General features: G+C 31.6%; 10 protein-coding genes and 6 non-coding genes across 22 annotated transcripts; 11 read left to right on the forward strand and 5 right to left on the reverse strand.

Annotated features, from left to right (window-relative positions):
* The first annotated feature begins 266 nt into the window (after positions 1-266).
* LOC148281342 (opsin-1) lies at positions 267-9707 on the forward strand. 2 transcript variants are annotated; one of them, XM_088226797.1, is made up of 9 exons: positions 267-393; positions 1563-1715; positions 2525-2645; positions 2737-2855; positions 4565-4778; positions 5604-5751; positions 6406-6516; positions 7205-7371; positions 8693-9707. In XM_088226797.1, the coding sequence occupies exons 5-9, from the start codon at positions 4573-4575 to the stop codon at positions 8817-8819; spliced, it is 759 nt and encodes a 252-aa protein (XP_088082923.1). In that variant the 5' UTR covers positions 267-393; positions 1563-1715; positions 2525-2645; positions 2737-2855; positions 4565-4572; the 3' UTR covers positions 8820-9707. The 2 variants fall into 2 exon arrangements, with proteins under 2 accessions (XP_088082923.1, XP_088082924.1); XM_088226798.1 differs by having other exon boundaries at positions 2737-2848; positions 8693-9701.
* Positions 9708-14567: 4860 nt separating this feature from the next.
* Positions 14568-31311, reverse strand: LOC148281343 (rhodopsin-like). The gene is made up of 8 exons (XM_088226796.1): positions 30987-31311; positions 28465-28585; positions 25311-25428; positions 22283-22389; positions 18450-18556; positions 18004-18151; positions 17446-17723; positions 14568-14809 (listed from the first exon to the last, which is right to left on the reverse strand). The coding sequence occupies exons 1-8, from the start codon at positions 31106-31108 to the stop codon at positions 14689-14691; spliced, it is 1122 nt and encodes a 373-aa protein (XP_088082922.1). The 5' UTR covers positions 31109-31311; the 3' UTR covers positions 14568-14688.
* A 575-nt stretch (positions 31312-31886) lies between these two features.
* On the forward strand, positions 31887-43832 carry LOC148281344 (uncharacterized). Of its 3 annotated transcripts, none has more exons than XM_088226759.1 (5): positions 31887-32183; positions 39294-39443; positions 39964-40158; positions 41143-41386; positions 42358-43832. In XM_088226759.1, exons 2-5 carry the CDS (start codon positions 39306-39308, stop codon positions 42540-42542), a joined length of 762 nt encoding a protein of 253 aa, XP_088082885.1. In that variant the 5' UTR covers positions 31887-32183; positions 39294-39305; the 3' UTR covers positions 42543-43832. The 3 variants fall into 3 exon arrangements, with proteins under 3 accessions (XP_088082885.1, XP_088082886.1, XP_088082888.1); XM_088226760.1 differs by having other exon boundaries at positions 39297-39443; XM_088226762.1 differs by lacking the exon at positions 31887-32183 and adding an exon at positions 32558-32718.
* Positions 43833-44277: 445 nt separating this feature from the next.
* LOC148281345 (uncharacterized) lies at positions 44278-47326 on the forward strand. The gene is made up of 3 exons (XM_088226765.1): positions 44278-44600; positions 45136-45247; positions 46151-47326. Exons 1-3 carry the CDS (start codon positions 44503-44505, stop codon positions 46310-46312), a joined length of 372 nt encoding a protein of 123 aa, XP_088082891.1. The 5' UTR covers positions 44278-44502; the 3' UTR covers positions 46313-47326.
* A 12256-nt stretch (positions 47327-59582) lies between these two features.
* RhoL (Ras-like GTP-binding protein RhoL) lies at positions 59583-101410 on the forward strand. Of its 3 annotated transcripts, none has more exons than XM_088226808.1 (6): positions 59583-59946; positions 90215-90388; positions 93594-93708; positions 94221-94338; positions 95083-95167; positions 99838-101410. In XM_088226808.1, exons 2-6 carry the CDS (start codon positions 90264-90266, stop codon positions 99959-99961), a joined length of 567 nt encoding a protein of 188 aa, XP_088082934.1. In that variant the 5' UTR covers positions 59583-59946; positions 90215-90263; the 3' UTR covers positions 99962-101410. The 3 variants fall into 3 exon arrangements, with proteins under 3 accessions (XP_088082934.1, XP_088082935.1, XP_088082936.1); XM_088226809.1 differs by lacking the exon at positions 59583-59946 and adding an exon at positions 74552-74784 and having other exon boundaries at positions 99838-101009; XM_088226810.1 differs by lacking the exon at positions 59583-59946 and adding an exon at positions 86402-86932 and having other exon boundaries at positions 99838-101009.
* A 4626-nt stretch (positions 101411-106036) lies between these two features.
* Positions 106037-118241, forward strand: LOC148281347 (ras-like GTP-binding protein RhoL). 2 transcript variants are annotated; one of them, XM_088226806.1, is made up of 5 exons: positions 106037-106314; positions 113765-113879; positions 115531-115657; positions 116111-116195; positions 117119-118241. In XM_088226806.1, exons 1-5 carry the CDS (start codon positions 106175-106177, stop codon positions 117261-117263), a joined length of 612 nt encoding a protein of 203 aa, XP_088082932.1. In that variant the 5' UTR covers positions 106037-106174; the 3' UTR covers positions 117264-118241. The 2 variants fall into 2 exon arrangements, with proteins under 2 accessions (XP_088082932.1, XP_088082933.1); XM_088226807.1 differs by lacking the exon at positions 106037-106314 and adding an exon at positions 111698-111862 and having other exon boundaries at positions 117119-117403.
* Positions 118242-122965: 4724 nt separating this feature from the next.
* Cbp20 (cap binding protein 20) lies at positions 122966-128646 on the reverse strand. Its single transcript, XM_088226811.1, has 4 exons — positions 128423-128646; positions 126114-126331; positions 124957-125059; positions 122966-124520 (listed from the first exon to the last, which is right to left on the reverse strand). Exons 1-4 carry the CDS (start codon positions 128471-128473, stop codon positions 124422-124424), a joined length of 471 nt encoding a protein of 156 aa, XP_088082937.1. The 5' UTR covers positions 128474-128646; the 3' UTR covers positions 122966-124421.
* On the forward strand, positions 128256-140048 carry LOC148281349 (uncharacterized). Its single transcript, XM_088226805.1, has 7 exons — positions 128256-128275; positions 130397-130509; positions 130704-130824; positions 131657-131792; positions 134837-134900; positions 137202-137362; positions 139753-140048. The coding sequence occupies exons 2-7, from the start codon at positions 130408-130410 to the stop codon at positions 139898-139900; spliced, it is 732 nt and encodes a 243-aa protein (XP_088082931.1). The 5' UTR covers positions 128256-128275; positions 130397-130407; the 3' UTR covers positions 139901-140048.
* Positions 140049-143302: 3254 nt separating this feature from the next.
* Positions 143303-197149, reverse strand: Esyt2 (extended synaptotagmin-like protein 2). Its single transcript, XM_088226803.1, has 24 exons — positions 197112-197149; positions 196584-196691; positions 193894-194091; positions 191606-191647; positions 188289-188429; positions 183439-183515; positions 180753-180819; positions 179169-179314; positions 176611-176731; positions 176329-176392; positions 175307-175413; positions 166183-166280; positions 160779-160827; positions 159158-159247; positions 158993-159079; positions 158405-158563; positions 156461-156613; positions 155696-155864; positions 152099-152191; positions 149238-149304; positions 147906-147998; positions 146937-147018; positions 145010-145153; positions 143303-144367 (listed from the first exon to the last, which is right to left on the reverse strand). The coding sequence occupies exons 2-24, from the start codon at positions 196674-196676 to the stop codon at positions 144287-144289; spliced, it is 2421 nt and encodes an 806-aa protein (XP_088082929.1). The 5' UTR covers positions 196677-196691; positions 197112-197149; the 3' UTR covers positions 143303-144286.
* Positions 197150-200279: 3130 nt separating this feature from the next.
* On the forward strand, positions 200280-200361 carry TRNAL-AAG (transfer RNA leucine (anticodon AAG)). Its single transcript has one exon. It is a non-coding gene; the product is annotated as a tRNA-Leu (tRNA).
* Positions 200362-202170: 1809 nt separating this feature from the next.
* On the forward strand, positions 202171-202252 carry TRNAS-UGA (transfer RNA serine (anticodon UGA)). The gene has a single exon. It is a non-coding gene; the product is annotated as a tRNA-Ser (tRNA).
* Positions 202253-202866: 614 nt separating this feature from the next.
* On the forward strand, positions 202867-202938 carry TRNAG-UCC (transfer RNA glycine (anticodon UCC)). Its single transcript has one exon. It is a non-coding gene; the product is annotated as a tRNA-Gly (tRNA).
* Positions 202939-205144: 2206 nt separating this feature from the next.
* Positions 205145-242822, forward strand: LOC148281354 (O-acyltransferase like protein-like). The gene is made up of 13 exons (XM_088226868.1): positions 205145-205777; positions 224988-225143; positions 228951-229198; positions 229561-229769; positions 230322-230392; positions 231303-231487; positions 233589-233749; positions 234251-234419; positions 236190-236392; positions 237771-237897; positions 238363-238552; positions 240438-240583; positions 242185-242822. Exons 1-13 carry the CDS (start codon positions 205465-205467, stop codon positions 242413-242415), a joined length of 2409 nt encoding a protein of 802 aa, XP_088082994.1. The 5' UTR covers positions 205145-205464; the 3' UTR covers positions 242416-242822.
* Positions 224850-224931, forward strand: TRNAS-AGA (transfer RNA serine (anticodon AGA)). The gene has a single exon. It is a non-coding gene; the product is annotated as a tRNA-Ser (tRNA).
* Positions 225234-225315, reverse strand: TRNAS-GCU (transfer RNA serine (anticodon GCU)). The gene has a single exon. It is a non-coding gene; the product is annotated as a tRNA-Ser (tRNA).
* On the reverse strand, positions 225503-225584 carry TRNAS-UGA (transfer RNA serine (anticodon UGA)). The gene has a single exon. It is a non-coding gene; the product is annotated as a tRNA-Ser (tRNA).
* Positions 242823-243793: the final 971 nt, after the last annotated feature.

The raw sequence follows: 243793 nt of genomic DNA on the forward strand, positions 1-243793 counted from the left end.
TGTTCATAAAATAAAAAATAAACAGTTCATTATAGCGTAAGAATAGTTTTGTTTGCATCTAGATGAGTGGAGCAGGCTTTTAATGCGCTATAATTTTCCGGTAGCTGTGCAAGTTTTTCCGACTACTTCTGCTCGTGACGTCACCAAGCCGCCCCTGTGTCAGTAAGAAATGCTTCTCCGAGTAATATTGAATTAGGCGTATTGTGCTAGGGCGGGGGGAGGGTAGACCCGGGAGTATATAAGGCAGTGCCAGCAGACCAGAAGACGAGTTGCTTGTACGGCGCGTCCACCGTTAGTTCCTGCCTTCCTGGCCAGAGCGGTCCAACTGAAGTAGTTCGATTATCGATTTTCTTCAGTGCTCAGGCATCTTTTGCAAACCTAAAATCATCTCAGGTGAAAAAAAAAGAATTAGTATTTTAAAAAATCATTGGCACTATTCATAAAGATGGGCAAAAGCACGTGTAAAATCATTAAATCACCCAATTTTCTCGATATCTTCCTATGTGTATGAAACTACTGACAATAAAATATAGAGTTTGTTATTACATCACCGTTTCATATAAATTGGAGGCTGCCAATGTATTGAAAGTTTTTTAAATTATTAATTCTGTCTTATTCTTATCCATACCCAACTGTACTTAAGGCAAAATTGGTACAATAGAAGCAAGATGATTAATTCTTCAGCTCTAAAGCTGCAACCAAATGCCAGTCTAGAGAGAAGTAAAAATATACAAAATTAAATTAATATTGTATGTCTTAGTGCCAGGAGTCACAAATTTCTTCCAACGCCCTGGTTGACCATTGTTATACCCCTATATACATCTTCATTACAGTTGGCTGTCACCATTAGTCTTTCAGAGTTGTATTTTCGACAGGATCGACGTGAGATATTTGCTTCATGGTGATTTTTTGTAGTCCCTGGACTTATCTGAATACTCAAGATACCCTGCAATTGTTATACCAGTACAGTGCCCTATTCACCATCGGGTGCGGATGAAGACTGCTGATGATGATTAGTCTTTACAATTCACTTGTTTATGGTTGACGGAGTAGAGTAAAGTAGGCGCAGAATTTTATAAATTCATTAGCCTAACTAAACCGAAAAAGACAAGCTTTACCAATAAACCTAAATGTCTATGGTTAAGCCCCCTTTTCAATAAACTGAATACTCAAGATGACTAAGAGATGCCCTATTTTAAACATCAGAGGGAAACTGTAGGAGCCATCAGCAAAACTTACATGAATGAGCAATTCCTAACATAAATTTCCTCTTTCTATCGCTTTTCTGGTTTCAATCCTTAGGATTGGTTAACAGAAAACACTCACAGCCCTTCCGTTCTTTACGGTCCTCAACTAGCCATATGATGTGTAGTTTAATTATTTTTTTATTTGATCAACTTACTTTTAGCGGGGTAGTCCTTTCTGGTTCGTGCCCTCTATCGTTCGTTTCAAAATACATAGTATGCAAGAGACTTACGCGGCGCTAAATATTGCCGAATCAACTGGCATCTTTCTGCAATCACCGTAAATTTTGTTAAATATTTATTTGGTTTGTTTTACAGGTCAGCCAATTAAAAATCTAAAATGGCATCAGGCGTGGCAGGATTTAGCGCGCTGCAGGCGTGGGGGGCTCAGGCGGCCGCCTACGGCGCCTCGAACTTGACCGTAGTGGACAAAGTACCCCCAAATATGCTCCACATGGTGGATCCTCATTGGTAAGTCAAAAAAAAAATTAAAAACATTTCTTCGCTGGCAACTAAATGGTGACATTTGAATCTTCCCGCAGGCGTCCTTTTATGACTTTTTTCTCCTTATTAAGGCCTTGAAAAAAATGGGAAAGAACAAGTTACCATTAACCATTAACTGTTAAATATCTCTAAAAAAATAACAGAAACATAATTAGACAATTTTGGTCGAAGACAAGGGTCCAACATTAGTACAATATTCAATCCAGCTCAGTACCACATCTTTACGTGTCATGTCAGGTCTCCCTGACGTTGACGACCACTTGGGAGAAAGATTTCCATGAGTGGCGTTTATTTTAATGAAATTTGACAAAATTAATTTTATGTACAGATTTCACTTACCATTAACATGATTAGAGTGGATTGGTATAACGGTTTTTTACAATCAATATTATAAAACAGTACACAATAATTATCTATAGCATGTGGCATAAATATGTTATTAGTACAAACCAAAATATACACAGTAAAATAAGAAAAAATAATCAAAAGCTTCACTTAAAAAAACTTCACATGGAATAATAAAAAATCGCATGACAGCTGAAATTTGACAGAAGATGAAAATTTTCCCGCGCAGAAACTTAAAGTAGGTTCTATTTTATTAACACTGTAGGTACTTTCATTACCGTTAGAATAGATAACTACTTAACTAAATAACATATGTAATATCCACCATAGTATAATTACTTCAGACGATTGCAAATAAATAATTAGGTTTTCATTTTTAAACTACGGTTTGTAAAAATCATTCTGTGGAATTACTTTTTTATTTTCTTTAGGTACCAGTTCCCCCCAATGAACCCTCTATGGCACGGACTTCTAGGATTTACGATTACAATTCTTGGCATTGTATCTGTAATTGGAAACGGAATGGTTATTTACATTTTCTCAGGTCAAAAGGTAAGAATCAACCAATCAAGGCGAATTTGACACACCGGCATTAATTTGTAAAGTAGGTACCTAACTTATATTTTGTAAATGCATTTTCCAGTCACTTAAAACCCCATCAAATCTCCTGGTCGTAAACTTGGCCTTCTCAGATTTCTTCATGATGTTCACCATGTTCCCCCCCATGGTAATCAACTGTTATAACGAGACATGGGGTTTTGGGTAAGCCTATTTTTTTTTAATAAAAACAATTTGAAGAAAATATTTTAAGTTTTTCTACCTGAGACTTCTAGATGTAGGTTTTGCAGTGTAAATGATGAAACATCTATACAAATTTATTGTGAATTTGATGCTTTACATCACAAAGGAAGCCGCATCTTCGGAAAACCACTGCACTGGTTAAACCCGAGGATGTAAGAGCGTCCGCCCTCTACAAGGACTAGGGCTTGGAGGAGGAGATTTAGAAATAAACAAGAACACTTGCCTCTTGCTTAGTAGCCTGGCGGTTCAAACGTCGAAAAAATATAATTGGATACAATAAATCCGTCGCAAACAATTTTAAAATGGTGTAAATATAGTATTTATTCGTTAAAGTTGTTATTTTTATGCATTTGTAATTAAAGACCAGTATGGCGACAATGAATGGCAGTAGTCAGAAGGATTTTCAGTTTACTATTTCTAAACAGTAAACTGAAATTATTTATTTGAAAATGTTAAAATTTGCATGAAATTTCATCGTCGGTAACAAATTACCGAACGTTGATTTGTTAAAATTTAATGAAAACTAAAAGTATTCCAATGACAGGCTAATGACAAGTCATAAGCTCTGTACATGTCTAGGCTTCCATATTCACTTCTCAAAAATGTTTTCCCTCTCCGTAGCAACAAATTGATTTATAAATAACTCTTAAGGGGGGAAATCCAGCCGGTCTTCAAACATTTGAACATACTCAAAATATTTTTGAAAAGTATTTAAATTTGCTTGTGTAAAATTCAAGGTTTTGATTCATCCAAATATGCTCGTATCATATGCAAAAAAACATCTAAAAAAATATGATTATAATATTTTAAAGTTAGAAAGAGTACAACGTAAATTCCTTAGATTCATCAATTACAAACTTAATATACCCGCTGAAAATATTGATTATGATAATTTATTATGTACACTAAATATGTCAACTCTATGTAAAAGAAGAATTATAAATGACTTATTAAATTTATATAAAATAGCGAATGGCGTATTGGACGTCCCGGAATTAACTAGTGTTATCAGCTTGAAAGTACCTCTTCGAAATACTCGGCAGCTAACGTTATTTTTTGAATCTCCTGGCAGTCACAATTATTATTACAATTCACCAATACCTAGACTACACCGGTTAGGTAACGAGTATGGTGAAGTTGATATATTTTGTCTGTCTTTATATAAATATAGGTTAAGTATTCAAAAGGTTATAAATTAATTTATGTAAAATTTCTTAATATTTTTCTTTATTTACTATTTCTTTTCTCATGTATCTCTTTAATAATGTATAAACTTATATGTATGTATATGTATGCGTGTATGTTTTCATATGTAAATTTTAAAAATATTTTTCTATGTACCATATACCTATGTTGGTACATTTCCTGATTTTTACCTATTATTGTATCTTTTAGCTTTTCTTATGTTATCTTTTATTTTTACCAAACTTACATACTTATGTTTCACTGCTGCACTTAAATGTAATTTCTAAAATATGTAAAAGCCATTGGGCGTGTAAATCAATAAATAAATAAATAAATAAATAAATAATATTTCGGCCCACAAAATATTTTCGAACGGATACTCTTTTGCGCCAATAGTTTTATTTTTTTATTTTTTTTATTTATACGCTTATACGTTTATACGCTTTTGAGAGTCAAATCTAAACTTCATTAATATTATGATTTAGGACCGTTCATGTGCGAACTGTACGGATGCCTGGGATCCCTGTTCGGCTCCGTGTCAATCTGGACGATGACGATGATCGCCTTCGACCGTTACAATGTTATCGTCAAAGGCCTGGCTGCCAAACCTCTCACCAATAACGGCGCCATGTTGAAGATCCTGGGTATCTGGCTCTTCTCCCTCGGCTGGACGGTAGCTCCCTTCTTCGGATGGAACAGGTAATAAAAACAAGGTAAAAACGATAAAGATAGCAAGAAGGAAAGCACGAAAAAGATTGAAAGATCCTGGAAATATGCTTCAAAAAAATTGACACCTAAAATGATTTAAAGATCTCGAATTGGACATCAAAAGATTTGAAAAATTATGTTGTTATAAAAGATTTTCTAAATACCCGTTATAACTTTTATTTCTTTTACTACCGATTCTTCTTAAACCGATAATCGTTAATTAAAAAATTTACAGCAACCGGTTATTTCTCCTAACGATTATTTAAATGATCATCATTCCCTTTCCGCACCTAATGGTGGATAGGGCACTGCATCCGGTGCACCAATCGCAGCGTATATTGATAATTTTTGTTACATGAAGGTAAGATGATCAGTCTTACGCTTCAGGTACCAGTCCAGGATCTATGAATATTCTGGCGTGAAAACATCCTTTTAAATAAAAAAAATAAATGAACCATGTTGGGAATCGAACCCGAGACCTCTCGCATGGTAGGCCAATGCGCTGACCATTACACCACGAGGCCGACTTACCAACGATAATTTTACTAATGATTATTAATATTTTTTGTACTGCAAATAATAATCAAACATTTTGTATCCAGTGATATCGAATTATTATATTTTTATATTAATAACTTTTTAATTAATTTAAAAACAATACATATTAAAAATTAAGTCCATACCGAGGACACGGCAACATTATGTTTTAGTACCTAGTTAGTCTTTGAAATGCCGGGAATACAAAATTTTACCGCTGACATCTTCTAAAGAGCCAAAAAATTATTAAAATGAACACCATACTCTGTGTCTATTCAGGTACGTGCCAGAAGGAAATATGACCGCTTGCGGAACAGACTACTTGAGCAAGGACTGGTTGAGCCGCTCGTACATCCTCGTGTATGCCATCTTCGTCTACTTCTCACCACTTCTGCTCATCATCTACTCTTACTTCTTCATCGTCCAGGTTAGTGCATTATTATGTAACGTATACAATCACTTTACTTATCAAAATCTTGAATTTATAAAAAGTACAGCCGACAAAATCGGTGTCGATCAATGATGAATTCCCTTCCTTTTTTTCGAACTTTCCAAACATTTCCCTCTTCCAACTAACATATAAATCCTACTTAATTCTCTTAAACTTCCAATCCCTGAATTTTTATTAGAATTCCATAAAATTTATCTTATTCAAACATGAAATTTTTTTGAGTCTCCATTTTAGCGCTGGCTTTTGTAACCCCTCTACAGTAAAATCCTGGGTTTTTGTATCTGGTACAAGATAATAACACAGTGTTTGCAATCATTTGTGTGATTGCAATATGGTCACGGGGAAGATTGAAAATATCCGACATAAGCCTTGCATACAAGTTACCAAACTCTCTGTGAAAGGGAATATGAAAGCAGCATAGTCAAATTGAATCAACACCACGATTCATGAGATTGAAATTTTAAAAATAACTCAAATTTAGTAAAAAAAATATCTTATGAAGACCATCGGAATTTAAACGGTTTTCGAGTGTTAGGAAATGATATTACATTACCGCGACAATAATAACACATTACACTATTTCTTACACAATGACAAAACTATTTAACCATCCATTTTTTTGTGTCTTAGGCCGTTGCTGCTCATGAGAAGTCAATGAGGGAACAGGCTAAGAAGATGAACGTTGCATCTCTCCGTTCTTCCGAACAGTCAAACACCAGCGCAGAGTGCAAATTGGCTAAGGTATTTATTTGATTTTAACGTCGGCCGTTCGGGCCACAGTTGATCGGCCCTTCAGGCCTCATTCACGGCTCTGCGGGTCTTTTTTTTAACCTTGTTGAGATCTTTTATATTTTACCTATTTTATTTTATTTTTATTTAGGAAACCAACAGTTCTACATACATATTTATAGTAAACAAACAGATATAGTGTATAAATTCAGAACTAATAACAGATTTCCACAAAGTATACAAAGTTAGTAAAGAAAATCTATTACATATTAAATAAATATAAATAAGTTTATACATATAAAAATGTTATTTTTCATGTACTCGTAAATATTTTTCAATAATCTAAGATTTTTTAAAAATAAACAGTAAGTTATTGTAAATTGGGTGGGATTAGGACAAGGATGCTTGAAGAGAGGATAAAGAGGGGAAAGGAGATGTACATATTTATTATTAGAATGTCTACTAAGTTACATAATGCATTTTTAGTGTAAATTTTAAATCTGACAGAGTAATAAACAGTTTGCAATTTTTTTTTTACAATATTTAAATTCGATTCAACATTACTTTGTGCTCATTAATCCCGCTATTCGGCATATGTACGTTTTACATTTTGATTGCATAATACTCAAAGTACCTTTAATCAAAAGTGGTGTAAATCAGTGTTTAAGTTGCTGATTTTTATTGATATCCCCTCTCTTAGGTCGCCCTGATGACGATCTCCCTGTGGTTCTTGGCGTGGACACCCTACCTGGTCATAAACTTCACAGGAGTGTTCGAGGCTGCTCCGATCAGCCCCCTGGCTACCATCTGGGGATCCCTCTTCGCCAAGGCTAATGCGGTGTACAATCCTATTGTCTATGGCATCAGGTAAATAATTACAACTGAAAGAAATATAAAATCAACAGAAGCCTCCTTGCACTTATTCTACACGACTCAAATGCCTTGTTTTTCTGGCACGCAAGGAATATTATTATCGGGATGATAATTACTCTTAACTGTTCTCCATTTCTGTTATAAAATCTCAACAAACTCAAAATGACAAACACAAAATATTGTTGACTAAACCAGAAAGTCCAAAAAGAAGTATGAAAATTTAAAAAATATTTCAGGCGTTGCCTAATGGTGAAATAATTCAGTTGGATGAATTTAAGTCTGAAAATGATTTGTTGAATAGTCTAGCAAACAAACGCTGGTTTATAACAAAGAAATGAGAAGATATACCTTTTGATGATAGGTTATGTTGAAAAATGACACGGATTTTCCAACTTTATCTCCCTCTGAAAAAACGCATACAATATTCTACCATAGCTGTTTTGCAAATTGTATTGCCAGGAGTTAAAAACTGGTTCAGGTTAGAGTCGACCGGTTATAAACATAATTAATAATCAATGAGGAAGTTCAGCGTCTTTTAAAAAAAATAAAAAAAATTGTTAATAGAATATTAAACTAAGCCATTTTTTTTTAAATTTTGTTTTTATAAATCGTATTATCAGCGCTATGCTTTTTTAAAGTTTTGTATTTCTGAAATAACTCCGCGTGCGACATCAGAGGTTGTTCTATGACAGTTCTTCCGATTGGTTCGTTTACGGTGACCAAACCGGATATCCATCAATGCTCTCATATCATTGGATCGTTCATATGAACCAGCGACGTCATTCAAAGTAGTGCGTTTTTATTATTATTATTTTTTTTTTCGTACATTTTTAAGAAATTTCACCTTACAATTTAATGCTTTAATTTTTACCGCCGCGCGCAAGATAACATTTTTTGTATTCAATTTCCCGTAGGGCTAAAGTTCCTCATTAAATAAAACCTCATAATACAAACTATTATCTAACAAAGTATAATCCACGTATTATTTTTAAAAGTATTGTGGTTTATACTAATAATATCTTAAAATCGCACGAAAAACCATTTCGTATACCACAAGCGTATATTGGGTAGGTACCTAGGTCTCAAGCACTGTCTACCTTTATCGCTGCTTTGTTACTGTCAAACGTTTATTTAAAATGTGATCAAATAAAAAACACACTTTAATTCATGCTCAGATATTATTGTTCGCGTCTAACTTCAATCTTATTGAATGTAAAATAAGTTATATTTTATATTTACCATATCAATAGGATTGTTTGCTGTGATTTATTATCAATGTGGTTCTTCCGACTTCTAATCACGTGTTTTGTTTCAGCCATCCTAAATACAGGGCGGCTCTTTACAAGAAGTTCCCTGCCCTCTCGTGTCAAGCTTCCCCCGACGAAAGTGGATCAGTCGCTTCCGGAGTCACAAACGTGTCGGAAGAAAAGCCTGCCGCGTAAAAAATATTTTAAAAAACATCGCATAATCTCAGACATCCAACGCCACCTTGTTTTGCGACTTCGGTGTCAAAATTGGGTCCACATAGAACGATGAACGCAGTTGGGAATTTGAGGTTATGCACAAACGCGGGAAACTCAATTTTATTTGGACCTAGCTTAACGCTGCACTGTTTTAAGTGTAGACTGAAAATATAGTGCAAAGATTGCGTTTTGTTCTTCTCTGTTTATGTTATTAGTTCGCTGCAACTATCAACGACATCTTTCGTATATATTTTGTGGTATACTACGTAAAAGACTTAAGCAGCCCTAATAAATATAATATTTTTCTGATACGTAAGATGGAAGAACGCGACTCTTCGCTAAAATAATTTCAGCTCGCTTTTGCAGTGCACCTTTAAAAATAATCAAAAAGGCTAATTCGAAGGTTTACTGGAACGTGATTTGTGAAATTATCTAGAACAAATATAAAACAAATGACAAACGGATAGACAGATCGTGTTTTTGGACAAAATATTCATAGCGAGAAACTTAACGGGGCATATTTTTTTTTATACATAGGGTAATATTAATTTAAAGTGGACAGTGACCAAACAGGTTTTTGAAAACTTTGATTTCTTTTTTTATTTTGTGTTCCCGACAAGTGATAAATGCGTATTTTGAAAACACGATTTGATGTTCTGTTTACACATTGCACATGCTTCTCTGGCTCATTAAAATAAATGTGTAGATTAAGTATAACCTAAGACTTGAGGGTAAGTCACTTTTTTTATTCAATCAGAGCACGAAGAGAGAAGAGCCATCTTCGGGCTGTAATTAAGTGATGTCAGATTGTTTTCTAAATGTATTTAAATTGATATATAAATAAATAATCCCAGCATGCAAGGAAAACTCATGTTCTTTATTACTTTTCCTCCTTCCCCCAATTAAGTTCCAAAGTGTAACAATATTACAGAATTCTAAACGTTTAAATTGATTGATAAATAATAAACTTAGGAGCAAAGTTTATTCATGCTTTTGAGAATGTAATATTCATTTTATCATAGATAATACTACAATAAATAGATTTGAATTCTCTCCGTATTCATAATTTATTTCCTAATACGAACCTTTTAGTTAATAGAGTTCTTACTTTTTTATTGAGTATACAATAAACCCACCACATTGGCCAGAACACCCGAGTTGAGATGTGAAAAGACCATGAAAAAACGAAGAACAAGAACCCACCACATATCGCACACTGGCATCTATGCTTTGATGACTATGGGAAGTTAACAAAGTTACAACTTTACGGTCTATAAAATAAAACTGAATTTTCTGTGTAAATGTAACATTCATATTATGCACATATTTTTGAAACATTTTTAATAACAGGTTAATAGTAAGGTTTATTAAAATTTTCATAACATTGTCGTAAAGGAAATTCAGATTTATTTTATAACTAAGTAATACGTTTGTAATGCAGGCCCCCTAAGGGAGGTGCAATACAAAGAAAAATTGATCGTTGCCGAACGAGAAAAACTGATCGAAAGGACTCTTTAATTCTTAGCCTTGGTATCTTTATGCAAAAAAAGGTAATCCGTAAATACGTAATGTACTTTATTGGTCCGTAAATACGTAATGTACTTTTAAATATTAAATTTTCGCTTAATTAGTTTTTTGAAAAATGATATTGATATGCGAAACGAAATACTCGAGTTTTTATGAACAGTTTCGGGAAAGGAGTGGATGCTTTCATTGTACTTTGTTGGATTGAGAAAAGGGGGGAAGTGAATTATTCACTGACTGGAATTAAATTGATTGGACATGATCAATTCGCATAAATTTCAACAAAATCTTTTAAAAGTCTTGAAATTCTTTTAGAAACCACCAGGATCTGTACATCCGACAGGACCTTTAAAAGAGCCACGGATAGTAGCGAGAAGCTCAATTTGGTATTCATTGGGAGAGAGAAAGTGACAAGATCACAAAGTGCTTTGAGTGACAGTACGAAAAACATATTTTTATATCATCTTCAATGGGATTAAAAATTTATGTAAAATAACGTAATTCTCATTATATTATTTCTTATTCGTAGCAAATAAATGTCGATAAAAACTAAATATTAGCGTGAGAAGCTCATAAACCCTGTCCTCAAATATTTTCATAAATATTACTCAAATAATTTACAAGTATATCAGAGATATTATTACTCTCTTAGTTTTGTACATATACATATATAGATTATACATTTTTTATTCTCGTATTTTTTCTACTCGAGTATCCATATTTTCTAACAATTTAGTACTAAAAAAAATTAAGCAAAGTATCAACTTCTCTTCTTTCTTTCTTTAATTAACCTTACTTGCAACTACTGGTGCATACGGTTATTTTGTATGCCTTTGATTTCCGGAAAAACCAGCGTATGAGCTTCGGCCTCGCACAAATTTTCACAAACAATAGTGGGTTTATGAGCTACCTGCATCGTTTAAAACTTTCCAAGATCAACAGGTGATGGTGAAACCCCCCAAGACATTCCGCACTTGTTGATGCATTAACCTCTTTTCAGAGTCAAAAGACTTAGCTTGGAGAAGCGACGCAGACGCGTCGGCGAGGGTCTAAAGTACATCCATTCCGTAATAAGTCAAGAGAGTTTAGTACATTGGAATACTTTAGGTAATAAGTACCATAAATGATAACAGGTCACAAAAAGCCGTGATTTCTTCAAGTGAAATAGAAGGTCTACTGGTGTCTTCTTCTTCTTCGTTTTTTTCATGGCCTTTTCACATCTCAACTCGGGTGTTCTGGCCAGTGTCGAGTATTTTTGTTTTTTTTTACATATATATACACATGTGTTAGTAATATAATATGTACAAGTTAGAATGTTAGAATTTAATTAGTATATAATAAAAAAAACATATTTACAGCTTTACACCATTTACAACTAGATATTCACTTAGGATTTTAAATACACGTTTATTGGGTGGGGACAGGAGAGTTAGAATATGAATAGGGAATGAGATATTAATATCAGAGGTCTACTGGTGTCTGTCAATAGTCAAGGTTCTCATGTATGAGTTTTCTGTGGTTTTAAAAAACACTTAATAAAACAAATGCGGAGTTCCTATCAATGTCCACAGCAAAAATTCTTTCATATTTCTAACACTACTCGGATTAAGATAGCCAGGAAAAAGAATCCACTTGTAAAATATATTGTACATTATAAGCACGGTCCTATGCAACCCCCATTATAAAAAAAATATTAATAAAAAATCTGAATTGGTAGGTGCATCAACTTACTAACGATCACCAGGAGACGATAGTATATAGTTGATATTTAAGAATAATATTGAAAAATACTCTTATGTAGGCCTCAAATACGTCCCGGTTTGACCGGGATTGAACTGGTTTCAGGTGTTGGTCCTGGCGTCCCGGCCGGTTTGGTATTTTATTTATTTATTTATTTATTAACGGACATTGTCCATGTATACAATTTATAAGGTTTAAATATTACAATAAAAGAATAGTTTAAAACATTTTTAAAAAAAAGAAAGAAGCATTGACAAACATAATGGACATCGAGACAAGATCTGGACTATCTATTTAGGCTCGTTTAAATAGTTGTAAACTTAAACCAAAAAAGTCCAGATCTTGTCTTAAGTTAACAATACGACAAAGGCGGGTCATTGGAGAATTTAGGCCATAGTTTGTTCTATGCTGATCGATGAACAGTACTTCATTGTTTCTCTTCATTTTGTCCCGGTTAACGGAAATACTACAGTCCACTCTAAATTTTCCTTCTCCTACGACGAGGTATTCTTCACACCTCGTCCACTCCTCAACACTAGCGTGCGAGCGCTTTTGTATTGCAAGCTGAACTTTGGAATTTCATGCAACTACTTTTAAGAAAAAAATGAAAAGAACGGCAAAGTTCTGAAAAAGGTTCTCATAAATAATTATATTTTCTGTATGACGGTTTGTAACCTTTTTTTTGTGTGCATGTAGTAAAACAGTTTTCGGAAAAGATATCTGCGTTTTTTTTCTATTCTGTTCAATCTTTCACTTCTGTCCCGGTTTGAAACTTCATGATTATGGTAAGCCTACCCTTATGCAACTATAATAATAAAAGCTGAAATTTTGTTGATAGAGCCAATTGATCTAAGAATACTCCGTGGCGCAGTCGGTTAGACGGCCAACTGTGAAACTGGCTTCGCGGGTTTGATCCCCGCCAGTTGCAAGAAAAAATCCAAGAAATAAATTTTCTTGATTGGTCTGGGTGTTGTGGCGTATTTTGTATGACTTCCTTTCGTATCCCCTCTTCCCACCCGCTGACAAGCCTCTAAAATGGCTAAGCGGGTTATTCCTTAAAATAATAATACTTTCCTTTTGCTACGCTAAATACCGGCTAGTTCTGGTACAAACTTTGTAATGCCTCTATTTCATTTTCGTTAAAAATAATGTATAGGGCGTTGTATTGGTTGCGCCACATGTAATGAATTTCGATATTATGCTACTTGAAGGTACGGAGATCAGCGAAATATTAGTGAACAACATTTCAAATAAATATTTCTCGTAAACCATGCCAGGAATTGAACCTGGGACCTCAAGCATGTTTAGCGAATGCGCAAACTACTACACTGCGAGGCTGACTTATCCCCACTCGATTTCCTTTTTCAGGATTTTTACCTGAGAGTAGCCATCGAGTCGAAAACACTCGTCCAGGGTTCTGGTTCTATTTCACACACAGAACTGTATTCTTTATCCGCCTGGACGCAGAAAGTAACACAGTAATGCCTATATAGGAAAGGGTTTTATAAATGAAAATATGTATTTTCGTAAAATAATTTTATTTATATATCGTAATTATTATCTAAACATTTAGCTAGATGGGTACCTACTTTATTGTAAAGGAATACCCGACACTGGAATAGATCCATTTATTTTTGTTTTTTTTCAAATGCTCTTTGTTTTAAGGATTGTAAATAAAATATACAAAAAAAAATCACATGGAAAAACCTACGCGATAGAAGTGGTGGATATTTAAATGAATCTGTATCCAATTATGAACTCATTCACTTTTACGTCAAATACAAAAGAGACAAACCGTGTTTACAGCCATTTCCACATAGTCACAAAAAAACTTCCAAAGCAACGTCTGTGCGCCGCCATTTTAATTAAGAAACGTCAAATCTATTGGAACAATAATATTATTGTTCTTGAAGTTCATTTTCCCTTTTTTCTTTTTAGGAAAGCAAAGATTTTGGTATAAATTGATAAAAATACACAGAACTGTCGGAAATTTGTATCGATCAATAGAAACTAGACCTTTTATAGCATTAATTATTAACATTCATTTTCTGACTTAGTTTTGATGACGTGGATGCGTGGGATCTGTCATTTTATGATTTGATCAATGCAGCTGTAATGATGCATTATTTTCTTCATGCCTTTATCCTTGCGCAAAATGTGTGCACATTTTTTTCATCTGCAAGACTATCAAATTTATTGCAAACATTATATTTTTAAATAAATCATTGAAGCTTATTAAAAACTCTTCTTATTTCCACCGACAAATTTTCCATGAGAAAAAAAATGGCGTCCCAAAGGGACGCAATGCTCTACATTAATGTAGTTTCTAAAAATCAATACCTTTGACTGTTATTTAACAAGCAATTGACACAAGTGTTTGTTAATCAAGTTGCAGTAAAAACTTCATAGAATAGTATTATCTTTATTGATAAAAAGAAATTCTAATACAACAAGGATTTAGAGTTTTCATTTTTGTTTGACAGTTGAACGCCATCTTGGCGACCGGGTATTATTTAGGTTTAGATCGTATTTTTGCAATGTATAGCTATTGTGACGTTATTAAATATATATTTTAGAGAGTTTTCTACGCCTCGGAAGTAGTTGCTGAGGATCCTGTTGATTTAGTATCAGATGCAGGAGCAGCTGCGGGACCACAGACAAGGAATGGTAACTTCTCATTGAGGGCGGCGCGATATTTCGGATGGCTGAAAATAAAATAACCTTAATTACTTTCAAAGAATCTTCGCTAATTTCTACAACAAAGCTTACTTACTTAATCCATGTGCGCTCCCTAGGTGAAGCATATGGTATCCACAAAATTATTCGAGGCCTTTCTGTCTGCGGCCAACTCCAACGCCAAAGTCATGTCAGCGTCCCGTAAGGCGGACGCTATAATCCGTATTTAGTATGTAGAAACGCGCTATACCGCACTATAATTTCGTTTGGAATACCAGCCCAGGAGCCTTATGCTGGAAATATGTGACATTTTGTCACGCACTCGACAATAGCCGATTGGGCATCTCGATTGCTTTGTCATAATGCTTTTTTTGAAAACCCTTACAAAGACTAATTAGAAAGTGGCCACACTAACAAATCCACATTTAACTATGGCTCTCCTGCCACCTTTATTCTATATTGTTTCTTGTCAGACTTCTTCCGTTGAGTATTTAGTTTATGGAATATTATGGCAAAAATAAAAGAAAATGTTTTACCGAGACACTGCAACATTGATAATTATTATTTTCCTTTGACATAACACACATCTACATGTTATTAGACATATTTTATATTTATTTCATGGATTTTAAAAACATTGCATATCTCAAATACGTAGGTATTTTGACATTGACCAGCGATAAAATAATTTTGAAATCATGTTTCTAGTGAAACATCATTTGATAATGAATTATAAACAAGCACAGTTATATTTGTTGCACATTTGTTGATATGTCATCATCGTAACATTGATCAGTGTTGTAAATATTAAGTTAAAATACAAAAAAAATACCTACTCGTCATTCAAACATGAATGCCGAGCGTTTTACAAAAAGGAAGTTTGACAGCTGAAGTTAAGATGTCGCATTCGATTGTCAAGGTCGATTTCTTTGGGGTACTCGAGATAAAAGCGATTGGTTTTCAATCGACTGCATTCGTATAGGTGGTTCAAGAATGCGGTCACTCGTCGAATATCGGAAGTCGCATACGATTCTAAAGACGAATGAGTCCAGAATAAGGCCCCAAGACAGCGAAAACCTGATGCCTTGAAAAGTAAGCAAGCGTAATTAAGGGTCTCGGAAGGCGTCCATAATATGTGGCCCAGCCACCCGTATTGCCTCCGCTAGATGACAGCTATCACGGGAGTTGTTGTTAGCGCGTTCGCCTATCATACTTGAGGTCCCGGATACGATTCCTGGCCATGAAATATTTGTTTAAAATATGATTTGAAACCGCAGCATTTCATTGTCCCTGGCAGTGCAGGTGCCAGTGCACCCGAACCGCAAGACTGATCACCTTATTTTAATCAATGTTATTAAATATTTGTATATCACCACTTACCGACATTTCTATGTCTACCGGTTTCAAAACGTACCCGTCTCTTCGTCAGGACACCAATTAAACCAACATGCAAAACCCACCATACACCTTCAACATAGTTGTTGCACAAATTTTAGTTACTATTTTTTTATTGTTTCATTATTTTACTATTAATTATATATGTGTTTATATGTGCATTGGTGTATGCGTATATGTTCATGTATATATATATATATATATATACATGAACATATACGCATATATATATATATATATATATATATATATATATATATATATATGCATGTTCATGTGTCTATATGTATGTATATATGTATGTATGTGTATGTAGGTATATTTATATATATATATAGATGTGTGTGTGTATGTATATGTATGTATGTATGTATGTATGTATGTATGTATGTATATATGTATGTATGTATGTATGTATGTGTACATTTATGTACATTTTTATTTATTTTTTCATTGTTTTATATTTACTTACTATTTCTTCTTCTTCTCTACCTTCCCTATTTCCCCATCCCTATATGACACCCATAATTGGTCTTGTTATTTTTTGTTATTCTTTATTATTGTTTATTATGACTGTGTTCGTTTCAGAAATATATATATAGAAAAAATAAAAATAAAACCAACACGACATGCATTTGCACTGACAAGCACATGCAATGATTAGGACAAACGTGCACTGATTAGGCTATGAAAATATTTTATGCTGTAAGATAAATAGTTTAATTGGTGTCCTACGAAGGGACGGGTAAGTCTCGAAACCGGTAGACATAGAAAAGTCGGTTAGTGGTTATATACAAATATTCAATAATATTTAGTAAAATGTTTGACCACAAAGTCAATGCTTTAAATATTACTAATACCTTATATTAATGTTATAATAGATGATCGAAATGCGATGTTTTGTGTGTACAATGCAATGCCCTATGCACCACCAGGTGCAGGTAGGAGAATTGCTGAGGTGTCTGTCAAGCACTAGTTATTTTATTAATTAAAGTAGCAGAGTAGTTCACACTAGAAACTCGACAATTTTGACAAATATTTTCAAATAATATGTCTGTTTCTGTAGTTCATATATCGTTCGACCTTCGACTTGCAGTCCGACAGCAACCGAAGTACCTTGAAAATACGACGAGATTACTTCAATTCAAGCAATTAGAATCTGCACTAAATTAAACAGACTGCTGCTCTAACAGAAACGACGATAATAACACTTTAATATGAAAAATGTATGAAAAATGTTTTAAAAAAACATTTTGGAGGACCTACTCACCTGATACCATAGACAATTGGATTATATACGGCGTTGGCTTTCGCAAAGAGGGACCCCCAGATGGTAGAGATGGGACTGATGGCGCTGCCCCCGAAGATTCCCGTGTAGTTGATGACCAGGTAGGGGGTCCAGGCCATGAACCACAGAGAAATGGTGGTCAGGGCGACCTTGGCGAGCTTGCACTCGGCGCTGGTGGCGTCCTGCTCCGAGGAACGGAGGGAGGCGACGTTCATTTTCTTAGCCTGGTCCCGCATGGACTTCTCGTGGGCAGCCACAGCCTGAGAATGAAAGAACAAGGAAAATATATTGAAATGAGTCAATTAGAAACAGAATCTCAACTTGATGTTGTTGGCAAAAGAGACAATATCTTTATTTTAGATAATTTACAGAACAGAAGAGATTACAAGAGAAATACCCCTCTGAAAACTTTTCCTTCCGATGTATTTAAAAAAAAATACCTTATTGTACAAATTACAACAGGAGTGGAGATCATTTTAGAGAAGGGATTCTCTCTTTTGTCTACAAACATTTGGACAAATTTAAAATATTGTAACACACCTTAATGATGAACCAATACGCGTAGATGATAGAGAAGAGAGGCCAGTAGTACACAAATACAGAATATACTAGAATGTAGCTTCTGCTTAGCCAGTCTTTAGCGAGATAGTCTGTACCGCACGCTGTCATGTTACCCTCGGGAACATATCTGGAAAATAAACATTTATAAATCAATCAATATGTGATATGCGTCGAAGAGCGATTTTATTATGCACGTCGGACCAATAACGTCGTCTAAAATCGAGGTCTAGTATTCCCGTTTTTATCAACGATTTTTTTTTGAAGTATCAGAAAAAAATCCATGTCGCCAGATTTTTTTTTAGTGGTTGCCATTTTAAGAGTTGAATTACTGTTATTTTTTTCGAACCACCTATTCAGGCTCCGTGGAACACTGGTGAACACGGTCGTATGGAAATATGCTCGCTATTTTGTGTAAATAAACTTACCGGTTCCAGCCCAACATGGGCGCAATGGTCCACAGCAGAGCGAACAACCAAATGGCAATAATTCTGAAAAGTGCTGTTTTTATGGTCATCGGTTTCGCTGCCAATCCCTGGGAAGAAAACAAAAGAATACTTAATTACGGTTATGCTACAACCTACCAATCTATCGATCTCTACGTTAAACAATTTTTTTTGATATTTTTCACGTCTCTGAGGGAATTTAAGGGCGAGGGGTTTTCTTGCTTTTTTAATATTTTCTAAAGCTATGATAATATGTAAATGTCATTTTTATGTCCGCCTCGTGGTCAAGTGGTAAGCGCATTTGCCTATCAAGTAAAGAACAAGGCTAATGTGAAATATTTATTTAACCAGGTGTTTTTACACTGCGGTATGTCATAGTCCCTAGACTGGTACCTAGATTACAATGGGAAGTTATCATTTATCTTCATTTTATCTACAAAGTTAAATCAATATGACAGGGTTACGAATGATGAAATCAGGCGAGAGTGTAAATCTGAGTCAAGTTTAACTGATAAAGATTAAGAAAGGGTCTCTGAGATGGTTTGGTCATGTAGAACGAATGGACGACGAAATAATGGTACAACAAGTATATATGGCGGCCTCCGTGGTGTAGTAGTCAAGACGCTTGACTCACGCACGGAAGGTTCCGGGTTCGATTCCCGGTGAGAACACAAAAATTAAAAGTGTGATTTTTCTCAAGCCTGGGTGCTCTGTGATGTAATTCACCACTGTAATTAGGCCTCCTGGCCTGTTGTGGTGCAAAAAAAAAAAAAAAAATTTAAAAAAAAATATGTTAATATGGTGAAATGGACAGTAACGTGAGATGAGGACGACCAAGGAAGACGTGGCATGATCAGATATCACAAAATCTTAAGTCTGGTCATGTCAAAATCAGACAGAACCGAAGGACATGTATGACAAGATGAATGAATGTGGAAGAAGCTAGGAATATATGCCAGGATAGACGTGTGTGGCGGTCCATTCTCTCTGCCTATCCCGACGGGGTAATGGCGAGTAGTAGTAAATGAGGTTTGATCATGTTCAATTATAGGTTACCGACGAAGAAACTTTAAATGTTTATGCAAATATGCTCATTTTCGCAAACCAATATAGTGTTTTTCTTTATAGACAGTCGAAGATAACTCTGTTAACTTCCCATTGTAATCGGGGCCCTGAAGCGTAAGATTTATCGCCTTATCTTCATGTGATGAATGATCGAGATACGCTGCGATTGGTGTACCAATGCAGTGCCCTATGCGCCTTATTTCAATACCTAATTTTATTAACTTTTAAAATTATATGTATAATTGAGATGCAATATTTTGTAATCTACATACATAAATAATACAAATAAGTAAATGGAAACTTAACCCAACAAATGATTAAGAGGTACAAATAAAATGTTTTTCACCAAAGTGATGATTTAAAGAACACTACAGCCTTAAAATTTAGCTTGATAAAAATGACAGCTGTCAAACTCGTGTCAATAGAGATGGGAAATTACTGGTCACTGATCATATATACCGATCAAATCGATTTTATCCGTTTATTCATGCAAACATGAAACTCTGTTTCCAAAAATTGATATAAAAACGCAAAAACAAGACTATTACAGTGTGTTAAATACAATTATTCACCAAAAAATAAGGCATTTATACTTTTTTCGTGAACATTATCAAACGAACTATTTTTTTTATTTGATCAAATTACATTGATCAATAATTGATTGATTGATGGGACAAATTATTTGTCCCATCTCTAACGTTTTTGTAAAATGATGTAACCTTGTAAGAACGTCGTTAATAATTAGGTATATTTTTGTTTTTTTTTTGTTTTGAAGCTGATTTTATATATTTATGTTAATTTATATGTCAAGCATTGTATTAAAAAAATAAATTAACATACCAAATACGAATGATTTTTCGTGTGTCAATATAAATCACTCCTTAGACGTTACTACAAAGTTATGTCGTCAGTGTTATGTCATCAGTTCTGACAACTGTCATTCTAATCATGCTATATTTTAAGGACTACAATCCTCTTTGAGCCTTACTTATAAATCTGTAACTATACCAGGTTTAAAAGTAGGCCCTTTATTAATGACCATAATGCGGAATTTCAGTGGTTTTTAAATATTTTTAATCATTAAATTTTATTCTGAATTATTTTTAGTAAACAGGGTGTTCTTCAAACCCTGTCACATCCAAAACCATGATGATCAGTACAGGCAAGAAGCATTAGCATATTAAAAAATATATATTTAGAACAAAAAAAAAAAAAAATATTTAAAAAACAAACGGTTGCTTACTTCTGCAGGGGAGAAGCGAGGGGGGCGCAGCCGTGCGGTTGACGGTGTATCAGAATACTATTTGTTTTTTATTTATCTTTTATTTTTTAAGATCTTAGTTGTTCTGAAAATTTATTTTAATGTTCCAATATGTCTTCTTGCTCATACTGATCATCGTGGTTTCGGATGTGACAGGGTTTAAAGAACACCCTGTATAAGGAAACTTCGTAAATATTTTAGTTAGTTTGAAAATGTCCTAACAAGACGAAACGCGTCACAATATTCCCTCTTGTATATTAAAAAAAATAAAGTATAATTAAAATCCAATAAACGTGTTTTATTTTGGATACATTATCAAATTTAATTTATCGATAGGGACGAGGTTGTCAATTTTTTTAATGTTTGAGATTAGCAATCAGCGAAAATTGATATTTTCATTAAATATTTTAAAGTTTTTTCATTTTGTATTTTTGTATTATTTAATTTAGTTCTCACTCGTATTTAGCATATTATTTATTACTCCTATTTCTTACTATAGTGTAGAGTGAGTTTCTAGAAACCATTTCTCAATTATCATTCAAATTATGTTTATATATATTATTTTTCTATTGATTTCAATGATATTATAACTAACTAACTAACTAACTAACCATCATGCCATTTCTCCGGAGGGGTAGGCAGAGAGGATAGAACGCCACACCACTCTGTCCTGGCACACTTCCTTTGCTTCCTTCACATTCATACATCTTCTCATGCACGCACGTCGATTATTCCGACTTTTCACATGACCACTTTCAAGGATTTGTTGTACTTGATCATGCCATGTCTTTCTCGGCCTTCCTCGACTTCTACAACCAGACACATTCGCATCATAAATCTTTTTAGCCGTTCTTTCATCATTCATTCGCTCCACATGACCGAACCATCGCAAAAGACCTTTCTTAATTTTGTCGATAATGCTTAACTCAGCCTTGCATTCTGCTCTAATTTCGACATTTGGGCACCTATCATACATTGTTTTTCCGCACATTCGCCTGAGGGATCGCATTTCAACAGCATTCAGTCTACTTTCGTCCCTTTTTTTCGAACTCCATGCTTTGCTTCCATACATTATATTTATGATATTATTATTTTGTATATTTGATTTTGTATGAATCTAAATTTGTATAATTTATATTTTAATATTTATATCGGATTATCTTTTGTACATTGTATTATTTGGAATTTTACTATCTTTTATTTATACCTTGTTTTTCTCTATTGTTATTATATTGCATCACATGTCATTATAATTTAATTGAATTAATTTGAGATTTTTTATATTTTTTTATTATTATTATTATGGCTTAATACGGGCACAGCCTAAAAAGCTTTCATAAGTTCATTAATATTTAAACGAGTGTAATTTTAAATGAATGAATAAATAATATGGAATTCTACCAATTGTCTGCATATACAACAAACATTTTTTATATCAAATTTCTCATAGCACTGAACTTCGTTATTTGATGTATTTTAGTATAATTACCTTTACAATGACGTTATATCGATCCAAGGCAATACACGTCATCGTCCAAATGGAAGTACAGCCAAAAAGTGATCCGCACATGGCGTATATTTGGCACATCAGTGGACCTTTTAATAAATAACAAAAAATAATTATAAAATCATCAAAAATGTTAACATTGCCTACAGAGTGTCTAGATCTATCAGCAAATCGCTAAGGGAGCAAGGTGCTTTTTCAGCAAACTAACCTCGTTTCACAGTCAAACTTCTGGTCGAACAAAAAGAAGACATATCAGCAAAATGTCCGTACTAGATTTTTCTGGAGCATGAATTATTTATTACAACGAAAAACAATAATAATACAGTAACAAATAATAGAAGCAATACAACAAAGAAAAACAAAGACAAGTTGATAAATTAGACAGGCATTATGGAATCCAGGTTAATTCTACAAATATACGGTAAATTTATTGGGAATATTTCTTTAGTCTATTTGTAAAAAAACCCGATTGACAATCAAAATTATTTAGATCTTGATTTTCATTTACAAATAATCAGGTTGTGGTCCTGTGGCTAGTGTCTCGGACTCACGGACCAAAGTTTCGTGGTTCGATTCCCAATTCACCCCAACTTGATTCCATTTTCTAATAGTGAGTTATTAACAAGTCGTTGAATATGGCCCTCAAAATTAAATATTTGGGTAAATCATAAGAACGCAAATATTTTTTTTAAATAAAAAAAATAATCTAATCATTATAGGTAGAGGCGCATGGAACCCATAATTAGTCTTATGATGACCGAGGAACTGAATTTCATTATTTCTGAGTCTACGTGAAGGAACATTAAGATGTATTTGTTGGAGAATAGTCGGGACATCAAATAGAGTATTAAGTATTTTAAACATACACTTTGACTTTAAATTTAATTTTATCTTACAATTTTAATCTTTTAATTTTAATTCTTAATTTTAACTTTTAATTTTAACTTTTAATATAAACTATTAATTTGAATTTAAACTTTTCATTTTCAAACTTTTACTATACTTATTCATATGTACATCTACTACCTGCATCTAATTAATTATTGTTGGTTGTAAATTTTTACTAAGAAATATAAATGTTCACGGAAGCAGAGCGAGAGGGGAAATAGAGTTGGAGCTATACAATCTCTTCTCCCTTTTATGTACTTTTTATTTAATATTTAGATTTTATTTTTTTTAGAATTTAATTCTTTTTTCCCCTCTTCTCCCGCATTCATAGCAAATTAATGTGAAATCTGTAATTGGTCTTACCTTTTTAAATTGTTCTTTTGTACCTTGTATTTATATAAAGACTGTATGATTTCCTTAATAAATAAATAAATTAAATCTGCATTATGTCATACCTAAAACCCGTACGACTTTTGCTCAGACACATCTCTCCTTTATCGCACCGAGAGTGTTCAATATTTTGGAAGAGCGTATTAAGCTCTCAAGGACAAAAACCATTTTCAAGAGAGGAGTTTAGGGTGGATTTTTCTTAATGGGAGGGATTTGAGTAAGAAACTCCTTGATGATTTTCCGAATGTTTGACCATATTAATGCGCCATATATTTTTTTAATTTTATTTAAAATTGATATTTTTCTGTTGTTAATATTAGTGATGATATACTATATAGATAGTAAAACATCGTATGTTAAAAATGCTTTTTTTCGTAGGACTTTTTCAGTGTACAATACAAAATTTAAAAATATAGATTACACAAACATCACTCTGTCAGATTTAAAATTTACACTAAAAATGTATTATGTAACTCAGTAGACATTATAATAATAAATATGTACATCTCCCCTCCCCTCCTTATCCTCTCTTCAAGCATTTTTGTCCTTATCCCGTCCAATTTACAGTAACTTAATGTTCTTAAAATTAATATTTAAAAAATCTTTGATTATTGAGTACATGAAAATGACATTTTGATATGTATAAATTGTATGTATTTATTTGATATGTAATATATTTTCTTTACTAACTTTGTATACTATGTGGAAATCTGTTATTAGTTCTGAGTTCATACACTTTATCTGTTTGTTTACTAAAAATATGTATGTAGAACTGTTGATTTCCCTAATAAAATAAAAATAAAAATAAGTCTGTGTCAATTAATTGCTCGTTCCAACTCAACACAGGACTTTTAGTCCCATGGAGTTGGGACTTATGCGTAAATAACGCATTATATGCAACCTATAAGTAAATAAATCAATAAATAAATTATATTTCAGAATGGCTATGGGGGTTGGCCTCGTGGTGTAATGGTCAACGCGTTTGCCTACCATGCGAGAGGTCACGGGTTCGATCCCCGCCATGGTTGATATGAAATATTTATTTAAAAGGGGGTTTTCACACCATAATACTTCATAGTCCCTGGACTGGCACCTGAAGCGTCAGACTGATCATATTACCTTCATGTAACCAAGATGATCAAGATACAGTGCGATTGGTGTACTTATACAGTGCCCTATGTACCATTAGGTGCGGAAAGAGAATTATGATTATGATGATATCGGCAAAAGATAACAGAAAACAGTTTAAGCATCTATATACGCCTAGTTATGCAATCAGCGTAGCAAAATGCTAGTAGTATTGAAGTATAAATCGATTTACTAAGTTGGGTAATTTATCAATTAATTTTTGTATAATATATAAAACGGAGCATTAACCGTTTTAGTGCTACGCTTATTTTGCAAGTATTTTTAAAATTTGCTAGGGTGTTTTTGTGTTTTAGATAAAAAAAAGTTTAATATTAAATTAAAATAGGCTTTTAGTTTTGCATCAGAAGGAGGAAGGCTAAACAATAATTAATAAAGTTTTCAAAACACGCGCCAACCGCCATACATGGTATACCACACCCAAACAAAACGCGTGCACTCACGAAGACTGACAAACGCTCACTAAAAACTGCACAGCAATTTTCGCCACTAATACATGCAGCACTAAAACAGTTAAAAGGGGAAAATTCTTGAAAAAACTCCTTTTTTATGGTTAAACATTAACAGTAAAGTAAACTTCTCTTACCTAAGGCCCATGTTTCATAGTAACAATTGAACACCATCGGCGGTGACATTACAACCATCATCAGGAAATCTGAGAATGCCAAGTTGACCACCAGAAGATTGGAAGGGGTGCGAAGAGACTGCAAACAATTCACGATTTTGAGCAAAACAAGATTTTGAAGATTGACAAAATTAAACTTTTTTAATGTTACATAAACTAAAGAAGGTGATTCTTAGAAGATGAAGTTTCTGAGATATCTCTATATGAGCCCCGACCGAGTTTCTCCAGGGTATGCTTGGCTACAACAGTTTAGAGACTAGAAGGAATGTGTATTTGACTACACATTTTTATCGATTGTTGCATGGTATGATCGATAATTCTGAAATTATGATGAGCATTGGTTTGTATGTTCCTGATAATTACCAAAGATAGCGTCAGCATAGATTTATTTATTTATTTATTCATATTTATTGCTTACAAACTATAATTAATAATAAAAATAATGTGACCCCACTGTTCCCGTGCCGAGGACACTTAACAATATACTTTTTAAAAATTACATTTGAGAATGCACAAAGAAGACTAACTTAAAAAAAACGAAGATAATTAACAAATATTCAGACAGTTTTAAAAACAAGGTATTTATGTACATCTATATTATTTATATTACAAAACACACAATGAAAATAACAAAAACCTAACATAAGCTATACACTTGTGGAGCAGTTGATTCAATATTGGTATGGGCGAATGAGACAATCCATTTTACTTCTACCTAGCTCCACTATCCATTTTTTTATAGCCTTTTAAAACATTTTATTGATTGTTTCATATTCCGATATTCAGGACTAACCTGCCTAGGGTTAAGCCTGTTGGAAGGGCTACCGCTATGCTGAACAACATTGCTCTGGATATTGATCTGTTCTATGTATCCGAAGGGGTTTTCCGGAGCAAGATTCTCCTACTACTTTGACATGCGTCTCTTTCGTGTATTTTTAAATATTTTTTACAATGTGTACATATTAAATATATTTTTGAAATGTATATGTTATATTTAAAATAAATTAATTGAATCGAATTGAATTCTTATAATTTTTTCCCGTGTATTTAGAATCTGCTTAAATAACAGAGAATCGATTTAATAATTATTTCAGCCAGATACGTATCCAGACTATTTGCCGCATCACACGAATAATGCAAAAGATCAACTTTTTTATGCTTTCTTCCAGTACCTTCCGGATTAACTCTTAACTGCTGGTTCGGGGCATTTGCTTTCTTAATATTTTTTTGAGAAACGTATTTACCCTTTTACTCGCATACCCATGCAGGTGTCCATCCCAGCGAGCGAGTCTATGTATACATGTGCTGATGAAACGTGCATTCAAAACAATTCACTTTAAAGACAACTCGAAAATAATGACATTTGAATGTACTCGTACTTTTGTTTTTGTAATCTAAGCGTGAAATACAAATATTATTTTTCAAATACCATCGAGATAATATTTATTATTTGCTGACAAAATTTTAATGACCGAGAATATATTATATATAAACGACAATAAATTTAATTATTTTCTTCATTGCGAAAGTAATAAAGTTGCATACTAAATAAAACGTGTCTTTTATTGTTATTATGGCTATTTTTCATTATATAATCCCTCAAGGGCGCTTCAAAAATACCTGCATGCATATTAATTTTAATATGTATTATGGATGACTTATACAACGCACCCTAGATCCTAATTAACAGGGCTCGAAAAGCTGACTAACTGAGGCCCGAAGGATCGTTTTAATAAGACCAAGAGAACAGATTCATTAGGGCCCAAATATACTAGGATGTTACAGTCACTAACAGCTGACCGTTATTATTTTTAATTACAGAATTTTCACTATTCAATTTTTATCGCTTAATAATAATGTAATATTTAATATGTCTGTTTAATTTGTGTGGTTTTGGTAGAATTGTTTTTAGTGGCATGATTCTTTATTACATTAAAATTACTCCAAACAACAAAACATAAATTGTAACGCCCAAAACGGCGATATTTGTGAGTGCCTTAGATCTTAAGTAACCGAAGCCCGAAGGACCGATCAACTAAGGCCAGTAAAAAAATATTCTGTAAAATTACTTAAGAATTTGCGAGAATAGTTCATGCAAACAAATAGTACAACAAGTAATGGTTAATATATTGAGTTTTTCTACTGACATTTCTTGGTGGAACTGCATTTTAATTATATTAATAAAAATACTTTATAGTTTTATTCCACTTTTATTTATAATTATTTTATAAACTTTTTACCAGTGACCGGGTTTCGTCGTGACCGACATCGACCAGTCCGATGATGTCGGTCACGACGAAACCCGGTAACTGGTAAAAAAATTATAAAATAATTATAAATAAAAGTGGAATAAAACTATAAAGTATTTTTATTATTATAAGTAATAGTTAGAAAACAAAAGTGAAAGTTGAATTTTGTAAAAAATATTTCATTACTAACGTATGATAAATAGACACACACTGTAGCCTCCGTGGCGAAGTGGTAAAGAAGGAAAGTTCGATTCCCGGTGAGAACACAAAAATCAAAATGTGATTTTTCTCAAGCCTAGATGCTCTGTACCGTAATTCACCAGTATAATTGGGCCTCCTGGCCTGTTGTGGTGCAAAAAAATTAAATAATAATAAATAAACGATTTTCCATTATTAACCGCATCTCAAATTTAACATATGCTGTATTGCCCTTAGCAATTGAAAAAAAGTAAATTAATGATTACGTTCTCGACACTGCCTGTTAAACTCAAAACATTCGACACTGGCTTAAACTCGTATAAAAAACTGAATAATAAGTAAGGCCCTTAAAAAATATATACATAAGCAGGTTTGTAATTATATTTGTAAACTGAAAAGTGAAATACCATTCAAAATAAACGAATACAAATAGAAACACAAAAAGTATTTTTTTTTTTTAAAAACAGTAGTAAAAGTTGAACACAAGATGCCTTTAACGAAAGCCTTTCTTGAAATTTTGATATTGAACGGAAAAAGATATGATTGCAAAGTTTATGTAGTCTCTGAATGGGCAAATGAATATTATTATATTCGCTTTGGCTCTAATATCTTTTTTACCTTTAGTACTAGATTTGTAATTTTGTTTAATTATTAAAGTATTTGTTTACCTTAGTAGTAGAAAATATATATACGACAACTCCATTTCCTGTCCAGCTAATGAACCCCAGAATGACCATGACGATTCCTAGAATAGCGTGCCATAGTGGATTAAGCGGGGGAAATTGATACCTTGAAATGAAATAGAATAAAATATTAACAAGAAGATTTTAGAAGGTTTAAAAATTGCCTCAATCGCCCAACTGAAACCTTCTAGGCGTCTATTATTTAGGTATTTATTAAACATATTTACATTACAAAGATAACTTTTTTACAAGACCTATGACCTGTCGTTGGCCAGCTTAAGTTTATTTAACCAGCTCAACCTATTTTTGACTAAACCAGGGCCCAGAAAGTTAGCAGTTATTTTCAATTGTCAACAAAATAGAATGAAATTTTCTGCATTCAATATTGAATATTCATATAAATATGTTTTGAAATATTACGTTCAATCACAGGTAATTGACAAATATGCTGCATATTTTCATGTATTTCATGCATACAATTGGGTTTTTCTTTATTTATTTTTATTTTTTATTTTCTTTTATTCAGGAAACATACAGTTTAATATTTTACACAATTAGACTTAATTCTAATGGACCAGTGAAGTTTCCATATTATAAAGCAATTATATGTAAGGTTAATTATGAAAGTATAAAAAAGAGAAGGAAAAAGAAAAACATTAATGAAAGTTGTTTAAAAATTAAAATTTAAGTGAAAAAAAGATATTTTAAAGTTTGTAGTTTGTAGTGAGTATTTACAAATGGAAATAATATTAAAAATGAAGAAAATTTGTAAGAGTAATTAAAAATTAAGAATTGAAATAAAGAATGAAAAACATGCTCAGATGTAAAAATAAAAAAAAAAAAAAAAAGGAAAAACATAAATGTACACATATTTATTTTAAGGGATTCAAAGAAACGATGAGAAGAATCTTTAAGTGAAATATAAGACAATAATTTATAAACAATTTAAGGCAACTTCGGGCCAATAGGAAATTAAGAGAGTTATCGTCGATTGTATATAAAGTAAAATAGATGTTTATGTACGAAAATGAGAATATTTGTATGAAAATTTAAAGTATCTTCATTGGTAACGCGTAATTGAATATGTTTAGAAAAAATAATCTGCGCATTTTCTATTTTTATACGGAAAACTTGATTTTACTTTGCAAATAGATAACTGTTAACTTTTCACTGTAATACGGCCCCCGGTATAAGAAAAAGTATAAAAATTATTTTCAGGCATTGCCTAATATGTAAAATAATGCAGCTCGATGATTCTCGTGAAATAAGGTTTCAATTCTCTTACTAAACAATAGTAAAAAATGGAAAAACTTGTTTTTGTTTTCGGCACCATAAGGAACTTCAGCCGTACGGGAAATTGTAGAAAAATAATGTTTTCTTGCGCGCGTTAAAAATTTGAGCAAATGAGGAACTTCAGCCCTACGGGAAATTGGATACAAAAAATGTTTTCTTACGCGGGGTAAAAATTAGAGCATTAAATTGTACTACAAAGTTTCTTGAAAATGTACAGAAAGATAATAAAAAATACTTTGATAAAAAACGCACTACTTTAAATGACGTCACTGGTTCATGTGAATCAACCTATGATCTGAGAGCTATGGAAGATTTCCGGTCTGCTTGTTGCTTCTGGACTAATAGGAAGAACCGAATGAGAATAAGCGGAAATGAACCTCTGACGTTACACGCGGAGTTATTTCAGAAATACAAAACTTTGAAAAATCGTAGCGCCGATAATTCGATATATAAAAATTAAAAAAAAAAAAATTGACTTAGTTTAACAGTCTATTAAGAAATAATTTTTTAAAAAAAAAACACTGAACTTCCTCATTGTACAGCAAAGTTTCCTAAAAATGAACGAAAAAAATAATAAAAAATATTTTAATAAAAACGCACTACTTTAAACAACGTCACTGGTTCATAGAGCCAACTAATGATATGGAAGCGATGAAAAATATCCGGTTCGCTTACCGTAAACGAGCCAACCGGGAGAACTGACAGAGAAAAACCTCTGACGTCACACGCGGAGTTATTTCAAAAATACAAAACTTTAAGAAATAATAGCGCTGATAATATAGTTTTAAAAAAAATTGACTTAGTTTAATAGTCTTAAAAAATAAAATAAAATAAAACACTGAACTTCCTCATTGTATTGAGTTATTAAACATATTTCATTACGATTTCTGTAACAAATATTTATTTAGCCGAAAACTTTTAAAAATATTGTTGACAAAGTGTAATTTGTTAAAAAATACGGAACCTTTTTGAACAAATTTTCTAAAAATATTTGCGATTTGGTCTAAATATTTAAATTTGAGCAATTTTAAAGTAGCTCTATTTTTTATATATTATTTATAAGTTAAAGTAGAATAGGATTCGAATCTTGGTCTTTTGATCCTAAGCCTTCAACATTAGCTACTACGGGACCCCAATGTTATTTTAAATAATCGTAAAAAAAATATCAGAAAAAATTACGGATTTCAAGATGGCGGTAGGTATAAATTATTTACCAGTGTGGGTCAATCAAATGCAACATGTCTGGGGGGACTTTGTCCACAACTGTCAGATTGGACGAATCCTGCCAACGCTCCATCATCAAATGATGAAACGAAGGGCCTACTACGGACGCCATGGCTTCTACAACTTGTTTCTGACTACAAATTGAAGGAACGCAGTGATTCTAAATTTTGAACATTTTTATGTACAGAACTACACAAGGTAACACAAGATTTACAATACGGCAATATAGTGACAACCGTTGCTTCTTATAGATGATTAAAGTGTGAGAAATGGGATTTAGAATACAAGATTATAAATGTGCACTTGTGTAAGCCCTTAGAAAGCGTATTCAATTTATACAAGGTTACGTTAAAGGAGTTTATATCACGCAAAGTAGGTTGAGGTGTTGAAGTGTAAAAATAACTTATTTATCTCTTATGTGACACCTAACTTATACATTCTGAAGAAAAAAGTTAAACATGACACGTGTATTCATAATACAATGTCAATGTCAATTATTCATCACCCCTACACTACATATTGATGATGACTTAAAAGATTATTAAATTGGTATATTATTTCATTTGCAGATAATAGGAAAAAACTTTTTTTATAATATTTTTTTACTGTGCAAACCATAGAAACTTTTAAAAATAACGCGCGGCCTTACAGTGCTGCCAGTGTAAATAAACTTATTTAATCTAAATTTTATCCAATATCATTAATGAATACAAACAGTGGCGTTTTAGTTAAAACCCATATTTTAAAAATAAGATTAATAAGAAATAACTATAAAAAATTAGGAAGATTTGTTATTCTTTCCGTATTTTTTTTAATGCCTTGGGTACATCTGTAAAATTATATTTAAGTACTGGCAACATGTAAATTCCTGCTAAATTCTAAACAATCAGCAAATCAGCAATCAACGGAATCAACGATCGAATTCCGAATTTGACGTGAAAAGTGTAAACAAAAGTTTTCGATACCGTTGTTTTGCTAATCTTCAAAATTCATTGTGTTTATTATACTAATTCTGTTCAAATCATAAAGTTCAAAGTTTTATTTATTTTTATTTGTCGATTCATTTTAAGGCGATAGTAAATAAATAAATTAAAACGTAAATGTCACAGTTGATAAATTCCTTCGTCCCTGTTCCTCCTGTATTCCCGTTTGACACGCTTCATTGAATTGGATCGTTCACATTGGAGGTTAGTAGACAGTTGATTTACATTACTTAAATATTAATACATATTTAAAAACTGTCTGTGTTATTTCTAATAGGTTACATTAAAAACATTACGAAGGAGTTGCAGGAATACTAAGGAAACGAAAAACATCGTTTTGCAGTGTTCAATTTGCATTTTGGTTTTGGCAATTCGATAACTTATTTCATTTCCATTATTCTTAGCTCGTAGTAATTATTTACTTTGTATTGTATACATATCTCCAGATGGCATTATTTACGAGGAAGTTATAACCGGATAAAAGAAGGAAGGAAGGAAGAGTTTAGTTTTGGTTGATTGTATTACGTAATATTATAATAACGTTTTTTTATATGTATTGTTTTAAGCCAATCAACAAGCTTATGAAAGCCCCAATAGATTGGAATTAATGATCTCCAAAGTCTGTTCATTATTACTAGAATTTCCAAATGAACAAACCAGCCGCGTGATACCCGACGGAGAATAGCCTATTTCACACATATCATTTTAAAATTATAGTGGATTGACATTCATTAAATTCGTTAGTACCCATTTAAATTTGATAACATTAAACTAATAAGATGGATAAAAATATCAATGAAAACGCCCCTGTTAATATATTATTTTTAAAAAAAAGAATTATTAGCGTCCGTGTAATTGACCCAAATATTTAAATTTTAGTGAACATTTTCAACGAGTTGTAAATAACTCTATTTTAGAAAATGGAAATCAAGTTGGGGTAGAGTGGGGTTCGAACCTCGGATCTGCGTGAGTCCGCAACACTAACCAGGGACCACAACCTGATTCAAATAATATAGTAAAACTTAGCAGAAGAGATTTTATTGATATTTAAATCATTATTTAAATTTAGCGAGTACTCTCAGGTAAAAATCCTGCAAAAGGAAATCGACTGGAGATTAGTCGGTCTCATGGTGTACTGGTTATTGCGTTTGCCAGGCATAAATAAATAAATTGTAAAACAATACTCGCTTTCTCTACAATCATTCATCTTCTCACTATATTTCGTATTGTATTTATATTTTATTTATATTTATTAATTTTAAACGCCCTGGTGGACTTTTGCACTTTGAAAAATACTTAGTATGTTTACACTTTAAATTGCAAAGTGATAATCTGTATAGAATAAATAAACACAGAAATGCAAGTAGAAATTTAATGATATAAATAAAACCACAAAAACACTAATGAGACTTGGAATACAAAATGGCTAAATGATCCAATAAATTATTCTACCTTTAATAAAAGTCTTTCTTTAAATTTCATTCTATATTTATACACCTGAACCTCTTTTTACTGTTTTTTTTTACACATTTTGAAATATCACGGTACAAAAATGTTGTTTTTTAAAACATAAATTTAACAATGTGTAATAGTCATTTTTTTTATAATAAACCGAAATGATTTTTATACAAGGCAATCTATTCACCATTGTACTTCTTTTAGTAGACCTTATTTTTACTGAATTAGGCATCTCCATATTACTTTCAACAATTGAGTAATATTCTATCAGTGATTCATTCTCATTCGATCGAACTAATAACTTAAAACAGATTTGTATTTTGAAAAAGATTCAGACTCCTTTGTCGCCTGATTCAGCAATTTAAAGATCCTTAGACCCACCAAGATATCGTTCTATTTTAGTGCATTTAGATTAAGACCAAGATATCTGAAAGATAATACCGAAGAAGCCATAAGCTTTAAGCCACTCGTACCTACACTATAAAGAAATAAGTTTATTACATTTATTCTGACATTGTTTATGTATGTGAACTAAACTAAAACCAGGGGCCCTATGCTAGACATAAAACTATGATTTTTAAGATACGTGCGACTTCTGTAAATTGACGAGTGACAGCATTCTCGAACCACCTGTAGGACTGAAATCAATTTCGAATCAGGCGATTTTTTCTCGAGTGCCTTGAAGCACGACATTGGCAATCAAATGTGGCATTGTACCTCCAGTTGTCACCCTTTATTCATGTAAAACACTCGCCATTCATATGAGAGGCTCGGGTCCAGTCACCAACTTCTAGGTTGAGAAAGCTGTGCCATCTATTCTGCTCTCTTATTTATTTATTTTGTTTACAAACAATGAAAAATGATGTACAGAAATATTCAAATAAAAAATAAGACACTACTTATTTTTCATCGATTCCATGTAAACATTAATAAAATACATATTTTAATAAAATTAACAATATAAATTATTGTGAAAAATTCATTTGTATAAAACTAATAAAAACAGTAAATCAAATACTAAAATATGCATCGAAATAAAAGCAATATAAATAAATTGTCTAAATTAAATTACTGTAAAAATTAATATCTTTATATATATAATTCCTCTGTACGTGTGATGTCACCGTACTCCCCCTAAACGGCTTAACCGATTTGCTTGCGGTTTTCAGAGAAATATAGATATTTGCACTGTGCGTGTTCGTAGATATTAAAATCTTTAATCAAATGTTTAAAAAAAAGTTAGGAGCATAAATGTTTTATTCATCGATCACCAGGGTTGCATTCGAGGAGAATGCATTTGCAAAAAAATGGAAAGATGTTTTTTTGTGTATAAAAAAGTTTGTTTTTGATTGTTAACAAACAGCATTTGTTTTTTGTTGATCTTAATCAAATTCTTTCCTTAAATTCCTTATAACTTCTATCCATTTATTTATTTTTATTGGATTTTTGGTACTACTAAAATAATATTAAATTCAATACATTAAAAAAAATCGTATTCCTACATAAGTACACCCGTTTGTTGGAGAGACAATCGGAGTTTGACGTTTGCAAAAAGAATGCCATATTTGAAAAAAAAATTTATTTTATGCTTTGGAATTTAACTATAAACAAGTACCTAAGTACCTACTTAAATTGAATATTAATATGTTTTACTTTTGGAGTTCAATCATAGATTCACAATTGGAACCAGTAGGTGGAAAGTTCGAATATCTTAAATACTATTGCGGAACCAGGCAGGCAACCAGGCAGGCAAGCCAACATTCGGGCCGGACAACGTCTGTCGGGTCCGCTAGTATTAATATAAAAACTCATCTTGTATACACTTCTTAAACCTACACAATCCAGTGTCAACAATTTTAATATCTACATTTTCAATACTGTTGTATAATCTGCACATTCTTGATATTGGATTGAAGAAGGACACATTATTCTTAAACGAATCAATGTAGAATGTTTTTGGGTTCCTTAAGGTATGACCATTAGGAACACTAATTTTTAAATTACTCAAACAACTTGAACTTTCCAATTTACCACTAACAATCTTATATAAATACAACACGTCATTTACCTTTCTTCTAGTTTTTAAGTTTTGAAGTGAAAGAGTTGAAGTCTCTTTTCGTTCACTATTCGGTGTGGAACTCGATTGACATTTCTGCGATAAAAGTCTTAGAATTTTTTTTTTGTGTAGATTCAACAATACATATACATTTTTTGTAATGTGCATGCCAAATTGTTGATCCATTTTGTATGTTACTTCTTACAAGAGAGTTACACAATTTTATAGAAGATTGATGGTTTTTTTCTCCTAGAGACATTCTGGATATTGGCACTCTTAGAAGTGCGTACTTGGCACGGAGTTGATACTTGTGTCTCAAAATTGTAAAATAAAGTACTGTAAGTTTTTTTTTTTTTAAATATTTATTTTAACAGTATAATTATACATTTTTCAATTAAAAAAAAAATAATTCACTTGTTATATTTTTACTAAAACTAAAATCCCACCAAGCCACTTTTTGTAGCTTGTTGGTGAAGATTATATTTATACTAACTTAATATTATTATTTACATTTATAAAAACAATGAATAACAGATAAAAATTAACAGCCGGAAAGATCAGAATAAACATGTTTATACAAATAATAATACATAAATTTATTTTTTAAATACAAGAAAATATATGAAAAATTAAAATATGTACACCTAAGCTACTATTCATATATAAACTCTTGATAAAGTAGCCACTCTCTTATTTTGCTCTTTAACAAATCTAAATTTAACTTTAACAAATCTAAATCCAAATTTAACTCACATTGGTTACAATGTGAGTTAAATTTGGATTTTAAGTTCTTTTGGTAATAAATTAAAAATTCTAGGTACTAAATATTTGAGAGTTCTATTTCCATACTTATTACATACTTTTGGTGCTACCAAGCCATCATTAGACGTAAAGCGTGTATTATGGTTATGTTTGAGAGGAAACTTGAATGTATTACTATTAAATTGTTCCAAAATGGTGCAAAGCCACAGTAGTCCTCGAACAGGCAGAGTTTTGATTGTTTTGTACAGGAGATCATTATTACTTCTTTGTTCATAAATATCTTCAGGTACAATTCGCTTAACTGTAGAGTACTGTAGACCCTGGATCATTTTAATATTAGTTTTAGTTGAATGTCCCCACGACTTTATACCATATCTCATTATTGATTCTACTAAAGAAAAATAAATAATTTTAATAGTAAATAAATATTCTCGGCAGTGACGTGATAAACAATATTACATTGGTGTTTTAATTATTTTATCTATCATTGATGTCAAAATATGTATTTGAGATATATTATAACCAAATAATAATTGTCCTTTAAATACCGTAAAATTAATCAAAAGTATTTCACATAACCTTTAATTATTTTTATTTTATTATATTATATCAAATCTAAAAAAAAAACATCGAGATTAAAATTTATTTCAACAGAAAGGAAAAAAAACTAACTGGTATTAAAGGTGATATAAAAGTTGAAAATTATTTTCATATATTTAAAAGTGAAATAATTCAGCCAGATGAATATCACCCACATCAATTTATTATGCAGTCAGTAACTTCACTTCCCCTTTCAAATACCATCACTTTTGACTTACTTTCGTTCATCACCAATTCGATCTGCAGGTTCAAAGTAGTTAATTTTTATTGACCTTTTTCATAGATTTTAAAGGAACTTTGCCGTACAATTTAATGCTGAGAAAAAAAAACATTTTTTATACCGAATTTCCCATAGCATTGAACTTCCTCATCAAATTGTCGAACAGTTCTTAAGAATAGCATTGTGACAAAGCAGTCGAGATGAGCATTCGACTATTGTCAAGCGGGTGACAAAATGTCGCATTTTTCTACCATACGGCCCCTGCTCCTAATTTGTGGAAAGAAACTTCTCTGTTCCATACATCACTTAAACTTACGACATTTAACTCGAGTAATATATGTCTATTGTATATAAAAAGATGGAGACCGTAAGATTGACTATACGTAATACTTTTGTAACTGGGTTGTGGAAGCCTTGTAGTGCCGTAGAATCACTGATCCGAGCTCAAAGGTTTGGAACCTGTTTTACCACAGCTTGATTCCCATTTTCTAATACAGTAGACTCTTGATAATCCAACAGTTATGGGACTGAAGTGGTGTTGGATTATCAAAATTAAAATTTCTATTCTTTATTATTTATTTAACTTATTGTATATACATATTTTATGGCGGACATATTACCTAATGGCAATTTCTTTCCACTGACCAATAAAGCGAAAGGTATTATTGACTTAATTCTAGTTTCAGTATGTGTTTGAAAAAATATAATAAAATCAATACAAAAATAGAACTACCAATATGTGTATGTAAATAAAATAAAGTGTTCTGTGTGTTTTTCTCCAAATTTAAAAATAAGTAGGTACCAGAAAAAAAAGGTAAATGTAATAATTTTTTTAATCAAATAAGTTAAAAAAATTGCTTTACAAGATATAATGTGTGCTCATTTATTTATTATTTTACTAAGCAAACAAACCGAATGTACAAAATATATTGATATTTCCTTTGTAATTATTTATAAACTTAAATATGTAGTGTTTAAAACTTTCTGAACATTTTCTTAAGGATCTCTGTACATTAAGTCGTCTTTGTTTATTCTCACATGTGAAAATACTAAAAAATCAGTATATTGTTATGTGTCCTCGGCACGGGTAACCCCAGTAGGTCACATTATTTTATTGTTAATCTTTGTTTGTAATAAACTTAGAGGAATAGGCATCGACAATAAAGAACTAAAATTATTTCAAAGTTTTATGCAAGACAGAAAACAAGTTGTCAAAATAAATAATAAAATAACTGACCAAACCAATATTACCTACGGAGTACCTCAAGGTCGTATTCTAGGACTAATCTTATTCTTAATCTACATAAATGATCTGTGCCATTTAAACATCATTGGTTCTGTTATAAGTTTTGCTGATGACACCGTTCTATTATTTAAAGATAAGACATGGAAGGGAACATATGAAAAATCTGAAAAATATCTGAATGTAGTAAAGGCATGGCTAGATACTAATTACTTAACTCTTAATAAATCTAAAACTAACTTCATTCCATTTCAAATCAGTTCTAGATACTATTCACAAAATGCTTATCTTAACATCAAACTACATAATAATAATTGTCTTCAAAGTGCTCACTGTAATTGCCCAACATTGGATCGGACAGACAATGTCAAATACTTAAAAGTTATTATTGATATAAATTTAAAGTGGAAACAGCAGATTTAAAATATTACTAACAAACTTAAAAGACTAACATATATATTTAAAACAATTTGAAATATAATTAATGTACAGGAACTTTTAAAGATTTATTTTGCATTGTGCCAATAAATTTTGGAGTACAGTATAATCGGTTGGGGTAGTGCGAGTGACACAGTTTTAAATAGTGTATTTGTTGCACAAAATTCCGTAATTAAAATAATAGAGTCCCGATACAGACATCTACTGAAGAAATATTCCACAAATCACAACTTTTGACACCAAAACAATTATACGCTAAAACAAAACTCACTTACAGATTCAAAAACTACTCTTACTCAAATGAAAGACATAACCCCTACAAAACATCACATACAAATAATATTAAAGGTGAAAAAAAAAATTGAAAGGTGGTTTTACACAATAATATTTCACTGTGTATGGATCACCTTACTTTTTGGTGATAGATTATCTAGGTAAATAGCATTTTGTGTACTAATTCAATGCCCTATACGCCATTGGGTGCGAATAATGGTATGACAATAGTCAAATTCTTTTAACTTGAATAATTCTTTTCAGAAGCAGTGCAAGATGTCTGTTATCGATGATGTGGAATCATTAGAGCGAGACATCAGAGAATTGATTCTTCACTCTAAATCCAAAAGATGCACTGCATTCGAGCCATGTAATGAAGAAAATTTGCCAAAATACATGAAGTCCATAGAACAAGTGAGTGGGTAAATCAACGATGATAATATTTTTAAATGCAGTGGAACCCCGCTCAACGAGAATAATAATTAAGGACCATTGTCACAAAGCGAAATATCCACAAAAAAAAAACAAAATGTTTTTTTTGATGGATATAAATTCTTCTATATGAGATCTATCGATTGTTAAAATGAAATTTTAGCATAACGATATATGTGTGAAGTTGTAGTGAGTTGAATTGGATCGGATTATCATTTAATTTAACGATAATCTGTACAATGGTACATGTAGGCATATAAAATATAACAAAAAAAACAGTTTATAATAATATCATGCAAAAGTAGACTTATGTGTTATATCCTAACACAAATCAACTTTTTTATATATTTCTATCACAAAATACGAGGTGTGTCCAGTAAATATGCGAACCGATCCAATATGGCGGCTATGACGCGATGTATAGCCCTGCCCACTAGCTCACCATATTTTTTATTATTATTATTTAAAAAAAACTAGTCTTGGAGTATTTTTTTATCTGCAGGAGTTATCAGTACTGGGAGTGAAGTACCTCTTCAACCAGTACGAGGATCTGAATCCTGAGCATTTGTATACAAGTGTGCTGAAGTTGGCCAACGCCACATGGGGATTGATACTCCACCACAAGGATGTGGCTGCTAATGGTGTGAAGCTGAAGGACAGAAACTATACTCTGCAGCAAAACAACTTCTTTCTGAATGTAAGTCACACTAAGCGATATGTTTTGTTACCTTAATCTATAAGTATATGTTGTGAAAAGTTAATTTCTTTATTATCTACTAGATTTTACCCTCAGCTTCGCTCACATAATATTAGGGAGAGATTCTTTAGGTAATAATTAATTGTTTGTGTCGATTATCAATAAGAATTCTCCGATGGAATGATATATTTTATCGGGATTGAAAGTAGCTTGGTCTTCCAATTATCGCTATGAATGAAATACGATGATCCGTTAGTCTATGGTTATGTAGTATCGTTATTCCGTTCACAAATTCAAAATCCTATTACAAAGCGAAAAGCAAACCAAACTAACCATAGATAAAGCAAGTCAATTATAGAAATTTAAAGAATTAATTTCAAATTGATTCTTTCTGAGATCCCACCCTATCGTGTACTCATTTTCAAATAATGTTGGTCATTGTTGATATATTGTATTATATATTTTTTTAATTGTAATTTTTTTAAATTCAGAATGAAAAATAAGTATCCTATTTTTATTTCTCACCCCTCTGGCTATAAATATGCATAAACTATGTTAATCAGTCACTCCATTGAGGCGTGAAGGAAACACAAACAAACAAACGCACTTTCGCATTTATCATATTAGTATGGATAGCATCAATACTTTCCGGGTGTTCAGTGGCATTGTGTCTGTACCAAAAGCAATTTGAACCTTTTGAAGGGATGCGAGTCCTGAGGATCGTCTCCATTTTCAAATTATAATAGTTAATTTATTTTTCACAAAATAAAAATTAGTAAAAAAAAGTTTAGAGATTTTTTAAATGTTCTTCGGTCTGGCCCTAAAAAACTGTATATTTTTTAGAAATAAAATGGTATAATTTTCTTTTTTTTGTTATCTCCTGAACAATTAAAAAAGTATTATAAATATTACTGGCGGAACGAGGATAAGTCAAGGGCTTCCGTATAGTGAAAGTTTAGAAATATGCATATTTGTGATACCTAGGATATGGTGGACAAGCAGAAGAAGCAGCTGGAGCAGTACGAGTCTAGGCTGCGGGACGCGGCGGAGAAGGGGCGTCAGCTGACGCTGCGGGCCGAGGGGGCGCAGCGTGAGGCTGGTGCGGCGGACGTGGAGGCGAAACGCGCACGCGGGCGCCTGACGAACCGAGAGGCCGAGATGGCCGCGCAGCTGCGGCGCGCCCAGCTGGAGACGCAGCGCCTAAGGGAGCGCCTGCACGGCACAGATGGTGAGACAATATGGGACTGTATTAGGCGAATATATCTTAACACAGGCAGATATATTTTAGACTTGTTAAAACAAGGACGGCAGAAATGATTTCAGTATTTAAAAAAAAAAGAATTAACTAAATGTTTTTAAATATTTGTATACAACCACTTACCGACTTTTCTATGTCTTCCAGTTTCGAGATGTACCCGTCTCTTCGTCAGGACACCAATCAAATCAACATGCAAAACCCACTATACACCTTTATCATAGTGGTTGCACAAAAATATAAAACCAACACAACATGCATTTTAATAAGCACATTCACTGATTAGATGAAAATATTTTATGTTGTTTGAGAAATAGTTGAAAAAAAGGGGAAGGGGATGGAGGGAGGGGCTTGACTTTAATAGGTTTACAGTGACCATTACAATGGAACATCGTATAACGGGCTATATTGAAAGGTGGTTTGATTATTGATTGAAGGAACAATATTTTTTAAAGCTTTCCTTATGTGAAATGTTTCCATATTATTTACTTTAAACTCTTTATTATTTGTATGTAAGATTTTAACTCCTGTATTTTTATTAATGTCACGATTAAAATTGATTAGGTGATTTGCGAATTTGGAGAAATTTTTATTGTAAAGACACTCCTCATAATGTTTTTTAGCACAAATATCTGAATTTCTTGATGTTCTTCTAACGTTAATTGAAGGATAAGCTGTATTATTTAATAAACTATTTTTATCTTTATTTTTAACAATAATTGACCAAATTGTTATTTATACAAAAAGCAGGTACGTCGCGAAACTGGTAGACATAGAAAAGTCGGTAAGTTGTTATGTACAAATATTTAGTAACATTTAGTAAAATGTTTGGCTACAAAATTAATGTTTTAAATATTAATGATAAAAAACCATTTGTTGGCTTTTTATAGTACCTTAATTTTATTAAAAACTGCAACTGAATAATTGATATTTGATATTATCAGGTCTCATCGTTTCCAAACACGAAGCGCGGAATAATCTGGTTGGGGAATATCGCTCCAAGGAAAAGATTTACAAGGAGACAATCGGAAAACTTCAGGAGAACAATCGCCAACTTTTGCAGGAAGTTCTCCATTTAAAGGAGGACTTGCTAGAAGAGGCGGCGGCTGAACTAGCTGCAGAGCAGTGAACCAAGTATTTTTTATATATTTAAAATGTTTTTATTTTTATTCTATGTGCAGATTTTAAGCTAATACGTTGAGAGCCTAAGGAACTTAAATGACATTTTACAGTTTTTAGCAAAATGGCTTCAAAATGTTTATGACTTTAAAAATATACATTGAATGATTATTAAAATACTCACTAATGTGACGATTTTTAGTTCTCTCTTAAATGACTGAGCTAAAAATCCCTCAAGAAGCGGTTCTGTAATGTCGTGTTACATTAAGCAAAAGACGAGATATTTGGAAATATGGTTATTTAAAAACATAAATTTAACACATTTACATACTGTTTAATAATCTATTTTCCATATTTTATAAATATATAATTTGGACCTGTTATAGAAAATACGATTTCATTATTTATTTTTTGAAATAAGAGAGATATATCAAGTTTTGTATTCTTTCTATATAGACTTATGCGACATCATTACACAAGAGTTAACATGAATGGAAAAAAATTATATACAGTTAAACCCCCTTTTTACACATCCGAAACCATGATGATCAGTATGGGCAAGAAGACATATTGGCATGTTAAAAAATATTTCGAACAAAGAAAATTTGTAAAAATAAAATATTAAAAAGAACAAATGGTTGCTTACTTCTGCAGGGGAGAATCAAGGGGGGCGCAGTCGCGTGGTTAACGATGTGTCAGACTCCCCCTTCCCCCCTCCTCGTTTCTCTACTGCAAAAGTTAGCAACCATTTGTTTTTTTTAATATTTTATTTTTTTAAATTTTATTCGTTCTAAAAAAATAATTTAATGTGCTAATATGTCTTCTTGATCATACTGATCATCGTGGTTTCGGATGTGACAGGGTTTAAAGAACACCCTGTATAGCAATGAGCAGTAAAAAAAATATTTATGTATGAAAAATGATATAATGGTTTTTAAGATTCATTTTTAAGATTTCAGATTTTTAAAATCAGGCGCTGCCTCTCCCCACCCCCAGGACCTCAATTTTATTTAACTTTTGCATTGCTTAGGACTGGGACTCCCCGAGCGAGGCAAAAGTTGGACCAGGGGAGGGGTCGCCAACTATTTTTATACTTGCATATTAAAAGAAGATTAAAAAACAGATAGTGTACACATCTAAATTTAACACATTTTTTATTATTTTATTATGGATATAACTGATAAAAGGTTAATGGAACTTCAAAGTCAATTACCTTAGAATCAACACTTTGTTATTAAAGTTCGTATGTTTTCACGGCGTTTCAGATAATTGTGATGTTTTTCTGGGTTATTATGCCGTGTGTTAAGGCGATCCATCCAGCGCGGAGCAAAAAAAGGCAGTTTTCAAACTAAAATTTAGAGTCTAATAATAAGTATAACAATTTTTTTTTAAAACCACATAAAATATTGAACATTTATCTAGTAAACTGATGAAGTAAAAATGTTTTTTTAAAATTTTATTTGACTAAAAAATTGCAAGGAAAAGTGCACTTTTCGTTTTTTTCAACATTTTCAACACAAATTATCTATATTTAGATAATACATTGTAATATTTTTTATTATAGTTATTGAAAGATCTATTATTTATCTAAGCCGATGATGAGTTAGTTTTTTGAAAAAATGCATATAATTTTCGTAAAATACAATTCTTTCAGAGTCCATTTTGGGTTAAATTGTTGAAACTAAATGGCTCTTTCTTATGTATATTACTTTTAAAATTGTTTTTTTTTTTACATTTCTCTATACAACACACATTTTTCTAGTTACATATATTTTTTATTTTTCAAAAAATGCTAAAATATAAATGTAATTAATATTATAAAATCATGTATTTTCATTGAGAATCAATCATATATAAAACGTACAGTTTGGTATCAGTTCTCTCGGGCGTTCACCGAGTACGGACGTGTTTTCTGTGTCGGATTTTTCGGGACGTTTCTTCTGTGATTTTTTAAAGTTTTTGAATTAAAAATGGGTTCCAAAACAATTAAAGCTAAAGGTTTTACAAGAAAACATAAATGTCGTAACAAGACCAAGAGATTTGACAAGATAAATGAAGAAAGAAATAGGTAAGAATTTTTTTTATATTTTCGCATGTATAACTACAGTGTGTTTCGGAATCGAGTATTCTTTAGCATATTATATATGAGGCGCAGAGCTTCATAGAAACTGAAACGACATTACCAACTGATTTATTTGTTTTCCGAGGCCTTGAATTATCCAATAAATATTTATTTATTTAACGTTTTGTACATAATGTTATTTGTACATTGGCGGGCTTATTGCCAAATGGCATTTTTTCCAACCAACCAATAAAATAATAGTTTTATTTTTTTATTCAAGTTACAGAACATATAAAAATAGAAATAAACGTATTTGTTTATAAATTACCTTAGATCAAAACTATTACTCAATGGGAAAAATGAAAAAAAGAGGGAAGGAGGAGAGATTAAGGAGTAGAAAAGAGATTTTTCTTCAGACGAGATTTAAACAGAGATAATGTAGCAACATCTTTGATGGATACTTGATGTTATGTTGATTGTTAGTGCATTTAAAAAAATAAAATATATACCTCTACCCACCTAAACAATAAACGTGTTTCAGGAAAAGGGAATTGGCTGCCCAAAGATCTTCTACAGACAAGCATATTGTTTCCAGTAGTTTAAATGAAGCTGATGATGGAGAAAATTACAATTGCGATACTCTTCATTCAACCGTATGTATTGTCATAAATTACCTAATATAATTAATTATAAACAACTAACTAGTAAATAGTCTTTACGGCATTTCTATAAAGGGGTAGGCAGAGAAGGTAGAACGCCACACCAATCTATCCTGGCATCATATATCTTCACGAGAATAATTCATATGTCCACTTTCAAGCACTTGTTGTACTTATAAATTTAGGCATACTCGCATCATATTTATGCTATGCTCAATAACTAACTAAATAACTAAACATCACGCCATTTCTCCAAAGGGGTAGGCAGAGAGAAAATAACGCTATACCTCTCTGTCCTGGCACACGTGGCATGCTTCTTTCACATTCATGCATCTTCTCATGCGCGCACCCCGATTACTCCGACATGGGACAAATATTTATTGTACTTGATCATACCAGGTCTTTCTCGACCTTCGTCGACTTCTACATCCATCATTTATTCGTTCCGCATGAGCGAACCATCATAAAAGACTTTTTTTTATTTTGTTCTACAAAGCTTATCTCAGCTTTGCATTCTGGATATAGTGCTGGTTTTAGTTTTTTTTAGTAATAATATTACCAAACAATGAAATAAATCATTTAATTTATTTACCTACTGAGTTAATTATCACTAGCTTATTAAAAATAAAATTCACCGAAACATTTATGCACACTCCATGATAAGCACTGTTGATTCTTGGAACTACATATTTATTTGAGTCAAACTCGGATTTTTTGGTGATTGAAAATACATATTAAAACCACAGCTAATTGCGTTCCTCATTAAGGGTTCTTTTCTTAGAAAACTCAATTACGTTAATAAAATTTGAACATAATAATATAATGTTTCCTATTTTATTGTCTTGTGCACTGTTGGATATTGCAAATACCATATATATTTTTTTATTTTTTCAACAGGTATCTGAAACAATACTTGAAGAAGATGTTGGATATTGTTTGGACGTAAAAAAAAAAGAAGACGACAATACTCATTTTAGTATTAGTGGACGAAGAATAATTGATTTAGGGTTTTTTTTTGAACAATTACAAGAAATCGTGCTTTACAGTGCTCCATTATAAATTTAAAGTTTAGATCTGAAGTTCGGAAAGGTTTTTATAGCACATTTGTTGTGAAATGTGCAATAGAATATTTTCGATACATTCAGATCGTAATGAATCAAATAAAATTGAAATAAATCACGCGATAGTTTCTGGAATTATGAGCATAGGTATGATATTTGCGATATGGACTGGCTCTGACCGCCCTCTACATATCACATACATCCAAAAAGATGAAGATTTTTGGAAAAATAAAATGTTAGAACCATTGAAATTGTTTTATCTAAATTGCCTTTTGCCAGAATTAGTCGATCCGAGGTATCATCGAAACATGCCGATTAGGGATCCTGTGTATATATTAGAGGCAATAGCGAAAAAATGTGCAGACAATCAGAAACGTCAGAGCAAATGATTTTTTAAAAAATAATTCATTAACTCAAGACTAGTGTTTGATTTTTAATTTATTATGGATCTATCCGGATCTATATGCATAATTATTTTTTTGTTTGTGTAATACACATGTACTGTGAAATGTACCTAGTTCATGTAAAATTATTATTTGGGATAATTATTACGTTTCTCTATAAAAAATTTTGCTACCATGTATTTGTTATCTGTAATGATCCAAGAAAAGTGTATTTATCAAAGAGTTCGACCCCATTAGTTAAAATGTCCAAGTTTAGATTCTTTTGTCCGCCTTTTTTAAATATTTTGTCTGCCCCGTAACATAGTGGTAGCGCATTTGGCTACCGTGCATGAGGTCGAGTGTTCATGTAATAAAATGATCAAGATACACTGCATTTGGTGTACCTTGTTGTACTTTGGGTGCGGAAAGGGGAAAGTAGTAGTATAAAGTAGTTTATAATCTTAACCTGTGTAATTTTTCTGTTTTTATTTGTCTAGCAAATTTCGGTGTTTTGACTTCAATAAATGTTTTTTTTTAAAGACATAACAAGTATATTATATTTTACTTTTATTATGTTGTTTGTGAATAAAGTGTAGCTTTAACAAAAAATATGTTAAGTATTAGATAGAATATGTGTGCTTTTATCAATAATTAAATGGTATTTTTTACTTTCTTTTTTATCAACAATAATATATTTGTTAATGTAATTGGATATGTATCTGGATAAATAATAAAATATTTTTTGATGATAAAATATTGTTTTTTTTTGTATACTTTTTATGCATTAAATCGTATCCACCACATTGATATATTAAGACTAAGGAATAAATAATATTCCAAAAAAGATGTAAAAAAAATAGTTTATACGAAAATTAATGATAGGTGAGTCCAAATTTATAATCCAAATATAATAAATAAATTGAGCCGTGAGTCCGTACTGTAACGTAACACATATTATTTATCTTGCAAAAGTAATTATAGTTTTCAATTTGGAATAATATTGGAACTCAAATTCAAATTCATGACCATGCAGGTAAAAAAAATCTCATTTTTGCGGGTACTTAGCGGGCATACTGTATTTAACTTTACCCAAGCTTGACTCACCCGCGCGCACGGACAAATATATTGCTGTCTCTTTTTAAAACTCACTACCGTCTTAAAACGAAAATGAAATTGTGTTTGGCTGGATGAACCGCCTTAATACTCCTTCTTGCCGATATTTCGGAAAGCGTTTTAGCGTCCATCATGCCTGTCGCCGTTTGAAACATCAGCAAGAAGTATTAATACACGGCACAAAAACCCAGAAAAACATCACAAGAAAACTTGTTAGCTAATAACTTATGGCAGTAAGCTGACGATATTTTTTACTACAAAAATATACACGGTTTTTCAGGACCAGACTGCGAAACTTCAGAGTAACATTCCTCATGGTCAGCTTTAAAAAAAGTCCTGATAATTTTTTTACAAAAACTAATTAAAAACATTTTTTTTCTCATAATCTCAAAACGGAGTAAATCTTTAATTTCTCCTCGTGAAAAATCGTGAAAAAATATTTTTGGGTAATGATAATTTTTTATTGTAGGTTTTTATTCCCTTTCAATTTTGTTAAAAATCAATATGGAATGGTTTTAATTACGGAATACATTCCTTATCTACAGGTATTTTTATTTAAAAAAATAATTAATTGAGCATTGATACTTACATACAAATGTTCATCTTTTCTTGCTGATTCCAAATCATAACTCATTTCTTGACAGAAATGTTAGTTACACTCTTTCTCCATATGACTGCAGCAAAATATAAATTAAATTAAAATACTTAATAATTTCACATGATACAATAAAAATACAATCCAAATACTATAAATAACAATTAAATTTTGAAAAATAGCAATCCAAATAAAATAAATAACATTAAAAACTTATAAAAGTAATACAATATAAATCATACCTATAAAGTAACAAACATAAACCAGTATACAAAACATTAATACCATTAAAATTAATAGAACATATAGTACAAAAATATTATTGTTATAATAATTTACATATGGTAAATAAAGTAATCAATAAAGTAACCAACAAAATAACTGTTTAAACAATATAAAAAATAGAAGGAGACTTTAAAAAATATTAATTGCAAAAAAGTAATGGAAAAGTATATGGAAGGAAGGAAAGCAAAAAGGGATTCAATCAATTATTTCATTCAATGAATTAATGCGTGCGAGAAAAAAATCAAACGAAATACTTCTCTTAAATACGTCTGCACTTGTAGAACTCTTTATGACTGCCGGAAGATGATTAAAGATCTTAGGGGCCAGGAAGGTAAGGCTTCTTTGTGCCAGCTTCGAGTGAGTGATCCGACCAGTGTAATTTATTCTTCGCAGATCGGGCATTCTATCCCGCAGATCGGGTCTGTATATTTTGTCTCGGACTTATTTTATCTTTAGACTTCCAGAAGTTCACAAGTGCTTCTTCAACAAATAGCTGCCGCAAATTTTATTATACCTCTTTATTAATTTGTAATTATGTTATGTTATAACAATAGGCGGATGTTCGATCACAAAATACGAATTTCTGGTACTGGCATTTAGGTAATTATTATAACAATAACCGATTGATAACACCCATGATTCTAATATCAGGATTCCACTGCATCCAAACTTTTTATAATGTTTTATTTTGAGATTTGTGTATACCTGTAGTGAATATTTCCTAAAGGTTTCATTAGCCTAGATGAAAAAATGACAGTACATAATGGAAAGATGTAGGTTTCCTTAACCTAAAAATCATCTTTTTCAAAACTACAATTTTGTGACTGTTTTTCCACCCAGATAACCAACCATTTATATCTCAATCACTTACAAAGTGGTATGTGTTTTGGATAGACCACTTTATTGAGAAAAAAAAAAATAGATATAAAAATAATAGACTTTAAACTATCAGTCATAATTTTTATTGTATATTTCTATGCACATTCTTATTCCCACATTCTGCTACTTCATAAAATAATTTTTAACTTTCAAGTCAATCATCACAAACTGTGTTTGTACTGTGATCACAAATTAAGCAGTATTATTAGTTTTAAATGACGAGCTGATTAAGAATATGTAGTACAATTTTAACTTCTTTTTCTGCTTAAATAAGTATTTACAAAAATAGTGCAAGCTTCTTTTCAAGTTAAATTTTCTTATGTAGAAAAAGTAGGAATTAAATTATACAATTTATTAAGTTTGAAGATTGATAAAAATTAAAGAAAAATTATAATTCAGGCAATAATGACTGCATAAACCTTATTTTACGAGGGAGACAATTTTTATTATACTTTGCTAAAAATGTAGTCTACAAATTGCAAATTTATAAAATACTTTGAATCTTCATAAATAAATTGAAATATATACCAGATTTGCAAATCACGTTTGTAGAAGGAATATCTCTATTGATGGGGAAAACTCACCTCACTCGCGGCTGTTATAATCTATCCATATTTACCAAACGATCACAGAAAAAATATTAATTTAGTCAGTTTAGAAAAAAAAATCTATGTTACTAAGGGTATGTCAAGTTAATTAATATTAGCAGTTTTTTAGCTAATAAATAATGTCAATGTATATTTCGTTTTCTCCTCTTTTTTTGTAACTTCTTCATGTAGTGTATATGCATTTTTTTACTGTTAATGTTATACATACTCATTGTTGTTGTTGGTAATTTTTTGATATTGGTCATTTTATAGTTGGACATTTTTGCAATTGATCATTTTCGCAGATGCTCATTTTTGCAGATGTTCATTTTTGCAGTCGGTCTTTTTTGCAGTTGGTCATATTTGCAGTTGGTCATTTTCGCAGCTAGTCAGTTATTTTCGCTGCTGGTCATTTTTGCTCATGATGGCGAAAAATTTGTGCCATTGCATTTATTTCTAATATTAGAACAAAACAATATTTTGTATTATAATGATAATGTTGTGATAAACAAAGGTGGTTAATGTCTAATTATACTGAGAGTTAAAAAGGCGTGATTAATGTTGTTGTTAATTGTTATGTATAAACTATTGTTACGATTAAGTGATTATTACACGACTGTGAGTAAAGCTAGATCAGAAATAGTCGTTGTGACTATTTTAGTCAAGGTAACACTTCAACATTTGTGCTCGATGTACAATGTGCCAAAGAAATAAAATTTTGCCTTATGTAAAAACAAACTAAATCAACCCAATCCTAATTAGATTTTGGTTAGCCGAAGACACTAAATTAAATAGACAGGTTACAAGCGCAAATAAAATGACGTTTCCTCCCAATACTTCATTCTCTAATGGACATTCAAATTAAGGCGTTTTGTGTGATTATAAAATGCTTTAATTTCAAATGCAACTGTCAAAAGCACAATGGATGTATTGTTTTATTCTTAAATACGATCCAATTTATCTCCTCGTACAATCCAATTTATTGAATGAGTAGATAATTAGTAATATTTTTAAAGTACATTCTTTTACCATTTATGAGTACACCAGAACCTCTTTTTACACTTTTTTGAACACAGCACAGAAATACATTTTTAAAAAATTTGAAAATTTATTTATCAATAAATAAGGCTAATTAACTTAAAAATAATTTCTTTTTTGATCACAATGTTGAACGAGATCTATAATTTCAATGTGATTTGGCTGCTTGGGCAGTACTTTAATAACTTGCAAGAAAACAGTCACGTCGAACCATAACTGAAGTTTTGTTAAAATCCCATAAACCCGAAAATTTGGGTGCAAATATTACTCGGGGTATCTCAAGCGATGAAAGTGAAGTCATACTAAATGTGCGTAAATGGGTAGGTACGTCTATTGTCTGATAGTGAATAATCTGTGTTACGATTTTAGTATTTTGTTGACACGTTATATCTTTTAATAAGTGAACAATTTCTTTTTTTTTTATCCTAAATTGATTTTTATTCAAACAAACCTATTCAACATTGTTTTTGCTTTATTACATGTTTTTTTTTTTACATGGTACTGCGCGGAATGTATTCACTGTGTAAAAAGATGTTCCGCTGTACACATACATATATAATACACTGAAAGCTAGTGTTGTAGCTAGCAACGAGTTACACAGAAATGCTAAGGAAATATGTATTTCTTTCTCGCACAAATGTTTGCACGTAAATTGTTATTTATTTACAGTCTCTTTTTTAGAATTGTTGAGGGCAACGCGTCTATTTATTATACGTCATGTGCGTGCAATTCGCACTTAAATTCCCCGTTTAAAAAAACAACATGTCTTGGTAATTTAAATTCTACAGCACTATTTTTTATTAAGAAGAAATCTGTAATTTACATTCCTGCACAATTTACATTATTCTTATCTTGTATTTTAACATATTATACTTGTTTATTTAACTAAAATAATTTTTGTATAATTCTCTAGTACCTATTAACAAATTGTATCTGTGATTAATTAAAATGAATATTAAATAAATGTTAACATTTTGTTTTATTTATTTTTCCCCGCTATGTATTTGTTTTTCAACTCCAAATTTAAGTGGTTTAATCAACTAATTAATTAAGTTAAGTTAACTAAGTTAATTGGTTGATTAATTAATTAAGTTAACTTAATTAATTATTTTGATTCTTTAGAGGACACTTTTTGTGTTGATTTACGTCTTACAAACTGAATAAAATATATAAATTTGTCGCAGCTGAGGGAAATTAGGCATTAACAGGGCTTATTACATGTCGTTGGCTGGTTTAAGTGGTCACTTTACACACTGTGTAACATTCACCATTCTGTCTATGTTTAAACATCCACATTTTCTCAATTTTTCCATCTGTTTACTTTTGCGAAGTAAAAGAGCTGAAACCTTTATCATGCGGGTGAGATTCATTCGGCTAAACCAATTCACCTACCAGGTAACGCCTGAAAACAATTTTCCAATTTCCCTGTAAATGCCTAGACTTCCATATTCCCTTTCCAAAAAGGTTTTCCTTCTGTTTCAACAAGTAAGATCTGAATAGCTCCCTAGGGAGGAAATCAGACTGATCTACCAGTGTTCGTTTTTACGATACTTGTGACAATTAAATACTTAGGCATTTATATAGATAGGAATTTAAGATGGACTAATCAAATCGAAGATATTAAAAATAAATTGAAAAAACAAATTTACTTTTTTAAAACTTTCTTGCGGTGCCTTGTCAGGTTCCCCCGACGTTGGCGATCACTACAGCGAAAGCATCTCGGTCCTGCGCTACTTTTGTATTCCGCAGCCAGGACAAAAACTATAAGAAATATAATTAGCCTAAAAGAACTTGTAAAAATATATTGCGCAATAAGTTAATCAGTTTTGGAATATGGAAAAATTGGATGGGGATGTGCAAATGACACACTAATCAAACAAATAATAATTGCACAAAAAGCTTTAATAAAAATTATCTTAAGTGTCCCAATCAGAACCAGCTCCCTCGGTATATTCGTAAATCTTGATGAAACATCTATAAAACAGCTTTATGTAAAAGCTCTGTTACTATACGCACACAAACGTTATTCTTTACCTTCCATAACATCTTTCACAAATACAAGAGTTACTAGATATTCCACCCTGATGATGCAAAAAAAATAAAATATATAAATAACCTTCGGTCAAAGAGGATTAGCCTACTACTCGGTTAAAGAGTACAATCTACTTCCATTATCCATAAGGTAAGTACTCATAATATAAAATTGCTATTAAGAAATAGATAGTGGAGGTGGGTTGCACACGGATCGGTGAGTGGATCAAGCCAAATAGGTAAAATGTGTGTACTGTTTATAAAATTTAGTCCATAATTGGTTGATTGATGTTTTTTATGATCATTTTAGTTTATATTGCTTATTGTGTTAATGATAATTAGATTAATTAGGTTTTATTATTATTATTATGCGAACTTCGTTAAATAACTAATTTAAGGCATTTTATTTTCATATAGTCTTTATTTAATAAAATATGCACATTATTACAACATTAATATATTATAAAGAAAACAAAGTATAAAAATATATTTTGTCCCGATAAACTATTTAATAATAGTTTGTCATCAGGTGCTCAGACATTAGTTTGAATTAATAATCAAATAAAAAGAGTACATATATAATACTGTATTCATATAAAATAATGAACATAAAATAAAATAATGAACAGATAAAAATAGTTTAAAGAAATATTTTTTTTTTTAAAGTAAGAAAATACAGTAAAATAATACAATTAAAATTAAAGAAGCAATTTAGTAGAATATATTTTAAATACAAGAAAAAAATTAAACACATATATAAATAGTGCGTGCTCGTAAATGTAATCAAAACAAGATAAAAAATAAAACAAAGTATTTCGAAAATTTCAGTTCATATCTACAGAAAAAATAAAAATAAGAAAATTAAAACTACCTATTAAAATTAAGATCTAAAAAATGTAAATAAAAAAAGAAAGAAATAAAAGAAAAGTTTAACCTAGGAAAATAACAAAAATGTATTCAATGAGAGATAATTTTTTTTTTTACATGTTTCACTTTTTGTAAAATTTTTCCCTCGACACGGGACAGTGAGGGAACATTATTCTGTATAAAAAAGAATACAAACATTGTAAAAATATAAATAAATAAGATTTATTATCATTACGAAATAGGGATGTAACGATTCCGATACCGATATATCAGCCGATATAATCGGCAGGCCGATATATCGGCATCGCCAATTGTATACAGCCGATATTAAGAGTTTGAAAAGCTATAATACTTGTCTTATCAGCTGAGCTCAGTTGGCTCAGAGCGTCTGTTTTCAACTGCAGGTCTCATACAAAATGATTCGCGTAACAGATTGTCTGCTAATAATTTGAACAAACTTTGCAAAAATCTACCAAAACTTAACTTTAATTCCTGACTTTATCTTGTGTATCGGTTTACTTTACCACTTTGTGTAGTTAAATGAGAATTACTTTCTTAATTAGCGCTTTGATTGCTTGATAATTCTTGATTATTCCATACAAATAAATGTTTTCTTCGAATTTTAGTTTAAAATTTGGTTTACAACCTTCTCAAGGTTCAGTCTCTAATAAATATAGGTAACTTTTATGCAGAATAAAGACAATTATTAATTATTTATTTGTTTTATTTTTTCTATTTCTACTAAGCCACCGATATCGGTATCGCCGATTATTTACTCTAATGATCGGTATCGGTATCGTATCGGCAAAATTATGTATCGTTACATTCCTATTACGAAAGATTATAAAATAAATACCTAAATTCTAGTGGTATATAATATTTATTACATACTCGATTGCAACAATTACTGTAAATGGTGGTTGTCATCACCTGTCAAAGTGCTCTCTGCTCCTCAGTCTTTTTGTGTTTTTTTAATGTTTTAAGTGTTCTTTAAGTTTTAAAAATTGTGATATTCGTTTTTTTTAGTGCATCAGTATCCTTTGCATATATTTTTGTTATACTCATTTCGTTTTTTGATAGTGTGATTTTTGAAAAACCATATTATTTTTTTTAAATATGACTAGACTCACCGAGCTAATTTTTATGGCTTGTCGGTGATGATCCTTTACATTAAAACATATTTATGATTACACTATTCGTATAGAAATAATTACTACTAACCTACTAACTATAAGGAGCAATATTTTTTTTATTATTATGCGATACTTTAAATGTTATATTATTTTATATCCAATGTATAATACAAATACATAGTTTACAAAAGAAGATATGTATACAATAGGTACATTCAATATAATTTCCTTTTTATTTATGGATGTAGCCACTCCACTGGCCCACAGGCACGTTCCGGAGTGTCGGTATATTATTTATTTTATACATAATGGTACATAATTTCACATCAATTGTTGTGTAAAAATTCAAAAGAAATATGAAAAAAGATTCTAAAACATACCTACATTCATTAAATGAGAAAGGGCTTTCAAGAAATTAAAACTACATTCTGATATATGAAACATATTCCTCAGCTTCCTGTCTAGTCTTTTTTGCAATCCATTTATAGTCTAGAGTTTTGAAAATATTAATAATGATACAAAAAAAATAAAATTTAATAGTAGTTCATTTTTAGTAATTTCTTTCGTACATTTTCGAGATACTTCGCGTTATAATTAAATGCTCTAATTTTTACCGCGTGTAAGAAACCATTTTTATATCTAATTTCCTCTAGCACTGAACTTCCTCATTAAATTAACATTTCGAGCATTCAATTTTATAAGTAAAATAAGTTTTCTGCATGAAAAATTGGATATGTATTCACTTTTTTAAAACATATTTAATTACAGGTTACCGACGAACATACTTTAAATTTTCATACAAAAATAAACACATTTTCATACATAAATAAAAGAATTAAGAATAGTCCAGAAGGAGCGTAGAATCATATTTAAATATATCGGACTGTGACTAAAAATCCCCCCACTATGCCCCACTTTCGCCGCGCGCATTCGTGATGTCGCCGCGTAATGTTGCACGATGGGAAAAAATATAATCATAACACAAATGTAAGGTAAAAAAAGCAATTTGTTAATTTCTCTAAAATTTTATTGGGCACGCCGAAATATCGATTGACACGACAGAGTAGATAAGTAAAGGGTCATTTAATAAGAGTAATTGAATTAATGAACTTTGAACTGAAAATATAACACAAATTTTATTTGACATAAAACGGATATTTTTATATCATGTTAAATAATATTTTATGTTTTAAAGATAATGTCTGTCAAATGTCCACCACAGACTTGTTTAAGCCAAGGTCCAATTCTCGTTAGATGAGCAAAGTAGGGTAAAAAAAAATACTACCCTGGCAACACTAACGAAATGTCCATTTCGCTTTCTTTGACAATCTGACAGATGGAAAAATAATTCAAGTAATGCATTTGCTACTACTTACACATGCATTTGCTAATTACACATGAAATGTGATTGCATCCTGTTTCTTTAAGATCCTAGCAGTATTTCTACACTTTAAAAAGACACAACACGGCATAGAATTCAAATCAGGAGTTGCGTACTGAGCGACGTCTACAAAGAAACTAATGGGTCAACACGTAAAACTACTCATTTATGAGTAGTTTAGTCACCTTCTGTTTGATGCTCGTATGCGGTGTCTGGACTATTCTTAATTCTATGCATAAATATTGATTTTACTTTATACGTCTTGAAATGTACCGATGAAGTAGAGTTTGTAATCGCAGCCGTTATACATCGCCATTTTAAAAAATAGTTTTTTTTATTCGGCTGTAATCGTTTTACCCAAGTCAGTAGACCGCAGAATGTTTGTTCAGGGATAAAATTAATTTATTCATTACAATATGGTCGCGCATTATGAAAATATGATGCATGCGTCATCCCACGGTATTATATTACGAATTATGAGCGATAAGATAGCGCGCATTTCCTTAAAAGAATTTCCTAAAACAGGGGCGGCCGCGGAGAGCGGCAAAAATATTAATGTTTTGAGTACGTCAAAATGTTAGTAGACAGGCTGAATTTCTCTCCCTAGGGAGTTGTTAGGGTCTTAATTGAACGTAGTTATGCAGAAAGCAGCCAGCCATAGAAAAGTGAAACTTAGATAATTGCACCTTTGTGAAAAGAGTTAATAACCAAATCTACACAACAGTTAAAATGTTTTTGACTGTAACAAATGATAAACACGGAATATATTAGTTTTTTTATATTACACACAAGAATTTAATTATGTATTTGACCAGTTTTAATGATTTTTAAAATTCGTTAAGATTTTTCTAGTGCTGTGGGTGTTTTCTGCAAATTGAGAAATACTTACCGTTTTTGTGATGGATACCATTTTCAGAAGGTGGTGATTAAAACAATTTTTTGTATGAAAGCGGTCTGGCTTTTTTTCGAAGAACATAGAATTAACCTTACTGCACCCAATATCGAATTTTTTCAAAATTGTGGACTGGCTGTTTTCTGCATAACAACGTTCAATTTATTGCAACACATAGTATTATTTCTTCCAGTACGAACTGTATCTGGTTTTACCTACGGGGCGAATTGCTATCCCAGTAATATAATCCCCGTAAGCTAAAACTCTTTAAGAACGGGTATCCAAATAAATGATCAGACAGGCGCCGTGGCGCAGTTGGTTAGACGGCTATCTGTGTATCAGTTGCAAGAAAAAAATCCAAGAAAGATTTTTTTCTCAATTGGTCTGGGTGTTGTGGTGTATTTTTCATTACCTTCTTCCATATCCCCTTTACCCAACCTGCTGACAAGCCTCAAAATAGAGGCTTAGCGGGTTATTCCTTTAAAAAAAAAAAAAAAAGTACTAAAAAGTTGAGATTTTAATTGAATAGTTTGAAAGATGTGTTGATCCTTTTTACTTATTACCCCACGCGTGTTACACGTGCAGTGCGGGAAGAGATAATTAAGATATTTTTTCTATATTTGTATTTTTTAATGGTCAGCACGTTTGCCTACCATGCCAGAGGTCTCCGGTTCGATTCCCGAAATATTTATTAAAAAGGGTGTTTTCACACTAGAATATTTCATAGTCCCTGGACTGGTACCTAAAGCGTAAGACTGATCATCTTACCTTCATTAGAGTATTATTACATATAGACTCCTTACTACAACTGTCACCAAAATTCCCTGGAAAGAGTAAAAAAAAAAATCTTAAGGTAAGTAAATTTAAACTTAGAATCAGTCATGAATTTTAAATTACGATTTTTACTAAAAACATTAAATTTGTTAAAACTTAACGATATAAGAAAAATTATAGACCTTTCAAATTTATTCAAAATTGTAAATTCAATATGGGATTGCCCTGATCTTTCATCAACTTCAGGGTGCCTGGAAGAACGACTAGACAGGTGCCACCATTTTGTAGCAACAATTCACGGACAGTGTATACTTGTAATTCCGTATTGAACAGACTTCATTAACTCGGCAATAGTTATTCCCACGTATCGGATATGTTTAGTGTAGGGTATTGTTCCCATAGAACAAATCTTTTGAACTTTTAAAAATATAATGAATTGTAATTATATTTGTTTATTTATACATTTCATTATATTTACAATGTTTTGTTCACTTTGCCCAGCTGTATGAAACAGTACTTAACGATTTTCTTGTTATATTACTTGAAAATATTTCATTATTTAATTTGATTTTTATATTTATTCTTAAATTGTTTAAACTTTCTATGTTGTAAAATTTTTAGGTTTTTTTTTTATTTTATAAATCTTGTGTAAATGGTAGTTTATGTTTTTTTTAAAAAAAGAATTAAACCAAATATGTTACCGTTATAAATTTTTGTAAAAGGCAGATTTGCCGTAGATGTTAATAAAATATATGACAAAAATGATCAAGATACGCTGCGATTGGTGTACCAATGCAGTACCCTATGCACCATTAGGTGCGGAAATGGAATGATGATGATGATGAAAATAGTGGAGTTGTATCCTAAATAACATAATATTTGTTTTATTTTAATGGAAAACGATAAATTATAAAGCGCTACGATTTATGAATATTGTTTTTAATTTGTATAATGGAAAACTAATATAACGCATCCGAGATCTTAATTAAACAACGCTCTCAGAGCCGGTCAACTGAGGCCCGTAGGACCAATTTAATAATGCCATTAGGACAGATTCATTGAGGCCTGGAAGGCTGATTAAATGAGGCTCAAAGTTCCGAATTTATTAGCATGTAACAGTCGCCGATAGCTGACTGTTAAAATTATTGTATCTAAAAAATAATTCAATAAATTAACTGGCCATAGATAGTTTTATGCAAATTATTATTTGTATAATTAATTATTTACATTTATGCGCACTGTTTGATTTCCCAATAATATAAAACAGTGAAGAACTGAGTTTGTGGTAGATGCGGCCCTGCATTCAAGTCGAAGAATTCATAGTCAAACAAAAGATCTGTCGCCATTTTCGTGTAGCGATTGTCTGTGGACGCGCGCTGCGGGATTTGAATTAAGAATTATATTTGTTACTTTTAAAAGTGAAATGATTTATTCATATCCAAAGAGTTAACAAACTTTTCGTTCTTCTCATTACTTATTCAATTTATTACGTTAGTATCGGCCGGAATAAGCAGTTGTGATGTAAGCGATAGTGCCAGAGTGCGGTGTCAGTTTTTGAACGATTTTGTATGTTACAAGGCGCAAGAAACTATAGTATAAATGTTAGTTTTACCAATAAAAAAATCAATTCGGGTGTCAAAAGGATTAAGTTACATAACTACAGTTTAAGATAAGGTAGGCGTACCAAAATTTACTTTCTTCAAATAGGTAAAAACATTGAAATAAAAACGTTGTTATCTTTTATATTAAGGTTTTAGAAATAAAATTGCCATATAAAAAGAATTGTTTGCTTCAAATACATAAAGATAAAATAAATCGTAGTATTTCTAGGTCTCAAAACGTAAGTACGCGACCTAGAACAGGTGGTAATATTTTAATTCCTAAATTAAAAACAACTACTGCACAACATTATTATACTTACAGAGGAATATTTTTCTTTAATGAAATGAACAAAGATAAAAAAAGGTACAGTCAGGAATACAATATATTTAAGAATGAAGTGAAAAATTACATCTATAATTTTTCTTTATGTAACATTGTTTGAAAACATCGTTTATATCTTTTTTGTAATTTATTTATGTTATTCTAAAAATATTATTAATTAAAATAAAATAAACTATTGTAAGACGTTACACCCCAATATGTACACATGGATTGTTTATTTCTTTTACGTAATGGGAAACGTTAATGTAAATATATGTATTTGATTAATGTAAAAAAATGTATTTAGTTGTAATATTGTATTTTTGTTTCTTATTAATAAAAAACAAAAAATAAATAAAAATATTTTGATAAAGAAACCTTTGTGGCGCTATAATAACATAACGGTGCTATAACATACCGATACTGTGCTATAACATTCCGATGCGGCGCTATAACATAGCGTTACTAGTTACTATTATACCGTAAAATCTAATTTTAATACCCTATGCGTAAATTTGAGTACCCGGGTGGATCAAGAATACAGTTATGTGTTTGAAATAGAACCAGAACCCTGGACGAGTGTTTTTTGACTCGATGGCTGCTCTCACGTAAATGTCCTGAAAAAGGAAATCGAGTTGTGATTAGGCTACTTAGTGTAGTAATTGGCGCGTTCGCTTGCCATGTGTAGGTTCTAGTTTCGATTCCTAGCAGGGTGGACGAGAAGTATTGATTTTAAAACTGGTCTTTTAACGCAATATTTCATTGTTCCTGGACTGGCATCTGAAGCGTAAGACTGATCATTTTATATGATATGCTGCAGTTGAAGTACCAATGCGGTGCCCTATGCACCGCTGTGTGCGAGTAGGGAAATGATGATGAAAATGGTTTCTTTTATTTCTTCGGGTAACTCTGATTTCATATGAATAGCATTGTTGGTTAAATTTTATTATATTATTTTTATTTGTATATGAAAACTTCTGATCTTCACATCAGCTGATGCTAGTTGGGCCTCCTAACAAGGAAGTTCAGTGCAACGGGACACGAAATATTAAAAATGTTTTCTTATACATAGTAAAAATTAAAGCATTTAATTGTAACGCGAAATTTATTTGAAATGTATGAAAAAAATAATAAAAATGATTTTAACACTTTGAGCACCGGCCGAATACACATAGAATTGTATTCGGCCCATTTTTGTGAAATTTCATGCTTTGTGAAGGGTTTCTTAAACGTGTCATAATTATGAAAATACTAGTTAAATCAATTGTAACTTTTCATATTTATTTGAAACAATTTAACAAGTCATTTTTGTATGATAGTTTTGCCAACATTGGCCTTTATGGAGAGCCACATTGCAATGTTCGCACATATAAAGGGTCTCACTCCTTTTTTGTGCTTTGTGTCCCGTATCCGTGTAAACACGTGATTATAATAACCACGCGTTGTGTTCCGGTCTCGTGTTTTCACGTAGTTTACCAGCAGCGAAAAAGTACTAATAAAAGTCACTAGATGTCAATAAAATACTCTTTTTTCAACAGCTGGTAAACCACGCGACTTGGACACAAAGTGTTAATAAAAATGAACTGCATAGTTTAAATGACGTTACAAGTTCTTCAAAATCAAGCGATGATAGTGTTGTGATACTTTTCCGGTTTCCGGGAAGCCACCACCAATCAGGACAACTTACCGATGAGCTAGCGACGTCACGTGCGGCGTAATTTAAATATTACAGAACATTAAAAAATCGTAGCACTGATAATACGATTCTCAAAAAAAAAAAACAATTTCCTCGTTGGGTCCGGGTGCTAAAAAATACAAATATCTATCAAAACTATTTAAGTACAAGTTTTTCTATTGGTTTAAGTAAGCATAGTAAAGGTGCTATTGATTCAGGTCATTGTCAGCGAGAAGTAGGTACCTGTTATTTGCTTGAGTCGTACTATTCCAAATTATGAAATCTTAAAAAAGTGAATTGATGCCAAAAATCATCTTCAAAAGTTGATAAGTTCACTCACTTTTAAAGCAATAGGGAAATATCACGTTTTTTAAAAACATTTTTTAAGTAAAAAAAAAAATTTTTTGCCAATTATTATAAAATAAGTTCCATTATATTTATTTAACTTTTTGTACATAATGTTATTTGTACATTGGCGGGCTTATTGTCAAATGCCAATTTCTTCCAACCAACCAAAAAAGTAAAAGCTTTATTTTTATAATTCAAGTTACAGAACATATTCAATAGAAAAAAAAGATTAAAAAGTTAAAAATAGAAATAAACGTATAGGCTTGTAAATTACCTTAAATCAAAACTATTACTCAATGGGAAAAAGGAAAAAAGAGGAAAGAGGGAAAAGGAAAGGAGGAGAGATTAAGGAAGAGAAATGAGATGTTTCTTCAGACGTGATTTAAACAGAGATAATGTAGTAACATCTTTGATGGTGGATGGGAGATGATTCCACAGTCGAGCCGCATGGACACTACATGAGTTAGAGAAGAAAGAGGAATTGTGGACGGGTATTAAGAGAGTGCCTTGAGAATTAGAACGAAGAGGAAAACCATGAACTGATAAGCGTTGAATTTTTTCACGCAGGTATATAGGAGCGTTAAGACTATGAACTACATTGAACAGAAGTGAGAGGGAGTGATAGTCTCTCCGCTGTCTAATTATACAAATTATACAAATGTACACATTATACAAATTTAAAAAGAAGAACAAACAAAATAATTGGAAATGAATAAGTCACTTAGATACCAAAATAATATTAAAATTCCTTAATTCCACACAAGTCATGATCAAAATAGCTTTGTCTTCAAAGGTGTAAAAAATCATAATAATCTCCCCAGTGAACTAAAAACAATTAAAAATAAAAAATCAATAAATAAATTTAAAGTAAATCTAAAGAAGTTTTTTGAACACGTGTAAAAACTGCTTCAAATGTTTATTAGTATGAATGTATTATTATTTTATGTTTTTTTTAAATGTATCCTGTGTTTTTATTTTTTTTTCACATATACTCGTTTATTAAAAATTATATAAACTCTTATAAATTGACAACTACAACAGTGTAAGTCACTCTCCAAGCACAAGAGTTAGTCTCTTTTTTGGAGTGTTACAGTAATAACATTTACTAGATGTATAAAAGAAGATCTGTATAGAATTTTCAGTTTTCAGCAATTTTCAGCAATCAAGCAGCTACTACTGTGAAAGAGGAAACAAGAAAATTAGAGCGGTGAAGGGGTATTAACAGGCGTTACTAGAGCGAAGAGATAGTCCATGTTGTGATAAAGGTTGGAAGAGCTCTCTCAGATAACAGGCGAGGTGGGATTATTCAAAATATTATAAAGAAGTGATAGATTGCCAGTATAGTTCATTTTTATTAAACGTATTTTTACTAATTTTTCTATGGATTTTCAAGAAACTTTGCCGTCAATTAAATGCTCTAATTTTTACCGCGTGCAAGAATATATTTTGTACATCCAATTTACCGTCGCATTGAAATTCCTCATTTATTTACAAATGGTGTTTTCAGATTTAACTACTCAAATATTTCAAAAATGGAGTTATCTACATGTGAAATCACATGACTCGTTTGTATGCTATGCAATACTCGCATCGTAATACACACAAACATTTTTTATATTTTATTGATTAATATAATTACATAATTTATACACGGTTTTTTCTATGCAATCAACTTTTGTAATTTTTTTATGTTATAGCTGTAACTTTAAAAAAAAGAGACTTGCTCTTGTGCTTGGAGTGACTTACACTTTTATATTTATTTAGTAATTTGAAGTTATATAATTTTTAATATACAGGAGAAAAATAGTAAACGCAATAAAAAGAAAAACAGAAAATAATAATCCCCACAGTAATAATAATCTTTAAAAAAACACGTTTTTACTCGGGTACAAAAATTTTTGTTAATTTCACTTTGAATTTGTTTACTGATGTGTTAGTTTTCAGTTCATTGGGGAGATTAATGCAATTTTTTATTCCTTTGAAAACAAAACTATTTTGACCGTGATTTGTTTGGAATTTAGGAATTTCGATATTATTTTGGTATTTGAGTGACTTTTTCATCTCAAATTCGTTTATTTTTTCTTCTTAGTCAATTTGTATTTATTTACTGTATGAACTTTCAATAATTTATACGGATTTTCCGTATTGAATGTTAAAGGTTTCTTTGAAATTACTTTGATAATTAATCTTTGTACTATTTTTAAAGGGTTTAATATATTGGCATATGCACCACTCTATCCAACAACACCGTATTGTAATAAAAATTGTACTATTGAGCCGACCTTCTAGTCCTATTTAAAATTCTCAACTCGCCCTTTGATGCGCCCGAACTACTGAGCTCAATAAAATTAAATATCCCAACCTCAGACAAAACTTACTCTTTCATACCGATAACCATAGAACTAACTATAGTTTTCATTCCCCTATGCCCAGAATTCTTAGGTCTGCCAACAAACATACCAGTCTTGATTTCTTTGATAACAAGTTGTCTTCTTTCAAACGATCACTGAATCAAATCCAATTATAAACACCTCTCTCCCGCTTCCACTCCCCCAAAGTCTACTATAAACCATTGAGTCTTTTTACTTTTTTAATAATAATTTTCTATGTATAAATGTGTCCATAAAAATGCCCATTGGGCGTATATTTAAATAAATATATTTTTTAATAATTATTAAAATATTCCTTAATCTAATATACATGTACATTTATATTTTATATATTTTCCTTAGTAGGAGGGATTTTTAGGGACATATTGATGTGCCATAAATCTACAGTTAAAAATTATTATTATGTTTCTGATCCAATAAAATATTTATGGTGGTACACTCGTATGTCTGTGTCAACTAATTTCTCGCCCCAACTCCCCCTTGGACTTTTAGCCCATGGATTTGGGACTTATCTCTTAAAAATGTGTAATAAACTACTATAAGCATATAAACAAATAAAATAAAATATATAAATAAACATGGTGGTGCATATGCCAACATATTAAACCCTCTTTAAATAGTACAAAGATTAATTATTAAAGTAATTTTAAAGAAACCCTCAACATTCAATACGGAAAGTCTATATAAAATATTTAAGGTTCATACTGTAGACACTCTTTATAAAATAAATTATATTATACAAATTTATAAAAATAAAAGAATTTGAAATGAATTAGTCACTCAGATACCAACATAATATTAAAATTCCTAAATTCCATACAAGTCATGGTCAAAATGGCTTTATATTCAAAGATATAAAAAATTATATCCCTAATGAACTAAAAACTATTAAAAATAATATATCAGCAAATAAATTTAAAGTTAATCCAAAATATTTTTTTTAACTCGTGTAAAAACAACATTAAATTTTAATTAGTGTGAATGTATTATTGTTTTATGTTTTTTTTCTTTATATATCCTATGTTTTTATTTTTCTTTTTCATGTACTCGTATTAAAAATTATATAAACTCTTATAAATAAACAACTAAAACAGTGTAAGTCAATCTCCAAGCACAAGAGTTAGTCTCTTTTTTTGGAGAGTTAAGCTAGGGTTTCCTAGGACAGCGGTGCCCGTATTTTAACGGCCGTAGTGAACGGTGATGCAGTGGACAGCCGTTGTAAAGGTGACTAGAGTGTGGTTTTCTAGGAAAACGGTGTTATCAACACCATTTAACACCGTTTTCCTAGGAAACCACTCTCTAATCACCTTTACGACGGCTGTCCACTGCATCACCGTTCACTACGGCCGTTAAAATACGGGCACCGCTGTCCTAGGAAACCCTAGCTTTACGGTGATACCATTTACTAGATGTGTAAAAGTAGATAAGTTTAGAAATTTACAAAAACATGTACTTTTTATGAAATTTATTAACAAAAAAAAATGTATATGGGTACCGGTACATAGGTACCAGTACAATGAAAGGTAGTTAAATACAATAGATCAGTACCTTTTTAGTAGCCGGCCATATTTCTCACATTGGAACCTACTTATTGCTTGCCGACATTTATGTAAACATTATTACGCGTAACTTTTACGTGTTGCGTAACTTTACATGTGTAATACCTAACCTACGTACATAAGCATATTCGAGAATTCCATTGCGCGATTTTTCAAACACAAACACAAACAAAACATCTCTTTATTTTATTTCTTTTATTTACTTTACTTTATGTTTACTAGGGATACCCACAGATTATTTTTTTTAAGCTTATTCGGAATTTTTATTTTTTTAAATACAATCTTATGTCTGTTTCAATAAGGAAGTTCTGTGTTTTTTTTATTTTTTACTATTAAACTGAGCCAAATTTATTTTTTAAAATAATTAATTAATTAAGTTTTTTGTTTTGAAGTTACTCCGCGTGTGACGCCGGCATCGCGGTGAGGTGGCCAGCGCGTTTGCTTACCATGCAAGAGGTCTCGGGTTCGATTCCCGACATGGTTGACATGAAATATTTACTTAAAAGGGTGTTTTCACACTTTAATATTTCATAGTCCCTAGACAGGTACCTAAAGCGTAAGACTGATCATCTTACCTTCATGTAACAAAAAATATCCAGATACACTGCGATTGGTGTACCATTTTTTTTATCTCATAAAACTGCAATATCATGTACTTATTTTTTGTTTATTTTTACAAACTTCTATGAACTGTTTTTTTTTTATCTCGCTCTTTACAGTTAAGTAAGTAGTTATTATTATTATTTTACAAATAGTGTAATCATATATTTTAATGTAGAGGATCTTCACCGACAAGCCTATAAATATACCGATAAAAAATTTTTAAAAACTGTTTAAACCCAATACAAGAATTATGTGCAAAATTTACTAAAACGATGAAGAAAGGTCTCAATGTGGTGAAAAAAACTACAAACAATTTGTTAGATGAGAGATGAAGCCTAACAAATTTATTAGTTAAGGCCCAAAGGCGGCGAATAGTTAACTGAGGCCCAGGGGGCCTAATTTCGTATTATCTTGCCGTCGCGTCGGTAATAGCCTATTACCGATGAATATCTAACATTTCAATAAATAAAATAAATAAAACAACTTTGTTTTTAACCACGAATTTTTATTTTTCACCGACCGGTTTCAAAGCAAACAAGCCTCTTGGTCAAAGCTCACGTAACCAATGAATTGATTCCCATTTTAATTATATCGTTTAGTATTTTATTTTCAACATGAAGTACTTATAGTACTTGTAGTATTTGGTAAACACTATAGAAATAAAATGGGAATCAATTTATTGGTTACGTGAGCCTTGACAAAGAGGCTTGTTTGCTTTGAAACTGGTCGGTGAAAAATAAAAATTAGTGGTTAAAAACAAAGTTGTTTTATTTAATTTATTATAATGAATAACCACAAAGTTAGTGCTTCAAATATACACTTTATTACTAAAATTTCAATCAAACTGCGGAACTGCCTAGACGAATCGGGTTAAGTTGGGCTGCGTTTGGAAAACTGAAACACGTTTTCAGAAATAAGGAAATCCCAAACAATCTAAAGGCCAAAGTCTACAACTCTCGTGTTTTGCCGGTGGCAACATACGGTATTGAAACCATGTCACTCACTGCTAGAAGTGTTCACAAAATTAAGTGCGCTCAGCGGTCTACGGAAAGACAAATGTTGGGCGTCTCCTTAAGAGACCGAATAAGGAATGAGAAGATAAGACGCCGTACAAAGGTGACCGATATCGCAGAAAGAGTGGGAAGACAAAAATGGCAGTGGGCGGGTCATGTGGCGAGACAAGAAGTCGATAGGTGGACCACCAGAACCCTAAACTGGAGACCCTGCGGAAGTAAAAGGAGAGTAGGGAGACCGCAGAGGAGACGAACTGGCGACGTCGTTGAACTCGTGGGCCATGGATGGTAACAGAGTGCCCAGGACAGAAAAACATAGAAAGAGGCCTATATCCAGCAGTGAAGAGAAACGGGATGATAAGAAGAAGAAGAAGATCTAAGATTTTTGTGCAAATGTCCAAAAAGTAACTTTGATTTAACTTTTTTCGAAACAACCGGTTGGGAGCCGGCCCTAAAACCACAGCATATCGCTTTTTCTTCAAACAGAACAGAGCAACGATTGGTAAACCTAACCCTGCCCTACCAATCATAATGTCATTAAAAATTAAACTAATTTAATGCACCTACACACAAACGTTGTCCTTTTACTGTATCAATATTATACATCTTCAAGCGATACATTTACAATTACACGCGTGTATAAAATAAAAGGGGAAACTCTATAATCATCTATAATCATTCCCTTTCATAGGGCACTGCATTAGTATACCAATCGCAGCGTATCTTGATCATTTTTGTTACATGCAGGTAAGGTGATCAGTCTTATGCTTCAGGTACCAGTCTAGGGACTATGAAATATTCTAGTGTAAAAACATCATTTTTAATAATATTTCGTATCAACTATGTCGGGAATCGAACCCGAGACCTCTTGCATGATAGGCAAATGCGCTGACCATTACACCACGAGGCCAACTCTATAAACTACTCGTACTTCAAGGAGAAAAAGAGTTTTCCATATTTATAAACGTATTACTAGATATTTGTTTTTTATTTTTAGTTTTTAAAATTTAAATTTTTAAATATTAAAAAAAAGTTTATATTTAATTTTTTTTAAAGGTTTATTATTTTGTTTCTTTCATATTTTATTTTTAAAATGGTTAAGAACCCCTGAGCTCTTATCAGGAGACAGTTAGTATTACACCCAGGGCATTCAATATACATTGCAACAATACCAACAAATCAATGATTTATGGCTTTTGCTATTTCGAATATACCGCGTTATCTTTATTTTTATTATTTTTCTACCTAAGTATGTTAAGTATTAAAATCCCAAAGTTATTATATAGAACATTTATAAAACAACTGTGGAATATATATAAATATATATTGTTATTATATTATTTCATAATTTTGTAATAGAACACTGTATGTTAATTGTATTTATGTTTATAAAAGGCATTTGTGCCGTGTATACACTAATAAATAAATAAATAAATAAATAGGCTCAACACTAGAAATAAAGATACGCTAGTTTGTTAACTACTAGACTGTAAAAAAATAATAATTCTTTTGCCTCAAACTGCATACGATTTTACAATAAGGTGAAATACAGGCTTTGCCAACAATTTTTTTAAAGATTTTGTCAAGCACAGGCTGTTTGGAAAGAGCTACTATAGAGTCGAAGAATATTTGCAGGACAAGACATCCTGGCACAATTTATTGATTTTAATTTGTTAATTGAAATTGTGTTCTTTATTCAAAATGATTCGTTTGATAGGTTTAATTTACTAAATATTATTTTTTGTCTTTATTATTGTATTTTTTTCAGTTGTTTTTACAATATAAATAATAATAAAACAGAGTATTTAAAAAATAAAGGATAATTACATAGCAATGAAATATATATTAACAGTAAAAATAGTAAACATATTTATTTATTTATTTTCAGTTCACAAACAGTAAAAGATATGAACAATATTTTGAGTTTGTCCAAATTTTTGTTGACAAGGACTGGATTCAACTCCCTGGGGAGCTGTTTATATTAACATATTACAACAGAGATGAAGAACATTTAAGAAAAGGTAATATAGAAGTCAAGGCATCTACAGAGCTTATGACCTGTCATTGGCTGGTTTAAGTGGCCACTTTACACACTGTGTAACATTCACCATTTTGCTCATATTCGAACATCTGTTGATGTTTGTGAAGTTAAAGAGCTGTAACCTTTATTTATGCGGGTGAGATTCATCTAATTGAATTATTTAAACATCAACATATGAAAGAATTGAAGGAATATAGATGTTCGAATATGGGCAGAATGATGTTGTAATATGTTAGTAAAAGATATCACAATATAAATACAATTTATAAAATAAAAAATAATAACACTTAACATCTTTCACCAATTATATGTGAACACCAATAGTCACAAAAGAAAAATTAAAAATAGTATATAGACCGAAATTTAGTTTTCATTGTATGTTATTAAAGCAGTTTTTAGAATTTATATAAGATTAATTTGAATAAAATTTAATTTAGGATAGATGCAATTTATACAATCGAATATAATTTTACTAGATTATTAATAAAGTCTCGTAGTTGTAGTAGTATATAATTATTTTATTTTATTGTAAATACAAAAGGGAATAAAAAATATAAAAATACATAAAAATATTCCATTTTATTAAAGGGCATCAAAATATATCATAGAAAAAAAGGGTTTATACCTTTAGTTTGAATCCAGGATAGTGCGTGTTTTTTAAAAGAAAGAAAATTTTGAAAGTTTAAAAAGTTTGGGAGCAATGAAATATTATCAGTAAAAAAATTATTTAAAAAATTGGGCCTATAAAATATGCATTGATCTATATTTTATAGTTATTTTTTTAACGATTACAAGAGAATCGATAAATCCTATAAAAATAATAATAATTATAATAATATTAATAATTATTTGCAAACTTATTTCACAAATATTAATTAATTAATAAAATATATACATTTATGCTATAAATATTTATCAATCAACCAATGATAAGAGAGCTGTTAAAGATGTCCGGTTTACATACCGTCAACGGACCAATCGCCAGAACTGACCGATAATAAGCGAAAGAGAAGCTCTAACGTCGAATGCGGAGTAATTTCAGAAATACAAAACTTAAAAAAATCATAGTAATTGAATTTGTTCAATAGTCTATTAAAAAAATAAAATAGTTTAAAAAACCACTGAACTTCCAAAATTGGAAGTTACCATAAACGACTGTGGTAAAAATCCCTCGGAGACGGTGCTGTAACATCGTGTTACTTAACTCAAAGGACAACATATTTTAAAATACAGATGGGTATCTACTTATTTAAAAAAAAAAATAACACATGTACATACTACTTAAAAATCTATTTGTCATAATGAGGAAGTTTAGGGTCTTTTATTATTTTTTTATTTGTTAATAAACTATTAAACTATGTCAAAAACAAAATATTTTTACTTATCGTATTATCAGCGCTGTGATTTTTTAACGTTTTGTATTTCTGAAAACTTCGCGTGTGACGTCTAAGGTTCTTCTCTGCCAGTTCTTCCGGCTGGTTCGTTTACAGTAAGCAAACCGGATATCCTTCACAGCTCTCATATCGTTGGTTGGTTTAAATGTACCAGTGACGTCGTTCAAAGTAGTGAGTTTTTATTACTTTTTTCGTTCATTTTGAAGAAACAAACATTTTCAATTTTTTAAGGTAATTTTATAATTCTTTTTAAAATAAAACATAAAAATGAGAAATTAAAAATATACAAATTTTTCTAAATAAGGCGATAAGGTTTATACTCGATAGAAATATCTATTCTAATGTAGAACGAATGCACAAAGAAATTAGCTGCGCATAAATAAAGCGGCAAATTAAATCTCGGTCTCATCTGGGTAAAATTTATGATATTCAGGTGAGACTGTTGAGGGGGATTATACCGGATAGCATAATCCGTGAGGCGAAACATATGAGCGAAGGTGTATATTTTTAAATTCTGTAATGTCCTGCCGGTAAAACAACTTTGTGACTGCAAATTGATTGTAGATCACTTTGTTGATCCGGAATATAAAAAAAGAGTTTCCCACACTCACAACACTAGATTAAAAACTAAGGGCTCCCTGTCTGTTCCCCGAATTACAAATTACTTCGGAGAGCGAACATTAAATTGCGTTGTTCCAAGATTGTTCAATGATCTCCCACAAACCATCACTAACATGAAAAATCTTCAAATGAAAAAAAAAGAACTGAAGAAATATCTTCTAGATACTTTATAGTGCCTGTTTATAAATAAATCTGTAAAATATAAATAAAATAAATGTAATATAAACCTGTCATAAAATTTAAAAAAATGTGTCCCACCGAAAAGTCTTTAGACTTAGTGGGTAACAAATTATTGTATGTATTTTTTAATTATAAAATAAACGCTGCTCTGCAGCACTGAAACTGAAACTGAAATATAATGTAGCAATTTGTATACATAAAATAATTAAGGGGATGAATAAAATAAAAACAATATTAAAATTTAACCAACAATGTCATACATATGAAACGGGGGGTAAAAAAAAGATTACCAGTGAGGGGATAAACAGAATCTCAAAACTCATTGTAGAAGGGATTGAAGCTGTACAATGAGTTACTTGAAGAAGTAAAGGAGATAGAAAAATCGAAACATTTAAAATTAATTTGAAAAAATATGTTTTTGAGAAACTTTGATAAAAAAATTGTAACATTGTTAAAAATTTATATTAGTTCTTAAGATGTTATGGACTAACTTAATAAAGCATAAATAAACAAATAAAGATATAAACTTTTCAGTACAATTTAACGCTTTAATTTTTACCGCTAAAAATAAACAAATTTGCTCATTAAATTTATACTGTTTATATCAATGTGCATTTTAAATAACACTTATTTAAACGAATTTCTAAGGTACAACCGTAAAAACTAGAACAGAAGCCGAAATTCGGTTTCTGCTGAAAACTTTGTTTTAGTCGGCAACTATAAATTCATAATATGGCGTGTTAATTAAACGAGGCTTCAAATATTTATTATAGTAGTATGTAATTACGCTCCTATCTTGAGATTAATTAAACGACAGATTATAAAATTAATAAAGTCGCTAATTGCATCTAGGATTGTGACGTCAGAGTTCCTAACTACGCGAGTATCGGCAGTACTTGGTGATCTCTAGGCCTCGGTAATAAGTCATTGAAAAACCCGTCCATTTGTAGAGAGGATGAATGAAATTAACGTAGGCGTCATTACTACATAAACACTAAGCTGAAGCACGCGACTATTTATGCTAACAGGGTTGCCGCTTAACTTTTTTATCGCGATGAAAATATCTTTACCTACTGTTTTTTAATAATAATGTACAGTCTGTCAAAAATAGTAGAAAACCCAAACGATATTGAAACGATTAAAAAAAAAATGTATTAGCGTTCTTATAATTTACCCAAATATTTTAATTTCGGTGGCCATTTTCAGTTGTTAATAACTCACTATTAGAAAATTTGAATCAAGTTGGGGTAGAGTAGGGTTCGAACCACGTAACTGATCCATGAGTCCGCTAAACAACGCCAACACTAGCCACGGGACCATAACCCGATTCATTACTATTATTTATTTCGGTACTAAATTCAATAACAGTATTCCTTTACTATTTTAATTAATTGGGTAATACAACAAAAATAAACTTTTAAAAAATTCAAATTGGGGACCGTTTTCACAAAGTGAAATTTCTTAAAAAAAAAACCAAATGCGTTTTTTTTATTGAAATGGGTTCTTCCATGTGAGCTCTATCGATTGGTAAAATAAAATTTTAACAAAACGATATATGTGCAAGTTGTAGCGGTTCAAATATCGTGGATTTTAACAAAACGAAATATATTATACACTCCGTAGAGTTTTCACAAAGCAAAATATCTACATATTTATTGGGGTGTTAAGTTTTTTCATCACAAACAAAACATTATTTTGGCCAAGAAAAAAGAAGTATAATAATAATAAAATAATGTTATTTGAAATATATTTTGTTGTCATTTTATTTGTGCTATTATGTACATATGTAAAAAATATAATGGAGGTAAATACCTAAATGTGTATATTTACATAGGTACTTAGATATGTCAGTAGACATATAATTTTACCAAAAATCTGTTTAAAATGATTTTACGCCAAAGTAAACCTATTTAATTTCCAACATAAATCAATTTTCCATACATTCCTATCACAAAAACATGTAGATCACGATAAAGGTTTCAGCTCTTTTACTTCACAAAAGTGAACAGATGGAAGAGTTGAGGAAATGTGGATGTTCAAACATAGGCAGAATGGTGGATGTTTACACAGTGTGTAAAGTAGCTATTTAAACCAGCCAATGACAAGTCATAAACCCTGTAAATGCCTAGACTTCTATATTCCCTTCTCAAAAATGTTTTTTTTCCCTCTCTGTTGCAACAAATTTAAATATAAATAAGACCCTAGGGAGGAAATCCAGCCAGTCTGCAAGTATTTGTACATACTTAAAACATTGTTGAATATTAAATACAATCATAATGGCACTTCAAAACGTATTTAATTTCATATTTCAGCCTATGTCTCAAAAGTGATATGCGAGGCATAACACTTTGATCTGTGTTGCTTCGCATCTTAGCAAAAAAAAATCTGAAAAAATCCAGCACTAGCGGAAAGATGGCGCGGAATAATATATAGCAATGAAATAATTTAATTTGCACGAATGGAATTTCTTTTATGTTACAACCCTGCTTTAACTCTCCCAAGTGTAGTTTTTAGCGTTTAATCTACACTTCCATTGTACGCTGCAATTGTTCTAAATGATATCATATCTCGTGTTAACTGCTCCCATGTCTTCCAGTCCCATTTCTGCTCCACGAGCGGCCATTTTGTCCATTTCCAACATTTCGGGTGTCCAAAGCAAAACTGTTTAATTTTCCAGTGAAAATTAGGGAAATATTGATATTTTAAACAAAGTGCCCCGCAAAAGTGAAATAAGCGAGGGAAAATTTGGCGTTTTCAAAGAGAAGGTAAAAAAGGCGATTTAATTTCATTACATATAATTGCTGCTAATTTTTTTTTTTTAATGTTGATAAATATATGACGAATTCCTTCTTTATTATTTATATCATTTAACATAAAGTATAGTTTATATAAATCAAATAATAAATATTCAATCACTACAAAGATGGTGAACGGTAATTTAAATTTTTTAGCATATAGTGCTTTCTATGTTTACTTTTGTATGGGTACTATTGTGTACCATATTTATATTTATACTTAATTTTTTAATTACTTTAATTGTTATTATTTTTTAATTTTTTTTGAGATATAAAAGAATTTTATTGTATTATTGTTATCAAAAACATTTTTCACTTTGTGGTATGACATTTTACACTTATATGTTTATAAATTTATACTTATATGTTTATAGAATTTTATTGTATTTAATCTTTAAATATATAATTCCTCTGTACGTGTGATGTCACCGTACTCCTCCTAAACGGCCTTACCGATTTACGTGCGGTTTTCAGAGAAATATAGATCTATACGCTGTGCATGTTCGTTCAAATTTTTCAATCTAATATGTAAAAAAGTATTTATTATATAAATAAAAGACGAGTGATACTTTAATCCACAAATTTGGAATATCCAGTGACCGGTTTCATCGCTTTCACGACATCTTCGAGACTGGTTCACTGACCAGCAATTGTCAGCTTCTTCCAACCAATCAAAAGTGTTGTTAATACAATGTCTCGGATTATAAAGTTTTATTTATCTGACAGACTAAAAAGACATTTGGACTTTTTTGGTGTAAGTCTTTCTAAATTTAACCAACACTAAAATAGACTAGGGCCGTGATTATGAACGGCTATCTTCATCGGTATATATTGAGACAGTATAAACTAATACCGATATTTATGTACAAAAGTGTGTTTATTTGTATGAAAATTCAAAGCATCTTGGTCAGGTTTTTATTTATACAGTCGAAGATAACTTCCCATTGTAATCGGGGCCCAGATCTTGTTTCGATGTCATTAATTTTTCATTGTCCTAGATTTTTAAATGTATTTTATTTTAACCGTACATTTATACATATTAAAAAAAATATAGTAACTAAAAAGTCCGTAGATAAATAAATAATTGAAGTTTCGAAACGTATTCGATAGAAAAAAAAATAGTTCTTAACATAAGTTTTATCAGTTTTTTTTATTTATTTAAAAATAGGCACTAAAACTAAAATAAAATGATAAAAGTTATACGTCATTCGTAAGAAAAATTTCTGCTTTACAAAATAACCTGAGCATTTTCGACACCTTCCGTTCGCGTTCAGTCGAGGAAATAAAGGAGATAACAAATGCGAACAGACGCTCGACTCACACACGGCAGGTTCAGGGTTCGATTCCCGGTGAGAACACAAAAATTTAAAATGTTATTTTTCTCAAGCCTGGGTGTTCTGTGATGTAATTCACCGCTGTAATTTGGCCTTCTGGACTGTTGTGGTGCAAAAAAAATCAGATATGAACAATACATGAAATTTATATTTAAAGCACGTGTTTATTAATTAAAATAAAATGAATATAAAACAATTTTGTTTCTGACCACTTACTTTTTTTTTCTACCGACCGGTTTCAAAGCTACACAAACTTCTTTATCAAGCTATAATTAACCAATGAATTCTACCCTATTTTATTTTTACAGTGATATCTAAATATTACATAAACTTAAAACCCACTTGTTCTCTAAATCATTTGAATAAATCCGTAGCACGTGACAACAAAATAAATTATTTTAAATTAATTACAAATTTAAAAGCTTCAATTAAATTAATTTAACAATAGAATCACCATGTAAAGCGCCCTTGAGGTATTTTATTACGAAAATGGCGCTATATAAGTTATCCATAATAAATAAATAAATAATAATAATTTGTTTTATTTTTTTGTTGCGTCCTCTTGTTTTCTTCATTTGGAAATAACAAACACAATTTATTTTCACATCATCATCATAATTTCCCTTCTGCACCTAATGGTGCATAGGGCACTGTATCTTGATCATTTTTGTTACATGAAAGTAGGATGATCAGTCTTACGCTTCAGGTACCAGTCCAGGGACTATAAAATTTTCCAGTGTAAAAACAACCTTTTAAATAAATATTTTAAATCTTCCATGTCGGGAATCGAACCCGAGACCTCTTGCATGGCAGCCTAACGCGCTGACCATTACACCACGATGCCGACATAGAATTATACGTCACGAAATGATTGAATGATCATTCAATGATCTTCCACAAAGCATCATTAACATGAAAGATCTTCAAATGAAAAAAAAAGAACTCAATAAATATCTTCTAGATACTTAATACAGCTTGTTTATAAATAAATTTGTAAAATATAAATAAAATAAATATAAATTTATTTCAACAGAGAGGGAAAATTTTTGAGAAGGGATATGGAAGTCTAGGCATTTACAGGGATTATGACCTGTCATTGGCTGGTTTAAGTGGCCACTTTACACACTGTGTAACATTCACCATTCTGCCCATGTTTGAACATCCACATTTCCTCAAATCTTCCATCTGTTGACCTTTGTGAAGTAAAAGAGCTGAAACCTTTATCACGTGGGTGAGATTCATCCGGCTGAACCAAATCACCTACTAGGCAACGCCTGAAAACAATTTTCCAATTTTCATACTTCTTCTTTTACCAGGTAGTAATTCAACAATGTTTGATTATGTCCAAATGCTTGCAGACTGGCTGGATTTCCTCACGAGGGAGTTGTTCATATTTAAATTTATTTCAACAGAGAGATTGAATTGAATTGATTTCTCTCTGTTGAAATAAATTTAAATATGAACAATCAGAAATCAATTCAATTCAATCTCTCTGTTGAAATAAATTTAAATATGAACAACTCCCTAGGGAGGAAATCCAGCCAGTCTGCAAGCATTTGGACATAATCAAACATTGTTGGAATAAATGTAATATAAACTAATCATAAAAAAAAAAAATTGTCCCACCGAAAAGTCTTCAGACTTAGTGGGTAACAAATTCTTGTATAAATTGTTTAATTATTAAATAAACGCTACTCTGCAGCACTGAAACTGAAAAAAAAAGTCAATATTTTGACATTTAATATAAGGTGTTCACGGATGTTGCATTGTAATCGCGAATACGATAAACAACCATGGTGAGAAATTGTTATCACGTCGCTTATCAGCACGTCAATAGTTATTTGTGATTTGGTCACAGGCATATACACTACTTATGAAATGTCATTGGCTGGTTTAAGTGATCACAGTGTACTATTTACCATTGTGCCTTTGTTTGAACATCGTTATTTTTGTACGATAATGTTTTTTCTGTGTAAAAGCGTCATAATTCGCTTTGTTGTGATATATTGTATGTTTTTTGGCATGTAAACACACAGTTTTCTCCAATTAGCGATAATTATGCTAAAACGGGTCAGAATTGAAGCAAGCGGAAGTAATGTTAATTATTTTAACTTTTTTAACAAGTTGTTGGTATTTATCTCTCATATTGCTTTTGACATGCATAACATACATAATATTGTACATATAGATATAGATAGACATATCATAGTAATCTCTCTTTTTATATTTCACACTTCCTCTCTTAACTGTCAGATAACATTAAAAAACATTTACTAATTATGTTTTGAAAAAAGTTGATAGGCTTTTGTTACTTCTGTAATGGGGTCTTTCCATGTTTTTGTATTGTTTACCTTGCCTAATCGAAAGAGATAAAAAATACTATAGTTCTTAAAATTTAGCTTGATTAAAATTACAGCTGCCAAACTAATGTCAATAGTGGCGGGAAATTACTGATCACTGATCATGTACCGATCAAATCGATTTTATCAGTTTTTTCATGCAAACATGAAACTCTGTTTCCGAAAATTGATATAAAAACGCTTAAATAAGCCTGTTATAGTGTGTTTAATACAATTATTCACCAAAAAATAAGACATTTATACTTTTTTTGTGAACATTATAAAATGAATTATTTTTTTATTCGATCAATTTACATTGATCAATTTGTCCCATCTCAAACGTTTTTGCAAAATGATGTAACCTTGTAAGAACGTCGTTAATAATTAGGTTTATTTGAGTTTTTTTTTGTTTTAACGCTGATTTTATATATTTATGTTGATTTATATGTCAAGCATTGTATTAAAAAACTAAATTAACATTCCAGCTATGAATGATTTTTCATGTGGCAATATAAATTACTCCTTAGACGTCATTACAAAGTTATGTCGTCACTATTGCTGACAACTGTCATTCTAATCAAGCTATATTTTAAGGACTATAGAGTATAAGACCTTTGAGATGTGGTGCTACAGAAAAATATTAGGAATTTCCTGGAGAGACCACATCAATAAAGACGAGGTTCTCAGCAGAATCGTAGAAGGGAGGCACCTAATCAAAACTATCTCAGAGATGCGAGCCCAATGGATCGGCCACATTATGCGCCATGAGGTTCTCCTGCTTGACATCATAGAAGGAATGGCTGAGGGGACAAATTACAGAGGGCGCCCCCGACGGGAATATTTGGACTTGCTTAATATTTAGAGCAAGTATGCGAAGATTTAAAACTGCGTTTCTTATGTCGAGCTGAAGAGGGCTGCAGAGAATAGAGACCAATGGAGTACGAGATTCAGGACTTTGCTGCAAACCATTCCCCAAGATTTTAACTGCAAAGAAGCATTATTTTTTATGAGAACGGTACTAATATTTTTTTCGTGCGACGTCGGATAATGTTTCTACAAAGATTTAAAATATGCATATTTTGAATTACCTGAAAACGAGACGTTTCGCGCCCTGTAGGACAAACGGCACGTGTGACGTTTAGGGGCCAAATTTGTACGCAATGTTTATTAGAAGCGCAGTCGGCGGTCATAACGCGTGACGTCAAAATTACATGATGTCAACTGCGGGTCGTTTTGCATGTGATTATTTTTAAACCTGGAAATTAGTATTGAAAACTTGTTTTGAATGCATTGATAGTTATATCATTAGAATCGAAAAAATACGATTCATGTTCATTTTTAATTTTGTTCCAAAACGTTGAAATTTTTATGGAACGTCGTCAAGAATCTTGACGTCACAATTATCAATGCCGCGTTTTTCTAGTGACATATTTTTGTAGGATTTATTTTTTAAAGTTTTGTATGAAAACATATGATTTTAAAAATACAATTAATTATTTTAAATCCATTGCACATATCTTTATCGGTATTCGTAGTATGTGATATTTCCCTATTGTGACAACAAGATTGACAAGAGACAGTAGTATCAAAAGTTCTAACACGACAAAAAAAACCACCCGTTATTAAAAATGGATTAAATAACAATAGTATATTTATATTTACCTTTTATTAATAACATATATAGTATTAAAGAAACGGCACAATCACAGTCCGGTCAGCAAAAGTTCTGTCGCTCATTTAAGTCATTTTACCGATAAAAATATAATACCTACTTAGATTTAGTATCAACACAACGTATTGGGGATTCCCAGTGACAAATAGCTAAATATAACATTGTGCAAATTCAGTAAAGAAACAGTGTTGACATTGAGATTTATTGTATTCAAAAGTGAATTTTTCCTCACTTCCTCTTTTCATAATAGATGGTACAGAAATTCCATTCATGACTTCAGTCAAAAACTTAGGTATTATCATACATAAGCATTTAAGGTGGCACGATTAGATTAACGAAGTAAGTCGTAAACTTTATAGCAAAGATCACAGAATTTCTTGCTAAGCAAACATTAGTCCAGAGCTTACTTCTTCTACTCCTTTATTATGCAAATGTATGTTATCCATATGTATGAATTACTTGATAAGTTGGAACGATTTCAGAATGTTTGGATACGTTATATCTTTAATATTCGCAAATTCTACTACATAATCGAATATTGCACGCAATTATACTGGCTCAGTACTCAGTACAGGGCATTTACAACATTTAAAACAAAAATATTCTATCATTTCTTCACAATATTTTAAATAATACCACTTCGCCTGTTTATCTGAGAAAGCTTTTTCAACCTCTATCACAACACGGACCATCTCTTCATTCCAGTAACGAGAGAACCCTTTTAATACCCTTTCATCGCTCTAATTTTCTTGCCTCCTCTTTCACAGGAGTAGCTGCTCAATTGTGGAATAATCTTTCCACTAATGTTAGAAACGCCCCTTCTTTATTTTTCATTTAAGTCAAGATTGAAATGTCACTATCTAAATATTTCAGTTGTTTCTTTATCCTTCTTCTTTCCTTCCCATCCCCTCTCCTCTCTTAATAGTATAGTGTTCATTTTTCATATATATATTTTTTCTTAATCTTTGGTTTTAGTTTTGTAAAAAATCTTAAGATTCAATATGTCCATGTACTTTTAACTTTCTCAAACTGAACGGTTTGGGTAGGTAGGAAGAAGTCGCCTTAAGGCAATATGCCCGCCCTTATATGTATGTAAATTGTTGATGTATATAAATTGTATATGTACTCGTATATAAAGTGTTAAAATAAATGTTATACGTCATTCTAAAAAAAAATATCTGCTGTACAAGAAATTGTGTTAGCTTTTACGTTGAACATATTATTTGATTTGATTAAAGGCCTTTAAAATAGAATGTCAAGTGGATGAGTGTGAGCACTTTCGACAACTCCTTCCGTTCATGCTCAATCGAAGGGCTGCCAAAGCTGCTCGCGATATTTGTGCGGTGCATATAATACAAAAACGCGACACGACATTATAATACATAAAAACAGTATTTTTTTTAAAAATAGTGACATGAAAACGTATCCATAGTAACTTAGTTTGTTTATTTCACCAGGGCTGCATTCAACGAGCATGCATATGCCAACAAAAATTGAAGGATACTCATTTTTGGGACATAAAAAAGTTTGTATTTTAACGTTAACAATCAACATTAGTTTTTGGAGGATTCTAATCAGGTTATTTCCTTAAATTCCTTATAATTTAGACCCATTTATTTCTTTTTACTGGATTTTTAGAAATGCAAAGACAATATTAACTCACGTTTATTATATTTTGAAACCGCATTCCTTTCAGTGCATCACTGTAACTAAGAAGAGCTTCGCACTTGCGCCGCTAGGCGTAGTTTGACATTTACAAAAAATAATATTTGTATTTGAATCCATAGAATCACAATATACCAGAAGGCGCGAAGAATCAGGTTTGCGTACATCGCACTGTGTCCAAATGTCTGACATCCCGCCTGCGCGCATGCGTTAAGTGGCCGCGTAATATTACCAAACCGTGAACAATTATATTAATAACGCGCGAATAAGATAATTTTGTTTCATGTCATGTTATGTTTTACCATACAAAATATTTTACTGACTGAACTATAAAAAAAACAGATACTTTTATTAGGCAAACGTAAAAAAAATCATTAAGTAATCATGTAATAAAGTAAAAATAATATAGTTCAATATTATACTAAAGTTTATTAAGAGAAAGCCGGGTTAAAAAATCGACTTCCCTGGCAATACTAACAATATGTCTACCTGTGTTTTATTGAACTATCAAATTATTGAATTTTTATTGAATAATCGAATTCTTAAATAATATTTGTGAATTCACTTCTTACACATGAAATGTGATCCCATCCTATTCCCTTTTAATTCCAGTAGTATTTTGACACTTGCAAACGACACAAAACGGCATAATTGAATTTAAATCAGCAGTTGCGTACTAAGTTACGTCTATAGAGTAAAGCTAGGGTTTCCTGGGACAGCGGTGCCCGTATCCGGCCGTAGTGAACGGTGATGCGGTGGACAGCCGTCGTAATGGTGACTAGAGAGTGGTTTTTTTCTAAGGGTGTTATCGTATATATTGATTGATGAATCGAAACCACTGTCCTAGGAAACCCTAGCTTTACTGACTAAACGTAAAACTACTAATTTATGAGTAATTTAGTCGGCTTCAGTTTGATGCGCGTACGCGGTTTCTGTTTTATCCATTATTTCATTATAATTCTTTGTTTGAATATGAATTGTTTTAAGTTTTTTAATCACTCAAAAACAAACAATTATAAATGAAAAGTTACGCAATCCTTTTTACAATGTTTATCCGAAAGGTTTTTACACGTTTTCATAACACAAGTGGGCATTTTTGTTTCTATTCTAAACGTCACGCCTGGCTGGCGGTCGAAGAATGACTAAATACGCGTTGGGAATGACTGAGCGTTTGGGCATGAGTTAAATGTCATCATTTTTGAGGGTTCAGGGCATGCCTATGTATTAATATGTCAATGCGGCTACGTGGGAATGGTATAATGTTGAAATACACCTAGTTTGTAGGCAATTTGCTTAACATCACATTTAAAAAAATAGTGTTCTATGAGAACAATACAATATTGTCTTGTTCGAGCATCGGACCTATTGTCCTCGTATTAATAGATTTTTAAAGGACACGACAATGGACCGAGACATTGTCACAGATAGGCAGTTTGTCTCCGCAAGACAATTTATTACTCTCATCACTGCGCGCGGCCGCATTGTCCTAGGGTGAATGCGCACTCATTCGCACGTGCGTTTATACATCCACAAGTATAAAAAATATACAAAATAAATATTTTAGTACAAAAAACAAAAAACTAAAAAATAACATATTTTGCTAGCAATTTAGCTAAAGAAATCAAGGAGTTCTCTTTTCATGACCCATTTTTTAGCATATTTTTTAAGGGTATGATTGGTTAAACTTTCCATGTCTCTCCCATTATTTATTTCAGAAATCATAGACTTTTTCATAAATACAAGAGAACAATTTAAATAAGTAAAAACAATTACAGATTTCATAATTATTCCTTTTCCGCACTTAATGGTGCATAGGGCATTTCATTGGCACTCCAATCGCAGCGATCTTGATCATTTTTGTTACATGAAGGTGAGATGATCAGTCTCACGCTCCAGGAACCAGTCCAGAGACTATGAAATATTTTTAGTGTAAAAACACTCTTTTAAATTAATATTTCATATCAATCATCTCGGAAATCGAACCCGAGACCTCATGCACGAAAGGCAAACGCGCTGACCATTACACCACGAGGCTGACAATTTCACATTAATTTATTATGAATACAGGAGAGGGGAGTAAAATTAAAAACTAAAAAAAAATATTTAAAAAATTAAATAAAAAGTACTTAAAAGGGAGAAGATATTGTATAGTTCCAACTCTACTTTCATCCCCTCTCTCTCTGCTTCCATGAACATTTATATTTCTTAGTTAAAATTCACAACCAACAATAATTAATTAGATGCAGATAGTAAATGTACATATGAAAAGTAAAAATTAAAAGTTGAGCAGAAGATAAATTTAAAATGTCTTTAACAGATCTGATAAAAATATATTATTTACTGTGTAATATTTCGATGTCACTAAAACTGTCATTATAGGTAGTCTGTATTCTTCGAAGAGTGCTATTTTTAATATAATTAGTCTGTAAGCGCTGAATGTCGAAGAGTGACGAGTTCTACGGACAGGGACTCGATATGAAATGCTTCTAACAATTTCTGGCTTATCAGGGCACATATTTATTAAAGAAAGCTCATATCCAACATGATACGCCGAGTTGCGAGATTTTGAACCGTATGAAAATTAGCGGACTCAGTCCTACTTGAATATACTTGTATAGTCTGGGAGCGAAGAAAAGTGCATGTCTCTGTCCTAATCTAATTTTACAGAGGGGCACGTTGATTTGAAGGCTAAGCCTCTGACTGATTCGACTTTATTTATTTATGCTTTATTAAGTTGGTTCATAACATCTTAAGAACTAATATAAACTTTTAATAATATTACAATTTTTTTATGAAAATTTCTCAATAACATATTTTTTCAAATTAATTTGAAATATTTAGATTTTTTCTATTTCCTTTATTTCTTCAGGTTACTCTTTGTACAGCTTCAATCCCTCGTACAATGAGTTTTGAGATTCTGTTTTTCTCCTTTTTGGTAATCTTATCTCTTTTTGCCCCTTGTGACATTGTTGGTTAAATTTTATCATGGTTTTTATTTTATTCATCCCCGTATAAAAATTGCCACATTATATTTAATTTGCTGCTTTACTGTGAGCAAGCCAATTTCTTTGTGCATTATTTCTACATTAGAATAGATATTTTTTTTAGTATAATTCTCATCGCCTTATTTTAAAGATTTTGTATATTTTTAATTTCTCCTTCATTACATAAAAAAAGAATGGAAGAACAGTAATTTATGTGTGGATATATTATTGTTTTATATATAAGAATACTACTTTTTATATCTATTACATTTCGTAATCTTTCCATGAATGAATTTTTTTTGTTACATATTGAGAATGTGTTTTGAAATTCAAATATCTATCCAAGTAGACCCCGAGATAATTTATTTCGTCCACAGAATTTATATTCAAATTATCAATATTAATATTGTAACCCTGGGGTATTATTTTTTTCCCAATATACAAATATTTTGTTTATGATATATTTAATTTTAATTTATTCACTTTTAACCATTTTGATATATTTCCTAAATTGTAATTAATCTTATTTATCACTGTATCATAATTATCTCCTTTAGGTTGGGTTAGATTAGGTTTTAAGTTAAGTTACTGTTAAGTTTTTTCGCGTGTACATTTATACATTTCAAAACCTACACGATACACTCCTTTTATAAAAATTATTTCAGTTTATTTCAAAATAAGTTGGAGGGGTAAGTAGTGGTTTTTTAATGAATGAATTTAAGTTGCTTAAATTTAAAATGGCCACAAATTTAAATTGGACTTTTTTCGGTAGACCCAATCAAAGTTTTTAACGTGATGTTTTTTTATATCAATAGATGCGTTTTTAAAAACTGCATCTGTCTAATTATGGAGTTTTGTGTTATGGCGGTAATGGCGGTTTCGCTCTGAAGTTAGCCACAAGTTGCTCAATCACAAATAACTATCAACGTGCTTAAAAACATGCTAAGCATTTGAGCGATCACAGTGAACAATAATGAACACGCTTAAGTTATCGCAGTCATAAGTCAACGCGTGTGTAATCTTTAAGTCAACGCGTGTCGGTTTGTTTTTTGTTTTCCTCGCAAATAAATACAGTTCATTCGCAAAAAAATCGACATTTACTATAAAAAGTAATACAATATATTGCATTTGCAAAAAAGTAAGGAGTATCTAATATAAAAAAGTGAAAATTAAATTACAATTATTATGGCGACTGCTTTTCTTGACATTTGGCTTGCCAACCGCCGGCTAAATGCAATAAATAGCATGATAAATAATAAATAAATAAATAAATAAAAATATCAGTTTTTGAATATTTTTCATATTTACACCGATAAAATTCAAATATGTGATTGCGAAGCAAGCGAAACGTAAATATTTTGTCATTTTTTATTTATTTTTTATTTTTATTTTTTTAAAGGAATAACCCGCTAAGCCTCTATTTTGAGGCTTGTCAGCAGGTGGGATAGAGGGGATATGGAAGAAGGTAATGAAAAATACACAACAACACCCAGACCAATAGAGAAAAAAATCTTTCTTGGATTTTTTTCTTGCAACTGGCGAGAATCGAACCCGCGACGCCAGTTTCACAGATAGCCGTCTAACCAACTGCGCCACGGCGCCTGTCGCATTTAATATTTGGTGTTCACGGATGTTTTATTGTGATCGCAAATACGATAAACAACCACGTTGAGAAATTGTTATCACGTCGCTTATCAGCACGTCGATAGTTATTTGTGATTGAGCTATAGAACAAAAAGATCGAAAGGGCTGTTGCGAGATTTGGGTCATCCATAATGCAAAATCCATGGGAGTCTTTTTCTTATCGAAAAATATGGCCGATTTAAATCTTATTTTTGCAATAAAGCAAAATTTCGGGGTCTTTGATTTGTGGCCCTTTTGTTTTATTGACAGCGAAGTAGCGAATTATTGACATTAGAATGTGTCGCCATCTATGAACACGTTTTGTCAGAAATCTGATAAACTTCCGAGTATGATATAATCTCTCAGTACAGCTCAAGTTTTTATATGATAAGTGATATTAGCCGCAATTGATAAGAAAATGGTAGAGTTTATCGTAAAACAGTGTTCAACAGGTGTGCCCGTATGTCAAATGAAAAATATTCTGGACATTACTAACTGCAGGTAATTTCAAACAAATCTTTATTAATGTCGTTTTAAAACAAAGTTTATCCATTGCTGTTATCCGAAAATATCGAATTACAACTTACACAATACAATTTGTATATGCAATATAGAATATTACATATGTATGAAATTACATTAAGTTTTTCACGATAACGTAGTTTGATACCAAAAAGGTGTTTTTTTTTCAGGATAAAATTTTCAATTCGTAAAACTGTCTCTTGTCAAACTCATTATCATATCCGCACCCTAGTTGGAGCATATGGTATCCACAAAGAGCCTCCATGCATCTCCATCGGCTGGCGCTCTTGGGCGTTCTCCCAAGTCTGGTTCTCGCTCCGAAGCTCTGACATAAACTGTCAACGAACAGTCAGCTGTGGACGTCCAGGTCGTCGAGAACCTGATGCCTTGTAAAGTAGGCAAGCGTGGTTAAGACTCTCAGGAGGCATCCGTAGAATATGGCCTAGATAATCGTATCGCCTTCGCTTGGTGACAGTTGTCACCGGAGCTTGCTGCGTCCGTTCTCTTATTATTATCTAACCAACCATGTTTAAGATATTGCAACAGAGAGGGATACATTTACTGGGCTTATGACCTGTCATTGGCTGTTTTAAGCGGCCACTATACACACTGCGTAATATTTACAGTACTGCAAATGTTTAAACATGTATATTGTAAAATGTATTTAATGTGTACACTCGTATGTGTGTACAACTGTACAGTATATAATGTCGTCATTCTCTTTATGCATAGGGCACTGCAATGGTATACCAATCGCGGCGTATCTTGATAATTTTTGTTACATGAAGGTAAGTTGATCAGTCTTACGCTTCAGGTACTAGTCCATGGAGTATGAAATATTCAAGTGTAATTTATTTTTTTTGCACCACAACAGGCCAGGAGGCCCAATTACAGTGGTGAATTACATCACAGAACACCCAGGATTGAGAAAAATCACATTTTAAATTTTTGTGTTTTCACCGGGAATCGAACCCGGAACCTTCCGTGCGTGAGTCGAGCGAGTCTTGACCGCGAGGCCGCGTAAATTTTAAATACAGATATCATGTCAACCATGTCGGAAATCAAATCTGAGACCTCTTGCGTCGCAAGTAAACGCGCTGACCATTACCTACGAGGCGGACAGTAATGTATGTGCAAATTTACAAACTACAACAGAGATGGAGAACATTTTAGAGAAAGGAATATGGAAGTCTAGGCATTTACAGGGCTTATAGCCTGTCATTGGCTGGTTTAAGTGGCCACTTTACACACTGTAACATTCACAATTTTACCTATGTCTGAACATCCATGTTTCTTTCATTCTTTCATTTGTTGATTTTAATTGAATCGTTGATTTCGAAAACGGCCAAAACACGAAATCAATGATTTTATAGGAGAAAAAAAAGCATGGTCCTCATTTTTTTTTGTTTTATAAGAAGTGATATTTCATTTTTATATTATTAAAACATTAAAAATAAAACTAGTCCGACTTGCGTGGACTTAATTGAGGGTATTGGAAGCAAACTTTAAAATCTCAATTGAAGAAGTTTTTGAGATATTTGCGAAAAACTTTGAAAAAAGAATTGTGAGATTTCCAATCATGCTTTGCTAACAAATGGAGAATGCTAAGTTCGCGGTGTTAGGTAATAATATTGAAATCTGTTTATGCAAGATTTAGATACGGTTTTAATTTACGCTATTATTTATTTATTTTTGTTGTTTTTTTAAAAATGTTTTCATCTTCTTTATTTTAATTTAATTTTATTTGACTTTATTTGGAATATTTACTACTATTACATAAAAATAAGTGTGATTAACAATTAGAGTCAACAATGTTTTGAGTATGTCCAAGTGTTTGCAGACTGGCTGGATTTCCTCCCCAGGCCCATGGGAGTTATTTAGATCTAAATTTGTTGCAACAGAGAGGGAAAACATTTTTGAAAAGGGAATATGGAAGTCTAGGCATTTACAGGGCTTATTACCTGTCGAGGGTTTCAGCTATTTAACTTCACAAAAGTCAACAGATGAAAGATTTAATGAACTGTAGATGTTACACAGTGTGTAAAGTGGCCATTTAAACCAGCCAAAGACAAGTAATAAATGCCTAGACTTCCATATTCCCTTCTCAAAAATGTTTTCCCTCTATGTTGCAACAAATTTAGATCTTAATACTAAAAATAATTTTAAAAATCCACTGTTAATCCCATAATACGTTACATTATTATAAGAAAAGAGTTTACATAATTGTATGTGTGCGATTTTTGTAGGAGATAGCTTGGTAAGAGATTTGATTATTAAAAATATATAAATAACTAGCGAACCCGACAGACGCTGTCCTGCCCCGCTGGCTTGCCTGCTTAGCTTGGAAAAATACTTTTTATTGATAAGTAGGTACCTGGGTACATGGTAGAATTCTAAAACATAAAATAATTGATTTTCAAATGTAGAATTCTTTTTGCAAATGTCGAACTCAGCTCTTCAGTAAACAGGGATGCACATTATTCATGAATGCGGTTTTTAAAAAACGTATTGAATGTCAGTTAATATTATTTTAGTATTACCAAAAATCCGGAAAAAGAAATAAATGGGTAGAAATTATAAGGAATTTAAGGAAAGAATCTGATTGAGTTTCACAAAAAACAAAAGCTGTTGGTAAACATTCAAAAACAAACTTTTTAAATACACAAAAATCTACATCTTTCCATTTTTTTCTAAATGCATTTTCTTTGAATGCAACTCTGGTAGATCGATGAATAAAACATTTATGCTCCTTACTTCTTTTTTACATATTAGATTGAAGATTTAAATATCTACGAACACGCACAGCGCAAAGGTCTATATTTCTCTGAAAACCGCACGTAAATCAGTTAAGCCGTTTAAGGAGCCGAGGAGTACCGTGACATCACACGTACAGAGGAATTATAAATATAAAGATAGTCTATACCCACTTTCGGAACCTTTTTAAAAATATTTTTGTTAAATAGTGTTATGATGTTATGATGTTATGATGTTTTGATTGTATTTTTAAAACGTATGGTAAATTTCATAACCTTGGCACATGAAAAAATATAAAATAAATAATAAAAATATGACTTAAATGGAGGATACAATTTTTCGCTTTGGTTATTTTCGAAATTAAAGGTTCAATTTAAGTGTTGATGTTATTTTAAGATTAAAAAATTTCAGATCAAACGTTTGAGCTTTGCGGCAATTTTAGTTCACCAAATGAAGATGTTTTTTTAATTCTTCTGTCCCTCCATCATTTTTTTGTATTTTTTCTAGATCTATCTGGAAGAAAATGCCCTCAGGAGTGGAGTAATGTGACATCGCCATGGCGGAAACCAAGCTGAAGAGAGTGCTGAAGGTTACCACAGTGGGAGATGGTATGGTGGGGAAGACATGCATGCTCATAGTCTATACCAGGAACGAGTTCCCGAGGGACTATGTGCCAACAGTGTAAGGAATATTCATTATTAAAAATGTACTTTTATAATTAAATTCTGGCAAAAAAATTTCCATTCCTCTATTTGTTTTTATGAAGCAAAGGGGCTGATGATGAATACCGTCCCTTGAATAGGGTTATAGAAAAATATCACGATCTTTTTTTACAATTTTAAAATAAGGGTTTATGAAATATTGTCGAGCAAAAAAAGTATTTTTTAAAACTTATTAGTAACATAAAATAATATGCTACGTCCCTAATATTTATTTTTTTATTTATTGTACGGCACAAATGCCTTTTACAATATAAAATATAACAATATAATGAGTTAGTTAGATATGCAAAAAATAAAAATTAAAAAACAACATTAAAACAAGGGTATTAAAAGAATAACAAGATATATGTACATATACATGTATGTATGTCAGCACACAAAATATTTAAAAATATAAAATGAATAAACACCAGATCATTAGCATAAGTATCTTTTGCAAATAATTCTTTAATCGTTACTATAGAACATCATAAAAAAATTATAGAGATATGATTCGAATTCACAGAGACTCGAGTTAAAAATGTCGATATGAGAGGTACATTCGTTTCCCTAGTCTATGTATATGTTACGATTCGGTTAAATTTTGAAGTTTGTTTGTGGAAGTTTAAATTTGAATAGAGCGTCATCACAAATCTTGACGCCACAATCGTAAAGGCTGTACATGTCGCGTAGCGACATATTTTTTACAATTTAATTAAAAAAGATATGCATGAAATCATTTCTCCACAATATTTATATTGATTTTTAATACAATTATTTTTTTAAATCCATTTCACACGTTTTTATTGGTATTCGTAGTATGTGATATTTCCCTATTCTGGGAAGAAAATGTACGAATGAACAATAATTATTTCTTGGGTTTGAAATATTCTAATACAGGCGCCGTGGTGCAATTGGTAAGACGGCCAACTGGAGTCGCTAGTTCGATTCCCATGAGTTGCAAGAAAAAAAAATTAAGAAAGATTTTTTTCTGAATTGGTATGGATGTTGTGGTGTATTTTTCATGACTTCCTTCCATATCCATTCTTTCCCACGTGTTGACAAAATCTTTAAAAAAAATATACATGAAATATTATTATATTTGCGTTATTTAGAATTAACATCAACTTAAACTTCTTTCAATGCTCCTATCACCAACAGAGTACCTCAGTCTGTATAGCTTATTTGTCTGTCACCATCAATCTAATTTTCCCAATGAGGAACTTTAGCCCTACGGGAAATTGGATACAAAATTTTTTTTTTTGAGCGCGATGAAAATTAGAGCATTAAATTGTACTGCTAAGTTTCTTGAAAGTGTACGAAAAAAACAATAAAAATATTTTTATAAAATCGCACTACTTTTAACGATGTTACTGGTTCATATGAACCAACCAATCATATGAGAGCTGTACAGGATATCCGGTTTGCTTATCATTAACGATCCAATCCGAAGAACTTACAAGGAAGAACCTCTGACGTCACACGCGGAGTTATTTCAGAAATACAAAACTTTAAAAAATCATAGCGCTGATAATACGATATATAAAAATAAATTTTAAAATTTTTGTTTATCAACAAATAAAAAAAGACACTGAACATTCTCATTATGACGGTGCATTGGAAGGCTACGTTAGTTCATTAGCTTGTTATTAGACCGGGAGAATCAAGTCCACTTGAGCAAACCAAAGCTATCGCCACTCCTTCACCGGACATTCTATACCAGCTCATATATGAGCTGGTATAGAATGTCCGGTGCGCTATAGCGCAAGCTTTTCACGGCATTTTCCAGTTTTAAAGATTCCCTAATTCAGAAATATATCCAAAATTAAAACCTATCAAGCGAAAGAGAAAAATCACAAATCCATCATCAACCATTCAAAATCTGGCATCATCCTATTTAAGACCTATCATCCGGCCTATTAACTAAAAAATATGAAAACCTAATTCTACATGCGAGTACTAATACATCCTTGACAACATACCGCGACCACGAAAGAGTAACCCAACCCATCCCTCGGCCGATACACCCCTCATATTGCTAGTGTATTAGTAGCCGAACCTTCTTCCCTTTTGCAGAAATTGTCAATTTTTAGTTTATTTATTTTTTTATTTATTAAAAGAAAACAACGGCCAACAAAATAAATATTTACAAATAAACCAAAATTATAGGCCAATTATAGTTTACTATACATTACTAAATACAATGTCAAAAACAGAAGAAAAAAAGCGTACCTTTAAATAGCCACTCCACATTATTCCACACGTAAAAAATAAGAAAATATTACAATAATAATGAAAAAATAAAAGAAACAGTGTTTTGTTTACTCGGAATTGAAAATCCTTTCGCCGGCGGATCAATACGGAGTTATAGGGGGCTATCAGCCCTCCCCTCTTTCTTCTTTCAAACAAGAGAAAATAATTACAATATTGAAGTGTACAAAAATATAAAATATTGTGTAGGTAAAGTTAGATTAAATTATGATTATTATTTTTAAATAGGGTTCTAGCATTTTCTTTAAACTTGTTGAAAGTGAGGAAATATAAATCGATATCAGTAAAAAACCTGTTATAATTATTTAGGATTCTGGGAAAAGATGCATTCTTATTATTATTCGTGCTTGAAATACCAACATGAAACAATTGTTCTTCATGTTGAGGTCTTCAGGTTGAGGTCTTCGGGTTGAGGTCTTCAGGTTGAGGTCTTCAGGTTGAGGTCTTCAGGTTAAGGTTTTCAGGTTGGGGTCGTCAAGTTGAGGTCTTCAGGTTGAGGTCTTCAGGTCGAGGTCTTCCAAGATAGCTTAGGCGTAGCTGTGAAAAAGAGGCATCTTGAATTAAGGCTCTCTCGAGTCACCTGAAGGCCGTGTCCAAGCCGGGCCGGGCCTATGGCATTTGAGATACTAACTTAATATATGAGATTGCTATCACGCTCGCCTTATGGCAAAACAATGCATCTCGAAAAAGCTCAAACTGAGATAATCGTCTTTAAAATGTTTTATGGCATTTTGATCAAAACTTTCATATAGCTACGCCAAGTTGCCAATTGGCTAGGAAGCCTTTTAAAAATGATCTTAAATACCATATGATAGATCTCAGAGAGTAGAAATGCATCTCTTTGCATCGTTTTGCCATCAGACTTCGTTTGTTTGGTTTCTCATACTTTAATGTTTGTACTTTCTACTTTTCAGATTTGATAATTATGCAGAAAACTTAACGGTAGATGGAAACCATTATAATGTTACGTTATGGGACACGGCGGGACAAGAAGATTATGAAAGATTGAGGCCTTTGTCGTATCCTAATGTAAGTTCAAAAGTGTTTATTAAATACATACATTTCATCCTTATTACTAAGTTTTTGGTTTATTGTAACACCGAGTTAAGTTGGGCTGCTTTCGGAAAACTGAAATACGTTTTCAGAAATAAGGAAACCTCAAACAATTTCATGGCTAAAGTCTACAAAAACTCTCGTGTTCTTCCGGTGACAATTTACGGTCTTGAAACCATGTCACACACTGCCAGAAGTGTCCACAAAAAAGACAAATGTTGGGCGTCACTTTAAGAGACCGAATAAGGAATGAAGAGATGAGACGCCGAATTGCAGAAGAGTGGGAAGACAACATGGCAGTGGGCGGGTCATGCAGCGAGACAAAAAGGTGATGGTGGACCCACAGAATACTAAATTGAAGACCCTAGGAAAATAAAAAAAGTTATGATGTTTTGAAAATCGCAATATCACAAATTCTTGTTTCCTGAATATTTCGTTTAATGGGGTTTACACGGTACGGATACTTACCTTTTTTTTGTTTTTTCCAGACAAACTGCTTCATCCTATGCTACTCAATAGCCAGTAGGGCTTCGTACCATAATATAGAAAGCAAATGGTTTCCAGAACTCAAACATTTCTCTCCGACTACTCCAATTATATTAGTAGGTATGTTCCTAATACATTGCGTATCAATATTTTAAAGAAAAAAACAATATTTGGCGAGCGGCTTACCAGAGACACAACTCAAGGCGAGGAAAGAACATAATATACGTTAACAATTATTATTTTCTCGCTTGAATTTCTTATTTATTTATTTTTTTTGACACATTTAATGTTTATATCTTTTGCATAATTTATAAAAACTTAATTGGTCTTTTTATGTTAAAAAATAAAAAAAACAATTTAGCACCTTGGTGTTTTATTTGTGGGCCCACAATTTCAAGTAATTGATCAAATGTTTTCACCCTCGTTCTATAATAATTGATTTTTTAAGTTTCATCAAATCATAACGTAGCTTATAAAATTGCACATGCGCGCCTAGCTTAACCGGTGGACTCAACCTAGCATAAGCTAACCTAACCTAACCGGTAGATGTAGTAAAAATTATTTATTTATTTAATAATAATTTATTGATAGATGAGTATTAGAAGCAAACTTAGAAATCTCCATTGAATAATTAACTTACTGAGATATTTGCGAAAAACTTTGAAAAAATTATTGTGAGATTTCTAATAACGCTTCACTAACTCAATGGAGAATGCTGAGTTTGCGGTGTTAAATAGTATAATTGAAATCGGTTTTTGCAAGATTTAGAGACGGTTTTGAATTACGCTATTATTAATGTAGGTAGGTTTTTATGTATAGTTTATTTTGCTTCGAATATCCGCAAATATTTTATTTTTGTTTCAGCTACTAAGTTAGATCTCAGACAAAAAAGCGACACAGATGACCTAATTACACAAGCGGAAGGAAAGAAACTTAAAAAGAGAATCAAGTAAGTTTAAACTTATATGTTATTTTAAACTTATATGTTATTCTTATTTATATATTATGTAGGTGCATATAATATGCATTTGTGTGTTCGTTTTGAATCAACGTTCGCGTATTGTCAAACCTTATTTTATTGTTGTCATTATTTCGTATTTTGTATTGTATAGGACTTGTCGCACATTATTCATTCGATGTGTATCAGTTAAATTTAAAAAATAAAATGCTTTTTTTTTTCAGAATACGGTTTTGAAATTTAACATACTTAAAAAAAAAAAAAAACAATTTATATTATTTCGTCATTTGAATTTTAACAAAAAGGTTTCTAACTTTTTACTAAGCTCTTTATTGTACCATTTTTAATACAATTTACAAGTTTTAAGCAAATATATTATTTTCATACTTACGCATCCATACACACGCACCCTCTCCCTCTTTCATTCCCACACGCACATGTATCCTCTCCCTCATTCATTCACGCATACACACATTCACATACACATGAATACAAACGTCACACAAATACAATTACTAAACTTCTTTTCTTATATATTATGTGTCATTATATTTACAGTGGATTTTTTTAATTGGCTTTAGTATTGTTAAGATTTTTCTAATTATTTTGTTTATGTAATAGCTGTAAAAATCCCAAATAAAATAAAATAAAAATAAAAAAATAAAATAAATAACGTTAAAATCGTAAGTAAATTCAAATTGATTATAAAAATCCCTCTCCTCTAGTCCTACACTTTATTTTCTCATCCACAATCTTCTTACAGGGCTCTTCTTTTCTTTTCTTACATAAGATTTTATATTTTCTATTTATTGTGTAAAATTTTATATCATTGTATTGATGGCAGCTACGTATACTATCGTATCCCACACAAAGTCAAATTTATTTTTTTACCAGTAACGTGTAGACAATTACAATAACTTTAAATCCCGTTATTTGAAAGAAAATTGTGGAAGAAATAATGCGTTGAAATAATAAAAAAGCTTTAGATACGATTATCTATATCGATATGTAGATATTTGGCGTATCTCTAGCATATTGCTATTTTGATATTTTTAATATTTTCCAACATTGTTTGTATCTTGTATTTTCTTTATAAATAAATTTAATGGAAAAAAAAGAGTTTTGTTGAATGAATGAATATCCTCAAACCACTCTCATACACACTTTTGTCTAATAATACCGTAAAACGGGGTTAAATTGCACCATCAAGGGTAACATTGCATCAAAAAAAAAAGTTTTTAGAGACACCTGTTGTCATTGCTACGAACAATAACTCATTGTTTCTCCAAATATTCAATGGATGTCACTTTTCACTCTTACCTAAGGTTATTTTCCATTCAATATGGTACTTTAGTACTGAGCGATTAGCGGTTTGGGTTGGTTGTGCAGTTTTTATGAATAATTTCTATAGGTAATTCTTATCACATCTTCAACAGTGTGTATCATTCTAAAGTGAGTAAAGTGGTTTCGTATGTTGAATTTTGTCATGTATTTGATAATACCAGTATTTCTTACTAAATTTACCAAAAAATATTAATATTAATATTTCCATGTCCATGTGGAATCTATTAAGATACTCAAGGAAAAAAAAAGTGATGCAATGTCACCCCGCCCTAGGGCTTACTTTGCATCATTTTTCAAAAAATTATAGCTTGTATATGAAACTACGAAATATACTTACAACCACAAAAAAGTAAAGGAAATATATTATATAACCATGAAATTTATTGTCAAAAACACTACTCATCTCCTCGATGAAAAAAATCATTATAGCTGAAAAGTTATTAAAAAGTGATGCAATTTAACCCCGTTTTACGGTAATGTAAAAAATAAATAGAATTGAGCGGGAATTTCATACTCATTATAAAACGAAATAATACAGACTAAGTCGTTAGAAAGATAAACTTCTTTCCCCTCTTCGGCAACTACACGTGGACCGGACCATCTTCTAGGAATTTAGCAAAAACATGTGTTTGCACTTGTGCGATACTGCAACAGTGACTAGTGACTACCGAACATCTACAAAAGCTACCCTTCGGATATTTTTATCTGTTATGTCATCCATAGTGTTGAAGTGCTTTATCTGTTTAGTTTTTTATTGTTTACTTTTTAGCACGAACACTTTACAAATTTACTATTATGCTCAATGTTTGTTTTTGTAAATTTATTGATAATTTTAAGTTGCCAGAATTTCACTCGTCCATGCACTTTGTAGCTGCCAGACGATTAGTAATTTAGCTTCAATAGGTAAATGTTATTAACTATCGAATAAACAAATTTAGTAAATGAGGTCTAGAATTCCAACCATCCATGCGCTCAGTAGCTGCAAGACTTGTTGTTATCTAACTTCTATTTTTATAAATTTGTTTTTTATATATATATTTTTAAAATATTACTAAATCTCTTAACTTGATTGTCAAATAAAAAAATTAAAAATGTAAATAGGGGCTAGATTTCTTATTGTCTATGCGCTCTGTAGCTGCAAGACGTGCTGTAATCTAGCTCCTGTATATCATAATTGGAGACGAGGAACAAGAATCCCAACCGTCCATGCGCTCTGGCGTGGTGGGATATTTATTTATTGTACAGCGCCCTTCAGGTGATTTTCACAAAAACGGCGCTATATAAATTATCCAAATATATATATATATATATATACAAAGTTTTGGGTACAAGTAAGTACAACTAGAGGAGTCTAAAAAAATGCCTCTGCAAAATGTGAATTATGCAGAAAGAAATAAAAATTTAATGTCTTGTCAGGACTCAAGACGGGTTTCTTTATCTTGTGACACATTGGGTACTGCGTTTAATATATCAGTTTCTGATATATTTTCAAGAACTACCAGTTAAGTCTTTTGAACTGACAAGCATGGTAACCCACACCAATGGACTTGTTCACAGTGAGGTAAATAAGGTTTATCTGAAAATTACATTTTATGTAATTTTTGTAATTGTAATCTCTGAATTGACAAAGTCCTCGAAACTTGTTCTTGCTAGTGAAGAGCTATCATCAACAAAGGAAAGTCATATTGTTACACTTCAATGCCACCCTCGAAAAGGTAACGACCAAAGGATGCGTTCAGGGATCGTCCTGCGGACCGAGCTTCTGGAATTACATCTTAGATAATGTATTCTGGAAAGACTTGGGTGCGGGAGTCGAACTGAAGGCATTTGCGGACGACCTTCTCTTGACAGCCGTGGCAGACAATACAACAGAACTTGAGAGGATGACAGACAATGCGCTGAAGATTGTCACAACATGGGGCTCAAAAGCTAAACTACGATTCGCCGAAGACAAAACCAACACGATGCTTATAACCAGATGAAAGGACCGCCAGCGAGCCATTCATATGAACGGGAGTTAGGTCTACCTAAAAACCCAAAAGAGCGACCAGTTTATCTGCCGTCTTCGAGCGTACAGCTTACAATAAATAATTTTGAAAAACGGAAGAGGTACCGACATAAAAAATTGAATTCTTATACTCATTCTAAAAAAAAAACAACAGTGCTTTTTGGACAACGGTTTTGTTGATTTTATCTATGCACAATCAATCTGACGTGCGTATATATATTTAAAGTGTTTATATTAATAAATAAATACCCCCTTAAGCAATGAGTTTACTTAACTTTAAAAATTTCAATTCTATTCCACCTGCAATGGGCTTATATTTTATTCATACAAATAAATTGTTTGCAGGTCCCAACTATGCTATTCTGAACCGCTCTCGTGGCCGTAGAAAACACTTTTATCTAGTGTATTTAAATACAAAGTACGCGAGATAAACGTTTTTTCTACGGTCGCGAGAGCGTTTGAAATATCACCCCAGTAGCTAAACCACAAATAACTATCGACGTGCTTAAAAACATGCTAAGCATTCGAGCGATCATAATGAACAATAATGAACATGCTTATGTTATCGCAGTCATAAGTCAGCGCGCGTGTAATCTCTAAGTCAACGCTCGTGTCGGTTTGTTTTTTATTTTCTTCGTTTACTTTGAAATACAGTTCACTGGCGAAAAATCGGCGTTTACTATAAAAAATAATACAACATATTGCATTTGCAAAATTGTAAGGAGTATCTAATACAAAAAAGTGAAAATTAAATTACAATTACTATGGCGACTGCTTTTCTTGACATTTGGCTTGCCAACCGCCGGCTTAGTGCAATAAATAGCATGGCAAATAATGCATAAATAAAAATAGCAGTTTTGGAATATTTTCTATATTTACACCGGTGAAGTTCTAATATGTGATTGCGCAGCAGGATTATACGTTGGGAAACGTAAATATTTTGACATTTAATATTAGGTGTTCATGGATGTTGCATTGTGATCGCGAATACGATAAATAACCACGGTGAGAAATTGTTATCACGTCGCTTATTAGTACGTCGATGGTTATTTGTGATTGAGCTAAAAGTCCCAGGTCCCAACTGAACTATTCTGAGCCGCTCTCGCGGCCGAAGAAAACACTTTTATCTTGTGTATTTAGATACAAAACACGAGATAAAAGTGTTTTCTACGGTCACGAGAGCCTTTGGAATATTACCCCAGGACTGAACCTGGGATCTTCAAACTCTCAGTCGGGCGCTCTACCGACTGAGCCAAATACCCTGCCGCCCCGAGCGAGAAAATACGCTAATTTAAATGTCTTCTTATAGGGCTGCTGCCTTCCTCGAATGTTCCGCCTTGACGAAGGAGAACTTGAGAGAAGTCTTTGAGGAAGCCGTACGATCGGCGGTCCGGAAGCGTCCCATGAAAAGCAGTACATGCCAGCTCTTATAGAGGAAAAATATTTTGGATTCTGTTCCAAATTAAATATCAAACGTACAGGAAAAAAAGCAATGTTTTGAGTATGTCCAATTTAAAGACGGACTAAATTTCACGTAATAAGATCTAAATTTATTGCAGCAGAGAGTAAAAACATTTTTGAGAAGGTAATATGGAAGTCTACACATTTCCTTGATTTATGACCTGTCATTGACTGCAATAACTCCCCTGGGAGTGAAATCCATCCTGTCTACAAACACTTGGAGATACTCATAACACTGTTGATTAAACTGACCGATACAAGAAGTACAAAAATTGAGAGGTGTTTCTAGGTGTAGGTGAAATAATTCAGCCAGATGAATCTCACCCTCAACAATAAAGGTTTCAGCTCTTTGACTTCGCAAAATTCAACAGATGGAAAAGTTGAGGAAATGTGAATGTAAACGTGAAACGTAGACAGAATAGTGAATGTTACACAATGTGTAAAGTGGCCACTTAAACCAGCCAATGAAAGGTCACAAGTCTTTTTAATGCCTAGACTTCCATATTCCTTTCTGAAAAATGTTTTACCTCTCTGTTGCAACAAATTTCGATGTAATTTATATTTTCTTTTGATCAAATTATTTATCAATACATTATTTTTGATTGCATAGAACATTCAGTCTCATAACATGTATGGAAATCACACGATTTTGCTATTTACAATAAAAATAAGAACATTTACTTTATATGAGAATCGATGTACCAAAATTTGGTCAAAATTTAAAAAATCGTAATCTGCCGGTCGAAAAAATAAAATAACTTAGTTATATGAAACTTTTAAGTATGTTTTTTATCAAAAACACCTTAGAAAATTATATTTTTAATGCTTATAATACGCCACCGGCTAATTGAGTTGCCCATACGGATAAAAATCATTATATGATTATCAACCTCGAAGTTAGCTGCAGTTTTCTGCAATGCAACGGGCCGTAGATAGTAGATACTTAGGTCGAGAATTGCAAGCGCAAACTGAAACCGTCCGTTACACATTTGTTATTAAACTAAAAACAAACAAAAAAAATGGAACGTTTTTGTTCTATGCAATAGAGCTAAATGGCTTCTCTTTAAGCGGGAGCGAACTCTGAGCAAAATTATGAAATAATATATAAAACATTCATTTCAGAGAACGAGATGTTATCTATCACTAGTATAGTAGTAGATCACTAAGCGAGACACACATATAATTTTAAAAAGATGAAAAGAGACGGTGTTTAGCCGGCGATCATTTCCTAACCTCATGTTATCGAAGGTTAAAGATTTGAAAAGAACGGTGTTTTAAAAATGACAGAATCGAATGATTTCCTTACTTTGTATCAGACTACAGCCTTGAAACAACAGTACGAGATTCTCTTATCCAAATGAACTAAGATTTAATTGGTGGTTAGTTGATAGAGAAATCCAAATAAAATAATAAAATAAAAACGCTATGGTCCGACAATACGAAAAAAATCGACAAGGTTTGTATATGTTTTAAAATACCACTAAAGATGCATCGATACGTGCCTCTGCCGATACGATATTAATGTCGATACGTACAAAAAAGTATCGGCTATATCGATACCGAAAAGAATTGTGAATTTACCTTTGTGTGTGGCTATGATATCACATGAGTCTAACATTAATTTCTTTTTTTTTAATAATCAAGTCGTATTTAGAAAATAGATTATTAAACAGTATATTTATGCATATATTTTTTGTTTTTATACATCTGTATTGTCATCTTTTGCTTAATGTAAAACAATGTTATATCAACGTCTCCAGTGGGATTTTTTTAGCACAGTCGTTAAAGAAAGCTGCATACCTCCTTGAACAAAAATAGTCTAAAAATTACAATTAAAATTTCTCTACGAAAATGAGTATATGTATGAAAATTTTAAGTGTCTTTGTCGTCAACTCGTAATTTAACATGCTTTAAATAAATAAAATATCAAACATACACAATATCGCACAGAAAATTAGATTTTACTTTATAGACTGTTAAACCTTCAATGCCCAATTTTTCTTTTTCTAATTAAAACATATTTTTACATATGTTTTTTTATGCAAATACTGGGAAAAATAATGAAAAAAAAAAATTTTTTTTTCAGTTTTAATTTCATATTTTAGTTTATGTGGACAATATGCTACATCGGGCATTAAAAGATTAAAAAATACAAGAATGTAAGGAAAATAATAAATATCGGTTCTTATGAACGTCTTTTATATAGTAAGGAAACAATTATAACTTCAAATTTAAAAAAAAAAACAAAGAAATGACCCCTTAAACTTTAGCGAAATTATACTTTTGATAGAATACGTGCAACTGACTTTTTGTTTAAATTTTTATCGAAAAATTTTACTCTGGTGGTGACTTTTAAAAATAAACTATAATGGCTAGTATGTATACAATATAATGAACTGTAGTCCTTAAAATGTAACATGATTAGAATGACAGTTGTCAGAAAAAGTGACGACATAACTTTGTAGTAACGTAAAAGGAGTTATTTATATTGACACACGAAAAACCGTTTGTATCTGGCGTGTTAATTTATTTTTTTAATACAATGCTTGAGACATAAATCAACATTTACATATAAAATCAGCTTTTAAACTAAAAGAAAACTAAAATAAACCTAATTATTAACGACGTTCTTATAAGGTTACATCATTTTGCAAAAACGTTAGAGATGGGACAAATTGATCAATGTTAATTTATCTAGTAAAAAAAATATTCATTTGATGTTGTTCATGAAAAAAGTATAAATGTCTCATTTTTTGGTGAATAATTGTGTTAAACACACTATAATAGGCTTGTTTTTGCGTTTTTTATATCAATTTTCGGAAACAGAGTTTCATGATTGCATGAAATAACTGATAAAATCGGTTTGATCAGTGATCAGTAATTTCCCATCACTAATGAGATTAGTATGACAGCTGTCAATTTAATCAAGCTATATTTTAAGGACTATAGTCGCCAAGTTGTTTAAAAGTTGCCAAGCAATTACTTTTATATACCGATTATCGGTATGTAGCAGATCGTCCACACTGGGTATTGTGGGGCTAAGATAACTCTTAACTCCCATTGTAACACGGGCCCTGGCCCATATAGTCTTAATAAGTAATAACATTACAAGTGATAAAGTATGCCAAATATGAATAACAATAACATATTTAACGAACAATTACAATGTACGAAATATTTATATTTTTAAATAAATAAACACACAAATTTTCCAACTTTTCAAAGTTTGTTTTATTGACCTTTATGCATAAAATTACGCGTCAATTAACCAATGTGAAGTTTTAAGTCAAATGATTTATTTGTAAGATACAAAACTGCCCTTAAACTAACATTTTCAGCCACGCACTCCTAACTTATACGACCAAAACTTTCTGTAAAATGCCACAATTATTTAACTTTTAACCGCTTTAAACTTTATTTAACTGAACTTTTTTTATACAACTGTCATAAGTGTCTTGTAGTAAATGTTAGTAGGGAAATATCACGTTTTTTTAAAAACATTTTTAAAGGAATAAAGGTTTATGAAATACTGTCCAGCAAAAACATTTTTTTTTTTATGGAAAAAGTGCCCAATTCAAAGCGATTATAAACTCCAATATATCCCAATTCAAGCCAAAAATGCTCGCTTGATAATTACCAAGACGGTACGCTTGACGATCGTCTGTATTTATCTACAGATTGATAACAAAACCGGCTCCTTTAACGCCTCGATACGTACACTCAGAAAAATACGACGTCCTTATATTTCCCATCATAATCGACGCCCGGGGTCCTGATTACAATGAAAAGTTGACAGAGTTATCTTCAATTGTCTATAAAGTAAAATAGATATCTTAAAGGAAAATGTGAATATTTGCATAAAAAATTCAAGTATTTTCGTCGGTAACATGTAATAATTGAACATGTTTTAAATAAAAAAATCGAAAATTCGATTTTACTTTCTAGACAGTCAATATACTATGTAACTCCATACAATTGAAAATTAATTATCTTTTATCTCATTTTAAGGAATCTACTTTTGATAATAAAAATGAAGTGTAAATAAAACAAAATGTAAAAATAAAAATTAATGTAAGACGAACTCCCTCTAAACACGATTTTTTACTCTAATTAGGGAGGTAGAAACGTAATTATTAATTATGTATGCACAAAACATTTGTAATTTTATACATATTTTGTTTAAACAAATTCAATAAATAAAAAATGTAAATCAAATCAGTGCAGTTCAACAATCTGTTATTTGAAAGTTACGTAATCAATTTTACTCTTCAGATGTCAGTCCAGGAACTTTAAGATATTACAACTTAAACAACCTTTGAAATCAATGGCTCATGTTCAGCCTACGAGGAATTGAACCCAGGACCTCAAAAATGGTAAGCGATCGCGCCAATCACTTTACAACGATCAATGCATTTATCATAATAATATATCAGATCCATTTACCCAGCTCGTTGATGAAAACTGTGCAGGTACTTTACGCTCGTACAAAGCGTCTAATCGCACGGTATCTTAGGATGGGGAGGTGCATGATTGCCTTGTCTCGACCCTTTCGTCAAGTTTTAAAAGTTTGTTTTTAGGGTTATCAATCAGAAACCATATCGCTATCCTTCAGAGCAACTCTTTGGGGAATTTAATGTCCTGGTCGTTCGACAATCACATGCTAAAACAATAATAATTCGCCATCATAATAATAAAATTGACCACGTCTTAACCTTTGACATAGGTACTGTGTGAAAAAACTCCCAGGGCTGGTATTCTGAACAGAATAGGAAATCATCACTTTTTTTTTACATTTTTTAAGCAAGTAGGTAATAAAGGTGTATGAAATACTGTCCAGTAAAAAAAATTGTTTCCAATAAGACTGTTTCTAATAAGAACAATAAAAAATATTTTTAAATTTGTAAATTTGTGATTCCATTGGCCACGCCCCTAATAAGTCACGATTCATGGTTATTTGTTCCTGACTATTCAAATTTGTTTAGAACATTGTCACGAATCTTGACGTCACAAATAGTTGATGGCAAGGCCAAACGTGTTGCGTTTTTCTAGTGACGTATTAAAAAAAATAAAAATAAAATATTTCAGAAAATATTTCTCCGCAATATCCTTATTGATTAATTATTCTAAATTCATTTCATGTACTTTTATCGGTATTCGTAGTATGTTATATTTCCCCATTGCGCACGAAGAGATCGCTCTGTTAGTGTGTTTTTATTACGTAAATACGCGTTAAAAATGCGTTTTCTACGCGCGCTTTTGCGTTCAAAATACCACCCCTGGAGTCACTGTATGGTAACCTGAGGTAACCTTAGGTTAACATGAGGTTAGGAAATGATCGCCTGATAATCACTGTCTCTTTCCATCTCATTATAATTATATGTGTCTCGCTTAGTGATCTAATTAGATCTCAATTGAATGTTTCATATATATGTCTCAGGGTAGGTACTCGATATTTTGTTCAGAATAATAATTCGCTTCTGCTTAAGAGAAGCCCCTTTGTTTGGTTTTTAGATTAACAATAAACTTGTAACGCACGGTTTCGGTTTGCGCTAGCAATTCTCGACCTGAGTACCTAGAGTTGTGTTGCTGTAAACTATTACTTACTTCGTGGTTAATACTCATAGAATGGTAAGGCAGAAGAAAGTTACACAGAGAGTAAAGTTCGGCCAATCAAACCAGCCAATGACAGGTCAGAAGACCTGTAAATGACTGACTTCTATATTCCCCTCTGTAAAATGTTCTTCATCTCCGTTGTAATATATTAATAATATTAATTTGTTACCCAAAAAACAATTTCAATATAATGTATGTACATGGCTATCACGTCCGGTGATCGGTACTGATATGATTCTTGGTAATTTCATATCATTGCGCATTGATAAGTATGGTAATTTTTTTGTTTTTTTCGTGAGTCACACAAAAATGTTTACGATTCGACAATTGCGTTTCTTTCAGTGTGCAGCAATCTCGAACAGGATCTTAATCGATCAAGACAAATAAGTTATCACGTAAGCGGACAATATAAATAAAAAATCGGCAAGATACGAGCGCTTTTGTAGCGAAAACACAGCCCACACAAGTCTTAGTTCGATGCTCAGAGCGGAAACTGGAGTGACGGAAGTTTTGTTAAGTTGTGTCTGTCCTGTTTATATAAACTATTAACGAGTATTATTTTGACACATACAATGGATACGTCTGTTGTAATGTCAAATCCAAACTCTAACCAAGTGAAGTTGACAGTGGTAGGAGATAGCCAGACAGGAAAAACGTGCATGATCGATGTTTTTATTACGAAAAAATATCAACCCTGCCATTTATCCACCCCGTAAGTATATTTAATTCATCGTCGTCCTCATCATTTACCTTTCCGTACTCTGCGGTGTACAGGGTAACCACATTTAAACATGTAAACCACCCCGCATTCGACTCACTTCGATAATCTGTTACACGTGGGTAAGGTTGTTATGTGCCGATGTAGTGTAGCACACTGATAATAAATTTTCGAAGTCCAGCAGATCAATTGAGAAGACACGAAGATATTGTATTTTAATTTTATTATTTAAAAGATATTACAAAAAGCCATTATATTTTTTACACTTGAAAGATACCGTGTACATTAAAACTAAGTATTACGTCAGAGCAACGTAGTAACCACGAGAGATTACATTTCTATTTTTTTCCTCAAAGGACTGTGTATGGATTTATATAATACAAGTTTTGGTCCTTTGGAGGGGTAGGTGTGATACAAAAAATAGGTACATTTATTCTTCCTACGCTACATTCTGAGATTTTCGCAAAAGTGTATTTCTCACGCGTTGAATCATATGGTTTTCAAGTGAATTCTATAAACGACCCTTTTCAATAAAAATTCATGATTTCTGCATTCCGTAAGATGTTAATATTGGTCCCAGGGGCTTTACCAGGTGGTTAAGTGCCAAAGGCATCAGAACTCTGGGTATATTTCATCCTGTGGAGAACGTAATTTCTGCCACCAGCTAACTAAATGACAATACGTACTATGTAAGCACATAACAAGGTGATCGGCGCCAGTCCAGGGACAATGATATTTTGCAGTTTAAAGCTGAATATATTTTGTTGCCGCGATAATATGAATATTACAGTGCGTTCAAATGTTTAATGATTCTATGTTAGTGTGTTAGTGCCTGTTGGTGAACCGAGTGAACATACAAATTTCGTTTGAGTTAGTTTATTAACTCTTGTGTGACTGTGAGGTCACACTAGTCTACATACGATACAAGACTGGACATATCTCTCTTATTTTTTTAATCAATGAAGTTGTATTTTTTGTAATCTTCAAATGGACAATTTCACTCCGGATTTGGAAAGTAAAATTTGTATAGCTATGCTGGATTTGGATACAAAAATATTTATCCTTGCTACGCGAAGAATGAATGTGACGCCAATACAGCCATAAATATGCATAAGAGAGAGCTCGAAAATAGAACTCATAACAAGAAAGACAGAGACCCTGTTCTGTTCCGTGGCCGGTGTTTGTGAGAAAAGAGATTCAGACGGTTATTTAAAGTAATGGGAGATGCACGCACGCACGCACATAAGATGACCGCTGTATTTATTATTTTTAATTTATTTTGCTGTAACTGGGTTAAATTATTTATTTATTTTTATAAATTATGAAAAATAGATTCTTAAACCGTATGTTTCCATATTATTTTTTTTAATGTCTGAACATCAGAATATTTATAACCCTTTTTAGCTTGTGGTAACAAGATGTTACATCACCGCGAGCAAAAGGATTATTTACCAGTCTTTTAAGAGTTAAAAATATTAATCGACTGTGAGTGGCCTAAAGAATTTTCTTTCAGGTATGGATAATTTTGATGAATAGGTATTTGAACATTGTTTTTCAGTCACTCTCTCGCAAATGCTTCTCCGATAATGTGCGAAAAAGATAACTGCGCGTCGAACCGATCATGCCTAACTAAAATCGACGTTTCGTTGTCACGTTTTTCGCACCCCAAAACTGAACCAAATTTGTTTTCTTTTTTTTTAAAAGGGTTTTTAGAATTAAATTTTCCGTGTCGGTACCATTTCCGTTTGTCAAAGTTATTTATTATATTTGTATACTGCACGTACGAAGATGGCAGATAAAACTAGGCGCTTTTAGGGGTTTTTGGATTGTCCTGGTTCCCATAAGAAACAATTTATCAAAATAGCTAAACTATAGAAAAACGCCAAGGGTAAATCTATAATGTGTAGAAAATCAACGCTCAAGTGCCATAATCCAGGGAGAAAATATAGGAATACGTATGTATGAAGAAAAGTCAGACCGCGGTTCCTTTTAAAGTTTCCGATTAAATTGTATGTTTTTTTGGGATAATTTTTATTTTTTTATTTATTTGACACTTTATATATATATATATTTTTTTTTTAATTAATGCACAAAATACACAATTTTACATAGCCACAATTATATGTTTTTTTTATGTCCCGACTTGTTAGAAAATTCCGTGTTAAGTCGGGACTCTTCGATATATAAATCAAAAATCAAAAATAGTTATTTACATATTAAAACAATATACAGGTAATCAAAAAAATATGCAAAATAATCAAAACAATATACAAAATAATAATAGAAAATAAAAATAATAAAAATTTATAATACATGTCGAAAATGGAATCAAAAGTTATATGGCAATGACAATGATGACATACACATATACGATATACGTATTACGTATATGGATTATCCATATTATAATGAAAACAGCAGCGATGTTATGCATTTATATTTATACAATAAATATACATATAAGGGCGGGCATATTGCCTTAAGGCAATTTCTTCCTACCTACCCAAACCGTTCAGTTTGAGAAAATTATAAATACACGGACATATTGAATCTTACAATTTTGTAAAAAAATTAAAAGCAAAGATTAACAAAAATAAATATATATATTAAAAAAATTAACACTATACTATGAAGAGAGGAGAGGGGATGAGAAGGAAAGAAGAAGGATAAAGGAACAATTTAAATATTTAGATAGTGACATTACAATCTTGACTTAAATGTAAATAAAGAAGGGACGTCTCTAACATTAGTGGGTAGATTATTCCACAATCGAGCGGCTTCTACTGTGAAAGAGGAGGCAAGAAAATTAGAGCGATGACTGGGTATTAAAAGGGTTCTCTCGTTACTAGAACGAAGAGATAGTCCGTGTTGTGAAAGAGGTTGAATGAGCTCTCTCAGATAAACAGGCGAAGTGGGATTGTTTAAAATATTGTGAAGAAGTGATAGAAGTAGCCTGGATCGATTGCCGGTTCTTCAACAATTGATATGCAAAAAATACGAATCGATGAGCGTAGTTTTTCTGTTTTAATTTCTCATTTTCATTCATAATTATTCCCTTTCCGCACCGTATGGTGCATAGGGCACTACATTGGTGCACCGATGGAAGCGTATCTTAATCATTTATGTTACACGAAAGCAAGATGATCAGTCTAACGCTTCAAATACCAATCCAGGGACTATGAAATATTCTCGTGTTTTTAGGGGTTTTTACCCCCCTTTTAAATAAGTATTTAATATCAACCATGTCGGGAATCGAACCTGACACCTCTTGCGTGGAAGGCAAACGCGCTGACCATTGTACCACGAGGCCGACAGTGCCGACACGTTATATTAAAATAGAAAAAAAATCCTGAGGAAGTAATATTTTTTTCGGAATGAAAAGTAGCCTGTGAAACTTGTTAGCTCTACGACTACCCCTATGCAAAAAATCACGTCAATCGGTAACTCCGTCGCGATGTGAAAGAGTAATTAATTTTTCACTAAGAATTTTTCCGAGGGAGTGACTTGACGGAAACGGTATTTTTATTGTATAAGATAATTCAACAAAGAGTAAAAAACAAATTAAATTAGTCAAACATACTTTCGCATTTATAATATAAGTATGCATTTAAATAAAATAACATCCAAAGCGTTATCTCTGCAACGCCATTTCTAATTTACCAATCTTGTTTATTTTTCAATGTTACAAAATCGAGAAACATTTTATTTAAAGACGCATTATTTATTTATATGACATTGTTTTGAGAATTTTCATCATTGCTATCATGTGAATTCTTTCAAGATAATTATCTGTTGATGAACTCAGAGATAAGATAAAAAAATTACCTTAACGAGGCCAGCATTCGAAGGCGTGTCATTGAATTATGTAGATACCTATATTCCTTCCAAGTTAAGTCTTGCAGGTAAAATATTGTGACCTAATGTCTTAAAAAATAGGGTATGAATGGGTACATTACTGGTCACTTAACACTTTGAGCACCGGTCGAATACACATAGAATTTACCCTGTGCTCAGCCCATTTTTGTGAAATTTCATGCTTTGGGTTTCTTAAAAGTGTCATAATTATGGAAATACTTGGTTAAGTTATGGAGAGCCACATTGCGCATTGCAATGTTCGCAAATATACAGGACCTCACTCCTTTTTTTGTGCTTTGTATCTCGGAGCCGTGTAAACACGTGATTATAATAACCATGCGTTGTGTCCCGGTCCCGTGTTTTCGCCTGGTTTACCAGCAGCGAAAAAGTACTAATAAAAGTCACTAGATGTCAATAAAATGCACTTTACATGCAGCTGCTTACATACATTTTAATAAAAAAACGGATTTGACCGGTATTAAACACCTTGGCAGGTAGTACCGGTCGCCGGCTTTGTTCAGATATAAGTCGCAGACATAGCCCTCAGGGGAGTCGTACCCGGACCAATCAGCATGTGCCCTTGCTTTTTCATAAAAAAATATGCTTAGTAATGTTATTTTTTAGAGCATATCCATAGGCCAATTTTTCTAATCTGAAGCGATGTGCAGCCATATAATATTTTCGCAAGGAATAAGTTCCTTCTCGGGAAGCCATTTTATATTCTTGTTCGCTTGTGAAAACTGGATTTCTTCCCGAGGAAGAAATCCAGTCTTCACATGTTCTGCTTTTCATACTGAAAACTTAATTTTACTTTTTAGATAAAATTGAAGATAAATGTTAACTTCCCATAGTAATCGGTGAAGTAACGTATTAGTTGTTAACATAAATTGTGTCCATTTTTTCCACACGAAGAGAACAAGAGGACACAACAAAGAAAAATTACAAAAAGTAGTCAATAATTCATAGCATCTTCACGAATGTGCAAATATCGTGAACAGCATTGGCAGCTTTTATCCCTTGATTGAACGCGAGCAGGTGTAGAAAATACTCACTTCCGTCTACCTAACATTTCATTTTGAAGGCTTGTTCTACTACTACTACTACTACCATCACGCCATTTCCCCGTAGGGGTAGGCAGAGAGAATGGACCGGCACACACATCTATCCTGACATATATTCCTAGCTTCTTCCACATTCATACATCTTGTCATACATGCCCTTCGGTTCTGTCTGCTTTTGACATGACCAGACTTAGGATTTTGGTTTATCTGACCATGTCACGTCTTCATTGGTCGTCCTCGTCTCGCAATCAAGGCTTGTAATCAAATAAAATAATACATGTAACGTTACAGCAACATCTTGTAGAAGAGAAAATTTTCTTTCCTTTACCATTTTTCGCAACTTTTGGTGGTGTTTCGGATTCACATATTATATATTTTTATTCAAGTGCCAAGCAATCCTTTCCTTTGATTCCGGTAGTTCTTGTTTTGAATCCCAACGTACCTACATCTTCCCTGACAGCTAGTCAAAAAAGCAACTGGAGCGACACACAATGAAACGTAAAACCGCGAGCGTGACATTCTCTCGAACATCCGGTGCCGCGCAAATATAAACGAAACGTAAAAGTAAACCATTTTATGCAATCGAAAACAGTGGTGTTCTGGACCAGTGCCAAAGGAAGGAAATCGTAAGTCCTTACCCTTTCATTTATTCCAGGATCGACACTTAAAACATAACGTCAAATAGTTTACGTAAAATCAAACGTAACCCATTTTCTTCGAACACGTGTATCGCGAAAAGACAGGCTTTGTTTTACAATCCCAGAGTCAAAGGAATTAAGCAATCAACAGGTGGTCATTTTTAAATTTGGAAAAAAACGGACCAAATATTGGCCATTCCGAATTCAATAAACTGCCCAATGAGCTAAAACACGAAAAGTTGAATAGAAGATCTAATAGTGTCGCAATTAAAAAATATTACTTAAATCTTTTTGATAGTGATAGTTATTAAAGTAATATTTATATAGATGGTGTAAAGTGCTGTGTTTTATGTTTCTTAAATAATGTTTTCTTACTATTTCGTGTGTATTAACTATGTATGATATTAAGTATTGTCACCAAAATGTTTCTTTGTATGTTTGTCCCAAATGAGTTTTTTTTATAACTTCTGGGAGTATAATATGTACTTTATGTATTAACACATTGTCGTCGGGACACGGCATTTGCCGTTTTTCGCGGACTGTCGGTCAACCGCGGGACACGGCAAATGCCGTTTTTGTCGACTGTCGGTTGTTGGCGGGAAACGGCATTAAACGGGTTTGTTATCAGCGTGAAATAAAACGCCTTGAAGGGTGATTTGCTACCTGGGGTGCTAGGCGACAGTCTGTCGACGTTATTTGAGATGCCTTGTCCGGATTGGCTAGTGTGCCACTTGTAAAGGCGTCGCCAGAAATCTAGAGTTTTATGCGATCTCAATCTCCAGTTTAGTTTGAGTCATTTCACGTATTGGACTATTTTTCATACCGCTCGCACTGTTTTGTTTACTGTTTGGTATTTTCTTATTTGAATATATTAGCATTGTATAGGACGTTACCCCTACAAAAATGTCTTTACAAGCCAATGATAGTGACGATGAAGTGTATGCCGACAATTTATCTAATTGTTCATGGAATGATGACATTGAAGAGTTGTCAGACAAAGAACCGAGTGATGATGAACAAATACCAAGACCTAGAACGTTTCACCGTCGCACTATTGAAAGTGATTCTGATTCGGAGACGAGCTCAGATGAGGATGTGGACGAGTGGTCATCGTTTGATAATCCTCCAGTTCTGGAATCGTTTTTAGGCCGCTGCGGTTTGAATTCAAATGTCCATTGTCCTCAAACTGTAAGTGATGCGATAGAGTTATTTATCGGTGATGATTTGTTTGAATATTTTATAAACGAATCTAATAGATATTACCACCAAAACTCACATAATTACAAATTATATAAAAAATCGGGAAAGTGGAAAAATATTACTTTGAAAGAAATGAAAAAGTTTTTGGGGCTGATTATTTTGATGGGACAAGTTCGAAAGGATATAAGGGACGAGTACTGGTCTACTGAACCAACAACCGAAACTCCTTATTTTGCTAAAACGATGTCCAGAGACCGGTTTCGGCAGATATGGAAAGCGTGGCATTTTTCTAACAATGAAGAAATCATAGATAGTTCCGACCGATTATGCAAAGTAAAACCAATTATTGACCACTTTTTACCTAAATTTATTTATTTTTGATGATCAAATGTCAAATATGATTTCTTTGAAAATTTCGATCGAAAATATTATTTGGTTTAGAAATTGTGTCAATTTTAAGAAAGCGATATATTTTTGCGCTAATCGCGAAAAACACCCGCTATAGGCTAGAGTCTATTGTTCGAAGCGCCCGACTACAATGTGTTAAACGTTTTATTAATAATAAAAACAAATAAAAAATAAAATTTAAAAAAACGTATGTTAATACCCAATATAATCGAGTGTTCCATTAAATAAATTTTTCAGAAGAAATGCAAAGTTTTGACTGTTGAAATGTTTTTAAATTTACAGATGCGAATATTACTCACAAACTATAGAAGTGGATGGGGTGGAGCATCCCTCTATTCTCATGGACACATCAGGATCTGAGCATTATGATAATTTGAGATCACATTTCCATAAAAATGTAAGTAACGGAAGATGCACGCACACTAATAAATAATTACAACACTGCATTTTACCAAAGGGTCGTTGCTTTAAAAGGGGGCTAAAGATTCGCTGTTTGCCGACCACTGCCCTAGCTGAACAAATGTTGTTAGGTGTATTTTTTCTTAACTAGTAATTCTTTAAACTTCTAATGAGTGGCCGAAACTTGTACCTACAGTTTTTGTTCGCCTATCACTGTCTCGGGCCCATAATGTTACTCTTCTAATGTCGCAGCTGATCGGCTACCCTTGCGCGCCTCATCCTCTGCGAAGTCTTGAAGGAAATTATTTCCACTTCCTGAAATTATCGTTTAAAAGGTCATGGGTCCATCCTCAGAATGCAGTTATTTATCTCAACTTCTATACTGCTCCTATTTCTGGGACAGAAATGGTACAAGATATTTGCTTCAGCTACCACAGTCCTGGTACTGGAAAATGACTCTTAGCACTCCGGGTGCTATCCCATGGAGGTTTGCCTAAGCTCCAAGCGACTGCCTCCATACGTTGGAACAGCTCACATACTTAGCTAGCCTTCCTGAGATTATTCTTGACGGACTTCAAGTAAAGGGTGCATAATACTCATTGAGTAATGCGTGCAAAACCGCACCCTTTTGTGGGCCCTTGCGTACTTACTCGCTTAGCAGTAAGCTCAACCGTTACTACTGTGAATGAAGCGCTGGAGCGTAATCTTGACACCGTATATATTCTTCCTTTGCTCAGCCCACTTTATGGTCATAAATCTCTTCAGACAGTGCTAAGAGAATTCTGGTGATTCTCAATCCATGAAGCCTATGATTGTCAAACCGTTTTAGTAATTATTATTTGTTGAATTAGTCCCACTGCTCTTTTTATCTAATATTCTGAACTCAAACCCACGTACAAATTCAATAAAATATACAAACAAACAATAATTGTGTGTAATCGCGCCACTTGCCTGTTAGCAGATGAACGCTCGAAATGGTCTGGTTCGCAGAATGCGTTATCCTTTATTTGCTTTGCCACGGAACCCTTAATACAATGATTGCAATTACCTACCTTGTTCTGGGATTTGCATCTTATTGTTTTGAACTTCTTTCATGGCAGTCAGGATCAGATGAGATCTTGTGGTCAGGAAGGAGAGGGCACTTGACGATTATACGACACAGTGGATAAAATAAGTTATTTGCGATCGCAGTGAGAATATCAAAGGACATGGTACCCATGGTAGGCATTGAAACATCTTAACCAGGGCCCAGTAGGTGGCAAATAAATTTGAAAGCCTCATCCTAGTATTTACTATTTGTAAAAAGCACATTTGTGCCATGTATATATGTGTGTACACATAGAATAAAATGTGGCGTAACCAGTGTGTATGTTGTATTAATTATGAAATTGTGGCTCAGTTTTTTTCGAAAGATTGAGCATCTACAGCAGTTATGCAATGTTTTATAGAAGGTATAATTTATTATTAAATTGTTGTTTGCATCTTTGCTTATGCTAGGTAATTTTTCGGTAAAGAAATAATAAACATATCCAAAAAACTATAATTAAAATTTGCTCTTCAGTATATGTGAAATAATCTAGATGCAATTTAGAAAACCAAGTCTCATTTCTTACCATGAAAAGCTATAAAATATTTATTTCTTTTTTCAGACAAGCTGTTTCATAATGTGCTACTCAATAGCAAATAGAAAATCATTTGAAAACATTTCAAATCGGTGGTTTCCCATAATTAGTAAAAATAACACAAATAAAACTAAAATTCCCGTTATTTTAGTAGGTAAGTAAATATATATCAAAAACACATATTTTAACAATTGTCAACTTAGAAGCAAATTAAAGCTATTTCAAAGTCTGTTTTGTCATGAAATGCACTTTCTTGGGTAAATCTGAGAGCCACATTTAAATTAGTTATGATTTAAAATTTCATAACTAAACGCATGTATAATATTCTTAGTTCAGTTGTGATAGTAAAAAATCAGAAGTAATGGTAAGTCCTAACTTTTTTGTTTGAAAAAAGAATATCTTTACAAATTTCTAACCATTATTTCAGATATTTAACTATTGCAGGCTTGCGGATAATCCTTTTAAAAACTTTATCCGACTACATTCTTATTTGAATATACATTTTCGCGCTAAAGAACAGCAAAACTAAAGACTAAAAAAATAATAGTATGTAGGTCTATCTGCTTTTTAAACTTGACAATAAAAAAAAACACTTTTTGTATTCTAGGAACAAAATCTGATTACAGAACACAAGAAACAAGTGAAGATCTGGTAAAAACAAAAGAAGGACTCAAATTGGCTAAAAAACTAAAGTAAGCATTGTGTCAAAAATGTTTGAGGTGAACAGAAAATCATGTCAAAACTGGCTATTTGTCAAATTTTGTTCTCATGAAAAATGTGTTTCATTCATACTAAGGAAATTCATCACAATCAGACCTGAAGCTACGCAGAATATGCCATCGCGAGTAATGAGAAAATGCTTTAACTTCACCTGCATTTGTCAAAACCAGAGAGTTAATCCAATCCGATTTATTCAATGTGTGGATAATTAGTGATCGTTTTTAAGTACATTTTTCACAATTTTATAGAACATAAATAATAACACTGGCAGCTACTGTGGAATCTATGGTAACGAATTATACAGAAATATTAACTAAGAGAATATTTCTTTCCCACATTAATATTTGCATCTATTATCCCAATAACGAGAGTAACATATGTAATTTCGCATTCACGAAACAAAGATACGACGTGAGTATCAAGAATACTCCCTGTATATATTTTTTTTCATTATACGCCTTATCTTATCGCTCTAAAATGCCCACCGGGAGTGTATTTAAATAAATAAATAACAGACAAACTAATAATATAATAGACGACCACTATCGCGCTGTTCCAAGTAAAAAAGCAGCATCTAGCAAAAACTAAAAAGATCTGATAAATAATTGTAATCCTTCTAAACAACTTACTCTAAAATTTAAAAAAAACAAAACACATGGTAAAAAAATACCAAATACATAAAACTTTGAAGCTTTTTAGATGTTGGTTACTGTTCTTGCTTGGAACGACAATATTGGAATGCTAAATAGTTTGCTGACAATTTTTTTTTGTTACAAGGATGGGTCTCTTTATTATAAAATCTCAACTAATTACATACAAACATTTACCTTTTGCCTATTTGTTCATTTTACTAGGTCAGTATATTAGGTATTAAAAGGTCAATTTGTCATTTCAGTGCAGCCGTATTCATGGAGTGTTCATCCCAGGACCAAATAAATCTAGATCTTGTATTTATGGAGGCAATCCGATCCATAGAAAACAAATCAGGAACTAAATCTTGCACCGTCAACCAAACTTGCAAAGGATGTGTTATTTCATAGCGGATTAAGTAATCTACAATTTACGTAGTAATATCTCAAAGCTTTAATAGATAGGTGTTTAAAAATACATTAATATTAATTAAAATTGACATAATTAGTTGTAATTCCTTAATTGAGTAAATAAATATTTTTTTAATATTGCAGCCTTGTACATTTATTAAATCACTCAATTTAAATCAAAACGAGTACGGATTTAATCGGAAGGGGATTTTATCAAGATTGACAAATTAATATTGGATATTTTTTTCAGAAATGAAGCTGTTGAGAATACAAGTCTAGGCATGTACAGAGATGTGATCTGTCATGCGTTTCACCGCCTTGTGGTCTAATATCAGCGCATTTGCCTACCATGAGTCTCGGGTTTGATTCCTGACATGGTTGACATGAAATATTTATTTGAAAGGGGGTTTTTTCATACGAATATTAATTTTTTTATTTTGTTTTTCATACTAAAAGTTTAAATAAAAAACTACCAATCATGGTGTGGGTGATGAATTGACTCAAATGAAGAATACCTAATATCACTTTTGTAACAAACATATTCATAAATCTCAAATTATTTCCCTTTTTTTTTTATATACACAAAAGGAAAATATCAGGTTTGTTTCTTTATTACATTTTTAAAGTAAAAAAGGTATATAAAATACTGTCCTGTAAAATAGATTTTTTTTTGCTAATCATTAGTATCATGAAAAATATTTTTTAATTCGTAATTCTGAATTCCCGCTAAAACGGTCATTCTATTGGCCACGCCCCTAATACGTCACGATTCATGTTTATTTATTCCTGACCATTCAAATTTGTTTAGAACATTGTCACGAATCTTGACGTCACAACTGTCAAGGCCAAACATGTTGCGTTTTTTTAGTGACATATTTTTTTTTAAAAGTTCTTTTTTTAATTTATGTATGAAAACATTTCTCCATAATATCCATATTGATTTTGAAAATACAATAAATGATTCTAAATCCATTTAGTATATTTTTATCGGTATTCGTAGTATGTGATATTTCCCTATTCTAAGCACTTTGAATTGAATACTAGCAAAATTTTGTATTCAACTTTAGTGCGTAACAATCTGGAGCACAATGTGGTGTGACCTGAAGAAGCCTGAAGAAGCCACTACTCGAACTGGAGAGAATGCAGAAGTTTTGATAATGTCCTAACAAGACAAAACGAGTCACATTATACACTCTTGTATATATTTAAAAAATAAAAGAAGAATTTGATCTGATAAAAATATTTTATTTTGGATACCATACCAAATTTTAATATGAAATTCTACCAATTAACTGCCATACACAACAAATAAAATAATTAAGAGCTAGGCAACACAGACCATTTGTTCTTCCTGAATGCAGTACCAATTTAACATTGAAAATGCCAATGGGGGGATTATTGGTCTGTTGAACAGCCTACCAAGAGAGGTAGGTCTTTTCCATGTTAGGATTACCAGTTTTAGACTCTTCCTCTCTAACTATGTATTGACGATTTAGTTGTCTCTCCACAGAGAGCACCCACGAGCAACGTCCATAGATCAATGACACACACGTGCCAAATGATTTTATCAGAAATCTAGAGCATCAACCGAAGACGCAACTAAGCATTTTCTTTTTAATATAATACATTTATATTGTGCAAGACCAACATTATTACACACAGAACATTCGTAATTTATAATGAACTCGGATGACAAATCCAGTGCAACGTTCTGGAGTACATCGACTTCATCCCCACCATACAGGCGTCAAGAACAAAAGAACATGACCTATAAAAGGAACACAGGGCGTAGTGAGTCGGAGCAGTCAGCTTAGACTATTCATCATCGCCATTGCTCTCAAGTTTCATAACCAAGTTCTGAATTTTAATCAGCACTTAATAAATGCACATCGAACATCATAAGTGTTTCTTCTGTTCATCATCCATGTACGTCCAGCTCCCTCAAGAACTAACAAAATCCTACATCTTTGTTTTTATAGATTACATTTTTCATTATTCAGAAAACATAGCCATTTATATTTAATTTTGGAACATAGGTTTTTAAATATAAAAAGACATAACTTTGGTCGGGTTGTGGTCCTGTGGCTAGTGTCTCGGACTCGCGAATCAAAGGACCGTGGTTTGAACCCCACTCTACCCCAACAGTTATTTACAACTCGTTGAAAATGGCCGTCAAAATGAAATATTTGGGTAAATCATAAGAATGCAAATCTTTTTTTTTTCTGAAAAAAAAACATTTTCTATTATGCCCTTTTTTCAACACTTTCTTATACAATATTGTAATTGGCAGGTGTGATGTAATGTAATGTGCATGTGAATTTTAAATAAATATGTACTCTTTTCTTTTGAAATTTGTAGTGTATCCGGTCGTCGTAGGATGTATTTTTTAATAACTTAAAGATAACGCAACGATCAAACAGCATGGCCTAAATATTTTACATTTTTTCCCAGACACCTAATCCTAGATAATTGACTTATTGAAAACACACCTCTAATTATGTTAAATCAACTGTTTCTAGAGATAGTTTCAAGTGGGAGTGTGCGTACGAACTATCGAATAATCTGATTTTAACCTTGGACTGCAGCATAATTATGATACTATCCATATTACGCAAGAATTATATTTCTAAGAAGACGTAATTGTTACTTTATCAAAAACATAAATAATGATTGATTTATCTTTTATCACGCAATAAAATCTTTAACTTATGATAAAGTCGAATTCTTCTTAATGCGCAAGAAAAACTAAAAACATTTCATTTTTTTATTATTCCCTTTCCGCACCTAATGGTGCATAGGGCACTGCGTTGGTTCACCAATCTCGACGTATCTCGATCGTTTTTGTTACATTAAGGTAAGATATCAGTCTTATGCTTCAGGTACCAGTCCAGGGACTATGAACTATTCTAGTATAAAAACACCCTTTTGAAATATTTGATATCAACCATGTCGGAACTTGCATACCATTGTAGGAAAACTCGCTGACCATTACACCACGAGGTCGACAAAACTAAAAACACTGAATGAATATTAAAAAAAACATTTCTTACATAAAAATTTATTAAATTCAGATTACAGTGAGACTGAATTTTTCAAAATCAGACAAAATTTTAAAGTACAACAGACTTGTGACTAAACAACCCTACGATGTCACAAAAGAATTAGCACACTCCCGTCGTTCATTGCTAAATTTTTATGACATTGTGGGCTATCTTCTTAAAAAACTTTCAACAAAAAAATCTGCTCATATCATAAATAATTCATGATCTTGGGAGACAAAAAATATATCCGTTATAAATATTACATAATTACAATTCCAGAGTGGTAAATAAAATAATATCTACCTAAAGGATAAACCACGGAGTCACGTTGAATCAAATGTTCAGGAAACAAGATTTTGCAATTTCCAAAACATGACAACCTTTGAACCAAATTGGATAATTTCAGTATATAAGAACTTTCAATGTAAAATAATGGTTATTTTGATAGTAAAAGTACATATAGCGTATCTGGGACTACTGATGTTTTTTGCATTAAAACAAAGTGAACTTCAGATTTTTATTTCAACTTTAAAAAGCACTTTTATGACAAAAGTGGACTTGAGTTTTTTAATTCACGTATAAAATTGCTTATTGCGATAATTTCTGCATTTTAAACTTCAAAACGGCAAAAAGTAGACTCCTGTATTTTATTCTCTTAGGTACAGATACATGAGGGTATTAGAGCAAACTTAGAAATCTCCATTGAAGTAGTAAGATATTTGCGAAAAACTTTGAAAAAAGAATTGAGATTTCTAATTATGCTTCACCAACTCAACGGAGAACGCTAAGTTTGCAGTGTCAAGTATAATTGAAATCTGTTTTTGCAAGATTTAGAGACGGTTTTGAATTATGCTATTATTTAGGTAGGTAGGTTTTATGTATAGTTTTTTTTGGTATCAATAACTAATTTTTCGTTTTGGTGGAGATTTCTAAGTTTGCTCTAATACCCTTATATTATATATTGAATGATTTGAAAAGATTTACTATGAAACATGTTGATAATTAAAAGCTGATTATTACAACTTTTGCCAAGAGGGTGGCACTACAGAAAAAAAGTCGTTTTCTATATTTATTAGTTTATTTTTTCAACATTAATTTTTAAAAAAGAAATTCCTTGTAAGTCATATATATTATATAGAATAATTACATGTTTTATAAAAATACTTAGAAAATCCACATATCCACTTAAGTCTTTACATTTGTTTTTATGCCTTAAAAATCAAACTTCATAATAGAAACATCTAAAGACTTGTTTTTATGATACTAAAGTGAATGACAACATTCAAGTGAAAATTCTTGGTGAAAGATCATTGCAATTTATTATAGAAATAAAAGCACACGACGCGAGTTGTCAACATAATGTGATTGATAAAGATAATATTTTACACTCTTACGCTATGGTTTCCTAAGAAAGAGGCGTCGCCGTTATCACCAGACCGTTTTGACCAGAGATTTCAACTTAAAAAGAGCGGTGGCGTTATCTTATTTTTATTTATATTAACTTATTTGTATATAACTGAGATGGAAAATTGAAGACCTACTTGGCAAATATTAGTGGATATATTTGTTAGACAAAGAGTCATCGGAAGTTAAATCTTTTGGTGGAGGATAGATGTTCAATTTTTCCTAGCCTGAATGTGAAAAAATTCCTCGAGTTACCAGGAATACCCCAGCTAAAATGCTGTAAATACGACTTAAAAAATGTCATTATAACTGTCATGGTAGTGTTTATAAAACTGTTTCATAGTATTTCTAGTTTTCTGCAAAATTTGAATTTTTTTTCATAAAATACTGTTGCGAGAGGATGCTGTACGACATCGCGCTTCTTTCGCTGTGGTGAATTTCGCGTTGAACGAGACTGTTCGAATGTCGCGCCACCCGTTAGCATGGTGGTACAGCGGGGAGTTGGGAGAGGGAATGCATGTAAAATGTAAAGCACGAAATCCGGATTGTTGTTTTTATGGCTGGAAATATATCCAGCTATAATTGGCAGAACGCAAGTGACATTTTTTTAAGGAAAAGTGTTCCTTATTGCCCCACGCACAAAATTCATCATAGCTCTATAAAATTCACCTGCCACATTTAAGGATATTTATTTTTATTTATTTTATTTCTTAAAATAAAACAACAGCCATTGTTACAAAAAAATTCAATATTTACAAATAAACCAAAATTATAGGCCAATTATACTTTTCTATGTATTACTCCGCATCATTCCACTCTTAAAAAAAACCAATATTTATGTTGACATATTATTTTTAAGCTAAGCAAAACGACGTAACCGACAACAATGTAGGCGATTACGCTAGCTCGCACCACTGTCAGAGTTATAGGCAAAACAGCGTTACCGCCACTATCTTAAAAGCGGAAGGTATTTAAACAATTTGGCTGTCATTTCAGTATTGGCAGTCACCAACCATTATAAATCCCATTTACCGAATTATTAAAAAAAATACATATGGAATAAAAATTTTAAAAAGCCTTCTGCACAATTCACTATTTGTCACTTACGTTGTTCTGCCGATTATTGCTCAATATGCCCAAATAGCAAAACACACATGTACGAACTGACCACATATCAAAGATTATTAAACTGTAGTGTGATGAATTGTAATATTTACTGTTTGCAGGGGAGGAAGGAAAGTAAAAAGTAAATTATTATTGAAAGAATTGTGATTTTTTTTCCAATAATTTTGATACATTCTTGGGTAGGATTATGCAAAAAATGGAACCAATATGATTATCAAAAGTCATTAAAAAAATATGCTACTTGGAGGACCCTAGACACCCTTAGGCCCGGCAGGGTTGAAAATCATGCATGAACTTGTTCACTACACAGAGTGTGTATTTCGAGGTTTTAAAATTTTTCACAATTTCCTTACAAAATCAACTTTTAAAAATTGACATTTTTGATATTTCGAATTATGTTTGCACTCATTTTAAGAATGTTCACCGTTACACAAGAAAACACATTTGTACCGCTATGACGGCACAGCTGTTTGATGTAACAATTAACGCTCTCTGGGAAACTTGCGCTATCTGATTTGTACATACGTTTTAATGACATCATCCACCCGCTACACGATGGCCGCTAGAGGACAGCACCGCTCTCTTAGAAAACCATAGCTTTACAAGATTTTATTCAAATAGATTAACTCAAATTTTAAAAGTAAAAATAATGGCAAATGAAATACAACTGTTACACGAAAGAAGAAAAAGAAAATTAGAATTGTAGTAAAACCAATATGAAAAAATAATAAAAAAGTAAATAGTTTACATATCGTCCGCCTAACTTGTAAAACTCGTAAATCCCAAAGTTACTCTTCTCAGGGAAGATTAAAAACAGTTTTGACTTCAGAAAATTGTAGAATTTTTTTTTCGATATTTTAACAATAAATAATGTTACACTGTACGGATAAACAAGTTTTACACACATAGATTATTTGAAGTCCTAATAGAAAATTACAAAATACTGTTTTTGACCATTTGTGGTTTTACAAGTTAGATGATATACGAGTATATTATAATATCGACGGTAAAAAGGCAAAGGACTGTATGACATTCATAAAATCAACTGATTTATATTACAAAAAGTTAAGACTTATTTTCACAAATAGTTGTTTAGGTTTACATCAAACTTTGTTTTTGGTATTCATCGTACATAGCCCTTATAGTTTTACATAATACCTGTCTTACCCACAATATTTTGGAATTGATTCAAAATAAAAAAAACTTGTGAGCATTTTTCATTTTTCTAAATCTTTAATTGACTCTCCTGCAAAATTCAGTTTCAGTCATAGAGCCTTTTACCGTTGATATGATGAGATAAAATTAATAATTCAAAATAATTTTTGAAATCCAATTTTATTTCTAACGAAGACAATATTGATAGCGTTTCGTGGAAAAGGGTAAAAGTAATGTGGATTTCAACCAACGTAAAAAAAATATATTGAAGAAAAAATCTGTTTTTTTGTGATTCATCGCTGAATGCAATTAATTCTTTTGAAAATTTCACCTGTAGAATATTATTTTCAAGTATTATGATTCTTGTGGTACTGACGCAACATTTTTTCACACATCAAATTAGATTATTTAGATTTATCAGCGACGGATGTGATTATCGGTGGTCGATGGTATTGGGAACAACTTTCTGTGCGATGATCTTCCCATATCCACCTCTTCCTCCATCATAGTCCATTCTATATTCATCTCGAACCTGGCGGAACAAACAATACTCCATTTTAATATCTTGTCGAGATAATTCCATCTCGGTAATCCGCTACTCGATTATCCAACAACTATTATATTCTGCCGGTAATTTTACTAGTAGAAAGCATAAAATCAGGCTCAATTCGTTGGTATTATGAAGTTTAGTGTTTGAATTATATTAGAATAAATAAAAAAACTCATTTTTAAAAAATAAAAGTTAGATTATAACAAGTCTTGCAGCTACTGAGCGCATGGACTGTTGAAATTTTAGACACAATTGACAAAATATCAGTTTTGAATGCTCCCGTATTGTGTATGTATGTACTATAATCTGGCGTTTTTGCTAATTGGACACTTGCCTGGTTTTAGGGTGGCGAATTACTGAGAGTACTGTATATAATATATTTTTCAGTTACTGTAGATTAAAGTAAAAATAAAATTACCTGTCCACCAGTTTTTCCTCTTCCATACTGTCTCCCCTCCACAAATCCAGCGTCCCAATCGGAACGCACTATTCTATCATCCAATCTAGTACCATTTACATATCTGGAAAGGACAAGAAACATATTAATAATTCAACATTATCTGATATGGGTTAGTACAAAGACGCGCCCATAGTTTTAATTTATTTTTCTCATAAAAACAAAACATATTATAGAATTTATACAATGGTTGCAATACATCGGTAAAAAAAGTTTATAAAATGTATCTCGAACTATATAGAACTTTCAATGTAAAATAATGATTATTTTGGTAAGATAAGTACGTATTGAAATAGTGTATTGATGTTTTTTACATTGAAACAAAGTGGACTCCTGTGTTTTATTCTCTAAGGTAAATATCCCTTAACTAACTGCATTTTACAGCAATACTAAAAAGATTTAGAAACAATGCCCTAGAGTAAGAGGTATCTTGTTCACCAATTGTCGGCCTCGTGGTGTAATGATCAGCGCATTTGCCTACCAGGCAAAAGGCCTCAGGTGCGATTCCCGACATGGTTGATATGAAATATTAATTTAAAAGGGTATTTTTACATTAGAATATTTCATAGCGTAAGACTGATCATCTTACCTTTGAGTAGCAAAAATGATCAATGAAATAGCTGATATAATTTATCTATTCAAAATTGCCTCTGGTTCAATTGACTGTCCTGAACTACTATGCAAACTCTCTTTTAATGTTCCTTCCAAAGTTCTAAGGAATAACCTTCTTCTTCATATTCCCCTTGTTTCATCTAATTATAGGCAAAATTCATATTTATGGCAAACTTTTAATAATTTTAATGTAATAACAAAATCATTTAACATAGATTTATTGGGGAATAATCATAATGAAGTGCGGCGTTTGCTTTCGAAATAATTTGTAAAGTTTTTTCTTTTCTTTTTGATTTACATTAGACTACTGTTAATTTTATGTTCAAGAATATTTTTTAACTTACTGCGATGCTACTTGTGAAAAATTGTAATTGGCTTATTTATTATTTGTAATTTATTTTGTTTTATATATAAGATAAATATAGCTGCTGGTTATCCAAATAAAGAATAAAAATAAAATTATATTTCAAATAGCAATAATTTCCATCACAAGTATAGAGTCTTACTTCATGCAGGCTTCAGCATCTTCTCTTGTGTAGTACTCGAGGAAGCAAAAGCCGCAAGGAGTCTTTTTGTACTTGTCCAGTCCCATAATGACCTTTCGGATGTCTCCGCAGCGGGAGAAGAGTTCATAGATCTGCTCCTCCGTCGTGTAGAAGGACAGGTTTCCCACGTACAGAGTGCACGACGTGCGCAGGAGCCTTTCCTGTTCCCCGCGGGAACCCTGAATAACAGCCGGAAATAAATATTATATTAATATAGAAATATTATATAATAGTAGACAAATATGCCAACTACTACACTGCGGGGTGGACTTATCTCCACTTGATTTCCTTTTTCAGGATTTTTCTCCAAAGCCAAAAACTCTCATCCAGGATTCTGGTTCTATTTCACAAACAAATATGAAATAAATTGTTTTTATCTTATTCAGCTTCTTTTTCTAATTTTCTCTCAAGGTACGGAAAGCTGATAATGAAGAGCTGATTAGATTTTCAGATACATATTTGTAATTACATACTTATTCAACATACAGTATAAGAAAATTTAGGTCAAAAATCATAGAAATATTGAGAGAAGCAGATACATATTTAATTAACTTCATTATTATATACGTATTTTTCATTTCTTATCTTTTACATTTGATATATTTAACATTATTTAAATTTTTGTCTTCAGTGTAAACAATTTTTTGGTGTGTGCATGAGTGTCCTACACTAATATGCAAAAAATGACTGTATTTGTGTACATACTGTTTGTTTACCCATCAAAATAAATAATAGTATTTAAATTATATACATCTTAGAATGTTTAGGACACCTAGCCACAATGAGGAACTTCTGCCCTACAGGAAATTTGAGATAAAAAATGTTTTCTTGCATGGTAAAAATTAGAGCATTAAATTGTACGGAAAAGTTTGCCATCAATGGCCCAATGGGCAGAACTGATCGAGAATAAGTGGAAGAAAACCTCTGACATTACACGCGGAGTTATTTCAGAAATACAAAACTTTTAAAAAGTCGTAGCTCTGATAATACGATATATAAAAATTGAAAAATATTTTTTTGGCTTAGTTTAATAATTTATTAACTAATAAAAAAGACCACTGAACAAAATAAAATAAAAACAAAACTACAACTAGCAACACGTATTTATGAACAAAATAACATCAAAAGGGAAAACGGGAATCCAGAGAGGAAAAGAGGAGAGGAGAGAAATAGAAAAGTTTCTTCAAGAGCAATTTTAAAAGAGCTATTGTAGAAACATCTTCAATAGTGGATGGGAGATGATTCCACAGTCAAGTCTCCGACACTGCCACGCAACGGTTGTTTCGTCCATGTTTTGAAACAGGCCAGTATTTTGTTTTTATGTGAGACTTCAGGAGTGTACAGCTCGAGGGCAGGCATGTAGATGACATCATTTTTAAAACAAAGTGATGTCAATACGAAAACAAAATGACAAACCCTATTCATTCTGACGGTAAAAAAAAAAAAAATTACGATCATTGTTGCATTTTTAATTAACGTTTCAAAATAAATAGATCATTTTGCAGCACCTTTATAATAAATAAATAAATAAAAATGGATGAGATTTTGGTAAAGGGATTGGCTGGTTCAAGTGCTTACTTTACACTCTGTGTCACATTCACTATTCTATGTTTGAAGAACACCTATAATTCTTTCATCTGTTGATTTCAAAACAGGCAGAATGCTGAATGTTATTAGTGATCATTTAAACCAGTCAAAGACAGGTAATATTGATAAAATATTTACTTAACTCGCATAAATTTCTTTGAAAATAATATTTGCATTCTTGTGAATTACACAAATGTTTCAAATTAAGGGCTATTTAAAAATACTTGTTAATAACCGAGTCAGAAAATGGACGTTAAGGTGTAGTTGAGTGTGGTTGGAACCTTGGACCTATGGTACGGAGTCCGCGACACGACCACTAAACCATAAACCTGAATAATTTCCGTGACTTAAAATGTTGATTGTGTTTTGGGTTGTCAAACGTGTGTTGTTTGCACTTTTTGCCGACCTTTCGGACAGCATTGCAGCGTCTATCATCTAAGCTCTAAGCCGATGATCACATGTTGCATCAAATCAAGAATTTTCGTAAAACATCAGCATAAAAAAATTATATCAGCGAAATTTCAAACGTCAAAAAGGTTAGTTATTAAATTTAAAATGCAACAGCAAAAATTGAACGCAAGCTAAGGTTCTACATTTACCCAAATATGTGTTGTTATTTAAAAAGTTACAATCCGTTTAATAGGAATAGTGACTATATAGTAATAAAAGTAAACAATAATAACCTTAAAATGTTGATCTCTGTACGAGCTTAAGTCTGCCGTTACGGTGGCCATTCTGCATTAATTACTTTAATAAAACAAAAAAAAATACGTATTTCTTATTCTTTCAAAATTCAATCAAAACAAAATTGATATTACGTATTTTAATTTAAAACTACAAAACAGCTAGAAATTCCCTTCAATGGATTCAATGACGCAAATTGACACGATTGACACAAGAGAAATGCGCAGAAAAGATATTAAACGGTTTATTTGTCTATGAAACTAATGGAAAAAATGTTCATAGGTGACTGGGGATGAAAGTAACAAACAAGTTAAAAAAATATATTTTTTCTTGTACAAACATTTCTACTACTATTTTGCGTCTATTCTGCCCTCTCTTATCTCTGCAATTCCCACGGATTTGCGCTGAACGGTTGTGAGTAAATCGTATTGGTGCCAGTAAAATACAACAAAAGTAAGTTGTTGATATTTTTTTCAATGCTTTATAATTCTTTAGATATGGAAGTTATTTAGAATATTTGTCTTTAATGTTTAAGTAAGTATGCTTTGTATCACAAATTATCTACGTCCAAATCATGTTTCTCTTGATTTAAAAGTTTTTTTTTGGGTTTTAAAAAAATTGTCTTGCCGTCTACTTCATCATCTAGTCTAGGCACTCAGTCGAAATAATTTATCGATTTAGCAATTTCATTTACTCCACAAAGCTCAACATCTTACATATTAAGTGAATAAAATATTAAGAACGAGCCAAGTAAAGGAAAATAATAGTTTTCTTCCTATGATATTGAATCCATACAAAAAGCATGACCCCACAAAAACAAGGGAAGGGGAAGGACATGTAGGAAATTGACTATAATCACACACATCCAAAAGGCCACATAGTCAAAAGATCTGTGCTGGGTGATGAACAGAATATTAATCCAAACATATTGCTTCAAAAAATAATATAAAACGAAACACAAAAAGACGAAAATAAAGAAGACCAAAAATTATGCTGTTTGATTTTCGTTGAACCATTTTTAAATACTTAGACAAATGAAAAGCGGGTGTAGTGTTTAGAGTGCCTTTTGTGGTCACACGTAGCTCGCAGCTGCGCTATGTTTGTCAAAAAAAATTTTCGTACAGTTTCTATATTTGGCGAAATTGTTTATTTATATTCTTCTACTTCATAGAATATTAAAAAATAAAAATAATGGTACTTTTAGAATTATTTCGTTTTTTTTACCAAGTTTCATCATAAAATACCTTGTTACAACCATCCTTAGGAGTCGAGGTGTTTTTAACAAATGCCATCATTTGCATTACAATTCTTTTTTTCAGAATGTGTTTATGTTAAGAAAAAACAATAAGCTAACAAAATTTATGTTATATATCCTATTATTTATAATATGGATAATAAGGTTTTAACGAATGAGTTATTTTTTATAATTTATTTACTGACTGGTAATTATTTCTTGGTCCGCATAAATAATAATTGTTTTTTTAAAGTTATACTTTTTTACAAATTATACAAATTTACTTATCTTTATTTTTAAATAAATTGATTCAATTCAAGACATTGTCCAATACCTTTATTATTTTAATTTGTTGAATTGTGGCGCTATTTCAAAGACTACTTATGTATTATTTTAAAAAATAGATGTTTAATATAAAAAATATGTAAGTATCTGCATGATGATAATACCTAAGTACCGAAAATCATTTATTTAAATACAATGTGCCACACCACTGGCAGTGAAAGTCAATGAAAATATAGGTCATCCTGGATTAGTGTAATTTTAGCTATGTTAATTGATTTAAAAGTTACACAGGTACCTACATTCAAATTTACATAAAAATTCATGGATACTTTGTAACATCTATTAAGTAAGTACTTAATTACACTTCAAAAGAAAGAATATATTGAAATTGTTCAAATTTCAAAATATGAAACAGTTGAAAATTTGTATCAATTTCTGTAAATATTATTTTCAGTAAGCATCAAAATGACAGACAACAGTATGGATAATATATTAAGCAAAAGCTATGATACAGAAACATTAAAACAGACATTTTTTGATGATATCATAGTTGATGTATCTCAGCAGGTTGGTAATTTTTAAGACCTTATAATTTTTTATGTTTTCTAAAGGTAACTTGCTTGGTAAAATGTTCACATCACAAAGTTTTGATTTTTATGAAAAATTATTCACTACCTAAGATTTTCTTGCATAAATAAATGCTTTGTGTATGCATGTATTTTATTGGTAATTAAGTATTTATTCAGTTTTCATGTTTTTAGAGTCATGTGGTTCTGCCGAAATTAGACTCTTTGAACGAAAGTCTAGAATTAAAGTATTCTGAATTGATGCATAATTTGAAGGAAGAGAAGAATACAGAGGAAAGATTAAAAAGTTCACTCGGTAAGAAAAGCAGTCCAGAACACAAATATATTATTTTTATACAAATCTTTATATACTGATTTATTCTGCTTTATTATAGATTTATTTCAATATTCTCTCTTTAATTTCGTGATAAATAATACAGTTCAACACTTGTTAATCATGAAGATTACATAACCATATTGGTACCCTTGACCGTCTTGTGGTGTAATGTTCAGCACGTTTGCCTACCATGCAAAAGGTCTCGGGTTCGATTTCCGGCAAGGTTGATGTGAAATACTTATTTCACAAAGGTGTTTTATCTATGCGTCTTCTGCGCCCCAGCCAAGTACGTGCTGCCACCTTGGAGAAGGTAAGGGAGACCGCTCGCTCGGCTCCCCCCTTCTACTACTTCTACCCAGCCGTCGGCCCTTAGAGACGTTCGCCGCTCAGACTCCGCTGCGCACAACATACAGCGATATAAAATGTATGAAAAAACACATAAAAACATAAAATATATCCTATTCTATATTTCCCCCTATGACCGAAGACCGAACCCGCTAGTGAATCAAATCGTCTTTATTAAGGGTTCAGCACTTGGCTTACCGGTGCCCTATACTATTATATAAACAAATCGATAAATATAAACACAATAATAACGGCTTTAAATCGTCTCCAGTGAGTCCGGAAGAGTAACTTTTTAGCATGAGCAAATTCAGTTTTAGGTTATGTGAAGGGAGTGCTTTCACCGATGGTAGATGCTGTAATCTGATCCGAAACTTTAGAAAAGAGTGATAACGACATACAGCATAATGTAAAAAACCCAGTGTGCATATTACTTTATTCAAATTTAATTCATCCTGAATATTTTTAGACTATACAATAGTGCGGTTGAAAGCAATAGAGAACCAGGTAGATGCGCAGATGGAGAAGGGAAAGCAGGTGAAAACGGAATTTGACTTTTTGAAGCAGCTAAAGGACAACGAAGAGAAGGTCATGGAATCTTCCGTGTGAGTTATATTGCTATGGTTTGTATTTTGTGTGACATAACTTTGCGGTCAAACATTTCAACTAATGTTGTTAAATGTTTAGTATAAAACAGCATTTATCAATATTATTTCTAGCCGATTACCATTGTTTCCCATTCTTCCCTTGACATATCCTTATGGTACCCACCTAACATCGAGATGGAACATTTACAAGAATAGAACATTCGGATTTGGAACATGATAAACAAAATTTTGACATTACATCAGATGGCATAAGAATTTTTGGAATCGTCGAGTGTTGTTGCTTAAGTTTTTATAATAAATTGTTCAATGTGAAATTCATAGTGCACTTTCATCTTCCAGTGCCCAAAATAGAAGAACATCCTCATCTTTACTTAGAGTAATAATACGCCACTGGCTGCCACTGGCTGGCCAATGGCAATAGTCATCCATACGGACAAAAACAATTCTATGATTATCAACCACGAATTTAGCTACAGCTTACAGCAATACAAATGGCCGTAGGTACGCTGTCGAGAATTTCAAGCACATACTGAAACCGTCCATTGCACATTTGTTGTTAAACCAATAATTTGGAATGCTTTTATTCTACGCAATGGAGCTAAAGGGCTCGTCTTACAGCGGGAGCTTTTGGCATTCTGAGCTGTATTACCCGTCGCTTCGTCAGGACACTCGCTACATTAACAATCAGATGTTGGTCCCATGGCTGAGTGTCGCAACCCGCTCTACCATATATGATTCTCATTTTCTAATAGTGAGTTATTATTTACAACTCGTTGAAAATGGCCCTCTAAATTGAAATCATTTGGATTAATGTGTTACAGGCCTCGTGACCTGTCCATTGGCTGGATTAAATGTCCACTTTACACACTGCGTAGGACTCATTATTCTGATTATGTTTCAGAGTGCCAAAAGTGTTCAGTAATCGGTTCCATTTTTTCAAAATATCTTGTTCGTAGTGGTACTCTTCTTCATTCTCTAAACGATTAAGTATATAGAGAATATCTCGCAAATAATGGCCAACCGAGAACTTGATGTGACATCAATAGTTTCACCCAGAGAAATTAAAAAATATTTACAGTTATTTATGTCTCCTATTAATTTGATTTATTTTACAATACGCCCGAGGGGCATTTACAAAAATAATACCGGTAATTACAAACATGGTAAGGTAATGGCATCAGTAATGGACTGCACCTTAGTTATGGACAAAAGTTTATTAAATCCTTTAAAATAAGAAATATTCAACATATTTTTATACTGGAAAAAATGAATCATAAACTATAGATATTTATCTATCAACCGGGATGCATATCGCGACAATCGGCTATTACGTTAAAAAATAGCTAGCATTTAAAGGCATCAATCGAACGGCGTTAGCGAAATTCATAATTTCTTGCAGAAATAATTAGTGAGGTGAGTAACTATTTTGTAATTAGTTGGTAGAAATTTTAGTAATTACTTATTGAAATATTAAATAATACGTTTTCTAGACATACCGTAGATACAAAATCAATCTAAATTCATACCTAGCTACTTGTATATTTTGTCAAATTTGAATGTTCATAACTGACTACCGATTTTCATCTTAGACCAGTGATGGACAAAATGTCCATAAATTGAGTCAAATAGTTTATCTGTGTTTTCATCGCAGTTACCTTCAATTTAAGTCTGTCGTGCCGTCTTTGTTGTACATTATGTTTGTGGTACTGATAAGTGTACGCAATTTAGTCATGGACATGGGTGTCCAATATTGGTTGTCCATAAGTGGATCTTAAATAAAGGTATATTTTGTGTTTTATTTTCTAGCCATGGCACCCAAAAAAAAATATACGCCAAAACAAATGGGACGTGCCGTAGATGCAGTGAACAGGGGGGAAGCAGTAGGGGCAGCGGCGTTAAAATATGGTGTACCACAAATAAATAACCCGGAATAATTGAAAACAAACTTTTTTCTTTGTTTGAAATTAGTACAATGACGTTATCTATTGGAAACACCTTCAGATGGTCGTAAAAAACCGATAAGATTTGGTACAAAATAGAAGACATTGTGGAAAGGATAAATGATCCTGTACAGCAAAATAAAAGAGGTTTTTTTTAAAGTAATGAAGATGGAAAAATATTTACCTAATATCTATATGACCTAAAGAGATTTTGTTACTCATACGTCCAATGCTGGACGTCCATTACTGGACGTTGTCCATTAATGGGTGTCCATAATTAGATTTTGTCTGTCCATCACTGATGATTAGAAGTAACTATGGTTTTTCTATTTTTTATTTAAACCTGTAACCCGTTATTAATTTTACCATTAAAAAAAGATTTCCAACATACCGTACTATTATTATTTCACATCGTCTGATTTCATTTTGTTAAAAATGGATCGTAGGGTTATGAAGTCTAAAAACATTTTCTAAAACTGTCCATCACTGGTGCCTTTACCTTAATAATTTGAAAAAAAAAACAACACATAACTTTTTAAAAAGATATCTAGAAACCTAAAAATCATGCTGCAATGCAAAATAAAACTCTTGTGTAGCAAAGAAGAGGAAAAATAGACTATTGTAACATCATTAGTTATGTACAATAATATGTTTTTTTATTATTTTTTAAACGTTAGGTACATAGGTAAAGTAAAGAATAAAATGTTGGAAATAAATAGTTTTTTTTTAATATTTAAAAGAATTATAAAAAATTGTATTTGAACTAAAAATTTTTTTTTCAGTTAGAGTAAATGTAAGAAATACTCATCAAAAATGGAGAAAACTTTGCATGAAAAGGAAATAAAGATTTATATGCCCATTAATAATTAGCTTTAAACAATGTATTTAAGGTTTTAAAATGAATAATTAATTGGTCATAATCGTAGAACAACGATGCATGTAATTTTCTTCAACTTTACATGAGACATTAATTTTTTTACACTTTATGTCACAACTTGATAAATACAAAAAACCTTCACATCTGTAAAAATATACGGGCAAATAAAATTGAAAATGCCTCTAATAAATTAAGTTTTGCATCAATCAATGAATATGTTTTAGGAAGAATTACACAACCATTTTTAAGGAGCTGTCGGAATCTTTTCGGGGAGCTCCCAAACTTTATGTAAGTACTTTCTACAGCCTGCGGGGATACAGTTAGTAAAATCGATTTATTCAGATGATTTATTGTATTTAATTAAAATTGTATCTGTATTATAATAAAGAAATGTATTTATCGCCGTTGTTAAATGGACTGAGTAAGTCTGTAAATAAATAAATTTGTTTTCTAAACCGGTTGCAGGCACAAGTAAGGCAAAATTAAAAAACAGGGGATGAAAAACTGGCACCCTGGGGGGCAAAGATTGCGCCAGATCTGAAGAAATCTGACACTATCCCACACCTCAAGAAACTTAATTTTATTTCATCTTTGCATTGCTCATGACTGCAAAAGTTGATCTTGGTGGTGGCGAGGGAAGGGGGGGGGTGGCTGGAATTGATTGAATCGGCTTGTGGTCCTGTTTTCTTTTAAAACAAAATATGTTTTCTCCCGACAAGGATAATCGGTTCAGCCCTGTACATTGTTTATACAATTTCTTTCTTTGTTTCAACCAATTTTTTATACTTATTTTTATTTGATAGACATTTGAACAGAGATGAAGGAATTATAAGCGAAAATGGAAGTATGGTTCGGTAATCAGATGGCAGAAGGGACCATCTGTATTTTTGTATATGTTTTAGTTTTCAAAAGTTTTAATTAATATTTCAGTAAATACACGAGGATTTTTTTTTTAAATCAGTGTCATTTAGAATAGTAATTTATTATTGAAAAGCAACACTAAAATATTTTAGTTTGTGGATTAAAGTCTTGAAAGTGAGACGTATTTCAGCTCTCCTGAACATTTTTGAAAATAACAAGATACTTAAGCTAATTAAAAATATTGATGACTGTGTTAGACTCCAAGAAGACATAAATGCATTTCATACTTGGTGCAAAACTAATAACATGGAACTTAACATCGATAAATGCAAAATTATTTCATACCATAAATGTAAACATCCTTTTATTTTTGATTATAAACTTAATGGCCAAGTTCTTTCGATTGTCACCTCTATAAGAGATCTTGGAGTGATCCTAGATAATAAACTAACTTTTCTGGAACACTTTGATAATATAGTAAACAGATCCTTAAAAATTTTAGGCTTTATTAATAGAACTACGTCTGATTTCCAAAGTATGCTTACACTTAAAACACTTTATTGCTCTTTAGTTCGCCCTATTCTTGAATATGCATCTGTAATCTGGTCCCCTCATTATGCTGTTCATATCAAGCGCCTTGAATCAGTTCAACATCGTTTTATAAGAAAAATTGCATGGAAGATGGGATTGGAAAGAGGAGACTATTCATATTCTGATATGGAGAGGTTTTTAAGCATATCAAGTCTTGAAAAACGCAGATGCATTGCAGATATAATCTGCATGTATAAAATTATGAACTGTCTCATTGATGCCCCTGAAATTTTGCAAAAGATTCTTTTTAACGTTCCCACCCGTAGACTAAGAAATAATGAAATGCTTTTCCTCGGTCACTACAGGACCAATTATGGTGCACAGTCGCCTTTGCCCAGAATGATCAGGCGGGTGAACGATCATCAAGATCTTGATTATTATGGTGTAAGGATGTCTTTCTTTACAAATCAGCTAAAGAATCTGTATAGTTAGCCTATGCTTTTTACTTAATCTAAAAAATCTATCATCTGTCTTTGCTGCTTATTTCTGTTCCTTATATTTTTTTATTCCTTTGTAAAAATTTCTTTTAATTGTAATGTTTATAATGGACTTTGTCCGTAAATAAATAAATAAATAAAATTACAGATGGTCCCTTCTGCCATCTGACTACCGAGTTATTTACATGTTTTTGAGTATTCCCATCACCAAAATTTTTGTTATACATACATCTGTAGATAGATCTAAAAAGCTATTCATATACTTGGTAAAAAAAAACATAATATGTATTAGTTATAAACTGTTAATGATATCATACTTGCTCGGAAAACAACTTATATACATAATATTACTCTTCTGTGTTGCAATTTATGACTTGGGCCTTTTTAGATTCATAATTTCCCTCATCACACCCAACGGTGGACAGGGCACTGGACATTGGTGTATCAATTGCATCCCGATGTTTATTTGTTACATTAAGGTAAGGTAGTGGTCTTATGCTTCAGCCGCCAGTCCTGGGACTATGGAATAATATTGCAGTGCTAAAATACCATTTTAAATGTCAGGAATCAAACCTGAGACCTCTTGCATGTTAGGCAAACGTGCCGACCATTAGATTCGAGCCACAGATATATCCTTAAATTCTCCCATTATGTAAATATTTTTTAACCACATGTTTTTGGGTATTATGGGCCCCCACAGGCAGATGAAGTCTTACAAGAGGAAGTAAATCTACTACGCCAAACTGCCAACGCCCTGAAGGACAAGTTGTCAGCCATGGAGAGCGAGGTTTCCACCCTCAAGACCATGTTCAACACCCGGAAGGAAGAAGACATTACGTCCCAATCTACCAGGAGTGTCATGTAAGGCATATAAAAAAACTCTGATTTAAACAAACAATGGCCATTGCATTACACAGTTTTTAGCAGCGGTTTTAACTGCTGATGGAAAATAACCCTTTAGGTGTCACAAGTGAGATATCTCCCGACGGTATATTAAAACATAAACATTTGCATGTAAATATCTAGAATATGTTTTACTACCAATTTAACACATTGCCTGAAATGAATAGTGAGACCATTCCACTTTTGATTCCGCATAATATTCCCTAATGAAACTTATCCCTATTGATAGTATTTTTCTTTCCCAATTTATTAAAATACTCATGTTGAATTTATCTGACATTTAAACGGTTAATGCAATGCTAAAGGAAAAAAGCACATCACGTTTATCGCTAATAAAATCTGTCAAGAAGGTTTTCGCTCAAAAATGTAAATAACCAATATTCCTTTAGATTTTTCTTCAGGGAGGATTTGGAAGGGGCTTGCTATGATCTGTTTGGTTTGCTTAGTGAGGGTTACCAGTATTGGGCTTTAAATACATTTGATGCATGTATGTATGTATTTTACAATTATTTTCTTTTAGGTTTTTGTCTTTTTTAGTTATTTCTGTATATTATGACGTTTTTTCTCTTTCTTTCCAAAATGGAATCCAGAAGGGCATTGTTGCGACTAAAATATCGAAATAACAGTGTATTTCTTCACTGTTTTACAGGGAAATTAAGTGAAAGTGAGAAATTGACTCCACAACATGATACAATGTTTTATTATTTTTTCAGTTTCATTGTCACACAAGAAAATCGATAAATTAGTGTGAAAAAAATCATGAATGTATAAAACAGAAGAAAGGCTTTATAAAGTTTCATAATTTCGACGGTTCCTACGTATACTATAGAAATTGCAGTTTGCGAGGTTTACAGGCGAACTTAAGCTTGATTATTTTAAAGAAGCTATCGGATACTGTAGAATAGCCAAATATGTGCCAAAAATTTATCATTAAAAAAAGTCCTGTGATAATTTGTATAAATTAAACAGATTCCTAAAATTGAATCTCATACTTTTCATATGCATAAAATATTAGAGGGAGTGGGAAGATTAATAAAGGAATTAGTAAAAAAAATAAAATTGGGTGATTTTTAGAAGTAGAAATAAATGAATTTTTGCTAAGATTTAATTCGTATGGGGTTATGCTTAAGATTAGTGATTCTAATTTAAATAACAATAGACACATATTTGGCAATTCTTCAGTATCTGATAGCTTCTAAAAAAAATATCAAGATTTGTTTTTGCTCTCCTGTAAACATCGCAAAATGTAGTTTGTATAGAATGCGTAGAAACTTTGATTTATAAAGTAAATATTTTTTTATTCATCCTGTTTTCCAAGTAAGTACTGTTAGGTGTAGACAGACATCACCTTTTCTGGCCAATACAAGCATTGTAAGCAAATATTTTTTAATTCATCCAGTTTTCTAAAAAAGTACTGTTAGGTGTAGACAGACATCACCTTTTTTGGCCGATACAAACATCATATAAGTGGTTCAATACTGAATGTGTCTTCTGAGTTATGTTTATCCTTTGAAAAATAGGAAGACTGCATTTTTATATTAAACTAGCAGACCCGACAGACGTCCTGCACGAACGTTGGCTTGCCTGCTATTAGTTTGGAAAAATACTTTTCACTGATAAGTAGGTACTTAGGTTCTTGTTTGTGATTGAATTCCAAAACTAAAAATTGACAATATTGAAAAAATATTGGATTTAAGTAGGTACTTGTTTATGGTTGAATTCCAAAACATAAAATAAATATTTTTCAAATATGGCATTCTTTTTGCAAACGTCAAACTCCAGTCATTTCACCAACAAAGGGGTGTACTTGTGTAGGAATACGATTTTTAAAAATGTATTGAATTTAATATTATTTCAGGGTTACCATTAAATCCATTCCATTAAAAAGATATTTCATTTATTAATGGGTAGAAATTATATGGAATTTAAGGAAAGAATCTGATTGAGATCCACACAACACAAATGCTGTTTGTAATAAACATTCAAAAACAAACTTTTTTTATACACAAAAAAACAATATCTTTCTATTTTTTTGCAAATGCATTCTCCTCGAACAACCAACAACAACCCCGGTAGATCGATGAATAAAACATGTATGCTCCTAACTTCTTATTTACATATTCAATTGAAGATTTTAATATCTACGAACACGCACAGCGCATATTTCTCTGGAAACCGCACGTAAATCGGTTAAGCCGTTTAGGAGGAGTACGGGTGACATCACACGTACAGAGGAATTATATATATAAAGATGAGGAATTTTACCTCCACCTTTGCCCGACTGTTTTTAATATCTCACGATCCAAAGGTTAAAATATCTTGTATTTATGAGCTATTTAAATTTACAGAAAAAATAGTGCAGACGCTGACTTTATGATTTCGTGGCTGAAACAAAAGAACAATGGATGGGTGAAAGAATACGAAATCCTGTCCACCAAGTTATCTAAACACGATTTACAGGACACTAATGAAAATCTATTACGCAACCCCAAATGAATGTTAAAAAATTGTAATAAATAAAATAAAACCTGTAATAAAAAATACTATAAACAATGTGAGATAATTTTAAGTAGAAGCAATAAAAAAATTTATTCAATAAAATTGAAATACATTGTGTCCTTATAATTGTACACATGAGACTTCATTAGTATATAATAAATAGATAACATCTTAGAAGAAATTACTATAAGTATATTATGATAACAACAATTTATGTAATATGAATTGATTTAATATTTTATGATAGTGTATAATTTAGAATTCTAAAATAAATTGAATAATGTTTATAACATGGTGTCAAATTATTTATTTTTCCGATAGATATCGCACAACAAAACAATAGTTTTTAATTTATTTAATAAATTTTCTTTGAATTCACAACATTTAGTTCTTTCCTTGCATTCATAATTAATTTGAGTTATAATTTATAATTAAATTCCAATAACAATTATTACGTTATCAAAAATTCTGTTTAACTGAGGTTAGATTTCATAATTCAGTGAAATTATAGAAATGTATTTTCATATTATAATATAGCCACATCGCTGCTCTAGTTCTTGTAAGTTCAATGGACAATTGTTAGCAAAATTGAGTTATGAATGCCAATATGTTCATTATCTTATTACGCATCCGAGAATTATTATTTTTTCTGTTATTAAATAGTATTTTTAGCATTTTTTTAGTGCCGATCTCCACTTACTGATTTGACTTTAAAAACAAAAAAAATGTCTTGTAAAATTTGCAAAATGGTCTATTGAACATACAAGAACTATAGCAGCGACATGTAAAAAAGAAAACAGATAAATAAGAAAATATTACAGATTTAAGCAACAAGGCAAAAAATACAGATCAAAGACCACAAAAAATATCTAATGATTACAACGGCAAACTGATTACCATTTATTGGTAATGTTTTATAACTATATACGTAATGTTCAAACATTCTACCCTGATGTATGGAACCACTGACAACATAATATAAATTCAAATTTGTACGCGATGACTAAATCATGATAAATATACATAACTATTCCGTTGTTCAAAACAGCTTTAAATAGAAAAATATGGCTGTAAACAATACTTGATCACTGGTTCGTTTTTACAGGCGTAAAAAAATATATAATTACAAGTAACCATAGAATTATAATATACCAGAAGGCGCATGGAACCAAGTTAGCATACATCGCACTGTGTCCAAAAGTTTACCATTTATCCCCCCTTGCACGACGACATCCCGCCTGCGTGCATGTTGCTAGACGGCGTACAATGTATTCTCATAACACAAATATAAGTTAATTTTATGTTATGTTACGTTTTACCACAAAAAATATTTTACTGACTGGACTATATAAAAAAAACAGAAAGTTTTATTAGACAAATGTAAAAAAAAAACCACCAAATAATTATTAAGTAAATTAATACCGTTTAATATACCAAGGCTTATTTAAAAAGCCGGGTAAAAAAATTCAAATACCCTGGCAATACTAAAAAATGTCCATCTTGTTTTATTTCACAATCTGACAGACGGTATAATAATCAAATTCTTAAATAATATTTTTTGTGAATTCACTACTTGCACATGAAATGTGATCCCACCCTATTCCCATTTAATCACAGCAGTATTTTAGACACAATTTAATTTAAATCGGCAGTTGCATACTAAACGATGTGTCAACAGAGAAACTAAGCTTAAGTTTGATGCGCGTATGCAGTTTCTGGACTAATATAATTCTATGCAAGTAACATCAAACAAGTAAAATTATTATCTTCAACAGAAAGTGACGTAAAGAAAATTTAATATGAAAACTAGATTTTAAATGCCATCTTATTTTATCAACTATTCTTCTTATCGTTCCTCTCCCCAATGGAGGTTGGATATCATCGTAGCAATTCTCATTTTGTCAGCAGCTGGACTAAATATGATTATAATCAATAAAAAAAAAAAGTAGGTACAGTATTTTCAATGATATACTTTTTAAATAATGGTAACATTTTTAATCTTATTTTATATAAAGTTAGAAATGCACATTTTTTGTAACAGCTTTTTGTAATTTTTTTGAGAATCAATTTCTGTGAAGATATATTTAATAAGCTTACATAAATATAATGTATTTTCATTGTTTTTATTTTGTAAATAAGTTTCTATGGCAATTTCTAGGAATCTATACGTATATTTCTCACGTGTAAATATAAAATGTATATTTTATAACAAAAAACTCTTATAAAAAGAAAAAAAAATAAAGCCAATAAAGCCGCAAGTACATCAATAAGAATTCTATGCTATTCTTTTAGTATCTTAAAAAATATTTGACATTTATTTTTCCCATAAAGTAAATAGAGGCTTAAATACAAAGTTAATTCTTACATCCAAAAAGATTATATTTTAAAATAAGACAATAAAGCTAAGCAACATAATATGATTTTAACATTTATAAAATTAAACCTATTTTTGAATAAGAAATACAAATAAATGTTTACAATTGATGATTAAAGATATAAAATGGGAATAGAAAAATATTAATGAAATGAGGGAAGCAGTATGTAAATGCAATCACAGTGGCTCGGTTTCATAATAATTACATTCGAAGCTAACAATAAGTTTAGATAAGCACAAACACAAGCTAACACACTTGAACATAGAAGATAATATAGTAAAACAATGAAGTACTCATGAATTTATCAATATGAATTTTTAGAAATAGAAACTTAGAAATACATACATACACACATAGCATTTCACAATATTTGAAATTTACTTCATTTTATATTAAAGATAATATAAATACACTATGCGATTTTCTATAAAGGCGTTATTTTGTGAATTAAATACATTTATGCATTTTATGTACAAAGAAATGCTTTTTTTTTGTTGTAAAGGCAACTTTTTAACATTTATATCAAACTTTTATCGAGTTAGCACCTTTTTAATGAATTTTTGACTTGAACACATTTTTGTTTGCAGAAAATGTGGATCAAAAATACCACTAAAATCCTTATTCTCAAAGTAATTTTTCAGAATAAAAATTGTGCTATTGATAATATAAGAATGGGCTGAGAATACTTAACATGGATGGAATGGAGTTGCAGTGATTTATAAAGAAATTAAATTATGAAAAAACATACTTTATTACTGTTACGGATGAATTATATTATATTATATACCGCCAACCTGTATAGGTAAATCCAATGGCTTGCATTGAAAAATGAATGCTTTCTTCTGTAACAATATCAACAACTGTTGATTGCGTGCTTGAAATTCATCACAAATTCGATATAAGTTCAAAAAAATAATGTAATGCTCATAAAATTATCAATAATAAAAATCAAATGGACATCAAATAAATATGTATGTAATAATTAGATATGAATATTAATTTTATGATTGAAAGAGATTATATATTTTGTTTTTTGGTAAAATGTCAGCTATTTTAGCAGGGGTTGCTAAATGTTTTATAGGCTTAATTTTATTTATACTTTGATCCATCCATGAGTACTGTACCATAAAATAGAACAATAATCAATACAAATATTGAAAACAACGTCATGTGCGAGAAGATACCCATAATTATTAACATACTTTGGGGGAAGTAAACTTTAGAGGCGAACTTCTAAAACCATTTCATTTAGTCGGAAAAGTCCAAAAAAACAAAATTAGAGTGGAGTGTGCAGTCGATTATTATTTTTTCTATGATACGTCTGAATGTGGTGCTGGAGACCGACGCTACACATTCTGTGGACTGAAGATGCAGAAATGTCTCCATCCTCCAGGAACTATCTATAAACTAAAGACTCTACGGCATGCAGAAAAATTATTTAAACTTATTTTGGACGTATTGCAAGAATGAATAAAAAAAATTGAGGTCCTCATTGAACACATCCCTCAACTTGGCGGACCGAGGAATGGAGACGTATCATAACTCCTAATGCCTGATATCTCCGAAGACCACGACGTTCAGCATTAAGCAAGACGATGAAGAAGTTGTTCAAAATATCACTAAAAAAATACAATCCCATAAAACTTCTACAGAATTTAATGTTGCTATTATCTAGATTATTACAATAACATTTCTGAATACTATCCATTTTATTGATCTAGCAGAAATGTTTCCTGTGTGCACGAATCAACGGTATTACTGATTTGGTTATCATTTATTTGGACATGTCTGACTATTGAACTTAACTATCGAATAGCCTGGTAATTAAAAGAACCGACAGTTGGAGGACGAGACTAAAACAACAAGGACTCTTTACAGGTTACATCATGTAGCAATGACCCCAAACCCCTAACGATAAACAGTAACTTCCCCGAAAGTGTTTAGATTTAGATGATTTATGCGAGTGTCAAGGTAAAAAATAATGGATTAAGTCTCATATTGGTCATGTTTAGTCTTTAGATTCAGGCAGCAAATCCATCCACCAAGTTTGGGCCTGCGTTAGATCACATTCTCCCAAGTTGATGATAACCTAAAAAAATAATCAACAGATTAATATTACACCTTTTGAACATGTTAATACACCATTATGTACATAATTTGTGGTATAAAAAAGTGTGAAACAGTTTTTGGTAAGATGAAACATCATTATAACTTAATATCTACCTCGTCTCGTTTGTCTAATGGTTAGTGCATTTGCCTATGCATGAGATTTCTGCCGGATTCCTGATAGGGTTGACATGAAATATTAACATAAAAAGGTGTTTTTACGCTCGAATATTTCATTGTCCTCATGCAGAAAATTTGATTATACTTTATAGACAATCGAAGATATCTCTGTTTACTTCCCATTGTAATCCCAGCCCTGAAGCGTAAGACTGATGCTAATATTTCATATTCCCTTTTCAAAAATGTTCTTAAATTTTTAGCAAGATAAAATATATAGTACTTAAATAATTATTTTTCTGTAACATTATACGCACATTTATTGAGTACAGAGACAGTTTTAGGTACACAACAAGGAACGACCCATGCCTGTGAAAACTATGTATTCATGTCAAAGCTAAATTATTCAATTGCATACAATAAGGGGCTTAATCACGTGTCACTACGATATGACACTCGTGGTCAATGGTATATAGTGTTACTATGTCGGGTAAAGAGACGACAGTACCTGTCCTATAATTGGGCTTCCTCCAGCAAAGAAACCTTTCTGCGAAGCGACAGATACTTCCAGTTGATGAGAATTCACCTCTCCTTGAGACATCAGATACTCAAATGTTTCATCATATATCGGGTTGCAGTTGTCTTTCATAACCTAAAAATAAAAAAAAAACAAAAGATGTAAGAGACAACTCATGCGAAATTATTATAACCGGTCCGTAAACCGGTAGTGTCATGGACTCCAGGATCAAAGGCACAAGGTTTGAACCAGCTCTACCGCAACTTTACTTGATAAAATTTTTGGATCATTGAGTTATTTACAACTATTTGAAATTACCCCAGAATTAAAATATTTAGGCAAATCATAAAAACATATTTAAAATATGTATATACTAAGTTATTACTCTTTTTAGAAAATCGATATTTCTGTGCGATTTAATAAACTTATTTATTTAATGAAAAAAAAAATCAATGTGGCTTTGCCTTGTTCTAGAGAAGATGCTGACTAAGAAAAAACCAAGAAAAAATCAATAAACATGATTAGATATGCGATGATCGCTGTTGTGACATGACATGATTGACGGATGGCATTTTTCTGGATTATTATACTGTGTTTATCGTCCAGTTTAGATGATGAAGCCTGCAATATTGTTCAAAATGTCAGCACAATAACTCAGAAAAGCGTCATCAGTATCTAAAAGACCATAAAAATCTAAAAACTTCAATGATTAACAATGTTTTTTAAGGATATTTGCAGTTTATTTATTGAACTGTATTTCAAATTTTATTTGCTTTCTTCTATCTCATTATTCTTTTAATAAAAAAAATTACAAATATGTTATACACATACATATATATGTAATGTTTACATTATATCTGTGGCTTGGATCTATAAAGGCCAATTTCGTAAATCGCAATAACACAGGGGAGTAATCTTTCCACCATTTCATGCCATTTAATAAACTGTTTGTGTTTGATAAGAATATCAATAAAAAACATTATCATTTAATATTTATGTGTACAAAAAATAGTTAAATATATTTTATTTCTTAAAATGTTGATAAGAAAAAAATTAAATCCGACATTGGCCCTTATACAACCAAGTCAGATCTGCCGCATATGAGATAAGGTCTGTAATTGGATTCCATAATGCCGAAGAATATTCTAGTCCAAACAAACCAGTCCACATTCGCCAACAGAACTGTGAGGTGTACGGTGAACTTGCGATAAATAATTCAATGGTAAGGAGATAGGTATGACAGTTCAATAAAGGTTGTGATAATGTGCTCGTTGACAACAAAATGGTCGTCCAACTTTGATTAGGATGAACTGGTCCATGCAGTTGAAGAAAAACATCAAAAGATTATAATTTCTGATCAAGCATACGCAAAACTGCAATTGCAGCGCTGTGATGGCAAGAAATACAAAACGTGCTTATTTTATGGACATGCCTCGTATACTTATTCAGTAGAACACTTATTTTGCAATTATTGTAAAAAAAGGCCAATGTTGAACTCCAGCCCTACGGGAAATTGGATATAAAAAATGTTTTCTTGCGCGCGGTAAAAATAAGAGCATTAAATTGTTAACTATTTTGAACGACGTCACTGTTCATATGAATCAACCAATGATAAGAGAGCTGTGAAAGACATCTGGTTTACTTAACGTCAGCGGACCAATCAGCAGAACTGACCAAGAATAAGCGCAAAGTGAACCTCGGACGTCACATGCGGAGTAATTTCAGAAACACAAAACTTAAAAAAACCATAGAGCTGATAATGTGATACATAAAAATTTAAAAACATTTTTTTCGGCTTAGTTTAAGTCTATTAATATATTTTTTTTTAATTTTAAAAACCACTGAACTTCCTTGTTAGGTTGATTTACATAAAACAGAATACCTATTTATTTAAAAAATATAATTTTAAAACACTTACAGCAGTCTTGGACCTTCCGGGTAAGAGATAGAGCTTAACATAGGGATCTGGGATATTGGATGGGTCCTTGAGAGGTATATGGCTGAAAAAAAAAAACAATAGTACCATTATGTTTGATAATTTTTTACCAGCTTATTTTTTACTTTTAATTTCCATGTCCTTTTTTTGTATATCTGTTCTATGTATCCGAAGGGATTTTATGGAGCAGAATTCTCCTACTACTTTGACAAGAGTCTGTTTTATGTATTTTTTTCCTTTAATAATATATACGTCTTAAATTTAAGTTTGTAATGTATATGTGTGTATCATTTAAAATATAATATGTATCTAATTTTAAGGAATCATGTCATATGTAATAATACATGTCATAAATATATAAATTCATGTAAAACAAACTCCCTCTATAAAACAAGTTTTCACTCTATTAGAGAGTTAGAAATGTATTAATTAATTATGTATCTGTAAAACATTTATAATTTTATACTTATTTTGTCAACAATTTTTTTAAATAAATAAACAAAATAAAAAATGATTTATTAAAAATAAATCAATTGAATTATTGAAATAACTAGCGATGAAAATAGTCTAATGAATTTACTAATGATTAGTAAGTGAATGAATAAAATAATTTAACAAATCATTATTTACAGTATTCCACAGATAATACAGATGGGCATTTCGGTTTAAAAAAAAAAAAGATATGTTGAAGGGGAGGGGCTGGCCACAGAATTCAGATAAAAGCCAGTATCTCTTCGTAAATACGAGTTTAGAAATTCTTTCATTCATTGGTTCAATTCATTCGAATGAATTACTGCATACGGACTCTCATTTCAATTAATTTAGTAATCTAATGCATTATCAAGACATATCAACTCTAGGAATAACCTTGCATGCGATACGCATGCTTATTTTCACAAATTCAACTAACACTTTTTAAGATGCTGAATGACTTTTAGAGGAATATCTTACCAAATCTTGTGAACAACAATGACCAATCTCTGTCTTTGTACGCTGTAGCGTAGAGTCAGCTGAATCCTCCCTAATCCGGCCTCACCAGCTGAACTGTAACGTACAAAATGAAAAGATATAAAACAACTATTATTAATAATTGTAAAAATAGCGCACACAGTGACTCACAATGAAATAATTTAATCTAAACAAATCGGTGGTAGAAACCAAGGATTTCAATAAAGAGAGATATTAATTCTTATATTAAAAAGTCAAACAAGAATTTTAAAACTTAAATTCAAAGGAAACACCCACTTGGACGTTTTTAAAATATTAAAAAATATATATTTACTGATTTTTTTCTTTCTTATAGTACATGTGAATAAAAATAAAGCAAAATGTTAAGAAAAAAAAACCCACATTGGCATACATACTGATACATACATACTGATACATACATGCATACACATACTTGCATACACGTATCTAAAAAATACACAATATAAATACTTTAATGTAAAAAAGCAAAAAGTAACATATTTTGCCAGCAATTTAGCTAAAGTAATCAAGAACATCTCTTTTCATGACCCGCTTTTAGCATGTTTTTTCAAGGTGTGATTGGTAAAGCTTCTCATGTCTCTCACATCATTAGCAAATACATTATAAAGTCTAGGAGCGAAGTATACATGTCTCTGTCCAAGTCTAGGGGTACTTTGATTTTAAGGTTAAGCCGCTGACTTTAACAGCAGTGATGGCAGTCGTCTGTGTCCGGGAGGGTGAAAAATACAGTTCTGTGTGTGAAATAGAACGAAAATTCTGGACGATTGCTTTCGACTCGATGGCTACTCTCGGGTAAAATTCTTGAAAAGGGAAACAAGTGGGGAAAAGTCCGCCTCGTGGTGTAGTGATTGGCATGTTCGCCTACCATGCTTGAGGCCCCGAGTTGAATTCCTAGGAAGGTCGGCATGAAATATTTGTTTTCAAGGGTGCTTTTGCACTGAAGTATTTTATTATCCTGGACTGGCACCTGAAGCGTAAGAACTTAACACTTCACCTTACTGTAACACATGAACAGTGTCCTATGCAATACCAGGTGTGGATGATGATGATGGGAGTGATGTGGGTTAGAATAAAACCTGAATTTAAAAAAAACGATAGTACTTAGAGCTTGGACCTTTCTTAGCACATAAATAGATAGTATTGTGCTGTCCAGACTAATATCAAACTCATTTTTAGCATTTTGTGAGTTGTCGCATTCTGCATAACTACATTTAATTTGAATGCATTTTAAAAATTATTTTATTTTAATTATATTAAATAAAAAGTGGGAACAGCAAATGGTTTGGTACTTACGATGTCGTACTTAGCGTACGGTGAATAAGCTTGGGACTCGGAGGGTCAACATTTGCTGATGGCATCACTGAAAATTTCATTCAAAATTTTAAATAGGGCTTGTGACAATTTGAACAACCAAACATTTAGTGAGCTGTTTCTACTTTAGTGTGCAAAGTGTTAAAATATGTAATGTAAAAATGATTTCTCAAACTATCTAATGTTGCATGTGGGTTGTAGTCTAGTTAATAAATAAATGCGAAGATTCCTCTTTATTGATTGAAAACAGGGCAAAAACAACATTTTTCATAACAAGCAGCAATCGTAAATTAATTAAATTAGTACTTTAACAATGTAAATCTATCGTTAAAATAATGAGAAAGTTTGAAAAGTGGCAAACAAGGGGGGAACATTTTACAGTAATTTATATTAATTAATATCCTGCACCAGCCAATGTCACCAGAATATTTATGTATTCATAATCTATCACCCAACAAACATCAAATTAGATTATTTTTATGTTATTTATGAATAAAATGTTTAATAACACAAAATACAATGAGGAATTCCACTGTTTTATAAATTATTTTTTTTCTATTAGCGTACTATTTAACTAAGCAAAAAAATATATTTTTTTTTGTGCGTTATTTACAAAGATATGATTTTTTAAAGTTACATTTATCAAATACCGCGCCAAATGACTAATCAGTGTGTCACTTTTCAGTGGTGACGTCATGAAACGGTTGGCGTTCTTACTTTCACTGACCTGACAAGAATCTATGGAATATTGCTTTGATTACTTCATTTAGTTGATCGTAATTTGCTCACTTCTATGTTATGGTTGTTTTTACGAACGTTTCGATTTAGAAAAACCTAGAAAGTTGACATAATCTCTGGTTGAAATGTCAAATTATACAAATTATACTATTTTTTTCTATGGTCAAAACGTTGCAAGGGCTTTAAAGCGGAAACCGGAAATACTACACGTAGATGTAAGGAGTGATGTCATTATTTACAATTTTAAAATGAATACTATTTTTAACATTTTTTATTTGTTTTTGAGATATTTCATCCTACTCCAAAATTTTTAAATATTCACATGTATACGAAAACATTTTTAAAATTTAATTCCGGGTTGGGCTGGAATTCCTCATTACTAAACAAGATACACGTAATTAATTCATAAACATAAAAAAAAGTATGACACATAAAATAGTTTTTGCTCTTATTTAAATTTGTATAAACTACTTTTTTTACAATATGAGTTTGTCCAAATGTTTGGAGACAAAAAACTGGATTTCACCCCCTCGGGTACGTCGACTGGTTGCAAGGTTACAAACTCACCATCAGGACTAATACTAACTTATATCGGGTTGTGGTCCCGTGGCTAGTGTCTCGGACTCACGGACCAAAGGTCCGTCGTTCGAATCCCACTCTACCCCAACTTGATTCCATTTTCTAATAGTGAGTTATTTACAACTCGTTGAGAATTGCTCTCAAAATTAAATATCTGAGTAAATCATAAGAACGCAAATATTTATTTAAAAAAAAAAAAAAAAACTTAGAATCACTCAGATTACTATTTATACGTTAAAGTATTGTAAGAAAAGAATGGAGAGTGAAAGAAAGAGAGAAAAAAGATAACATGAATCATAGCAGAAATATGTTTAGAAGAGGACTCAAGTTTAATTAAATTCATCATTCAAGATTGTTTGAACCGGTCATTCCTTAAATAGTCTGAGTCGACCACCAGGGGTCGACTCAGGCCTGAAATGGGTCCATGTCAGTGAAAAAAAATTGGGGGTTCATGAGATGTAAATGGGGTTTCACGAGAGTAGATTTCATATAAACAGGCCGTCACCAAAATCTTGGCATCCCGTAAATGTAATATTTTCTTATAATAGACGTATAATTGAGGATCGCAGGAAAATAACTGACCTAATATTTTTATATAAAATCATTAATTCTAAATTCGAATGTTGCGAACTCCTGGATTCAATAAATATTAATATACCAACACGTAGAACTAGACAAAATAGTCTATACTATTGGCACCCTTCTCAAACCAACAATCTTTGTCACTCACCTATACTGCCTATACACAGACTAGGAAACTAATGAACCTCTCATATAGACATTTTAAACTTGAGTCTCTGTGAATTCAAATCATCTCTTTATAAATATTTTACGATGTTCTATATGTTTTATATCTTTTGTATGCTGACATACATACATGTATGAATTTTAAAAATATTTTTCTTGTTATTTTATATTGTAAAAGGCACTTGTGCCGTATAATAAATAAATAAATTTCATAATTATAAGTATATTAAGTAAAATTGTGTAAATAATCTATTAGCTTTGTGATTGTAGTACATGTAACATGTAAAGCTTTGCAAATTTCACGCTCCACAGTAAACCCTATCAAAGTAAGTAGTTAACTTCAAAAACACATTTAAATTTGTAAAAAAAAAACAATGTTAGAAAAGTAGGGGGTCTACGAAACAAAATAGTTTAAGGACTTCTACTCTAAATGATGACTACTTTTAATAATGTGTAAAAATCTACACCTGTTTCTTGATTAAAAACGTGGTTTTCGTAAAAAGCGACTTTTAAAATTGGTCTAATGTGATCCACCACCATCACGCGGATATTTTTTTGAGCCAGTGGACTTTGAGAGTTAAATATTTTAAGTATGTGATAATTACTATTTTATTCTAATTTAAAAACTTTTCCACCCTGAACCTTTGCAAATAGTTTTGTTAGTTTTAATGGTCAATGATTCAACAATTTTCAAGGTACATATTGCTCATGATAAAGAATAAAGTTATTGTAATTTATCATGAGAGATATGTCAATGAAAGGAGTCAATGGATACGTACTTATGTCTTGGGCTGTTTCCTCCGGCATAGATTGCTTGGAGTCGATGCTAACATTAGCATCCGTAGTACTTTTCCTGATTAGACTGGGCGTGCCTGTATAAAATGCTCCACATTGTAACATACATTATCCTTCCCGCCAAAAGTCAACCAAATGCGATTACTATTCTTGCAAAATATGACAACAAATATTATTTCATTCCCATTACCTTGTAACAAACCAAAAGATACATTCCAAGGTCTTTTAAAATGTAACATCAAACTTTATGTGAAAATCAAACCATATAATAAAATGAGAGATCTTTATTTTAATGTAAATTACAGATTAAAATAGGCTAAATCAATTAATTAAATGAAAAAAAAAAAAAAAAATGCCGTCGAATTGCCAATGCGAATATTAAAATATTGCTTAGTTTACTCAATAAAAAAGACAAAAAACATAAATCTATAAAAAAAGAGTACCTAAAATATTTTACCTATTTAATTTTTTTTAAACGATTATTGAAGGCATAATTTAAGAAAAATACCACAAAATTTGTGCAATTTAAAATGCTTTTATTACTTTTTAAAAACCATTTTTTTTTCATTAATAACTTTCCTGTTCAATTAAATCTTTAAATCATCAAAACAAATTTTAATTAAATAATTTTAAAACAACTTTGTTTGTGGCCACTTATTTTTCTACTGACCGATTTCAAAGCTCCACAAGCTTCTTTATCAAGGTATAATTTAGTAATGAATATTATCCAATTTTATTTGAACAGTGTTTACTAAATATTAAATCTAAACATATGGAGCTAATAAGTCAAGTCTTTTTGTCATGTTGTTCTTGTAAAGATAGGAGGTGTGAAGTGAGATGGATACAATCTTTAAAATTGGACAGTAGTGGACAGTAAATATTGTTTATTTGGAAATGAAAGTATAAATAAATGTGAAATCACTGTGAATATACTAAAAAAGGTAGAGGAATTTGTGTATCTGGGAAGTATGTTCACTAGGAATGGAATGACTGAGAAAGATATTGAAAGGAGGGTGAGTGCCGGGAACAGAGTGAACTGTACACTTAAATCAACCTTAGCAAATAAATGATTGTCACAAGAGGCAAAATTAGCAGTTCACAATGGAGTGCTAATCCAGACCCTGATGTATGGGAGAGAAGTATGGACTTGGAAAAACAGGGATGAAAGTAGGCTGAATGCTGTAAAAATGCAATCTTTCAGGCAAATGTGTGGTAAAACTATGTACGATAGATGCACAAATGTTGAGATCTGTACATTATGTAAGGCTGACATAAGCATTATCGACAAAATCAAGAAAGGAGCTCTGTGTTGGTTTAGACATATAGAGCGAATGGACAGCGAAAGAACGGCTAAAAGTATGACATGGCATGATCAAATCCAACAAATACTTGAAGATGGACATGTTAAAAGTCAGAATAATCGGCGCGCGTGCATGAGAAGATAAATGAATGTAGAGGAAGCGAGATCTGTATGCAAAGATAGAGTGATGTGGCGTTCTATCCTATCTGCCTACCCTTACGGATAAAAGGCGTGATGGTTTGTTTGTTTGTTTGTTGTTTGGTTATTTATTAAAGAAGCTCGTGTAGCTTTGAAACCGGTTGGTAGAAAAAAAAAAAATAAGTGGTTAAAAACAAATTTGGTTTACATTTATTTTATTATACTGAATAACCCCGCAAACTTAGTGCTTCAAATATAAAAATTTCAAATGAATTTTACCTAAATACTGACTTTTCATGAGTACCAATGTACCTAAGTTTAGTCTAAATTTAAAGAGGCATCATAATCAGTCACAAAAGTACTTATATTTTAGTTATATAAAACTTCAAGTACATATATTTATTATCAGAAATACCTTAGAAAATTAATGTTTTTATCCGATTTTAATTTACTTTTTTTTTATTGTGGGATTTTATAAGATCAGTGTTTTAAAATGGCAAAATCGTATGATTTCCTAAATTTTTGTTAGACTAAAGATATTAGACTTTTGTTAGACATAATATATAGTTAATCATACATACATATCAGAACCTAGTGTTAATGAATATCTTTAGAAACTTTGTAATAATATAAAATGGCCGGGGGAGTTATTAATACGATAAATTGTCATACTGGAAAGTAATAGTATGCATCACATTGGAAGACTTTTGACAATGCACGAAAACATTCACAAACATATAATCAAACAAACAAGTAATTCTTAAATTACAAATGGATTATTAATAACAGATGTTGAATGGAAACAGCAGAGTTGAGGAAAGGAGATAATAAAAAAACAGGCATACTGTTTCATTTTCTAACTCTGAAACATTTACATGCACAAATAATTATTTTCATAAAATTGTGATGTTACGTAAAACTGATTAAATCAGTATAAGTGCAGGCTATGCCTACAGGGGTTTTTTTCTTACTTTTTTGTTCTATTTTTATTTACACTGTAAACCTATGTGATAAGAAAAAAATATTATTTAAATATTGAAAAAATAATAAAGTAAAACCCCTCCCCTGTTTTACGTTTTTCAAGGGAGCAACAAAAAACGTGTAAAACTGAGGAAAACTTTAAAGTGAGGAAATGAAAAATGTATGGAAAAAAGAAATTTCATTAAAATATAATTATTGTACAAGACTAGGGCTAAGATTAGGCGGCCTCCGTTGTGTAGTGGTCAAGACGCTTGACTCACACACGCAAGGTTCCGTATTCGATTCCCGGTGAGAACACAAAAAAATCAATGTGATTTTTCTCAATCCTGGGTGTTCTGTGATGCAATTCACAACTATAATTGGGCCTCCTGGCCTGTTGTTGTGCAAAAAAAAAAAAAAAAACTTTACTAAATATACTGCAGAAAAATTGTGAGAACTGTCATGATTGGGATTTACCAATGATATAATTAAAAGTATTTTGTATTTTATCAAACTATTGAATTTAAAAAAAATACATGCATAAATAATTTTATCTAGGTACTTAACCTTAAAAAGACGAATATAAAAATTTGAATTTGCATAAAATGCGTACAATGATTTTTTCCCTAAATATTGGGAAATTCGATTAATATGGTATCACTTTTTTTAGTGTGGCACCAAAAAATTTCAACTGTCATTTACATCGCGGACTGTTTCACACTTTTATGATACCTGTTTAAACTATCTTCTTTTCATAATAACATCAAATAATATTCATATTGTGGGACCTAAATACTTCAGTGTAAAAAGCTGGAAGACGCAAAATCAAGGAACGTAAAGACGAGGTTTTACTGTAGTAATATTGCAATATTTCATTGGTACACGAAGTACAAGAGTTCATGCGACAGATGATCAAAGTGTGCTGCATTTGGAGGTCCAATGTAGTTCCCAATACGCCATTGGGTGCGGACAGAAGTGAATAAATCTTAAAATGTGTGTTTATTTAAATAAACATTTGGGAAATCAACACACATGAAAGGATTGACAATAAAACTCAATATATTTTTTCCTATTTCCCTTTCTCAACACTGCCCCAGTTTGATGTTTCATGAAATCTCTCGCCAGTAGGAACCCATCCCGGATAGAGCATGCAAAGCTAAGTATTGAACACTTGTCTACTGACTGTTGGCGCTGGAGTTTCCACTGTTGCTGGGCTTGACGCTGGTCATACTCTTCACACTGGCCTCCCGTGTCAGGAGCGGAGCCTTCTCCTGTTGGGTGACGTTCTCTGATGATACTTCTTCATCCATGCTGGCGGCGGAAGTCAACTCTGGTTCGGAATGCCTCAGAATCTATTTAAGAATCATATTTATTATGGTTTATTCAGAATATATTATATAGCACTGAGATTACGCCTATTTTTAAGCAGACTCTTGACTACCTTAAAAAATGTGTAAAAGTTAACTGCAATAGGGCCTTGGTAATCCAAATCCCGCATATCCGGTGATCGTGGTAATCCGGACGGATATGGTGGGGGCGTTCCCGGGGGAAGGGCAAATGCAGGTGAAATCACCTGCATCGTTCGCCGTGCTAAGCAGTATTTTATCAATCATCGACTTTATTTTCAAATGTCAAACTCTGCTCTTCTACCAACAGGGATGCACTTTATGTAGGAATGCAATTTTCAAAATGTATTCAATGTTAGTTAATATTATTTTTAAATTACTGAAAATCCATTAAAGGCCATCGAGGCAAAAGTGCTTATCTTGTCCTATTTCGCAAACAGAATTGTATTCTTCATGCGGACGGACATGGAATTTAAGTATCACTCGTCTTTTATTTCTATAATAAATTACAATCACCAAGAATTTTCCTTAACAAACATGAATGCTTTACTATATTTCTTGAATTATGTTCAATAATATAGTACGGTAAAGTAAGTTCTCACTCTAAGACTCATGGACAAAATGATTTTGGAGTCAGGACCAGCTCGGTGTAGAGAGAAAGGCTGACTGTCCACCATCAGGTTAGGCTTGTCCAGTAGTGCCGTGAGGTTGTAATCCAAAAGGCCCACTTGGTTTCCTGTCTTCTGATCCATAACCTAAACAAAATAAAATAAAAAATAATCGAGCAAAAATATCATAAACGGGTTATAGTCCCGAGGTAATGTCGCAGACTGGAAGTCAGGTTCGAACCCGCTTTACCAAAACTTGTATTCCCATTCTCTTTGCCACAACATGGTAATTTACAACTAAAAGAAGATGGAAACAAAATTGAAATACTTGCTTATGCAATATGATTTATATCAAGAATGCAAGTTTGTACACATTCTATAAATGACATGATTCGTTAGTGGGCAGTATTTTAGTTACATCTTTATGAAAGACTTTGCATTTGTATAATGGTTTGTGATAATACAGTCAAGTGAGGAGCGTAACGTCTTCTCTCCAAAGGCTGCCCCTGACTAAAGACACTGGCAGTGCATTTCTTTACATTTTGTAAACTTGTACTATTGATGTAATGTTTAATAAGTATGAAATGGCGTTGCAATAAGTGATAATTATGAGCAACGACAGACTGCGCATCGGAACCAGATCGGAATGATAAATCCACAATTTTTTTGTTTACATACTGATTTAATTGTATGTAGCTAAATCACAAAAATTCATACTAATATTCTGTCAGTACGCATGTTCAAAGTGACGCTAGAAGCTAACTACATATCGAAACATGCTCAGGCACTGCACAGATTATGTATACGGTTTTCTTCCTTTAACACACGATTTACCGCTATGAAGCAGTTTATTTCACTCAAACTGCGGATTCACCAAATCTGGTATATTTCATACAAAGGAGATCATTCAAAATGTACCCAAAAATTAAAGAACCGGCCAGAAAAAAAAAAAAAAAAAATTTGTGGCAAAAAATGTCTTGAACATTTTTTACTATGACAGTAAAAGTCTACGACTAACTAATCGAAACTTATTTTACATTTAAAAAATGTATAAATCATGAAATCAACAAAAACAAAGCTAAAATATCTCCCAAATAAATATGTTACTACCTGTCTGTTCATGTTCATACAAAAGAGTTGTTGCATTAGTGGTAATATTAGTAGGATTAGTGGAATATAATACTAAATATACATATATTTATATAAATGTCAAGAAGCACATCCCTGTACTTATTTTTATATTTTTTCTGTAGTAATTAAGAAAAAGTTGTCCAGTCGTTCCCAATTTTTATTTTATTTTATTTTATTAGGGAAATCAACAGTTCTACATACATATTTTTAGTAAACAAACAGATATAGTGTATAAACTCAGAACTAATAACAGATTTCCACATAGTATACAAAGTTAGTAAAGAAAATATATATTACATATCAAATAAATACATACAATTTATACATATAAAAATGTTATTTTCAAGTACTCAATAATCAAAGATTTTTTAAATATTAATTTATTATTTCATTATCAAATAACGCTTCGATGATTAGTCGTAGCTCTTTGTTGTAGCAATAAAAATAGTTCAAAATGTTATTATCTACAAAATACAAACTCTTTTTTTACTTTAAATAGTACAAAGTGTAAATGATCTCCTTTACAGAATGAACTATTGATTCGTTTTTAGTACAATTAATCAAATTTCCAAAGTCCTACACGTTTTTATATTAAACGCATTTCTCAAACTTCAAATGTTAAATGTAGTTTTTGAAATTTTATTATCTTGGTATGAGCAAATTATAATTTCAACTAAATGTTAAAAATAAAATAGAATAATTTTTCATTTTTACACCTTGGTAACCCTTTGACCCACATTCTTATTTGAAAGCCAGTCAGTCTACATATGACTGGATCACCATCGATATGTATTTTTTTTAACATACCTTAATGTGAAGGGTATCATTTTCAGGGTTGCCAACGAGGAAAGTATAGCCGATCTCATACACAGGGTCCCCGGTTCTCATCTGCACAGCTGTGTTCTCGGTCTTCTTTCCCATGTTGATCACCAGGTAGGGGTCAGGTTTCGACTGCGGGCGAGCATTCTAAAAATTCAAAATATGAAAATAATAAATGCACCAGACTCTGGATAGGTTCCACGCAATGCCCTGTAAAAAAGAAACTGGGTAAGGATTTTTACTAAAATGAAGAATAATCAATCCGGGATATTTTATAATGAGGAAGTTCTCTCTCCTCTCTGTGGTTTTTATATATATTTTAATTTGTTAATGGACTATCAAACTAAGCAAAAATATCTAAAATATTTTATGCCCACCTTAGAACGGGTTTCCCCGGTAAGGAGGACTCTTAGATTAATTTTATATTTACATTTTTTTCTATATTGTATAGTAATAATAGTAATAAACACATTTTTTTTAAAAACACAAATCTAGTCCCAAATATTTGCTAATATATTTTTATACGGGGAATAAATTTGGCAGGTAAAATATTTAGTACTGAAAAAAATGACTTACAGGCAGATTCTTACAAGAATCAACAAAAATTGTCAGCAACGCCGTGCTCATTCCAGAAACGCGGAGAAGTTGAGTTTCGGCTAAGGCCTGAAAAATAATTCATATTGAAACCAAATTTTTTAATATCAAAAACAGAATGCAGAAATTTAAAATAATGAACAATACCTGTTTCAAGTCACCCATAACACTGCTAAGTTTGTACCAAGTGAGGCGAACATGGACCATTCCATGTTTGGCTTGTTCCAAAGTTAACCACTGAAAACACGAAATTAACTCATTAAGACTAGAATAAAACACTTTTTTTTAAATGTCATGATGTTAAATAAGTAGGTTCTCCGGTACCTATTTTTCAAATTATACTGATTAAAAATGGAACAAATTCAAATTTTTAGAGATCAATTGTTTTTTCTTTCCCCTTTTTTACACCAGCTGTCAATTCGAGCATCAACATAGGATATTAGCATTTTCTACTCATATACTCATTTTAAAATAAAAATAACAAATCAAACTATATTTTGAAGGCAATAACTAATAAGCTAGTTGTTTCTTTCGATTGTGGTGCGATGATGGTGCAGATGTTTTATATAAAACATACATAGGCGAGTGATAACATTTTTGTTCTAATATTTTATTTATTAAAGCCCGTTTCTAAGATATAGCAAATATTACTTTGCCCTCAACAATTAGAAAAATAGAGATAGCAAATCTCGATACACGTGCAATCATTAATGTAAAAAAGAGATATAAATATTTCCTTACTTAATATTACTTTCTGTATAACTCGTTACCACAAAGACGACACTAGCTGGTATGCGTTAACATTTTGACTACTAGATAAATCGGATTGTATTATATTATAGTATACGTCATTGTAGTTGAGTGAATAATTATTTCTAATTCTTTTATTTTTAAAGCCCACTCCATAGAATTAAGAATAGTCCAGAAACCGCATACGCACATCAAACAGAAGGCGACTCAACTACTCATAAATGAGAAGGTTTACGTTTTGACCCATTAGTTTCTTTGTAGACGTCGCTCAGTACGCAACTCCTGATTCGAATTTAACCATGCCATGTTGTGTCCTTTTAAAGTGTAGAAATACTGCTAGGATTTAAAAGAAACAGGATGCAATCACATTTCATGTGTAATTATCAAATTAATGTGTTTGTCACAAATGCATTACTTAAAATTGAATTATTTTTCCATCTGTCAGATTGTCGAAGAAACAAAATGGAAATTTCGATAGTGTTGCCAGAGTAGTAAAATTTTTTACCCTACGTTGCTCATATAATAAGAGAAATAATGATAATTGAACCTCAGATTAAACAACGCCGTGGTGGACATTTGGCCGACATTATCTTTAAAACATCAAATATTATTTAACATGATATAAAAATATCCGTTTTATGTAAAATAAAATTTGTTTTATATTTTAAGTTCAAAGTTCATTAATTCAATTACTCTTATTAAATGACCCTTTACTTATCTACTCTGTTGTGTCAATCAATGTTTCCGAGTGCACGATAAAACTTTAGAAAAATTAACAAATTGTTTTTTTTTTACCTTACATTTGTGTTATGGTTGTATTCTTCGCGATCTGGCAATATTACCCGGCGACTTAACGTATGCGCGGGCGAAAGTGTGTCTAAGTGGGGAAATTATTGGACACAGTCCGATGTATTCAAATATGATTCTACGCTCCTTCTGGACTATTCTTAATTCTATGGCCCGCTCCTATTAAAGATTTTTCAAGTGTACATAAAATAAAGAACATTTAAATACTTACAGAATCAATTTGGCCTTTCTTTGCAACACTGCTAATTTCAACCGTACACCTAAAAAACATTACATTTGTACAAAAATTTACAAAGCATCAATTGAATCCAAAGCCTCCATAATGTTCTGTGATTTGTTAGTTTTTAAAAGCTATCAGTGAGAATGAAACAAGCCATTGTCATGAAAAGTTGTGCAAGAAGATAATTTAAATCTGTTCATATAACACATATGAAAATAATACTACTAAATAATTATGAAACAATATTAATTTTTAAATTGATCAACCAATATGGAAATATCACTTTAAAAAAAAAAAATAATAATAATAAGGGACTATGAAATTGATAGACATGATTTGGTTAAATTTAAAACTTTGTATGTGACCTTTAAATTTTAATAGAACATCATCATGAACCTTCATCATCATCAAGTTTCTCAAGGGTATGCTTGGCTACAACAATTTAGAAACTAGAAGGAATGTGTATTTGACTACACATTTTTATCGATTGTTGCGTGGTATGATCGATAATTCTGAGATTAAGATGAGCATTGGTTTGTATGTTCCTGATAATTACCTAAGACAGCTCAGCATAGATTGTTTCATATTCCGATATTCAGGACCAACCTGCCTATGGTTATGCCTGTTGGAAGGGCTACCGCTTTGCTGAGCAACATCGCTCTGGATGTTGATCTGTTTCATGTATCCGAAGAGGTTTTCCGGAGCAGGATTCTCCTACTACTTTGACATGAGTCTCTTTTATGTATTTTTTATTTTTTATGATGATGACTGAACTAACTAGACTAGACGAGACATAAAATGACTAGACAATATTAAATTTCTAATTTAACCCTAACGGGTTTTTTGAAATTGTAAATAAATTAAAATAATAATATGTACGTATTGAATATATGTTTGTAATGTATATGTTATATTTTAATAAATGAATTGAATTTAATTTAATCTTGACGTCACATTTATCAAGCCCAAACATGTCTCGTTTTTATAGGAACTAATTTTTTTACTATTTTATTTTTTATAGTTATGTATGAAAACATTTCTCCAAAATATGTATATTGATTTTGAAAATATAATTAATTTTTCTAAATCTGTTTCACATTTTTTTATCGGTGTTTGTAGTATGTGATATTTCCCTATTGGTAAGATAAATATTAACAAACATTAATTACTGTTTATTGAATTATACAATGGAGCAATTCAATACTCATAATTTAAATATTAAACCTTTATCATTAGTACTAAAATCAGGTTGTGATCCCGTGGTATCAGAGGTCCGAGATTCGATTCCCCAAAATACCAGTTACATAATTTATGTTTTTAAAAATAATAGTTATTTATTACTAATCAAAACTCAAATATTTCATTTTTAAATTAAGATATTTGCAATGCTTAATCAGGTTGTGTTAATGTGGTTAGTGTTGTAGACTTATGGATCAGAGGTAGTATTTGCGTTAAAGTACTACATATTTTTTCACAATATATCAAAAATAATTATTTTTATATGCAAAAGCATATTAAGACCTAGCTTTTTAGTATAATACCCATGAAGTGATGTTTACGTAAACTATTAAAAATTACTATAATTTTTTTTTAATACACCATGTAAATATGTTATCTATAAAAATTATAATCGCATGTATTAATATGTAGTACCTAGCTACCACACTACAAAGTGGTTTCTAAATCCATGTGTAAATCTCAGATGTCATCAATTTTAAAACCAAGTATTTTTTTTAGCAATCATTAAATACAACAGTCTTCAAATTATGCAAACACATAGATGTTACTAATTTAATGGTCATGCAAAATTGTTAATAATGTGCAATGTGCAAATTTAAACTGATGTAAAATAAGCGCATTTCTGTTCTACTAGTAAATTTAAAACTATGAGAATTAAAAGCAACATTGAGAGTTATGTAGATTGCAAAAAGTCCTGTATTTATGAAGAAATATGTTAATATTTAGTCTGTCATATTTTCATCAATATAAAAAATTACATCAGACAAGATGAGAGCTTTATCAATCAAGGATCGGAGTGCGGTCCCATGGCTAGTGTTGCGGACGCACGGATCAGAGGTCCGAGGTTCGAATCCCACTCTACCCCAACTTGATTCCATTTTTTGATAGTGAGTCATTTACAACTCGTTGAAAATGGCCCCAACATTTTGGTAAATCATAAGAACACAAATATTTATTTAAAAAAAGATTTTGACCTTTACAAAAGACTTATTTTTAATTTACAGTTATATTGATACAATATTATTCTTACTGATCAGAATTATAATGTGAAAATAAATGTTTTAATTATAATTTTAAGGCCCTAAATACTGGAACAGTATTTTTTGCACCACAACAGATGATGAGTAAATTACAGGCAATTCCATGTTTGAAAAAAACAATTAAATACTTACTGAGATCTGGTGATTCCCGGGAGAGAATCGAACCCAATCATTGGGAATACTTATTCATCTTTTTATTTTAAATTTAGAGATTTGCAATACAATCTCTAAACTGTATTGATTATCATGATTTACAAAATACAAGTTAAGATAGCAGTTGAATAACAAAATTATAACTACAATCCTATAAGTATAGTCTAATCTTTAATTAACTTAGTGAGAGAATGTTTTTTTTTTTAAATCTAACTAACGCAAACAAAATTTGTATGTTACTTGATTCACCGACAGGCACTAATACATTAACATAGACTTGTTAAACATTCAAACGCACCATACTTGAGTAAAGTATCGTTGTTGAAGTTTGAAATACACATATAAATGGAATAATTAAATAATGGTTGAAACCTTTTTAGGATTGATGTGCATAAGTTAGTGTTTTCAGAATTACTTAAAATAATCTTTATTATAAACGGCGCATGGAATAACAATGAAACCGACACCACATAAAGGAAAATGAAAGACAAAAATAAATACAAACAATGAATGAAAATTAGACAAACAAAAAGCGAGTGTAACAAATGAGAAAATAAATGTAAAAAAATATCGGTTATAGTGACACTCGCACCTTCCCAATGGATCATCTTCGCCGGTTCTGTCCCAATCGAAGAGACGAAAGTGGATGAGCGAAGAAGCCATTACTTCCACGGCCGACTGTCATGTCATGTTAGGTCAAGTAAAGTTAAGTTATGTTAGCTTACAAGGGACAAATTGCCTCTAGGAATAAGAACCAAAAGTATTATCACAAGTACAGTCAACTATTTAAGCACTATTTTGTCAGATTTCCGGATAAATTAACTAAAAATATTAGCAATTTGATTTAAACATGGTTGTTCTGAGCTCGATGTTTTCAATCGATCATTTTTATACTTTATAAAAAATATACCATTTTGACTAATGTATGTAAGAAATGGATACATATCGACCGTGTTCATCACAAAGGCTTCAAACTGCTATTCTAAAAAAATCGGTTCTTTTATTTTTAATGTATTTCAAACCAATTGCATAGTTCTTACATATATACATTCTGGAAAAAGGATTCAAGTCAATAGACGTTTGTAATTCAAATTATTTTGCTTGAATAATATTTGCTGACTTACATAATTGATTTAAAACACATTTGAAATCATGAAAATGATTTTTCTAGAATTGTGGTTTGGAACATATATCCTAAACATGCTAAGATATATGTTAATAATTTAAGTACTATTAAACTGTATGTTGAATAAGTATGTAATTACAAATGTATCTGAAAATTTAATCAGCTCTTCATTCCTTAATAAAAAATTAGAAAAAGAAGCTGAATAAGATAAAAACTTTTTTCTCATTTTTGAATTCAATTTGGCGATTCGCCGCATTGGGGAAACATGGTTCTATGTAGATTTTTTTTTTTTGAGACATTAAAGGTTGAAATTAAGGCATTATTTTATCTAACATTTTTTATTAATATTGTCTTAATAAACTCAATAGTTATTAAGGATTGATTTTGTTTTTCTTTGAAATTTTCATGCAGATAGAACCGATATTTAAATATAAATACATACTATAAAAGTTAAAAGTAAAAAAACATATTTTGTTTGATAAAACCTTGTTTCCCCAACGCCATGAATAGATACGAGTATTTTGATTAAAAAAAAATATTTTACATATTAGCATAGTTTTTTAACATATTTTTTTGGCCTTCTTAAATACTTTTGACTCTTATTGTGAAATAATGCTTGTTCTTATGTAATTAAGCACAAATACATGTTAGTATCGGAAAAAAGCTTTTGATGATTACGGGAGGATTCTGCAAACTTAAAAATATATTTTGGTTTTACTTACAAATACGGTTTTCTCTGAACACTTCGTGCAAATATTGAAAATGTACATATTTGTATACACAAACATACGATATCTAACAAACATACAATATCTAACAAACATACAATACCATACAAATTCATAATTTCAATGGCAGATGTTATATATACCACAGACCAAAGTAAACACAATAATGCATCTCATACATAAAACATTAATTTTATTACGGTTTTGTATTTAAACTGTAAAACAAACATTCAGTAATTATTTCATGGTCACATTTAAACGGTTCCTATGATGAAAAATTTGGCATGCAATTTAAAAAACATTGCTATTTTAAAATTCTAACTACATTTCAAAAATCTAAAAAAATATGCGACAATCTTTTGACTGCCGATTTAGCAGAAGTATTTAGGATATTGTAATGGACCCAATAAAAAAAATATTTTTCCTCTGAATTCTTTTTGTGAAATTTTAGATAATAATGTTTCAAGGTACTTATTATTTAAATATAATCATTTTTATTGCCTTTTCTAGTCATTTGGGTAACAATTATTTTGAATTCAATTTATTTGTATTTTGCACATTTAGTTACTTATAAAAAGAGTACATATCACATACATGTTTTTTAAATAATATATACAAAGCATTACATAAAACATTAAAAATAAAATTCAGTGATTGCCATGCAATAGTATATTATAAGAAAAACATAAAATGCATAAAAAAATACTAAATGTAAAGAAAACAGTTGAGTTTTGAAGTAATTATTAGTAAAGAAAATTGATAAATTGAATGTAATTGTTATAATATTAGTCAAGAGCTAGAGGTGAAATCTTGCTTTTAATCGCTTTCAGACAGAGGATAAAATCTCAGTCTACAATAAATGATTAGCAATTACGGGGACAGTGAGTTTTGTACCCAAACTTGTTTGATCGATTGATTCATTTTCAAGCAAGATTAAACCTCAAATAAAAATATTAGTAGATTCCTGAAGATACACATTTTTCAGTATCGGACAATCCAACCAATCGTAATAGTGATTCAATGATGTAAATGAACAAATCCAGTGGTAGGGCACTTGATGAATGTATTAAGTATGAAGGCAAAGCGTTTGGTTTGAGTCTCGGACAGACCTGCCGAGGAAATCGTCGTTCTGGGCACCAGGGAAGCCGGGGTCCCAATCCCACAGTTCCAGCCCCACACACTGCCGCTTTCGGGAGCTAATCTGTGCCTGGATGTAACAAGGCCAAACGATGACACAACACCAGCTAACAGCCTAAGGCACCTGATTTGCCGCATACACATTTTGCCCCTATCATAGTGCTATTTTTACTTTTGCATCATTTACCTCAGACTACTAACCATATTTCTACAAAGTGCCATCAAAGTTTGTCTTTTCTCTATTAATCACCAAGTAAGCATTCTCATTAAGTGACTGGTATGTCTCTATGGTCAAAAACGTAAAGTAAAACTAAACCAAGGAGAATTATTGATACTTAAAAATATTTAAAAAAAAATATTAGTTTCTGATGGAATAACTGCAGTTTAATTTTATGTTGCTTCAAAGAATATGCTAGAATATGTGGGTATTATTTGTCTAATGTATCCCTAATCCCTGTAAAAATGTGACATGATAATAAATTTGGTAAATGATGGTAGATTTGTATGAATCATTTCCAAATCATTGTGAAAAATTATTAAAGTATCTTTAGTTTTTGATGGGCGTTGTTAAGGTAGGCTCTTTTAAAGTCAGTACTTTAGAATTTTTTGATAGCCAGGGCTGGAATTTCTTCCAATTATAAGACTGTTTAGTTAACTGTATAGTAAAGTTTATTACGTAGTCATTTATGAAATTTTATAGGTGTGCGACGACGCGTCTAACTGGGACGAGGAGAAAACCAAAGAACGTGAACGGCCCTAGTGCTGCCTATATATACAAAATTAAAAGTACCCACCAAAGATAACAATACCTTGGTGTGGCAATCAAAAGAAAAGTGAAATTAATTAAGAACTTCATACAATATAAAATCTGAACAGGTTTAAATAAACAATGCAAAATAACATTAATTTCCAAAAATAGCATGATAATAGAAGCATTTATGAAAGTATGATTCTTAGAGCTCCATTTAAAAAACACACCTATTCATAGTTTTTTTAAGTCAAAGAGAAGATAATAAAAGTCCGTTAACCAGAAATAATTACAATATACCAAATGACTTTATTATTATTGAAATTAATGAAAGAAAGAAACAAAAGAGTGCATTTGAGAAATAATAAAAACTATTGTGCTGAAAATTATATAAAATTATGTTAAGTTCAGATAATTATTAGGTTAGCCTTTTAAAATTATAATAAAATACTTACATAATACATATCATACAATAAAAATATAAAACAAATACATATATGTACATAAAAATCTTATTTATTTTTATTTGTCCATAGGAAATACCATATTTATAAAATATGAAATAAAGGACCAAATGGCAATATGAAACCTCGCCAAATCAGTGAAACTATTTTCTAAATCTATAAAAAAACATTTATTATGCATAATATAACGAAATTGACGCAGGAACATGCTCTTTTGTAATTCATAAATGAGGTGGTCAGTGCAGAAATGACATAACCCACAAACATGTGGAACCAAGATTTAAAAAGTTCAAAGTTAAGCCATGTATGGTGTTTAAACTGGTAAAAGGTGGGTTCAACCACTTCTAGTTTATAAAACACATGGTAAAAAAACCCCTTCCAATGGTTAAGTCCGTTTATACCTTTTTGCGGGATACATTTCTGCACTGACCGTCTCAAATAGAGTTCTAATAACTAAAAGTTCTAAAACTTCTAGTTAAAATTTCGTAACTTAAACACAATACATCTCAATAACAAACACCATGTAAAAAATATACTTGCATTACAAAAGTTGTCTGGCTAATATCGACATGTTATTATAGTAAATTTGTGAATATAATGTAAAAATATTCATTTATACAATCTGGTAATTCAAACACAAATTTCGTGATTTTAAAAATATTGTTAAAAAAAATATGTGTTGGTGTTATGGAAATATATTTTTCTTAAAAAATTTAGACACCTCAATATATAAGGACCAAAAAAAATATGCAGACTGCCAAAGTTACAATTCTATATTGTACAAATCATGCTAACATCACGGCACTATTCTTTTCAGCTAAAATTAGATATATTTATTTGCATGACATATGCAAAATACCTCTGAATATTTCACAATGTATCCATCAAAAAGTTTTATCAATCAAGCAAAGTCAAAGTCATTATTGTTTTAACAAGATGGCTCCCCTAAAATATGATTGATAAGTTCTATATTCCAAATATTATAATTGGCATCCACATATTTATTATGGTCCTTAATGGCATACTACATGGCATCGTAACTATCCTATAGAACGAAAACAAAGCAATGGACAATAAGCAGTTTTTGTACAATGTACACATGCCAAACATTCCCAGGGCATTCAAAATGGTTGTTAGTTTGGGTTGTGTATTAAGTTGGTAATATTTTTTGTTTAATTTTTATAAACATGCTAATATTTTTAATTATTTCGTGCACAGTATCTAGTAACATAGGCTTCGCGTCAGAAGTGAGAATACAACAAAAAGATGGCTTAAACCAATGTCCCATTAGATATGAATTATTTTAATAATTCAATTTTTAACATGATTTTACAATGTGCTTACTTCATAGAAATTTACTAAGTAGGTGTCTAAAAAAGATTCAATTCTAAAATAAAGGTAAAAATATAAAATATAGAAAAATAATATGTACAAGAAAGTAATTGATGTTTGTATTTAAAAATTTTGTAATGTAAAAACCAATTCTCGAGTGATGATGATTTTTGAAACCGTAAAGCGATGATCCCATCTAAAATATTTAAAAAATGACAGCAAAGACCAAGAAATTTGACAGATCAAGACTGAAGCCAAAGTTTCCCGCCAAAAACCAAAATTTGAAAAGAGTGTTCTCTTTCTCATTGTTACCAACCTGCCGAGACTCTCGTCTGTCTTGCTCATGTCATCTTCATCGAGCAATTCTATTTCCAATCTTTGTCCGGACGAATACAACACGCAGGCCTGTGATTGGTCGGTGAGAGACAAATGGCGTCAAGGTTTAAAGGTTAAACCAAAAAACAAAAACAAAAGAAAAACACACAAATGGAATGGTTGGATTTACTTTAGGATGTTTGTTTCATATCAGTCATACGAAAATAATGTTTTGTTGATTTCCTTATCACGAAAATAAATAAAAATCGTTACAAGGAGTTTTTTTTAAATCATCAATTGCTTTTAATTAGAAATAATGCAACTAGGTTTTTCATACGTAAGTCGCTTTGAATGATTTCATAGCATTAAGATTGTGTGAATTTTATCACCATTAAAAATATGTAGGTACCCTTAAAATACGAACTAGAAGTGAGGCAAAATATGCAAGACTAAATAAATACGAATAAAACAATATTTTAATCTAAGAACTAGTTTTCTTACAAGGGTCTAGAAAATAAAGTATGCGTAAAATTACATATTTTAAAAGGGGCAGCATGTTTGCTTTCAATCAAAAACTAACTTAAAGGGCAAAGTGCATTGTGTATAGCTTTAGTACTCTGACTAAAAAGACAAATTAAATGCAATAAGGAAATTAACAAAAATATGTTTTTCAACAAGCATTGGAGAAATTTAACACAAAAACATTCCAATTTGTTACTAACACACTGTTATTGTGGGGTCTAACTACAAAATTAGCATTGATTCCAAACATATAACAAAACCATTCAATGCTTCAAATATGTATTTTAAAAATAAATAACAGATAAATATTCTTTAACATCACACCGCATTCTTAAATGGTCAGCTTGGCTGAATATATTTTCAAATCGATAATGTTAAATAAATTGTTAGTTTTTTTTCATTTCAATACAGGCTAATGAAACTAATGTTAGCTACTTTAATACTTAGCCACTCATTTGCATGTTTTTCTTTAAATTTTCAATAAATAAAAACAGTTAATAACCCAGTAATTGACCAAAGTAACTTGAATTTAAAGTACGGAGGGAATGTCATTAATAAGTTATAGTATTTTTTGAGATAATAATCTACAGCATGTAGAAAAAAAAAGAGTAAAGATCAGGATTTTTATACTGGCAACACCAAATTATTTATAAATGGCTTGTTTTTGATTGATTTATAGTTAGTTACAGAGTTCTATATTAAATTTTAAAATGTCGTTTTTTTATTGTAATCACGAGAAGAATTCTATAATAATATCAGCGAATCCTAAATAACTTTGCACTCACCTTTTTTTTCTTTTCAATAATTGATAATCGTAGCGAATTTAAAAAAAACTAATTAATAAATATCTCAAGTTTTAGACGTGAAATTTTGACAAGAAAAATGTTTGATGTATGTATTTTGATAATACGATTATAAATTCCTACATGCTGTATTTTACAGTAAAATGATATATTTGTTTATGGTAATTAATAACTATCAGTACTAAAGAAATTTATAGTAAGGCTTAGGTATTAAATGTATTTAAATGCGAAGAAAATTTACCATAATTAATTGAAAAAATAAAATATAAATTATTTTATATCAATAAATATTGTTTTCATGGATACCGTGACATCTTTATGACAATCTAATAGAGTTTATTAAAAATTATGAGTTATTTAGCTGCTGTTATTCCTAACACGTCAATCCTGATTAGAGATTTCAGAAACCCCGTTTCTTTTTTTTTTTACAATAAAAAGAAATATTTGCGTTCTTATGATTTACCCAAATATTTAATTTTGAGGGCCATTTTCAACGAGTTGTAAATAACTCACTATTAGAAAATGGGAATCAAGTTGGGGTAGAGTGGGATTCGAACCACGGACCTTTGAGCCGCGAGTCCGTGACACTAGCCACGGGACCACAACCTGATCTTCTTGATTCCGATTTTCTAGCAGTCGTCTACCTTTGAATAATTTTTTTCAAGTCGCTTAATATAACGCTTAATAATGAAATAAAAGACAATAAGGCATTTTTACGTAAATAAATATCTAATTGAAAATATCCTTCAAAATTGAAATACATCGCATATTATTTTGGTATTTTTTTAAACAAAATTTTTTCTACAGTAATAGGGTTTTAAAACGCATTTTTATGTATCTAAATCCGATCTAAATTTCAAGATACTTTGGTCATGTATTTTTTGTTAATTTCGATATATTGTGTTCTGAATGTTGTTAACAATCGACCCTTTTATATTTTTGAATAAACAATTAGGACAACCAGGCCTCATATGTAATTACCTTCACAGTGGAGTTAATCGGGGCGAGTTGTACCAGTATATATTCATGCATAAATATTGTCTTGTAATGGATACCAACATATATATTTCCAATACATTAAATGCATGATTATAAATAATATAACTAACAACGTCTTACGCTAAATTATCAAAATGCTATGTCAATAATAAATTTTAGATAAACATCTCTTTCCTTCAGTCACTGGACATTTTTAATAATAGAAAAATTAAACATCAAAGAAAGGTGAAACATAATTAAAGTATAAATGTTTGACACAATAAATTTAGGAAATGACAACTAGAACACCCAATCATTTGAAAATTACAAATTACCCAATATGTTGAAAAATATTTATAAGTCTTTGTTCATAATACTGCAATCTGAAAACCGATGACGACAGTATAATAAAAAAAAATGTTAAAAAATATGCGATAAAAAAGATCTTCATGCGGGATATATAATATGTATAAATTTACGCTTTGATCAATAACACAAAGAAAAAACAATCCTAGAGGAATCAACAGCTGTGCAATTTTTAATCAATAGAATATTGCTTCAGCAAAGTTGACTAAAAATATATTTTTAGAATGGAGTATTCGCTGTTCTCTCAAAACAGTAACAATTTAAGATTTTATATTGTGTATTCAATTAACTGCATCATTGAACAAAAATCTTCATCGTATGTACTCCTACTTAGCCAAACAAAAATCAAAATTGAGACCCTTTTACATATCATGACCGTATATCGTCGGGTTTCTGGCACATGTTGGTTACTACAAAGTTTCAAAAAATGAGCTGTCTTCATATGTATGGCATAAAACAATCTTTATAATATTTAGCTTGCAGGTTAATTTGAATTGATGGTTTGGGATGAGCTTTTAACTTTAAAAGCGCAATGTCTCCCAATTAATAATATGTAGATACCAACTTGTGCCAGAAACCCGAGGATATATAAAGAGAAAGCATTTACCTTTTAAGAACTGTACTTGATATCAACCATACTTCATATCTTAACAAAGCGGGTGGCCTAACTGTATAGTTGCAAACCAAAGAAAAAACAAAACTGATTTATAGAAAATAAGAATGTAAAAAATCTTAATTTGTCAATTTCTAACATGTATTTAGAAGACTACAAATGATAAATGTAAGTTGTCAATACATGAAAATATAATATAGTCAGAATATAATATTGTGTCAATATTTATCACTTGTTTATGAAAACCAATAAAGAAGTGCACAAAACATTTAACATCAAACATATTTAAAAGAGTTTACAGATCGTATGGTGTGCGAGAAAAACATTTATATATTTAAAGCTCACAAAGGTTCAGAGATGTTTACCAAGGTTTTATTTAGAAATACTCTAAAGGCAAATATGGTTCAACTAAATGTTATATTCTACAAGAAATATTTTAAGATACTATGCATATAGCATATATGTTTCGTTAGAAAAGTTCTAATTTTATTAAAAGAGTATGAACTCGGAAACCTGATATATAGCAAGCTCCCATATAAGCATGAAAAGATGCCCATTTTAAAGAACCGGCTTTATTACAATAATTATTCTACAAATGGTGTTGAGTAACAAGATTTTAAAAAAAAACCATCACACAGGATATTGAATCTCCCACAGTAATTAGTTTGGTGTAGAATTTAAAACGTTGTTTCAATGTTTGTTTTAAAATTTTGTATTAATTTACGATGCAAAAGTAAATAAATCTGTACATAATCAATGAATTGAACCATATTTGTAGGGGAAAATGCTAATTCATAGACTTATCAGTGGGAATAATTTGACATACAAAATAATTACATAAATTATATAAGAAACTAAATCATTTGCAACCAGAAGCTAAATGAAATGATAAAATAATTTTACATGCCTTTTAAATGATAAAATTTAAAAATAAAATATTTTTAAAGATACACTAATGTACACCAATGCATACATTTAAATAAAAAATACCATGTACTGAAAACCCGTTAACTGCAGAATTTTTACGTTGGACATTTTAGTGTTTTTCAAAGTGAATTTGAAGCCCAAAGTTTTTAACTGTTTTTAAAAACGGAAACATTTTACATTCAACTGTGACTAGATGATACAAAAATAAAGTATTTGATTTAAAGTGAAATAGAATTTATATTTATTCTGCAGCTATACTGAAGTTAAAAGGTTTACAGTTTTGATGGATGAATAAAGAAGTAAATGTTCTGAAGAACATAAACTAAATCAATATTGAATGTTAAAAAAATCATTCATTGTCCATGCACAGTCCATTTTTTTCATTCATTACACCCAATACATTTATTCCGTTTTTAAACCGAAAAATTGTTTTATAAGAAAAGGGCATTGGGGACCATAAAGTGACTTTTGAGCAGTTCTTAGTCAAACGGTTTTCAAATATTTATGACTTTGTTTTATACAACAGCTAAAATTGTTATCAATATTGTGGTAATGTTATGATTAACATTACGTTAAAAAAATCATTTAAGTTTCTCTGATCCACAGTGCCTCAATTATAGCATTAAATACATTTGGGATAATCACTTAGTATGAAAAATTACTAGGAAACTACATAAAGACATAGAAAAATATTACTTAATCATAAAACGTAAGTTGAAGAAGAAATGTACATGCAAATGATTAAAGTAAATTTTAATTTTAAAAAGACAATATTAACCATTATGGCACTTACAAATCTGTAACATTTAGTTAAGGAGTACATGCTGCTAAAATTAAGAAAATGTGCTAGAGTATGCAGTTCCACTTAGGGCTTCCAAACTCGGTATATTGAGATCCCGTTATAGCGGAATGCCGCATGATTTTCAGACCCCGCTCGGAGCAAAATTGCATGTGCAGGATCCCGCGGTATTTGCGGGATTAGGGAACAGTGTCAAAACGCCCTGTCATGAGCGCGAGCGTTCGAATAGTGACTCCAACCGACTAGTAATAATGGGCTTTGTCTTTGGTTAGTAAGATTCTATTACTTTTCTTTCCTTTAAAAAAAGTAACAAATAAAAATAATTTATACGGTTGATCATAGGCTTATTTTAGCGGTCAAGTGTCATATATCTTTTAACACCATATTACAGCTTCACTAGTTCCTATACCTCTAATTAATTGAATAAATGTTACTACAAATCATTTAAGCTCTGCACTAAAACAAGCAGGATCCTGCAAATGCCGGGATGCTCCGGGATTGAAAAATCTTTAATCTTGCAAATAATGAGATCGCAAATCAGCTGCGGGATTGGAAGCCCATTTTACACTCTATGCAGCCTATGGAAGATTGGTTGAAGATATACAAATTAAGAAAAAAAATATTTGTTCCAATATTTCAATAATAAAATTAGTTAATATCATATAATTCAATAGGTAAAAATGTACATGTAATTTGTATCAAAATTGCCTATATCAACATGAAAAAATAAAATATGAGAAGAAACACAATATGACTTGTGACCGCTTCGCCTATTTCATCCTTAAATTTAGCAATTCCAATTTTATCCTTAAATAACATCCAAAATTGTGTGTTAAAGAATTAAATCAGTAAGAAACTTTAAATGGCTGTCCTGCGCAATCGGCTAATAGTGACTTGTACCTCCTTACCTAAATGCCAGAGAAATGGTATGTCAGTCGATGCTAATGCACTGTAGGCATGGAGAGATGCTATGGAATTATTCGTTGAGAATCTCACCACATACGAGTACATCAGACTAGAGTCAGGGACACGGTAAAAGAGCCAAAACTTTTTGCTAGAAAATGATGTACCATAAACAAGTTGTAATAAGTGAGGAATTTGACTTCTGATCTCAATAAAGTCTGATTCAAATACTTTAAATTTTGACATTTTATTTATACCCAGTGATTATTCCATATATACATATTTTATCGATCCAGAGAAAAACATGTAATTAGTTTTGAACATACCTCACACCAGTAGTCCCATTTAGGGTTAACGTTATTGTCTATGGTTTGCGTGCGGAATTCTTGCGCTCCCACGGAGATGAGAGCATACGGATCAGACTTGCCTTTACCTAAAAAATAAATAGATTTTTATTAATGCCCGTGAGTGTTACCTTGTTGTGATTTAGGTTCACGTTCAATACTCCATGACCAATTATTAATTTATTATGTAATGTGTTCTTAGGGAGAAGTAATCTCCCAAAATTAATAGACATATTACTACAGAGATGGAAAACATTTTAGAGAAGGAAATATGGAAGTCTAGGCATTTACAGGGTGATTTTAGTGAAGTCAAAGTGCTGAACCTTCATTGATGTGGGTGAGATTCACCTGACTTAATTATTTCACCCATTAACAAACATTTGGACAAACTCAAAATAATGCTGACAGAAATGATTGTTAATAATAATTCATTATGGTGTCGATTACATTTTTAAGTACAGTAGAATACATCACGGTCAATAAAACTATTAGATGTTACTTTAATTTGAAATGGTGATTATTTACCATATCATTTTTATGTTATTAATTATAGGTATATTTCGGGGGCTTAGGGTCAAAAGGGCGAAACTACAAAAAATGCTGTTTTGTGTTAAGTACTAATCTGATATCCAAACAAAATATCCTGTTAGTGACAAAAAGATGAAACTCATCCGATAAGTAGTTACCTAGATAAATTTGTGTGAAACTACAAATGAAGCGTTTTGTTTAAAGTCAGAAGAATAAAACACCTTTTACATCATTTTGTTAATTTACTAATGTAAGCGCAAGTTAGGATCATATAGACGAAAGCGTAGTTTCATATTTTTGTCTCTAAAACATTTTATGCTCTATTAACTGTATTTTTTATTTTCTTTATTTGCTATCCTTAAAAGACAGTATTATTTTTTGAAAACTGTTTTATCATTTATCTCAAAACTGTGTTTTTGTAGTTTTGCCCTTATGACCCTTAACCCCCGATTTATAAACACATATTGATTACTTACCCAACATTCCAATGTCCTTCTTCATCAAATTTTTAGCTTCAACAACGTGAATTCTCAGCACGCCCTAGAACAAAAATGATATTTTATTGATTCACATTGCCTCAAAATATTTTGAAAAACATATCAATGAAATGAATTACCGTGCAACTCCAAAGCTTACTCTTTACATATTTCACTAGACTGGCTCTAGACAAACAAAAGGACTGATGTTTAATTTTAAAAAAGTGTATTATTTCAACTATCTCCTGCATTTCTATTTTGAAGACAGATTTAACAACTTACCTCTGGCTCTGGCATCTTCAGATCATGCGACGGAACTTCATCACTCAGTTTGATTGGAAGTTTGTTAGGGAGCACCATCATAGCGGCCACCTGCTCCACGATAACTCGTCTTAGGAGATCACTGCATACAAAAATACACTCGCATTAATTATTTAGATATAACAATAAATAAATCTGCGTAGCTATTCACATTATACTTGACCGTCAATATCCTTAGCCATATGATTTTAGAAAAACACAAAAACATCAACTTAAACTTTAAATATGTCATTGTTTAACGTATTTGTAACATTTTGATATTTTTTTTTACATTGGTACACAGTTTAAAGAAAACACAAATTGGCCTTGTTTATCTTCTTCGAAATGCAGGATCCACAGGTTTTAGACGACAGTCGGATAAACAAGAAAGCTACAGATTTTTGCAGCTCGACCATGGCGACAGTAGTAGTTGGACATATGAAGAGCCCCCGAAGAATTTCTTTTATACAAAACTTTTTTTTATTTATTTATGCTTTATTAAATTAGTTCATAACATCTTAAGAACTAATATAAACATTTAAATTTTTTATCAAAATTTCTCAAGAACATATTTAAAAAAAAAAAATATTTCAATCCTTTCGATTTCTTTAATTTCTTCAGGTAACTCATTGTACGGCTTCAATCCCCTGTACAATGAGTTTTGAGATTCTGTTTTTATCCTCATTGGTAATCTTATCTTTTTTTATCCCTAGTTTCGTGTATGACATTGCTGGTTAAATTTTATGCTGTTTTTTATTTTATTCATCCCCTTAATTATTTTATGCATAAAAATTGCTACATAATGTTTTGTTTGTTGCTTTGATGTGAGCAAGCCAATTTCTTTGTGCATTCTTTCTACATTAGAATACATATTTATTTTGAGTATAATCATCATCGCCTTATCTTGAAGAATTAATAAAAATAAGACGTGGTATTTTAAAACAATGGAAATGGAAAGAATAGAAAGTGGGGTGCAAACCACCCACGAATAAAACGTTTATAATGATTATTTCTGTTACAGTCCTGTTAAAATATAACAATCTCTTATTGCAACACACTATGCAAGAGTTTTGTTTTTTTATTTAGTAAAATAAAAATTCCAAGAAACAATATTGTATAAAATAAACACATTTAAAAATGGTCCACTTTTATGAAATGTGTGGTAAAAAAAATAATTTGAAAACACATTTTTCTTTCAACAAGCGGACCACAATCTAACTCCCAATTTTACCGGTTGTGAAAATAATCTGTTATTCTGAAATAATATTTTAGGTGTAGTGAATTGAATGAAAGATAGAATTAGATAAATAATGTCTAACCTAACAGTTACAGATCCAGTAAATTAATTTTACTGCTCTAATAGTTTTGATAACTTTGATCACTTGAAAGCAAAAATACTTGAGATGGTGCCAAAAATATCTAGAGTGTGTTGTTGATGTTAGCTAATTGATAATGACTAGACCTGGTACAATAGAGATCAGTTAGTGGATCAACATTGTTATGTTATTATGTCAGCATCAAAGATGAAGGGAGATGGCATTCAAGTGTTTTGTCTGTAAAAAAAAATATTCAAATATTCTAGCTTTATTTATTACTGTAAGTCAATAAAAGGCTGTATCACCAAATATCTAGTTCATTGCCAAAAGTAATGATATGTAGTGTACATTTTTTACTTTAGATTTTATTAAATAGTTTAGGTTATCAATGTTTCGCATTGTTGAATATGAGAGTAAAGAATTTACATGCGACCCAGTCAGTCACGTAGTCCAGTACTAGCTAAGAGTACTTAGTAGATCTCAAGAATTTGGCGCAGGTGCACGTTTCGTCCGAGTCGTTAGCGATACCCAATGGTTTTTCATTTTTTCAGCAGTTAAATTTAAAATATTATCATCTTTGAATTAAATTATGGTTAATTAAAGCCATTCCCTATACATATTCCATTTTTCCCCTTTTAAATCTCTTATTTTTAGTGTAGTGACTACACAGCACCGTAACTTGAAGGTGTTTTTAGGACAGTGAGGGAAAGGTTAAGAATCGGTTTGTGGTCCCGTGGCTACTGTCTCGAACTAACGGCTCAAAGGTCCGTGGTTCCAATCCCACTCTACCCCAAGTTGATTCCCATTTTCTAATAGTGAGTTATTTACAACTCGTTGAAAATGGCCCTCAAAATTAAATATTTGGGTATATCATAAGGATGCATAATATTATGATGATTTGAATGCATGACTTGTCTATTTGTAGCATTCATGGTTTGAATGCAATAAATGCTGATTTTGAAGATACCAAGTTTTTTTTTTTTTTTACCAGTTGTAGTAATTACCCCGCGATATACTCTAGGGAGCAGACATGGGACAACAATATGAAATTTAATGTTTGCGCAAGGGAGAGTAAATATTAAAATTTAATTTGCATCTATATCTAAATACTTGGCACAGTGTATTTATAATTTCTTGTTTTTGTTTTACATTTGACTTTTTTTATAAATAATTATAACAAGAAATCTTGTAATATGAAAGAGCATAAATATAAATATTTTATACCTAAATCCTGGCATGTCCAGTATGTCTGCAACTCCTACAAGGTTGAAGTCGATGGTCGGATTGTTGAGGAAAAACACTTGTAGGCCTCCCACAAGAGGAATCTTCTTTATAAGCGGCTTCATCACCACACGCAGCATGCCGTGAATCTGAAGAAAATTAATCAAAGTTAATGATATCAATCTTGTACCTCCATTGTTTATGTATACGCAAAAACTAAAGACTTCTTTGACTAGACGTAATGCTTACAAATATAGACGTTATGTGAAAAAATAAGTGGAAGTGGACAAAGTATTTTTAATTAGTAACTTATATGTAAATATAAGTTATTACATCATAACTATGGGTAAGTTTTTCATGTCATTACTTTAAAAAATATTTATTATATTTACGATGCCTACAATTAATAGGGAAATATTTAGTGCAACAAATACCGATAAAAAAATTTGAAATGGATTTAGAATAATTAATTTTATTTTCAAAATCAATATGGATATTGTGGAGAAATGTTTTCATTTCGGTTAAGGAAAGTCATTTCGTATTTTTCGCTTTATTTCAATGCTTTGTAAAAAGCGTAACAATCATCCGATTTAAGTCAAATATGCGCCGTTTTGTTTGATAACTTGTTGCCGACGAGAACGAATTCAACTTCATAATGCCCCTCTCGTAGAAGCCCTTGTCCCTATTGGCAAAAAAACTCGGACAACCAATTTTCACAGGCCTCTATCGAGGCCAAATTTGTACCCCCAAGCGCATTGGCCATAGACAGGAACAGGTGGTAGTCACTTGGTGCCAGGTCCGAACTATAGGGTGGATGCATAAGAACTTCCCATCCGAGCTCCCGAAGCTTCTGGCGCGTCATCAAAGATGTGTGCATCATTCACCTCCACTACACCAGAATGAAATCGCTCGAACCACTGTTGTGCAGCACGAACCGAAAGAGTATCGGCCCCGTATACATCGAAAAAAATTTTGATCGCTTTTGACGCGATTTTCCCTTTCAGGTAGTAAAAATGTAAAATACGGCAAATGTCTTCCTTTGAGACATCCATACTCGACGCACGATAGTTCACGACTGAACCGACCAAGCGCAATACTGTCAAAGAAGCGTTTGTAGATACACTCACACCTTTACAACGCCGTATCGTATGATCCGATGTGACCAATAATGAAGGAGATATACTTAGTTGAAAAAAAGGGAGCGAAATAAGAAATTACTTTTTCTCCAACCTGATATAACAACCTGACACGTTTGATATTTGTGGCGTCAAGATTCGTGACGATGTTCTATAAAAATTTTAACGGTTAGGAATAAAGTTCAAAATTAACATGAATCGTGGCGTATTAGGGGCGTAGCCAATGCAGTGACTGTTTTTGCGGGAATTCAAAATTACAAATTTGAAAATATTTTTTATGCTCTGATAAGTAGAAAAAAAATTTTTTTTTGCTCGACAGTATTTTATAAACCCTTGATACATATTTTTTTTATTTTTTAAAAACCTGATATTTTCCTAATTTCTATTTAGTATTTCGATTAATTGTTACTATTTTTAATTGCTATTATGAAACTGTACGAACAAAACTTACTTGGAAATCTTTTATTCCGCCCTTTATTCCACCCAAGGTAAAGGAGATGTCACAATCGCCAGCATAACTGGAAACAAAATTGTTTAAACACAATTTGATTAAATACAAGACAAACCAATCATCTCTTTTCTTAGCAATGTAACCGATGTACGATTAATTAAGTACTAAAACACAAATAAAAAGCATTCAGTCAAAACTGCTTTACCATATTTTTCATTCTTAATTTCACTATCACAATTCATATTAAACTTTGATTAAAACAAAGGGATATTTTTGTTTGGGATTCTGAAGTCTTTTTAACCATCAAATATGAAGAAAAAAAAAATTCGCTCTGCCGAGGCAAGGGTTAAAAAAAGAAACTTAATAAACATCGGGGCAGATATGACGATGATAAATTGTTATTATTATTTTATACATTTTTACTATTTCCATTTCATTGATTATTATTAGTTTTAATATTTAAATAATAGGTACCAATTTTTTTATCATTCCTAATCCTTATGCCTGTTTTATTTCATTCAATTAATCAACATATTATTTTATTTCTTTGTAAATAATTGAATCGATAAAATAACCGCTAAGTCTACCAAATAACATGCTTTCAAAGCTGGAATAAATACAAATCAATTTACTTCTAAAATAAACATCTACCGGCTATTTCAAGCTGGAATGCATTTAAGAATATATTTTAAATACTGAACTCGTGGGAGTGTTTAGTACTCCATTTTGTGCCAATTTTTTTCCTACATTTATTTAATACGTAAGGATTATTGTATTAATTTGTTTAACCATCAGTGCCAATTACAAAAAAAAAAATAGACTCGCACTCTTAACCTTTGATGCTTGTGTTTTTTTACAATTATTATATATATTTTTTAAACCAAATGCCATTGTAAGTAATCAAATAATACTTTCACATAAGTTAGGTAATGCATGGCATACACTCACTAAGAGGAAAAGAAAAGGAAACTGCTGTTTGCACCACATGGTGCATAGGGCACTGCACAGGAACAATGAAATATTGCAGTTTGAATAACCTTAAAAATCAATATTTCACATCCACCTTGCCAGGAACTGAACCCAGGATCTCAAGAAAGGTAGGCGATCACGCCAAATAATACACAATGAGGCAAACTTTTCTCCACTCAATTTTCATATTTAGGATTTTTATCCAAGAGCAAAACATTTGTCCAGTCTTCTGGTTCTATTTCACACACAGAACTGTATTCTTCATCTACCTGGACACTAACTGGAGAATGAGTAATTCGTACAGTGTTATTATGTCATGTTGAAATCTTGGATTTCTCATTTTTCTTATTCTTCAGATGTGCCAATACGTACAAAGCATTTTTTATGCATTGTTCTACTTTCAAATAGATTAACCTTAGTAAAATGGACAACCATATCATACTGAGGATTATTATTTTAGTCTGAAACAGCTCCGCGGAGATATTTTTTTTTCTTGGGGTCAAGGCTACATTCAGACAAGGCGTAAGTTGTGCGGTTGCGATCACGCGATTTGAATCGCTAATATACTCTGTTTAGACATGAAGGAAAACTGACGGTAGCGATAGCGCGATTCAGTCAACCGCGCTGAGTGTGGCGAAGTTACAGTCAAAATATTTGGAATAATCTGCACACTGTATGTCCCATACTGCTGTTCTTTTTCCATTTCATCGATAAATAGGTCAGTGTCGAAGCGAATGATGCACGCCCGAATCGCGCAGTTTCCGCGAAGCAACTGAAGGTTCTCTAGCCACACCATAGTAATTAGTTTCCAGCGATCGAGTGGCGACAGTCGCACGGTTTGATGATCCACGTGGGCAAATACGCTAATGTAAATAAGAATCGCGGCGGTGTCTGAACTAGCCTTAAAATGGATATTGGAGATGATATTGATGATCTCGCAAATAGGGGATGTATGCTTAAATAAGTAACTTCAAATAAACTTACATATAATTTGATAATAAAAATAATTATTTGTTTTTAATGATCGGTTAGTAGGTAAGAAATGGTTGAAAGCAGATTGTAAAGGTTTGTAAAGCGCAACGTCCTCAAGCAGAAAATGAAAGTAAATATAAATAGTTAATCATTAATCACACTGTGACGGGAATAGAATTAATCTTTGTATAAATAAAAAGCTTACAGTAGGATTCCGTTTATCCGAACTCGTCATCCAGATTGCTAAATACCCACATCGTTATCAGGAAATAAAAAATACAGACGATGTTACAATAACAAATAAAAATGAGCAATTAACTTTGCTGGACATGTTTAAGTAAGATTTCAATTCAGTGTATTATTTCAAAAGTGATCTTAGAGTAAATTTTGTGTTTCCTTTCAAAACATTTCCTCAATTTAATGGTTAACCTAATTACCCGGATTTCTGCATACCCGGATAATGTCTGGCACTGGTAATCTGGATAATTGGAGTTTTACTGTATAAATAAAGACTTTTGGCATGTCCATATTCAATTATTTGTTGGATTTGGTCATGCCAAGTCTTTCTCGGTCTTCCTCTATTTCTGCATCCATCAACATTCGCATTATAAATATTCTTAGCGGTTCTTTCGCTGTCCATTCGCTCTACATGTCCAAACCAGCGCAGAGCTTCTTTCTTGATTTTGTCGTAGACTCATCAATATAACATAAGTACAAAAATCCTAATATTTTTTGGAAAACTTACAATAGATCGATATCCATAATGATTTCATTTCTTGACAGATTCTTATCATACACTTTGACTCCTCCTACTCTCGGTGGCTGAAAAAAAAATTTTTTTTTTGTTAAATAAATAAAATAATTGTACAAAACAAAACAAGGGAACCATCACAGCGTTTCCCCATAGGGGTAGGCAGAGAATATAGAATGCCATACCACTCTTTCTTTGCATACAAATTTCGCTTCCTTTACATTCATACGCCTTCTCATGTACGCGTGCATGACGATTATTCTGACTTTTGACATGTCTATTATCAAGTGGGTCATATTTTTATCAATCTTACACATTTTCTGCATCCCATAATATTCGCATTGTAAATTATTTTGGCCATTATATTTTAATTGATTTTATCGATAATATTTGTCTCAGCCTTGCGTACGGCTCGGATCTAGACATCAAGAATAGGGAAATATCACATACTACGATTACCGATAAAATATATGAAATAGATTTAGAATAATTCATTGTATTTTCAATGTCAATGTGGATATTGTAGAGAAATGTTTTCATACATAAATGTAAAAAAGAAATTCAATAAAAATATGTTAGTAGAAAAAAGCGACGTGTTTGGCCTTGGTTGTTGTGACGTCAAGATTCATGGAATTGTTTTTTGTTGAACACATTTCAATGGCAGGAACAAATAAACATGAATCGTGACGTATTAGGGGCGTGGCCAATGGAATGGCCGTTTTTGTGGGAACTCAAAATTACAAATTTAAAAGTATTTTTTAAGCTATTAATAATTAACAAATTTTTTTTTGGTGATATTTCCCTATTACTGTAAAAAAATTAGAAATAAAAAAAGGACAGCTACTTCTGGTGACAACTGTAATCAGGCAGAGGCGACATGGTTGGCTTGACAATAAACTGTGGATGCCTCACGAGAGCCTCGACCATGCTTGCCTACTTTACAAGGTTCTCGACGTCCTGTACGTCCACTGCCGACTGTTTGTCAGCAGTTCGTGTCAGAACTATGGGACACGGACCTAATGAGGAAGGCCTTTGTGGACACCATACGCTCCAACTAGGGACCGGACATGGAAAATGATAATGAATGATGTGCTGTAATATGTAAGTAAGTGTAAGAGTGAGTGTACCTAGAATTTTTAATTTATTACCAAAAGAACTTAAATTTAACTCACATTGTAACAAGAGCAAAATAAGAGAGTGGCTACTCGATCAAGAGTTTATATATGAATAGTAGCTTAGGTGTAAATATTTTATTTTTTCATGTATTTTCTTGTATTTAAAAAAATAAATTATACATTATTATTTGTATAAACATGTTTATTCTGATCTTTCCGGCTGTTAATTTTTATATGTAATTCATTGTTTTTATAAATGTAAATAATATTATTAAGTCAGTATAAATATAATCTTCACCAACAAGCTACAAAAAGTGGCTTGGTGGGATTTTAGTTTTAGTAAAAATATAACAAGTGAAATTTTTTTAAATTGTAAAAATGTATAATTATGCTATTAAAACAAAAATAAAAAAACTAAAAAACCAATCTAAAATATGATTGAAATACTGCGTTTAATGTCTATATAAAATTGTATTGTTAATTCTGATGAAAGTATTTTGCAATAAAGTAAATAAAGAAATTTAAAAAACCTCAGAGAAAATGTTATAATTATATTTAAGTTGAGTAAACGGCATGGAATTCTTAATCAAACACAAGTTTACACATAATGGACATTAATCATTTTAACTTTCCAAGAATCCAAAACAAATGTGGTAAACCATCATGTACATACAGGTGATAAAATTGCTAATTTAATTAAAACAAGTTTGTTTGAGCATAATCCGTTATTTGTTTTTATGGAAATGTACAAATATTAACATGAGACATTTTATCAGCAAAACCAAATCTTATTAATTCAATATTTTGAACTCTTTGTTTTTAAAGACTATTATTATGGTTTATCGTATATAAAAGAAGAGTGATACTTAAATTCACAAATTTGAAATAATCAGTGACTGGTTTCATCTATTTCACTACATCTTCATAACTAATATTTTTATCGCAGCCGGATTGTCATTTTACACCGTAACAGCTCCGTATTGCAAAATGGCTGTTTTTTATTTTTTTATTTTTATTTTGTTTATTAAGAAAAACAACAGCAATACAAAGAAATATACACAACATTATAAAAAAAAACATAAAATAAAGCCAAATCAGTTTTCCACATAAATACAATTATAAAAATCCAGTTCAGTTAAATATAATTTATAGAAGTGCATGTGTGCGAGTTTTTTTTTGTGTGTGAGGATGCGTGTGTAAAAAAGTGGAGTGTGGTTTTGGTAGGTATGCGAATATGTGTGTGATTGTATATGGGTGTGAGGGTAGGTTTAAGGACAGGGTAAGTGTGTATTTGATATGAGTGAATAGAAACAATTTAAAATTATAATGTAAAAATATAAATATATTTTTTTTTTATAACGAAACATAGTTTTTTAATTTTGGTTTTAAAAGTGAGTTTACTGCAATTAAATATGTCTATGTTATTGAAAAATAAATTATAATTACGCAACAAGCGAATCAGAGGAGAGTTCTGAGCATAGTTGGTGCGAACTGTGGGTACATGGAAAAGAGATAGATTCGTGTGACGGGTGCGGTAGCCAGGTACGTGAAGGGCCAACTCAGAAACCAGAACAGGACTATCAAGACGTCCATTAAGAATGTCATGTAAAATACCCATATCTAATAACAAACGACGATCTTCAAGACTAAGTATATTATGTTTATGACAAGAAGAAATATGATTAACTACTAGCCGAATTGCCAACACTAGGTACTTAACAATGAGGAACTTCAGCCCTACGGGAAATTGGATACAGAAAATGTTTTCTTACGCGGGGTAAAAATTAGAGCATTAAATTGTGGTGCAAAGTTTCTTGAAAATGTACAGAAAAAATAATTTGATGAAAACGCACTACTTTAAATGACGTCACTGGTTCATGTGAATCAACCTATGATCTGAGAGCTATGGAAGATTTCCGGTCTGCTTGTCGCTTCTGGACCAATGGGAAGAACTGAATGAGAATAAGCGGAAATGAACCGTTGACGTTACATGCCGAGTTATTTCAGAAATACAAAACTTTGAAAAATCGTAGCGCCGATAATACGATATATAAAAATTTAAAAAAAAAATTTTGACTTAGTTTAACAGTCTATTAACAAATAAAAAAAATTTAAAAAACCACTGAACTTCCTCATTTGGCTGGCTACATTCAGCCACTTTGTAAATTGGTGAAGATTTTAGAGAGAGCGTTAAGTTGACCAATATATAATAATAATCACCATCATCATTCCTTTTCCGCACCTAATGGTGCATAGGGCACTGTATTGGTACACCAAACGCAGTGTATCTTGATCATTTTTGTTACTTAAAAGTAAGATGATCAGTCTTACGCTTCAGGTACCAGTCCAAGGACTATAAAATATTCTAGTGTGAAAACACCCTTTTAAATAAATATTTCAAATCAATCATGTCGGGAATCGAACCCGAGATTCTTGCATGGAAGGCAAATGCGCTGACCATTATATCACAAGGCCGACTAATATAATAATACTATTAACTTACACATTTATTTCAGTACTAATAATTAATACGGTTAGGTTAGGTTTGTTGTATTTCCTGCTAAAAACATTTTTTATTTTATTTTGCTATCTGAAGTTAGGTTAGGTTAGGTAGGATAGGTCGGGTTAAGTTTAATGATAAAAAAAAAGTTATATTACTTAACTCAATCCAGCCTATCTTAACCTAAATTTCACACCAAACCTAATCCAGCTTATCCTAACATAACCTAGTATCACATAATAAAATAAACACAAGAATTGTAAAAGACAAAATAAATAAAATTATACCCTCAACTCATCTATTGTTCCGTAGATATTGCATGCACCGTAGGGTCTATGGGTATTTTCATTTTAATAATTATATATATTTTTATAGAAGATATTTGGTTTGCTTGCCGTCAATTGACCAATGGGCAGAACTGATCGAGAATAAGCGGAAGAGAATCTCTGGTGTGACACGCGGAATTATTTCAGAAATTCAAAACTTAAAAAAATCATAGAGCTGATAATACGATTTAGAAAAATTAAAAAAAAAATATGGCTTAGTTTAAAAGTCTATTAATAAATAAAAAAAACCACTGAACTTTCACATTTTTTATTCATTTCGATGGCTTACGCCTTTGACAAAGTATAAAATAATATTGAAAAACAATTATAATGAAACAAAACACCTGAACACAGTATGAAAAAAATATAGATACATGAAATAAAATCAGCAGAAAATAAGGAAATAATAAAGAAAAATTAAATAAGAAATTATAACATAGGTATGCAGCAAATTAACAATAAATAAAGAATGTAAATATAAAAAGTATTGAAGTAACAGAGGCGATGTATCATAGCATAAACAGTAAAACAAGTGCAACACTTAGTACATTTTTATAATTTAGAAAAGAAGTGATTAAAAAGTAATGATTTTAATTGGTATAAAGATAAATTAAATAAATCTAAGTTTCCATATTTGTTTGCTAACATGTTCTCATTTATATATTTTAAGTTAATTTATTTAGAATATTAGAAAAAACGTATTACGGATTTCACATTTTTTGTTTATTATAATATTATTAATATTAACCGCAAAATTAGATGAAACATTAACTGAAAACATATACCATTATTTAAATTAACGACGTGTTACAAATTCTTATTTTTAAATAGTATTTTGTTGGAGCCCAATGCATATCAAATACGATATATTCAGCAAGTGGAAAAGAACTATATTTAACTTACAATAGTGCCGAGAATCATCCTTTCAAACTTGAAGCCATTGAGTTTGTAGCTGGCAAGACTCTTGCAGACATTTGGCTCGATACTCTCTTTGATAATCTCCCGAGCGTAATGGTTCACATTTGGCCACACTTGAACCAGAATCTGTAATCAATTATTGTTTTAAAATGTGACAATAATCATAATACATACATAATTATTTACAATAGGTTGGCTGAAATAAATTGCCACGAGGAAATAAACCCGTACAATCATTCAATTTGGTTTTGTGGTCACCATAAGTCTCCACAAGAATTCTATGCGCTTAACCCATTGCACCACTAATAAAGATGACATAATTTGTTCATACAACACACTGTTTAATTTTGACACATTTTTTTTTTACAATAACATTAAGACTTAGTCGCCCTCGTGGTGTAATGGTCAGCGTGTTTGCTTACCGCGCAAGAGGTCTCGGGTTCGATTCCCAAAATGGTTGATATGAAGTATTGATTTAAAAGAGTGTTTTTACACTAAGATATTTCATAGTCCCTGGACTGGTACCTGAAGCGTAAGACTAATCATCTTACCTTCACGCAACAAAAAAAATGATCAAGATACGCTGCGATTGTTACCAATGCAGTGCCCTATGCACCATTAGGTTCGGAAAGGGGATGATGATGATGAACATTTGGACTAAATTAATATTTTGTAATAAATAATGTGAAACAAATTGTGATTATTACATTTTATTATGAAATCAGTAACCGAAATTTACTTGTTTATGTCATTTTTATGAATAAAGTTATTTTCATTCAGTTTTAATGTAAAAAAAACACTTCAAAGACAAACCGGCAAATCGCCGGCTTTGTGAGTCAGTGACAAATTGACCTTGGCCGGCGATTTGCCGGCTTTGTGTTGCAATGAGAACTTAATACGCTCTTCCGAAATATTATATCTCTTGAGCGAAGGTCGTACGGGTTTTGGGTATGACATGATTCGTGCTCTGGGAAAACCTTGTACAAACATTTTGCTAAGATATCTCCTTATTGTTCAACCAGAAGTGTGTAAGTGCTTCTAGGTACAGTTGTCTCATATCCAGGACCTTCATGTATTGGAACAGCTGTTCTGACGGGTATGTTGGAGGGCGCCGGAATATTATTCTCATGGCACTATTTACCCCACCGGCATACCTCATTTGCCTACTTAACAAGCTTTTTTGTATTTATTTCCAAGGTTAGATATATTTATTGACTATTATTCAAAATGGCTTTTCATCTACTCACTAATTTTAATTAAAATATTAAAACGCACCCATTCAATTCATCAATTCCTTGGAAACAAATATATACATACATATGTGTAAATTTATAATAATAGTGAGAATGCCCGTCCAAAATTCACAAAATAACCCCATTACTGTAATTATAATTAGACACACACTGTTAGAAGTATAAGGTGTTAGTTACAAAGCCAATAAAGTTTAATGTATGGATATTTTATAAAACCACTCCTATTCTAGCCCAGTTTTAGTCAACATTATGTCATCATCTATCAATGTATATTTTGGCAATTATTTTAGCAGAAATTAGGGCTTTAGTGCTAATAGAATTAAGGACTTAGATTTTAAAATTGATAACTGTTTTTAAACAGAAAATAATGCAAATACCTTTCAATAATTTGTAGATGGGCAATTTCAAATAAAATAAATAACTCAAATTGCTTAACATATTACAACAGAGATGAAGAACATTTAAGAGAAGGTAATATAGAAGTCTAAGAGACAAAATAAGAAATGAAGAAATAAGGCGCCGAACCGGAGCCGTGGATATCATGGATCGTGCAGCGAAATTGAAATGGCAGTGGGCAGGACACTAGGCGAGGCAAAATGATGGCAGGTGGACACCCAAAATAATAAAGTGGAGACCATGGGCAAACAAAAGAAGTGTTGGAAGGCCACAGAAAAGAGGGGTCGACGACATTGCCTCTATTGCCGGTAAAACGTGGATGATGAAAGCGGGTGATAGGAAGGAATGGAGACGTTTGGAAGAAGCCGCCATCCAGCAGTGCAGAGAATAAGGCTGCAGAAGAAGAAGAATATAGAAGTCTAGGCATCTACAGGGCTTATGACCTGTCATTGGCTGGTTTAAGTGGCCACTTTACACACTGTGTAACATTCATCATTCTGCCCATATTCGAACATCTATATTCCTTCAATTCTTCATATGTTGATGTTTAAATAATTCAATTAGATGAATCTCACCCGCATAAATAAAGGTTACAGCTCTTTAACTTCACAAACATCAACAGATGTTCGAATATGAGCAAAATGGTGAATGTTCGAATATGAGCAAAATGGTGAATGTTACACAGTGTGTAAAGTGGCCACTTAAACCAGCCAATGACAGGTCATAAGCTCTGTAGATGCCTAGACTTCTATATTACCTTCTCTTAAATGTTCTTCATCTCTGTTGTAATATGTTAATATAAACAGCTCCCCAGGGAGTTGAATCCAGTCGTTGTCCACAAAAATTTGGACAAACTCAAAATATTGTTGTCAAATTACTTAAATTAATTAACTTAAGAAAAATACACGATTAATTTATTAAAATTAAATAAATATTCGAATCAATAATTTTGTGATTTTCCATGTTTAACAGGTTCACTGCCAACTCAGCAAATTAAGTAGAATACAATATTGTCCTGTCCCAGCACCTATTGTGCTTGTACGACAGAAATTCGGAGAACAGGATAATGGACCGAGACATTGTCTCAGAGATAGATAAGCAGACTATATCTGCAGGAAAATGGATTACCACCACCACCGCGCGCAGACGCATTATCCTCGTGTAAACGTGCACGGACGGGACAGTAGGATAATAGCCACTTGCTCAGCGCACACTTGTCGCTCCTGTGATTTTTTTGCTGAAAATGTGACGTAGATGGCGTCCGGAAGAAATTACAAAGTTGATATGTATATTCGACTGCTTACGGCGCATTGTTGCTCAACACAAACAGTGAAGAGAAAACGCGGTGGAGGCAATTGTAGCTACTATGTTAATGCCGAATTTCACTCATTAATTTCTTCTTATTATTTAGTTCGTCCTCCAACAATTCCAATACATCTTGGTATAAAAATAATTAATTAAAATGTGAACTCGCTCGTAACGCAGGTCGTCACGTATTCATTTTTGCAACGCTTCACATGTAAACTACAGACAAATAGTTGTCCTGTCCTGTGCGGTCAAGTCTGTTCGCGGAGCTGGGACAAAACAATATTGTCCTGTCTATTGTATTGTCTTTAATTAACATTACTTTAGTAAATTTAATTTGGAACATACCCTGTTTAACCACTCCGCTCGCTCGATGTCAGGGAAGAATACCTAAAAAAAACATTATCAAATTAATATAAACATTATCAAATCAATATCAACATTCTCAAATTAATCGGGTTGTGGTCCCATGGCTAGTGTTGCAGGTTCAAACCCCACTCTACCCCAACTTGATTTCCATTTTCTAATAGTGAGTTATTTACAACTCGTTGAAAATGGCCACCAAAATTGAAATATTTGTGTAAATTATAAGAATGCTAATATTTCTTTTTATTAATAAAAAAATATATATACATCTATATAACCAAATTAGTATAAAGATTATTAAATTAATTTCAACATTATCAAATTAACCCATTGCAACACAAAGCCAGCGAATCGCCGGCCAAGGTCAATTTGTCACTGACCCACAAAACCGGCAATTCGCCGGTTGACTTCGAAGAGATTTTTTTAACATTAAAACTGAATGACAATAACTTTATTCATAAAAATGACATAAATAAGTCAATTTCGGTTACTAATTTCATAATACAATGTAATAATCACAATTTATTTTACATTATTTATTACAAAATATTAATTTAGTCTTAATGTTATTGTAATAAAAAAATGTATCAAAATTAATAGTGTGTTGTATGACCAATTTATGTCATCTTTATTAGTGGAGCAATGGGTTAATATCAAAAGTATCAAATTAATATCAACAAATGGCATTTCAAACATGCTCATAAAATGAAATCCATATTTATAAATACACGTAATACTCCTATCTGCATCTGATGGTGCATAGGGCACCGCATTTCAAAATCAAATGCAGCACATCTTGATCATCTGTTACATAAGGGCAAGGTCATTAGTCTTATTTATTTATTAACGGACATTGTCCATGTATACAATTTATAAGGTTTAAATATTACAATAAAAGAATAGTTTAAAACATTTTTAAAAAAAGAAAGAAGCATTGACAAACATAAGGGACATCGAGACAAGATCTGGACTATTTATTTAGTGCTTGTTTAAATCGTTGTAAACTTAAACCAAAAAAGTCCAGATCTTGTCTTGAGTTAACAATACGACAAAGGCGGGTCATTGGAGAATTTAGGCCATAGTTTGTTCTATGCGGATCGATGAAAAGTACTTCATTGTTTCTCAATCTACGAGTCGGAATATTGAATTTTACTTGTCCCAGTAATGATGGAACATCGATTATACCATTTAGTATGCTGAACATATATATGGAGTCAATATTAGTTTTACGTTTTTGTAGACTAGAAATATTTAACATTGACTCTATTTCAGCATAAGAATAATTATCTCTCTCTAGTCCGAGCATCCACGCTATTTTTCGAAGCAAGCAAGTCTTGCACTTCAGGTGTCAATCTAGGAAATATATGAGGGTATTGGAAGCAATATTAGAAATCTCCAACAAAACGGAAAATTAGTTATTGATGCCAAAATAAACTATACATAAAAACCAAGCTACCTAAATAATAGCGTAATTCAAAACTGGTGGAGATTTCTAAGTGTGCTTCTTATTAGAAGAACTATCAAATATTATTAGGATCAGAACTTCAAACATACGCAAAACAGTGAATTTGGCACAGACTGTAAAGTAGTATAGCCAGTCAAAATGGCCATTAGTATGGCCGATTAAAGAAAAGGCAATAACAGGTCAAAAGTAAAAGTAAAGTAAGCAAAGCAAAAAAAAAAACAGTGTAGATGGTAGCACTGTGTATTGGCCAATTAAATAAAAAAATGATACAAGGACCGTGGGATTGATTTAGTAGTCGTAAAAATAATTAATAGCTACGGGTCAACTGAGATTTCACCTCAATAAAAGTTAGCATATTATTAGAACATAGATAGTGGTATATTAGACTACGTAAAACCTGTGAAATCATCACAGCCAATAACAAAAGAAGGTCATTCTATTGGCAAAACAAAATTCTATATTGAAACATTCAATTCAGTTAGCGAGATTTCTTAAAGAAAATTCACCGTGATTAACACATTTTTTTTAAAAATAAATAACGGGAACTTAAATTTTAGTCTACACACGGTTTTTCAGGGCCATACTGCGAAACTGCAGTGAAATTTTTATTATGATGTATAAAAAAAAACCTATTAATTTTTGGAAAATCGCTTTTTTTATTAAAAAAATGAGTATCATAATTCGAGAATATCATAATTCGATGGGTTGAATATTAAAATGTAATCACAACATTTGCATTATGTGGTAACATTTTAATATTAAGGCACATTAAAAATATAGTTAAAAAAATAGCATCTGTACTTACCCAGGCCGGCAATTCATCCACACGAGCCAGGACCACATCCTTCTCAGAGGCCATGGCCGATGCCTTAGCGATGGTCCTGCGAAGGTCGCTGTCCTGTCTCCACTTGTCCCTCATCACGGACAGCACCAGTGGCCCGAGGAACCAGGCCACAGACCAGTGCATGTATCCCACCAGGTAGATGGTGCCGACGATGCATACCTGGCGCAAATAACACAGCATTTAGTTTTTAAGGAAAACAATATCATAATGAAAAATAGTTAATTTAAAAATAGGAATTTTAAATAAAGAGGGTGCACAGTCTGATTTTTTTTACAAACAAAATAGACATTTCGTTGGTGTTGCCAAGGTAGTAAATTTTTTTACCCTACTTTGTTCATCAGAGAGGTTTTTAAGCATATCAAGTCTTGAAAAACGCAGATGCATTGCAGATATAATCTGCATGTATAAAATTATGAACTGTCTCATTGATGCCCCTGAAATTTTGCAAAAGATTCTTTTTAACGTTCCCACCCGTAGACTAAGAAATAATGAAATGCTTTTCCTCGGTCACTACAGGACCAATTATGGTGCACAGTCGCCTTTGCCCAGAATGATCAGGCGGGTGAACGATCATCAAGATCTTGATTATTATGGTGTAAGGATGTCTTTCTTTACAAATCAGCTAAAGAATCTGTATAGTTAGCCTATGCTTTTTACTTAATCTAAAAAATCTATCATCTGTCTTTGCTGCTTATTTCTGTTCCTTATATTTTTTTATTCCTTTGTAAAAATTTCTTTTAATTGTAATGTTTATAATGGACTTTGTCCGTAAATAAATAAATAAATAAATAAATAAATAAATCTAATGAAAATTGGATCTCGGATTAAACAACGCCGTGGTGGACATTTGACCGACATTATCTTTAAAATATTAACTAACATGATATAAAAATATCCGTTATATGTAAAATAAAATTTGTTTTATATTTTGAGTTCAAAGTTTATTAATTCAATTACTCTTATTAAATGACCCTTTACTTAACTACTTAACTCTGTTGTGTTAATCAATGTTTCCGCGTGCACAATAAAATTTTAGAGAAATTAACAAATTGCTTCTTTTTTTTATCTTACATTTGTGTTGATTATATTTTTTCCCATCTGGCAACATTACGCGGCGACTTCACGAATGCGCGCGGCGAAAGTGGGGCAAAGTAGGGGGGATAGTTGGACACAGTCCGATGTATTCAAATATGATTCTACGCTCCTTCTGGACTATTCTTAATTCTATGATTACAATATTGTTCCGACCAACTCTCAACGGGAAAATTTACATTTAAGTATGGAAAGAAAGCAAGTTAGTAAATTTTCACTAGTCTAGAAGTTTAAAAAGATTGACAACCTCGTCCCTTTCGATGTGCAACAGGCAATATAAATATTTTTCTTAAATACATTGGCACTTGTGGAGTTTTTCATTTATTTATTTAACTTTTTGTATATAATGTTATTTGTACATTGGCGGGTCTATTGCCAAATGGCAATTTCTTCCAACCAACCAATAAAATAATAGTTTTATTTTTATAATTCAAGTTACAGAACATATTCAATAGAAAATAAATATTAAAAAGCTAAAGATACATAAAAATATAAATAAACGTATTTGTTTATAAATTACCTTAAATCAAAACTATTTTAAGGAAAGAGGAAAGGAGGAGAGATTAAGGAAGAGAAATGAGATGTTTCTTCAGACGTGATTTAAACAGAGATAATGTAGTAAGTAGGATGGGAGATGATTCCACAGTCGAGCCGCATGAACACTATATGAGTTAGAGAAGAAAGAGGAATTGTGGATGGGTATTAAGAGAGTGCCTTGAGAATTAGAACGAAGAGGTAAACCATGAACTGATAGGTGTTGAAATTTTTCTCGCAGGTATATAGGAGCGTTAGGACTATGAAGTACATTGAACAGAATTGAGAGGGAGTGATAGTCTCTCTGCTGTCTAATTTTGAGCCATTTCAATTGCCTACGATAATCAGAAATGTGGTCATATTTCCTAAGACCATGGCTGCCGGAAGATGATTAAAAAACTTAGGAGCCAGGACGATAAAGTTTTTTTGAGCTAGCTTTGAGTGAGTGGTCGGACCGAGGTAATTTATCCTTCCCGCAGATTGCGTTTGTGTATTTTGCAGTGTCCTGACATTATACCTAATTATAAACTCGCTTATCTTGTAAGTCTACAACAATATATATTTATAAAATAATGATAAATACAAGTCAAAGTAATAGTTTCTTTTCAATGTCCTAATTTAATAATGGAATTTCAAGTCATAATTATTAATATCTCTTAAATACTTATCTTTAAAAACGTTTCGTGTTTCTAAGGCATTGTAAACAAAAAAGTAGGTGATGGCATGCTTAAATGATTAAATCATAGTGAGTAATGTTTGACATTGAATCAACATGTTGCTTTGGACAAGTTAGAATGTAAAGTTTGTTCAATGCCATTTAGACAGTTAATAAATGGGTAGGTATTTATTTTTACTACATACGCGTGTAGCCCAAGATATGATATAAAAAATCGATTCTTAAATTGGGAGATTGGCGTGATTAAGCGAATAATTCATTTTATTTTCCATTTTTTTTACATGACAACTAAGTTGGTTTTTTATCAATGTTTTTGGGTAGGTACCTGCGCAAATAAATGTTTTTTTACCTTTTTAGCAACAGCATAAACGATTGACATTAATTCTGATCCACCAGCCTTGTGAGTAACCTCACCAGAACATGGCTTACTGGCTGCTGCCATATCTTGAGATTCACTCTGGAAGAATAAAAAATATAAAAGAAAGGCATTAAAATAAAAATGAGCCCATAAAACTGACAGAAAAACATACCATTTTAAAACAAAACTGAAAATAACTACAGCGAAACAAACTTTAAAAATACACACTGTAAACTTTGATACAATAACACAACAGCTACGGGCTGTTACATGCCGGCAAAAATACCAGATAAACTAAGTTGTCTGTTGTCTACACTTCATTAATTTATGTGTATAATGTACGTATTGCGCAAACACGATATAAATAATATTTTATTTAGCGTGCCGCGCCCGACAACGAGCGATTTGTACGCAAATTGAATCCTAACAATTTTAAACCATCCAACTAGACGCGAGTAAACGTATACTTCTTACTAGATTAGATCATGCATTTATTTTTAATCAAGACATTATACGAACCGTGATGTCAGGTGTCAAGTCACATTTACAACTTTGACGTTTCTGCGGCGCAATTCCACGCTATAGTGACATCTGTGATTATTCGTAACGTAATTTGAAACCAACATAAAGTGTTATATATGTTTTTCCAAAAGATGGCAGTAAGAATTTTTATTTTACTATATTTTATCTAGGCCTTTTACTAAACGTAATATCGACCGAAAGCAAGAAATATAGATTTCATAGAATTAAGAAAAGTATTCTATGATAAATTTATTATATTTGCAATTATTTACATAAAACAAAACTATTTGTCCGTTTGAAGAAAAAGAAAATGTTGGGAGAATAATAGGATATAGTTAGAAGAATAAAAATAAATCCATTGCTTTTTTGTCAAAATTTAACTCTACAATACTTACCCGATGCTTGTACCCATAGAATTATAATATATACATAATTTGCACCGTGCACTTTACATGTGATGAGTTGGGCTTTCTTTTCGAGTTTTTTATTTATTTTAAAAGTATATATTTATTGAAATCTACAGTCGTATACGCAATAATACGGTCATAATAATTACTTAACTAAAAATAATTTCAAACCAATATACGTAATATGTCATAAATATGGTTATATATCATAGAATTAAGATGTACCGTCAAACGTGACAATTTTGCCCAGTTTTAACAAACTTTTACAATATCATATTTTTTTTGTATAGGACTACTCTTATCCATTTTGTTGAATAGTGATACTAATTATTCTGAGCATTTTTACAAGTACAAAACGTTTTCTTTTATTTATGCAACTTTAGAAGACAAAACATGCTGGGCAAAATTATCTCCACTGGTTGACAATTTTACCCACTTGGTAATTAACTGTTATTTTTGGTTTTATCATCCTTATCATACGGTTTATTACTACTTTTTGTGCGAAAAAAACTGTTTATGTTTAAACAATAGCATCATTGAGGCATCACCATTATAAAATCAATGCAAAAAACCGGTGGGCAAAATTTTCAACTATTTCCTCAATTTTTCTATACAATGTGGATCTGTGGGCCAGGGTTGGCACATAATAGGATTTTTAACAAAAAGAAAGGAGTTTATCTCTAATCCTTTTAATTTGTTCGTGTTTGACTATGCATAAGCCATTTTTTTTTCACAAATCATTCAGTTCTGATGCGATTTTCGTAATTAAGGGAGCTTGCCCCCAAAACGATTTTTCTTTAAATGTGTATGTAGAAAAAAAACGATCTTTATTTTTTTGTACAGCAGTGCAATTATTTGCCAGATTACCTATACTTTGAAATTGTATTTATGTACAGAATTCATAATATTTTGTATGTTTTATTTTCTTCTTTAGACTGTTAAAAATATTTATACGAAAAAAACATTTAAAATAAAAAAAAGGTCTTCATAATTTCACAAAAAGCTGGCAAATTTAACAAATAAAACTTTCTAAAATGTGGTCGGATATTCTTACATTATTTTTGAATGGTAAAAATTAAAATTGGTTTTTGTAAAACAATTACTCACAGAAAATGACTCAATCTTGCAGTTTTTAAGATTTACATTGAATTTATGAAAACCTTGACGCAAGATAACAGGTTCAGGTAAAGATTTCACTATGTTCCAATTAAATACATCAGCAATATCCTCAACTTGAGATCACACAAAGCTCCATTACGTTTGCGTCTTACAAATGACAAAACAATATTCGTTAAATCTTTGACAAAAAATCTGATTTATGGGCCAGTTTGAACAAAACATCCCGTTACCTCGTTTAAAACCATGTTTTTGCCATTTACTTCATTTTATTATATATTTTCTACTTTGTTTTTTTTTTACTTTCTTGGATAATGTTTTTTTTAGCGACAACCCTAGACGTGTCTTAGATTTATTAGCTAGTGTTTTGACAATTTTGCCCACTTAAATATCTATTGTGTTTTTTCAAATAGATATACAGAAATACGTTCTAAAGTGTCTTTATTATGTATGCAATGAAATATATAAAACTTACTTGCCTCCTTTCAACACAAACTCCGCAACAACAAAAGTTTTGTCAATTTTTGTAGATATACACAAACAGACCTTCAAGTTTAACTTTAAATTTCAAGTGATCAACTGAAGCTGGCGGTAAACTAAATATTTAGTTTTGCCTTGAAACTATTTAAATATACTTACCAAATGTAATTTTTATGATACCAGTAACTTTTCTTACTTTGAAACTTGATTTTGTTATGGATTTCGGCAGTGGGCAAAATTGTCATGGCTGGGCAAAATTGTCATGTTTGACGGTATGTTATATCTTTATATATATAATTCCTCTGTACTGTGATGTCACCGCACTCCTCCTAAACGGCTTAACCGATTTACGTGCGGTTTTCAGAGAAATATAGATCTTTGCGCTGTGCGTGTTCGTAGATATTAAAATCTTCAATCAAATATGTAAAAAAAAAGTTATGAGTATAAATGTTTTATTCATCGATCTCCCGGGGTTGCATTCGAGGAGAATGCATTTGCAAAAAATGGAAAGATGCTGTTTTTTTGTGTTTAACCAAAATTTGTTTTTGAATGTTTACATACTTTTTGTTTTTTTGTGGATCTCGATCAGATTCTTTCCTTGAATTCCTTATAATTTCTACCCATTTATTTATATTTATTAGATTTTTGGTAATACTAAAATAATAGATACTAAATTCAATACATTTAAAAAAAAATTGTATTCCTACACAAGTACACCACATTGTTGGTAAGACGAATGGAGTTTGACGTTTGCAAAAAGAACGCCATATTAGAAAAAAAAAAATATTTTATGTTTTGGAATTCAACCATAAACAAGTACCCACTTAAATTCAATATTTTTTGAGTATCAACAATTTTTAGTTTTGGAATTTAATCACAAACAAGTACCTAGATGAAAAGTATTTTTCCAAGATGATAGCAGGCAAGCCAACGTTCGGGCAGGACAACGTCTGTCGGGTCCGCTAGTATATTATACAATAAAAGAATTATTTTATTAGCTTTATCAATGAAACAATAAATATGCTTTATCAATAACGTATCTATTATACACAATATGTGCTTATGTATTGAATTCATGGGTATTTTTCAATAATAAAATCGTTGAAAATACATATGTTTTTAATGTATAGTTTTATTTTTGTTTATGGCCTCTTTCATCATCGGTAGCGTGGCCGAGCGGTCTAAGGCGCTGGTTTAAGGCACCAGTCTCTTCGGAGGCGTGGGTTCGAATCCCACCGCTGCCAAGTGTTTTTTGCCAATTCGTTTTCACGCACATGACTTTTTATGACTCAGCAGAGCTCTTGCATAGGATTTTAGCAATATTTTCTAGATCCAAATTTTAGTCACTATATTTTGAGTTTTGTAATCTTACATACATAGGATGATTGAGGTGTTCCATCCCCAATTTCTACCCTTACCATTACTGGGAAATAGCGCCATGTTTATAACCAATATTATTGCAAAACAAAACGGGTAAAAAAATATTTTTTACAGTTATACAGTGTGTTCTTTAAACCCTGTCACATCCAAAACCACGATAATCAGTATAAGCAAGAAGACATATTGGCACATAAAAATAAATTTTTAGTACGACTAAAATCTTAAAAAATAAAAGATAAATAAAAACAAATGGTTGCTTATTCCTGTAGGGGAGAAACGAGGAATGGGGAAGGGGGAGCCTGATACACTGTCAACTGCACGGACGCGCCCCCCTCGCTTTTCCCCTGCAAAAGTAAGACACCATTTGGTTTTTTTAAATAATTTTTCTTCGTTCTAAATATTTTTTAAATATGCTAATATCTTCTTGACCATACTGATCATCGTGGTTTCGGATGTGACAGGGTTTAAAGAACACCCTGTATATTTGACTGCTGGGCACAGAATGAAGTTTTAAAATTAAAGTTGTTGCGTACCGCTGACGTATAAAAGAAAAGTTATTTCTATACTAGCTACATCTTAGATAGGTACAGTAAATCGAAATGTTCTATGCCTCAATCGAGAAAAGTCAGCAAATGAGCTTCGAACTCACAAATCTACACGGAGGTGGATTTATAAGGCACGAGCTAGGAGATATGGCAAATATTGTATTTGGATTTGGAAATTTGGAAAAAGGCAAATCGTCATACTTAGATACAAATAGATACATATGCAAAAATTTATTAAAATTGTGAGAAATTAGATATTTTACTAATAAAATAAAAATAATATCATTGTACAGTTTTTTACAGTTAGAATAATAAAAACCTATACGTTATAAAAGCTGTCTTTTATTGCTAGGCCACTTACTAAAACCACTATTTAGGTAACGTTTACAGAATTCGCCTAATACAACACGCATCAATTTTCATTGTAATTATTACAGGATTTTTTCTTCACATGCGGTGGCATTATTGTTGATAGTCACCTCCAAACATGACGAAAGTCCGTTGGAGCGTAAAGGCAAGGAGTCAAATATTACGCTTGTAAAGTGTTTATTTGATTTTACGTCATTGTCTCACACTATATTTTAGTAAGTGATTTATAAAAAATGTGTTATGTGACCTTTAAAAATATTAGGTTAATACTTAGTAAGTACGTAATATAATAAATAATAACCATCAAATATTGTGGTAAAATAAGTGCTCACTTATTTTATTGAACTACGACCCTTCACGTGTTCAACAAGTACTTAACCTACTGTAAAAATATGACAGTATCGTCAGACATATGTTTATTCGAGTATATGTTGGGTTTAGTCATGTCGTGTCTTTCTCGGTCTTCCTCGTTAACTGCATCGAAATATTATCGTAAATCTTTTTAGCCGTTAGTTCGCCGTCCATTCGCTCTTCATGTACAAACCAACACATCAATGTTGATTGAGATCTCCTTTATTTTTATTTTCTGAATAGGATCAGAATATTTGACAATCCGGATGACTGAAGTTCGGATAAACGGAGTTTTACTGCAATTATTTTGACCGTAATCGTGACGTACGATTTGACATTTTGAAGATCACGTGACTAACAATTCCCTGCTATAGAAACTGATAGTTTATATCGACGACTCGCCCAACGGCTGAGGTGTCCGAGTGGTTAAGGAGTTGGACTTGAAATCCAATGGGTTCTACCCGCGCAGGTTCGAATCCTGTCCTCAGCGGACTTTTTGTTTTTTTGTTTTTAATACACCCGTATGTTTTTTTTAAATGAACAAAAATGTGAATTTGTATATCTATTATACAAAGTAATGCGCTTCGTTGGGATGAGCACCACAGACTACAGATATCTGCTATAAAAGTTAGCATTCGATTGGTGATGTGAGAATCTTTCGCGTGTGAGAAATAATTTTTAGGTTAGGTAGCCTAATAAGCCCATTGAAACCAATAAATTTAAATTCTATGAAATTTAACTTCGCAGCAATAGTACAATAATACCGTTTCAGTCGAACTTATGTATTAAATAAATAATTTTAAACTATGAAATTTGTAATTATATTTCCACAATTATTACACTGAAAAAATCTCACTTGTCAATAAATTTACATTAAAAAAAAATGCTATGGTTGATTGTATTATAATTCTGTGGGTTGTTGATATATAAAATTTATCGAAAAATGCAAAAACCATATTTTAATTCTATGGTAAAAATTGCATAATTTTATGGTAAAAAAAAAAAATAGAAAGAACAGACATCGAGACTATTCATGCAAAACTAAAATTTGAGTTAATCTTTTTATTGACGTATTTATATTACATATTGCCGTCGTATAAATGTGCGATGGTGGTGTAATGGTCAGCATAGTTGCCTTCCAAGCAGTTGATCCGGGTTCGATTCCCGGCCATCGCACATTCTATTTTTATTCTGAAAAACTACTTTTTAAAAATAATATTTTGAAATTACAAAAACATGGAATAGTCTAGTTAAGTTATTTTTACAATGAGAAGGTAGCAAATTTACCTTCAAATTAAATTGTCTACGAAGTAAAATGAAATGCTGTGTATTGTACAATAATATTATGTTTATTTATATTAAAAAAATTAAGTACCTTCTTCGGTAACCTAACGTCAAAGATATTTCAATTTTTTTTGCTATAAATATTTTTTTTATATTTTGAAAATTTAATTTTACAATTTAGACAACTACTGAAGACACCCTTGACTTCTCGACTCGCATTGAAATCCCCCTGCATAATATTATAAACGTATCATTGGCTGAATGCCCGAATTTTACTAAAATTTTCAGGAGAGCAATATAAAGTTAAAAACTAAATAATTGAATACATTTTCATTTTAAATACTTCTGCGCAAATACGAATTATGTATAAAATATTGTGAATTGTGAATTCAATTATAAAACCTATTTCTCTACAGCGTAAACAAATAGTAGGTACCTACCTACATTGGCGGACATAAATACATCAAACGTTGTTTTTTAAAATATTTATTGTGACTTATTTATCTATTCTGCATCTAGCCAGCATAAGCATAAAGCATACTATACAAAATATTATTTTATACAAAATATAATATAATAATTGATTATTATTATAATTAGGGATAACTTATACAGCGCCATTTTCGTAACGTAATACCTCAAGGGCGTTTTACAAAGTGATTATAAAGAATTTTTAAAACAATTTAACATTCGTGGAGTCCGTTTTTACCGTCCAATAACAAAAGTACACGATAAATAAAAATTAGTCAATAATGCATTTTCCTTCATTATTTTACGACGAATTAGTAAATAATTCGTAGCATCTTCACCATACATTGCCCAAATATCGCGAGCAGTTTTGGCAGCTTTATTCCTTCGATTGAACGCGAACAGGTGTCGAAAATAGTAACTTTCGTCTACTTGGCATTCCATTATAAAGGCTTGTAATCAAATAAAATAATACATGTAACTTAAAAGCGATTTAAATATATTGTAAAGCAGATTTTTTTTCGAATGACGATAACCTTTACCATTTTGTTTTACTTTCGGTGCTCATTTTTAAATTAGGAAAAAAGCGGACACAACTTATATTAACATGAAATATATATTATAAATTGACCAGGGCTCCGAAAAATAGTCTATAAAGTAAAATCGATTGTTTTGTACGAAAACGTGTATACGTGTTCATTGTTTTTCTATAATTAATATTTTTTAATAGACTATCAAACTAAAAAAAATATATTTATCTTCTTCTTCGCTACGATTTTTTAAAGTTTTGAATTTTTTAAATTATTCCACGCGTCACGTCACTAGTTCTCTTCGGTGAGTTGACTGATTGGACGGTTAGCTTCCCGGAAACTGGAAACCCATCACAAAGCTCTATCATTGGTTGAATTAGAATAACTTGGAACGTCATTTGAATTAGTTCATTTTTATTTTTAAAAAAATTCATGCAGTTTAGAGAAACTTCCCTCACAATTAAATGCTCTATTTTTTTACCGCGTGTAAAAAAACATTATTTATTATCAATTTTCCGTACATTTTTTTACAAATATACGCATTTTCGTACAGAAAAAAATTGTGTGATTTAAAAAAAAAACTTTTTCAATAATAAGTCACCGACGATGATACTCTGAATCTTCATCACATACATATTTTCGTATAGAAAAGACGGTTTTACTTTCCATAAAGTCGTCTATAAAATTGTCTATACAATTGACAATAACGTTGTTTATTTTCTAATGTAATACGGGCCCAGGAGGACTGTATTAACAAAAATGGTGTTTATTTACTCATTTATTAAATTTAGTTTATTTTTGAAGGTAACAATTTTAAAAGATACTCGGATCTTATCTGTTTTCTACTTAACCTAACCTTAATAAAAAAAAACGAGGTAAAATTTTAAAGAGTTAATAAAGTTTTATTGCAAAATAGGAAGCATAATCTACAAACATATGCGTTTATATTACGCTTAATTATTATTGTTTTATTTAGATGACTTGAATTCAAAGTGTGTTGACATCAAGGATCACTTTTCGCAGTCAGGAGGGAGCGAGTAACGATGATATTGTCATTGTGACAACATGACGATTACATCAAATTCATCACCTTATTCGCCATTGTTAATAGAAACTCGATACAGTACACCTGGGACTGTCAACCGTGATTTGAATTTGAAGACGGAACACGAAACGGCTTATTGCTGCTACTCATTTGTTTTTTTTGTTAACTTACGGCGGGAAAACAAAAAAAGTATTGACGAGATTAGTTAAATTACTGCAATTTTGATCTACAAGTGAATCTTGTGATTTATCTTTATGCGGATAAATGGTCAAAATAAACTATATAAACATATTGAATTTCCAGGATTCGTAAATTTTCCTCTTGCATCTGCGGAATGATTTTCATAAGTTAGCAAAGCACCATTTGTGAATCACAATGCTTTGTGGAATACGTAGTGTGTTACTGTTTTTTACATTAATATTACGCGTTGAAAATGCAACTAGTGTCATCAATAAACATCCCGTAAATTTAAACTGTCATTCTCGTTCGACAAAAAGTATCCTCGACGTTATTTTACTCGAAACTTCAATATTTAAAGAATCTTATCAAAATTCTACAAACAGTAGCGTGAATATTGTTTTAAGATCGAACTCCAGCAAAACGTCTCGAAATGTTCAATCGGAAAAAGTGTTTCAAGATTACAAAGGTAGTGAAGTTTTTCAAACAACGTCGCCAGATGCCAAAAATGGTGAGTGAAATATTTTTTAAATTACAATTTTCATATGATGTCATACAAAACGTTCATAAACATATTGCCGCCTTTGTTATTTGTATGTGTTAGTAAACTTAATATGTTATATATAATGCAGTATTTGTTTACGGCTAACCGGTATCACTTGCAAAAAAAATGAAATCAAAAGTAAAGTAACATAAAAATGAGTTCAATAAATTAACAAAAAAATATATTGATTGAGCAGGATAGTACGTTTGTCAAGTAAATGAATAAATATAGCCGATATTTCAACCGAGATGAAGGCACCATAAGGGAAACGAAAAAAAACATTAATTTAAAAAAAGTCTCCTATGTTTCCCTGGGCGTAGAGCATCCCAATAAGAAAACATTATTTTTAAAAAATACTTTAATTTTTATCACATTTTTTTATTTATTTTCTAAATACATAAGAACTACGTTTATTTGAACTTCAGTCACCCGGATTGCCAAAAAACAAAATCGTTATCAGGTAATAAAAAAAGGACATGTTTTTAATTAAAAATTAATTGTGCTATTAACTTTGCTGGACATGTTCAAGTAAGTTTTTAAGGTGATTCCAATTCGCTGCATTCTTTCGAAAGCAATAAAACCTGGCACTTATTAATCCGGATAATTGGAGTTTTACCGTAATATAATTGTTTGATGTGTAAATATGTCTATAAACAAATATTGTCATATGCTTGTCAGTAAATGAGTTTTTCCAAAAAGTTATTAGAAAAATTATATGAAAATAATATATTAGTATATTACGTAACTTTGTATTTCAGACTACATGATCATATTTTTATTAAAAGCCTCAATGAAAAATATATATTTAGGTAACTACAATATTTCATATAATACAAACGCATCCACTTCATAAAATTAGTAAAGTTTTGATTTTGATTAAAGATAATTTAAGTTAAAATATGTATAATATTATTTCCTGATTTATTTTCTAAAAAATATATTAATAAATGTATATTATATATAATAACATAATAACAATAAAAACATGTAATATTTTTTAATATCAAAAACATTTTTCACTAAAGGTTTCAGGTATGACACTTTATTTTTATTTATTTATAAATTTATAAAAACCACTTTAACTTTCGAGTTATCCGTCGACCGGTTTCAATTTAAAATTTAGATAATTAAAAAAAAATATCTTATATTAGAATGAGGAACTTCAGCCCTACGGGAAATTGGATACAAAAAATGTTTTCTTACGCGGGGTAAAAATTAGAGCATTAAATTGTACGACAAAGTTTCTTGAAAATGTACAGAAAAAATAATAATAAATATTTTGATAAAAACGCACTACTTTAAATGACGTCACTGGTTCATGTGAATCAACCTATAATCTAAGAGCTATGGAAGATTTCCGGTCTGCTTGTCGCTTCTGGACCAATGGAAAGAACTGAATGAGAATAAGCGGAAATGAACCTCTGACGTTACACGCGGAGTTATTTCAGAAATACAAAACTTTGAAAAATCGTAGCGCCGATAATACGATATATAAAAATAAAAATAAAAAATTTTTGACTTAGTTTAACAGTTTATTAACAAATAATTTTTTTTAAAAAAACCTCTGAACTTCCTCATTAAAGAATGTATAAGATGTCTCAACAATAATAACTTCTCAGAATTCGTAAAGTTTAAATCATCTTATATCCGAAAGCCATAATTTTAATCAGGAAACGGGTGTAGAAATTTTACATATTCATTAAAATGGTCTTCGTTTTGACAATCTAGAATGATTAGAAATAAGTAAAGCCATTTACCAAAAACTCCCCATAATTTATGTTAATTTTTTTGTTAAAATTATGGATAAAAAAACTGATTTAAATTGCTTATTTTTTTATGAATAGCGTATACTTTCACGATTAATTTACTCATTTTCTCTATTCATTTTCTCTATTTCATCTATCATATTTTTTCAGTAGCCTTTATTTAAATTTAAAGTAAAATGTATACCCACACACAGACCATGCCTATGTGGGTTTTGTTTGTGTTTGTGTAATTTTTTTTTTGTATTTGTAACTTATGTATACCTATTGTAAAATACAAAGAAAAAATTGTAATAAATTTTTAAAAATAATTAAAAAACTAAAAGTAATTAAAAATAATTTATAAAATAAAATAATAATGATAACTTCGAGTCCTCTTCTAAAAATATGCCTGTTATAATTATTATATTATATTACCCTCTTTATCTCTCCTTCTTTCATTCTTCTGTTTCTTTCTTACATTTTACAATATACTAAAATAGCATCACAAATTATTCTAAATTAGTCCAAGTCCTGATGATGAGGAAGTGACATCGAAACCCGTCGACGCGTAACTCTAAAGTTAAAGTGGTTTATACAAATTTATAAATAAATAAGTGTAAAAACGTATAAGACTAAAATTACAATTTGACTTTGACTTGTTTTTGCAAGGTCTCTGATTTCGACAAATACCTACATATATATAGTTCTCTTAACAACATGGTTTAATTCCGATTACTTACATGTGTCGTTACATTATTAGTCCATCGTCCGTAGTAGATAGTTAAGTTCACTGCAATAATGTAGGTATAATTTGCAGTTCACAACACGAACGTTTGCGTAAATGAAGCCTAGCCTACATCAGTAGCAACTAGTAACACTATATTACCCTTGCTTAATACTTTATACGGTGAAGTAAATATGTGTGTTGTGTACACAAACCTACTTTTGTTTTTATGACCAATTAAATTCATTGTAATATTATCATTGAACAATACCATAGAATTCAGAATAGTCCAGAAACCGCATACGCACATCAAACAGAAGGCGAAATGAGTAGGTTTACGTTTTGACCCATTAGTTTCTTTGTACACGTCACTCAGTACGCAACTCCTGATTTGAATTCAACTATGCCGTGATGTGTCCTTTTGAAGTGTAGAGCTACTGCTAGGATCTTAAAGAAACAGGATGCAATCACATTTCATGTGTAATTAGCAAATGAATGTGTATGTAACGAATGCATTACTTAAAAATTGAATTATTTTTCCACCTGTCAGATTGTCGAAGAAACAAATTGAGCATTTCGTTAGTGTTGCTAGGGTAGTATTTTTTTTTACCCTAGTTTTCTCATCTAATGAGAACTAATACAAATTGGATCTCGGATTAAACAACTCTATCGTGGACATTTGACCGACATTATCTTTAAAACATCAAATATTATTTAACATGATATAAAAATATCCGTTTTATATAAAATAAAATTTGTTTTACGTTTTAAGTTTAACGTTCATTAATTAAATTACTCTTATTCAATGACCCTTTACTTATCTACTCTGTTGTGTCAATCAATATTTCCGCGTGCACAATAAAATTTTAGAGAAATTAACAGATTGCTTTTTTTTAACCTTACCGTGTTATAATTATATTTTTTCCCATCGTGCAACATTACACGACGGCATAACGAATGCGCGCGGCGAAAGTGAGGCATAGTAGGGGAATTATTGGCCACAGTCCGATGTATTCAAATATGATTCTACGCTCCTTCTGGACTATTATTAATTCTATGAACAATACATTACTTACATACTATGTACTTTGACTGTATATCGTACGTATATACTAACTACTAAAATAAATTTGAACCTTATTGACGCGATTTAACGCAGGAGACAAATAAATATCCCTACAATAGTAAAAAAAACAAATAAAACCCGTTTTGAAACAAAAAGGTGTTTTATCATACCGCACAAATGGTTTCGGGACATGGGGAGTTTCCAGACGAGCTTCATAAGCTTGGACTTGCCCCTGTCTGATGATGCCAGAGATGAGATGCTGAATGGTTAGACAGCGGTGGTGCGACCTGCGTGGAATGTGGATCTGATAGCCAACAATACGAATTTTGCACTCTTCCGTCGCGTCGGTTTGTCCGGAGATTGGTGTCGCGTTGGGAACTCCTCAGATGCGCGGACGCCTAGGTGGGTTAGATATGGTGGGACAGGCAACTGTTCCTGTGGGATGCTGATGCAGTTAGGACTGTGCTTTTTCCAAGCGGAATGCACACATTCTCTTGTTTTGTCCTTCCTTTACGGGGGTGGTTTTCGGATCCTCTTCCTCTGTTCACCCCGGGAGTATTTTTTTATTCAAGACCGTTGTTTTATTGTAAATAACTGTGTTTTTAATTATGTTTGTTGTAACTCATACTCATGTTTTTATATATATTTTTTTCTAATCCTATTTGTTTTTTTGTAGATATATGTCTTCTTTTTAAAAAAAATATTATACTGTGTTCTGTGTTACTATAGTTTTAAGTAATTATTTTTGTGTACGTTCATTTGCGTAAATGGTCGATCCTCTGCCTCTGATTACCCAAGGAGCTCTTCTTTGTTAAAGGCCGTTCTTTCATAGTAAATATCCGTGTTTTTAATTATGTTTGTTGTGTTATATATGTCTGCTGTGTCACTGTAGTTTTAAAGTCATTATTTTTGTATATTTGCATACGTTTATTCGTGTAATTTGTTTGTAGATATAGAATACAAAAACAGAGACATTGAGGGGATCCTGAGGGGTGGGGATGACGTGTTGGCCTCTGTCCATACATCCTCCTTTCCCCTCCTTAATCTGCATAGAGTTTGTATTCCTTAGGAATATTTTTAATAACTTTCCTTTATGCAGCTGACAGAGACCCCAGGACTCTATAACAGCTGCGGTTGGATGGTAAGCTTAAGGATCCCCTCAATGCAAGTCCAGCTTCGATTTATATATTTTTATCAGCAATTACTGTGCTTAGCGCGCCGTTCATTGATTCTATTCAGAGGTATAAAAATAGACGATGAATAATTAACTCGTTGAATAAGAATAATTTAATAATACAACTTAAAATAATTATTAATTAAATACTGTTAGTAAACTATTTAAGGAAGTTGGTAATAGGTACTCAATTCAGATGTCCAAATCCTTGTTGTAGTTTTGGGTTTAGGAAGGTCAGGTGTTTAGTTCATGATGAACACAGACCATAATATTATATAGGTGCCTACTGAACCAGGAACTATAATTTATATAGAAGGTGATATAGAAATGATAATAATAATGATAAATCTTTATTAATTATAATATACACAATATGGTAAATAGAAAATAATAAAATCAAAGTTATACATTTAAATGGGGGACTTATTGCCGCTAGCAACTTCTTACAGCCTAACCAAAAACAAATGAATGAAAAATATGAGAATATATATATATACAGGTGACTGGAACCGAACCCGCCATAGCCAATTCGCATATAGAGGAGATAATTTGATAATTATTGGACCTTACTTTCCTTCGCCAAATTTTTATAGTTTAGGAGATATGTAAATTTTTAGACCTCATTGAGATTTTTCCAAAATTTGACCTTCAACCACTCAGAACTTTATTTTTTTCATTATTTTAGTATTTTTTTATTATTTGTTGCTAGTCATAAATATTTGTGATTAAAATACGTCGGAACGTTCCTAAAACTAGTGTCAAAAAATAAGATATTACGCTTTTAAAAAAAAAGGTGACGAACTAGAGAACTAACTTAGACTAGAATAAATTATTGAAACATCGTACTTTTTTTTTATTTCAGTTTGAATTTGATCGTTAAGTTTTTTTTTCAAAGCGTAATATCTTATTTTTTAACCCTAATTTGAGGGAAGTTCTGACGTATTTTAATCACAAATGTGACATATCTCCCTAACTATAAAACTTTAACTAGGGAAAGTAGGATCTAATAATTAGCAAATGACCTCTATGTGCGAATTTGCTATGGCGGGTTCAGTTCCAGTCACCCTGTATATATATTTTTAAATAAATCAAAAGTTAAAATATTTGGTAAAAAGGCTAAGGCCCAGTAGCATCTAAAAAAGATAAAAGTAAACTATAGTTTTCGTGGCAACAAAGTTCGTGCATTTTGATAAAACAAAACCCAACAGTTATTTGACTTTTTTGACTAACTGTTTTTGGTGCAACTGGGCTTAGGCATTTTGATGCTTCCCCAAAAATATGTCTGGCTTCAGGGTGTTCATTGAATAGTTTAAAGAGGGAGTTACTAACTTTTCAATCCCGGGAAATCTAGTCCAAGTTAAAGACACCTATTAAATTACAAATATCGTGATATACGAGTATATCATTCGAACCCTGGTACTAGCGCGAATTAAATGTCATTTTAATTCGTGTATAATTACCTTCCTTGGCTTCATTCTTCCACGGACTTTCAACATGATCAGACGCGACGCTACGCAGAAATATGCCGTCACATCACAATGAGAAAATGCTCGTGACATGCTAAATAAGGTGGTGGAATTATTTCATGATTGGTTTATTTATTTATTTAAGTAGGTACCTGAACAAGGTTATCAAAATAATTACGTTTTGGATAGATCTCTTTGAGAAACTGCATAATATCAAATTTCTTAATCATCAGCATTATATTTTAAGTACCAATTATTGCCAACGTTAGTAGGTCAATGTTAATCATGAGATAAACAATGAGCTAGAAACAAATTCACAATAAGAATGTGCAGCGTTTATTTATAAATTTATATACTTGTTTAACAATGAAAATGAGGAAGGAAGAGTACCATAACGAGGTTACCTTTGGACGAATAAAATGTATCTTTTTATTATTTATTATGTTGTAAAAAAATGAAAATTAAGGCACCATATATTATGGCTTGGTAGAGGGTTAAATTTAAAGAGAAAATATGATATTTTGCATATTGATTTTTTATATTTTCATGGATACATTTCACAGGGTTTTGTTTTTACTGGATTAAATTTTGTTAATTAATTAGATTTTACATATGAGTTTAATTTTCCTCAATGCCTGTATAGCATCCTACTGCCAAAATAACAAGGTGACATATTTGATGATCCTTGCCAGACTTATCTAAATAATCTCTTAGGAATTTTAATTAACAATATTTATACATTTTTTGAACACGTGTAAAAACTACATTAAATTTTAATTAGTATGAATGTATTATTTTTTTATGTTTTTTCTTTATATATCCCATGTTTTTATTTTTTTCTTGAGGGTTACAGTTACAGTGATAAAATTTACTAGATGTGTACAAGTAGATATGTATAGAATTTTAAAAAAACATGTACGTTTTATGAAATTTATTAATTTAAACAAAAAAACAATTTTAACTACATGTGCACATTTTATTTTGTACTAATTGAAAGACAAAAAAAGCTAATTGAGGCCAAATGCAATTCTTTATATTCTGTGTGTTTTTTTAATTGAACATATTATATCCAAGGGGAATTGAAGACTCCGTTCTAAAATCATCAAATGTCAAAAATTTTCCAAATGTCTGAAAACAGCAATTTTCCAATTCAATTTGTTTGAAAACAGCAACTGTCTACATCAATTTGTTTGAAAACAGCATTGTCCACATCATTTTGTTTGAATTAACAAAAAGTATTCTTTAATTAGCATTTCTACCAATATGTAGCGCCACTATCACTTATTATTTGACAGTCTAAAATGGATTCTTTAGTCTAATGTTGGGTAGTCTGTTATATAATTATATTTTAAGCAGTGTTTACTGAATATTTTGACAAATCTAAATATGGAGAGATCTCTACTATTCATTAATCCATTATTCCATGTCCGCTCCCTAGTTGGAGCATATGGTGTCCACAAAGATCCTCCAAGCATCTCTGTCGGCTGCCAGCTTCTGCGCATCCTTCCAAGTCAGGTTCACGTCCCGTAGTTCTGACACGAACTGCCGACGAACATTCAGCCTGAGACAGAACTGAGAGCCTAAACCACTATACATGTTTCTAAAAAAACGTTATTTTTATTTCAATCATTCATACTAATTTCTATATAGTTTGCTCTAAAAATCACAAATATTGGCTCGATACATCAAATGTCACACTGACATTTTATTAAACATTTATATACATGCAATATTTATAATATTTCAAGTTTCATGAAGTGCACCAAAAGTGTATCTTTAAATCACGTCTGAAGAAACATCTCCTTTCTCTTCCTTAATCTCTCCTCCTTTCCTTTTTCCTCTTTCCGCTTTTTTCCTTTTTCCCATTGAGTAATAGTTTTGATTTAAGGTAATTTATAAACAAATACGTTTATTTCTATTTTTATATATTTTTCACTTTTTAATCTTTTTTTTTCTTTTCTATTAAATATGTTCTGTAACTTGAATAATAAAAATAAAACTTTTATTTTATTGTTTGGTTGGAAGAAATTGCCATTTGGCAATAAGCCCGCCAATGTACAAATAACAATGTACAAAAAGTTAAATAAATAAATAAATATATCTATAATTTTATTTCATTGAAAAACATAAAAACCATAGCAAAACCATAGTATTCAGATCAAATTATAAAAAAAAACGAAAAATGGAAAAGGAAAATTTCAAGCTGAAAAAATACTTTCCTGAAAAATGGTTGGTTCGTCACATTTGAGGTTTTTAAAACAATGTCTTCATTTTATCGTTGAATATAATCACATTCTATATCTTTGAAGTATGTATGTTTCTTTGTTAAATAAATAAAAAAAATGATTTTCTGTATATTTTTAAAAAAACATGATAGTGGCAGGTACTAAAAAACATTTTTAAGATAGTTATATCTGGGCTGCGATTATCGGTACGTATCGAGACAGTATAAACTAATATATATTTATGTACGAAAATGTGTAAATTTGTATGAAAATTCTAAATATCTTTGTCGGTAACCTATAATTGAACATGTTTAGTAAAAAAAATCAACATATTCAATTTTTCATACAGAAAACTTAATTTTGTAGATACATTTTATCTTCCCATTAGAATTCGTACCCGTGTGTCGTTATCACCATGTGTCGTTATCATTTCTTGCCGAACCACACTTGCAAACCAACTCGAATAATGTGTCTAACCTGCCGTGCAAGATTAAGGAGAAATGAATGCTTTGAATACAAAGTGCGTAATTATCAATTATCGCAATGATATTCATGATTGTGAAGATGTTACTTTTACAAAAACAATCGGTTAATATTCGTAAATATTTATGGCGCTCTAATCGTGGACCCGGTACCTACTCATGTATACTCAAAGAATTGTTTTAGAATCAGAAGAAATAATAAAATAGGGATACTTAAGCTGGTGTCTATTTTTTAATATGCTATTGTTATTTATTATATATTGTCAGCCTCAGTAGTGTAATGCCCAATGTAATGTTTATTTAATTTGATTTTATTTTGAGAATTAACTGCATTAATTATGTAACAATTTTGTAAGCCATTTGTAGTTTTCTACTGATAGATTTTTTTAACAAACGATGTATGTAATTTGAACTTTCGTCCTTAAAATATAGCTTGATTAGAATGACAGTTGTCAGCAAAAGTGACGACATAACTTTGTAGTTACGTCTAAGGAGTGATTTATATTTACACACGAAAAATCATGAGTATTTGGCATGTTAATTTATTTTTTATACAATACTTCACATATACATATAATCAACTAAATTATATAAAATCAGCTTCAAAACAAAAAAAAAACTAAAACAAACTTATATAAAGTTTATATTTGAAGAACTAACTTTGTGGTTATTCATTATAGTAAAATAAATAAAACAACTTTGTTTTTAAGCACTTATTTTTATTTTTCACCGACTTCTTCGTCAAGGTTTACGTAAATAAACGTTTGCTTTGAAACCGGTCGGTGAAAAATAAAAATTAGTGGTTAAAAACAAAGTTGTTTTATTTATTTTATTTTTTATATATATAGAACAAACTTATTAACGACGTTCTTACAAGGTTACATTATTTTACACAAATTGATCATTGTAAATTGATCGAATAAAAAAATAATTCATTTGTTGTTCATTAAAAAAAGTATTTAATGTCTCTTTTTTTAGTAAATAATTGTCTTAAACACACTATAATAGGCTTGTTATTGCGTTTTATATCAATTTTTGGAAACAGAGTTTCATATTTGCATGAAAAAACTGATAAAATCGATTTGATCGGTACATGGTCAGTAATCAGTAATTTCCATTACTAGTGACATTAGTTTGGCAGCTGTCATTTTAATAAAGCTATACTTTAAGGACTATAGGAATTAAACAAAAAAAACAAAGAAATCTACAAAAATAGGTACTTACGGTTAGCATATTTTAGATACATACATATATCACTAGCCCGAAGTAATAGTGAGATGAACCATTAGAGTAATAACACGCCTGTGACTAATAGAGTCGCCTATACGGAGAAAAATAATTCTATGATTATTCGCAGCGAAGTTAGCAACAGATTATAGCGATACAACGGGCCGTAGGTACCCGGGTCGAGAATTGCGAGTGCAAACCGAAACCGTCCGTTACACGTTTGTTGTTAAACTAAAACCCAAACCCATTGACATATTATAAGACATGCCCTACTGAGTAAAATATTTTTGAAAGAATTGACACGTAAACGTACACACAGTTACTAAGTACTGTTTATTTCAACCAGTAGCTCAATCACAAATAACTATCGACGTGCTTAAAAACACGCTAAGCATTTGAGCGATCACAATGAACAATAATGAACAAGCTTAAGTTATCGCAGTCATAAGTCAACGCGTGTGTAATTACTAAATCAACGCTCGTGTCGGTTTGTTTTTTGTTTTCCTCATAAATAAATACAGTTCATTGGAGAAAAAGCGGCGTTTACTATAAAAAAATAATACAATATATTGCATATGCAAAAAAGTAAAGAGTATCTAATACAAAAAAGGGAACATTAAATTACAATTACTATAGCGACTGCTTTTCTTGACATTTGATTTGCCAACCGCCAGCTAAATGTAATGAATGGCATGATAAATAATAAATAAAAATAGCAGTTTTGGAATATTTTCCATATTTACACCAGTTGTATTCAAATAAGTGATTGCGCAGCAGGATTATGCGTCGCAAAACGTAAATATTTTGACATTTAGTGTTAGGTGTTCACGGGTGTTCCATTGTGATCGCAAATACGATAAACAACCACGGTGAGAAATTGTTATCACGTCGCTTATTAGCACGTCGATAGTTATTTGTAAATGAGCTACAGGGCTGCATTAAACGGGCATGCATATGCTACCAAAAATTGAACGATATTCATTTTTGGTGGATCCCAATCAGGTTCTTTCCTTATTTTTGTTGAAAAAAGACATGTTTTGGTAAGATGATTTTGGATACTAAATTACTGCTTTTCTTTAAATTTCGGTTGAATTTTAAATTCGGCGTGAGAGAACAACAACAAGAATTACTTTATCATCTCAGCCAGTTGTTGCAGATTCTGATCAGAATAATGTATACCTATATATTGATGGACGTAAAGACAAGACCAAACTATTTTTAAAAGGCGGAATAAAAATCAAACCGAAAAACACAAGATGATTTCAGAAGCAATAGGAAACACAAAAATTAGTCATGAGGCCATATTACCTTCCATCAAAGAGTATTCCTGTCACAGTCAAGCCACGCGAATTGTAAAAATAGTTCAGGAAGCGTCTGTTTCAGTCTGCAGAAACGAAAAAAGAAACAGGTTTACAAAATAAAGGGCAAAAATCAAGAAAATTAATGCCACTGCTAAAACTGCAACACCAGTAATAACGGTCAACTGTAATTTTGATGTTTTTTTTCACATAAAAAAATTTTATTCTAAAACTGCTAAACACGCATATTTTTTTCAAAAATGTATCCATTTTGCTTGTGTTTTATATTTGTAACAAATTCTAAAAAAAAAAATTTAAATTTGCTTTCCTAAAAAAAAAATAATTTAATACTACCATCAAAATGATAAAATACCTAAACTTCAACAGTCTCGCGACAAATATTATTGTAATTTTTTTTTCTTGTTTATTTTTCCCTTATAGAACATCATTTCGGCATACGGCTCTTTTGAATTTCCCAAAAAATAAAAAAAAACCACCTTAATGTGAAATGATCGATATACCTGCCATCGGGCGCGGGTAGTGGTTATGATGTGTAAGTAAATGGTTATAGTCCTTAAATGCAACACGATTAGAATTACAGTTGTCAGAAAAAGTGACGATATAACTTTGTAGTAACGTCAAAGGAGTTATTTATATTGACACACGAAAAATCATTTGTATCTGGAGTGTTAATTTATTTTTTTAATACAATTCTTGAAACATCAGTTAACATTAATATATAAAATCAGCTTTAAAACTAAAATAATACTAAAATAAACCTAATTATTAACGACGTTCTCACAAGGTTACGTCATTTTGCAAAAACGTTAGAGATGAGACAAATTGAACGAATAAAAAATAATTAATTTGATTTTGTTCATGAAAAAAGTATAAATGTCTCATTTTTTTGTGAATAATTGTGTTAAACACACTATAATAGGCTTGTTTTTGCGTTTTTTTATATCAATATTGGGAAACAGAGTTTCATGATTGCATGAAATAACTGATAAAATCGATTTGATCAGTGATCGGTAATTTCCAATCACTAATGAAATAAGTTTGACAGCTGTCATTCTAATCAAGCTACATTTTAAGGACTATAATGATTGTTATTTGCTATAAAGTCAATCCTGTCGTTGGCCACATCTGTCCCGAGACTTCTACAGTCTGTGAAAAAATCTGCAGACGTGACAGTAATTTGTAATAGTGACGATGCGACGATGAGTAATATGGAGGATACTAAGTGATCACCGGGTACTGTATTTGTGGAGGGTTTTCCCGAATCTTTAGTGATACAGATCACGTTACCGTCATCCGCGCTAATGCCTACATCGTAATGATATAATATATTTATATACATATTTAAATCTGCATTCATACCTCCCGCCTCCCGTCCCATTGATCAAAATCTCAATCTATTTCATATATTTTAATCGGTATTGGCAGTATGTGATATTTCCCTATTAACGAATTATTCAATTCGTTTATAGATTCCAAATCAATTATTTTCAGCGATCTCCATATTGCATCCTCTCGTAGCTGAGATTTAAATACGAGGTAGCATGTAGAAGAAACTTTGAAAGGGTCAAGTCATTTAATTAGATTTGCCCTCGATCCATGGTTTATGTAAAGTTGTAAATCTAATAATGTGTGAGGAATCAATAATGTTATGATTTATTGATAGTTCGATCGCATACTCCACACTTTGAAGGACATATATCCGACTAATCGACCATTGTCTCAGATTTAAAGGAATAATTAATAAGAGTAATTATTATTTGATAGCATATTATGTATGATGATTACAATTGTACTCGGTTAAACTGATTCTTGTACATTCAAAGATTCAAATATGTTTGGTAGGTACCATGTATCTTTTAAGAACTTACCTGCCATCACAATATTAAAATTATAAAACTGAAATAAAAATGTGTTGAGTAAATAAATTCTAACATTAAAGGGGATGCAAACACAACCATCCACCATGTCTGAACATGCACTCAAATTAGGTTAATAATATTAAGCGATATGTAGCAGAATATGTGGGGGTGGGAGTTAGGAAGGGGAGGGGCTAGGAGGCTGAAAGTTATATGGTTGGTTAAATTTTAAACCAAAAAGTGGGCTATATTGAAAAGATATGTGGTTGTTTATTAGAGGAACATTATTTGACTATTATAAACTCTGCATGTATTTGGCGCATTTTTTCATAAATACTATGTATACTACGGTGATGTTTTGAATCGGGTTGTGGTCCCGTGGCTAGTGTCTCGGACTCGTGGCTCAAAGGTCCGTAGCTCGAATCCCACTCTACCCCAACTTGATTCCTATTTTCTAATAGTGAGTTATTTACAACTCGTTGAAAATGGCCCTCAAAATTAAATATTTGGGTAAATCATAAGAACGCAAATGTTTCTTTTAAAAAAATGTTAAAGTTGAAAGTGTAGTTTAGTATTTGCATGTTGGTCTAGTGAGTATCCTGACGAAGAGACGGGTATATCTCGAAAGCGGCAGACATTTAAAGTCTGTAAGTGGTTATATACTAACATTAATCAAAATGTTTGACTACAAAGTTAATGCTTTAAACTTGAACATAAATATCATCCATTCCCTTTCCGCACCTAATGGTGCATAGGGCACTGCATTGGTACACCAATTGCAGCGTATCTTAAGTGAAGGTAAGATGATCAATCTTACGCTTCAGGTACCAGTCCAGGGGCAATGAAATATTTTAGTGTAAAAACACCCTTTTAAATAAATATTTTATATCAACCGTCGGGAATCGAACCCGAGACCTCTTGCATGGTAGGCAAACGCGCTGAGCATTACACCACGAGGCCAACCCCCATAGCCATTCTGAAATAAAATTTATTTATTGATTTATTTACTTAAAGGTTGTTTATTACACATTATTTGAGACATAAGTCCCAACTCCATGGGACTAAAAGTCCTGTGTTGAGTTGGAACGAGCAATTAATTGACACAGACTTATGAGTATATCATCACTAATATTTACAACAGAAAAATATCAATTATAAATAAAATAAAAAAATATATGGTCAAACATTCGGAAAACTATCAAGGAGTTTCTTACTCAAATCCCTCCCATTAAGAAAAATCCACCCTTAACTCCTCTCTTGAAAATGGTTTTTGTCCTTGAGAGCTTAATACGCTTTATATCAACCGTCGGGAATCGAACCCGAGACCTCTTGCATGGTAGGCAAACGCGCTGAGCATTACACCACGAGGCCACTGTTTACTAAATTATTAAATTACGTACTGTACCCATACTGTACCAAATAAATGTATGACTATTATTATTTTATTGAATTAATTATTTTTTATTTTTACTATCAAAATCAATTACTAAATTGAATGATTACATCATATGGTCAATGTTCCTACCTTAATATTGGACCTAAATCCTTTAACAGTCTGCCAAAAAATGTTGGGTACATATCAAAATACTCGAAATTTAAGCAGAAAAAAAAAATGGACAGAAATGAAATTAACACGGAACCTATGGTCACCCTGTAATTCATATAATCCAAGCTACCTACACTTAGGTTTGTCCTTAAATATTTTATTTTTTGTTTATGTAAACAGTCTCAAACAATTAATTGTGCAAAATATATATGTATCACACTTAACTAAAATACTTTGTCGGCCTGTGGTGTAGTGGCCAGCGCTTTAGCTTACCATACAAGAGGTCTTGGGTTCGATTCCCGACATAGTTGACATGAAATATTTATTTAAAAATGTGTTTTTACACTGGAATATTTCATAGTCCCTGGACTGGCACCTGAAGCGCAAGACTGATCATCTTACCTTCACGTCACAAAAAATGATCAAGATACGCTGCGATTGGTGTACCAATGCAGTGCCCTATGCACAATTAGGTGCGGAGTGGGAATGATGATGATTATGAAACTTAAATTGTAAAATGTCTTCCTCTTTACGGGTTTAAATTGAAAATTCAATTATACAAGGTCCGAAACCACGATGATCAGTATGAGCAAGAAGACATATTGGCACATTAAAATATTTTTTTAGAACGAATAAAATTTAAAAAAATAAAATATTTAAAAAAACAAATGGTTGCTAACTTCTGCAGGATCGAAACGAGGAGGGGAGAGGGGGGAGTCTGACACACCGTTAACCACGCGGCCGCGCACCCCTTGCTTCTCCCCTGCAGAAGTAAGCAACTATTTGTTATTTTTAATATTTTATTTTTACAAATTTTCTTCGTTCTAAATATTTTTTTTAATATGCCAATATGTCTTCTTGCCCATACTGATCATCGTGGTTTCGGGTGTGACAGGGTTTAAAGAACACCCTGTATAATGTATTCTTGTGAAGTCTTGAATAAATAAATATGATGTAATTATTGAAGAATTAAATATAAAAAAATAGATATATCTTAACTTTGCTACATCATGTATTATTAAATAACAAGAAAAATTATAGACCTTTTAAATTTATTCAAAATTGTAAATTCAATATGGGATTGCCCTGAACTGTTATCTCTCATCAACTTCAGGGTGCCTGGAAGAATGACTAGACAGGTGCCACCGTTTTGTAGCAACAATTCACGGACAGTGTATACTTGTAATGCAGCATTAAATAGACTTCATGAACTCGGCAATAGTTATTCCCACGTATCTGATATATTTAGTGTAGGGTACTGTTCCTATAGAACAAACCTTTTAGACTTTTTCAAAGATGGTGAATGGTAATTATATTTATTTATTCATGCATTTCATATACAATTTTTTGTTCACTTTGCCCAGCTGTGTGAAACAGTACTTATGATTTTCTTGTTGTTTTACTGTAGAATGTTTTATTATTTAAACTTTATACTGAATATGCTGTATAATGGTTAGGTTATTTTTTTTAATATAAATCTTGTATAATTTTTGGTGTGATTTTTTTTTATAAATCTTGTTTTTAATATTCATGTTTTTGAAAAAAAAATATATAAATATTAAGCCAAATATGTTAATATTATAAATATTTGTAAAAGGCAGATTTGCTGTTTATGTTAATAAAATAAAATAAAAAAAAAAAATAAAAAAAAATTAAAATAACTTATCTGTATAATGTTTTTTGATAAGTATAAATTTTTATTATGTATTTTAATAGTATCATAATATTTATAAATGTTATAATAATAATTAAAATACGTATATAGTTTTATTCCACTTTTATTTATACATTTTCACCAGTTACGCTAGGGTTTCCTAGGACAGCGGTGCCCGTATCTTTACGGCCGTAGTGAACGGTGATGCGGTGGACAGCCGTCGTAGAGGTGGCTAGAGAGTGGTTTTATTTTTTAACGGTGTTATCAACACCGTTTTCCCAGGAAACAACTCTCTAATTACCGTTACGACGGCTGTCCACTGCATCACCGTTCACTACGGCCGTTAAGATACGGTCACCGCTGTCCTAGGAAACCCTAGCTTTACCGGGTTTCGTCGTGACCGACACCGTCAGACTGGTGGGAGACTAAACAAATTTCTATGCTATATACAAGTTCAAGAAGAGGTTGTAAATCATTATTTTATATAATTATGGAAATAAAAGAGCTTAAATTAAAATAATTTAAGTATAAAGTAATAACAATTGTATGAATTTAAGTTTTGTTTGAATGAATGTAATGTATAAAAACTGGTGAAAATTATATATACTTTTAATTTTAGAAATCAAACAACACTGATTTGAGTTTACTGAACACTTTATTTTATTTTTACAAATAATAATAATAAAAAATAAAAAAACTTCGTGACAATTGTTTCGCCTTGTTTTCAAACGAATGTGAAGATTAGATGGATTGAATCTTAAAATTCGTTTGAAAATACCCGAACAAGGCGAAACAATTTGACGAAATTTTTGTTTTTATATTTGTAAAAATAAAATAAAGTGTTCAGTAGACTCAAATCAATGTTTGATTTCTAATATTATAAGTTTAAATATGGAATTCTACAAAATGAACACCAAATCAATCAAGAAAATTGTATAATTTTATGAAGTTTTATAATGAAAATGTATTTGAATTACATGTAATTAAATTTTGTTGGTTGGTAGTTCCAACGACAGCTATGTCCCAGGGCCAGGGGGTAATTAAGTGATTCTCTGAAAACAATGATTTATGATTTACGATTTATTATTGATGATATGACAACATGATTTACAACCCCTGCTTGCACTTGTATATAACATAGAAAGTCTGACAATGTCAGTCACGACGAAACCCGGTTACTGGTAAAAATTTATAAATAAAGTGGAATAAAACTATATAGTATTTTTATTGTTTTAATTAAAATGCAAATCCACCAAAAAATGTCAGTAGAAAAACTCAATCTATTTATAAATGTATTGATTTTAATATTAAAAGAGTCCTGACTTAACACGGAATTGTTGTCAAGTCGGAACATGAAAATTAATAATTGTGCTATAATAAAAGTGCAAATTGTGTGTATTAAATTAATAAAAAATACACACATAGGATACATATTTTGATGCCAATGTGATTTCCGTAAAATCTTTAATTTTATTATGTAACGCATAATTTATATTTCATTTAGCAATTCAGATAATATTGTACCAAAAAGACAAACGAATAGTAATTCCTTGACTAAGACGATTCCTCGTATAGAATAATAATTTTAACAGCATTTTTTATTGATTAAAATGAATTAATTTTATACGGACACTTTTCAGAATTGCTTGATATAAATGAAATAAAATGCCATATAATTTTAACTGCCTACGTTATTCTCTTTCGATATTAATAATTCGTACATTTAAAAAAAACACTGTTGTGACTATATTTTTGACTGTTTAACTGTAAAAAAAAATGGCTAAGACTACTAAAATTCTTGTCTTACGTATGGGGATGAGTGGAAAAATGCGAATTTTCTGAGAAAACATTGTTGTTAGAATCATAAGCCACAGTACTTTTTCATCTTGACACAAAAATTGTGCATGCCAAGGCATATTGATGTCTGCTGTATTGTTTTATTATGGTAATCCTGGCGTAATTTGCTTAACATCTCACCGGGATTAATGTACCCGAGTAGATTAGTATTCAAGATGTCTAGTCACCGTGACAGGATCCTTGTAGACACTGACATTATTCAAGGCATAAAGAGTTTACACTTTAAGGCGTACGAATTCTAATAAGTACGAATTCTTCTCGTGGAAAACCGTTTTTATTATAGACACTTAGCGAAAACCTTGTTTCTTTTAGTAAATTCATTGCCTAGTAAAAACCGAAGTACCTAAATATTGATCGATTAAGTTCGCTACTGTATCATAGATGGTGCTACGATTTGTAAGCAGTAAGCACGGTAATAATTAAAAACGAATTGTTACATGTACGTTAGTATTATCTATACAATTTTGAATTATTACATAATTTCCGCTTATATTTGTATAGAAAATCGTACCATTATAATATTGTACAGTATTTATTAATGTATTTAAAAAATAAAAGCACATTACGATTATTTTGTGCAACAAATTTACGAAAGTATTGAAATTTATAATGAATATGAAAATCAATACAACTTTTTATTTTTTTTAAATCGAAATATATTTTATAACAAAACGAATTAATTGTCACACTTCGCCATGGCAGTCGTGGCCGAGCGGTTAAGGCGTCTGACTAGAAATCAGATTCCCTCTGGGAGCGTAGGTTCGAATCCTACCGACTGCGGAACCTTTTTTTTTTTTTACATATTTTTGTGTAATTTTTTTTTGTTTGTCTTTCAGATGCTGTACCGGAAGAAATATTAACGCCTAAAAATCTTTTAGCGATGATTCCGCCATTTGATCCGAGTCGTGGTAAAGGCATCAGCGAAGATTGTAAACAGCAAAGCGCTTTGTACTTGAAAGAATTAAGAGCACTTAAGTTATGGGCTTTAAAACGTAAGTAAAAAAATAATTTTCTGTTAATGTTAAGATTGTCAAAAATGAAAATTGTTTTAAAAATAAAGTCGCGGCGTAGCATAAAAAATCCGACGAGGATGGGATTCGAACCCACGCGTGCAGAGCACATTGGATTAGCAGTCCAACGCCTTAACCACTCGGCCACCTCGTCTGAGAACCGGGGCGCCATATAGAGTTTTAAGAGCACGGACATTTAAAACGAAATACAAGACGTGGGGAAAATGAAATGTTCTTTAATATTATAGTTATTGTAAAAAGCATAAATTATTGTTTAATAAAAAAAGTTTGTGCACTCATTTGTAAAAAAATAAGTACTTACAAAAAACGGGCATTGTATCCGCTGAGGACAGGATTCGAACCTGCGCGGGTAGAACCCATTGGATTTCAAGTCCAACTCCTTAACCACTCGGACACCTCAGCTCGTCGATCGGCAACTTCAGTTTGATTTATAAACTAAGAGTTTATTTTCATTAAAAAATATTTTGATATTACATTTTCCACCAATCCAATAAAAAAAAAACTAAAATAAAAACTAAAAAAACAAAATAATTAAATAAAGAGTTTTTAACCTTCAGTTTTTTGTTCAAACTTACCAGTATCCATATCTAACGGTGCACATGGTACTACATTAATTTTAAATAATTTGTGACGCCAATTTATTTATTTTTAAATGAATTGACAACTGGAAAAGTATATTTTATTTTTATTTTATTTTTGCACCACAACAGGCCAGGAGGCCCAATTACAGCGGTGAATTACATCACAGAACACCCAGGCTTGAGAAAAATCACATTTAATTTTTGTGTTATCACCGGGAATCGAACCCGGAACCTTCCGTCTGTGAGTCAAGCGTCTTGACCACTACACCACGGAGGCCGCCAAAAACAATTGATGTTATTTATTATAATTTTTTTGAAATGCAATCTCTTAGAATAAGTAGCAACATGTAAAATACAATACAATACAACAAGGTGTACAAATGTCAAGCAAGATCCGTGGAAAGCAAGGCTCTAGTCTCAGCCTTATCATCGACAAAATTATAAAAGGAGCACATTTTTGTATTGGAGTTGCATTATTTACCTTGTATTATTTAAAAGGGATGATTAGGGTTGGGTTCATACAAGCTTCTGTCGATACAATACCGACATTTGAAGAAAAGCAATACCTATTAATGCCGATTATGGTATGTAAAGTTAATTTAATAAAGGTGTTAACCGTTAATAAGACGCAAACAAAAATACTTTCTTATACAAGGTGTTCACTAAACCCTGTCACATCCGAAACCACGATGATCAGTATGAGCAAGAAGACATATTGGCACATTTCAATAATTCATTAGAACGAATAATTTTTAAAAATAAAATATTTAAAAAATCCAATGGTTGCTTACTTCTGCAGGGGAGAAACGAGGAGGAGTGAGGGGAGAGTCTGATGTCTGGTATCTGGTACGCCGCGCCCCCCTCGCCCGCCTCAGTCCGAGCACTGAGAAACTTCTTTTCTATGATCGACTAATATTTTACGTTTATCCACACTATTCAATTAAAATATTAACAATTGGAATTTTAACCAATAAATTTATAGCAGATATTGAGAAAAATTTACAGAACAAAATATGAAAGTCGAGGTATTTTAATGTTTGATGTGCCCTTTCCAAAATTATATGTACGTCAGATATCGTTCTAAAACGCCTTCTTTGCATTATTGCATCAAAACCATTGATTTATTATTACATTTGTGTATTAATAAATCAATGATCAAAACATTATCAACGTCACAATGCGTTCCGATCAACAAAAATATATTTGACTTTTCTGTCACACTGTTTTAAGGTTCTAAGATTTTACGATAATTTATACTCCACGTCTATTTTATAATTTCACTCATAACTTACACGCTTATTTAATAATTCCTTATTAATATGCTTTATTATGATTTCGATAATCATACACTTGATACGGATCTACTAGGACTGGTCATGATAAAATTATTCGTTCATTCAAAACTGTAACGATTGTTACCCTGTAAGCTTTATACTTAATGTGCAAAACATACAGTAAGTAATTTATGATTAAACTTGAAATGTTAAAACTGAAAGAATAAAGATCTCGGATATAACATCGCTTCTGCTTTGAATCTTTGAAACAATTACTATTAATAAACAAACAGGACCTGTCACTTATTAGAAAATATTCGCGAGTCGCGCCAAGTAGATAAAGGAACCCCCGCTTTAGAGATGGGGATCAATAAATACATCGATATTTTTTTCAATACTAGATACATAACTAAATGCGCTCTCGTTTTTCAAATCAATATTTTCTTGTCCGTGTGAATTTAATAGGCGTTTATTTAAAAGGCAGCACCTGTGTTGATATAATACAAATTATTTTATTTATTTATTTTTTATATTTTTTATTTACTTTACAAAAAACGAAAACTAATGTTTAAACCACTGAAACATTAAAAAAAAATATTTTTTACAAATTACACGTGAACTAATAAAATGCACATTCGAATAAATTGAAAAATATGAATTATTGAAATTTACCGAAATTAAATTGCGGTAAAATTAGTTAATTTGTACAAAAACGTATAATTTATCGTAATTTAATTATCATTTCATGTTCGCTCAGGATAGTTGGAGCATTTGGTCTCCACAAAGAGCCTCCAAGTATCTCTGTCAGCTACAAGCTCCTATGCGTCCTCCCAAGTCAGGTTTTCGTTCCGTAGTTCTGACATAAACCGTTCATATATGTTCGAACTATTTGAATAAGAGGCGGACAGGCAGAATAAAGCAAATACCAGCTTACTACAATAAACACAGATTAGAGTTTAAAAAAACACATATATTTAGTTTTGCCCAGTCATCATCAGATGTCCAGGATGTCTAGAACTTGATGCCCAAAACGTTAACCGCGCGGCGCGCTCCCTCGCTTCTCCCCTGCAGAAGTTAGCAACCATTTGTTCTTTTTAATATTTCATTTTTACAAATTTTCTTCGTTCTAAATACTTTTTAAAATATGCCAATATGTCTTCTTGCCCATACTGACCATCGTGGTTTCGGATGTGACAGGGTTTAAAGAACACCTCGTATAATAAAAAATAAAATAGATTGTAATTTTTAAACTTATTTATATTCATTCAAAATTACACTCGTTTTAATATCAATGAACTTATTTAGGCTTTTTAGGCTGTGTCCGTGCTTAGCTTTAATAATTAACAATAAAAAATACGTAGTACAATTAATTCAATTATAATAACATGTGTTGCAATAGAATAACAAAGTATAAATAATAAAATTATAAAGAAGACAATGTAAAAAAAATAACTGATATAAATACAAAAATATAAATTATACAAATTCAGATTCGTACATAATCAAATATACAAAACAATAGTATCATTGAAATCAATAGAAAAAAAATACAAAATCATTATTGAGATATGGTTTCTATAAACTGATGAGAGTAATAAATAATATGCCAAATAACAGTGAGAACAAAATGAAATAATACAAAAATATATAATTTAAAAAAATAATAATCAAGATAAGCAAAAAAAAGTCTGGAAGGAAAGCAGATTAGTAAATTTTCGCTAATCTCGAACATTAAAAAAATTGACAACCTCGTCCCTATCGATGTGCAGCAGCCAATTGCAAACATTTTTCTTAAATACATTGGCACTTGTGGAGTTCTTTATGGCTGCCGGAAGTTGATTAAAATTAAACCGAATTAATTTTCAGAAGTTATTTATTGTTTAAATAGTGCTCTTTTTAACTGTTTATTTCAGTATACGATTCTTCTGCCAAGATTCCATCTGGTTTTCTAAATGGCAACATAAACCAGTATGGGGACATGGATCAGTGTATGTCTGCCAGGAGCGAGAGTTATGTAGCCCTCGGGAGAGGAAATGTGGTCAAAGGGAAATACTGCTTGGTGTCCATTCAACTCACCCTGTCAAACAATGCTTCTCGTTCTGTCAAGGAAGTATTCCAACTCGTTCATTCCTACCACTCCTTTAGAAGTGAATTGACAGATGTAAGTGATTTAACTTTGCTTTTAATTAAATCTTACCTACCTACCTGAAATTGAGTAAATATTATTTTAAATTTTAAAATATGCACAGCAATTTTCTTCAAAATTAAAAAGAAAAAAAGAGTGTAACATAGGTCTTTATTTGAATTGTGATCCTGCGGTAATGTTGAAGACTCATGGATCAAAGGTCTACGGTTCAAACTTTGCAACTAATCAAATTTGATTCCTATTTGACTATCGTTGGTTTATTTACGGCATGGTGAAAATGGTCCCAAAATTTAAGTAAAATGAGATAAATCATAGAACACTCACATTCAAACTAGGAAAATTTTTGATAGTTTAATAATGTGAATAATATGTTGCAGCCAGGTCACCGAGTGCCACGATTCTCTTCTATAAATTGGGGGCTGTGTGTTCCTAGTAGCTGCTCATCCTCCGATGTACAGAAGGGAGTGGAGCACGTTCTGGGGGGACAGGTGGGGGGCGCAGGTGTCGCAGCGCAGGTGTTGGTAGAGCCGCAGATGTGTCAGGTGGAACAGGAAACACAAATACCCACAGGGACCATCATTACAGGGTAATATTTTATCTATGGATAATCATCATTATTCCTGACGGTGTAAAGGGCTACATTGGTATACATGAAGCTAAGATGATCGGTCTCTTGCTTCAAGCCCTAGTCCAGGGTCTATGAAATATTGCGACCCTCGAGGCTGAAAAACGTGCCAAATACTACTTGACTAAGCAGATTAATCTCTTCTTGATTTCTTATTAAAGGATATTTACTAATACTCATTGAGGGTTCTGGTTCTAATTTATCTTTCTACTTGGACACAGTGAAAAATCTTTAGATAATAATTTCCAAAATGAAACACAGAATTCCATGACGTTTCAATTTCCAAAAGCTTTTCTTGTAGAAATGGTAATGTGTTTAATTTTATGAAAACATTTTGAAACAATATAAAGGTCGGACAACGTCTTCATAAATCAATAAATATTTTTTTATCCCCTGAAACATAAGACTACGATCATCTTGGGTCATTTTTGATGAAAAAGGGATATTGTAAATTTGAAAGATAAGAATTGCTAAAATAAATTGTCTTTTATAGTCACAATTTTTTTGTTTTAGGTCAATTTTTATTGGAATCATAATAATTTCTCTTGTGGCAACATACTATGAAGTAAATGGACAAACAGCTCGTAAGTTTACTTGCCAATTTGTAATAAATTTTAGTAATGTTTTACTAGCTCACTTGAAATAATAATAAAAAATAATGATTTTTGAAACATCATTTATGTATGAATCAAGTCAAGTGTTTTTATATTATGTAACATAACATTAATATCAATCCATCCAGGAAAAACAAGAAAGGTATTTTTAAAAATGATAATAATAATGTGTATTGTGAGAATACTTTAATTTGATAAATATTTAGCCAACTCTATATCTAGTTTATTGTAAACTTTTATCTAATGTTATCATGGCTAAGGTTGCCATATTTGGCTAGAGAACCAAAAAAGGCATAATTATATATATTTTAAGTACTTGCTGACCATACTTTTCTGAAGAATTTTTTTTTGTGATTAGTTCTTTTTGCCCTTTTACTTATCTGTGGATCTCAGTGTAAGCCATCTCAAAATAAATCTTACACTGCAATATTAATTCTACATTCTGCAGTCCCTGGCAGTGCACTGGGCCGACATCAATGATATTTCTTTTACCTCTGTGGCATAAAGTGCAGGAATTAAAAATAAATCATTAATTTGACTTTTCTTTCACATAATATATTGAAGTTCTTTAGATACATAAATTGCTGCAAGTATTTTGCCATCCAATGGAAGATTTTTGTTTGCTGACAGCGTTGCTGCATTGTGAGAGTTTAAATCGGGGCATTATAGGCTTTGCGAGGGCAGAGAACTCAATAAGAGTGGCAATCCTGATATAACGGGACTGATGGCAACCACAATCATGGCACATGAATGCAACACTATGCGCGTATAGAAAGTAGAAATGCATGGAATTATAAGTTGTAATTTTTTATATTGTGAAACGACAGTTTTGTTGTCAGATGTCAGTGTAAATACACTTATTTTACGCTTTAATTTTCAGATGAATTAGTCTTGAGTTTCTCTCTAAAAAGGAACATGAAAACACTATTCTCTACAAAACGTTCGGGAGATGACATCGAGGCTGTCCATGGGATTCGGTGTCTAAATGCCATAATGCTCATCCTGTCACATAAATGCATGGCGGTCTTCTTTATTCCATTCATCAACAGGACAGAAATGGCTCAGGTGAATAGGAAATACAGTTTTATGGGGGTATTTTATTATTAATTTGTTATAAAAACCACAAAATATTCGGAGAATAATGATTTTTTATTGATTGCATTCAAGGGAAAACCTATGGTTGGAATATAAATTTTCATTGTGTAAAAAATACATTTATTTCAATACAAGTGTGCACTTCCACAATTCGTCGCTACAAAAGCAAACAAGCACATGTGAAATTCTTGAGATTTTGAGTTATTTATAAAAAACTAAAATAATAAAAATTATTTCCACTTTCGGCTTTATCCGGCGGAATTAAGGGATGCGGGATTGACCATGGAGGAGGCGAGAGCGCTGGCTGGCAATAGGGCCGCATGCTCTACTTAGGAGCGGATCTGGAAAAAGGAATATAGTTGAGGAATGTGGGATCAGAATGAGAAGAAGCCCTGGGAAAGGAAAAGAATAAAAAATTCAAATGTCATTTATTAATTTATAACATTTTGAGTTGGTCCAAATTTTGGACACAGGAACTGGGATCAACCCCCTTGGGAGTTAAATATTAATATATTACAACTTGTAAAGTTGGCACTTAAACCAGTCGATGACGGTCATAAGGCTTCGAAAGACTTCTAAATTCCCTTCTATGGAAAGTTCTTTATCTCTGTTGGAATATATTAATTTTAATTTATAAATACAGTTTGACAAAATCGTACTATTTTTTATAATTTATTTCTCAAAAATATTTACAAAATAGTCTTAAATTAAATTCCTGCTGAGTTGCATACATATAACTCGTCAGCAGGTTCTTATAAATTGATTGCATCGGTTATGCACACTTAACCTACATTAACAATAATTTTACTTGAAAAACATTACATATTACATTATCAAAAATTAAAAACTATCACTAATACAAAAAACTTTTTTCTATTAACCATAATTTGAGCAAACGTCTCACTCCTGTATTTCACTCAGTATTTTTAATATTATTTGGTAACATGTTAAATATTTTAGGTATACTGCATTGCAGTGTCCTTTTGCCATATTTATTGCAATATCTAGGAACAGCTAGCCCTTCCATACTAGTAAACCTGGTGTTGTAATCATGTACAAACTTGTGTTTATACTCGGAGTGCGACGCATGCTGACAAATTAATTTGTACCAAAGTAAAGCCCTAACAGATAATTTTTTTACAGATCAAAATCATTGTTATAAAAAGAGTACAAAATAGTTATCTATTGTATTGTATCATATTTTATAATACAAACCTCAATATATAAAGTGAAAAATGTGAATTGAATATTCAAAGCTTCACCTATTTACTATTTGACAACATAAGTATCCTCTTGCGACCCTTTTTAATGCAGCTATTTCGACGACAAAAATAAAGCTTAATATTATTTTAAAGAAGCTAGCATATATTGTATAATTATCAAACATGAGTCTTTTGAAATATGATAGATGCATGTTTGGCAATTCTACAGTATCTGATAGCTTCTTTATAAAAATATCAAGGTTTGTTTTTGCTCTCCTGTAGACTTTCCAAAATGCAGATTCGATAGATACGCAGGGACTGTCAATTTTACCAAAGTTAGTAGACATTCGATACTAGTTTTCAAAAGGAAAAATGGACAGAAAGAATGAAGAAATATTTGATGAAAAAAATCAAATGCTTTTTAGAAGTGATTTAAAAAATCAAAATCGTGACTCTCATTTAAGAAATGATGACTAAAGCCTATGAGAAACTGAAGTAATTAAATGGTAAGATGAGATATTGTGTTCCTTTAAAAAACAGTCGGCAATAATTGTGTCCCGGTATGTAAGCCAAATAAAATTTACCTCAAACCATCAACTGTGGTCCAATCGGGAGTGAAATATTACAAAAAATGGGACAGTTATAATATGTGTGCATCCTGTGAGAAAAAGGTGTTTGATATAGACGCCGTAGAAACATCTTTTATGATGAATAGGAATGATTCCACAGTTGGGTCGCATGTACAGTAAGAACTAAGTGTAAAACTAAAATGGTGAAGTAAATAGAGAAATGTTCTTAAATTTATTTATTGTAAATGCAATCGTTCTCAGCTCTGTTCATTGAAAATAATTTTTAATCTTATATCCTAGTTGTTGGGACAATCTTGGAGTGTGATAGGGCGCGGAGCCAGCCTATATACTGATCCCTTCATCATGTTCAGTGGTCTCTTGACTTGTTACTCCTTCCTGGGACGCTCCAGGAGAGGACAGGATACCAATATCTGGCAGGAGTATCTTGGGAGACTATTCAGGTATGGAGTATGGAGTCTAGTAGAAGAAATTACAATAAAAGTTAATTTAATTATCTTTTCATTTCAATCTTAGAGATGGTGCGTAGCAAACTTTTTAGTATTTCGCTTTTAAAACATTTCAAGACTGTTTTTTTTATTTAAATAAAAATAATGGTTGTTTACTGTTTTGTTATAAATATGCTTTTCATACATCAATTGCCCTATTCATTAGTAAAACTAGTTTGAAAAAAACGAGATTTAAGTTAAGTGTGTAGCTTTATCACTACTCACTCAGCAGGCTTATTCTGTCGCAATTTCGTTTCATAAGATCGTTCATTCGTCATCTCACTCTAACACAATCATAATCGTATTTCGCTCTCATTCAACTCAAAGTTACCATATAAAAAATAGGCTTATTATAATGCTTATAACATAGTGTTTACATCATGTGACCAATGAAAAAAAAAAAAAAAGTATTTTTCAAGCTAAAGTTCTGTAGTATTTATCATTAATTTTGTACAGGATAGTCCCTCCGCTGGGTGCCCTGATCCTGTTCTGCAGCTGGGTGCTCCCGTGGCTGGGCTCCGGGCCCCAGTGGCCCCTTGTCATCACGCACCATGCTCACATCTGCCAGCAGCACTGGTGGAGGAACATGCTCTTCCTGCATAATTATTTTGGCTTCGAGAACATGGTGAGATTCATAAAGCACTGTTTGCTATTTAAAAAAATAATTTTATCACAGCAGGCCAATTACTATTTGAAGCATTAAGACCACAAATGGTCAAACATTTCAATAAATGTTAATTAACATTTGTGTATAACCATTTACAGACTTTTCTATGTCTACTGGTTTCGAGACAGACAGCCCATTATATGATGTTCCATTGTAATGCTCTCCCTTTACCTAAACACATACTCCCCTCTTCCTCGCCCCTGTTTTTTTCACTATCCCAGAAGATTAAACATTTTAAAATTATAATCAGCGCGAGTTGATGTCAGATTCTAATAGCATGTGTCCTATCAGCAAGTTAGTTTAATCTTTTTGTGTAACTATTACGGTGAAGGGGGTGTTAGTGGGATTTCTATGTAAGTGTAGTTAGTGTCCTGACAAAGAGACGGGTACTTCTCGAAGCCAGTAGACATAGAAATGTTGGTAGGTGTGTAGAAATATTCATTAAAGGAATATTTTTGTTTTTTGATTTAGCCATATATTAAAATTTTTTGGACTATGTTTGATAATGAAAAAGAAGTCAGTGGTATGTCACCTCTTCAAACACATCTGAAAGCAACGGTGAACGGAAGAGGCCTGTTGGTCTGGGATATGGATGGTTTTCAATTCAATTAATTTATTCTAAATATAACATATACATTACAAACATATATTCAATACGTATATATTATAAAAAAGAAAAAAATATACAAAAGAGACTCATGTCAAAGTAGTAGGAGAATCCTGCTCCATAAAACCCTTTCGGATACATGGAACAGATCAATATCCAGAGCGATGTTTTTCAGCATAGCGGTAGCCCTTCCAACAGGCATAACCATAGGCAGGTTGGTCCTGTATATCGGAATATGAAACAATCTATGCTGACGCTGTCTTAGGTAATTATCAGGAACACACAAACCAAAGCTCATCTCAGAATTATCGATCATACCGCCCAACAATCGATAAAAATGTGTAGTCAAATATACATTCCTTCTAGTCTCTAAACTGTTGTAGCCAAGCATACCCTGGAGAAACTCGGTCGGGAAGAGCTAAGGATAATACCCGCACTCTCTCATGTAGAGATACCTCAGAAATTTCTTTCGGATTTTCTCTATCATAAGAGAGTTCTTCAGCTCATGTGGCCCCCAAAGCATCGAGCCACTTTCGAGTCTACTTCGCACCAAGGAGTTGTAAAGAGTTCTAAGTACGCGGGTATTTTCAGAAACCCTGGCAGTACGCAGAACAAATCCTAACATCTTCAATGCATTACCACTGATTGTCTCTATGTGTTCATGAAATTTCAGAGTGCTCACAAATCTAATGCCCAGATCCTTAACATTCGATGTTCGTATCAGATTCTGGTCATTCATTTTGTAGCGAAAAAAAAGAGTTTTTTTGGCCCTAGTGAACATTTTGAAACATTGAACATTAAACCTAAGTTTGTTTCGCCTTCCCCATTCAGATATATTAGATATATCCGCTTGGAGAAGACGAAAATCGTCAGAAGTTGTCATCTTTAAGAAGGTTGTTGTGTCCGCATTGATCTATGATTGCCTGGTGGTTGTCAGTTTGTTGTTTTTCTAAACTTTGGCTTCTGCCAGGTGTCCCATGGACTGAATTGAGTGATCACTTCACAAAATGTGTAACATATAACAATTTATATTTATGGTTTTTATGCCAAGGTTTTCATGGCCATCTTTGCCCCTTGCGTCCATTCCAAATAGTTGATATAAACCTTATTAAACATTCTAGTGCCTCACCCACACCCATCACATCGGTATCGACACTCAGCTATTTGCAGTGGGAGTGCCTGTTGCCTTGTGGTTGGCCACTCGACCAGATAAACTCAAGCCAAGTGTGATAGTCCTGATCTCCATAGCCGCATTGGCAACTGTAGCGAGGTTCTATGTTTCCTACACAATGGAGCTTGCCAACTTCGTTCACTTTGGTACATCGTAAGTAAAGTACTTATTCATATTTAATTTAAATATAATTTTTCACATCATTATCATTTCCTTATCTGCAGTAGTGTTGCATAGGGCACTGCATCAGTACTCCAATTGCAGGGTGTCGTCATTATTTTTGTAACATGGAGGGTAAGGTGATCAGTCTTATGCTTGAAGTGCCAGTGCAATGAAATATTGCTGTGCAGAACCACCTTTTAATTCAATAATGCACTTCCTCAGACTCACAAATCAGAGGTCCAAGGCTCAAATCCCACAACTTAATTACCCATTTTTAATAGTGAGTTATTTACAACTCGTTAAAAATGGACCCAAAATTGCGTACTTGGGTAAATTGTCAATCAAAAATGCAAATACAGAAGAACTTCATTTATCGCAAAATCAAGTCAGCCCTAAAATGGAGATTGGAGATTATGTCAATGATCTTGCAAATGGGTGTTGTATGCTTAAATAAGTAACTTCAAATGAACTTGAATATAATTTCAGGATAAAAATAATTATTTGTTTTTACTGATGGGTTAGTAGGTAAGAAATGGTTAAACGCAGATTGTAAAGAGCAACGTCTTCAAACAGACAGCGAAAGTAAATATAAATAGTTAATCATCGGTCACACTGTAACACGAATAGAATTAATCCTTGTTTAAATAACGGGCACAGTAGAACTACGTTTATCCGAACCCCAGTCATCCAGATTGCCGAATGTCCGAATCGTTATCAGGAAATAAAAACATGAAGATGTTGTAACAAATAAAAAAGGGCACGGACGTCTGGTGCGTTTTTTCGTCAAAGCAATTAATTTTGCTGTGCAAGTTTTTACATGTTTGAGTATGTCCATATGGTTGCAGACTGGCTGGATTTCCTCCCTAGGGAGTTGTTCATAATAAAATTTATTTCAACAGAGAGGGAAAACATTTTTGAGAAGGGAACATTGTTGAATTACTGCCTGGTGAAAGAAGAAGTATAAAAATTGGAAAAATTGTTTTCAGGCGTTGCCTAGTAGGTGATTTGGTTCAGCCGGATGAATCTCACCCACGTGATAAAGGTTTCAGCTCTTTTACTTCACAAAAGTCAACAGATGGAAGAGTTGAGGAAATGTGGATGTTCAAACATGGGCAGAATGGTGAATGTTACACAGTGTGTTAAGTGGCCACTTAAACCAGCCAATGACAGGTCATATGCCCTATAAATGCTTAGACTTACATATTCCCTTCTCAAAAATGTTTTCCCTCTCTGTTGAAATAAATTGAAGTTTTTACATGATAACATCTGGTACTTATTAATCCGGATAGTTGGAATTTTACTGTATTTCTTTTTTTAAAAAGGGTGAAAACAAATAAATTGATAATATTTGTTCATGTTTTATTTTCAGAGTAAGCCAGTTATTTCGGACTGCAGATTACATGTACATCCTACCAGCGCATAGATCCACTGTATACATTATGGGGCTTCTTCTGGGACTTCTACTGAGACACTCACCAGCTACCAGACTCACTGATGTAATTTTATTTTACTTTAAATCATCTATTGATGATCGAAATACACTGCATTTGGTTTACAAATGTAGTGTCTTATGCACCATTGGGTGCGATAAAGGGAATAATGATAAGGGTGACATCAAACCCCACATAATTAATAAATGTATTTAATTTTAGGAGCGCTGCATCGGTTTGGCAGGAAAGGAATGGATGGCGAAAGAACGGCAAAAAAGATTTACGATGAGATTGTTGATAGATGCAGAAAACAAGGAAGACCGAGAAAGATATGGATGGATATCTCAAATGTTGGAATAATCAGTGTGCTGGAATGAGAAGATGTATGAATGTAGAGGAAGCATGGTCTGTATCCAAAGCCAGAGTGATATGGTATTCTATCTTCTCAGCCTACTCCCACGGCGAAACAGCGCGGTGGGTTGTTAGGAAATCAATTTTTGGAAATCAATCAGCATGTTGAAAATTTTCCAGGTCCAACTAAGGGTGGGGTGGCTGACATGTGCAGTTATGTTCCTGATCTCCGTAGTGGCTCCAGCCGGCATGGGTCGAGTGGGTTACCAGTACAGCGCCCTTCCTGCCGCAGCCTATGCCGCCTTCAACCCGATAACTTGGTGCCTCGGCTTTGGATGGATAGTCTACACACAGCACCATGGATACAACAGTATGGATATAGTACAATCGTTTTATAGTGCTGATTTCATGAATCCTCGAGGGCATCGATTCCTGGCAGGGAAGAGAAATATTGATTTAGAAATAGTTTTACTCTACAACATTTTAGGCCTACAATTTTAGATTTAAAATTTAAGACTCGCTATCTCGCCTTCATGTGACACAGATAATCTAGATACAGTTTCATGGAAATAAATAAAACTATTTTAAATGAGGGAAACTATCAAGTAATATAGTCATTTAATTATGTTAGGTATCGAATGCAGAATTTAAAGTGTGGTAGTCAAACATAAGACCAGGTAAAATTAATAAATACTAAACCGTTGCCATAAGCAAGTTAACTTAGCTCTCCGTTTCCATGCTCGGAGGGCCGGCCATACAAAAATAGCGCATAAAGTCGCGTGCATCTGTACGCGCTTTACTTGCCGAGGTCAAGAATTCTGAACAATTTTGGATTTCGTTCACTCTGAGACATCTTTTAAAATCTTGGTGAAACACTAGAACACCAGAAATTCTTAAAATGAGGGACTTCAGCCGTATGGAAAAATGGTTTCTTACGTGTGGTGGAAATTAGAGCATTGAATTGTACTGCAAAGTTTCTTGAAAATGTATCTAAAAAATATTTCAATAAAAACGAACTACTTTGAACGACGTCACTAGTTCACATGAATCAAGCGATTAAAAGAGAGCTGTGAAAGATTTCCGGTTTACTTATCGTCAACGGACCAATCGGCAGAACTGGCTGAGAAGAAGCGGAAGAGAACTTGAGACACTAGCGGAGTGATTTCAGAAATGCAAAACTTTAAAATACTGATAATACTATGCATAAAAATATAATGAAAAACAAATTTTTGGCTTAGTTTAGTAGTCTATAAACCAATTTTTTTTTTTAAAAACCACTTAAATTCCTTGTTATCGATACGACAGCAGGTCAAATAGAAGCTTTGTTTGACGTTTAACACGCGTCAATAATGCAAGATTGACACTTAATTTTTTTATTATTGAGACCTAATTACAATTTACTGTCAGTTTTCCACACTAATTACAGTTTATTGTCAGTTTTCCATACTAATTACAGTTTATTGTCAGTTTTCCATACTTACACAATAATTATTGTTTCTATGGCTAATTATTATTTTAATTTAATTTGCAAAAATCTTGTTTTCTTCTACAAACACAAAATGGAAGTAAAATGATGCATGATTTTTGCAGAAAAGCCGAAATGAATTTTAAGGTTTGATAGTAGTTTCCATCCAACAACAATGCACAGTTTTCACCTGAATTTTTTAAAAAGCATCGACTCATTTAACAACTTTTCCCATTACATAGATTAATTTTGATTCGGAGGGAAGCTTCAATTAGAAATGATTTTTAAAATTTTATTTTAATATTAGTTGTTTTGTAAGCTTTAATCTGAAGTTAAAACAAAATCTGTCCTAATATGAGGAAAAGGGAAATTTAAGCTTTTTGAAATTAACAATATTTTGAGTTTGTCCAAATTTTTGTAGACAAGGACTGGATTCAACTCCCTGGGGAGCTGTTAACATTAACATACTACAACAGAGATGAAGAACATTTTAAAGAAGACAATATAGAAGTCTAGGCATCTACAGGGCTTATGACCTGTCATTGGCTGGTTTAAGTGGCCACTTTACACACTGTGTAACATTCACCATTCTGCCCATATTTGAACATCTATATTACTTCAATTCTTTCATCTGTTGATGTTTGTGAAGTTAAAGAGCTGAAACCTTTATTTATGCGTGTGAGATTCATCTAATTGAATTATATCACCTACATACTAGGCAACGCCTAAAACTTTTATTTTGTTGAAATTATATTATTAGGAATTGAAATCAACATATTTCTGTTTTCAGGCTTCATAGGAAGGATATTTTCATGGAAAGGCTTCGTGATATGGACACGGTTGAGTTACGCTGTTTACTTGACGCAGTTTCCTGTATTCTTCTATTACATTGGGATAATGCGAACAACAGACACATACAGCTTCTTCGGACAAATGGTAATTTTGGTTCTTGGGTAGTATTTATACAAATTCAAATGTAAATGTGAGTTTTATCCTAATTTATTGGATCCTTCGTTACAAATGATTCCTGCAGAGTTTGGCCGAATAAACATTTGACGGATCTTATGAATTCTGTGGTATAATGGCTTGTCTCACACAAATGTTGAGGGAAAATAAGCTTTTGAGATCCATTTTAGATTCTTTATTAAAAATTATATTTCAACAAAAAATTACCTATTAAAAGGTGTTACTTATGTATTTATTCATTATCATCATCATTTCCTTTCCGCACCTATTGGTGCATAGGGCACTGCATTGGTACACCAATCGCTGCGTATCTTGATCATTTTTGTTACATGAAGGTAAAATGATCAGTCTTAAGCTTCAGATACCAGTCCAGGGACTATAAAATATTCTGGTGTGAAAACGCCCCTGTAAATAAATATTTCATATCAACCATGTCGGGAATCGAAACTCGAGACCTCTTGCATGGTAAGCAAACGCGCTAACCATTACACCACGAGGCCGATATAGTATATTATTTTATTTTTTTAATACAAAAAGAAATATTAGCATTCTTATGATTTACCCAAATATTTTATTTAAAAAAAAATATGTGCGTTCTTATAATTTACGCAAATATTTCATTTTGAGGGCCATTTTCAACGAGTTGTAAATAACTCACTATTAGAAAATGGAAATCAAGTTGGGGTAGAGTGGGATTCGAACCACGGATCTTTGATCCGTGAGTCCGAGACACTAGCCATGGGACCACAACCCGATTCAAATTAATTTTGAGGGCCATTTTCGATGAGTTGTTAATACTCACTATTAGAAATTATCTGGAACCTCTCTTTTTTTATATGGAATATGGTCAGGCTACTAAGATATTATTTATTGTTGTATAAGAAAAAACATAAGGAGTTATTAAGAGAGTGTAATCGAGGAAAAGTCCTTAAGAGGACATGGCGCCAGAAATATAAGAGAATTGTATACTCCGATAGTGATCTACAGATCCCGACAAATTTCAACAATACTTAATGTATGTAACATCATCAAAATAGGGAGGTTCAAGATAATACTGTATGATATAGCTGTAATAGGGAACACTTTTTTATTACATTTTCAAAGTAATAAAGGTCTATAAAATACTGTTCAGTTAAAAAAAAAATTTGGCTAAATATTTGTAGCGTAAAAAACATTTTTAAATTTGTAATTTTGAATTTCCAATAAAAGATCATTCCATTCGCCACGCTTCTAATATGTCACGATTCATGTTTATTTGTTCCTGCCCATTCAAATTTGTTTAGAACATTGTCACAAATCTTGACGTCACAACTGACAACGCCAAACATGTTGAATTTTTCTAGCAACTTATTTTTATTCAATTTCTTTTTTACAGTTATGCATGAAAACATTTCTCCACAATATCCATATTGATTTTGAAAATACAATAAATTATTTTTAATGCATTTTTATCGCTATTCGTAGTACGTGATATTTCCCTATTATGTAACATAGGACATCTTTATTTATGAAGAAAAGTGGATATCAATTATAATGATAGATATTTTATAATATATTAAATTATTTTCCAGTTGAACTACAAGGAGTTGATAATGGTGGCATTCTTTTCTATTGTTTTGACACTGCTCTTCGACTTGCCATTCCAAAATATCAAAAATATAGTCTGCCGGCCAAAACAGACAGCTGTGGAAAATGTCCCATACAAAACGCCACCCGTAGAGGAGAGGAAAGAATCTGCATTCAGCGAGTCGGTTGCAATAGTTGAGCGGTACTCTAATAAAAAGATGTGGAAAGCGGACTGAAAAATGTTTGCTTGGATTTTTAACGCATCGGCTTTTAACTTTTTATTCTAAAAGCGAAAAAATTTTGACATATTTGTGTTGAATGGTAATAAAGTTAAATATGTTATCCACTAAAAATTCTAAGCAGCCTCTTATGAAAACCATAGATACTTTGAGTTAAACGTTGTGGACAGCGGAGTTGTTGGAGCACATTTTTTATTGCGGTTAAAACTTCCAAATTTGAAGGACAAGAACTTGTTTTTATCTTTGACTAAAACAGCAACATTAAAAAAAATCATAGACTTAATGTAATTAATATAATTGAGTTGATAGTGTGACTGAAAATGAATCTGCCATATTTTTAAATAAAATATTTTAATAACTCTAATTACAAGGTAGTATTTAAAAAGCATTAGTTAGTAATACAAAAAAAATTATGACAAATAAAGTTTTGGATAAACCATGACTGTATTATTAGTAAAAGCTTTTAAATTTATTAATTTAGTGACATCTAAATAAAATAATTGAAATATCAAAAAGTACAAATTGAAATTTTTTTAAATATTATTTTTATTTCCATTAAACAGTTTAGAATTTAAGAATTGATAATGCAATATATATCGTGGGTATACTGGCAAAAAACGTTAAATCGAAAATATGCAGATTTGACTTAAATGATGCATTTTTTTTAACGCTTTACAAACTGGCCAAATACACTAATGTCATATTTCATATATCTGTAGTTTTAAAAATAAATTTAAGGTTAAGTCGTATACCGGGTATTTTATTCAGGCTTAAAAGCTTTAAACATATTATTTACCTAATATAAAATTAAGAAACGGAAAAATTAAAAATATGTTCTTAAATGAGCACTTAACTTAAAAGAGTAAAATTGGAACAAAACTTAAATGCTTGAATTCTCAAAACAGGGATTTAAGAGTTAAAGTTTTTTGCCAGCATACCCACGATACATAGGTACAGTTATTATTTTGAGGTAGGGAAATTAAGGTAAAAGTTACTAATTATAATAAATAAAACACAAAAAAAATATTTATCCTTTTATTTGCAATATATAATATATATTTATAATTATATATTTTCATCAAATAACTTACATTATATACATTTATAATCCCTAATGCAGGAGACAGAGCCAGACCAGATAAACACATATTATGCAGATAATTTGGGAACAATTCTGAAAGCATCGTACAACCTAAAGCAATACACAAATATAATAATATTAAATAAAGAGGAATACAACGCTGAAGTATGTACGAGAAGGAGCTAGGAAACTCTTCAGGGAATATTAACAACTAATTTCGGGACTAGATAGTACACTGGAGAACACAGGAGCGGACTCCAGAACGTTCCTAAAATAAGATAGGAGTAGGTTAGT

Source organism: Micrasema longulum, unplaced genomic scaffold, assembly GCF_059751315.1.
Source record: "Micrasema longulum isolate JH-2025_06_02 unplaced genomic scaffold, ASM5975131v1 h1tg000469l, whole genome shotgun sequence".
Classification (NCBI taxonomy): Eukaryota; Metazoa; Arthropoda; class Insecta; order Trichoptera; family Brachycentridae; genus Micrasema; species Micrasema longulum.

Bases quoted from the DNA above. Each gene is read 5' to 3' on its own strand.
- Cbp20 (XM_088226811.1), bottom strand. From the start codon at position 128,473: ATGGCCACCGTAACGGCAGACTTAAGCTCGTACAGAGATCAACATTTT. The intron at 126,332-128,422 runs GTTATTATTGTT...GCTGTTATTCAG, and splicing joins ACAGAGATCAACATTTTAAG to GGTTCCCGCGGGGAACAGGA. The intron at 125,060-126,113 runs GTAAGACTCTAT...TGTCCTTTCCAG, and splicing joins GATGCTGAAGCCTGCATGAA to ATATGTAAATGGTACTAGAT.
- LOC148281342 (XM_088226798.1), top strand. From the start codon at position 1,585: ATGGCATCAGGCGTGGCAGGATTTAGCGCGCTGCAGGCGTGGGGGGCT. The intron at 4,779-5,603 runs GTAATAAAAACA...GTGTCTATTCAG, and splicing joins CCCTTCTTCGGATGGAACAG to GTACGTGCCAGAAGGAAATA. The intron at 7,372-8,692 runs GTAAATAATTAC...GTTTTGTTTCAG, and splicing joins CCTATTGTCTATGGCATCAG to CCATCCTAAATACAGGGCGG.
- LOC148281347 (XM_088226806.1), top strand. From the start codon at position 106,175: ATGGATACGTCTGTTGTAATGTCAAATCCAAACTCTAACCAAGTGAAG. The intron at 106,315-113,764 runs GTAAGTATATTT...TTAAATTTACAG, and splicing joins CCCTGCCATTTATCCACCCC to ATGCGAATATTACTCACAAA. The intron at 115,658-116,110 runs GTAAGTAAATAT...TTTGTATTCTAG, and splicing joins AATTCCCGTTATTTTAGTAG to GAACAAAATCTGATTACAGA.
- LOC148281354 (XM_088226868.1), top strand. From the start codon at position 205,465: ATGCTTTGTGGAATACGTAGTGTGTTACTGTTTTTTACATTAATATTA. The intron at 236,393-237,770 runs GTAAGTAAAGTA...TTTTATTTTCAG, and splicing joins TTCGTTCACTTTGGTACATC to AGTAAGCCAGTTATTTCGGA. The intron at 237,898-238,362 runs GTAATTTTATTT...AAAATTTTCCAG, and splicing joins CAGCTACCAGACTCACTGAT to GTCCAACTAAGGGTGGGGTG.
- LOC148281343 (XM_088226796.1), bottom strand. From the start codon at position 31,108: ATGGCGTCCGTAGTAGGCCCTTCGTTTCATCATTTGATGATGGAGCGT. The intron at 22,390-25,310 runs GTAAGAGAAGTT...ATTTATTAAAAG, and splicing joins CTATGAAACATGGGCCTTAG to GTCCACTGATGTGCCAAATA. The intron at 18,152-18,449 runs GTAAGTTTATTT...TTTATTTTCCAG, and splicing joins CCCATGTTGGGCTGGAACCG to ATATGTTCCCGAGGGTAACA.
- LOC148281349 (XM_088226805.1), top strand. From the start codon at position 130,408: ATGACAGACAACAGTATGGATAATATATTAAGCAAAAGCTATGATACA. The intron at 130,510-130,703 runs GTTGGTAATTTT...TCATGTTTTTAG, and splicing joins TAGTTGATGTATCTCAGCAG to AGTCATGTGGTTCTGCCGAA. The intron at 137,363-139,752 runs GTAAGGCATATA...TTAAATTTACAG, and splicing joins CAATCTACCAGGAGTGTCAT to AAAAAATAGTGCAGACGCTG.
- LOC148281344 (XM_088226759.1), top strand. From the start codon at position 39,306: ATGTCTGTTATCGATGATGTGGAATCATTAGAGCGAGACATCAGAGAA. The intron at 39,444-39,963 runs GTGAGTGGGTAA...TTTTATCTGCAG, and splicing joins ACATGAAGTCCATAGAACAA to GAGTTATCAGTACTGGGAGT. The intron at 41,387-42,357 runs GTGAGACAATAT...TGATATTATCAG, and splicing joins GCGCCTGCACGGCACAGATG to GTCTCATCGTTTCCAAACAC.
- LOC148281345 (XM_088226765.1), top strand. From the start codon at position 44,503: ATGGGTTCCAAAACAATTAAAGCTAAAGGTTTTACAAGAAAACATAAA. The intron at 44,601-45,135 runs GTAAGAATTTTT...AACGTGTTTCAG, and splicing joins ATAAATGAAGAAAGAAATAG to GAAAAGGGAATTGGCTGCCC. The intron at 45,248-46,150 runs GTATGTATTGTC...TTTTTTCAACAG, and splicing joins GCGATACTCTTCATTCAACC to GTATCTGAAACAATACTTGA.
- RhoL (XM_088226808.1), top strand. From the start codon at position 90,264: ATGGCGGAAACCAAGCTGAAGAGAGTGCTGAAGGTTACCACAGTGGGA. The intron at 93,709-94,220 runs GTAAGTTCAAAA...TGTTTTTTCCAG, and splicing joins GGCCTTTGTCGTATCCTAAT to ACAAACTGCTTCATCCTATG. The intron at 95,168-99,837 runs GTAAGTTTAAAC...GTCTTCTTATAG, and splicing joins AAACTTAAAAAGAGAATCAA to GGCTGCTGCCTTCCTCGAAT.
- Esyt2 (XM_088226803.1), bottom strand. From the start codon at position 196,676: ATGGCAGCAGCCAGTAAGCCATGTTCTGGTGAGGTTACTCACAAGGCT. The intron at 191,648-193,893 runs GTAAGTACAGAT...TGTTTTTTTTAG, and splicing joins TGGATGAATTGCCGGCCTGG to GTATTCTTCCCTGACATCGA. The intron at 159,080-159,157 runs GTATTGTTCATT...ATTATTTTTCAG, and splicing joins TTATGGGTGACTTGAAACAG to GCCTTAGCCGAAACTCAACT.